The 247,438-nt window shown below is 38.1% G+C and overlaps 8 protein-coding genes across 9 annotated transcripts; 4 read left to right on the top strand and 4 right to left on the bottom strand.

Annotated features, from left to right (window-relative positions):
- Nucleotides 1-13,039: 13,039 nt before the first annotated feature.
- ramp1 (receptor activity modifying protein 1) lies at nucleotides 13,040-80,123 on the bottom strand. 2 transcript variants are annotated; one of them, XM_062432297.1, is made up of 3 exons: nucleotides 79,603-80,123; nucleotides 38,313-38,448; nucleotides 13,040-15,066 (listed from the first exon to the last, which is right to left on the bottom strand). In XM_062432297.1, the coding sequence occupies exons 1-3, from the start codon at nucleotides 79,658-79,660 to the stop codon at nucleotides 14,811-14,813; spliced, it is 450 nt and encodes a 149-aa protein (XP_062288281.1). In that variant the 5' UTR covers nucleotides 79,661-80,123; the 3' UTR covers nucleotides 13,040-14,810. The 2 variants fall into 2 exon arrangements, with proteins under 2 accessions (XP_062288281.1, XP_062288280.1); XM_062432296.1 differs by having other exon boundaries at nucleotides 38,313-38,451; nucleotides 79,603-80,122.
- A 4,516-nt stretch (nucleotides 80,124-84,639) lies between these two features.
- On the top strand, nucleotides 84,640-93,542 carry LOC133992637 (uncharacterized). The gene is made up of 12 exons (XM_062431323.1): nucleotides 84,640-84,840; nucleotides 85,529-85,723; nucleotides 86,449-86,609; nucleotides 86,923-87,038; nucleotides 88,151-88,335; nucleotides 89,555-89,615; nucleotides 90,961-91,048; nucleotides 91,738-91,860; nucleotides 92,405-92,559; nucleotides 92,874-92,908; nucleotides 93,019-93,399; nucleotides 93,498-93,542. The coding sequence occupies exons 1-12, from the start codon at nucleotides 84,640-84,642 to the stop codon at nucleotides 93,540-93,542; spliced, it is 1,746 nt and encodes a 581-aa protein (XP_062287307.1).
- Nucleotides 93,434-99,671, top strand: map3k19 (mitogen-activated protein kinase kinase kinase 19). The gene is made up of 6 exons (XM_062431456.1): nucleotides 93,434-95,361; nucleotides 95,674-95,778; nucleotides 96,382-96,620; nucleotides 96,772-97,024; nucleotides 97,135-97,343; nucleotides 97,528-99,671. Exons 1-6 carry the CDS (start codon nucleotides 93,670-93,672, stop codon nucleotides 97,658-97,660), a joined length of 2,631 nt encoding a protein of 876 aa, XP_062287440.1. The 5' UTR covers nucleotides 93,434-93,669; the 3' UTR covers nucleotides 97,661-99,671.
- Nucleotides 99,672-100,327: 656 nt separating this feature from the next.
- On the bottom strand, nucleotides 100,328-103,434 carry LOC133992739 (cyclin-T2-like; the record flags this gene model as incomplete). The annotated part of the gene is given in 4 exon segments (XM_062431457.1): nucleotides 100,328-100,366; nucleotides 100,368-101,777; nucleotides 102,417-102,487; nucleotides 102,625-103,434. Coding segments are annotated over 4 exon segments (1,725 nt in total), but the record flags the coding sequence as incomplete, so codon positions are not given.
- A 1,362-nt stretch (nucleotides 103,435-104,796) lies between these two features.
- LOC133992740 (cyclin-T2-like) lies at nucleotides 104,797-110,399 on the bottom strand. The gene is made up of 6 exons (XM_062431458.1): nucleotides 110,242-110,399; nucleotides 108,362-108,443; nucleotides 108,114-108,242; nucleotides 107,734-107,794; nucleotides 106,300-106,362; nucleotides 104,797-105,637 (listed from the first exon to the last, which is right to left on the bottom strand). Exons 1-6 carry the CDS (start codon nucleotides 110,397-110,399, stop codon nucleotides 105,558-105,560), a joined length of 573 nt encoding a protein of 190 aa, XP_062287442.1. The 3' UTR covers nucleotides 104,797-105,557.
- A 1,514-nt stretch (nucleotides 110,400-111,913) lies between these two features.
- Nucleotides 111,914-117,260, bottom strand: acmsd (aminocarboxymuconate semialdehyde decarboxylase). Its single transcript, XM_062431749.1, has 10 exons — nucleotides 117,101-117,260; nucleotides 115,756-115,800; nucleotides 114,867-114,963; nucleotides 114,721-114,770; nucleotides 114,158-114,394; nucleotides 113,879-113,972; nucleotides 113,379-113,474; nucleotides 113,109-113,281; nucleotides 112,484-112,582; nucleotides 111,914-112,112 (listed from the first exon to the last, which is right to left on the bottom strand). Exons 1-10 carry the CDS (start codon nucleotides 117,155-117,157, stop codon nucleotides 112,050-112,052), a joined length of 1,011 nt encoding a protein of 336 aa, XP_062287733.1. The 5' UTR covers nucleotides 117,158-117,260; the 3' UTR covers nucleotides 111,914-112,049.
- Nucleotides 117,261-118,785: 1,525 nt separating this feature from the next.
- Nucleotides 118,786-181,514, top strand: LOC133992906 (transmembrane protein 163a-like). The gene is made up of 8 exons (XM_062431702.1): nucleotides 118,786-118,993; nucleotides 125,240-125,359; nucleotides 163,663-163,706; nucleotides 164,863-164,954; nucleotides 168,393-168,489; nucleotides 175,319-175,430; nucleotides 176,913-177,054; nucleotides 177,263-181,514. The coding sequence occupies exons 1-8, from the start codon at nucleotides 118,795-118,797 to the stop codon at nucleotides 177,321-177,323; spliced, it is 867 nt and encodes a 288-aa protein (XP_062287686.1). The 5' UTR covers nucleotides 118,786-118,794; the 3' UTR covers nucleotides 177,324-181,514.
- A 15,085-nt stretch (nucleotides 181,515-196,599) lies between these two features.
- LOC133992636 (polycystin-1-like protein 2) lies at nucleotides 196,600-240,116 on the top strand. Its single transcript, XM_062431321.1, has 38 exons — nucleotides 196,600-196,885; nucleotides 197,457-197,615; nucleotides 197,716-197,901; nucleotides 199,102-199,212; nucleotides 200,407-200,554; nucleotides 203,269-203,498; nucleotides 204,029-204,219; nucleotides 205,515-205,731; nucleotides 213,410-213,994; nucleotides 214,214-214,356; nucleotides 214,462-214,644; nucleotides 215,658-215,795; nucleotides 216,055-216,201; nucleotides 216,658-216,696; nucleotides 217,181-217,312; nucleotides 219,080-219,193; nucleotides 220,005-220,119; nucleotides 220,257-220,473; nucleotides 220,509-220,761; nucleotides 220,933-221,034; nucleotides 223,182-223,360; nucleotides 223,607-223,753; nucleotides 224,525-224,724; nucleotides 225,046-225,287; nucleotides 225,556-225,760; nucleotides 227,239-227,455; nucleotides 228,093-228,312; nucleotides 228,410-228,506; nucleotides 228,584-228,718; nucleotides 229,343-229,528; nucleotides 230,568-230,898; nucleotides 231,114-231,244; nucleotides 231,439-231,566; nucleotides 233,693-233,853; nucleotides 234,108-234,318; nucleotides 234,893-234,994; nucleotides 235,229-235,360; nucleotides 239,958-240,116. Exons 1-38 carry the CDS (start codon nucleotides 196,600-196,602, stop codon nucleotides 240,114-240,116), a joined length of 6,879 nt encoding a protein of 2,292 aa, XP_062287305.1.
- Nucleotides 240,117-247,438: the final 7,322 nt, after the last annotated feature.

Genomic DNA, 247,438 nt, shown 5'->3' with positions numbered 1-247,438 from the left:
TATGTTTTAAATAGTGTGTAATCACCTGGAAACAAGAATCATAACCTTAGAATTATTATAGGTTTTTAGGTTATTTAATAATTTATAATAGGGTGTTTTTTTTAATGTTATTTAGTTTGCACCCTGCTGGACCTGAGTAACACATTTTGTTCCTTCATGTTTTAACATGTATGAATGACAATAAAACTGAACTGAAATGAAGATTGAGCCCTTTATAGCTACAGACTTGTAAGAGGATGATGATGGCAGGTGTATTCAGTTATTGCTAGATGCCACTAAACCTTACATACTGGTCCTTTAAGTAATCGCTTGTTGTCAGAAATTTGACTGAACAGTCAAATCGTTATGTGGAATTAGGTGAGGATCATCATGCTGCATGTTGACAGTATGGATTGTTTTATTGAACACGGAGGCTGACAAACACCACCTGGCACACACACTATAGTCTCTTATCCCTCAGGGAATATGAGGGCAGAGATTTATAAGGATGATGTAAAGTCTAATTTCAATTCACTTCATTTGTATGTCATGTTCTGTATTAAGGCATTGGTTGATTTGGATAGTAGCACTGGAATTTGCATGATTTATTATGGATGAAATACACTGAGAAGTAGCAAAGCTGTAATGTTTGCCATTAATGCTCACAAAATGATACATGTTTTTAATCCTGTTAAATCAATCCTGTTAATCCCTTCAGTGCTAAATTACATCATACAATTATTTGAAGCATGCAGAATGCCTTTTATACAAATAATACAGATAGGGAGACTGAATAGACCAAATATTTGAAAATATCACTTGACACATTATGGACAGAGCCAAGATACTTATGTAGATAATACAATTGAATTAATAAAGTACGTATTTATCAGAAAATGTAGCCTATTCTAGTTTTAAACAGCACATTTATAGAGCTTAAAATTTCATTCTTGACATCGGAAATAAAAGCTGTCAAATTATTTCTTACCCAAGGTCTGTTTACTCAATTTCCCCTGGAGTTTTCAGTCATCTTGTGGCCTTCATCAGCAGATGGAGTTGCTTTATTCATTAATTATCCGCTGATAAAAAAAAAGAAAATGCAGCTAAAGGTTTGTTGTCATTTCTTTTATTTTTTCAGTGGTCAGCTGAGTATTATTGTTACTTCATTGAACTTTGTTGAAATGTACAGTACCAGTCAAAAGTTTGGACACACTTTTCAAACTGTCAAACTTTTGACTGTACTTTAATTTTTAATTCACTTGTTTGTTTGTGTGCCGTTTAGAGCTGTGCCTTAACAGCCAATTCTGCTCTTACCGGCCTAGAAGTGAGCTGCACTTTCCAAGGAGTGGGCAGAGTGTTCATACATCCACACAATGTTGAACAACAACTGACAGCAGCCTGCCTCTCACACATTTGACTCGGGACACACACACACACACACACACACACACACACACACACACACACACACACACACACACACACACAGTGGAGACATCTGTCAGTCACACACACATCCTGTCATTACATCTGGTTCTGGAGGAAATGCAGTCATACTGTACACTTGCCCTGTGGCTACACTGCCTTATGAATGTCCTGTGTGTGTGCTGTGACAGCTGACAGCCACAGCTAGGTAATGAGATGGCTGAATGGTATAATATTTCTGCAGTTTCCTCGATATCCAGGTCACAACACACCTACAGTGCACGTTGAGCCACAACGCAGTATGACTCTGTCACACTTAAATCTTCTTTAAACAGCTTCAGTTAATTTAAAGTACACATTTTCACTTCCATTTGCCTTTGAGAGGAGGTGCAGAAATCTTGTCTCTAAAGGGTTCCAGTTGACAGCGCACCTGCCAAACCCATTAAGATTAATGGTTGTAAATGATGGGTCATTTGTCACACAAATAGGTTGCAGGCTGCACCGCTGTAACCCCAGAGCTGGTTTTGATCGATGAAAGAAAATCATGTCAAAGCCTGAAACTGTACTGTGCCTGTTTGATAAATTCAGCAAATAACCATATTTTAATACAAGTGGGACAGATAACTTTAGTTTAGTTAAACAGCACTGATTCTTTGTTTGTGTTTCGATCCCTGTTGTATAAAATAGTTTGTTTTCCAAGTCAAATAAAGGAGAATTTACTTGATTTGTATGAGGACTTAAATATGTTGTGTTTGTAATTATCAGCCATCACTCATCTCCTATTTATATCTTATGACTCCATCTCCAGACACATTTGCTCACACAATCTAACAAGGCAACCAACGGGAAAGGCAATTAATGATTGTAATTAATATTATATAATATATTTGCGAAGCTTCATACAGGCTGAAATTACACAGGGTTTCACATTTCATTACAGGCCACTGAATGAATGATTTAAACATCAACATTTTAAGAGATATATTCGCAATGGCTGTCTGAAAAGATGGGCTTCCACATTACTTATTTATACAATTTGGCACCAATAATTAATTCATAACAGAGGATGTCCCTTTTAAAAAAATGGTATACACATGACAGAAGGTAGATAGTGAACCAAATCACCAGTTTACAACTCCCAAAGAGGTCTTTACTATTATGAGCACATACAAATATATAGAAGTATTCTGTAACTTCTGCAGCAACTGCATTTGTACTCACTAACCTCTCCAGACTGACTTGTTTAAGATTTGATGATAAACAGAAAATACTGTAAACAATGGAAGTTAGACATCTTGCTCTCCTTCCTCTCCGTCTTTCAACCACTCTGACACAAATGTTTTCTTTAACTCTCGTTTTGATTTTTTCTTTTCCATCACATGAGGACAGACACAATCTTTCAATGATGTACAGTAAAGCCAGTGTAGCAGAAAAGGTGATTTGTGTTTCTCACCATCATCATCTGGTGTGTGTGTTTGTGTGTTTGTATGTGTGTGTGTGTGGGGAGGTTGATCCAGTTCATGCCTCTCTTACTTTCAGCTGACAGGCAGATCAGGTTATTATCTTATTATGATGGCAGCTATATAATAAAATACTGAACTTTCAATGTTCTTTTTTATTCATTGTCCTTTTCCCTTCTCCTGTCCTACTATTGTTTCTTTATAATAAAAATGACAGTACAGGGTCTACAGTACCCTTCGATAAATGACATCTATATCCAGAACAACTGCTGACAAGCTGATCTGGCCGTTAGCTGATTTTGTATGTACAGAGCGGGGAGGGAGAAAGAGAAGTAATGTGTAATGTCAGTCAGCTCCAAAGCCAGACGTCAAAGGTTTGTCTTCATTCTTTATTCACTTTACAGTGTGTGTGTGTACTGTATGTGTTAATGTGTGTGTTTTCTGTCTATCTCTCTGTGTGTTTGTTGTGTTGACCTGGTGGGTGTTTGGTGCCAGCTGCTTATTTCCCCTCCTGCTTCTCTGTCTTCCTCGCTCAGCTGTGTGCAAAATTTCATCTCATCCGCTACGCTGGCTGATTCTGGCTTTTTCAAACTTGTACCTCATCTCTGCACATTTTTACGTAACTATTGGCTCCGACCGGTTTCATTTGCAGCTGTAAACTCTGCAAGCACCCCAGGCAGAAAATGTATGGCGGAAAAATGGGTCCCGTCAAAAATTGAAGGGGTTATGCATCGGCTTCCATCCCTGGATTGACATGTGGAAAAGGTTGACAGGGGTTTAAGAAATTTGCATGGGACTGAGGTCCTGTGGGTTAACTGCAGGGGAAAGTAAGGCTGGTATTCTGTGGAAATGTACAGCACCTGCCTGAATACCAGTAACACAGTGCTATCTCGTGATATTTATACTTTCTCTACTATCTGCTCTTTCTTCTTCAGAGCCACTGTTTTTTTGGAGTGACACAATAGTGAAAAAATAAAGTAAAAAACAACCAACCCAGAAGCTTCACAATTAAAAAGGAGTGTCCACAGGAATGTACACTTCTTTCTTTTTTATGTCTCTCATTCAATAGATACAATAATGACCATTGTGAGACACTATAACTCAGTGTATAATGTATAGGGAGAAGAGAGTGAGAGACACAGTGTGACGTGTAGTTTCAACTGTGAGCAGAGGTATAGATTTAACAATTCTTTGCTCAAAAATAAGTAAGTAACAAGTGAGTAACTTTTCCAACAAAGATTACCTTGCTGTTATAAAATCTTCTTAAGTGGGTGTTGATGAATTTATTTCAAACCTCTCAACTTCCACAGCCTCACAAAAGCTATTCCAGTGTGAATAATATCAAAGACGTTGATGATGTCTTTCACCATGGCTGTATGTGTTTTAACAGGAATGCTTGAACTTTTCTCCATGATGGAGTTTGAACAGAGACAGAGTGATACTAGCTTGTTAGCTTTGTTTTACCAATTAAACCCAAGGCAGAAGAACTTACCTAAACCTCTTTTTCTAATCTTGCGTGACCTTGCTGATGCTGTGATTAATTCTGTCTCATTTCATGTCTCTCTTCTTTGCCATAAGCCAGTATAAAAAGTTTTAGTTTGCCCAATTAACAACACGGTGTGCTCTACAGATACCACCGTAAAAATGAAGGATGGACACATGCAAACTTTTCCATGGAGAGGATATATAGCTTAATCCTTTCACTGTGAAGGGAGAGTCGCAGTTTGTTGTCCTTGTGTGAAACAAACAGATGTATACAGGCTCGCACGTGTCCATGTATGTTTCACTCTATGTGTGTGTGTGTGTGTGTGTGTGTGTGTGTGTGTGTGTGTGTGTTTGTGTGTGTGTGTGTGTGTGTGTGTGTTTGTGTGTGTATGTGTGTGTCCAACAGTAAGTGCCTCTCCATTTCCTTTGTTCCGCTTCAAAAGCTGCCCACACACTCGTTCCAGCCGTGGGAGGCTTTTCATTGTGCAGTGAGATTAGCTTGGCAGGCTGCAAACAGTAATACATTGAGTCATGCCAACTTAAACAGAAGCAGAAACAATGACTACATCACTGTAATTAAATAAAGCTTCATCTCCAGTGTTATTGCTTTGTTGAATTGGAACAACATTAATGTCAGACGAACATGACACTTTTGACATTGTCATTTAACCGGGGTTTTAAAATCAGAGTCGCTGAGACTAGGTGTGAGGCCTTGAAGATTGATATGCATGAACCACACTACACACCACCAAACTAATCTGGTTCGAGTTCAATTCTATGGTGCATTTTCATGCAGATGTAGTACTTTACATGGTGATAGAAGATTAAACGATCAAAAAAGTGAATACATTTTGAACAAGAAGAAAAAAGAACAACGCCCACAAGATGCACATCAGATTATTATTTTTTTCAGCATTCAAACATATAGCACTGCACAGTATTATGCATATCTAGCACGGTATAATGCACACCCACAACACCATAAAAAAGAACATTATGGATGCCAAAGAGCATTGCACACATCCAGCAGCATTATGCATACTTACTTAGCTTATCACTTGGGAAAAAAAAACTGTCAGCTGTCAAGTTATGATATTTTAAAGTCCACCTCTTCTCATGACTGTCTTTTCTTTTTGTTCTTACAGTTGGAGTATTTAGGTTCACTGTGCCGAATAATTACTTTAGAATGAAGTAGGAGATATTTTGTGTTAAACTTCCGAAATAAAAGATTTTTGCATTTCACATTTTCTCAAATTTTTAATGAGGGACAAGGAGAACACAGTGTTTTAAGGATTTTATGGTGGTAAATATACTGTTTTTTCTGGAAAAAAACACACATTATTGTTCCAAGCAGATCATTGTTATATGACTTAATACATGTCTGGCTATCTTTAAAAAAGTGAGGGGGGAAAAAAAACCTGTTAAGAACCACGTTACTAACTTGCAACATCATTTTGAACAGTTTTGCTCACCAGAAACCACATTCACTGTGACACTTTAACAATGCCAACAACGTAATAAAAGTCCTGAACCAATAACGTAATAAGTTATTAGGTTATCGGCTGCTACAGCACGTAAAGTAATTTTTAAACTTTGGATGGAAAGCTTCACATTTTGTCAAGTCTGTCTGAAAGCAGTTTGCTCACCTGCTGCTCTCTCCAACTCCAATGCTGCTAAGATGTTGATGAATATGCAAATAAGTTTAAATTGAAACACGATTTTGACCGTGTACAACATGTAACATGTACAACGTGTATAGCAGCGTGTAAAGTACAATGTCCTTAATGGGTACATTGAGATAGCAGGTGTTACGGTCAATGTTACAGTTACAGTTAGTAATGGATCAGGCTTTATGTGACTTCAAATAATATTTCATTCATTCTTGTTTTCCATGCCTCCTGCGGACTTGTTAGTACATTTGAGTTTCACAAGAAAAGTTGATTTAATTCAGTGGAACATGAGTCAAAAGATACTCGGTAACTTGGAACACTTTTTAAAATTTCGTATTACTTATTGATAGACATCAATACATCTACTAGTAGCTAATATTACAGGGAAATACGTTAGGTGAGTCCATATCATATTAACAGAAAAATCTACTGAAATACAGCACTAGTGACAAGTTTGGACATACTTTTTCTATAAAAGGAAAGTGCATCCAAACTTTTGACTGATACTTTACGTTGATAATAATCATTTTGCAGATAAAATATGATTTTTTTTTTTGTTCCTCTCCTTCCTTCCCGTTTCCTCGCTCCCATCCTCCCTCTCCCTCTGTCTCTCTCCCTCGACAGGATACTGTAAGACCCTGATTGCATAGTGGCGACTGGTCTGATGAAATTGTCTGTGATCAAGAAGATAAATTGGAACACCATAGAATATGTACCCGGTAATTTATTTCTTCGCATGATTTTTCATAACATGATGAGATGGAAATGACAGGCATATGGACTATTATGGAGCAATTATCATCTCAGCAATTTGAAACCACAGTGTTACAAGAACAAGCATGAGGCTCTATTTTTATTTTCATAGAGCCAACAGAAAACCAGTTAATCGACTTTTTTGGGCAGTTCTTGTCAAGACCTCGTCTCCCAGGCTGTTGGCAGATTGAAATGTTGCTTGCGGTTCCGCTTGGAAATCACGAACTAGACAGAAATACACTGGAGCCACTTGGGAAAAGGAGGAATTGAATTCTGACACACATGCAGAGCACTAAAAATACCATAACGTTACAAGCTGACATCTGCGAATGACATTATGCACTATGTTATTAACCTGTGGGGACATGAGGAGGAGGCGAGCAGGAGCAGCCTCTGATGTCACTGCTTCTTCTACCACTACTGCCATTTTTCCCCCTCTCCTACAGTCTCCCCATTTACATCTTCGCAGCGGATGAAGCACAATACAGTGAAAACACGGCTACTGTGGAGGAATTTTCATATGTGTGCAATGAATGAAAAGCTCCTTAGACAAGCAGACAGCGGGGGACAGACAGCTGTCCTCTTTCTTTGTTGAGCCGATCTGGCTTTATGATTGCTAAATTAAACAATCTTAAAGCAATGTTGATACTTGACAGAGACAAGGTCACATTGTGTGCATTGCCTGAATAACTCTTTTCCTTCAGTCTACACCTGCACTTTGAATTGTAACTGCTATCTGCTTGGGCTCATCAAGTTTGTCAATAGATCTGTTGAATAAGACAACCACATCTCCTGGAGTTAATTCATTGATGATGAATTGATGGTAATACATTCTGCAGCTCAGTAAACCATTATTTGTCTAAATTAAGTGGTTTATCATTATTTATTAATAATTAAAAGCTTTGTGATATGATGGAAAGCTCCAGAACATCTACTAAATGGACCCTGAGGTGAGACTGGTTTGTCAACATGTGTTTCTCATGTCCAAAATAAACTGAACCTTTGCTGTAAAAAAAAAAAAAAAGTTTGGACATTTCCATTTCCAGCACTGTGCAAACTCCATCTGCTAATGAAGATCATTTGATACGGTTAAAACCACTAGAACGGCTACTAAATTGACCTCGAGCTAAGATTGTTTTTCCAAATCCCATACTATCTCTGCTAAACCAACATTTCCATTTGAAAGAGGAGCCTCAGAAGCTGTACACATATTACACAGTATTACCCAGACATATGAAGCAAGGTTATTGTTTGATGATGACACACAGAGCAGAAAATGTTTGTCATATATTTTTTTGCGACTCACCTACAGTACATGCCTTTCATGTCATGAAGGTTAAATATCTCTCCAAAGAGAAGCTTGTGTAAACTTAGACCACAAAGCAAGTTCAACATACTCTGTTTCTCTCTCAGTCACCTGGCTTCACTGACTCTAACATTGGCAGATAACAAGTATCCTGAAGCTGGTTATCAACTGGCTCAGTTACATGTAACTTTGGGTTCCTATCCAGCTCTTGGCACACATGAAATAGACAGAGCCAACATCTGAACCACGAGATGAGAGCTCAGTATCTCGTCAATAGATAATCTTTTAGAAATTTGAAATAAAGTAGCCTGATGTAATTCTGTTTGTGCTGCCAGAGCAGAGAGGAGAGGAAAGTGGAGAAGAAAAGAAAAGTTCATGCTTGATGAAGCTTGATTGAAGAACTGTTTTTTTCCTGACAGCTGATGTTCAACTGAATCAACCCCCTACCTCGCATTCCCTCGAACCCCCATAACACTGACAATTATGTAACCTGGAGATTAATACAGTTCTTAATGGACTGTGCAACTGTTTTTAAACTATTATTGTTGTTAACCACTATTATAGTTCATTTTAAGTTCATTCCTTACTTTATTTACTCCTTACTTTATGTTATTTCCTTACGTTATTTATCTTTATCTATGTGTTGGAAGCTGCACCATAATTTTGTTGTCTTGAACTGTAGTACAATAAAAGCTGATCCTGATTCTGAAGTCTATCTGACAGAAATGTTACATTTATAGTTTATCGGGATCTTCTTCTTCTAATAAAAGATAATGGCATGTATGCTCTTTATTATCATCACAGTATTGCCACCTGTTATTCTGAGCTACGGTGATGAAATCACTGGAAGAGCAACTGCAGATGTTTGATGTTTCTATTGCTCTTTATTACTTGGCACTTTATTGATAACTCAGTACCTTTGTCCATGTTAGGATCCCGTACTAATCTTTCCTTCTTTCCATCTGATCTGCTCTGTCACCAGTCAGGCTGCTGGCAGGTTCTGATCATCTACTCCGAAGAAAGTTAGCCCTGCAGCATTTAGGTTGCCATGGTGACCCCATGAGCCAGCTTTGTGATATTGGAAAACCTCGGTTATTCCCAAAGATAGTTGGATAACACACTACTCTCCCTTTCATGCCAGTGAAACATAGTGTACTGTTGAGATGCAACAGAGAAAGAAGTCGGCAGGTCAGAAATCAGTGAGTTATAAAGACAAAACACGATCAATCTCGATGAAAATCATTCCAAACACAACCCTGTGCATGTGTTTCCAGTGTGATTTTGGTATTTGACTGGGTGAGATCATCTGTCTGCAGTTAAACTGCTCTGCATGCATGAATGTATGTGGGTGTCCTGGTTCCTCTCAAGTGCCATCTAATCTTCCAAGCCACGGCAAACATTTTCAGGTCAGTCTCACGCTCTGAGGCAGAAGAGGACACACAGACACAAATGATTTAGATAATACTTTTTCCGTACTTTGCAGGATAAACATACAACAAGTCAGTGACATTGCCATCCACGTCCTTGTGGTATTAGCTGATAGTGTAATTGTGTCACATAGTGCAGCTGTGAACTGTGTAAATATGTATGATAATAATAATAATAAAGTACATGCTGTTAATTTTGTCCCTATCTCACTTCATCCTTCATGCGCCACTTTGCAGCAGAATTACTCTGTGGCTCGCTGGTTTATCATTATTATAATTGTGCAGTCAGTGGCAAATGGTTTCAAGATTTTGTGTTTGTGCATATGATCGCTGGCTAATTAATGCTTAGTGTCACCTATAAGTGACTCATTCTGTTGTCTGGATGTTTTGTGCATACAGAGGAATATAAGCGGTGTCATTAACGCTGTGTCATTTCACTTTTCATCTTATCAGTTACAGCATGTTCACACTGATCTGCTAAGTGAGTCAGTGCTGTTCAATCTGTATGAGGGCTTTCATGCGAGGTATGGAGCTATTGCACATTCAGGATTCAGTTAAACAACAATATTATTCAAGGAGACGTGCGATAAATGCAAACTGGGTTGTATATCACCATGACAGTGATTAGCCATGCAATACAGAAACAAAGAAAACAATGGTATGATGCTGAAAATAAGAAGCAAATGTCAGTGTGGATTAACTAGATTGATGATAAAACTTTTGCCTTTGGTTGACTCACTAGTGATGTCAGATTTATTTTAGGCATTCTTTGGATATAAATGAATACTTCACAGGTGAAAGTAGAAAACTAATTTCACACAGTGGTGATTAATGCAAATAATTATGTATAGACACTATGCAATGGCTGCTAACAATGTGCAGGTATTAACAGCCCTTTCCTGATAAGGATTACCATACATCACTTCATGATTAACCTTTTCAGAAAAGCTTAGAAATATGAATGGGGTAAAGAAGTTGCTGTAAAAAGTTGAAGTATAATGTGACCTGCAATAACTAAGAATGATGCTTTTAATCTCTGTATAAAATGAAGAAATAAAATGATTTATTTAAGCGCAATTTTGTAAACTTGCGACTGATGAGATTTACATTTTTTAAGTATTGAAGTACTTTGCATACTGAATTTTAACCTTTACTATCGGTTTGAGGGTTTCTTTATTCAGTGCAACATTATGCATAATATGAGCTTTCTAATCATGAAGTCTGTATATTTACATGCAAAGCTTCAGTGTCATCACTTGTTAAATTTAAACAACTATTTTGTATTTATTTGATGTAACTGAGCAGCAAAACAAGAAAAATACTTGAGGGGGGATATTTCAGACTTTGAGTCTGAGCTTTCTGACCTCAACCCACTCACTAACCTTGGTTATTTAAAAATAATTAGCAAGTTGGTGCATCATTGCTGCTGTCACAATATGCTGCCCCTACGTGTCACATATGGCTTTCAGCGTATATATCCGCAGGTTACACTTCTTTTCCATAAATCACTCACCAGGGAGAGTCAAATCTTTAATACGGTAAGATCGAGTGGGTGAAAACGTTTTTGGCTGACAGCAAGGACTTAACGGTCTTCAGTGTAATGCTTTAATTGTTTGTAGTTTTGTTTACATCATTAGATACTCTACTTGTTTGTTTGTTTTTAAACTTATTTTAATATATGTTAATTAAACGATGCAGCAGTCAAGAAATGTTATGAAACTGTGCACCAAAAGCAGTGAAGTGGCAGTAATCTATGGCAGTGATTGATTTATATTTTGCTACTTTATTATATTTGAAAAAAAAGATCTGTCTAAAATAACATTTGTATTACATCAAGGACAGATGTATTGTATTTTATTATATATTATCATTATTATAGGTTATTGTATTTTAGCTGACAGACTGAACACTTTACAGGCAGGTAAATGAAAGGATGGCAATTAGGTTTTCAGATGATGGACAGGTTGTTTGTGAAGATGGTAATACGTGTTAAAGAGTATGTTTTGTTTGTATGTTCAGATTGAGCGATTGAGGCGTGTTGCCTGGTGATTTTCATCATTAACTTGTCGAGGTTATTTCCATCTCTGAGATCTCTGCCTCCTCCCCAATGCAATGGAAGTTACACTATCTACTTATGTTGTAAAGTGGAACATTTGAGACTTTCCTGATGTTTTAAAATCATTCAAGGTGATTTTTCAGGCTCCCTGTTAAGGATAATAGCAGTTATCTCAGCAGTTTGCTAGAAATAACAAGACTTCAATATTTTTGTTTCCTAATTGTTGTTAACAGGTGCAAAGACTATTAGATTCACATGTGCATCTTTGTTCAAATAAAACCAACATGGGACAAACAGAGTGGTAATTGCTCTTGTTAGCATATGATTAGCTCTTCAGGAGGCAGAAAGTGTTCTAATTAAATTTCCATGCAGAAGGCTTTGTAGTGTTTCACAGTACTTTCTTAAACAAATCGACTGGTTAATGAGAGTCCTCCTCTCCTCCCCCCTGTAAAAAACAATCTTATGACAGAGCTGCAGGTTTGAGACGGACTGAAGTCGTGACTTGGACGAGACTGCTGAGGCTTGGCCGCGTAATCACTTGTCTTGAGACGTGAAAGCAAAAACCTTCGAGAGTTAACTGGTAATATCGCAGAACAATAAAAAATTCAAAGTACAGCGTCAGACAGGCCTTACATAACCACACACCTTGAATATTTAATTATCAGACCTTCATACTGAAAGGACTTGTAAACTATGTACAAACTGACTGCTGGCACAAATATAACGTCATATTAAAGCTTTCATATTGGACTTCACACTCGCCTCGAATGACTTGAAACATGACCCGCACTTGTCTAAAATAAGTTTAAACTTAGTATTGGACTTGTCTGAAATGACTTGGGATTTGAACTTGTCCAGAATTACTTGATGCATGACTGGGACTTGTTGTGCACGTCTTGAGATTTGACATGCACTTGTCTCAAATATCTTGAGACTTGAGTTTGCCTTAAAAACTCAAACACTGATCTTGAAAAGAAAGTTAGTCCTTTCGCTTAAGAAGCAATAAAAGAACAAGCTGTATGCTCCATTTAGCTGTAGGCTTAACTCACCCATGGTGTGTGATTTACACTGACCTGTCCCCTGAGAGCACCAATAGAAAGGCAGAATTTAATGCAAGATATAACACTGTATGAGCACTTTCATTTACTCTTTTTCTGCTATTTCTGAAAGCATCTTTGTGAAAATGGGACAGTGATTAGGCTTATTTACATTTACTCGTAACTCCAGAGGGAACAAATGTTTGTGCCAAGAGAGCTTTTTGTTGTGTTTACTTTTTACTAAATATAGCTCTTTCCTTTCTCATAGTTTTCACACTTAAGCTAATGACACAGGGGCTTGAACCAAGTGCATTCATTATGACTCAACTTTGTGCATTCAGCGGTGGTGCAGGATTAATCATTCATGCTTAACACATCGTACCTAAAAGCCTTCTGTACCATCTCTCTACCTCATAAGAAACAGAAGTGCCAATCTTGACATGTGTCAAACACATTAATGAGACATTTTATTCAGCTTTTCTTCATAATCATAGATTTCAAAATTCAATCATTAGAAGTCACTCCAACAAAACAATCAACATTGCCTCCTTCTTCTTTCCAAGAGCTTTTGGCACAAAGTACAAAGGAAGATCATGTTGGGGAAGTGTGGGTGTGTGTGTTTTGCTGACAGGCAGGTTACAGCTCAATGGACTTACAGAGGATGAAGGGCATTCAAAAATATCAATGAGGAAACAGTTCACACGGCACACTCTTCCACACTGGAAGATCATAAATCAATATAAACCTAAGGTCCACAATGTACAAGCTGTGCTTTAGGCAATGGCAACGTTTAGCAGAGATGTGCGTTGGCAAACTTAATACATTGCTTTTTTTATGTTCTCTCTGTAGTTAGAATTGTGATTCCTCCACTGTGAATATTTTACTCTTTCAATTCTTTTGAACATTTCCACATAACTGAATCAGTTGGATGCAACCAAAGTGTGTGCCTGGTGGGACAGCATCTCTCTATATCGTAAAAACAAAAACACGGACAACAGGGGTGTTAAAGGGAAAACAAATAGGAAGAGACTTTTTGGTTAATTAACAGTTTTCAGTCCCCAAACATCTGCCTGTGATTCTTGGCTTAAAAGCCTTCATCGTCAAATAGTTTCACCACTGCAGGCATTTCTTCATTTTAGTTTCCTTGGTGATGGAGGATGGAAGCTGCCGAACACATCATCATCATCACAGCCGGTCCTAATTGAGGCCTCAACCCCAGCGCAGTGGCCGTCTCTTTTGTGTTGTGCTGATTTTCACCTGTGCTGCACAGCTGCCAATCTTCAGTCTGTGAAATCATAATCTCCTGCATTTTTCCAGCTGGTTTATTGTGTTACAGTATGTTACAGAAACATTTATTTGTTTCCTCTTCAGGAGAGAGATTTAGCTGCAGCTATGCCAAGAGTCTCATATGAGCAGAGGAAAGGAAAATAAAAATAAAGACAAACACATTCTACTCTCACTGTAGCTTGACAGTGTGACAGCAAGCCATTTGCAAGATAAAGAGTATATATTAAGAATATAACACACATCTGTTCAAATTAGGTATCTTTGCATAACATGGAAACAAATTTATATCTGAGAGAAATTAATTTAGAATATCATGGTTTGCTTTTTGATTGTGTTTCAAAGATATTCAGACAATCCAATGATAGATTAATCTCATATTCATATATTTACAGAGTCAAATCTGAAATCCCTGGGTTCCCTAACAGAGGTCTGAGTAACTGTCCTTGTAGTATCCTTGTCGTAGTGCGAACGGGTCTCCTGGGAAAGTTCAGCACTGTATTTCACTCCTGCTGTATAGTAGGCGACAGTTATTTTCATGGTGTCCAAAAAAAGCTGTCATATCCTTGTATGTGTAGTGGCGTTATAACCACATCCAAGATTCTTGTGATTTTTTTTTTTTTTTTTAACATTTACAATATCTTTCCAGCAGTCACTGTCCTGGTTCAGTGCTTGTTGGACTGTAGTCATGAGAATTGGTGTAGATGTGTTGAAACATCTCTCAATAAGGATCCAGCTTTAAGTTTATCTCCTTTAGCTCCCCTTTTATGTCCATAATATAGTGGATTGTGGACCAAGTGACACATCTTCCCGAAACACCAACACTCAGGAAAAGAGATCCTTTGGTCACTGAATATGGTGCAACCTTAGGAACGCAAAGTACCTCTTGTCTTGAGTGACCCCCCCCCACTTTCTTCCCTTCCCTTCACTAAACAATCCCCTCACTGCGTTTGCTCCTCCACACCACCAGTGCAGTCATGAGGAGGGTGACCAGGATGGGCACCGCAATGAACGGACCCAGGATGCGGTTGGGTGGGTCCCTCAGGAGACGTCCAGACAGCGAGCATTCGTTGAAGTAGTGCTTATGCACCTGGATGAAGAACTCGTCCACCTGTCGGTTGGGCCAGTAGCAATTCAGATTCATAGCAACCAGGAACGTGCAGTTTGTCAGCTCACCGTAGAGTCTGCATGTTGGTGACACAAAGAAAAAGAAAAGAGTCATTAGACCATTCACTGAGCCCTATTTTCCTTAGTTAAAGGACAGATTCACAATATTCAAGTTTGTCTTCAGGTTTTGCTTGCTGTAATCTTTCCTCCTGTTCATACTGACCAAGAGAAAATCCCTTCCATATAAACCCACAATGTAAGTGATGGGGGACAAAATCCACAGTCCTCTTTTCGAGCAAAAATATAATGAAAAGTTTATTTGAAGTTAATATGAAGCTTTTGGCTTTGGTTTCTGGAGTGTAAACTTCTGATCCCCAAATCCAATAAAGAACAGGACAGAGCTGATAACATTACCCTGAATCCAATAACACCAGTTTGTACACGGTGGATGCGCTAGTTGTGAATGAGGCTTTTTTTTAAATGAAACTTGTAACAAAACAAACTCATGTGGTTTGTTAATGATATGCTAACTCTTGGACTTGCAAGTAATGCTAGATTAGGTGGAGGAAAGGCATTATTACAGCTTAGAAGAAGAAGAAACTTTATTTCAGACACATCCGCAGGTCCACAGACAATTACTGTCTACGTAAAAATTCAGTAATTTTTTCATAGACATGACAACTTTAATCTTTGATTTACATGTTTTTTTGTGTTGACAAATTCTACCATCCTCCATTTTATGAAATTCTTTAAACCCAGTGGGATAAAGTTATATCCACAGTTTTCAATGCAAAATAAACATTATGTATAGGACAGTTACATCTCCTCGGTATTAGATGGAAAAAAGACAAATGATCTGAACAAAGGTTGTCAGACACAACATTAAACACATCTCAACATATAAAACCTCAAAAAGATATTTGATTGAATAAAACAAAAGATTGTAAAGGCGGATCAAATGCAAATCGCTTGTCCTTCATCATAGCGACCCTCAGGAAAGAAAGAGTAATTTTGTACGGAGTCTATTGTTTAGATATAAAATGTGTGTGTCAGTGTGTGTTGCTCCCCCTCCATAGTGAGTGGATCAAGGGCTGTAATTGAGGTAAAGACCCATGATTACGACAGAGCACAGAGAGGACACTGCAGCTGCACAGATTAGAAGGTCAGGTACATCATAACACATATACTGTAGTATATAAGGCTCAGGCATAGATTCACATGTACAGACACCACTGATTGAGGTTTCCTAATGGCCTAAAGGCCTGGCAGCCACAGACTCATTTCCAGTACATAAGACATCACCCTTCATTTATATTTATATCTATGTTGACACTGACATGCCTGCTTGGTATTGTGCTGCACAGTTACGATTACTCTGATTAGACAAGGGCATTATAATGTCATTTTATGCTGCATTCACTTGAGATGGAAATACCACTGAAGACACTTGGTTGCATGTAAAAGAAACCATTCAGGTGAAGAATCTTTTCACCAAGGTGGAAGTTTTTATTATTTATGGCTTCATTTATGTGTGATACAGCCGTCGTTATCTAGATCATAAAAGTACAATTGATGAATAGTCATTTATTTTATGTCACTAGCTAGTCTTTCTTTCCAGTAATACACAAATGATGCATTGAAAATTTTGATCAAACTTATGTTCAGTTGATGCTGTGTATTTTTCAGCTATTTTTGCTATCTTCTTGTGTTGAACGCACACTTAATGAGAGTACTGAGACAGAACCATACTCTTAATGTGCAGTAGAACCAAAACAGCGAGTCCAAAGGGGCTTCAGATGTTCAGATTCTCACCTTTTTTTAATTTATTGAAAGTACACATTACATACAAATATAATAAGCTTAGTTAATACCTAAACTTTGTCTTTTCTAGTAAGGAATGTCAGTCGGTCTTTTCTGATCTACGCAGGTCAGATTTGTTTTTGATTGATGTTTGGAGAGCTTGTTTTGATGTGCCAAACACAAGATCTTTCTCTGTGTAAGATCTGTGTATGAAAAGAGCTCAGGGTGGGTTGGCGTGGGACCAGCACTGCAGACCACTGTGTTGCTCCGGGTAGTATCGCCTTTCTCTGCTGTTTCCTTGAAATTTTACAAATTAGTCGTAGCAGAGAAAAAAAGAGTTCTGGTCCTGCTGCTCTTCTAATGAGCATTGAGGATTTCTGGGAATGTTTATGAGTCACCGACTGAAAGAAGTCACAGCGAAGTCGAGGCAGGGGTGTTTTTTACAAAAAAAAAGGAAATGGTTACCAGTTCGCCTCATGTAGCTAGGGTTAGCATTACATTAAACCTGACAGTGTGCAGCTTCGGTAAGGTAAGAGAATGGTGCACCTACCTGTACTGAATCTACTCTCCTATGTCATTTCTTTTTAGATCAAATTTGCTGTTAAATCAGCCAACGTTATTAAAGAGAGTACAGAAGGAATAAGCCTATTAGAAAGTCATTTGTGATAGGAATTTACAAGCAGTTTCAGCTCTATCTTAACAATCCTCTCAAAGGACAATGTGTGATGTAAGTGGTGTTGCTTGTAGTGATGAACCTGCAGCTACCCTCGACTTAAGCACACTTTATAGCTAATTTAGCCATCCAGCTGCAACTTTACAGTTCTGGTTCATTCTCAGAGCATTTTTTGAGGCCACAAGTAGCTGTTTTCAGCAAAAAAAAGGTGCATGTTCAACACCAAATGACAAACAGATGCAGTTGACGACTGAATAGTGAACACAGTGGAGTACTTTGGAGCTAAAGAGCCAGATATGACGGTCAGCAGTTGGTGGAGACCAAACACAAAGCTAAAAGGAGAGTGAATATTGGACTTAGATACACAAAGTTGCCAAAAACTCAATAATAATGTTGCTTTGTAACTACATTATGTGTACATAAGGGTGATTAAAGAGTGATTGATTTCTTCACAGCCTGTTTCTATTACCCCCATGCGGCAAAATAAACAACCCAAATAGCTATTGTAGGTTCAAGCTTGCATGTGTGCTGCCTGTGTCATTCAAGACATTCAGTTCTTGTTCTGTTCTGTCTTTTTAACTATTCAACCTTTATTTCATTGCCCAACATTGGCTCTGAAAGGCCACAGGGCAATTGTGAAGCAGAAGGAACATGCTTGTATGTATTATGCATGTGTTACCCGTAAATGTATTTATAAGTGTTTTGAAATTCCTAAGTTAAAAAAAAAGAGACAGAATTGGCAGGGACATGACAGGGGAAATAAAACAGTAAGGCGGAGTGTGTAAAATGTATCTGATTAAAAAGCAAGACATGCAATTCACTTGTATCGTCTCTCGCCTCTCTTTCATCCATCCATTTAATTCCTTTTCCATCTTTCCTTGCCCTGATTTGGCCTCTTTCTCGTGCCGACATCCCGGGCTCATCTCCATCCTACCACTCAGAGCCATGACCAATAGTATTACCACTGATCGTCTTCTTTAATTATCTAGTAAAGAAGTGTGACTCAAGGATTAAAAATGTCATCATTATAAGCACAGAGACAGAGAGCCGATGGCCTCTTTTACTGCTCCACATTCACAGTGTGACACAAATTTGAATTAAAACAAGATTCAGCCGGACCATTGATGGAAACCCCAAAAATACAATACGTTTCATTTCCTGTTCTCTTAGTGGGAATCAGTAACTGCAGAGTTTTGGCACGGTAACTGCTGCCTGCTGGTGGGTGCAGTGACATTCAAGATGTATAAGAGTACAAAAATGAATACAAAATTATCCAATCTGAAGGTTGTGTCAAAAAAAGAAAGAAAAAAGAACGTGAGGAACCCGTTTTCATTTTAATACACTGCATGTTCACTCTATGCGGCCCGGTGGTGCAGTGGTTGGCACTGTCGCCTCACAGCAAGATGGTTCTGGGTTCGAACCCGTCGGTGTGGGGTTCCCCCTTTTATTCCAGCGTCATCCCACAGACCAAAAAAAGGTTAATTGGTGACTCTAAATTGCCCATAGCTGTGAATGTGAGTGTGAATGGTTGTCTGTCTAGTCTATGCTAGTTCTGTGATGGACTGCCGACCTGTCCTTGACAGCTGGGATTGGCTTGAGCCCCCCTGTGACCCTCTGTAAGATAAGCGGTATAGAAAATAATTGAATGTTCAATGCATAAAAAAAAGTCTCTTGTGGTAGAATACTTCATCAAAAATTGAGACTGAAGCCTTTTGATTACATCAGGCTTAACAAAGGCAAAGTATTACGTTTACTCAGAGAGCCAGACACCATTATCCACGTACACACTGATGCTAAAGCGCCACAGTATCAGCACCATTGCCTGATCCTTCTATTCCTGTTTACATAGCTGGTTCATCTTATTTAGACAAAGAAATGGGACAGCATCCCGCCAGGTTTATTCTTAACAGTAACAGAGTTTTATGCTTCTATTTAACATCACTTTAAAACCCTCTAGCACTTCATGTTCGCTGTTTAAAAGGTTAAAGCAATCTATAAAATCAAAAAGCGAGACGGAGCAGAAAACAAATGAGGAACCTGCAGCAGCACAGGGAGAGAAGTCATATATTATTTTCCAATGTTTAACCTGAAAAGGCAAATAGTAAAATTGAGGCTTGATAAAGTAGACATGCCTGCATCGTAATAAAGGGCAGGCTCAACATAGAGGATTTTATTATATTCATAAAGTATATGTTATATTCCTGTAATACAATATTTAAAACACAGTTCCAAGGCGATGACAAGACGATGGGAGGGAAATCAGCTCATCTCATACTGTATAAGACAATGTTATTTTCATGAACCTAAAATCTTTTGTGACCCCTTAAACACAACCGTTGCGTGGGAGATGAAGAATGCAATATGGACTAAAAAAAGGGGGTTAAAGACTTGGTTATGTATCAATTGTGATCATATATGGAAAAATAGTCTCTTTAAAATGAACACATCATAATAATGTATAAGGAGAGATGGGAAAAGATAGATAGAGATACAGATAAAGTTACGCAGTCAGCATGTTAGATGCAAATTGACAGACAGGCAGCCTAATGGGCTATATTTATTATAAAATTATCCCACATGGATGAAGGACAGGGGGAGCTTAATTTGGCAGGGGTGTGCTGTTTTAAGTAGTTTGATCTGTTGACTGAGGAGCACAGTGTGAATTAATAAAAACCAGATGATGAATAAATAAAAGCAACACAGAGCACAGATGCAAGTGACGGGATTGTTCTTTTATTCCAGGGAATGACGTTCAAAGAGTCACATGGGTGAATTAATGAATGGGGTTACTTATTCAGTTGATACAAAAATATAAAAATATGAATTAAATATGAAAAATATAAATACATATAAATAAAAAATAATTTAATATAAATGCGTTGGTCAAATCACCAAAGGTAAAAGTGGGAGGTCAGTCGGGTTGCCACGGTAACTACAAGAATAAGCAATAATCATTATCTCTTAGGAGGTTGTGTTTTCATTGGAAGGTTTGGACGTATTCATGAGCAGTTTGATTTTGGTTTGGATCTGGATCCTTCACTGATATGAATTGGGTGGACACAATGTTAGAAACACCTCTGAATACAAAGCATTACAATTCAACAGCTTTCAAAATGACCACAAAGTTGAATTTGCACCTCTGATGTATATTTTGGGGAGCTGTTGTATTAGACTGTTGCAACAGTGTGTGGACATGACAAACTGGTAATGGAGAATATATGCTAAATAGTAAATGGGCTCCATTTATATAGCGCCTTTCTAGTCTGCACATTCATAACACTGACACAGCCATTGGGAGCAATTCGGGGTTTAGTATTTTGCGCAACATGTGGACCGGAGGAGCCAGGGGTCAAATCCAAATAGTGGACGACCCGCTCTACCTCCTGAGCCACAGCCTCCCCAATATATACTGTATATAATGCATATATAGGGAGGTGCACACATCACAGACAAAAAAACTCTTATACAGCGCCCCCTCTACAGAAACCTTTCACACACTTTGAGAGAACGTTTTTTAAATGATCCTGATGTCACTGTCTATCCTCTGCTTGCTTTCAATATCTGTCATGTTTTTCTGAAAGTTCCTGAGAACGCCAAGTGTTACTTGGGAAACCCACTTGAAGTTTTGCATTTTTACTGTCATTGCCCTCCTGACCCCGTCTGAGTCATGTTATATTTAGGAGCAGTTTAAATTTAGCTGAGTTAAACTTCTCTTTGAAATTAAAGTGGCAAACATATCTGGGAATAAGAAAAAAGGTTCTTATGTAGTTTATTCATTTATTCCAACATGTTAAAATTACAAAAGCAGTTAGGCCAAGCTCTCAGATGAATGACAGCAATGGGAAAGATTTCCATTTTGATGACTTGCATGTGTTTATGTCATCAAGATGGTTTTATGATTTCAGAATCGGCTGCGTTAATTTTAAAAGTTCTGTGCAACACCACATCTATTATATCAGATATATATTTTTTAGTGATTTATATCTTCTCTTTGTTCAACTTGCTGGCTGACCACACATCTCCCAATGGAAACAAAACCTACAATATATATCCAGAGGTAAAGTTACAGCGGTAAGTATATGCAATGGGGATTTTAGCCCTTGCAATATTCATGCCATGCACTCCTAATTGAGCTATATAGAGACACACTTTATCCCCCATCATTGTCATTGTGACTCCACAGTTTCAGTAAACCTTTCAATCAGTATATTAGAGTTTTCAACATTGCTGCACCCATTGAAACAGGTTGAACTAACACGTGTGACCAATTTATGGGATCTGCTCTATTGGACAGTGCAAATAAAATGTATCTGTTCCTCCACCATGTGATTTATATGCCAGGTTGATTAAAAAACTAATTTCCCTGATTTGAACATCCTGTCAAAACCAAAAAGGATTTCTGTCATCTCCAATTAGTAAAGTCAGTAGCCTCTAAACAGAATTCAGGTCAACACTTCCCACTCATTTTTTAGTTGTTCGTGTTCAGTCTAGTTTATCGTCCTTTTCCCCTGAACTACTCTATCAACACTTCACAGAAGACAGGATTAAGGAACAAAGCTGTCTTTTAGGAGATCAAACAAAAGCAGCTTTCTGGCAGAGACAGGAAATAGTTTTGATCAACAGAATACTGTCATTAAACCTTGGTCTATTATAATAGAGGGGAACATCTGATAAGACAAAGAAAGAAATTCCTTGGTGAAAAATGGGTCACTAAGCACAAAATGAACACTGGAGATTAAAGGCTATTGTCATGATGCATATCTATAAAGAGTTTGTTACAATTTTCAATTTAATATACTTAATGGGTTATCGCTATTCATATGAGCTGTCCCCTACTATCAAACCATGTGTCATCAACCTAACTGGAGCTCATTTAGATATACTATGACCCAGAAAAACACCTTCATAATTTGAATTTACTGTTAAGAAGGTTTTTGCCATGACTGCTGGGAGAGATCAACTCTGAGGCCACAGAGCAGACAGAGTGAGATTTCTCCCTGTGAAAGAAACTCAAAAACAGGCCAAACTGTCACTACTGAGCACATCAGACAAAATGTTCCCCTCTACTTTCTACTTTGTTATTGTATCTCCCGGAGCCCCGTTCCTCTGAGGGAGATTGAGCTTCTGAGTTATTTCTAAAATTCCTTCAGAAGACGGAAAACTGATGAATTATTTTGAAAAGTGTTAAAGATTTTCAGATGGTGCAGCAGATTCTTGTTGTTTCTGGTCACAAAAAACACAAACAGATTTTTTTCCATGTTATATTTGTTCTCACTTTTCTTCCCTCTATCTATCCGTCTGTTTAAAATCACTCACTGGCATTGTGTGTGTGTGTGTGTGTGTGTGTGTGTGTGTTGACGTCTGTTTTTGATGTGCCCACCTGTGTTTGTGTGTGTGTGAATAGCTGTGTATTTAGAGCTGTGTGTGAGTGCTTTGTGTATGTTTACATCAGGTATACTTCATACCTCTGTTTATGTAAGACCAGATGAGTCAAGATATACACATATGTGTGTGTAAATGTTTGTTCTATCTTTAATGAAATATTCCCGCAAGATCTAATGCTCAATTTACTGCAACTCATCTCTTTTTTTCACACCATGAATCCAAGCATTTACAAATCCTGATGTATTAGTGCTGCTGTCCCAAACGCAGACAGAAGTGCAAAAATTTTCAACTGTCAAACAAAAGTGCAGAACCTGTCTATGCATGTGTGCAAATAATGTCCGTGGCTTATTTCCAGCTGTAAACAGCAACAGTCCAGCTGATAAGTCTGGCTAAAATGTGTTAAAGTACATGTTATCTGATATTTTAAAAAGTGATGGAAAGTGCTTTAAGTCTTTAATAAATGCTGTTAGATTTGCGTAGACTCAATACAAATATTGTGTTAGTGAACATTAAAAATCATCATTTATTAAGAAAAAAGACAAATAAACACAAAACAATAGAATAAAAAGATCATTCAAATGTTTAAAAATGTAAAAGTTATCAATTTTCTTGTTTGTAATCCCAAATTGAAAACAGACTGATATTAACTTAACAGTGAGAAGCCAGGAATAAGTGAATTGGATTTAGTGTGTTTTTTAATATTGTTATGGAAAAATCTGTCATTGTGCCATACATAATAATGGTAGTGTAATAAAGTAATTAAATGCTGTGTTAATATTTGTATTATTCATTCACTAACCTCACTGGTCATCACATTTAGATTAGATAGCGATCCAAAAGGTTTTACATGTTTACATTTTAGTTACTGCCTTTTTAAAAAAAAAAAGTTGAAACCTATATTGTTTATATCCAGATTTTCCAGTTAGTTATTTGTATTTTGTTTTAGAGTATTTTTAATGAAAGTAGTCACTATTTGTGTTGCTGCCAATCAGTGTAATCGCAGGAAACTGGCAGCAGAAAAGTGTATTGTGTTACTGCACACTCATGTGAGTGCATGTTTGTCCTCATGTATGTGCAGAAGATATACAGAACCAGTCAAAGATTCGGACACATTTTCCCATTCACATCAATGAGAGAGTGTGTCCAAACTTTTGACTGGTACTGTATAAATCACCCACTCACCAAAAAAGTGGTTAAAAACTCCACAGAGAATAAAATCTCTTCTAGACATAACAAATGATAACAATATTCTGCTTTGAATACTAATATATCAGATAGATGTATTTTTCATTTGTTTAACTGCTGGATGCAGCATGTCTCCTACTTCACTAAAAAGTCTATTTTCAGTGTATGTGAACCGCAGGCTTCAAGTTTTAATGTCACACTGTAAATCCCAAGCTGCAGACTGGACCAAGATTTGCCTCCAAACTAGTTGTGATATCCACAAATCTGGTTATATGCACATGTTTAAGTGAGCAAAGAGAAATTTCAGCATATAACAAAATAACAGAAAACTACTGTATCAAGAAAACTTTCCATTAGCATCTTTTTAAGATATAACACAACAGCAAAATATACATTTAATGATAGTCTCCCCAAAAACATGTAGTGGGAGGAAATTCAGAGGCATTCAGGGAATAACAACTATGTAAAACATTCGCCACTGCTCTGTTGTGAAACCTGTGAATGCTGCTAGATTACATATAGACAGAGATAGAGTACAGACAGCAACTTCAGAGATATTATCTCTATTGTATATAGAGATATGTGTAGTGTTTGTGTCTGTTTATGTGGAGAGGCAGTGTAGGCTATTATTATAAAGATTGGGTAACAACAGAGTCAAAGGGACTCACAGTGACAGAGAAAAATAGAGACCACGGTGCACAATAAGGCAAAGAAAACTCATCCTGACTTCTTTTCCTGCAGCTGAATCTCAGTAGGATCAATAAGTCCTCAAAGTGAAAGTTTGCAGTATTGATGCAAAAAGTTCAGGACAGGAGACATGGATCAATTAAAGCATGAAAACACCCTTTCGTTTTGTTTGGGCTCAGTTCGAAGCTAAATTTGAGGTGTGCAAATACCAATATATAAGTTAATAATATAGGAGGAGAAAGATTATTAAAACTTAGCCTTGTTTTTACTGCAACAAAGGAAAAGAAAATGAGATATTTCTTCTTTAGACAAGAAAAGGAGAAAAATGTGGATATTTAAACATTACTATAGATGTAGAGAATATATATCAGCAATATTGATGAGCTTCAAAAATAGTGACTACTTTTATTAAAGACACTCTCCCTTCAACCAATAAAGTAAACCCACCTTACTGAATATGAAAAAAAAAAACTGAAATTGAGAAAGACATGTATTTCAAATATATTATTCATACGCAGATGAGAACCATGACTCAGACCCAAACATATGATAATTGTATTGGTTTCTGTGTACACTACATTACTGCTACGTCCTCATTAGACTGTCTGAAAGATGCTACTGACAGGTTGCTGTGACTCAATGTCTATATTCAACTATGACATATTAGGCTCATGCACATGAAAACCATTGCAACCAAGTCAAATATTCAAATCATTGCTCTAATGCTACTAAAGCTGCATTGCATAACAGCTGCAGCCGCACGACAATTCAGATAATGTTGAATGTTATCCAGTCATTAAAGCTGTAAAAAATAGAACCCAAACATACGGCAATCCATTTCTAATCAACGTCTAATCAGCCGTTTAATCACAAAGGTCCACAGAAAGGGAACTTCAATTAGCTTTCCACACTACTGAGCTCACTGGAATTTTCTGGCCTGGGTTTGCACGAAACTCGATGTGAGCTCACCCACAAATAGGATTTTTAAATTATTACAGACGGCTGACAGTCATGCATGACTGACTGGCCAAAATACCCTCCAACAATCACACAGATTAAAAGCTCCTGTAAAAAGAAGAAACTGCTATTTTTAAACTATGAAAACCTGCGGTATGGAAAACAGAGACAAGGGCAGAATGAGAGAATTAGACTATAATTAGGATTATTCAAAAACATTATGTCAGTCTTTGGATTTATGGGGAAATCTTTGTTCCAATCCTGAGTTTATGTCATGCTTTCGGGGTGTTGAGAACAAGCTGGTTTTTAAAGGCCTTGTCTAGAGCCAGTGTTTGGTTTGACCGTTCTGGGCTACTGTAGAAACATGGATGAATACCCACTTCTTATGTAGGTATAAATGGCTCATTGTATGGTTACGAAAACAGAAACAATTCTTATCTTATCTAACTTTTATACTCCAATTAAAAACATTCTTATTAATATTATTTTCCTTTTCTGTCTAGTCTGTTCTGCTAGATGCCACTAATTTCTACAGACTGCACCTTTAACGATTACTGCTCCCTATTTCAAGGTGACCATTGCAAAGTCTCCAAAATAATCATCCAAGTCAACGCTTCTAAACATAACACAGTATGTTAAATGGGCACAATATAAACTGTAAAAGTGAGGAATATGAGGACTTAATTAAGTAATTAAGACTTTTATTCAGACACATCTAGGCTACAGGGATTAATAATGTAGGCACACCAAACCAACACTTTCTTAAACTTCTCAGAGATTTTGTGTCTAATTGTTTTATTAAAAAAGCAAATGAAAATTAAGATAAAAGGAAAAAGCTTACATTGTTTTTTGGAGTGTGTATGAACTTTAGATAATGCTGAAATGATTTATGTGTGCGTGTTTGTGTGTGTGTTTTTGAGGCCGTGCTAAGATACTGCCATGCTAAAAACAGCGATATAATAAAAATGTGCCACAATTAGCCAGATAACCCAACAGAGAGAACGGATGGATGAGCAGTTACACCCTGCAGGGCTTTGTGCTACTGAAGTTGGCAGATAGATTGACTGAAGCAAACGCATAGTTAATCGCATCCATACATATTTATAAGCAGCGGATTACCTCAAAGTGTTGATGTTAAAGTTTTCAGGAATGGATGGAGGGCAACTAAACTTCTTTTCTTTACTTTTTTTTAATCAAATGCATATTAGTGTTGTTGTGGAGCTCCAAGTTTCCATATTTATTTTTATCATAACAACATGATTTAAGAAGTCTAGTCTTATTCTTTATTTCATTTTCCATTTTATGTGCATACACTTCAGTTAAATTACAGCAATATTCCAACAATATAGGAAGTTATAGTGGAACATAATTCCCACTCTTTGAGACAATCTTCATACATGACTACAAAACTTCCCTCTGTGGTCATAAGTATATTGTGAGGCCACTGAAGCTCTGACATTTGCATTTCTTACGATTGTTTGTTTACAAAAATGCTGATTTCCGAGTTTCAAGGTTTTATTGTGTGAATGTGAGGGTCCAATGTCAGCTGAGAGTGGCTCCAGATCCCCTGCAACACTCTCCAGAGGATAAGCTGCAGCATACAGATCTGCTCATAAATTATGTTCTGCGAAAAAAAAAAATCATTATCCAACAGAAAGAAATGCCTGCCAGTCTGTGACACAGCACAAAAAGGACCACACACCTTTAACGGCAACCCTTATTATGTTTAATGTCTCTTTTATTGACAATCATAGACACACATGCTTTGCTGAATGAGCTAGTAAATAAACAACTAGTGCCTGAGCCTTTCTTATTCTCACATTTACAACAATATATATTCAGTACACTTTGACATAATTTTGGACTGCAAAGAGGAATGAGGGTTATCAATAGCCCGTTTCACACATGCCCTGCAAGTTATCCAGACATGACCCGGATGAGCTGGATGTGTGACTCACTCCTAATCGTTTGGACTGGACATTAAATGGACTTTATCCTGCCAGCTTCCTGTGTAATGTCCGATTGAGCCCATGTGTGAATACAACGGCTCATCTTCCTGGGAATTCACAATGAGCGAGTGGGCGTGTTGATAACTTTTCTAACATGCTGCTGGCGCCCGATAAACGCTGCAGGCCAGCTGTGCTGCAGTGTTTTGACTTGGCCTGAAAACTCTACTGTGAAGCTGGTGCTAATGGGAAAGAGAACTTGCTGTGATTTCTTCTAAAATGAAAACTTTTTTTGTGAAAATCTTAAAATCACCAAATTACAATTGCAGCATACGTTATGCGTCATGTCCTCCCTCCTGCACGCTCTAACTAGGCACCACCCTTCGCCTTAACCAAACAAAGTATTTCAAGTTGTTGAGTCTGTTGTCTGCTACATGTGTGAAAGCATATATGTAAAAACTAATGTTGTATCTTATAATCACCATGGTCATTGAATCAAAAACACAGATTCTTGCTCCAGTGGTTTGCCAGAAGGCCTTTTTGTTATGATGGCTTGAGAAAAGATCCCAGTAAAGGCTCAAACTCTTAATAATAGGAGTTGTACCCATTGGCTTGATGTAATTAAATCATTACTTCCTTTGTTCAGAGTTGCTGATGGCACTGAGTAATTGAACATGACAGCTTAATAAATGACCAAATCCTTCATCATTGTCTGTTTTTCTCTCCAGCTCATCCTGTTGTTAAATTAAACATTCCTCTAACTGCAGTACAGGCTTACACCTCTTTCTGATTCGACAATGTTCTAAATCTGTTTTTTCCCTAGCCATATTTCAGTTCATACCAGTCGATCTTTGACATGCAATAACCACAGAATATAAGCTTCCTTTGCCACAAACCATCAGCTTTACATACAAACTAAATGTCCACACATCCTCCCAGTGTAGGCGGTGACCTGGGTGGCATGTGTATTATTGAGAAGACTGTGGTACTTTGACCTCACGTAGCAGCTCCAGGGCACTAAGAGCTATGAAAGGTTTTGGTTGAATAAGAAAAAAGGTATGGTGTAGGATGAAATAAACTGAAGGAAATAAAGATTTATGGATAAAATGTTGGTGTGTCAAAGCTGCTTCTACACAGCTGTATCTCACTTACCTGCTCAACCATTATATTAATATAAATTATTTATATAATTGGTACTGTTTCTGTTGAGTAATCTGATATAATTGATCTGTACCGAGGTTGACTGATCATGCAGCATCAGCAGGGGCATGTCCCGATTACTCATTATGTAATCTCATGTAGGTACAATTAGACACAAAAAATGCAAGGTTTGAACAATTAGCAACGAGGAAAATACAAATAACACACTGATGTGTTTTGGGCTATTTTTTTTTAATTTTTAATGTAATGATACACATGTCATTTATTTAAAGCATCTATTTGTTTATGTGATCCAGAGGCAAGTGTCAGATGAGTTTTTAAAATGATGCAGATCCTGAGCTCTTTCATTTCTAAAACCTTGCCAGCAACAAGCTTCAAAAATGCACTAATTGAACCTAGATGGTGACATGTTATCATTCCTGTCTCCAGTTGGATATCCACGTCTTTCCATCTGCCTTCCATCTGCATTAGCAGACTTGTCATATTTTCCATCTGCTGAGTGTCTTGTACATACCTGAGTGCTAGTGGACTAAAATGATTCATTTCAACAACATTTTTCTCTGAATTAATATACAGTACAGCTAAACTCACCATCAGATGCTTTTTTTTTTTTTTTTACAGCAGAGCCAGTATCAGATTAATTGGATTAGTCTCAATTAAACATCACTGTATTAACATACTGATTGTGCACCCGACAACTTCCTGCATCCAGAGACAGTTAAAATGTGTCATTATTTCTCCTAAAATCCTTTCTGCTACATTTCTACATGTTAAAACATCACTGTCTTTTATGGTGTCTTTTCAGAACTGAGATTGCCCAATTTATGTATTTATTGTTTGGCTTTTGCTAATAATATGGCCTTTCCAGTGGTGGATTTAGATACTGTACGGGAAGCAGGTTGACCTCAGGTCTCTCCACTGAAAGCCCGAGGTAGGAGGATTGGAAGAGCAAGAGAGTTACACCTAATTTTGCATGGTAGCCTACAGATGTAAAAACTAAAATTAGTCACACTACCAAATAAACCACAATTTGCAAGTGTGTTGTCCTATATGTGTATTTGTGTTTAATAGGATTTGTGCGATTTACTGTTTTTATTAGCAATATATAGCAATTTGTGATAATTTCATTCTATATTTAATTTATATTTATATACTAGAATTGTTTCTATTCTTTAATCTGTACTTCATTTTTGGTATTTGTGATTGTTATGATTGTATATAATTTTGGTATTTATGGTTATTATTTATAAATAAAAACACACTTCCCTGTTTGTCTTCCTCAAGCTCAGGTCCTCTACCACAGACCTGGGAATTGCAGAGATGTTGCACCTGGAACCACTACCATTACCACCCCCACTGCTCCAATTACCACTGACACCACACATCTTTTTCCTTTTCCTCACTGCTTCATACTTCTTGTGCTTCTTCCTGTTGGATGTTGTTCACATGGGTGACCAAGCTGCATCAAGGACCTTTCCTAAGGGTCCATAGTGGATATATGTTATCACACCCTGACCGGAAATCACACCTCTGCTCTCCTGTGCCAAAGTCAGTAGCATTAACTACTGAGCTGTCCAGTTCTGAATGCTCCTGAAAGAGGATAGAAAGGCCCATTGGCGGTTCTAGCTTGTACCGCACCCCAGGCAAACCCCCTTTTCGCCGCTTCCCTGTATGAATATATATATCTAAATATATACATACCTGGTTCACCCAGGGTGTCGCACAAGCTAGAACCACCACTGGGCCTTTCTACCCTCTTCCAGGAGCAATCGGGCTAAACCACTGAGCTGAATGGGAGCTGGATAGCTCAGTGGTTAATGCTACTGACTTTGGCACAGGAGAGTGGAGGTTTGATTGGTGTGGTAAAATATACCTAGTATTTATATATATGATAAGTTATCTAAAGCTTTTCAGTGGTGGTGATGTGACATCCATACTGCCAGCATCACCTCACTGGACAGAGTTTCTGGAAGCAATTAATCATGCTTGACAGGATATGTTATATTGATTGATTGAGCTGAGCATCCACTAGTAAACCATAAATTAGTATGCAAATGGTGTAGACCGATATTTGAGCTTGTGGTTATGAGTCACGCATTTTGCACGTAAACAATTGTCTGTTTGGGTAAGCAGCTCAATAGTTATGCCACTGCTGGAGTGAAACACCTAAAGCACTGATGCCCTTCTCCATCCTAAAAGACCACAGCAGTGACGCTGCATGTTTTAGTCCATTTAATACTTCATGTGGGGGATTGTCAATTTACATCTTATAAATCACGCTGCATTTTGTGTTTCACATTTTTGAATATGTTTTTTATCTTCCAGGTAGCCACTAGTTTCAATTAATTTCCATACTTTATTATAATCTAGACTCTTGAAACTTGTTTGAGTTGTGAACTCCATCTGAAAATATCACATGTACAGATACAAGTGAGTGGGCAACAGTCATCATTAATGCAACACTGACAGAAATTAATGCAGACTTGATGTTTACTGTGAGGGGTTACACAACTCAAGCAATTCTCAAGAGTGAGCCGGTAGATTATCATACTGCTTTGAAATGAAAGGAAACCTAAAGGCAACACATAAAGAAGAAAAAACACATTCTGAACTCTGCAACATGCATTCAAATATTGTCACCAGTACATATATGTATATATATGTATATATACCTTGTTCGCCCAGGATTTCTTACCAGCTAGAACTGCCACTGGGCCTTTCTACCATCTTTCAGGAGCAATCAGGCTTAGCCACTGAACTGGATAGCTCAGTGGTTAATGCTACTGACTTTGGCACTTTGAGTGGAGGTTTGATTACCAGTCAAGGTGTGGTAAAATACACCTAGTATTTATATATATGATAAGTTATCTAAAGCTTTTCAGTCGTGGTGATGTGACATCCATATTGTGCATCCTTTTCAGTCTCTATATAAACGACTTACCATCTGTGTGCCAAAACTGTGAAATTCTAATGTATTGCGATGATACCGTGATCTTTGTAAAGGGGAAAAATCACACTGAGGCTGCGGCATAAATTACTAGGATAATGGTAGTATCTGACTGGTTAAATAACTGCTGTCTTCAACTTAACACTACTAAATCTGTTGCCAGGTTCTTTGCAAAAACAAACAAATCTTACACAGAACCCAATGTTTTTATTTCAGGGCAGAGAATCCAAATTGTAAACGAATATACTGCCCTACAAAGCAAAAAGGCAGTAACTGCATTTTTTGGTCGAAAATGAGTTATTATCATTTTCATGACATTCAAGACATCCTTTGTTCTGTGACAAAATATCTTATCTCGTCACATAACAAGACTCTGTTTCTGTTCGTCTGTTTCCGATCAACTCAAAACTATTATCACTAGAGGGGCAGCTAGAAGAGATTGTGAAATTCCTGACAAAAAAGTTAGTTCTGACAGACGTTTTTTTCTTACAGAACAGCTCACGAGTGGAATCAAATCTCACAAAATATAAGAGAATCTATATCATACAATTCGTTTAAAAGAAATCTAAAAAAAAGGTTAATAGACAACCAAACATGGGCACTAGGGCCTAAATTATCTGAATGCAGTGTATGAACATTAATTGATTCATTTATGTAGGTTATATTTTTATACATGCGGTTATGATTCTATGTGGGGCTGGGGAGTGGGGGGAGTCAGGGCTTTTGGAGCGCTGGTCACTGGCGGGGTCTCATGTGTGAATTGGGGAGGGTGGGGTGGGTATATATTATGCTTACATGTGTAGCTTGATGATGAATTATTTTATGTGATTAATAGGATGATGATACATTTGATTATGTGCATGGCCCTGCTCCTTCTGGCAGGGGGACTGCCAATGGAAACTAACCTTTTGGCTACAATTGGGTGCATTTACATTTTGTTAATATAAATGTTCATTAATGTACACTGTCCCTCTTGAATACATAAAGATAAACTAAACTATACTAAGTAACTAAATGATAACTTTTCTATGGTAACCCTTAGGCTGTCAAAGCATTGTATCAAGGTTAGGGAGAGATCATGGACTTGGTTAAACATTGAGTCAATGTGTTTACCTAATTAACATATAACTGACACCTAATTTTTTCTGTTGCTTTAACCTAACAGCATGCAGGACTCAGGAAGCCGTCCTCCAGTGTCAACGTCTTGTGCTTTGTGCATCCACCATCTGCCCCAACAACCTGCCTGCAGCATGATTTGCATAAATACACCTCATCCACTGCAAAAAAAATGTTGAACATAATCCAGGCAGCCATAATATTTGTGACCAAAATGTAATTTAAAAACAAATCAGTATTACATAAAATATTAGGAGACAGGGTTGCTCCAGGACACTGAGATGGCTGAAATGCATGTAGCAGGTCATAGTGTTTAATACCCTCAAGCATCTAATAATTCATCCATACGCTTGAGTTTCATCAATAATGTTTGTGTCAGAAAAGTCACAGCATCCAAGGATTTTAGATATTTCAAATGTCTCGCCACTTTCTTGTGAAGGCAGGTAAGATATTTTGCCAATGTTAATGTGTATGTACAGTATAATACCGCGAACATTGAACAAAGAAAAAAGTGTACCTCTACTTCCAATTGGCCTTTTTCATGGAAAAGATGTTATTACAGAAATTAATGATGGCTTAATTCTCATTATCTGCTCAACTTTCAGGGTCCTGATTTTGTTCATGTTGGGTCACTGTCACACTGCCATGACTTACTGGGACACTTTAATAGAATAGAGTCACAGTTAATGTTGATAATAACATCTGTGCTTTTCCTAAATTGACAAGTCAATATGTTTGCTATAAAAATAAAACAAATTAAAGTAGATTTTCCTCACAACTCGAATCACATTTAAAAAAAGGTTTTGTATAAGGTTTCTCTAACTTTAAAGTTAATTGACTGATAATTACAACTGTCACCGTGTTGTGTGCTTTTTGAATAGACTGATTAGAAATACGAAAAAAGAGAGCTGAGATCTACCTGGAGTGATTTTCTGCTGACGAGCTTTGCAGCAGCTCAGTGATTAGCACTGTCACCTGCCGGTTATATTAATTTACCAGTCATGTCATTGGGCTCCTGTCTAGGATATTTATAGGATATTTAATTTTGCATTGCTTCTAAATGCTGCAGTTAAGTCCTGCCAAGCACAGCTCCAATATCACCATTGCCAAGACAACAAACTCTCTCTTCATCAGTAAAACTAAAGAGATCATTGTGAAACCACAGGAGACAGCAGGGGGGTGAACACCTCCCCATTCACACTGAAGATGCAGAGGTCCAAAGGGTCAGCAGCTTCATGTTCCTAGGATCTCTCCTGGTCACTACACACGGACACAATGGTTAAGAAAGCTCAGCAGCAGCTCTATTTCCTGAAGAGAATAAGGAAGTTTGGCATGAACACCAACATGCTCACAAACTCCTACAGGTGCACCATCGAGAGCTTGTTGATGAGCTGCATCACAGTCTGAAACGGGAACTGTGCCGCCCACAGCAGCGACCACTACAGAGAGTGATGGAGGCGGCACAGAACATCACTAGATGTAGACTCCTTCATACTGTCTGGTAGACGATACAGGACTACATACCACCAGACTGGACAACGGACAGTTTTTACCACCTGGCCATCAGGCTTCTCAACTCATACTTCTAAATGCTCCACATCACTTACTTGTTTACCTGCTTGTCTGCACTGTCTGTTTACTGAACTGCTTACATAAAAAATGCACTCAATCAACCATGACTGCAGCTATTGAACCAGGTCTGCTACATACCCTGTGTGCAATACTGTTGTATACTCTCATCACTTTTTTACATAAATCCTCTTTTTCATAATGATATATTTTATTTGTTATATTGTAATGTTAAATGTTATTTATATCTCATCCATTTAAAAAAAAAAACTATCTTAAATTCGATATTTTATGATTAGTGCTCTTATTGCTGAGCTGTTTTTCTAGACAACTAATAGACATTTTCTGGTTCTTGCTGATTCTGAAATGGGAGTGAGACACAGCCTTGTACTGAGTGGTGGGTTATGCAGAGGTGACCTGATTAGGGCATGTCCCTGCCCTTTTGCAAGCTGGGATTTAATATAGACAAAGTCACATATTCTCAGGGGAACAAATAGTGCCATGAGACACAGTGCAATAAAAATAACAGCTTGAGAGGCTGTGGGAGTTCAGATGGATTAAAGGAGACATGTTATACATTTTCCAGGTTTATATTTTGTACTGGAATATCTTTGCATGATTTACAGTGAAAAGAAAAACAATCCCCCCCCCCAAAAAAAAAACAAGAAAAAAAACAAAACAGCTCTGAGTTCGGCTTCTGTCTGAAACAAGCCGTTTTAGCTCTTGTCTCTTTAAGCCCACGCTCCCACTGAGCCCACTCTGTTCTAGTCGATTAGCTGGAAGCTGCCCCTCAGTAGATGTCCGCTAGGTTCAGAGGCTATGTAAACAAACTGTAGAAGTAGGATTTCATAACTTTTTCCTCATTCATTGCTGAAAATGTCAACACCTTAAATGTATCCGTAGATGTTTGAGCCAAAATCCAATTAGAAATATGTGAGTTCAGCGTAAACAACCTTATATGAATCAGTTCTACGGGGAAGTGGAGGTAACTTTACAAATGAAGTTTTCAAAGCAGGTTTTTTTAAGGATTTATTTTGGGCTTTTACTGCCTTTATTTAGTCAGTAGCTGGCAGAGAGGCCGTCAGGAAACAGGGAGAGAGAGAGAGGGGATTGACCTACTGCATAGATTCCTGGCCGGATTCAAACCAGGGACGCTGCAATTATGCAGCATGCTCTCTAACCACTCGACCACCAGGGCGCTCCGAATCCTTAAGCTTTTGACTTTCAGGCACTATTTTTGCGTACATGCACCTCACATTTTGTAACTTTATGAAGAAATACATTTGACATCATAACTGCATATAAATGACAGAAAAATCACAGCAAGCATATTAAGTCTCCTTTAAAGGATGTCACTAAATTAAAAGGACATACATAAACCTGTAATATCTAAGCAATAGCATCTGTGAGATACAATTAAAGCATGCAGCAGAAAGGGGATTTAAGGGAACTGAGGGAAGAAGGACAATGTGTGATTGTAGCTGTGAGGTAGAAAAGAAAAGACAAGGGACATGATTGGTACTTTTTCAGTGAAGATAGCTGACAGAACAAAGGCAGTCATGCAGTCAGTCACTGACACTTGGGCTTGTAAAGTATAACGGAAATGGCTATATTCTGAGATCTGAGAATAATACACTTATGCAGATAGTGTAATGTAATAATAATAATGTATTAATGTAGTGGCAATGGACAGTTAGACAGGGCATATAAGAATAATGCATTTCTTGGAATAATAAGTACATGACAAATGTGACAGGACATTCAAAATAATAATTTAACAATCAACTCATGATATCTATTTAGCAAGAGAAAATGAGAGATTTAAAATGTGCCTGAGATGAGCAGAAGTACAGTTGAGCTGCTAGACAGTCCAATGTTAGGTGTTTTATCATATAATCCCAAGATGATGTGACAGTTGTACATTTCTTGACAGCTGAGAACATGGCTGAGGAAACTGCCACTCTTTTAACAGCTAAAACTAAGAGGTAAGATGTCAGTGTCAAAGTGCACAACTGTCCTGAAGCGCGTGCACACACACACACACACACACACACACACACACACACACACACACACACACACACACACACACACACACACACACACACACACACACACACACACACACACACACCAAATGTCACTGAAATCCCTAGTGGCATCTTGGCAGAGATGAAGCTTTTGCTTGAAGGGGGAGCAACTGTCTCGATACTTGACCTTCTCTACTCAGCTGCACCATTTTTGACATTTCAATCCTTCATTCACTTCTCTTCTTTCTTTCTTCTCTCTGCTTTTTTTTTTTCCTTAGATGTTTGCTCCTTTTTCTGTTTTCTGTGAGTGGGTTTGAGACAAGAATTTAGGGAAACTGCGGCTCAGGGATTAGCCATCTATGAGCCACACTTCTATTGTGTTATTGATATTGTGTACAAGGAACACACTGCAGAAGTTACTTTGACTTTTTTCCCCCCACAACTTAGACCAGTATCTTTTAAATTAAATTCATTCATCACAGACCTTATAGAAAAAATAAATAAATAAATACAGTACAATAAATGTACAGTTGGGTAGAAATGTTTTGCACCAGCTAGCTGCAGTCCCAAGGGAGATAGATGCAAAAAACAATATATCATACATACGTGAATCCCATGTTCAAACAGACCATTTTCATCGACTGGTTCAGGGCCAAAGCTGAGTGAAAGAGTTTCTAAAGTAAGAGTTGGTACTTCTCATGAGAGCAGAGACATTCCTGCTCAAGAGACTAGAACAACCGGGTCAAAGGTCAGACCTGTTTGAGACTCTGCTTAATTGGCTTCTCTCTCAATGGATGCTGATAGTGGTGGGGAGAGCTAAGATCTTTCAGCTCTCAGTTGTCCCTCAGTGAAGCAACATGATACCATAAGCGCACGCACACACACACACACACACACACACACACACACACACACACACACACACACACACACACACACACACACACACACACACACACACACACACACACACAAATGTACAATTTTAAACTTGCAGTCCAGTGGGAGCTGTGGCGGGTTTCAAATGCAACATAAAGATACAAACTACAAAGTCATGGCATTCTAGTCTGCAGAGTGACCACAGTTTTATTGTTTAACATCTTTTAAAACACTACTATGTGATCATCCGTTATGTGTACTTGGATTAGTTACACAAACAGTTTGAGGCAGGCAGCAGGTGCACCCTGATTAAACCAATAAGGGTCATCTTGCCCCAAAGAAACAAGTAATCCTCACATGAAAGTTCCCCTTCATACTTCAGTTGTTTCAGTAAACAACAAATGATGAGACCATAAGAGCATTTATATCATTACTACACATGTCAGATTATAAGGTTATATTTATGAACCTATCACTGTTAAAAACATATTTACTTGAGTATGATACCAAAAATTCAGTATATAACAACCATATGGAAAATTACTACAGAGCCAGTATTTATATAATTATTTAACTGTTCTAAATGATGCCAGTAAGTGATTCTCAAATTATAGGGGCAATTTTGAAAAAGTGCAGCGCCAGACGTCTTTAACAGTAAGTGCAAACATAATATTTATATGTACATAAAAGATCTGCTCATGCCGAAGGCAAACAGCTTTTGTCCTCTGTATAAACTGTCTGCCCGTCCTTCTCACTCCCCTCCATTTTTTACACTCACTTTTTTCTCAGTTCTCTCACCCGGTATCTAATTAGCTGTTGGAAAATGACCAAAACTTGAAAAGTTGTAATGGCTGCAGCCAGGACTAAGAAAAGCTTTTTTAATAACAAAACTTTTTCATGTGAACTTAACATCATTTGATAACTTACACCGGGTGCCTTTGAGGGACCACTCCCTGTGTGAGTGTGTGTGTGTGTTTATCCTACTCACTCAACAGTGTCGTCCCAGCTACACCAATTACTCTGGTCCAGCTCTTCCATGTCAAATCTGAATTTGGCCAGGCAAAACCTCTCAATGGCGTCGTCATATTGGGGTCCACACCCCAGCGCACACACACACTGAGAGACTGCTGAGAGAAGGTGGAGGACAGAGACATATTGGGATGAGGGGCAAGATGGAGAAAAGGGAAGCAAAGAGGGGTGATAGGTTAGACCACTGCAAACTCAGAGCAGGCCCTAAACATTTTTTTTCTGATCATTTAAAAAGGTTATCAGCACTTGCACATGTTTTTAGTTCTGTGTTAGTAAGTGTAGCTGACAGTCAATGATTGGCATGATTATAGAACACAGTGTAGTGAAAGCATAGGAAATAACTCAAGATGTAAAGTTGTGATGCCTGTAAATGCTATTTCCTCTTTTTGGGTCACTGCAAACTCTCTTTCCCATCTGCTGGATGTGGCACTGAAACGCCATCTGTTATCACAGTGTTAGGTATATCATTGCCTTAGAAGACCCACATAAGTGCACACTCACAGGAGAAGCATAATGTACTGAACAAATTCAGAGTGAATTTTATTTGAATATTTCGTATATTTGTCAGTGAGGATGGAGGGAAGTCTTTAGACTGTGAAAAGGACGCCTATCAGCTCTATGACTGTGTGCACCGATAAAGACACAAGGCCAAAAACTCTGAACACAGCTAAGAAAACACAAGATAAAACTAGACTTTGATGATGAAAAAATGCAGCAATAATCATACAGAAGTTTTTACTGCTAGAACCACGCTTTGGTTAAATTAATATGTGGCAGTATCAGACTACATCCAATGGAATTGCATAAAAATGTTAAGTCAGATATTGCTATAAGCCCTTCAAAGGAATAGTTACACATTTTGGGAAATACACTCGGAGAGTTAGATGAGGACAGTGGTTACTTTCTCATGTCTGCTAGTCGACCAACCCCTCTCTAAGGCTCACTAATGAATCTTTTTACAGAGCCAGGCTAGCTCTTTCCCCTTGTAACCAGTCTTTATGCTAAGCTAGGCTAATACATTCCTGGTTCTCTTCACATCCAAACCAAAAAGTGAATAAATGTATTTCCAAAAAACTATTCCTTTAAAATGTTACAGTCAGCAGCAAAGGTTTGAAAATCACAGCAAATGCATATGCAAAGTAAATTTGCATTTGGCTCTTAGAAGATGTTTTTGCACAAGTACAGGTATAATTTTCTCTGGAATTTCAATCCATTGTATATAGATAAAACAGCCACATGGGAATATCACAGACTTTGGCTAATCCAGTGAAGTGAATCAAAAAGAAAATGAAAGAAAAATTAATCACCCAAAAGATAGTCCTATTTAATGCATAGATACTACAGTAACTCGGTACGGAGCCCAGAAGGAGGCCAAGAGGAAAAGAAACTAGTTTTTGCTCTTGAATTAATTCAAGCTCTCGATTTAATGATTTGTGCTCGATTTAATCATTTTTGCCTTAACCCCTATCGTAGAGGACACACATTCAGTCAGCAGAAAGTTTGATGAAAGCAACAAAGACATTTCCCTTGTTATCTTTCATACAGCCATGCGTTATGTCAGTCATTGATTCAAGCTAGTTCCAATAAGTCCTCCTTTCTCACTAGAAGGCCATGTTCTTTCTTTCTTTGTCCATCCATCTATATCCATTAAACGCCCCAGAACCCTGAAGCTGAGTTTTTATGAACTGGGTGGAATCTGCAAGAGCAGACGAGTGTCTATAGTAGAAAGGTCTGTTATCCTGTGGAGTAATATCCTATAGAAAGATATTATAAAAGGATCTCAGAAATAGTGTTGTGCTTAAAGTATATCCGCATATCAGCCTCCTCCTCCTCCACCTTACCGTCTCTGCTCACCTTTACTTTTTTTCATGTTTATCACCCTCATTTCCATAAGTTTCTTCTCTCTTGCTTTTGCCTTGTTTCCCATGTGTCTTATCTCAGCCACTGTGTATACATAATCTATATGCATCCCTCTTATGGCAGCTCCCTTCTTGATCTCTTTCTCTCTCTCTCTCTCTCTCCCCCCCTGAAGGTTTTGTGCAGAGGTGGTCTCAATGCTTCTCTTCTGATTATTTCTGCTCATCCAGAATCATTAATTTGTAGCGTATCATGTAAGATATCTGGCAACTATGTATGTGTATGTGTGTGTGTGTATTTATGATGCAGAAGGGAGGGGGATAAAAACAGATGTATGGGAGAATTCATTCAATGGAAAAAACCCCTATGAAAATTAAAATATAAACAACTTGTTTATATTCCTACAAAGAGTATGACTCATGCTGTGAACTGAAAGTGGATAAAAAGGTTTATCTACATGTCTACATGGTTTAGATCAAAGACCGCGATCAAAGATCAAGATCAAGTGAGCATGTTTGAAAGACGGTTAAAAAGGAAGAGAGAAAGAGATTTTCTTTTAAGATCAGATTTTTGCCATGTCAGCGATCTCTGTCAACAACAATTGTTTTCTGAATTAAACACAATATTTGTCATCACCCTCCAAAGTGACGGTTTTCTGATCTGGCACCAATGTCAGACTGATTTCTGTGTGACCTCTAAAAAAGTTACAGCAATGACTCATATGATCAATCAATCAATCAATCAATCAATCAATCAATCAATCAATCAATCAATCTTTATTTATATAGCGCCAAATCACAACAAAAGTTATCTGTGTTTTGATCCCTATTCTAAAATGATCTAATGTGAAAACTTTTCGTTTTCGTCTAATGTGAAACAAAACGTTTCACATTAGACATGCTTAAATTCAGATTTATTTAAGTTAATTTCAAAATAACTTTGTAATGTTTAAATTTGAACAATAATGTCCAATAAAAATCATTACTACAATGCCCAATCAAAACCTGCCTGTTCTGAACAGGCCGATTGCTTGGCCTCTGCCACTAAACTACTTCAACTCTTAAAAAAATGAATACAGTTGATGAGTGAATCAATATGAATGAGTATCTACACCAAAAACACTATTAACTATTGTCTGTGCCTTCAGTTCGTATTTGAGTGGGTATATTTGCTCCAAAGATTTGTGCTTTGTTTGTAGTTTCGCTTCACAATCGCCACGTTCTCGGAGCATATGAGACAAACTGGTTTTGAGCTGCCAGTGGAAATATATGCTTGGTTTTACACACTTAAATTAAGTCATTGTGTATTGACTTCTGAGTGAAAAGCATGTACCTGAACATGTCCTCTATACTCACTCGCTACTGATCTGCTAAATGTGATGCTAACGCTGCACTTTCTGTCTACACATGAGGTCAGAGTGTCAATTATTGATTAACAGCTCTGTCTTCGCTTTCTACTTTTCTCTCTTTAGAGCACTTTTCTCTGACTCGTGTCACGGCTCGTCTCTGGTCTCTTTCTGACTTGCAGGAGTCAGTCAAAAGAGCCCTGAAGCTCAGCCTTGCCCACGCACAGAGCAGAGTGGCTTGCTAAACACTGGTTTATTCAAAGTTCATTAATATTAAAACACATCGTGTGTCCAAATTGCACCAAAGTTGACATTGCACTCCTTTTGTTCCCCTGCCATACACCTACCAAATGTGGAGTTAATTGCATGAATATTTCAAGAGATACGCAAAGGACATATAGACATGCAGAAACAGATTCCTTCCTTAAATAGATAGATGTTAAGAAAAATGTTAGTGTTGTCAACTTCTCATGAAAACATGTAAAATAGTTCAAAAAAAATAAAAAATAAACTAAATCCCTGGTGGCTGCAGGGACCTCAGGCTCTGCATATTCACATGATAAACACATTCCACGTGAGAGGGCTAATTGAACCGTGCTAATGATGGCTTGGTTGCATGCATGTTGAGTTATCAGAAACCCCAAAGGATATGAGAAATTGTATAATGATGACAGTCCATGCTCTATAATCAAAGCATCAATGCTGCACTAGAACAAAGGAATTGTGGAGGACAGTTGTCTGTAGTAGTAACACAGAAATCACATTATTTTAAACAGAGATTACTGGATGATGAACTGATTGACCTCAACAACAAATTAAACATTTTAGAATACATTGGAAAGGTCACAATTACTGCCTCAGTCCTGTATTGTTTTATTTGCCCGACATCTTCAGCCCCACACTCTTCTCTTGGTTTTCCCATTCTCCACCTGTACACCAGAAGCCCCAGACATTATTGCCACTCATCACCTGTTGCCACTCCCAAATTTTCCTCATCTGCTTCTCATTATCTCATCATTCCCAGTAGCTTTGTCAGTGTCATTTTCTTGTATACTTGCACTCCAGCCACTCTGTTTCCCCGTTCCTGATTTCCTGCCACCTGTGGCTTTGACCTGCCTGCCTGCTTTACCCTCTGGACTTGTTTGCCTATTTTACCTTCCTGTTTTCTTGGATTTCTATTTTTTTTATTCCATCTGTCTGACTTGTTGTCTGCAATTTGGTCCTTCTCCTGTTACCTCACACCCACGCCTATGAGAATGCCACATATTATTTAGAAAATGTTATTCATAGTAAAGCATGCAGGAGAAACTGAAAAAAGAGAATGACATTTTTTTAAACTCAGCATCTTCATACTAAAAAACTGTTGCCACATCCTAGTTTAATTTTTATTTTTGCCAGTTATCTTATCACCATGTTTAAATAAAGGTAGTACTGCCAGTACAGGTTGTGTAAGGGCAGCAGCATCATAGCCAAAGCTTTCCATTAAGTTGTCTTCAAAGAAAAACAAACTGGTTCTGTATGTGTAGCAACAGGCGATATCTGTTGTGTGGAAACTGCACATTTATCTATCAGTAGTCATCCACATTTGTGTTACAAAGAAAAACACCCCTCAATGAAATATCCCAGACAGTATTTGGCTAAATGTTTTTCCCCCCATCAACGTAAATCACATTGTCCAACTGACCCTTTTCATGGAAGACATTTGGCCTGTGAAAGCAGGAAAAGCACAGGTGTAATTAATAACACTAACAATGACTCCTTTCCATTAAATGTCCCAGTAAGCCATATTAGTGAGGGAGCATGAACCATACCAGAGTCTTGGAATTGCCTCAGATAAATGGATGCAGCCATCATTGATTTTATTATTTCCACCTGTGCTTTTCCTGCTATTGATTAGTCAAAATGTCTTCTGTGAAAAAGAGTTTACTGCTTGAACACCTCTCTCTCCTTCTAAAATCAGTTTTCTATAAGAGAATATTTCACAATCACAGTGAGGGTGCACATTAGCAATCTGGAGGAAAGGTCATGATTGACTAAAGACTTTCCTTGTTTCCTCTTGCTACCGAGTATCGATTGGAACCAAAAATAAAACCACACGGTCACATTGCACATTACATCAAGGTACACAGTCCCAGTCCTGAAGTCTGGACCGCTAGTCTGTGGTGACCCCTCTGCCACCTGCTCCCTCAGACTACATACCCACACTACACATCTTGCAAGTAGCATTTGCAACAATATGAGGAACTGATTTTTTTTCCAGACTTCTTTTTACTTTGTTAGTATTGGACTCATTCTCTGTTTTAAGATGAGATGACATCAGATGAGATAAGAACTACAGTGTTTGGAGGGAGTTTGTCTTTGCTATGTCAGGGGGCAGATGCTGTGAGTAGATCTGTAAAGCCCATTGTAACACTGTATGTGATACTGAACTAAATAAACTTGACTTAACCTGACTTGACCCATAATATAAAAGCTGCCTCTGTAAATACAAGTATGCTTTTAGTCAGCTTGTCCGGCTGAATAAGACATACCTGCAAGAGCACATACTTGGGGTCCATTGCATACTTGTAAATAAATGACCTTTGACCTTGCACATGCTGCCTCCTCTCTGTGGGGTGTCTCCCAGAATGCATTGCTCCCTGTGTATAAGTCCACCCAGCAGTTAGCCTCAGGGGGCTCTGAATATTTGTGCTGTGTGAGATGGAGTTGGATGATTTATTTATAGTATGTTTTGCTTTCTCATCATTATCATCATTATCTATGATGCATAAGGAACCAAACTAAGAAACAAATTAAACAATCAGTCTCACAGCAAGAATATAAGCTCCAGAATCCACACAGCATGTCATTAATGAGACAATTTCTGTGTTGGGAGTCTTATATTTGTCTGTGCTGACATAAAAAACACATCAGAACAAAGATAGATGAAAGAGACAGTCACCACGCATTTTACCATACCGCCCTCTTGATTTTCTCATAGCCCTCCAAGCCCAAATTTCTATGTATTCAAAATTTAGACACACATACCTGCACACACACACACACCAGGATCTATCTTGAAATCTAGTTTGACAGCTATTGATCTGTCGTGCTCCTTCATATTGCAAGGTACAACTAGTAATTATATTTGGTGCTTCTCTTTGCAGCAGTGACTGACAGATGAGGATGATCAAGGTTATGCATGACTAAAATCATAATGAGACACTCTTAAAATAATCCGACAAGCACAAAATGAACTCAAATATTTGCACAATAATTGGTGTGAATTGAAAGCCAAAATGCTAAGATGGAACGCCGCTGATAGATTCGGGGACAACGCGTGTATTAAAAGTGAGTTCTGAGAGAGGAATGCTGCAGGGCGTACAGCAGATGAAGAGATTCAACAAGTCAGGTGAAATAAAAGTGTGTTATAGATGAGATGGGAAATGGATGACAGGGCACAGCGCGTTTTGACTCTGAGGAATTGGACTCAACCTTTTTTCACGTTGACTGACTCTCAATCACTGAATGCAAATGGTGTGATGTGAAAGTTATTTTAACAGTTTTGCAGACTGTTTCAAACTTGGCTCAGGTTTAGAATAAAAAAAGGAGTCCACACACAAAATGGTTCAAATGGCAAAATAAGCTTATTAATCTAATAAGAAAAAATAGGGTATTGTGTGGGGATATGGAAGTATTCAATGGTGTAGATCATGCCTGGATGAATCAAGGTATGTATGTAATGCCATATAAAGTGCAAACATAAAATAACTATAGCAATATGAAGACCATATGGAGGTTGATGCTGCCTGGCTTAGGAAATCAGGCTCTTTATACCCTTACAGCCAGTTAGACGACCCAGCTGCTGCCAGAGGGAAACTGAGCAGAGGAGCACAGGAAGTCAGAAGGGTACGCCATCCCAAAGACGTTTGACCCAGGTGTCGTCCACATTTCTGAACCAGAGGTTAGGTGCTGTTCCTTTAAAGTAGCCCAGATCTTTGTACTCTGATTCCTCCATGTAGAGATTAGCCACACAATGGGAGACATTGGTGTACCCTTGGCACGGCAGAGCTTCTGTCTGTAGAAACCCTCATTGTATTTAAAACAGGTGGAGTTCAAGCAGAGGTCTGAAACATCACATATGGTCTGGGATTAGATTGGGTCTGTTATCTACCATGTCCTGTATGACTGAGGATTTTCACAAACCTGATTAAAAATAAGATCTATCTTGTACGATTCTGTTCAGTCAGAAGTTGTTTTTCCCATGAATTTCTAACATGTTGCTCTTTATCATCCAACAGTAATCCTCACAGCACAGATTGGAAAAAAGTAAGAAAGCCTCTGAGAATAAAATAGTAATTTTGGTGTTTTGCCTGTTGATGCTTTAATGACGCAGTGGAGGCCTCTGCAGCAGACAGCCTGGTCCTCTGTGACAAGAAGACAGGAAGTAGGCCGATTGACACAAAAGCGTTGCAAATTAGTGGCATTTTCTTTCCCTCTTGCCCTATCTCAATTTGTTTCTTCCCATCATATCCCCATCCTGTGACTTTTTTCCTTGATAATCTTGTCACTTTCATTCCAAATGCCATTTCAATACTGAGTAATTACTTCCCCTTCCGACTATTACAGAGCTTCTACTGAGAACCTGAGCAGAAAAAGTCAATTTTGACCTGCTGCATTTGTCTTTTTGTGCAATGACGGGACATTTAAGATTAGGTCCAATCTGATGAGGATGAGAAATGAGGACTAAAGTTACTTCTTATTGAAACAGTCTTTTAGCAACTTGAAGGAGGAACTTTTACAACTTTTTTCTCATAATATTAAAACTTAAATCCTATAATCTTGCCCTAATACTCTGCTTAAGATGCAGTCACGCACAGGTGGTTTGATGAAGAGATGTAGAAGCATGTAATTATGATGAAGGGAAGCTTCTCTGTGTAGACACACAGAGGACAGTGAGTGCAGCACAGTCTTTGATCACCATTTATCAAAATAGCTCAGAGCTCTTTGTAAAGTCTGTATGTGTTCACAACATAAGGAGTGTCAGACAAAAACATGATGGTGTGTCTGTCATTACACAGTTAATGCGTGTTAATGATGCAATTTTATAAACCCTCTTAAAAAATATGAATAAAATGTTAACATGATCTGTAGTTACAGCCTCATGTTCGCTCCCACACAGAGAAGTTTGCACATTTTATTTAGTGGAAAAAAGAGTGCTGGTATTGGATCAGTACTCAATATCAGCTGAGATCAGGTTCAGAACCAGTGTTGGGGACAAAGAAAAAGTTGGAGCAGTGAATCCCCAAATTTCAGATTTGCTCATTTTACCTTTTGAATAAATAATTCTGCTGAAACTTTTTAAAAAGTCTGATGACGTGACTGCTGCTGTTTCTCTGTTGGATTTGCCTGGCGTTTACTTTGATGAACACAATGTTATTACAGCTGATAGAAGAGTTTAGTACAACTCATGTGATTAAACCTGATTAAAGCAATCAATTATCTGTCTCTGCTATCAATTAACTTCCTCATTAACAGTGAGCTCTCCTTGTGTACGGTGTGTGACAGACAGTTGTGTTTGTTTCAGAGTACTAACAGACTGTTGAGTCATGGATCTCACACTGCACACAGCAGCCTATGAGTCCTTCCAGTTTGAAAGTGACAAACAGGCTCCAGAGTGAGGCAGATGTTTTCTGCCAAAGGCTAAGACTAAATAGGCAGCCAGATCTGACGCTCAAATGAACCAGAATCCCACTGCCGCTGTTTCTCTCTCTCTCATTGCCATGTGTTTTTTATCACTAATGAGTCATGGAGAAGGAAATCTTCATCTTGCGCCTTTTGATCTAAATTATTTTTGACTGCTGCTACCCTATCACCCAGTCTAATGCCAAAAACACCCACTGCCTTGACTTTTCAACACTTTTTAGTCATGAATCATCTCAGCTCTTGGAGTAGTAGAAAAGAAAGAGAAAAAAAGAGAGAGATGTTTTTCTTCCCAGTTCTCTGACAGCTCAATTTAGATTGTGTAAAGTTACAAAGGTTTTATGCATAATTAAAGCCCACACATTTCATTTCTTCCTGTCAAAACTTAATCTGTTTGATGATCTCGTCCAAAAAAGTTTCAGTTTGGAGTCTTTCAAGAACTTGTATTCAACTTTGCATCTTAAAAACATCACGATTAAATTCATCATGTTCCATATGCACTGATTTTGTGGGTGCTCAGAAGCTCGGGTTCCTGCAGGCAAAAATCCTACTGCGAGGCCACCACAGACAAATACTGTACTAACTTTGTCCAATGAAGATGAATAGAAGAATGAACATCATGTTGAAATAGACTTTTAACTTTAAGCTGAACGTGCTCGTTTATTCCACTTTCTTGGTGTTGTCGATGAGTTTTCTGCATATTGAACACACAACATGGTCTTACACAGCTATAAGGGGCACAATGTAACTCCGTAGGACAATTAAGCATGTGATAATAAATGTTAAATAAAGAAGATGTATAACTTATATTGCTGAAAAAGCCTGTGCTCGATCTTGGGTGCAATATTTAAAGCTATTAATTAATGAATCAATGAATTATCAAAAAAGGGATGTAAAGGTTTTATGTCTGGTTCTTTTTATCTACTGTTAGTGCTCTAATATGAACATTTTTTCACTCTACCATTATGTTATTTATGTTTTTTTCTCTCTCTCATAGTTTCCGCTCTGTTCACTGAGTTCTCAGTTGTCCTTATCAGCTCACAAGTCCAACAGAATAAATCAGCAGAATGTTCCTCTGCACATCTGCGGAAAATGGTTATTCTTCACTTGTGGCATGTTCCCCCAGAATGATTGTACACTAAGTAGCAGAAATGGGCTTTTTTGTTCCTGTTCTTCTTAATAAAATGTCCTGCTGTCTGCCTGTGCTGCAAGCTAACAAAAGTGAGTGACTTTATGGACATGCACGTACAAAAATCAAAAATCAATGTTTTTGAAGAAAGAGAAAGTGCTGCATTGTATCGAGGGACAGGCAGTAAGAAAAAAAGGAACTTGTCACAGCAGCTATAGTCATTTTAGGTTATATGTGGCCAGTTTGTAAAGGAAAATGGTTATGTATACTAATTTGAGGGACTTCTTTTCATGTTACCACATTATTTTGAAGACCATGTATATGAATGGAAATCCTGAAGCCTATTGCTAAAGTTTTTCACCACTAAACCACATCATCCACATCATCAAAAACTTGTTGAAGATTATTTCCCAAGACACCAAAAAAAAAAAGAAAAAAAGACAACAACCAGTAGACTTAAACCTAAAAATAGGTCTTGACAGTAGGAGCTCTACAAGTCTGGCCATTGAGGTCACTGAATGTCACATCCTTTGGACATTCAGGGGTTGTCCCCTGTTTGCTGGGTTATTAGATATTTTTGTCATCCTGTTTTTACATGCAATTATATTACATCTAATTTTACTGTCTTGGTCTATTCTCTTCACATGGAAGACAGATCTCTCCTTATTTTTTTCCCTCAACGTGTTATTTTTTTTAGGGTGTTTAGGGTCATTGTTCAAATAGAGGGGCAACACATACAACACTCACTTGACTTAGGTGAATATTGGTAAAATAACCAATTACTCACTTTGGACACTTTTCATCTTCCTCATCGGAAAATAGAGGCAGTGAGTGGCATTGGTGTGTTTAAACTGTCCCATGTGGCTTAAAACTGCAGTATCAGTGTTTGGTCTGGGTGTAAATATTTAAACAGTACAAAACATGGCAACTGCAGAAGAATGATGTACTGTGAGAAATGATTGATTTTGGTCTCAATGTTCACAACAGGTAAACTGATCCATTTTCCTCAGAACTTGCTGTGGTGCTGATGTGGAACTGTAAAAGTAAAGAAGCAACAATTACTTTGCAGTGCTTTGCCTCGTAACTGTGCTGTGTTGTGGAATGTGCTGTCTGTAATTGTTAAGACATTTACTGCTACTTCCTTGCTTTTGTCCATGTGAAGATAAAATAGAAGTTCTGAGTTTTAGGATGTGTGGATGTATGATCGCTGCCTTGACCCTGTAAGCTTGTGTTTCCTGAGGAATGCTCTTATTGACTACATTAAGGGGTCTGGTGGTCACTCGGTTGCTGACTTGTTTCCAGATAAGATTAAGGCTTAGGGTCTAGGACAGGGCAGGATGTAGGTAAGTACCAGTTGATCCTTTATGGCTTTAGACCTCACTTTCCTGCATCCTGTGTGACATGACTTTTGGGTAATAAATATGTATGTGTATGTAAATAAATGGCTATTTGCCATTGGCTGCAGTCATACAGGATGACATGTTTGACCGAACACAGAGATAATTTCTTTGTTCCTTCAAAAACTATGATAGTTTAGGTTTGTGCTTTGCTTTTTGAGATGAGCTGATGTCACTTTGTGTGTACACTGTCTTCTTATTGTACAATAATATTTGTGTAATCTTAAACCTAGCATAGTTTTGTGTATTATTTCATCTTTGTGTTTAGTGACATTTTTACGCAACAGAACTCGTTTTTACATCCATTGGTCACAGTAATGCGTAAATTCAAATGGCAGGTCAATACTTTTATTGAGAAATACTATATGTATAAAGTTTATATCATATATTAAGTTATTTTTTGTCGTTTTTTTCTCGAGCTGTGCTTATCTGATGAATTAGCAGAGAGGAACGCCAGTAGCGGTGCATCAGCTGCATCATATTACAGCTTTAGCACTGTCACTCACATGAATCCATATTAACACTTTACTCCACCTCAGCTGTCTATAGCCCCAATTAGACTGCTGGAGACCCGGGGGTTGAATTTCACTTAGAATAACATCCCTGAAAGTATTCACATAATTAAATAGAAAGAGAGGGATAGAAGAAAGATTTCCCTCAAAGAAACCACTAAATGAGCAATTTATCCCCGTAATCTCTCAGTTCTTGTCCGACCTTATTTGAACCCCCCTACCACAGACACACACACACGCACATACAAATCCTCTATTTCACCGCAATATGTGATGGCCGTTAACTTAACAAGCCACTCTCTCCCTCCCAGGTACTCTTAGTGTTATTATTAAACCCCCAAGCGTGCTTCACTGCAGTGTGTCTTTGTGTCTTGGCAGAAAAGCAGCACCGTAAATAAGCCAATTAATTTGAATACAGCCTGGAGCTACCTGGTTGAGTCCTTTTTAGACATGGAATACGTAACATTCATCTCTCTGTTAAAGTGATTGCTCTTTGCTATTCAGACATGCTCACAGCTTTATTCAGACATGGCAGGACGTTTACATATGAGACAATATTCCCGGAGAGAGACAGAAAGGTGAGCTAAAATGTTGTGATGGCATGGAAGATGAATTTCTGTTTGTTCTCAAGCTGCGTAACTAATTGACTTATATTTCTGCTTAAGCCATGATCATCGCAAGTGTGAAGGATGCTCGCCACCGCTCCTTTAAGTGAATCCACCGATTTTTGCATCACTTTCATCATTTAATGCTATTAGGGATTGAATTCGACTGATTGATTGAAGTGTGACACCCACAATCATTGAATTAAATTATTTTTTTTCTCTGCTTGATAGGCCAAATTATGCAACATTTGGAGTTAGATGATTGATTAATTGATTAGTCGATCCACATAGAATAAATCAACTATTTTGGCAATCAAATAATCATCATAAAAGTCCATTTTTAAAGCAAAAACACTCAATTTTAGCTGGTTGCAGCACCTTGAATGTGAAGGAATTTAAAAAGCTTGTTTCTGTCATCCATCATAGTAAAATGAATATCTTCAAATAAAACAAGATATAAGAAGACGTCACCATGAGTTTAAGAAATTATAGCAGGCATTTTCAGTCATTTTAATACATTTTATAGACAAAGCGATTAGTCGGGGAAAGATTAAACAATCATGAAAGTAATTGTTAGTTACGAGCCTAGTTGGAATGAATGAAAAATGAAAATATAGAGGGTGCATGCTGGTCTGATTATTATTAAATTGTTTTAGACTAATCTGTTATGAGAAGATCGATCTATCAATGTTGAAGTTGGTCAGTGGTCATGGTCATGTGTGTATTGTGTGGGATTGTTCATACTGCAGCAGAAGGTAACAAAAGTGCTCAGCAGCAGCAGCAGCAGCAGCAGCAGCAGCAGCAGCAGCAGCAGCAGCAGCAGCAGCAGCAGCAGCAGCAGCAGCAGCAGTGTTTTTAGTAAAAACTGGAGGAGAAATCTCTGTCACCTCAACTGACTACATAAAAGATGTGCTCAAACATGCTGAAGAGTAAGACGGTGAAAGAAAAGCTAATAATTCTGGAAAAAAGCACTCATAAACTAACAACAACTTGTTTCACATTCCAGACTTGATTCATGTAATGTTCTGTTTTCATATCCTCCACGCTCTAGTGCTAAAAGTCTTCAGATGGTTCAAACATGCTGCAGCTAGAATATTGACTAAAACAAGAAAATATGATCATATTACACCAATTCTAGCCTTTCCGTCATTGGCTTTCTAACCATGTTTAATCAGTCTTTAAGGTGTGCATGCTGACTTATAAAATCCTACATGCTGCATCAGACCTGCCTGATTTCATTAAAGCTTATATTCCATCTTTAGCTCTCTGCGTTCAAAACCTACAGTTGCCTTTAATTGGAGAACTTCATGACCCTGGCAGATGAGATTTTTGATTATTGCAACTGTTCTGATAACCATTGCATCTCTCCATCCCTCTGTTTGTTTGTTCCACAAACACAAGAGCATCCAAGCGGTGCACCCCTTCTCTTTTCTCTCCATATTTTCTTTTCCTGTCTTCTCTTGTCTCTCAGGCATCTCTTGCTGGACCAGTACCCATCTTGGAACCGCTCTGCTTCCCTGGCTGTGGGTGGCATTTCCTGAGGTTTTGGATCTGGTTCTCCATCCTGCTGGAGTTCAGCCTCATCTCATGTCTCTCTGTCTCTCTCTGAATGATGTCTTTGTCCTTCTCTCTCCTCTGTAAATATGTATTTTCTTGCCTGTTCGCCTGTGTATGTGAATGGTCTGATGTGAGTCTCCCCTGCGTGTATGTGTCAATCCAGGAAATCGTGACCTTGCAATCACAATGGGGGCATGCAATTTTGCAAAATTGCTGCAATTTCTCCATATTAAAGGTGCTACTGGTAAGATTTTGACATCAGTATATCATAATTAATTTAATGTCTATACCTTCCGATGAGAATGACAGACAATTGAGAAAAATATTGTGAAATATTGTGTGCGACCAGGTCAGATTCACAGCACAATGTAAGCCTTTCCAAACAAAACTTGCTTTATCAACAAAAATAACTCATCATTTACAGTTAGCAGGGCTCTTCAACCACTGTCATCATCATAACAACCCCCATGCTGGTTGCGAAATCCTGGAGGGACTGGTAGTCTGTCCTCCTGCCAGGTCTCCATGGTGAAAGAGGTCATATGGTTCAGGTCCTATTCTGCTCCGGTGGCACCTGGAAGCTGCTTAGCGTCATCTTCATCACCTTCTTCATATACATTTATTCATTATAATTGTGTTTTTTGTTCTGTAATTTGTGTTTTATTCTGTACACATATTTTGCACCTCTGTCCATCATAGGAGAAGGATCCCTCCTTTGTTCTTCTTGAGATTTCTCCCAATTTTTTCCTGTTAAAGGTTCTTTTTAGGGAGTTTTTCCTTATTCGGGTGGAGGGTCTAAGGACTAAAAAATGTTGTATTGCTGTACAGACTGTTAAGCTCCCTGAGGCAAATTTGTGATTTATGATTATGAGCTATACAAATAAAGTTGACATGACTTCCTGAATCCTGCGGTCAAAGACGTCAGCAGACTAAAAGGAAAGAAGAGGAACTGGTGACAAACCGATGTGAACTCTATGACAGAGAGATCTTGAACCCACAGCTGTTGCCAGTTACCAATAATTCAGAACAGAGTGGGAACAAATTAAAAGAAACAGCAGCAATACAGCAGTTTTTCCACAGAATACATTTCCATATTTGTTTCTTCCCAAACTTTTGCTTACAAAGGAGGCAGCAGAAGAAAAAAATTTTAACCTACAATAACCTTTAATAATCTTAACCAGGTAGCAAAAGCTAGCACTTTCAAACAAACTGCTACCCACTGATGTTAACTTGTCTTTCAATGTGCCCACGGCTCCCACATCTAAATGTAAATTACGTTTGAGAAATGAAACAGGGCTTTGGCAGAAATGCTTAGTCAGTGTACGACTGTGATCTCCCTGATCAAAGCTGTCATACTCAAGGTGTCTTTAATAATTTAGTATTTTACTTCATTTCAGGATAGCAAGATGAACCATGAGAAACAGGTGATGATGTCTCTAGGACTATTGTGACATTAGTGGGGTACCTTTAGGTTATATTTTAAGGAGCGGATTTAGTTTGTTTAACCCTCACATACTGTTCATATTCTGACTTGTAATTAGTCTCTACATCAATTTACATTCATACATTCAGTCATTATTTAATGTTTGATCAATCTTATGGAGAAAAAGACATTCATAATCACTATTTAATGATCCAGGAGAACATTTGATAGAATATGAAGAATACAACATGTTTTAATGCTGATTTTTTTTTTTTTTTTAAATAATAAACTTTGTACATATATAAAAATGTGCATCAATTTTTTAAAGATACATTTTATTTCCATTTTTGGATACTGTGGGTCACATTAGTAAAAGTCTGGCTAAAATAAATGTGAATATTGTGTTTTTACAGCTCTCAAAAAACAACAACATAAGGGTCAGATTTGACCCTGATCAGTATGTTAGGGTTAAAGGCATGTACAGATAACTGAGATAAATGTTGTTGTTATATAATATAAGCAACTTGACAGAAAAGGAGTTAATACTCACTACAGGTAACCACTGGAGACTCCAGGAATGACTGCACCCAGCCTAATATAGTGCAGTATCAACCCATAAAATGTCATGTTCCACTTCCCTTTATGTAATATTAAACTAACAACATACTTACTTAGTGAGTTTGAGCTAGCTGTTGTTTCCAGTCTTAATGCAAATCTAAGCCAATCAGCCACTGGTTCCTACTCCATGTTTACAGCACACATCTTCTAATTCTAATCATCTAAGCTTTTGAAAGAAACTACATTGAGAGTTACATTTACATTTAACTCTCAGGAGGAAACAAAAGAAAGAGGGATAATGAAAGAAGCCTGTTCTTACAAATCGTTCTAGATATCAAGAGATGACAATGTGATCTGTAATACAGGTATGACAGAAGAGTGCGTGATAATGAAGAGCAATAAAGGTGAGAATGGTTGACTCTGAAAAAGACTGTTAAATGTAAGTATCTGCATCCTAGCCTAAGTTGAATACACATGATACAGATGCATTGTGTTACAGTTGACTGGAAGTTCTGCTTTCTGTGCCTCTTAACCTGAAACACATAATAATTTGTGAATCCTTTTCTAATCATTTAATTAATTATTCCCAGGAGACTTTATTAAAACAACTTTTACACAACAATACTCGGAACTTATAGTCTCAGTATTAACTTTTTTTGTCTTTAGCATCTCTGTGACTATTTTGTACTGAGAAGAGACAAGAGACAAGAGTCTGGCCTGAATTTCTTGGTGGATAGATGAAGATAAACAGTGCAGATGTCTAAATTACTGAATGTTATCTATGTTTATGTGACTTTTAAAGGGTTGAGATAATATGACACAGAGGATAAAACCAGTGGAAATATATTGACCTTGTATCCCCAAAATAATCACAAAAATGTGTTGACTGTCATCATACTTTACTTCTGCTTCTTCTCCCACAGAAGCTGTGTTTAAAGTGTTGGCTGTAGTGGTGGTAAAAGTGGACAATAACTATGAAGAAGTTTCATTCTGTAGGCTGAAAGCTCTGCGTCACTACTCGGAAAAGTGTGAAAAATACAGGAGAAATGTATGTTTTTTCATTCTAATTCAGATATGTGTATTTCTTCCTTGCCCTCCTAGACTTAACACACCATATTAAATATCTCACATTAGACGAGGCAACAAGGCACAATAATCAATAACTGCATGGTTTCCCTTATATCAACATGATCTGTGAAAGTAAATGAGATTTTATCACAGGGATAAGGCTCTGGAGATTGTTAGCTATATGGTTTGAAACCACTTTAATTAATTTGGTAGTTAATGAAGACTGAAACGAAAAAGAAAGAGAGAAGGAAATAGAGAGACTGCTGCAGTACAAAGTAATTGGTATGACTCTGTGGGACGTCCCCTTAGGACCCCCGTCTGTCAGAGACAGATAGACCTTCTCCGAGAACCATAAAAAGCAGCACGGATAGCTGAAACTAGCCCAATTTTGCATGTGATCCTCTTTTTCTCCATTTATGCATCTCTTGTTGACCCTTTACATTTCTCAGTATTTCCCAAACACCAAAGAAGGCCAGATTTGTCACAAGATGTCCAGGCTGCATGCTTTTTCTGCAGAAGAAAGAGTAGCGCAGTGTTTTGTATTAAATAAACACAACATTCAAGAATATTTTCACAGTGATGCTGTGTTTAAAAAACACCAAAGTAAAGAAATCTTAACATTGATTCAAATTTTTTTTGCATGCTACAATCTGCTCTAAATCTAACTTCTTTCCTCAAGTCGTAATATGACTGATTCACTCAGCCTTTTGTCCCGCTATGCTTCTCAAGAAGTTTCAATAAATTTGAGTTGAGAATCAGCACTTGGGAGTCACAACTGTGATAGGGATTGTTTAAAACACCAAAAGAGCTGTATACATGTCACTCAAAGTATAGTCTTCATTTTTACCATAGACACTTTTTTCACAGCACGCATTTTGACATGTCAGAGCAGGAAAGGCACAGCTGTAGCTAATATTGTGGAAAATGTCCATGTTGCTGTTGCAGTTAATATATATGCATGTGTATATTTACATGTATATATACAGCCAATAAAGTGTGGAAGCCTTTATGTTGCCAGAGACATTTTTATGCACTCCTCTTTTCTCTCATCTGCACTACGGTGGCTGGATAGTAAGATGAAAATGATCATGTTCAAAGAGATGGTAGTGAGTACATCAACTGTAAAAGTGGAGAGAAAAAAATAGGATTTTGAAATGTAATGGGTGAATGTCCTTGGTCCATTCATAGGTAAAGTAGATCTAACATTGTAGTCATCCTTATTGTATATATTTTTCTATTATTCAGAAAATACTTATCAGGGCCCACTCAGGCCTACACTGTGTGCTAGTGTGGCTGCAACCCTTTGTGTCCGTTTGTTCCTCGCTCCGGCCTCATAAAGAAACAACAATGTGACTTTAGAGGTTACGTCTCCTAAACTTCAGAACTTTCTTCAATGAAGGACTGTGGACACCTCTACAAAGCAGCTCAACACCCATTTAGACTTGCCTTTGTTTATTTTGACTATATTTCTTTCTTTTATATGGTGCCTGCATTTAAATGTCCATTGTAAAATTATCTTGTACAATAAAAACAAATAATGATTCTAAAGCACTTTGTCAGCAGTGGACAGATGCTATGAAAATAAACTTTACATACACATTTATAGCTAAACCCTCATTAGTTGTTCTTTCACACTGCATTGGTTTAGTGTCCATCCCCACAGTACGGAGCTACAATGTGTCCCCTCTTTGACAGAGAGCTCCAATTTATTACACACTTCAAACAGACACACACCTTTACCAACGCACATGTCCTCTGACACCAACACAAACACACACAAATACACACACACGCCTACACATGCTTATCCACCCACAGACACAAACACACCTTATTCATTGTGACAATTACTGAAGAGGTGGTGCATGTGTGTGTGCATGCCTGCAGCACCTATCTCTGTCAAGTTGAGTCCCATCCATCACCAACTAATCATTATAGCGAGCAGGGCTTTGAGCGCAGATAGAGGTCTGCCCTGGCTGGGTCTCACTGGTAATAGCATACGATTAGTGTACATAAAAAGGCACGTAACAATAGGATGAGCTGCCTGCAAAGCCACTGTAGCAAATTATCTATAAAGACTAGAGGGCAGATAACAGGAAGTTAAAACACAATATGGTAAGTAACTATTTTTTCCACAGTGTAATAATAGTAATCCTCTTAATCTTTATAAATAAATAAAGAATAGAATAAGATATAAAAAATCATCAAAACTGTAGAATAGATTATTAGGCATACGCAGCAAGGAATTCCTAAGTGAAAGATTTTTAAAATGCGCATTAAAAAAAAAAAAACCCACTCACCCCTGGTTTTCAATCGCCATCTTGGGATCTCTAAAAGAGACCCATCGGAGGATTTCAGGCTCATTTGGGATCAAACATTGATTAATATACTCGGGGGATACTCTCATCCAGGCCTCAGAAGTGATAACGAAATATTACTCTACCTTGCAAGATTTGGCCCTTGCTGTTAGATGTGAGAATTTCATTTTATGTTTACATTCAGCCGACCCTCTTTTATAGAGCTATTATGCATTATACATTCATTATGGTGCTGTTATGCATAAGAAATGTGCTGTCAAAGCCATTGTACTAATAACATATTCCTGTAAGAGTAATCAATTTTAATTCATGTGTTTATAAAAGTAAATGAAAAGTAAGCAGCAAGAAGAGTTTTAACAAAGACTAGAGGAATAGATAGAAAAAGTGAACTCTTGAACCCAACTTGATCATTAGAAAGTAAACCTAAAAAGCAAGAATAGTTTTAGCCAATTATGAAATCTAAAAAAGACTAAATAACAAAAAAAAACAGATAAAAACAGAAGGAGATGGAGGAAAAAATATACATAACTTCAACAGTCTTTACTCTGGGGATGATAAACAACGTAACTCCTGAAACATACTTATTCAACAGCTCAAGGAAACAGAAACCAACATTAAGGACACAAATGATCAATAGGCAAATCTGCCTTTAAGAGAAAAGAAAAAGTTCTGACTAAGAAACAAAACAAGCCCCAAGCTGAACATGCATCTTTAAACTGTTCATTATGTTGATGAGAGTAGAAGCATAAAGGTCTCATAACACCAAGAGGTCACTTGAACTCTGCAATCTGGGTCATTACGGCACTTTAGAAAAGGTTGAATGAAAGTGTAGCCTAACAGAGCAGCAAATAAGAGAAGAAACCAGAAAACATTTCAGATCTTTGACAGTCCTTTAAATTGCTTCAAACTATTGTAAGAGACAAACCAATGCTCTGTTAAAATGATGATAAATGAGAAAAACACTTTGGAGTTTTGAGCAAGGAGGCAGAAGATTAAACCTTTGAGAGAGCATGCAACAAGCACACAGGGGTAGATGTAAAAACAAAGAACGAGGTCTAAGAGGGAGTGAGGGCAGGATGATGAGTGCCGATCGATGTTTTGAGCCTCAAGAGGAAATGTGTCACTGGGCTTGATTGAGCATTGAGGCTTCCAATCTGTGCTTCCAATTAGCAAAAACAGCTGGAGGAAAGAGTGTGCGCACAAAATCAGGGATTTACTATCAAAACATACAATTCTGTCCCTTCACGCTGAAACATCTTAACATTCAAACTGGAAAACTGCTTTAAAACATTTAATTAAAAAATTCGTGTGCGGTTCACTATACCTGGATTTATACAGTATGATTGTGTGTCTATGTATGCATGGGAGTGAGCGAAATAAATTGTAAGAGAAAGAGAGAAAAAAAAGGAACAGTAAGAGAAAGAAAGGAATAAATGAAACATTAAGAGACACAGAGAGTTCATGACAGCAAACAGTACATAGGAGAGCTGGCTTGAGGCGGACGAGTACAATTACACAACATGTCAGGATGGCTTTAGCGAGAGCAGAGAGGTTTACTGCATAAACACATGCACACACATACACAGAGGAAATGCAGGCGTGGGCACACATGCATCTGGTTTGATTGGCCCTGATGAGCAGGTGCATGCACACAGGCAGTGAAACACAGGTCCACAGATAGAGTGTCAGAGCAGGTTTGATTGGTGGTGAGCAGAGGGCTGGTGAAGCCACTAAGGTGGAGAGAAAGGCTATAGCCCTGTCACGATGAATTAGAGGGAGAGAGGGAAAGAAGAAATGAGATTCCTGGTCAGCTGTCAACACACATATACATGCAATATATCTCAATATGTACAGTCAAGGTGCTGTCATTGAAATTTGTGGTCAACTCAAACCAAAAATGTTTGAATCACGCATTACAAAAGGTGATGACCCTTTTTTTGGTTACATCATAGCCGGAAAGAGATTTGGATTTTTGTCTCATCTACTTTTTCTTGTTTAAGGGATTTGGGGGGTTAAGTTTAAGGCATGTTTATGTCATGATTTTGCTTTTAAAAACAAATTCTTTACTTTTTCAAAAAAGTTAAATCCTAGTTTGAAATGACCACATACATTGATCCAATTAATCCAAACACAACCTGCATAGCCTGACATTCACAGTGCCTCTACTGCCTCACTTAGGTGACAAACTGAACAGGTGAGTTCAGATTTGTTGGAGTCTGACTTGTTATAAAGTCAGCAAGCAACCTTACTGTTATCCACAGTTATTCCATCCACAGTGCAGAGTCCAAAATGCTCTCACACACTCCGTCTCATACATATTGGTTTCATGATTAATCGTTCAGCTCGGCTCGCTAGTTTCCTACATCCGGAGCATTTTCTTTGTGCGTTTGAATGAACACTCTTTAATTTTTACATGCTTTTCCCAAGGCAGCACTTAAGAGCGAGTGCATGCAAATGCCATTAGGAGTTTCTTAATGCTGGTTTTCTGTAAAGCTGACAAAGTTGCTGAATATGCTTAAAGTAACAACTTATTTAACTCTGATAGCCGTGATATATATTGAAGGTACATATATCACAAAGTGTAAATGTTTTATACTTTACACTTTACTTTTAACATAAACTTAACCTGTATCAAGAAGTGACAGTTCTGATGTTTCATTAATATGCACATCATCAGGAGATCCAGTGATATTGCAGATTCTTCAAGCTTTTGGTTTTACTTCAAAACCAGCAGCAGCAGCAGTTAGAGGCATCAGGGAAACAACGCCCAATTGCTCAGTTGGTATTCATTAAACGCTAACATGCTTTTTGAACCAGTGCTCAAGGAAAGTTCACATCTGCTCATAGCAAATGCTTTTTCAAGCAAGAGGATGTCCCAGTGCTAATATTTAATTAAAGTCATTTCAAATACCTAATCAGTGAATCAGTAAACAAAGAAGCATTTGCAATCAGCAGATATAAACTTTCATTAGCTGTTTCCCTGATACCTCTACCTCCTGCTGATGGATTTAAATTCAGTGAATTTCACATTTAGTATTAAATTCAGTCAGATCATTACACTTAAAACACCACCCCCCCTCCCCCCACCCTATGTTCATGTGAGAGTTCAAGTTTTGAATATAAATGCCATAAATTGTGCTCGACTATGATCACTAAGTTTAATCAGTGTATATTTCTATTCTTTACTGTTATGTTTAAGTGGAAACTTGGACTTCATAACATGATTAACAGAAATCTCTGTGTCACAGAGTGTAGTGAGGTCATGGGCACTTGACAACATCTGGTTTAGTTTACTTATCCATACTGATAACTGTGGACAATGTCGAGTATTCCTGTTGCTGGTGAAGAAATATTTATTCAAAATGAAGGAAAAAAACTACAATAGCCCAGCATGAAAACAGTTACAACATAACTAAACACATTCCTCTCCGTTTTCTTCCTTTGGAGCAATGTAGTATGGTTTTGGATACACTCTACAGCAGCAGTAGTTTGCGGATTATAAAGCTCAACTTGTCTGATGGAAAACTGCCATGTTCAGTTCATGGACTGATTAGAAGGTTTTTCGGTGGGAGTGAGTTTAGGGGGGCTGATCTGCTTGTTTCGCCCCATGTCACAGCACTGCCTGCAGCTGCCAAAACCAAAGCACTCATCCACTCTAATGCTGCAGTGGAGGAGTTATCAAGTGGCCAACAGTATGAGTGAGTGAATTACAGAGCTGCTGTTCCTGCTTTAGCTGTGTGTGCATGCTTTCATTAATTTCATTGTTTTCTTTTATGACTCAACTTTTTGAATTAATTTTTCACATCTATTTATCAGATTATTTAACACATTCAAAACATAGTTTGATCCTGAGTGCAAAAAAAAAAAAACAACAACCCCAAAACAAAATATTTTTTAATCAAAGCTGGCTGCCAGCAGGGTGAAATATTAATACTTTTAGCTTAAAACACAAATTTGTATTTTTCTTTTTACTTTTCTTATCCATTTTGGGGGCTCAACAACAGTCTTTTTGATTTACTGTTTTCAGTTACCTCATTGCTGTGTGCTTTTGGTGCCTATAGAGGCAGTAAAAGCTACAACTATACATTATGCTGAAGTGAGAGGAACACAGGAACCTCTCAACTGAATTTGCAGCTCTCCTGTTCTGCCCTAAAACCAAATGGGGGCATAAATCTTCTACCTTTTGTTGTTTTGTCCAACTATCTAGTTCAACACCGGAGACCAAGTATAGAATAAAGAGTTTCTTTAGCGTCACATTTCTGCCAAGCTGGCCTCAATTTTAGTCTCTGTTTCTCTGTTTCTTTCTCTGTGTTGTTTAAACTTCGAACTAAATTAATCCTCGCCTTTAAATTTCCATTCAAATTTACAACTTCCAACCCCCTCTATCTCCTTTTTATTGACTCTTCATTGAAAACACAATATGGAAAAAACTCTTGTTGACTCTCTTGTTCTCCTTTTTTGGTAATCCCATCAGAGAATGATACCAAGCCAGTTCTGATGTTATACCAGCAGCACTTCCTCGCCAGTGAAAGGGCACACTCGTTGCCACAAACAGCTGAGATCTCTGTCTTTTTTAGTGGACATTATCCGTGACCAGACTTTCAGCCAAAAAAGAACAGAGGGATGAGAGAGACACAGACAACGAGATGTGTTTCAGCGCAGCACTAACAATGTCTAATTTGGTCTCAGTACTAAAATTGGCATCCTCTCAAAGGTGCTATAATACCACTTCACTGAGAGGGAGGACAGACAGGAGGAAAGATATAGAAATTAAAACATTGAGAGCGCGAGAGAGTGGGAGAGTATTATTAAGTAATTATTAGAAAGTGTAATTACATTGAAAATCGTGGTGAAAAGAGAGCGTGAAAGAAGAAAGATAACACGGAGAGGTACAGATTAATCTTGCCTCTCCATGTTTCGCTCTTTTACATCATAAATTAAAGTGGCAATCTCGAAGATCTCTGTTTCATTTTCTCTTGTGGCGCCGTATTACAAGAAGTGATAGTTGCAGGTGTGTTATTTTTAATTAATTAATGTATATAACATTCATTAATTACTCTTATTGGCTTTTTATTAGCAAAGCTTTCATTGCATTTACAGTAATCACAACCCCTCGTTCGTAATAACCATCGTCTTTGATAGTAGTGTATATATAAGGGCTTTCATCAGTGAGCCATGGGCTTAGTTACCACTGTGTTGCCTCATTTGGAAATATATAGGGAGTTAACATATAATTATTTAGATGAAAGTCTTCTGAGCTCTTTGAGATTGCCACTTTAACACGATGCTGCGGCCGCTGTATACTAGCAGAGGTCAACGCTCATTTGCATAATGCATAACAGCTCAAATAAGTGGTTGCATGTAGAACCAACAATAACTCTATCTGCTCCCTCTTGACATGACTCCCTCAGTGTAACTAATTTGGAAACTCGTTCTCACTCAATATGACAGTTTTTCTATTCTTAATCTGCTTTCATCTCTCCACTCTTTCACTGACTTCCACTGAATCTCCTTTTTCCTCCTCACCCCACTGCTCCAACCTGTAAAGATCAAGTTTAAAATTTCCATCAAATGTTCAGATTACATCTATAATCTGTTCATACATGGCTGACAGGCTTCCCATTACATGCTTGTGAAATGGCTGATGAATTTTTAAGATGTTCCAGTTGATTGACACTGACTGGCAAGTATAATCTAACAGAGCAGGCGATAAATATGGATGATCCTATTTGCTCCAGAAGCACTGCAGAGTGCTTTCCTCTGTTGACGAGCAACTCTGAAAGATCATGTAGGCTTGTTCCATGCTTATAATCATCTGATCATTGCTGCCAGACAGGAACAATAGAAATTACACTAAAAGGGTGTCATAACTGGGTAGTGTTCTTATCTGGAGACATGGCTATACAACAGGTTAAGAGCACATAGTCCTTATCTTATTCACTAAAGTCACACCTTTAATTATGTTTTATGATGGTGGTGTCAAAATAGGAGAAGTAGGAAATGTGCTTTTATTACCTGAGGGCAGGGCAATCACAGGACAAACAGTGACAGGAAAACAAAGTTTTCACACACAATTTACAAGCTTCAGTGATATATATTACTTCAGTGAAACAGCAAGGTGTTTGTCCAAAGAGCCTTTACTGAAAGGAACCAAAGGTGAGAGAAGGAAATCTGAGACTCTGATACGGTCTACATATTACATACATGCATTCACAAAGTTTCTTTCATTTATTCAAAAGGTGGTGCTGGAAAATGTTTTTTCTTGGGTTTAGATAGAGTATTAAGGTGTGTTTGGACTGAAACTGAAGTGAATTTGTGCCTTGCATAATTTGCACAATTTTGACCACTGGACTGTTTGTACCTACTAAAATAGTATACTTTTAATACATTTACTAAAGTACAACCAAAGATTTCTAAACATTTCAGATGTGTTCTTAAGTAAACTTAGATTATACTTAAAGTGTGTCAATGACCATCACAGTATTCATCTAATGAAATATCAGAATATTTCTCAGAAAAGCAAATATGTGTAGAAATATACTTTTAACACACTTATCATACTAACAGTATAAAATACTTTCAGTATAGAAAAATATATTTATTTTTGACTTGGGCACGCAAACACACACACACGCACGCACGCACACACACACACACACACACACACACACACACACACACACACACACACACACACACACAAACACACACGCACAGGTTATGAATAAGAGAGTCAAATAAAAAAACCTTCAGTCCAGTTTCCCGAGTTTGTCCATTTACACATATTGATTGATGTTAAGTGTTTGCTCAGATCAGGTTTATGATGGATAGGAGATTAGATTTAGGAATGTGTTAATAGTTTCTTAATACAATCCTCCCGGGCTAAAAGTGTGTTGAAAGCAGTCAAACATTAATCCATGTTTTTCATCTTATTGAAGTGTTTATAAATATAAGAGTCCAAAGGCAAGAGATTAAAAAAGTTGGAACTTGAAGCTCAAGTGCAAATGAAGTCATGAGTCACTGGTGTATATTCAGCTTGCTTTTTAAAACACTTTTTCAAGTCAAGTCTATAGTCTGGACTAAAGTCAAAGTTGTTTAAGTGTACACCTCTAATAAGAGCAGATGGTATGGTACTGAAATTATTTAGAAAAGAAGACCACTCAGGGATTCAGCTCTCTTAAAAATCACACTGCCAGAGATGGTGCCAAAGTTTTGTGAGATAAATAATAAAATTAGATTCCAACAACTGAAAAATTTGGCAACAGTATGCTCCAAGTAAATGGGTTGATAAAAACAGGAGTAAAAATTAAAATGTTTTTACCGAGCCACAAATTCAGACAACCACTTAATTAACCACTGTTAATAGCAGCAACTAATTTATAGCCTAGAGTGACATGTCTGAGGTCACTTTTCCAGATGAATTTAACTTAATCTATGCTCGCGTTGATGTCCTCAACAAAGAGCCAGCTGTAAAGTCTACTTGAAAATGACAACATCTACATCAGCATTTGATAAAAACTTTGCACTCTGGGCTTGAGTACCACACTCTGCAACTGGATACTGGACACAAACAGACCCCAGACTGTTCATATTGGTAGTCACGACTTCTCCACCTCCCTCCAATCTAGTGCTCAACACTGCAGCCCCACTAGGGTTGCACTTCCTATTTACACTCTACACCCATGACTGCAAAAACCCACACGGAGAAAACTTGTTGTGAAGTTTGCGGATGACACCACCATCATCAGCTGGATTTCAAACAAAGATGAGAGTTTAAATCAGTAGGAAAACCACAATCTTGCAGAATGGTGCATAGAGAACAACCTACTGTTCATCATCAAAACCAAGGAGTTGATTTGCTGATTGCAGAAAAAAGTAGGCAAAGACACACACCCATTCTACATCAGTGGAGCTGAGGTGAACAGTTTTAGGTTCCTGGGAATCAGCTTCACTCACATCTCCACCCTAGTAAATAAAGCTCGGAAACTGCTGTACTTAAGAAGGCAGAATCCCATGCCAAGTTCTTGTTAACTTTTACAGAAGAGCAACAGAAAACATCCTGACTGGAAACATAACTAATTGGCATGGGATGTGCACAGTCCCAGACAGGAAGGCTCTGCAGTAGGTGATAAAAGCCTCTCAGAACATTGTTGGTACCCATCTACAAAGCATCAGTGATATCAAGGAGGTGAGGTGTCACCAGAGCCTAAAGGATACTAAAAGACAACACCCACCCAACCTGTTCACCCTGCAGCCATCTGCTAAGAGATACAGAAGTATCACAAGACTACAGAGCAGCTTCTTTATGCAGGTTGTGTGACTCCTAAATTCATCCTGTGCACTCCGATGTAAAAAAAGTTTTATTTTTATGATTTATTATTTATTAATCCAAGTCTATAATTTCTGTTTTATGAGTAGCATAAAGGGACTATAAACTACATTTCTTCATACAACCTTGTGTCATAAAATGATAATGATTAATTAATCTTAAATCTTAAAATTATTTGTATCACAAAACATATTTTAAATGTCTGGATGCCCACATAAATTATTATCTTGGCACAACTCATGTAATAGAGATGAGGGGAATGTAAAAGTCAGAATGGGGATTCCCCAACTTCATATGTCTGATTGTGGTGGAACATGTGTGTCATGCTATGTGTGTGTCTGTGCTTAACAATTCAATTATGAATATATTTATGCACATGTGGTTGCATCATGTAACAGTTTATAGGCAAGGCTGAATGTTAGTTCTCGCAGGGAACTGAATGTGTGTGAAAAGCACAGCAGGAGAAGATGACATTTTATGATCATTTTAAACTTTTATGCTAACAACTCACACAGATTTCCTGTGGGCCTGTATGTTTATAGGTTAATGGGAAGAGCACAGCAGCAACACTGCCAGGACTAGGAGCTTGATTCCAACGGGGATACCACATGTTTAATAATGTATGATTTATACGGTACAATAATGCACTTGAGTAAAAGCAAACATCACTTGGCATATGGTAATACAGTCTCAGTCAGCATACATCTGTCTGAGGCATTATATTGTACATGGTTCCTTTTTCAGGGTTTCAAGAAGCAGCTTTTTTTCTCAGTTAACAAAGACATACACATGCACTGTTTTTGAAGATTATGTTCATAGTATGTGAACATTTGAATGTAGTATTAAATGTTGAATTGGTTGAATGAAATTTGACCATTTTTAGTTTGATATAATGCCTATAACACAGGTCATATGTAGCAACAGTACTTGATAATAAGTGAGTCTGACTGTTTATAAACTACTCATTGACTGTGTATTTGCAACACAGAGGACATCACCCAGATGATGTTTTGTTGTTTTATATAATGTCTACAACTAAAGTGTCAGTGACAACTAAGGCATGAACAACATTTTCAAGGATACGCATATAGGCTGTGTATATAAAGATGGATGTGGTATGGTGTGAATGTTGCGGCTCCCACTCTCTGGAACGCATTACCTCTCACTGTGTGGACTGCAAATAGCCTCTCCACTTTTAAAACACTGCTTAAGACGCACTTGTTCACCTTGGCCTTTGGCGGAGTATAGTCGATTTTATTGGGTCTTTATCTGTTATATTGGGTCTTTTAACTGTTATATTTCTCTGTATTATTGTTTTGTTTTTATTGTTTTTTTACTGATTTTATTGTTTCTGTTTATTTTACTGTAAAGCACTTTGGTAGGCCACTGGCTGTTTTAAATGTTCTACATAAATAAAGATGACATTGACATTGAATGTCACATATTTGGTAGTTGAGCTGTTTAGAAGACCAGTATCGCTGTTTATGGTCTTTTGAATGTGGAGGTAGGACCTTCCAAATAAGAAGTGACGGATGTTGCATTTCATGCTGTGGAAACACACCTCAGACCAAAGAGAACGCTAGCTCATTGGGAACAATGATCTACTTTAGCTAAACTGTGCTTACGCTACAGGTATCATAGTCAAGTAACTAAGAGAAATATTGCAACAGTGCAGCAGGTGAGCAATCTGTCAATCACAGCTGCAAACACATGCAGATGACATCAAAGCCTACTATATGTCTTCTGATATTAATAATGGTGCAAAAGATTCCAAATGACCACCAGCACACTTTTTCAAAGGTCCAAATTCAGTGTTTGAGACCATAAATTGTTGATTTGACTGACAGCTGCTGGTGGCATTGCACTTTAAGGTAGTTCCACGTAGACTGTGATATTTGCTGCTTGGTTACATATAGGCAATTGAAAGATCTTAGTCTTGATTGAATATTGAAGAAGTCAACAGTGACACAATCTGTTGACTTCTTCTATATTTAACCAACATCAAGATATATATATATATATATATATATATATATATATATATATATATATATATATATATATATATATATATATATATATATATATATATATATATATATAGTGTGACAGTGTGCATCCGTCCTCCAGCTGCTTTCCAGCGAAATTCAACCTCTGCTGATCAGGAGGAATGTATAGATTGCTTATACGTAACGAAGCAGCAACTTCCCTTGTTAACAATTGGCATGACATCAACTGAGCATCGGGTGTCTTGCTCAAGGGCTCCACAATGACATCTAAGAGCATGCCTGATTCAGTTGGCGCTTGACATGAATGTGTTCACACATATGGGTAATGTGTGAGACTGTGTGCACTCATTCCTTTGTGGTTTGTGTGTGTGTGTGTGGGACTGTGTCCCATTGTCTGGAAGTGAGTGCCAAGTATGACAGCATAAAACAATGTGTGTCTGTGTGTGTGTGTATGGCAAATAGTTTGGCACCCAATAACAATTTGCTTAAATAATTGTTGGTTCCAAGGGGCCTGGATAATTGTTAATGTCTCTTCCTATGGACAGGGCATGCACACATACATACACATCAGCCTTACACACACACACACACATATATATATATACACACATACACACACACACACACACACACGCTTCACTGAATAGCAGTGCCTCAACGCTGTTCATTAGCTGCTCAGGCGTGACAGTGAAAAACTGGGTTACTGCTCACATATACATACTGCACAAGCATACACACACACATCTATAGGCACAGACATGCAAACACCAGTCATGACCTGTTATAAAACAGATGAATGTGGAGAGAAAAGGAGGCAAAGCAGAGCCATGACAATACGGAAATGCTCCGGGGATTTTCACCTTTTTATTGCTAATTAGGAATGTGAGGGGTGTAAAGAGAAAGCCTGAAAGAGATGCAGAAAGAGCGACTTAATGTAGGAAAAAAAATCATCCTCCAATTGATGAGATTAAATGATGCTAATTTGGCTCCATTTCATATTTCTGAAAGATCAATTTGACAAAGAGAGGTGGAAGTAGAGGATTAATGCTCTAATTAATCTCTTAATTTCCATATGAGGTTAACGATGAACAGGATGTGTAGCCAGAACAGTAAAAGCCTGTGAAGGTGAAGGCGCCTCTATTACCCGAGGTCAAAGTGATATATGAAGCAGGAACATCAGACATATGAGCCGTAAAATCAGGTGATCATTAGTGTGTAGTGGTGGGCTATTCTTCTAGATTTACCAGCGTCTACAATGTGGAGATTAAATTCATCTTGTTATCAAGAGGGATGAGGTGTGTTGTTGAAACTATTGCTCAGATCCATCTTGGTTTAAATGGCACACTGATAAAGAGCATAATTTTTAACCCACTAGATTTAATGGCCTTATTGCGCTACTGATATATCTCACACAGCATGTATGAGATAAACAATGACACCAAAATATATCAATATATTCCTCTTAACACAATCTTAGGAGTTGCATATTAAGAGCATTTTTGTTTCATGACAAATTTGTTTACATGAATCCTTTATTAGCAATTACAGTGTAGTCTATAAGCCATTTAAGCCATTTATTGCCCCCATGCACACATGTAGAAAAGAAAACCCAAGAATTACAGTATAAAATAAACCAAAGTATGACATCAATTAGGTACCTAACAAAACAGTGAATATTAGTGCTCTGAGGGGGGTGGGAGGGTACTTCTGCTGAAATTAGTACATCAGAGCAAACATTACATTTAACAAATACACAATGAAAATATACTAAATATGGTTATTAGGATTCTAAATGGTGCATCGTCTTAATTAAGGTCTGCAAAGGATGAACACTTACACACATCTGTAGACCCAAGACAAACAGGCAAGGTGTCAGTTTAGTGAATATATATAAAGAGGACTGTGCATGGTTTTATTGTGGACTTCTATTTGGCTCATGGTTGAGGCTCTGCTTTTTATGTGTTCTCAGCCCAGAGCAGCTATTGACTTTTTTTTTGTTTCTTTCTTGTTTTTCCAAGCCTGCCTTTACCTCCACATCTGCCCTGCATTCAGTCTCATTAGTCCTGCCCCACTCCCTCTGTCTTCCCCAGCCATCACCTCTCAGTCTACCCTTGTGTCTTGCCATCTGGTCTTGTTGTTTCATTAGTTCAGTTTCTATTAAAAATCCTGGTTGGTTTTCAGTTTAGTTTTGTTGAATCTTTTGTTCAGGTTGCTCTGCTTTGTTCTGCTCTGTTTGTTCCGTTTTATTTTGCCTCTACCTGAGCCGAGCATGAAGACATTATTATTCAGCTTTGCTCTACCTGCAGTCTTGTGCATTTGGGTCCACCTGCTCTGCTCCACCTAACGATGAAGAAAGTAATAAACTCACTTTAGTCACACACTATACACTATATACTATACACTACTAAACTATATGTGTGTATTTAAAACACAAGTATATAGGGCCTTAACATGTGGTTAGTGTTGCTGCTAGCCAGAAAAAAAGGAAATGAACGGGATATATAGAGTAGGCCATGGTTAGGCATGAGTGAGCTCAGGTAAGAATGGATGGATTGCTGAATGGTAACACTTTGCTGCTCTACACACAACTTTCAAATCATTTAATTTGGTCCCATTTGGGATTTTCTGCATATCCTTGCTCAATTTAATTCTAAATCCCTTCAAGTAAATTGGTAAGATATGCATCACAAGCAGTGGAGAGAGTAATACTCAAAGATTGAAGTCAAATTCATTGGAGTTCCAGTCTGTCCAGCTGTAATAAATCTTCTCATTTGAAATCTATGTAGAAAATCCTACATACATTTCCTACTTGGGTTGTTTTTTAAATGTGACTTATGAGACAGGATTTCCACAGACAAATAGGGTGTGAAATCAGATCTGTAGAGTTCATTGTAGCATCACATGGCATAATGGTGCTTAGTCCTGGGAATCTGAAGCTACTGTCACAAGCAGAATGGAGGAATTAAAGGTCATCAGTTCAAATCCATGACCTCAGACGATATGTGTAGAGACTGAATGCCTTGATTCCTCATGCATGCTCTTTCCCTAGAACACTAAATCACACCAGGGACTTATCTCTCCTCCAAGGAGAAGAAATGTGATACAATACAGTAAAGCGCAGCATATACTGTAGATCCCATGTTACCATAGATAAGTGAGAGCTTCAGATTTGATTTATTGTTTACTCTCAGATCAATCTACCACAGAATACAAAATGAGCACATCATAATATAAAATATACATTTTTAGATGAAAACAGCTTAATTTAATTCATGTTAGCTTTAAAATGAATGTGTTATGTGCATTAAAAATGAAACAGTTGAAGGAATTTTATATGTTAGGTCTCTCATGCTTTTAATTTTCACACTTGGATCCTTTGAAGACAATTCCAATAAGAAACCAGTGCGATGTATGGCTTTGTGATTCATGTTTGTGTCTAACTTCACATCTGACTATCTTTGTATGTATTATTAATGCCATTTAGGAAATATTTAGGGTCCAAAATTAGTATCTGTTTTCACAAGAGGCCAGATACTTTGCCACCCAGAATGATATATTAACAGCTCAGAAGTCATGTCCGTATTTGGTGAATTCACACCTCACTATTTACCTCCGAGGGCAATGTTCTTCATCATCAGTGTCATTTTATTTATTTAACTACTTGGAAAACACTTTGAGGAAGAGCCCTCATTTACAATGGTGCTGAGGTCCAGATATAATAAGATCAGACACACTATAATTTACCAAAGAAAGCTAAGATGCGGCATTAAAGGAGGAAAATATTGCTACATCAATTTTTTTTTAAACAAGGTAAAATTAACAATGCTAAAAGGTAAAAAGTGCAGGAAGTGACGAGACAAACAAATAAAACAATAAGAACATTAAAAGCAGTAACAATTACAACCAATAAAATGAGAAATTAAGCGGTATAAATGAAGCCAACTTGAGGATTTTTTCAAGCATGTTCTAAGTATGTGGGGCACAGTAACAAAGAGCAGATCTTCCTAACTCTTAAAATAAGAAAGTTTGCCAGTGTCTCAACAATCAGTGAGCGCCGGACTATAAGCAGTGTGTACATGTCTCCATGCCTCATTCACTCCTCCCTCAGGTCATTACTATAAATATCAATGTGTTAATATTTGACCAGTCTGGTTAGATCAATGTTTGGAGGAATCCCTTTCAGGCTTTTTAGTGGCTCTAAGCATGGCTGCATGTCCCTTGATGTTGTGGGCTTAAATCCTGCACACAATGATTTTGGCGCGTCATCATGTTTTTTCCATGAAGCAAAAATATTACAAAAGAAAATGAAAAAAAAAAAAAAAAACGAAGAAATTTCCAACCTGATTCCCTGGTTGACTGAAACACTGTGATGGGCTCACTGTGTCACTGTTATATAAGGTTATAGGTTATATAGGTGGATTTAAATGAGAAGGAGTTATATTCACAGTTTCTATTGTTACAATAGAAAAATGTGCCACATTCCTTCACACAGGGGTAGATATAATGGAAATACACAATTACAAACATGCAGACCAAAAATGAGCCTGTGATGTTCTTCATAATACATAATATAACAAATGCAAACATGCATATAATATTCCACTTTATCAACGTAATACGGTGTATTTACAGCTTGTTCCGATGCACCCAAGTGGTCAAAAAATCAATAAATAAAACAATTCATAACTGAAAGTAATGTGGCGTTCCAAAATCAATCCAAAATCGTGAGTGGGTTACAATAACTGAGCTAAGTGGATCGTGAACACACGCACACACAATGGATAGTTTGTTCGAGTAGACGGCGTCTGTGCAGAGAGACGGTTGATGTCCTCCAGCATTACCAATGATCAACAACTAATTAGAAGGAGTTGTTCACAGTCTGTTAGTAGGAGTGATGCCAGACAATCTCAACACCCCTTAAATTCCTCTCTACTCTCGACTTTAGACAGACACAAAACAGTTTCTGCTTGCCAATTATATCTGGGCCGTTGGGCTTACTATCCCTCTTAAAAGAGTATGACATAGGATCTTTGTAGCAAGGTCAGAAATAATTCTTCCATTGGTGATCTTATTGATCGTAGTGCAGTAAATTTCTATTGCTGCAACTAACTGCATCACAGAATTTCAAGAGCTGCATACTGAAAATCCTCAGTGCATAAGCATGACCTTAGGTCAATATTTGAATATCCTGTCTTTCGCATGCTTTACTTGCAGAAAACGTCTCACTTCAGCTTGACAGTGTGGTTATTTTGTCACTTGCATAATATCTGTATTTACCTCCGCCTAATAGGAAAGTCTCTGCGGGAGATGAGGAAGAGAGGACTAACCACAAAGAAACTCACTAGAGAGGGAAGGTGTATGAGGGAAGTTATCTAATATTACACATGAAAAATAGTTCAGTCAAAAGGGGGCGAGGCTACTTTTGTTGCCTTTCTTGTCCTTTCATCCCTCGTTCACCATCTATCTAATTAGCCAAAGTCCAGTGGGCGGATATGTCACACAGGATGCACACAAGCACATATGTACACACACACACACACACACACACACACACACACACACACACACACACACACACACACACACACACACACACACACACACACCTATGTAGCAGACACAGATATATATCAGCACTATTAAAACTTTCACTATCCAGCCCCACCTACCTCATTTATCTCTCTGTCTTGTTAGACTGCTACTCGCTCTCATTGTCCCCCCCTCCCTCTCTCTCTCTCTCTCTCTCTCTCCCGCTACTGATTTATGGAGATTCTTAAAAACGCCCCCTTGAGTCCTTCACACCAGAAATGCCCCTCTAGTGCTCCTCTGTCAAAGCAGAGCAGAGACAGCGATAGCCCAGTACTTTCATAAAATCCATGCATCCATGATAGATGAGAGCTTCACTGGGAAGTGGGGCAAATTAGAAATTAATATGTTTCTGGTGGCGACATCAGAGACTTCTGAAATCTATGTAGCAGTTGGGGGTTAACTGCTCTCTCTGTCTCTCTTCCCCTTATCCCCTCCCGCTCACTTGCGCGTTTTCACATTGTTGGCTGGTGCAACAGGATGTCAGCCAACCAGCTACAATATCTAACTGGCAACAATTAGCTTTTGATAAACAGTCAAGAACTCCATACTGATGTAACAAACTCTAAAGATATATGTAGCGTTTCATCATCATGAACTCTGTATTTTGTCTCCCGTCTCCTGTAAGAGACTTGTCAATGCTGAGAGAAACTCTGTAAATACAAAGATTGAATTTAAAGGATAGGTTCCATCTAGATACAATGCTCTCATGCCACACATACGTTGACAACCTTATTGGACCTCAAGCAAAAACATTTATGTATCCTTATCCAAAAACTTGTTTACGTTTTTCAGTGAGTTTTGTTCATATCTTCCAAGTCAGATTCAACAAACCCTCATAACTCCCCAAACTTGTTGCAAATTGCTCGTTTCAGTGTGATGAATGCCACCTGTTCCTGAGTAGGTCCATATTCGTGATATTTGATCATTAACATAATCAACACACCAAACTTTGCAATATAAGGTTACATGTTCCACTCCATTTGTGGGTGAGTTTCATTTACAAAAATGTTAACAAAGAGTAAAAAAAAGAATTTCATACTGAAGAGCTTCGAGTCCTGCTGTCAGAAATCAGCAAGACATAACACATTTAGGGGTATCAGTTGTAGGGGGCTCGAAACATTTAGAAAATATTAATACAGCTGCAAACAACATTTCATCAGGTTTTTTTCCCCTTGTAAAAAAAGACACTGTAATAGTAATAGTAAAAGTCCAAGAAAAATGATCAATGCCACATATTTTCTTGAGCTTGTCTGTATGAATGGTTCTTCCATGAGGCCCACTAATTGCTCTAATCATTTCTCCTGTCTATGAAGTGTTTCCTACTGTAGAAGAAGTAGCTCATAGTGATGAACCCACAAATAATTTTCACCTAACTCTACTGTTTCCCTCAGATCTGCAAAGCTTTAGGCATCTTTCAGCTCAGTGTTTTGGTTTAATGTCCCACAACTTTACTGTTTTGGTTCACTCTTACTGCTCTCATCAGCTTTGTTTTCAGCAAAAAAGCTATAAAAATCCTCCATATGCTACCTGTCCAGTACCAAATGACAGGAATACAACATTAGTGATTAGCTAATGAACATAGTTCAATAGTTAGCAGCCAGATACTTCCCTCAAGAGTTAGTAGAGCCCAAAAACGAGCTGGTTCTCCACCAGTCCTTCGAACAACAATGGGATCGATTGTTTATGTAACTGCACAAAAAACAACATATATGCATGTTCAAGAAATCAGGTGACATTATTATAGAAAGACAAATTCCACATAGGGAAGAGTTTGCAGTGGATAGATGGGTCAACAACGCATCTGACTTTAACACAGCAGATTGTTGTTTGTTTCCTGTTTTCAACCATAAGTCAAATATTGCCTTTTTAAACCATGACTGTTCCCTAACCTTAAGAATGTGGTCGATATTGTAACCCAAACCACAACATTTCCCAAACCTTAAAAAAAGTACTTATTTTAACCCAAACCATGATCTTTTAGAATAAGAAGGCAACAGCCCACACTTGTTATGTGGAGAGCCACTAAACATTGCCCCATGACCCACTTTGAACCTCACACTTTAGATTCAGTACATTGTGCCTACCATTATAATTGCTTAAAGGATTTCTCTCGTTCCAGTGAAACTGTCAGAATTACCAGATGTTTTCCTCTGACTCGCTCTTCCAAGTGTTTCCCTTTTGTCATTTCACCACCGTCTGAGTCGATTGTGTGTGATATTATTTCGAATCAATTCAAATTGAATCATGAGATGTCAGATGAAAGACGATCATGTCAGGGGAAGATGATAAAAGTGTCTCTGTGTCAGTCTCTTCACATCAATGGGAGAGACTGTTTCCCCTTTTTCCATTCTGTATTCTGTCAAAAAACCACCAGAGAAAATTAAAAATTGCTTCTGTCATGGCACAGATGATTCTAAGGACTTCAATAGAAGAGGTTATTTTGATTCGGATAGGTTATGTGCTCTATAAGGTATGCAGTCCGTATTTAAAAGTGGCTGTAACGCTGACTGAGTTAAAGTAGACAGATACAGTAAATGAACTTCCTGAATTATCAGAGGTCTTGGGAAATAAAATCCTTCCTTTTCAAAAAGTGCTTTTTTTAGAGCACAACTTTGAAAACTCCATAGTTTTAAATGGGAATGTGTTGAGGTTAGATGGGTAATGAGGCAACCTGGTGCTGCTGTGATGAGTCATAACTTTCTCTTTCCATAAATATAGAACACCTACATGAAGCCTTTGTAAGTGGAAACAAAGGGCAAAGAGCAGAGGAAGCTTGAACACTTTTGTCGGAGAGCATCACAGTGTGCATGCTTTGTGTTTCTAGTGTATGTGTATTTCAGTTGTACAGATACCACATGTTCTTGATAGTATTCGTTTTATTTCTCATGAACATTGAGTAGTCTAATAGAGGTGTAATTATTAATAAAACAATCAAAATGTAGGTCACAAGTACATTTTGTAGGTCTCTACAGTGTTGAATGCTCAGTTTGGGGTGAGGGGATTAAGTTTGCATTACAGTTCAGTGAGGGGTAAAGCATTTGGTGGTTAGTGTTAGGGGTTAAGGAATTAACCAAAGTCACCTGAATTCCTTTACAAGTCTAAAATGACAAGGACTGTGAGAAATAGAGAACAGAGAGACAGATTAGAGACGGAAAATCAGACTGGGTCTCTTCACTTAGACTTTCTAACTTCAACTCACGTACCGATCAGATGAGTGGGCCTATCATACATTTTGTATTAGTGGGAATGTATTATGAAGGAAATTGAAAAAGTGACACATGGGATGAAATCCTTTTTGAGAAAAATGTTCAGTATTCTGTCGAGTTCTCATTGCAGTAGTTATTAAATGTGTTGCATTTGAAGATCTCGCAGGGCCCTCTCAAATATGCACAACATTAAATGGTTCTTTGGATTAAAGCACCATTATTAAAAACAGTGCCTTTAAATTAATCGTTTTTAAATCAAAATTGTGATTTGTAGTGCAAATGGTAAATGTTTCTCTATTATTTACAACGCACGACTATACCATAATAACTACTCATGTCTGATTAATATGTGCTCATAATCTATGAATGTGTAAATATTATGACTTTCAAAAGTTTAACTGCTGGACACAAGATGTCTCGTACTTCACTGAACAGTCTGTTCTCATTGTATGTATACTGGAGGCTTCAAATTTCCACATCACACTTGTATCGACTGCATACTGGCACTTGATTGGCTATAAACTTGTTGTGATGTACAAATCATGCTGGTTGGCATACCCCTTAAACTCAGATTTAAGGAGAGCACAGAGAAAAGTTCCACCTTCAGCAGATGAATGTGAAAACAGACTTTGCATCTCTCTGTATTCTGCACATATTTCATTCAGCATGTGAAGCTCAAACATCTAAGGAACAAGAAGAAAAACACATTTTTGACTGGAGGGGGACTTTAAAGATTAGTCAATCTCCACCACGAGTTACTCTCGTGGGAAACACATCACCAGCAGTTCTATGCTGACAACTGCAAACAGCAGTTCATTTTCTATTCCTTTTTTAAATGTTGTTTTCTAGATTGAGAGAAGAATGTGTATAATATAACCAATAACTCCAGACTTGATGTTTTAGCATATGAAAGCAAACATATCACACACATTCTCCTAGGCTTGCAGCTAATAATGGTTTTTTTTTGTTTTTTTTACAATCCTTCCAACCGAAAAACTTGCAAAATAGGAAAAGCTGGGTATTGTCAAGCTTAACAATGGTGTGAGAAAACATGTGAGGGGATGACTGCACTAAGTGAGCTGGTGTGTATTGAGAAGAAAGACAGACTGAGCACTGACCCTTGAGGAACCTCTGTGGATAAGCCTTATAGTTTGGACACTTTGCCCCTCCAAGATACTGTAAAAGATCTTCCTGAGAGGTAGGACATCAACCAGTGGAAAGCAGATTCTAAATGTGTCTTATTTTGAACACCCACCATGGTCTTGTCACTGAGGAGACATGATTTGTGCTTTAGGGCGTTCAGTTTTGTTTTTTTCCATTAAGAAAATGTTTTAAGCCAAAATTAGTATTACCACAATTAACCGTAGACTGTAAATGAACTGTGCTACCAAAGTTAGTGGCTAGCATTAGGGGTCACCTCCACCCTGTTGTCCAAATCTGGTCACTTCTGGCTACAAAAAATCCAAGATGGCGATGGTCAAAATGCTGAATTCAAGCCTTCATAATGGGAGTCCACAAACCAACGGGTAACGTAATGGTAGCTATGCCCATAACTTTTTTTTTTTTTTACTCTTCACAGTATATGTTCTAAGGTGGGTGTTAGTGTTTCATCAGTTGAGTACTTAGAAAAAAAATCTTGTTTTTTTTCCACAAAAAACTATAATTACCACATTAAAATCCTAAAAATAACATATAGTTACTCCTTCTTCCTCATTAGAAATTCCAGTCTTTAATATTGTACCCAGATTCATACTTTCAAACTAGTTGCAGTGTCACAATCATGCTCATAGGCCCACCCATAAAAAACTGATTTAAGACAAGCACATAGAAACGTTCCCCCTTCAGCAGATGAATTTGAAAAAAGCCTTTTAGTGTCAAACTCTGCACATCCACCATTCTTCACATTCTTCAGCATTACAAGAAGAAAAACACATTTGTGAGTGGAGGGGACTTTAAAGAGCTTTTTAAAATGTCTATTAATCTGCAGTATATTCTATTTAAAACAGTTATCCACTAAGTAATACAATGTTACACATCCCTGTTTGTCTTGACTGAAACAATTCAAAAGGAATCAAAGGCTTTTTTAGAAATCTTGACATAATTATTTAGATCCACTGAGTCTTCATAAAAGAAACAAGTTTAAAAAGTGTGCCAATCAGCTGAAGTCTCCCTCACACTCTCACCTGATTGTGGCCATTTGCACCCTAAACAAATACTACTTTCCAGCTGCTCTTCTGCTACAGTTTAAACAAAGATTATAATGTTTACACTATACACACAGACCTGCAAGTTACTAAAAAGTAATTTTCATATCCCGATTCCTCACGAACCTACAAGTCAAGTTATGAATCCAATAATGATTAAGTCGGTAAATACAATTAAGCCTACATTAATTACTTCACATTAGTTTTGTTGTTGTTGTTTTTTACACCTGCTAAAATTGACACATCTGAGTTCAAATAAAAGCATGAACAAGCTGTGGATTTCCCACTCTTCCGCTCTGGATGTGAATGAGAGCTGAACACATTTTTTAAAGCTTCCATAAACAAAACAAGTGCACTCTTTGGTGATTTATCTATCATTTCCAGTGGTACATAACATTTTAGCCAAACTACCCTTTATATTTTCATTACACGCGTCAATGCAGCAACTATGTTTTGGGACTCACCTATTATCAGCCACAGGAGCGTGTGTTTCTGCAGAGCTGCGCCGGTCTGCGATCTCATCCTGTCTCTCTCAAAAGGATCCACTGACTGAAGTAAAAACTCAAAGAGTAATAGGTGACATCATAAGTGACAGCTGGTGGAGAAATCCATGTAATGTGACCGTCCGGTAAGTCACAACAGAAGCCTCTGCTGGATCACCTTGCGCAAAACTGCTCGGGGGGTAGAGGGGGAGGGAGCCAAGAGTCGTCCGTGTCCCCGCTTTGCCTCAACTCCCCAGAATCTTCCTGTCACCGATCCTCTGTCATCCAGACATGACACATATTGTCTCGTAAAGTTGTGGCTATCTTCCCTGCCGGCAGCCTGGAGGTTTGGGGAAATCCGGTGCGTGCGTTTTGTGGAGTGTGCAGTATTGGAAACTGTGCTGTACTGTGCGCAACGGGACGCACCAGCCTGGGACCGGTGGAGCTGAGAAGCTGTGTGAGCGCTCTCCGCCTCTCTCTCTCTCGGGAAGACACGACTGTGTAGGAGCGGAGGGGACACTGGGGTAACCCAAACATAGCTATTACAGCGCAGGGAGGGGAAGTGGGGGTAATTTGGATGAGGGAGGAGGCAGTGGACTCCTTATGGTAGGTTTTCCATTGGCTAATCAGATACCTATCGACGGCCAAAACAGTGTATGACAATAAACTTTAAACAAAGTTATTTAGTTGTTTAAATTAAATGTAATGCCAGAAATTGCTATGCAACGATTTATAATACAATAAGGGTCAAAGAACAACGCTAATGATTGTGATATTTAGGAAGAGTTGTGGCCATCGTAGATAAAATCACTGTATAGTAATAAAGTAGTTAGTCTATACTTTGAGAAATATTAGCCCATATATGAAGGAACAAACGGTTCCACAACTCTCCATAAATTAGGCCACTTGTTTAAAAGTAGTGTACCACTTTAGAGGAAACATAATTTCCTTGTAGGCTAATGTTAAGGCTGAAGAGCTCAACATCTTCGAGGTGTGACGGTGGAAAGGGAGCGTGTTTGGTGTGGATCTCGGGACAGGTGCAGTGTGCATATTCTGCTATGATTAGGCTGGAGGGCTCCGAGCTGTGAGACATTGCCATCTAGTGGTCATGAGGAGACTTACAGCGCGAGTTTATATAAAGTTGATTGCATGAACCTTAAAAAGTTTACCAAGCAAGTACAGTCTGTTTGTTTGTTTACCAAATTCCAAATGTTCATGTATATCTTCATATATGATGATGGATCATTCTATTTAGTAGACTAAAGGCACAATAACTTTGTAAAATTGTTTAATATTTGTATGTTCTGACATTTTGTCAGCCTTAAACAAACTTTGCCTGACATATTTAGGGTCTTTGGACACTTTGGGATCTCCAGTCAAAATAGGTTATGTGATATGGAGTTGTTGTTTTTTTTGTCTGCACAGCACGAAGTGTACTGACTGCAGGTCAGAGGGGATCAAAATGTTAAAGATAAAAGTTGGCGGAAACAACAGCAAGTGGCATGAATTTAATATTAACTTTGCTTTTGTGGATCGTTACAGAGATAATCTGGACAGATGGAGACCTACTGTGGTGCTTTGAATAAAATTTGATCATTTATTTAGTATGATCCCCATTAGGTAGCAACTATTCTCCTATGTGGGTGGACAAATCTCCTTTGTCCACCCACATATTAGAGTCTCTAGAGATGAATACACAGACTGAATGATGAATGTCAACACTATATTTAATAATATGCTACAATCCAACAAAAACAAGCATGTTTGATGTTAAGAAAACAATTCTTACTTAATACTGTATTTTATTGTATTAAAATCAATCTAAATGAATTTGGAATTTTTCATCTTTTAGTTCAAAAGCTAATCTAGCTGGAAATATTGACACATGATGTGCTGTGTGAAGTGTTTAAAATGTGTCCCTGTGGCAGCAATTCTCTTTGAACCCAATTTGAAAGGGCACATTCACATTTATGAAAAGGCCTAAAAATGACTCATCTACGTGGGTAGATTAGTTGGGACTATAGCTTCAGCTGAATCTTTGTTGACTTATGTTCTCCTCTGCCAAATACTTTTGTGTGGCCTTGTGATGTTACATCAGAGTATCACAAAAAGTCACAAATAAGGTCAGTCAGGAGGATCACTGGTGAGAGGAACTGAACAGAGTATTACAGATAGTCAACTAAACAGCCAGTGGTAGTTTTAACAACAGAGAATGCTTTAAATGTGAAATACAATCCATAGAAACTAAAGACAACTCGGATTGATCTGTGTGGCTAAAAAAGTCTTGAAAGGTGCAGAAAAACAGAAGGCCTACCACAAATGTATGTCCTCAAAAATGTTTCCTCCTTTGTTAATGATGAGGATGCAAGAGGATCAGGGATCTGAATCTGAATGTTTTACCATGTGTATTACATGAATTAATTCTTACAGTGTAGTACAATTTATCTCGATTTCTTTGGTACATTTCATGAAACATTTTAGAAATCCTCAGCATTTCCCAAAACAGCTCATATGTGCAGCACAATACTGTAGTTAAACTTCAAAAGGCTTTAACTCACCCAAAACCTTTGATTCATATTGCAAAACTGAGTTTAAATTACATAAGCAACCATCCTCTGTATTCTTCTGCTATTACATCATCACAAGCAGCATCCATTACAGCAATCAAAGACATTTGATTTTGTTGTCAATGATCGTATGCTTCACACCTCCACTTTACACCTCCGTCTCCCTGCATCCAGTGTTCATCTGAGCAGGCGTCTCTATGTTCACAAACTGTAATAACTCTGTTACCCTCAAGCTCTATAAATGTATTTTAAAGTAATCTTACTCATGACTTACACCTGTAAGCTACCTGGACAGCACGTGCCATTGGTTGATCTAAGACGAGATAAATTCCCCATTCGTAAGTGAAGTTCGAGTTTTACCTGACAATCAGTTTAGCAGGTTTACAAACACTCAATATCAATGCAATTTATGAAACAATGTGCTTGGCAGATTTTGACACATAGATGGACTATTCTGTATGTGGTTACATCTTTTTGAGAGAAAAACTATTCAATTTGACAAGAAACTAACTATTTTGATCACAAAGACATATACAACCAATAATTGTTAAAAATTGTAGACAATTGTCACAATCATTTGCCTAAAATGTAAAACATTTACAGATGGTAACAAAGAAAGAGAAATGCTCTTTCCTTTGTGCAAAAGTAATGTTACTGTCATTTGAGAATTGAGCCAAAGCAACTGAGAAAACTTAAATTAAAACTACAAAATAATACAAGCAAATCAATTTTTGGAATGTATGTTATTATATATGATAAGAGATGACAAATGTAGGGAAAGGCAGACCCACAATCTCACCCTTATCTCAAACCAAAGGTTTGAAGAGGAGATGAAACAGAAAGATAAGTAAAGCAAGTCCTATAAAGAGAGAGTGGTCCCATAAGAGCATGGCTGGGATGTAGAAAGTATCAAAAAAGGAAATTATGCAAACAAAAAAACATCAAGGAGAAAATACTGGTTAGCTCTGATGTAAAAGAACTCAGCAAAAAAGAAGGAGGTGAAATAAAGAGCTGTGAAGTGCTGGAATAAGGAATAAGATTGTTATAAAGTGTAAAGCAACATTTGAGTGAAGAACATCAACAAGATTATTATCCACCATCAGGTTTGAGTCATTGTTCTCTTGTTTTGACGTTAACATAGATTATAATGACAGAACAGACTTGTGGAGACTATTTGTCAATTCACCATTTGATCATTTCACAGATTTACAAGATACCTGAATTAATGCCTGATTTTCTATACACTTTTATCTCTAAGGATGTCTAGAATGTCTCATTATAGCCTTCTTTTACAGTGAATGATATAAAAGAAGACCTGAATTAAAACCTAATTTTACAGAAGCAAGACATTTTATGTGGCAATAAGGCAGCCACATTTCTCTAAGAGTAACTGCACTCAGGGAAGTAATCTTACTTGTGTTGCCAATTAGTTCTGTCTTATCTTTTGCTTTTCCTCCACCTGTGAAGCAGTGACGTCATGCTAAACTGCATCACAGGTGGGTGGGATCAACTGACTACAAACAAACAAAAAGAAAGTATCTGGAAATCAGCATGAAGTTCCTTTAAAAATCTATTATATTCACAAGTGTAAAGGTTACTACGGGTACGCAAAGTATTTCATGCCAACCCCCATCAAGTTCACTCCACAAACTATTGATACTGCAGTATAATGTTGGCAAAACATTAATGTTTGAGCCCCCCCTCTGTCTTAATGTGTCAAGGCAACAGGCAGCCTGCTGGCATTTAAAAACCTGCCTGTCTGTCTGACCGTCTCCAAGGTAACCAAGTGTAAACGTACAGCAGGAGGCGTGCAGGGGAGAAAAAGAAGAAAGGAGAGGAAACACTAAAGTGGAGAGTCTGTTGAAAAGGATCTAAAGTTTGCTTGTTTGCTTGCTTGTTGAGACTTATGGCTGGATTTGTGAATCAAATGAAATGACACCACCACAGTAAGTAAAGATTAATTCATGTCAACATTGTTTTGCAATTTATTGTTTTTAGTCTTATTCTAAAGCTGCTGACAATCACCAATCAAGCGGGTTAAACTCTTGAATTCAATGTGCACAAAATTCCTTCATGTCCTCTAAAAGGCAGTTTTTAAAACCTCTTCACTGTTGCTCTGTTAGTGTTTTCATACTTAACACCAGAAGAAGTTCAACCCTTAAAAAAATCATGGCTATCTTGCATACACATGTAGCCTACATGAGCTCCTGTGCACACACACACACTAATTTAATGCATAATGATGTACATTACAATGAATCACGAACAGTAATGTGACACGATAATTACTGTCACGCCCTCTGTGTTGTCTCTGCGGGGTCCAGGCGATCATTAGAGACTTGCATCACCTCACTAACATCACACAAACAAACATACAGACTACCTGAGACACTAAGTTGTTAGAACTTCATCTCTTCTCTGACTATAGTTCACACGGATCTGAAAGACAATCATGGAGAGAAATGAGAAGAGACAGAGAAGTTGGAAGAGCATTGGTGAGATGCTGCAAATAGAGCAGGAGGAAGAAAATGAGGTGGTGAGCCTGGGACAAGAGGTGGAGGATGAAGAGGAGCTGGAGATCTCCAACACTGAGGATGAGGAGGAGCAAGGATGGACTCCCCTTATTCATGCCTGTTATAAGGGCGAGACTGAGGTAAGTTATGTACTGTATGTGTGTGTGTGTGTGTGTGTGTATGTGTGTGTGTGTGTGTGTGTGTGTGTGTGCGTGTGTGTGTGTGTGTGTGTGTGTGTGTGTGTGTGTGTGTCTGTGCGTGTCTGTGTGTGTGTGTGTGTGACAGAGAAAGCTTAGGATGGAGGTGTGATGTTTGTGAAATAATTGTTCAGCGTTCTCTTTAACCTATCTGTTATTGTTTACCGGTAAAACCCTGCAGGTGAGCTGAGGTTTGGGTGCGTGGGTGGAGGGGGGCAAAACAATTCTCATATGAGAGGCTGTATTTTTCCTGCCAGTAACAATGACATGTGTTTATGTGCATGGGAGCTCAACGTGAATACTGCTCTTTATGTAACTCCCTCTGCATCCTCTCGGGGAGCCTTTTTTCAAAACAAGCAGATGACTTACTGGTGGGAGTCCTCAGGGGAGATGCCCCCCATGAGTCCCTGTGTAGTTAAATAAATCACAGTAAAACTTCCACATCCTCAAAGTATCCTAGAAACTCTGAACTACTTCTGCTAAAGAGTAATAGTAAAAATGAACACAGTTATTTTATTGGTGTTTAATTTATATTTTACCTCATGTAGTGTAATTTAACTCACTTCTACATTTAAATCTCTAAATCTACGTATGACAAGTCTGGTCATTTTCTCTTTTGTTTCATTGACAGGTGGTACAGCAGTTGCTGAGGAGCGGGTCTGATGTGACCCTGTGTAACAGCAGCCAGCAGACAGCGCTCCATTTAAGCCCTACAGAGCTCCTGGAAAAAGTGTTGGGGTGGATTTCGAGGCCTCATCTGCATCCCCAAGCACAGCTGCTGCAGGCTGCCTGGCAGGGAGACCTGCACTCCTTACAGCACCTGCTGGTAAGACTTCCACACAGACTGACAACAAAGATGTTATATTAATAAAACACAATTATTCAGTTTAAATGTGTGGAAACCATTCAGATCGGTTCATCATTTTTTATCTAAAACCTCCAAATGACAGCAGTAGTAGGATGTTTTCATTGTGTTTGGCCCAAATACAGATTTTTCATTTGGACCCTTGACTGAAAAAATGCACAAACCTTTAAAATAGTTTTTAAAAAACCTGAATTTATTAATGTAATAATAATATTACCAGCTCACAGGCTTTATGAAGTGGTTGTTTGGCAAAAACAACAACATTAAACTTATTCCTGATTAATGGCTGGAGTCATATTACTTCTGTCTATACAAAATGTTTAAAATAAAACTGCATTAAACATGAATTAATTTTCTCAGATAGAAAAGCCACATTTCTAAATTAAACATAGTCATGCATTAAATTGGGTGTTAACTTATTTCTTCTCAAAACATTATTAGTTAGTATGTAATTAATTTAATCTAGAAAATAAACAGATTATTATTACTTTAGGAAAGTTAAAGTTAATTTGCATATTGTGTAAAACAGAGTACAAGAGGAAATCTGTGTCTGTTGCACCTGTGTCTGTCTCTTTCTAAATGATTGACAGAGTGTGTCATGTATATGTTTGTAATGTGTGTGTGTGTTTGTGTGTGTGTGTGTTTGTGTGTGTGTGTGTTTGTGTCTGTCTGCCCTCATGTATCAGGTTCAGACAGACGAGGTGGATGTGAATGTACCTAATAGCGACGGCGTGACATCTGTGATGCTTGCTGTCAGAGACATTGACCTGTTCGAGGGCATGGCGACCCTGTTGCCATGGGAATACAGACCAGTGGAAGTGATCAAGGAACTGCTGAGAGTTTTAGCGTAAGAAAAACACACATTCATTATGGGATACATACAGACGAGGAAATGCATGTACATGTACATGTACACAAGCTTTTCTTTCTCTACAACAGTTGCCAGTTTTCTCTTAGTTGTAGGAACTTGAATTAAAATACTAAAGAGAAAAAAAGTCTACTTAGTGCCCAAACAAAGCTTGAAGTGCATGCTTTGACAGAAAGTAATACATTTTTGCCGAGATTAACAAACCAAAAGTAAATGTATATGACACAGGAACACATTTTATGTTTAAAGTAAAAAAACATTTGTTCCGTTTGTCTTTCAACTTCTTGATCAGTGATCTGCGGGTTCGAGACGACAGCGGTTGTTCTGCTCTTCACTACGCTGCTAACATCAACAGCCCTCTGAAGGAGGAGATCATTCACATGATGCTTGAGGTCCTAAATCACACAGGTACACACACACACAGCATATGTAAATTAACATTATTCAGAGGACTTAAGGCTTTTTTAGTTGACAATTGAAAGTTCCTGGAAAATTCATTCAGATCTTAATTCTGTGCATGTGATCTGCTTTGGGAAAAGGGAAAAGGATTATCCAGTTATTTGCCCATTCTTATGTTTTTCTCACAATAATAAGAAATAATCTGATTATGATGATTATGCAGTCAACAATAAGTTTCTGTAAAATAAAAAGCACACAAGCTGCCACTACAACACTTTTTTTACCACAAGCTTTTGTGCTCAGTTGAATGCTTTTCTATACAGATTCACACACAACTGCATGGTCTTAATATAAAACATAGAAACTGAGAGAAACATAAAAGTGATGGGTTGCCTTGAACACATCCTTCACCTAATCTGTTTTATGTTAATTATCTTTGGTGTTGTTGCCTGCATATTGGACTGAATTAGAAAATGGAAGTGGTGTCACATCTGTTCACTTCCTCATGTTGTCTGTTTCACTTTGGTTACTGATTCCTTGATCGGTCACTTATTAAACCGGGTGCTGAATGAGAATTATCCATGTAAAAAATAAATGCACAAGTACCCACCTCTAAACATCCTGTTCATGACTATGTGTATGCACACACACTTTTTTTTCTCTCTTTCACAAGCATACACACAAACACAGCATTCTGAGTTCATTCATAATCCTGTTTTTCACAGTAAAACCTTTGCAGTTGGACTGAAAGCCTGCACTTATGTGGGAGTTATGTATAAGAAAGGCTTGTTTGTGTATATGTGAGCCACCACAGTCCTGAGTGCCTTCATGGGTGAGTTGCAGTTTGTATCAAGCATAGAAACACAGGAACAAGGTGACACGTAGAAGACGGAGAAATAGAGATGAAAAAATAGAGAAAGGTACAATAGACTTTTTTCTTTTTTTTTTTACTGCTTTTGACTTACTCCCCACCTTGTGTAAACAGCTCAAGGTGCAGCAATGTGCACCCTGCACACCCAAACAAATTTGAAGTTTTTAAATGCCTGACCTGCTCTGTTCTTGGCTGTCGTGAAAGAGTGTTTGATTTTTTTTAACTTAAAATCAGTTTTGTGTTTGTGCAGATGCCACCTTGGTGTCACCCCTGGCACTGGACAAATACTCTTTTTGCCAAGAGCTGGACTCAGAGCTTGGAGATTTGGACTTAGAGTTGGACCTTGAGAGTCTTTATACTGATCAGTCGACAGCAGTCTCCCCGACTCAGACACCAATCCATCACCACCGGGTTTTGCTGTACAGCCACAGTGGGGTAAGTGACATTTCATGGTAAACAGCAAATCATTCTTGAGGAAAATGCTTGAAAATGTCACTTCTATATCAAGATGTCAAGGCTCCTGTCTGTGTGGTTCAGCTTTGGGAGAGAGGATGCTTGTCCACAGTAATATACTGAACTGAACTGTCCAGATTTGGATCTGCATTTTAGTGCCTTAAAATAAGCCTTCAAATCTCTTCAATGATTTGAATGTTTCAAACTATTTAGTTAATTCCACACATCTACAGATTACACTGCATTGACTCAACGAAGGAGGACGAAGGGCTTTTAATTTGTGCTGTACTCAAGTGTGTGTGTGAGCGCACACTCTTGATTAACTGGTCTGTGTGGTTCACTGATAGGCACAAAGTGGCTGAGGCTCTCAAGTAGCCACAATTAACAGACACACATAAAAAAAACTGGCAGTGAGTGGTCACTAAGAAGACAAATATGTGGAAGCAGTAACTGGTTGTTTAGATGTGTGTGCTTGTGTGTGTGTGTGTGTGAGAGAGAGAGGGGGGGGGCATGGAGGAGGGGCGCTCTGTGTAGTTGACACTGCCATACTATCATATTGGGTGTCCCTAAAGAAGGAGCAGACAAGCAGGCAGCTGGTTTGCTGGAGATGAACAGCAGGTGGTTTACGGGGAAAAGCTGTAGAGCTGTAGTATATACTGTATGTGTACATTTACAGTGCTAAAACTAGAAACAATAATCCTGATACCAAGGGTTTATATGAAATACATCAAAATCATTAATTGTTATATATATTATTTTGTTAGTTATATATTAGATTTGTATTTATAAAAACTGAGCTATATCTAAGGCTTTGCTTCTGTACCTGTACAAAAGATGCCATTAGTTGATTTAACATATTCATAAAACTGAACAATTGTTAAATTAAATGCATGTCCTGTTTTTTGGTTTCTTTTTTAAAGATCTCCCCTTGATGCTGCATTCTGGAGAAGCTTTAATAAAACATTTATTGAAACATCATAAACATTTTTTATATTAATTTTATATTAATTAACTCATAGTCTAAATATATATACATATATCATTTTTATTTCTTCAAATATTCCTTTAAACAACTTACACAACATCCACACAAAAAAGCAAAGTCCAAAGACAGAAATTTCTGTATGTTGTCTACTAGCCACAGCTTTTGGAGACATGTTTTTCAGGGGTTATAAGCTTTGTTTACTGTTGTCCCTTGCAGGAAGCGCTAGAGTCTCCAGGGAGTCTTGCTCAATCTGACCATCATAAAGACCTTAACCAAGGTATGTTTTCTCATTTTTTATTTTATTATATTTTTTGGTCTCATGCCAAACATTTAGCCAATCACATGTGGGATTACAAGACACCACTACTTTACAAAACATGCATCTATCATCTAACATATATATAAAATATATACAGAAGCATGTGGACAAAGAAAAAAAAACACAAATGAAACTAAACAAAAATCCCAAATGAATTAAGGACTCTTTCTTGGACTATTGGGGTTTAGTGGAATAAGCCGTGGACTGTCGATGTTTGAAATTGGAGCAATGTTTTTCTTTGTGCCTTTGCTCCAAGAGGACAAAAGGGATAAAGGACACACAACATTAATCAGCAATAAAATACCCCCTGGTGTTTCATTTATTCTTAAGGTGATATATGTGTCTGGGACGCCAGCTAACTACTTTAAACAGATTAGAGTTTTTAGGCAGTGACAAAGAAAAACTGGTCAGCATCCCAAATAGGCTAACAGATAAAATCACCTTCTAAAGGGAGGGGAGTGAGGGAGGCGTTACTGGGTGGTAGGAATGATGTTGGGAGGGAGGGGTCTCACTCACTCACAATACGACCTCTCAGCTGAGAGAAACCTGCCTGCTCGTTTTTACCTCAGTCTCAACAGCATGGTTTAGACACTCAGAGAGAAACAGACAGAATGTGAGAGATAAGTCAAAAAAAGCAAAAATATTTGTTTCGTTGAGGGATGGAGATACAGAAAATACAGAAAGCAAAGACAGAATAGAGGTGTAATCATTAGTACTTAAAGTAATTTAAAGTGGTGTTGATATGGGAGCAGAGTGGACACACAGGCTCAAAAAAGGTAATGGCCATTGTTTTCTCTATGATGTCATTATATTTTATATAACAACACATGTGTTATCTATGGGTAGTATTGTAGTATTGCTGTTCTCATTAATAAGAGTTTTAATGACCAAAACATGAAATGCATATTTGTTCTCATCAATAGTTAAGAGCTCAGTCTGATGTTAGAATTTGGGTTTGAAATCTAGAAATACACTCTGCATACAGTTTACTGTCAGGTGTTTCATAAAGATGATAAATCTCCAAGTAACATTGTTCTTTAGTACTGATGGACTCAAGGACCATAAAACCACTCCAGAAACCACTTTAATCAGTTTTCCTGTAGTGCTATGTACTTTATATTTATTTATTAGTTGATTTTTAGTTTAATTGATAGATTTTTACCTTTTTAAACAGATATTTTGAATGTGGACAGTGATGTTTTATTTAGTCACAAATATGGGTCGTCTAATAGGGAACACTGGAAAAAGGGATTGTTGGGTGTAACTGTGTGTGTGGGTGTGTGTGTGTTTGTGTTTTGAGCAGATAAGGGGATCCCCCTGTATTTCCAAAACGCCATGGAAACACTGACAGACCTCAGGCAAGCTTACCGGGATGCAGGGACGGGAAGCAGGTGGGTGAAGTCTCACTTTTGAATGTGTATCAGTGTAGCTTTTAAAAAAAAATCAATTAGAAGATGGTGGAGCTTCAAGTATTATTTAGCTTTGCTGACACGTGAAAACATCTACATCTGTTCATACGTAACTACAAACACCAACATATGTGCGTACAGTTAACACCCCCCCTCCCCAACACACAGTCACTTGTATACACAGTACACACTGACCAGGCTAGTCAACAACTTCCTCTTGCTTTTACACCAACAGTAGAAGAGTGTCCTCTCCGGTTACACTCACAGATCTGTATGCAGACACCTGCCACTGTGTCCAGAGGACAACCTGTTCTACCTGAACAGGCTACAAACAGAGAGACAGGGGGAGAGAGGGGTTTGGTGAATCAACCCATTGTCTGATATGTGGAACTCTCACCACTGAATCAAATCCAAGGAGAATAAAGGTCTTTGAGCAGGTCTCTAATTTCATAGCATTACTGTCTAGAAATAGGGATAAATGAAGGGAAAATGAGGCTTGCGGCTTTATGTTCACTGCAGCACAAAGCAATACAACTCATCAAAACCAATTTCTTGTTACTGTATTATTGTTAATAAGACAACAAGCTTCCTTAAGTATTTGTACTCTCTTCCTCTATAAAACAGGATTAGCCATATAAGTATTCTGTGTTTTCCCCTCTTCTCATTATCAGAGGAGGCTTGTCTCTGCCGAGCCTGGGCCACACCACCAGACGCTGGGGCCATGTGGATCCTCCTTCCTCATCTGGCTTGCTGACAATGCGGAGCCCCTGCCTGCCTGTACCTCCTACACACAGGTATATACTGTAGCTAGACTCAGCTTTTAGCTTTTATGAGTACTGCCTTTAAAAAGCTTCCTGTGTTTTAGCAAAGAGAACTTTATTTAGGAAAGCCAAATAAATAGCAGACATTTACACAAGGATGGAGTGAAAAACACTGCTGTGTGGTTGGTGAAAATTAAACATCGAATGAAATTGACTAAAAGAAGAATGTGGTTTTTCTCTTAGTATTTACCTTTGCAGCACTCTTTTTTGATTCTCTCTCTGAACCACATTCTGTGGACCTGATCCAGGATTTCAAGCTTAATGCCACGTCCCCACCACTTTGAATTACTGTGGCTATAGACTATGACACAAGTCATTATTCTTCCAAAGCAAATATAAAAGTATTAATATTTGATCAACAATATAAAAGCAGCTACATTATATGCATTAGGTGCTGTAGGGCAGTGAAAATCTTATTTATCCCTTTATCCCTATATTTATCCCTTAAACAAAACACAACACAGCTATGGCACTTACACACAATCATTAAGCTCTTATTCTAATTTGTCCCAAACAGGCAGAGAAAAAGAAGTGTGTTTGCTGCATCTTCATCCTCCTCAAGACTGCTGTCTGTGGCTGAGCCCACCAAGCTCAGCCAATCAGCTCCCAGCATCATGGAACCGCTACAGTGTCCGACCACTATGATCCAGGCCGGGACACATATCCAGAGCCGTATGTACTTCATGAATACAGCTAAAAATGCACAAACCTTAATATAAGATCAGCCTTGTTATTATATCTTAGTCTCATTTAGAGTTTTTATTTGACCCAAAGATCAGAAGAGGAGTAAAGTTTTATTTCAGTCTTATGTTAGATATTTTAAAAAGGCATGATAGATTATAACATGAAATAGTAATAAATAAAATGAATGTGGTATGAATACTGAATACTGACCTAATATATTTTATATCAGGCAAGCCAAAATAATTAAGTTTGCTGATGATACTTGTTTGTAATTTTAAATGTATATTCTTGTCTGTCTGCAGGGCACGGTTCTCATGAAACTATTAATCAGCAAAAGGTGGGTTTAGACCAAAAGACATCCTTTTATTAAGTTCAGCTATTTTTTTTCATATATCACATTCTTTGTACTAAATAACAAATTGCTGTCAATATCACTATTTTCTGCAGCTCTCACAGGGTCTTTTGCCGGCTCTGCACCCCAATGCTCTTCCCCGCACACCCAAACTGTTGGCACCCTTGGATGGCAGGCCTACAGGCAGCGCTGCTCTGCCGGTGCTAAAGCACCACATTCCCCTGAAGCCTATCAGCCAGAGCCCTCTTTGCTCCAGGACCTGGCTGAGGAGAGAGAGGCTCTCCTGGGGCAGCCCACGTATTGGCCCTCTCACCACTAAGGGTGGCAGCGAGGAGAGCGGGTCCAGTAGCAGCAGCCAGAGTTCCATCGATCTGGAGGACGAGGATGTGGAAGATGCGAGGGATCTACACGAAAGACCGTCAGAAGACAGCCATCTGAAATTAATTGAGGACAAGTTTTTGAAGAATTCAAAAGATGTGAGCTGCACTGATGCGGACACTGAGTGTGAGAGTGGAAAGAAGGGATATCATTTTAAAGTTCAATCGAAGATCGGTCATATACCACCGATCCGCAGATCAGCACACATCCAGAACGGAGAGCCTATCAGTCACACAAATGATTCGCCCAGCACAGAAGAAGCTATAAATTCACATTGTGATGAGAAAGCCAACAATATTAATTGCACAAAAGAGCCTGTTGACTGTCAATCATTTATAAAATGTAACTATGCAAAACAAGACCATACTATGAATCATACTAAAGACACTGTGAACAATGAAATACCTATCACATCAAAGTCTACGGAGGAAATTGGCCATGAAATTACATTTACTATAAATAATGACCAGGATGATGCTAGTGGATGCACTGCAGGGAATTACAGAAATGAAGTGCAGCATGTAAAACAGGCAGAGAAAACAATGAAGGACATCATTGCCAATAAAACTACAGCAGCACATGATCTCCAGGTAGATAGCCCAATCCTTCATCTTGCTGAGGGTGTAAAGTTAAATACGAGCGATCCTTTGGGGAAATCACTGTTCTGTACTCCAACTGCAAAGCTCGCAATGTTAGACATTGGTCCTAGGAAGGATGAGATGATGGTGAAGGTCTTAAAGCCAGTCTGGAACAAGGGGAGAAGAACCAGCATTAAGTGTGAACCAAGAGCTAATACTCAAACCAACCAGTCCTTCAACATATTAGCACACAAAGACCGAAGCATCCCAAGTAGGAATAGGTCCAAAAACAATCCAAAGTACTCTTCACTTTCCACACAAGTCAAAGATAAAACCAGGAAAAGCTCTGAGCTAATTATTAGCAGAGAGGCCACAGTCACTTCAGCAAAATCAAAGCTTAAATCTGTTAAAGCTGCTCATAGTAACTCTGAAACCCCATCGCCACGAAAGAACGTTATTGATCATCCACAGAGCAAAAAAGCAAATCCGGACAAGATGAATAACAACAGAGCACAACAGCATCCAACAGAAAAGGCGCTAAAGAGCACCCGGCAGTTTAAGAGACCCTGTGTAGCGATGACGCCCAGGTCTAAATCTGCTGTGGACTTCATCACATACAAAGACATGTTTCAGCAGATCCAGAGTAGGGATGAAGGACCAGCTATCTATGAGATGTTTGCTGGTCCAATCTATGATAATCTTCGAGTTTCCAGCTCCTGTGAGAAAACAAAGGACAGACAAGTACAGTCTGCTCCGTCTAGAAAGACACAACAGAACAGCCATATAGTCAAACACCGACCTGTGAAACAAGCGCAGAGTAAGCTGAGAAGAAGCCCAGGGGAGAGAATGGTGGCTTCAGCTAAAAGCAAAGTAAAACCTGTGTCCTCCAGGGTGAAACCTCACCTCACACCTTTATCAAAGAAAGGCCTACACAAAAGGGAGAATGTTCCTAAACTTGAGGCTGAGTTAACTCTCAGTAAAGATGGTGAGATTTGTCATAACAGTGCTGAAGACAATCTGATAACACATGACAATCATGTGTTATCTACCATACAGGAGGCTCTTTCTAGGTATGGGTCAGAAACATTCAAATCTGATGACAAAACATTGACCACGCCTACAACTTCCTATCACGTGGACAATAATAGACGTATGAACATGAAAGAAACAAAAGTGAATTCAGCAGACCAACCGGTTCCTGAGCCTGTGTTTCGTCAAAGCTCCCAACAGCCAAACACTGACATTTGGACCTCTTCTAACAGCAGTCTCTACACCATTATATCACCAGTTTATCAGAAGTTTCTGGATGAGGTGGGGGACGGACCGCTTACAGATGACCTGCTGCAATGTCTGGCTGAGGAGCTGATCTCATTAGATGAGAAAGATGGATTCACAGATCCATGTCCTGAAAACCTGGAACTGAGCAAAGAGGAGTCTGAAAGAGAAGACGATCCTGTATTGGGGAGAAATGCATATCCTGAGGTAAACTTGATATCAAAGTGTTAATTTAAAAAACGTTGTCATCATTACAACTACCTAATGAATGATAACAAAATAAGACGTGATAACACATTTTTAACTCTGCATACTGATGTCTCTGCTCTATAAATCATGTTTTTTTAATATGATTACAAAAATACATAATTCATACAAAAAAATGCATGCCATGTCAACTAAGACATATCCTGAGAAACCAAAAGAATCATAATTTAACTACATCGTAACATGATTCTGAATTTTTATGTACATGTACAACATATTTACAACTCTTTATTTTGTGTTTTTTATTTGCAGGTTACTTCTGTAGACAGCGCAGCTCTGCTTGGCTTTGGGTTGGTTGTAAATGACACCATCTCATGGACAAAGGGTGAAATACTTGGCAGGGGAGCCTATGGGACGGTAAGTATTCTAATTTAGACAAAAAAAATGAATATACTGACAGCAAATATTCTAATAACACATTTAAACTGAAGAAATTATTTCTCTATGCATCTCTTTGCAAGGCTTTATATTGTCCTCGATTTATATGTATTTAACAATTAATTTTTGGGTAATATACAGAACGGGTGGAAATATACTACACATTCTAAGAAAAAAGTGTAAAATAGTTTTTGTCAATTTGCAAACATTTTCAAAAAAATTAGACTGGTAACATTAGCATATAAGGAAGTTTCTACTTATAAATCCAAATATTTACATTCATATTTAAAGTCTGCAAATAACTCTGAAAATGTCCAGGTAATCTGTAGTACATCCCTGGAGAATCCATCACTTGCACCTCCTTCTTTTATCACAAACTTTGCCAATTTTAGGCAATTAGCGAGCGCTGTTCTGTAGGCCAGTTGACTATCAGTCCTACTGTTTAAACCTTTCTTGAGACTTTGGAGAACACTTAGTAACATGCCATTTTCTTATGTATCCCTACAACTATATATTCTAGAGTCAAAGCAGGTAAAGCAACAAGCATAGACTAACCCTGGCAAACTGTTGCCTTCTTACCAGGTGTACTGTGGCCTGACTGGCCAGGGCCAGCTGATAGCTGTGAAGCAGGTGAGCTTAGACGCCTCTGACCCGGAGTCTGCAAAGAGGGAGTACGGTCGTCTGCAGGGGGAAGTGGAGCTCCTTAAAACCCTTAGACACACCAACATTGTGGGCTTCCTGGGGACCTCGCTCTATCAGCATGTGGTTTCCATCTTCATGGAGTACATCCCCGGAGGATCCATTGCTAGCATCCTCCACAGGTTAGCCTGATTCAAGACAAATTGACCATTTATCCAGATTAATCTGTTGAAGAACTGAGCTGTACCAATGCCTCATTTGTGACAAAATATCATAGCAGGAACAAACAATATAACATATTTAACACAAATTTGCCTCTTTTATGGCCCTCAGATTTGGTCCTCTGCCCGAGCGTGTTCTAGCCCTGTACACCCATCAGATCCTGGAAGGAGTGGCCTACCTCCACCTGAATAGGGTGATTCATCGTGACCTGAAAGGAAACAATGTCATGCTGATGCCCACTGGTGTCATCAAGCTCATAGACTTTGGTTGTGCACGCCGCCTCAGCTGCCTAAACCACACTGCAAGCAACAGTGGAGATCTGCTCAAGTCTGTCCACGGCACACCTTACTGGATGGCACCAGAGGTACATATGGAGTTCATTTTAGGGGGTCTTCTTATCTCTTTTAATTACCTAATTTCTATGTTTGACTGAACTTCTCTATTCTGACTGTTATCGTTGTTTCCACTTCTCAGGTTGTAAATGAGACCGGATATGGCAGAAAATCAGATATATGGAGTGTGGGTTGCACAGTGTTTGAGATGGCCACTGGGAAACCACCACTGGCATACATGGACAAGATGGCTGCCTTGTTCTACATTGGGGCTAAAAGAGGGTTGATGCCCTCCCTACCGGACACATTCTCAGATAGTGCCAAGGACTTTGTAAAAGTCTGCTTGACAAGGTGAGTACTTATTATCCTGATCAATTCAAACTAAAATGTGTCTTCTCTAGTTTAATGTATGGTTAATACATTCTACAAACTCACTTTTCCTTTAAATATTTATCTGCTGATGAAAATTAAAAAAATCTAATGTGAATGTGGGGGTAGGTTTCCTAATTTTTCATCTATTTTCTCCCAACTCCAGTGACCAGAGACTACGGCCATCTGTGGGGCAGCTGCTGAAGCACACATTCATCCCCCATCATGAGACTGCAGTGAACTCCTGGGAAACACAGAAAAAGATCTGTTGCAATCACCCAGATGGACTGTGCGGTTAACGGAAGTTACGCCATGAGGGACTCAGCTCAAAGTGACATTTAACGTCTTAATCTAGACCGGTGACTGAAAAGTGACCCTTTGTGACTGACTTTCTGTAACCCTTACTCCCTAGTGATGCAGTAGTGCCTGTTGAGGGAGCACGCAGCACTGAGCTCATGTCCAAGACACTTCTGAACCCAACATGAAGTAAATCAAGTGTGTAAAAAGCTAATATGAGAAGCACTTTAATATATTTCACTTTGTGCATTAATACAACCTACAAAATATGGAGATATATGCCAGATTTTATACTAACTTTTGGTATTTTTTGTAGCTATTTGTGCCAATCTTATATTTTATCACTCCTGGTCTTTGTCCTGTGTAATATACGAGTTGATAGAATCTGCTGATAATGTAGAACACATTTCTATCAATTAAAAGTAATTGTTTATGTCCATAATCTACATATTTCAGTGCTGAGAATGTGAACTACTTCCTTTTGGTCTCTGACATGTTGCAGAGGGATCAGTGTCTTAAATCATATGCGAAGAAGAAATACAGCTGATGAATTATTTTCAAATTACTAGAAGTTACTACAGAGTAACATCTCTTCATATTCAAATTGGCACATCAGTTTCTTTACTGTTAGTATATATCAAGAAGGATAGACGCATAATAAAATGACAGCAACAATCAGAGTTTATACTGTCAGGGTAGTGACAACTTTGAGGTTTATTTTTAATAAGAGGAAAACAAAAAAGGATGTAAAGAGTGGCTTATGCTTTCGTCCACACAACTGCTGTTATTCCGACAGCCCAACTGTGAAATCAGGGTACAAACAAACCAGCCTCGTTAAGCATTTTGCACACTAAAAATAAATGAGTAACCCAATTAAAGAACAGAGTGGACTGGGTCATGTCAAGATTTTAGAACATTACAGTTTTAATGTCGATGCAAAAATGTGTTAAGTCAACGTAACTTCAACCAACTGGACGAGGAAGTGAGTGAAAACAAAAAAATCTATGGGGGATGTCAACACTGTGGATACCTCCAATATATATCCAGCAGGTCGTCTTGCATATGGCCTATTAGTCACTGTTCTGAGAAGTCTTTCTGCGACTAGAACTGAGGGAACAAGTGTTTCATTATTCTGAATAGTACCCTGTTAATGGTTGATTGAATAATTACATGTATCCCCTTTACCACCTGATGTCTAAAAGGGCTAGTGTCATGTTGTGAATCTACGTCCAATGCACTTCAAAGTAAAAAGGGTTATGTAAACTTTAATATCACACTACTATAACTGTCTTTGTCAGGTTTTTTGTCTTCTTTTCTTGAGGCACAACCTTTGGCATTCTGCTTAAAGGTCTACTAAGAGGTCCAAAAAAAACAAAAACAATTTTTGGTGGAAATCATATCGTTTTGATAAAGTGTAGAGTAGGTTTTGGATGTGCCCGTGTTGCTGAGGGCATCGACTGACGTTTCCTGTGATGGAAAAGTTCAGCGCAGCACCCTCTGTAGGAAGGCTGTAAGAAGCACACACCAACTGGAATGCTGCAATCATTCACCCATGATGATGCCCAACAAGTTGATCAACAAAATAAGTACTTTATAGGTTTTATAGTTATTTTGTCATACTTACAAGCAGCTCCAAACCTGAGTAGTCATGGTATAGCTTTTTTTTTTCTTTAAACATACAAAAACGTATGTACATTTATCTTCACTTTCTGTAAACAGCAAGTGTGTTCTCCTTTTAAATCCCTTTGATGATTGAAACATGCAAATCTTACGCACAGTATTTTAAGTATAAAAAGAAATCAAGACAAGAAAGTAATTGAGGAGATGAAAATTTACACCTTAAAAAAAAAAAAAAAAATGCATCCATCAACAGTGCTTAAATGGAATGCCAGCAAACATAACTTTTACTCATCTCCATCTGGCCACTGGCTTCCTCCATACAATCGCAGAAATGTGATTCGATTTTTGGAAAAAAAAAAAAAAAGAAAAAAATAGAGGAAGAAACTGAAGAAAGACATGGAATATACACTATATTCCAATGCCTTTTTATAGTACTTGTAATACTTATGTTTTCTCATATGGACATCTGAAATGCAGGGAAGGATTTCCCCTACGATGTGAATACACACTCATACCCTCCCTACCAAGCACACGCGCGCGCGCACACACGCGCGCACACACACACACACACACACACACACACACACACACACACACACACACACACACATTCTTAGACCCATTTGAGGAGAGAGGAGAACCAAGCAGCAATTTGACACCAACAAAAAGATGGGACTGAGCATCACAGCCCACAGGTCTTACAGTCAGGAAGCATAATTTTTTCACCTTTCTTGTCTCTCAGAAGCTGAGAAGTCCAACAATACATTTAATCTTTTGCAGTTTTTCTGCCTTTCAGTAAAGGGTTTATCATCACATAAAGGAGTTATTTTCCTAGGGCACTTAACAGGGAGGTGAGCATAGTCTTTAGTTTCAACTGTGGGTAGTTTGTTGCCATTTCCATGTGATGGCCATGGCTGCAGAGTGGCGGACTCAGTGTCTCTGCTCTCCCACTTCATGTGGCGATTCACTAGGAGGAAGGTACTGCTGAGAGGTCCGCAGCCCACCTGGGTGTGACAGGAGGGGGAGGAGGAGAAACAAGAATAAGGAGGAGGAAGAAGGGGAGGAGGGAGGTTAGCCACAGAGCTGCAAGCCAGATGAGACACACTGCAGTACAGGAGAGGAGGAGGAGGAAAAAAGGGGGGAAGAAAAAGATGAGGTACCTGCAGCACCAGTGCCACCCTTGGAGATTTTGCTCAGTTTGGAGCTAGAAGTGGAGGATGAGGAGGGAGGGTGGTGGTTGTGGCTGCCCTCGGCGTACGCCCTCTTGCGCGATGAGGATGAAGACAAAGAGGTGGATCCGGGATGAGCGAGCATCGTCACGTCCATGCCGACCAGTCCCGTAGGAGCCCGAAGCAGGCCTCCCCCGCCACCTGGTCCCTCTGGTCCTCCTCGTCCATTACCGCTGTGCGTGTGGGTGTGAGGGTGACTGTGCTTGTGATGGCGGTGAAGATTGTGATCTGCTCCACGATGTTTCTCTTTGCTCACCAGCGGGCTGGAATGTTTATTCTTGTTGTTTGCTGCCATGCCTTCATCTGATGAGCTGTGGCGCTCAGATGATGAAACTTTTATCTTCATCTTAAGCTCATCTTTGCCTGGTGGTCCACTTTTATCTAGCTGGGAGCTTCCGCCGGACCCAGGAACAGCCAGGCGGACCTTAAGTGAGCCTTTGTCCCGTTTGTCACTGTGGTGGCGTCTATCTTGCCCTGAAGATGAGGAAGGAGCTTTACTCTTCATTGGGGAGTTAGTGCTGCCACCGTGGACATGCAGGGATACTTGGTAGGGCTGTGAATGTTTTCTGTGGTCTACTTGGCTCATAGAGGATGGTGCATAGGTAGAAGAGGAGGAAGACGATAGATCCACCCTCACGTCGCTCTCCATTAGTCCATGCTGCTCCTGCCTGCGTTTCTGCCCAGACACAGCCAGCTCTGCAGCATGTTTCTCTCTGTATTTGTCCAGAGACAGTTTCTGAGCTGAGGGAGGTTGTGGCAGAGGAGGCTGTGAAGCTGGTGGAGGAGGGTAGGCAGGCTGAGGTGGTGGCTGATGCTTGCCTACTCCGCTCCCACCAGCTCCTTTTTGTTCCTGTTTGACAGGGTTGAACTCTACTATTTTCTCAGTCCTGTACACTGGCGGATGCTGAAGCAAAGATGAAGTGGAGGTCTGCAAGGACATTGTCTGCTCTTGGTGAGGGATGCTGAGGGGTTCCGGTTTTAAACAGGTGGAGGAGTACCCTGCTTGACTCTGGTTGCTCTGGGGCCACTCGCTGTGGCTGGCTGGATTGTATGTGCCAGCCATGAGGTCCAGAGACAGAGGTGCCCCTCCAGAATGGCCAGGCATTGGTACATTGAAGGTGGCAGCTGCTTTGGAAAAACTTGGGTTTGAGGATGGGACTCCGAGGAGCGAGGCGTCACTAAGGGAATGGTCATGGAGCATGGAAGGCCCAGCAAAGTTATCCGCCAACTGGTTGCCGTCAGACTTGGGCTTTTTGGCAGCTTGTGTTGCCTAGAGGGTAGAAAGAGGATATTTGTGAAGCTGTGAAGAGTCTGGCCTTTAGTTAGCAGTAAGCTAATTTGGTGTTGATGGGTACATATATGTAATATTAACACGAGAACAAATTCGACATCTGGTTCTTTTTCTCATACTTGGCTATAAGTTTAGACCTTTTGACTATATTCATGCAGGTGGGCTTTTTGCTTGTTTAAATAAGGATCTCAAAGGTTTACATGTAGCTGCTTTGGTAAGGCCATTTATTTTGATCATAGTTATCTATAAAATTCTCTTTTTTCTCATTTTAAAAGCTATGAATGGCATTTGTATTATTGTTATCTTATCTCATTATTATTATTATTATTTATATGGTGGCCAGTCTCCCAGGAGTGGGTGCTGTTTTTATAATGCATTGTATATGATGGTTAAAAAATCCAATAAAAACATCTGAACAACAACAATAATAATAATAATAAAATTATCTACAACATTTCATAATGCAGGGTAAATGTAGTATTTCTCTTTGAAAAAAAAGCCTGCTTTTCACCTTTTTTGGTTATGATTTTGATGCAAACGCAATTAACAATTAACTGTTTTTTATGGTTTACGACAAGCTAATCTGCGCTTGAAGAATGGAGCTGAAATGTATCTTACCCTCCAGTTGCGTATTCTTTTTAACCGGCTGGGAGTCTTCTCCAGAATCTGAAGAAACTCGTGGGTCAACTCTATAAAACATGAATGCGTTCATCAAACACCATCAAACTGCATTGATAAACTGACGCAATGCAACTGCATACAGAACCACAACAGCATCGCTTCAAGGTAAAGTTATTCACTGTAACAAAGCCAAATTCAAACTCACCATCAAGCAGCTCGAGGGTGACAGAGCTGTCCACGTACTCCCACCAGTGCTTGCCATCAGTAGAAACTGGGATCTCCCAGTTGGACCACTTGCATGCCAGGTGGATGCACACGCAGGCAATCACTGTGGGCTTGTACTGGAGGCAGAAGGTAGTGAGGTGTAGACTGTGTAGTGTGAGATGCATGTGTGTAGGTGGATATATCATATATATGTATGTATGGGTATATGTGTGAGTGGATTCAGGCCAGGCGTGGTCAGGATTGGTCCCACATGTGGAGAAAAGACAAAGAAAAACAGAAGAGGGAGCAGACAGCTTTAATTCGCTGTTGGCAAAGTTTGCAACAGTAGAATTGTTTTAAAAAATGTGTCGATACAGTAAACTCTGACCATGTATCACGTCTTTCATTTTAAACACAATTCTCTTTTCAAACAAATACAGGCAATATCTCTAAAAATGCATGATTTTGCTATTGTAAGGACAGAATTCCCAGTGCGCTTGGAAGAAAATGCTCAGGTGTATCATGAGACAAATGATTCATGTTTCAGGGAACTTGGCTAGTTTAAAAGATGGGACATAGACAAAACTGAGGGGACGTATGGTGTGCCCATTGTGAAACACACTGAACCCTGAGGCCACTCGTGACATTTCCATCTTTGTACAGTTTCCTCATGAGGAGCTGTTCATACAACCATCTCTCTCTGTCTCAGTGTGTCTTTCTGCATTAAAAAAGGAAAGAAAAACCCAATGGGTGCTCCGGATCCATGACATGGCACAAGCGCTGCCATAATCTGACCTCTGCCCCATGGGTAAATCAGCATTTAATGAATCTGACATGTACCAGTGCAGTTCTGCACCAGTGGAATTGCAAGTATAGATCATGGATAGACAATACAACAGGTTCATATCACATCACAAACAACAGATAAGACATAAATGCTACCATCCAAGTATCCATAGCTGATATATTAAAACAAACTACACCTAAAACATTTCAAAATTGCCACTAAAGGATTGGGTCAGTTGTAAACACAAATAGTTAACTTTGGGTCAACATTAGGTAAACCTAATCACACTGTCTGTGCTACAGTATTCTTAATGCAAAGTTCACTTATTTTGCTTTTGACAGTATGCCAGGGGTTTACCTGAGTTTCTGGAGGGCTAAGGTGGTCACAATGTTGGACTAACAATAATATTTATTTAAAAAAAACATGCTGTGTGATATTAGGAAATACTAATGAAAAAAAAAACGTTTTTAGTAATAGGATTTGAACTGCTATTTTCTCATCCTCCCATAATCAGGCTGTAGTGGCCACAGCCAGGTGTAGGGACGGGTATAGTTAAAATGTTATTTTTTATCTATATTAACTAGGGATATAATATACATTAAAAACTAAGTTAAGAAGTTATGCTATATACATACCTGGAGACGGGGGACTGCTTTTCTACATGTTTATGCTTGTTGAACAAGTGGTTTGATAAAGTACTTATTGGGTTCTTACTTTTTATCGTAGTTACAGTAACATGCATAAGTTTATGAAAACTTGAGTAAAACGTTTATCTTTCACTTCACCAGGTTCCTCCACCGCGGCCTCTATAATTGTAGGGAAAACGCTGTGTGCCATCGACTCTAGAGAAGTGAACCTTGCATTTAGAACAGATGTCTGCTCCCAAGATCAATAATTATTATTTTACAGAATTATATTAACAATCTGGTTAATAATGGCTCACTCTGAAGTGGTTTTCTGTTAGCTGGAGTTTGGTGCCACTAAATCCCAAACATGTGAATCAAAGTTTCTCAAGAAAAGCCATGTCCATTTTATGTCTGGATTTAAGTGTGCTATAATGTTACGGTCACTATGTTTCAACATGCAGCTTTAAAAAAAGGGAGAGAGAAAAAAAAACACCTAGTGAAAAATAGGCAGCACTGCATTTTAAAACATATTTGGTATTTGGCTGGATGGTAACCTTGTACTGTGAGACAAGAACAATGTCTGGAGTCTGCTCAGTCAGATAGCAGAAGCCTTAAAGTTATCACTTAAAGCAAATACGTTAAAGGATTTAGCTAATGACTACATTTCAAATATTTTAGAACATGGGTGACGCGTGTCACCGTGATTTAATAAAAATAAATCATTTTCAAAATCAAACATCCAGACATTGTCAACTAATATGAACAGGTTGAGGACAAAGTTAAATACAGTAATACAAATCTCTAATACTTTATACACACCCTTTAAGGACCCAGTTTTCAGACTTAAAGACATGTCAAGAAAGATATTAAGTCTTCCTCAGAAATAATCATCACCAAATTAATTTTGATCTGAAAACAAGAGACTGAATAGCTTATTCATACGCTTAGTATTTTCTAACACTGCAGGTCCTTAATGGGTCACAATTAAGTTTTTATGTAATATCTTTTACGTTAATGAAAAATGTTGAACAGCAGCTAGAAAAATATGCATTTAAAAGTCAAGCATAATATTAAAAAGTGACAAAAATTTGAGGAGATAATGCATTTTGAACAAATGGATATGAAAAAGAGAATTTCAAAAATGAATTTGCGGTACTTACCGGAAAGACCTCTACGAGAAATGTTTACATCTGTGAAATCTTTAGCTGCTATTCAGGCTACCAAAGTGTCTTTCTTTTAGAATTATGCACTTTTTCGCAACCGAACAAACATGTGGGTTTCAAGCGCACCACTACACTTCACATCTTGCATTCAACCCATCTGTGCCAACACGTGGTCCCTTGTACAATACACCGCACTGCGACTGGGGCCGGTAACGCTACGAGCCACCCTGTCCCGCTCCCTTTGAACGAGGGAGGGGAGCCGAGGGGAGGAGGCAAGCGTCCCAACAACCACCAGCGCAAGTAGGGCCCGTTGGACACTGAAAGGGTACCCTGCATTACAGGAAGCTATGGTGTGCAGTCAAAGTGCAACAAAGGAGGGGCAGGATAACAACCTGTTGGTAGCCATGAAATAGGAAGTCTGTGCCAGATCCTTGCTTGCTGTAAGAGAGAGAGAGAAAGAGACACAAAGAGAGAAAGATATAGAAGGAAAAACAAGGATTACCATTGTTGCAAAACAAAAGCATTTTCATCATTAGGACAAGATCTGCATGTTTAGTTTATTTCCAAAGCACTTATTGAGCCACGGCCAAGACTGAAGACAGCACGCAAACTGTTGCTGTATACTTAATGTAAACTGGAAGATTTTCTACTGGTATTAATAATATAATTCTGTATTATGATTAAATAACTTGGAGTGTCACTCTATCACGATCATACTGTATTATCATTTTACAAAAATTAAGAGTAACAAATTAATAATTTTATGCAAATTAAAAATGGAAAGATGAGTAATTCAAGGTTTCATTTAACGCATATCGAAAACGTGACATACAAAATGAGATGGCAAAACCTGGGTAACGACCTTTAACAATGTGCATGTTTCAGCCTTGGACTTGGCTCAATGAGCATCAGTACGTGTGCTACTGTGTATCATACAATGAACTCAAAGGATCATCAAAAGGATATAAAAAAAAATGATGTGTGTGTGTGTTCAAATAAACATTAAATCATGAGGATTTTTTTCACCCCCCTCCCCACCCACATCTGAGGTGGGACAGACAAGAGCAGAGGGCACAAAAAGCAAAGAAGGAAGCCTCTACCTCGCACTAGCTGGGAACATTTCACCACATCAGTGTGTGGGTGATCAATAGTAATTTCAAAGCCTGGAACAAAATACATGACAGGTGAGTTCAACACAGACACAGTTGGGAGGTGACATGTCATTTTATGATTAAACAAACAAAACTGTCGCTCAAACGCAAGACTATTCATTCAGGTTCTAGTACGTGTTTACACTCCAGTTTATAAGGAACACCTAGATTAAACTAATGCAGTATAAATACTCAAACTAATCTCCATCAAGCATGTGCTGGTGTACTGTATTATTGCTAGGGTCACTCATAAGATCATAGGCTGCTCGCTGCCCTCTTTGGAGAATTTATTCAGTCACTTATTCCTCAGTAGAGTGCCCAACATGCAGAAAGACTCACCCTGGACATCATCTATGTGACCTGCTGTCCTTCAGATCCAACAAATCACAGACAGACAGACTTAGCTTCTAATCCACAGCTATACGAGAAGTAAACTCTGCCTAACACTGATACTGGCTGCACAGATGTCTTAATGCCAACTGCACCTCTCTATGTATATATTCCTAATTGCACTACTTGTATATAGGGCCACTGCAATTCAGTAAATATGCAATATCTTATTGTATTGTTTTATGCATTATAGCAAATATATATATTTTATATATACAGTGGGGTCCAAAAGTGGGAAAGTGGTCACAGACCTTTTGTATTCAACTGTATACTTAGCTAGGTTTTTCCATTTTAATTGCTGTTTGTTATGTGTAAATACAGTAAGGACTGCTAGTCACTTCATTGAATCTGTGCAATGACTAATAAAAAGGTATTCTACTCCAAAAGACACACCTCTCAGTATAAACCAATACACTTCAAAAGCAACACAAACTACAGCCTCCAACGTGACCATAAAACACACTCAATTTATCTACAACAGATTACATAAAAGACAGAATACTATAGCCCTCGTGGAAATACGATATATAACTGAGCTCGGTTGTATTATACTGCAACAGGTTTATCTAGGTGTACCCAATAAACTGGCACGTGAATGTTAAATAGAGATAGTGGATTTCAATCTTTGTGAGTCAGTTTGTTCTAAATTAAGTGCATTTCTCAGTGTAGCGTGTAATCAATAAATTTGGAGAAATTGATTTGGCCATAAAGTAAAATGAATGGGATCATAATTTGCAAGAAATTATGTCTAATATCAACATCAAGAGAATGACATGTCACCTTAACATGACTTATTGATAATATTTCACATTATACCCATACAGCAGCTGATAAAAACATTCCACTCAACAGGCTGTGATGAATAAATTCAACAGTGATCAATAGCACTACTCCCTTACTTAAAATGATAAAAGCCAATGATAATGATTATGATAAACAAAGCGCTCGCTCTCTCTCTCTCGCAATACATCCACTCCCGTCACCACTACTTACCCAGGGTCTGCAGCACTATGGATTCAAGTATCACCAGCTCTTGAGCTTGCTGGAGGTATGCCTGAAGTTTGATAGACAGTCATTACATAACAATTGTAATGAGTCTATTAATCTTACCTAACAACTGATTTCAAAATGGCCAAAACTCCAAAACAGAGAGGCTCATTTCACGATTAATGTAAAAGGTGTTGGTAGGTGTAGGTCTGTGTCACACACCAACAGCAGGCCAGAGCCGGAAAAATAAGCCCATTGTACAGGGCATGGCACAGCCAGTTTATACATAGGGAAACCATGACCAATGAGCGAACTGGAAAGACAGATGTGGAAAGGGGGGAAAAAAAACTGACAATCATACAATGTGTGCAGCCACTCAAACTTACATTACTTTTTGTGTCTAGAGGCGATTCTTGGGGATTCAGGCAGGCATGTGCAACTTTGATCACATGTTCGAGTTTCCGAGGTTGCTCTTCCACTTTTGCGGCCAAGAATAAGGTGGTCGGAGATATTGTCTGTGTAAAAGCATTGATACATTTTAATACAGACACAAGATAAGCAGTGTGATATATGTCACAGTCTCATCAGCATGTTATATGGATGAATTATGGTATTATAGTAAAATAATACTTACATTCCTGTGGAATTTGGTGAAAGAGTGGTGCATATAAAATCTATGCATGTAAACAATAGCTGTATTTATTGTTAGTTGGGAGCTGGAGGTTGTGTGTCAAGGAACATTTTCAAATCTGCTTAAGTGAACAATTTGGCTGTATTATATTATGTCAAACCATGCTTCATTATGCAGCATTTTTTCCCTATTAAAAAAGGGCGAGGACAGCCAGAGTAAAGAAGCTTTTTCAGTTAGATAAGATAAGATAAAATACTCCTTTTAGTCCCACGAGGAGGACATTTACATTACTGCAGCAGCAACGTGGATAGTAAAAAGGAATAAAGAATAATAACTAAAAGTACAAAAGCAATAAAAAATAGTAGTGAGTTTGATATTATTATTGCACACATTCAGAGTTACAATTATACATATAGCACAGCTGAACTGAAGGAGCAATATATCTGAAATACTACTATTCATGCACATTTTTAAAAAAAAGTACAATTTGAAAGACACGATTTATGAAGACAGGTGACTTATGTAAGCTACGTCGAAATAGCCCTCCCAAAAAAATGTTAAATGACAGCAGTCAACATCACTGCATGTGGGCTAATGGAGCATATGGTTGTTCAATAAATTACACTTCAGTGTGACAAGTGGGGTGAGGCATTTTTTTTATTAGTTGACAAGTGGCTTGAACAGCTGCAAATTTGGCTTTAACCATTAAACAGGCAGGAGTGGAAAATTAGATGTGAAAAATAATTTTATGTTATTACTTGTCTCATTTGCACCTAAGTAAATCATCTCCACATATATTTTTTCAATATTTTAGATTTCATGAGTTGTACCACCCAGGATACGTTGCCCCTATTAGGCATAAAAAATGGTCATAATGGTAAACAACATAATGTTTTATTAGATGAAGAAAAGTGATATATTCTTGTTTTCACTTCTCATCAATATCACACATACTAGTTTCTATACAGGGTTCCCACACACTGTTACCATTGAATTTTCAAAACTTTTCCATAACTATTCCTTTAAACAGGTGTTTGACACTTTGTTCTCACCAAATGATGGGTACATTTTATAATTACATCCCAGAGCAAGCGTTTGACATGATAAAAGTGGGAGGTCCAAGTTCATGCAGCCTGTCTTACATCCATTATCTTTTATATGAGATCAGGCCATCCCTAATTCAAAATTTTTCCAGGCCTGGAAAACAGTTCTTCTTATATCATAACGTTTCCAAGAATTTCATGACTGTGGGAACCCTATCTATACTGAAATGATCATTTCTATCCAAGTATAGAACTACCACATGCTTCAACTCATTCTAAAAAGGACAAGACACATTTAAACAATTAAACAACCACCTTGACCACTTCAAGCCATTGACTGATTCAAGCACTTGAACATCTGGGCAAAAGGTACACTAGCCACGGCCTATCCCCAAAATATTGATGCTCAACGCTATGTTCTTAAGACCAAAATGTTTGGCGCGCAATGTCCCACCTGACCAATAAAAAAGCAACTGAAAACCAACTTCAAAACCCTTCAATCATGCTCCTAGCAGGGTGTTACAGAGTGTGTATCTCCTGGTGCACGCTGCCTGTTTAAGGGTTAAGGCCTTTTTTTCTAGTAGCTGGTTAGCATGCTACATTAGCGGCGTGGCTAAACATAACATCTAATCGCGTTGAGATAGCAGATTATGATTATAACAGTGAGATCATGTTGGAATTAAATACGACATTTTACCTATATGAATTTAAAAAGTCATGAATCTCTTACTCTAAGCCTCAGCGTGCAGCTTTAAAACGAGCTAATCAGGGCCCGTCAGTAACACCAGGTTAGCGCCATGTCTCACTTTTTACTCTCCTTGTTTACAAAAAAAGGGATACACGTTGAGTCTCTGACCCATGTCTTGGACCAGATTCGCCGCTTGTTGTCGGTAGGACAGCTCCCGGTCCGGTTCCACTCCGAATCGGCGGGACGGTGTGTTTTCTAGTTGCTCCCGGGTGAAGAACCACTTGGACGAGGATCCCCGGCACGCCGCCATCTTTGCTCTCCAACGTTCTCTGGGCAGAGAGCAAAGCGGAAGTGACGTCTCGGTGTCGCACAGGAAACCAGCAGTACTTCATGCTGCAGCTGAGCAGCATCCATGATGCCAGGCCTTCACACAGCATGGTCTCTCTTTTACTAACATTTTCTCCTCATAATTACGTACATATATATATATATATATATATATATATATATATATATATACCTTGTCGTTCACCTTCATACCTGGTAAGTATGGAATCAGATTTGTGATAGAATGATTAAGCAAAACGTTTTAAACATCAAACAAAAATAATAATCTGAGAGAGAATAAAGGTAATCTCAAAAATAAAACATAACTTGCAAACAAATTATCTTTGTAATCATGTAAACTATTGGTCTTTGCGATTGCGCTCTCAGCTCCTGATGTTTTGCTTGCAAAGATAACTAATCAAAAAGGACATTTTATGAAAACAGCAAAATACCAATAGTTTACATGATTATACAGATAATTTGTTTGCAAGTTGTAAATTCTATTTTTGAGATTACTTTTTTTTTGCTTGGATGATTTTAATTCTCTATCAGATTATTATTTTTGTTTGATGTTTAAAAAGTTTTGCTTGATCATTCTGACACAAATCTGATTCCATAGGTGAGAGGTTTTATTTTCTTTAGTTTCCATATTCTGTAGTTTATATTTAATCCCATGTACATTTAGTTTAACTGAAAACTTTTTAAGACATGGGGATAATTCAGTGTTATGTTATATCCTGATGTCAATGGATTGTCTGCAAATCCTGTTTATGCATCTTTACTTGATTTGGTCCATAAACTTGTATTGCATATTACCTGGATATTGTGTTCACTCATTTATAGCATAGTTGTATTCGTCTGTTTGTCTGTATTGTTGCAACTATGTTTATATTGCTCTTACAGCAAGGTCAGTCTTGGACAAAAAGTATTTTAAGGAAGATAATGTTTTATCTCAAAGAGCTGAGTTAAGGATTAACTCATTCTTTAAAGTGGGGAACACAACTCTATTATTCCAGCTTTTATTGAGCAGTTCTCTTTTTGCTGTTAAGAAGTGAGGGATCACATTAACAGGAATGTGTTGGATTATGTTGCGGGTGGTATGTAAGGCTGCTGTAGCAGTCCTGCATACTTTTGTGTGCTTTAACAGTGGGATTGACTGTGAATGTGCCCCGATAAATGTTAGAAGTTCTCTCTTACTGTTTATGAGGTCTGTGACAAGCTTAAAGATTTTGGTGTGGATCACAATAATTTTGTTGTTCCATAAAATGTGTAGGAATAATAACAACAATGCATCTCTGAAGGTGAATGGCAGCATATTGGGCACTCTACCATGTTATAACCTGTGTTGAACCCAGTGGTTTATTACACAGATATATAAAGACATGGAGCCATACATTAACCGTTATAAAACTAAATCTAATAGTGAAAAAAACTATAAAATCAGATGACATTGTAACTACTTTTATTCTGTTCAAATTAATAAGGCAATTCACAAAATTGGTAGTTAAATATTTAATTACATAATTACATCAAACAACAATACAATTAATTAAATCAACTATACAAACTAATGCAAAATAAAATCATCCCAAATTTGAATTTGGGTGAAGCAGTCGAATCTCAGATTTCCAAGTCACTCGAATTGCTCTCGTTTCAGGCCCAAAAATTCCAGTGCATTTCCAGCAAGCAGTTTATCCTGCAACACAAAAGAGTACAAATAATGAAATGAATGCATTACAGACATAGTGAACTTAGTTTAAAGGATGAGGCTGACAATTTTCTCATATGCAGAGCCAAAACCAACTATGAAAGCATCCTACCTATTGTGCGTCTATCCAAACTCTGATACACATTATTCTGCTGTGCCCAAGACCTCCATTGAAAAAAACTTTGCACTACTTTTAACAATCTTTTGATGACTAATTGTAAAATGTCCATTTCACTGCTGTAAATATAAGATTGCTTCTTTTCTACCTAGCTATTTACTGTAGACAATATAGGGACAATTCAAACAACAATACTGAGGTATCTGCATTGCCTAAATAAAGGCAAGGAAAATATTTTTACCTTGAGTTTGTCATCAAATTCATCCATCGATTCAATCAGGGATCCAGGCTGCAGCTCACCCAGTGGGAATGGGTAGTCTGTTCCCAGCATCACTTTGTCCTGAAAGGAGAATATATCATTAAATATTTAATGAATATGTGCTAACATACATGTGACACGCCTGACAGTATTAAACAATTGTTTCTGCTTTTAAACAGTGTCATAGTTGGTCAGAGGTCCACAGTTTTTGGTTCTCAGGTACTGAAGTTTATTTTGCCTATCAACCCAGTTGGGCCAACAACAGTTGGTTAGCCTGCCCTAAGCAGATACAATGTAGATGTAAGCCCAGGTCATGCCTCCAAGTATCTGTTCTTGGCATGGGTAGGAGAAGGATTTAATGGCAGCTTAAGCGTAAGTAAAATCAGTGTTAGAGAATGGGATTGGTAGATTTATGAAGGCACAGCCTGATACCCACTGCCTAATCATAGGTCAAAATATAATTGAATATGAGTTCTGGGCTTGCGAATGCTCACCCAACTTATATATATTAACCATTCATCCCCAGATCTGTTCAAACTCCGTACATATTGTCCAGGAGCCTTTTTCTGACCACCCATAGGAAATGGCAGATGAATGAACAGCTCACTTTTCCAATAACATCAATAAGCAGCTTCATGGCGATGGGATCATGAACTAGGGAGTCTGTGTAGAAAGAACCGAGGTATTTCCGTGGATTGATCTCGTTGTCAACAGCACACAGGTCAGGACGAACATTGTGGCCATGTTCAATTCTACCAATGGTGAATGGGAAGGAGCCACCTGTAAAAAGGATTAACAAAACAATTTTGCGCTCATATTACTCTGCTTTGACTTTGATATACTACATTAGAAATGTATAAGCACGTCTGGTCTTTACCTCCATGAGCAAAGCAGATTTTCAGTTTAGGGAATCTCTCCATGACACCTCCAAATATCATTGAGCAAATAGCCATGGTTGTCTCTGACGGCATGCCTTTCAGATGGAAAAGACAATACAACACAGTGTTTCTTTTCATACTATACTTCAATTAAATGTCTTGTTATTAAGATGATATAAGTGGGTTAATATATTAAATGGCAGAAGGTTAATGAAAACACAACATTAAGCAATTGAGCACAAAATGATCAATCACAATGCAACTTGCAATATGACGTTTAAGCTAAAATACTGGTGTCATCAATCATTTTAGGAAATAGTGGGTAAAGTTTTGCTCTGTGCTTTTTTCTGTGGGTTCAGTTTGTTATGCGTTGTTTAAAAATGGATCCATTTCAGACAAAACTACTGAATTTTCATGAGTAAGATGTGTTTTTATTTTACTATTGACCAGGACCAGGGGGAATATTCAATATCTCCTCCATCTACTCCATCTCCCTCACCCACCAGCCAGGGTAGCCAATACTTAGCCATTCTCCCATCCGTCTGCATGTCCCAGGGGTGAACAAATATGGAGCAGCCCAGCTCCTCAGCTGCCTGCAGGGAAGACACACTGCAAGGTCAGTATTTCTCAATGAATGACCTATGAATACATAGGGATGTCACTTTAATATGGAATTAGTCTAACCAGTGACATGTAAATGCTGGTATATTTTCTAATAAGGCACACAATGTTCCAAGAGGAATATAATTAGTATGTGCTGCAGTATGCAATGTCTTACAGCATAGAAAGGATGGAGTTCAGCAGCGTTGAGGTCCCAGTTGTTTATATGTGAGCCAATCTGAACCCCAGGGAAGCCCAGTTCCTTTACGCAGCGCCTCATCTCCAGCACAGCCAAGTCAGGGGCTTGCATGGGCAGCGTTCCCAGGCCCACAAACCTCTTGGGGTGGTTACTCACTGTCTGGGCCAAATCGTCATTTAAAAGGCCACAGAGATCCAATGTGTCATGAGGTTTGGCCTGAAATCACACAACAGGATTAAAACGTAGAAGGTGTGATGTATTTTAGTCATATTCTTTGTCTTAGTGTTGATGCTTTGAGTTGTGACTAAAGTGGAACAAAGGCGGATGCAGTAAGTAGCTTTGCAGGCTATGATATAAGCCACTGGTGTATCACAGAAAAGGCATTTCATTTGCTTCTTTTATTTAACAGGATTGTGTAGGTGCAGCTTACAGTTATTTTGTGCACAGTGAAAAAAACATTTCCGGTCTTAAGCACACAACAATGCAACACAATAGCACTATTGTTTTTTGATTAAATTTTCTCTGACATGAGGTGCACTTACCCAGTAACTGAACATCACGGGAACAGTAGAAAGTGCTTGGACTGTGACACCTGAATTTCATAATCAGAAACAGTATTTCTAAGTATTTAAAAGACAAAACTTTTTGTAGTCTAACATTGTTTTTGTCTTTCATTTCATGTGGATACCATGCAGATCCATGTCTCGTATACGTGCGTTTGCATCCCAGCAGTTTTCTTCAATCACTCGAAATAAATTCCCATCCTTCATCATCTTTGCTTCACCCTGAAACACAACATCCACACCAATAACAAACATCTACAATTAAAATGTTCCTTGTCTCTTTACTATAGAGTTAGGAGTTTGTTTCTCTGCCATGCAAACTTGTTCTTGTTCATTTTATCCATTGTATGTTACATTTCTCAACTTCCTGAGCTCTTTGACTTTCATAACACTTTCTCAACCACATGATGGCAGCAGACTGCTGATTACTGTTTCATGGAAATCCTGAAAGATGCAAATTGTCATTAACACCTGGCAATATAATTTGATGACAGGCACAATCCTTTTGAATAGTTTCTCAGGGTATATTAAAATGCAGACCTGAAAAATCTGAGCAGTTTTTCCCCAGTTAACAGCTGTAATTAAGTCTTTCATCTTGGGTAAATCTACACTTGCATTGCAATGTGGATTGTAGTCCTGTTAGATTTTGTCTTAACATTAGCTTCAGCACTTTAACAGCTGTTCATCATCAGTCTATGCATAATTTCTATACATCTGTGTGACACATTCTACTATATATCTGTGTGTACAGTTTGCTGATGCGCAAAGCTCAACCAGCATCTGATGCTAAAAGTTTATTGGCTACACAGTTGCCAGGCTGCTCCGTGTTCTGCTGTGTTGCAGCTGTGTTTGAAGCGGATCTGACCACTGATGCAGTGGCACCGTGCTGTGTTCTGCAGTAGCTCATGTACTATAGCAAAGACTAACCTGACAGTGTTCAAAGTACACATTATTCAACTGCATAAGTGCTCCTATACCCTGTGTGTACACACATGCGGAAAAAATGTGACTCACCTTGCAGTGATGGTGAAGCTGGACAAACCCACCATATCCATATCTCTGAAACACATGTAAAATGAAAGGATTTTGATATTTTAAAATATCACATAATGGAAGAAACCTACACTGTTTATAGCATATTTATGGTGTATTAGAAGTAAAATATCTGTATAAACCTACTTATGTGCTGGTATTCCCCATGCTCCCTGTTGTGGAAAAGCCTCTATTGATTATGTTATCCCATCTGCAGTAGTAGATGATAGTCTAAAGGACTATCCACTCTGATGCCTTGGATAACTCAAAGTCAATGCCATCTGGGGCTGTTTACTCTTTTGCATACAGATGAAGTTTCAAATGATCTATGTGAGCAATATAACCAGTAAGGCCCCAGATCATATCCTGGCAGATCAGCAGTGCAGTGCACTTTGTTGATACCAAAAGCTCCTGCCAATCAAATGCAAGTGTTTTACTTTCTTCTATAAAAAATGTGAATTTATGTTTTGGAGTCAACTTCACTTAATGTGCAAGTTCATTTTGTGGCAAATGTGTAATTTTCAGGTCAAAAGAATAGAAAAACATATCTAATGGAACATAAGTTATTATTTTGTGGGGTGTGTTCGACTCCTACCAATGAGCGAGTACAGCTAATGTCAACAAAACACAGGGGTTAAAATGTGAGGGTGGTGACATGTGTATTGATTTCTATCTATTTACCACCTGGTCAGAATACCTTGCCCTAAAGTTGTTTTTGTTTGATAATGGTGTTGCAATTGTGCTGATACACAGTAGTATTTCAGTGTGACACTAAATTTTGATTTTTGAGCTGAGCAAGAATATGTAAAACTATTACTTCTCAACTCAAAATACAGTTATATGAAGGTATTGTACGATATACATTTCCTTTCTTATCAAATGAGGAAGAGTAAGGGCACTACATGCTGGTCATCTCCTGTTCAGCACAAAAAAATGGGCAATCATTAGCTAAGGCCAGGCCTCCAATGTGACAAAGACATAAGAGCAGGAACAGATAGGACAGGGAAAAGCAAGGCCACTGCCACCTATTGATTAAAGTTTAACCACCCATAGACAGCACAGATTTATGGAGTAAGCTGTTACCGTAAGATCCTTGCAGACATTCCAATGGGAAAACGTCTGTATAGTTTATTTTACTGGCATTCAGTAGCATTAAATCCAAGAAAAAAGGCTGCATGCCACAGAACTGACACAGATCAAGATGTGTTTTTTAAACCCAGTGAAAAAAATGAGTTCCAGAGTATAGATTGAGTGGATTTACTTGCGGTTCCAGGCTACTACAAAATCATCTCAGACTCTTAATAAGCTTGTGTCTCTCATTGCCTACCTGCTTCAAATCGGGCCATTCCTTTGGTAAAATGTGATTATGAATATCAACCTTCATCCTTGTTATTACCCTCAGGGAATGCGAAGGTCTGCTGCCCGAGATTTCTTGCGAGTAACTGTGGGGAAATCCAGCAACCAACTCAATCTCCCCCCTCAGTTAGAAACTAATGACTGACAGGTGAATGACTGGTGTTGGGACACCTTCGTCATTTATTACCTAAACAACAACCAAGCTAGTAGCATACACACACACACACACACACACACACACACACACACACACACACACACACACACACACACACACACACACACACACACACACACACACACACACACACACACACACACACTACATGCCCAAAACCTAACTTTTAGCCTAAACTGAACATAAACCCAATTCTAACCTTAACCTTGAAACCAAGTCTTAAGCCTCAAATTGCCAAAACATTGAAATGTCCTCACAACGCTGGTTTTGAACTAAAATTTGGTTCTCTCAAAGATAGAAAAACACACACATGCGCGCACCAACACGCACACACCTACATAAACACACCCACACACCACACACACACACACACACACACACACACACACACACACACACACACACACACACACACACACACACACACACACACACACACACACACACACACACACACACACAAACACTATAAACAATATATTTTAGCAAGTTAAGTTTATGCAGACCCAGAGCTTTGTGCTTACAGTTTTACATTAGAGGCATGATGATACAGTTACAATATGATTAGGCCTGGCTTTTACTTGCCTTTAATTTGCATATAGGCTGCAGCACAGTTGAAAATAAATGACCCACAGCCTATAAAAAAATATAAGTGCCAAGCTGATTGATAGTTTACATAATTGCTTCTTCTACTTTTTTCATTAGTTTATGCCCTCACCTGCTCACAAGCCTGTGTTTCGGCGCCGCCTAGTGGTTAAGTGATGTAGCCTATTAAGGTGATGCACTCATTATTTGTTAGTAGCGACAGCAGCCCAGCAGCAGGCAGGCTGTTTCACAAGGTTTAACTAACTTTGATAAGAGTTATACATTATCATGTCTAATGAGAAAAAAATGCAATATAACTATGTAACTATGTAATTTTTGATATGTTGATCTTTTTGAGCTTTGTTTTGTTCACAGATCAAATATTGATTCTATGGGGAAATTATAAGAGGTTATTATAAAGGAACTATGGTGTTTGAGTGAATTTGGAGCTTTTTCACAGTATGGGAATTAGGTGTTCACTTCTGAGAGGAGGGGAGAAGGAGGAAGGGGAGGAGGAAAAAAAACTTGCTGGCACCGCCTGCCAGATTCACAGCAGATCTCAGCCATCTATCGCATCGCTGCATCTAACCCTAAACTGTTTGTAAGTGGCTCCCACACACAGGGTGCTTACGTCCAGGCTGCAGAGCTGATCCTTGCAGTGTAGAGTTCACACACAGGGAGTTGTTTCGCTGCTGATGCTGGGGAGATAAACCTTTTTATCTCTCATCTTCTCTTATCGCCATCTCTTCACCCTCCCTGCGCAATTGAGTCGACACCGGTGGCATATTGGACGCGCTGGATGGCTGCTGCACTTTGCGAACCGGTGTGAATCTTTTTTTTTCTTCATCATCAGCTCCTCTTGCTTCTGAGCCTCAAAACAAAAACAAACAACTGCAGCAACAATGACAGACCCAACGACCCAGGAGTCCTACCCTGTCCCAGACCCGACTATTGTGGATCCCTGCCCGGCCTCTGTGCGGAACGGCCAGTGCGCCCCGGATGGCTTCACCAACCATCACCAGCAAGCCAAAACCCCCAGCCAGTCTGAGACGTTCACCACGGGCCAGGAGATGAAAATCACAGACAGTGTAGAGGGAGAAGGTAACTTCATCCATCTCTTCTGTTTGTTTTTTTGTTTTATTTTATTCTTTTTAAATGTATACCTTTAGATATTCATGTGCATGTGTGTGCATATGTGACCCTGGAGAGATGGGAGGGGTATTTTTACCCATGTAAGGTATTTTTAGCCTGCTATCATTTGAATAATTTATGACAGTCCTACATCAGCAGGATTCAGACTAAAGAAAAAGTTATCAGTCTCATATTAAACATAAAATATAGCTGAAATCCCCTGAAACTCATGTCCTCACTCATTCATTGTCCTTACCTCCCAGTCAGTGGCAGATATAGTTGTGATTTAAGATAGGCTTGCCTCAAGGGAAAAAGCTGCATATGGGAATTCAACTGTTACCTTAAACATACTCTCAGAGGCACACACACTCAGTCTGCGTTAAAGCTATATGCTGGTAATAGGCACATGAATGCTTAATAAACCCTTAAGAGTGTTCAAGCTTACTGTAGCATATGTGTGTTTTTGTGTGTGTTACTCTACACATGTAATCCCATTCATCATGTTAAGTGCATAAAACCAGTGAAACTAAAATTCCACAGTGGATAATAAGAGGGCCTCAGTTATTCAATCAGTCTTAAGCCGGTTGCTTAGTTTATATAGCCATTCACTGGGTTTATTTAATCTAATGTATGTTTATTGGATGTTATTTTGAGAGATTACTGACATGTTAATTACATGGTATATTTTCAGTAGCCTGCTAATGATATATGAGTTATTATGTATTGAGTAATTGGAATGGTTATTGTAATTAGTGCTGTCACAGCTATATTAATATTGATATATACTGGAAAAGAATCCACTATCTAAAAGAAGAAAAGAGTCATGAAAAGGCAGAATGAATAATGAGTTGTATCTGCTTTATTAAATGTGTAAAAATGCCCTTATTGCATTAATGGTGTTAATGGGAAGATTCAAACTTTAACGAGGAACCATTGAACCGTGAACCATTGAAGAGATGTTGTTGATTAGTATTTTAGAAATTTTAAAAAGACAGATTCATTTTCAAGTGGTCAAAACCAAAGCACAAGAGGTTAAGAAATCCAGACTTTCTATGTGGGTCCATCTCCAAAAACAGTGGATCCTTCATTTCCCATAATGCCATTCAACAGCATCTTTCATTAGACCTTCTGTCCCTGGCAAACTTCACATGTAGGGATTTCATGTTAAAACGTTGCCAAACCAAGATGACCCTAACAACACCACTGTGATATTAGCAAGGGTTATTTTCACAGACTTAGTATTATTAGCAGTAATACTACTATAAGTAGTATTAGCCATGACTAGTGAAGTGATTTTTGTGTGTAAAACTGTGTGCCCCTTTAACTGTCTGTAACTGGTCGCGTCATTTTGCTTCTGTTGTCAGGTATTTAAATACCTTGTCTATGAACGAGGGCCACTGACACAGTTATTAAAAGCTATGTGAGCTTTCATCAAAGAGGAAACTGTATTTAAAAAATCATCACAGTTTAAAAAAAGCAATCAAGATAGAAGTGCAGCAAAGCAAGCTGCCACCAAACTTTCACACATCAGACATCTCTCTGTCACCTTCCCCCGCTTTCCTCATTTCTCTCTTATTTACATAAATGTCCCTGTCATTGCTCTTAGAAAACCAGCAGCCTTGGCAGTCTTATGAGTATGATTATCCATGCCATTTATCTATTTATCTACTCTATCTCTGGCTTCCCAGCAGTATTATCATATACAGTCACGTGTTTTCTGGCATTTTTAATCCTTAGTAGGTCTGCTCAACCGTTTGGTAGAGGTCACTTTGTGTCATGATATCTGGTCTAAAACAAAATCTATTGAACCCAAACTTTTTGGGAAATCTTTACCACTTGTATGAGGTATGTAATGCACAAACCATCCACATACCATCAGATTGTGTTATGGTTGCTATAGATACAGGTTGTTCTAGTGTATAAACGAAGCATAACACAAATCACTGTTGACATAAGAGATCCTGCTGGAGACATTTTTGAAGTTGAGTTTCATTTTTTCATCTTGTACACAAACAGAATGAGTCTCTAACATGTTTTAAAAAAGTTTTGAACAAATGAGGTCTGAATAAGTTCTGTAGAGGTCTGTAAAACATAAAAAATAGGGTCAATGAGAAAACAAATCCATGTTTTTATGTTGTCATGACCTCAAAGAGGTAGGAAAAACAAAAACAACATTTTTTTCAATAGCACTTTTTTGGTGTGACCTACAAAGGGTTAATAAATATTTGCAAAGAAAAGTGTCACAGAGATAGAAAGACACACTTGCATACACCCATACACCTTCCCACACAAACTGTGCGTGTGTCACAGAGCCATATGAGGAGTTGGTGAGCACATGCCTTCTGTCTGATCCCCCCAGCCACGGATCATGTGAGCATAGTGATTTAACCATGCTGTCTCACTTCCTCCTCTGCGGCACACACAGACACAGACACATGTTGGATTGCTAGTTTAATCCATTTGGATGTACTATAATTACTTATATATAAAATATATATATATATATTTTATCCAATTATAAAATGTGTATTAATGGAAACTATAGTAAGTTTTATACACTTTTTTTGCATATCCTCCTTTCAGTTCTGTCCTGTAATACTTTGAACTGAGATTTTGTACTTTATTGTACACATGAAAAGATAATATCGGACAGTGCAATCAATATTTTTACTGCTGCAGTACCTTCATTTTGCAATTAAAGCTAAACTAAAGCTTCCTTTACTTAGTGATATTACTATTTCTGAGTTGAAAACAATGTTAATATCCAGAGAGAATCACTTTTACAAGTTATAGTATGTGTGTTTTGGAGTCGGGGCAAATGTCAAATAAAATATATCATCCACGTAACATGGTTTGTTACTGCTCTTTGTAATCATGGGCATTTCTTCAGATGCTTGTATTTCCTTGGAGCCAATGAATCCAACAAACTATAAACTTGTAGTCGATGAGTACCTTCCATCCTTTATAAGTAAATTATCCAAATATAAACATTGAATGACCAGAATAAAGAATGAATTTTATGATTGGAAGTGTGTAATCGCATGTCAAATGTACAGCCATATGACTCTTCCTCACCGTAGATACAAAACAATGTTAATACAAAACAAGGCACATCCGCCTGCACACACCATGTTGTACAGTGTGACACCTAATTTGACAATAATACATCAAACTGATCTTGCTCTTGACCCTAACTGAGGTTTTCCAGATATTTGTTTTGCACACTTAAAAAAAGCCATATGATTATCTTTGATATGCTTTCTTTAGAGGTGTCAATTACAGCCAGATTAAGATTTCAGATCAGCTAGATGGTGAAAGTTGGGGGGTGAATGGGGCTGTGCTGTTAACAAACTTAACATGTTTAAATTAAACTAATATGAGAATGACACTGAATATAAAAAATATGGATTCCAGACTACTATATAGACACACTATTATGGTAAAGACATTAAGTTAAAGTCGACATTGTAGTTTTGTAAGTAAAGCTAGAAGAAGGCCCCAGATGCATGGCTCTTTTTTGTTCTTTTTACCTTTTGGGATACATATCAGTTAAAGTAATACATTGATTGCGGTTCAAACAAGAGTCTGGCTCTCCATCAAAAACAAGTGGCAGTGTTCACTGGTGGGAAACTGTTGAAGGATTGTATCCTTGTAGCAGCACCATCTCCCTCTGGACGCTATGTCCACACCATCTCCTTCTGTCCCCACCCACACCAGACTAACAGTGGGAGTTAGCAGCAACAAGGACATGAACTGGCTGCTCCAGACTGTGAGTAAAAGGAGGAAGATGCAAAAAAAGGATATAATGTCACAAAAATCAAGATACTGTGAAAAGGGAAAAATGGGGAATATTGAGAGGGAATGCCACCAGCTTTACACATGATGGTCAATTCTGCAGTCGGGAGTAAAACTCAGCATGGTTGCATCATTTCTTGAGTGTCTCAGGGGAAGCTCTGTCAAGTCTGAAACATTTTAGACTTTTCCAACCAGCTCAACTTGAGCTTCGAGGCTTCAAATTCTTCAAAGAAAGCCTGTATTACAAACTGGGTGCATGGATTTTGAAGGATGTGGGCGTTAACAAGGCCAGAAGGACTCTACAACAAAGATGCTATTAGTTGTATTATGGGAAACATAGGATCTAGGGAAACATAGGAATCCCATTCTGGGGATTAAAGTCAAGATATCTCAGACTCTGTTGCATCTATTTCTACTATTCATTTAAACCGTGTCTTTATTGAGTTTTAACAAATGTATTGAAGCGCAATACTGAAACACTGTCATTAGCTATTTACCCAAAATTGTTTGATTTGGCACCACTGATAATTGATTCAGTCATCAGTTATGTTCTGTTTACAGTAGTACAAAAGCCTTTTTTACTCCTTAAAACAATCATGCGACTTTATCGCCTCACTATCAGCAGCTGTTTCTGGAGTGATTCCCCCTCAGTGACGCACACTCTCGCTCTCTCACACACACACTCCCACGCACACACGCACCCACATATACACAGTTTTAGGCCTGTAAGTTATGTCATATTGTTTGTTAGTGTTTCAGTATCAGGTGGTTCATCACTAAGTAATGAATAAAGGAAGCATTCTCGGTCCAATTTGTTCATTAAATATGCTCCCACTTGGACACATTGTCAATTACACACCATGTCAATCACTGTTTTTAGGGCTGATGATGCACAATTGTGCATGTCTGTTTTTTGCACTGTATGCACACTAAGGTATGGATGGGTAAACAACTTTTTATTATTAAATAAGGAAAAAACTGAGATTCCAAATCAGCAAGAGAAAAAACTGCAATGCTTGGTGGTCATAGCAAACAGATTTAAACACACAAAGGATCTATGAAAATACATATTCTTTACCATTTCTGATCATTTGATTTCAAAGAGACAACTCCAACATACAAATATTCAGGTAACCAGAATGTATCCAGAACATTTGCGTCTGTAGCTTATAAGGTTGAATGAGCATTGTTTCTCCCACATCATTAGATATCATTGCGTGCTTGTTTTTGCAGCCAAGCTAGCAGCCTGAAAAGGAAACACCTTCTGTGTCCCAGTTGCTTGCAGGCGACTATGATAGTCCCTGGGACACATTTCTATGTAGAATGAAACTGATAGCATTAAAAGCCCTTTTGGATGTAAAAGTTCAGACTTATAAATATTGCATGAATCTGCAGAGCCAGCCTCATGTTTGATGACAATGGAACAGCCTCAGGCTCTTCAGACTCTGGGCTGTTTTGTCTGTGTCTTTGGACAAACACTGCAGGCGCAGCAACAGAGCTGTGAGCCGTTATGCAAGTGGATGTTTAGACTGAATGGTGTTCTGCTATAATTCTGTCTGTTCATTGTGTTAGACATTAGAGGTGAGCTGTGACTTAAAAAGCTATGAAGGTTAGTTAACAAAGGTGGCTTATCTGGTTCTCACCAGCAATTGCAACAAGATATTTCTCAATTATTTATTTTGTGAATAAACTTGATTCACTTGGTTTGGTTTCATTGGTTTGTTTCCTTGTTTTCTATTTGTATAAGTTTAAGGGACTATTTTGTACTCTTTATGTATTCTGCAGCTGACTGCAGCTTGAGTTTTTTTCACATCTCCAAAGGCCAGTAAAGAGATTTGAACCTGAGAAACTGTCCCCGTGCTACAGCATACTTCATCCATAACCTGTAATCTGCAGTGTAACAGGGATTACACAATGTTTTGTGTCCATCAGTGTAAATCCCCAGTGGTTCGGTGCTCTTCTGAAAGGTGAAAAAGATTATCTAATTCGAGGGATACATAGGGAGAAGAAGAAACAGTTCCATTAATATTCCAGTGTAGTTATAATTACTTCTTGACTTGATCTGTCTACTGGGCTTTTAAAAGTGATTCTGACAACATCTCAGTGAACAATCATATCAAGGAGCATTTTTCTGTAGTAGAGCCTTACTGCTTACCTTTTCAAACTAAAAGCAGACTTTTTCTTATGAAGTTAAATAGACTTTACTACTAATTCACACATGAGCCGAGTACTGATTAGTCAAGATTGGAGAGTTTTATTTCTAGCCAACTGTTTTTAAAGGTTTACATGAACACTCACATTGTTTTTAGGAAAAACCTCTGGCTGCCTTTTATTTTTATTCTGTTGCATAAAATGAATATTTCAAATCAGATGAAAAGAAAGAAGGAATTGTCTTTGTAATGTTAATGTGATCCATTACAGGTCTCCTTGAGAGCAGCATGCGCCTGAAGCCTCACGAGGCTCAGAACTACAGGAAGAAGGCACTCTGGGTCTCCTGGGTCTCCATCGTGGTCACTCTCATACTGGCTGTGGCAGCTTTCAGTAAGTATTTAAAATGCTAAGTCATAAGCATACAACAAGTACAAGTATATAACCAGCACTATGCAGTAGTGACAGTCTGTTACTGACTGTGGCAGTATTTCTCACTTCCCTGTTGACTAAGCGGAAATGTTGTCATCGAAACATCTGTTGTAGTAGTGGTGCAAACATGTTGAAAGTGGTTTTTACCAACCTCTGTCTTATAAGATATAGCAGGATTGAGTTATGTTTATTATTTGTATAGTCGAGGCAAATTTCACAGCTTCTATTTTTGATTTAAACAAAACTAACCCTAATTAGCCCTAAAAACAAAAATATAAATTACATCTTATATTATCTGCAGGATAAACAACAGCTATTTCTGGGATATTCTGAGCTTTAGCAAAGGCAGCCAGTGAGCACATAAATAAGAAATGTATATCTAATTAATACAGCGGCACATGAAAAACCACTGATGAGAAAACACTCAGCTAATTGATTCCATGGTTAACTGTGCATTAAGGACAGATTTTCAATGGATTCTTTCAGTGTTTCCAATGAGCCTCACATTGCATGTGTAGAAATTAGATCTATTTTTTCAGCTATGAAAGGAAGGAAAATCGAATGTCAGCCACTCACATGTAATGTGTCACTAATTTGAAACCAGTATATTAATAACATCACACATTTTTTAAGCTGCATGTGCCTTTTACTCTCGTTGACAGGACGAATGTCAGCGGTCCACCAAAGTAAATCAGTTAATCACAGCATTTAAGTTTAAAAACTGATAAGCTGAAGCGTTTAGAAAATCAACAAAGCTTTTGTTCTTTGTACTGCCATACATGTTATTCACAAACAATTGGTTTGTTGCCTTGATGTTATACAAAGGAACACTGCTGGTTTATCAGCTCTTATGTCAGTAGTATTTGTTGGAGCAATTTAACACAAATTAAGTGTAGGAGGGGCATGGAAGACACATTTCTTTCCTCGAAATGTTTAAAGAATGGTGTGAAATTGTATTGTCACAATGTCTCAATGTCCTGTCTTATGCTTTTAGTCTTTTATTTACAGTCATTTGAGCCAATTTGCCGAACTCTGCAATGTGACTGATGATCTAATGTCCAGGATTATGAACTAATGGTCCCGCTCTTACGTGGGTGATTGATCCATATCTGAATTTTTCATACTGCCATCATAAGCATCCTAATTTCAAGGCTTCTTGTCATTTATGTTGGAATAAGATTGATTCCCTGAAGGTAGATGTGGTGTATATGATGATCTTGTTGGTGAGTACTCATTTGAAGACAGCACAGTGTAGTTGCAAGTAAGAGGCAGAATTTTTTCACACAATTCATTGGCCACTCTTCCCTAAACACATGGTTTTAACAATGGTTGGATAGGTGTATATTTTTATACTAACACAAGGACACGGGCTGAGAATTCATCAATCAAAGAGATGGGTGCAGAGCAGCAGATTCTTACTCTTCAGTCAGCTTCACCCTCAGAGTTTTAACACATAACTATAGTGTCTTTTGCTGGAAGTGTCTGAAATGTACAATCTGATTTCCAATGTAAGTCTTTCACTGCTTTGATTTTCCCTTTACTGTGTGATACATATGCATGTGTTGTACTTAGTGACTGAATCCTACACACTTGTATCTGGAACAAATTGTTTTCATGTGGAGTCTGCTTGGTGATTGACATTTTTATAGGTTTTTCAAATTACATAGACTGTACCTCACTGACGACCCCCCACCCCCCCGATGTTGTGTAAAGAGGAAGCAACAGTTGCAACACACACGTTGTTGTCTTATGATATAGAGGATGTCTATCACGTACTGCACTGCTGAGTGCAACAGAGGATGTTGCTTTGTCATCCTGGCTAAGCATCAAATTCAAGTCACAATGTGCCCTACATTAATTTATTCAAACTTTTGGTAATGAGCACAAACTTTAGCATTCCAGCTGCATGAATTCGCACTTAGACTACCAAAGAAATAGACCTAAATGGGACAACTTTCATATTTTAAACCATCACACAATTAGGGGACATAGACTTTTAATTTGGCAAAAAAAGTCCAGATGCAATCCTCAGTAGTGTGTTCAGCTGGATGCACAGGATTAAGCATTCAAGGACAAAATGTGTGCTTTAATTGAAATACTTTCAATACAGATTTTTTTATGAAGTACTTAAAATAACCCCAAACACTTTTAACATGGAACTATCCTTGTGCAGCTCAAACTCTTATATGAACAGTCACGTGTTTGTGTGTGTTTGTGTGTGTGTGTGAGAGAGAGATAAACATATACAGCAGAGGAAATGATAGCAGAGTGACTATGAATGATAGCAAAATTAGGTAGAGTTTTTTCTGTTCATTTGGCTTAGATGCTGTAAAAAAAAAAAAACCCCTTAGGCACTGTGCCTGATTCTTAAAATGGTAGCGAAAACCATGATCACCTTAACTACCTTGGCTATTCAGATTGTTTGTCCTATCTATGCTGATTAATTGGCCAAAATGATGAATCAGCGGACCTTCTAGCCACATGAATATGAACCTCTGATTGATACTTAAGGAAAGAGACAGAGAAAAAGGCAAGAATGAGTCAATGGAGGGAAGAGTTCAGGGAAGTGTAGACAGGCTGTTCTGCCATCCATAACTGCAGCCTTGAGATGACGGGACGGGGCTCCAGGGTTAGGAAATTAATAAATGAAGTCAGCACTTCACTCCTGCTGCCACACAGCATGGAGAGGTGAAAAGAAGGAAAGAAAAAGGGAGAGGGGCTGTGTTTGTGAGGAGGAGACAACTTTGTGAAAGACAGCAGAGGGAGCATAGAGAGGGAAGAAAGTGAGAGACAGATGGATATGGAGGTGTGGCGTGAAGCTCTGAAGGGTGCGATGGTACCAGGGGACGAGGCGGATGAGTCCTGGCAGGCAGCATCGGGGATTTAGTGGTTGTGATGGCTCAACTTTAAAGAATGCCAGCGTGCTGTTTCCTTCTGCCTGTGCCCTAGTTTCTCCCTCGGCATCTTCTATCTTTTATCTTTTACATCCCGTCAGCTTGTTTCTTCCTCCTCTATACGTTGTTTACCTCTTATTTATATGCTTTCTCACCATACCGCTCCCTCTTTGCCCCCCTCAGTTTTTTCTCTGTTATTTTGTATTTACAGAAGTAGTTCCACTATGTTCTATGAGGCCAAAACTCCAAATCAAGGTGTTTGATTCAATCAAACTGTCCAGTGGGTAGGGGAGAGTTTTCCCCTGGTGGACATCTTATAATAAAGAAGGGTAAAAGTCAAAGTACTCTTTATCTACTTAAATATCTTTCATTCTATTTCTGCCAACCTTTGTAGCTTTTTGCTCTTTGTCCTTTCTCCTCTCCCCATCTTTTTTTTCTCTCTCTCTAAAGAAATCTGAAAAGATCTTCTGCCTTTTTGTGACCTTTAGTAGTATTTTAACATTTAGACGAGATGTAGTGTTCAAGACTGGTCCTTTTCTCGATTATGAATGGCTGCTCTGTGTTAGCTCACAACCTTTCTTGAGAAGGTGTCTTTTGTGCTCACTTGGCTTGCTATTCACTGGAAAATAAAAACAGCTGGACATGTCCTGGAACAATGCTTCAGATGCTTTGGGCTCGCTGTCCATAAACTGGCCTTCTGTAACATCAGAGGACTCACTCAAAGTCCCTTAAAGATGCTCAGTCACAGTTCTACGCCAACCTAATTAATACAAATTCTGGCGACCCTAGCCATCATTTTCCACAATAAACCGTCTCCTGAAGCAACAATCATCATCGATTTTTTCAGAGGACAACAACATCTGTTCTCTGATGTCCAGCTCTTCCTCTCTGCCTCCTCTTGTCAACAGCCCTTTTGTCTGGGAGCTTGCCATCTCAGCTCCATTTTACTGGCCGCAGGCGGAGACACATTGAGGAAATCCTTTGGAAGATGAAACCCTGTACTTGTGCCGTGGATACAAATACATACATCCCCAATTTGTGCCCCCTAGTCACCCAAATTGTCACTCTCTTCCTTTTGCTGTCTTTTAATACGATTTTAAAAAAGGTGGAGACCTTGTTCTCAAGAAACCCACCCTGGACTCAGAAGTTCTTGCCTACCACTGACCTATATCCAACTTCCCTTTTCTGTCCAAGTTGTTGATTCTGCAAGCACACTACCACCCTCCCAAGTTTGTTTATTTACATTGTTTTATGCAAATAAGGATCTTAGACACTAGATGTAAGTACCAATACAATATTTCATGCAGTTTAATGTACCTCATTTAGTATATTGTATTGTTTATAGGAGCTAAATGTTTTTGTTTTTTTTAAGTATATGTTTATTGGCTTCTTTCACCTTCTTTCTGTTTAACCTGACCTGATTTAAGAGAATCATTTGCAAGGTAGAGGTAAAGAATGTCAAAAAATGAAGCAGATTTGCATTATTTTACCAAGACACTTTTGATTGTATTACCACACTTATCATGGCCACTTAACAAAGAAGTAGAGTATTTCAGTACATGTGTGAACAAACCTTTAACAAACAATCTTTAAACTGAGCTGACTGTAACGAAACACGGTTGTCACTGAAAGAATCAGTAGATTGTAGCAGTGGAGCTCCACTCGCTGGCGTCTGAGAGCTCAGACGTGACATACTGTATGTTTACCTGGTTTTAACATCGTATTAAAAGACAGCAAAAGCAGGACAAACGATCGTGATCCATCACAAAGATGGGGTCTGATGATTGACCTTGTGAACAGTGCAGTCTAGCTGTGATGAACAATCTTAATGATTGCACCTTTCCCTGAGTGTTTTCCCTGCCTTTTGTATCTTATTGGAAATTCTAATCCAAGTTGTGCAAGTATATTGAATAGATATTGTTTCATTACCAGGTAATGTAAAATTGGATTTCCACATTGTGTTTTTGTGTTTCATTTGTGTTGTGCTTGCTAAGCAACTACCAGTAAAGCTGTGCCATATTCAGACTGAGGGCAAAGGGCTGAACAACAACAAGGATGATTTTCAGATGGCCCTCCAGGCCTTTTAGGAGCAGACTATAGGAACTGAGCTCTGGACTAATAGGCTGCCACACGATCAATCAGTTGCACTGCCAACAACCATTTAATCATTTGAGCAAGGAGACGGAAAGATTGTGGTAGGAGGGAATAAAAGCGGGAGGGAGAGAGAGGGGTGGTAGCAATCCGGAGCGAGAAAAGGGGACAAAAAGACATGAGGTGACAGGGGAAAATGGGAGGGACAGTTTAGGAAAAGATGGAACAAGGAGTACAGCAAGAGCAGGACGGAAGCTAAGGGAACATAAAAGAGGAAGATGGTAATAAAGACAAATGTGTGAAATAAAAGAAAATAGAGAAAGTTGTAGTGAGACAGCAGGAGACTGAAATGGAGATGAAATATGGCCAGAGGTGTACACCCAATGACACAGTAGAACAATAGAAAATAAAGAGAGAAAAAAAAGAAAGCTGTCACTTATGTGACTGCGTTGTCTGGTCCAAAATATCAGCAGTGCTCATTCGGCCAAGACAGGAACACAGAACTTCCTCCTTAACTCTCTAGTTCTTTCCTTCTCTGTCTCTGCAGTAGAGCTGTAATTACTCTGATTTAACCCAGATACATAAAGTAAAAGCCCAACATAGTTATAAATAAACCATCATTTTATGAATATCTATCAGTGCTATTACTTTGTAGCTCTAGATGGGAGGAGCTGAGCCAGAGAATGTATGAAAAGTTCAGCTCTGTGATACAACTTCAACACAAAAACCTGCAGTTTTAACATGTGGTACGAAGGGCACAATCAGCCCTTGTTTGACTTGTAGACTTACCAGAGGGCTGTCACAGGTTAATCTGTGCCTTCTCCGTTCACACAAGACCCAGATCAGTGACTGTAGCTGCATACATCCGCTGCACCACAGAAAAACCCACCACACATATTTGAGTTAAACAGAACTTAAAAGTGGTAAAAGTGGTTGCTGGAGTGTTTACAGTGGATATATAATCTATATCTGTATCCATATCTTCTTACATTGTGTGTTCATAGCAAGTACCTTGTTGGGGAAGTTTCAACAGTGTTGGACTATAAGATATATTCTCCTGTTTGGTCTAAACAAAGGTTTTTAGCAGTTATGAAATCAGCATGTTACTGTAGCACTTTGATTAAATATCCTATCAACAGTTTTTTCTTTGGGATTCTTCTTTCATATGTGATGCATGTGGATTAATATTGTTTCAGAGACAGCAAAGTAACTAGTGATTTTTTTCAGTGCAATTTGACCTGAAATGGATTATCTTAGCGTAAAATGATTTCAGAGACAGACAGATATCTCAAAACCTGTGTAAAACCAAAACTATCTGCCGTTAAATATCACCAGAAGAAAGTAAGGAAATTGTTTTTTTGTGAATGGTTTGAGTCAACTCTAAAGTTAAATGTAAAGGTAATGTAGATCACCAGTAGGAAACTTTACTTTAACAGTGGGAAAATGCTTTCAATTGGATTTTACCACTAAGGATAAGGCTGGCCATATTCTTATCGACAACAAATCCCATAAAAAGACTGAAAAACTACAACAATAGTGAATGGATCCTATTAACTAATATCCCCTGTGTAGCTAAACTCTTATACGTTTCTTATTGCATTTGTGCCATTATAGACCTCCAGTGATTTCCAAATGAGCCACACTGTTGTACTGGATGACATATTCCTACATTATGATTTACGCTGGAACTGTAAATTAAATTCTGTAAGCCCCACATATAGCCCCCTGCTGCCATAAACACTCACTATAGAGCCCCTAATGTGTGTTATACTGCAACTGTAAATGGTACTACTCTTCACTCCAGTTTATGTTCACTAAAAAATATAGTGGTCAGCTGTTTTAGAAAATTACTGACCTTTATTTGAAAATGAAATGATATATTTGGGTTTTTCCCCCCAAAAGATTTATGCATTTAGTAGGAACAATTGGGCTTGGGACTTGAGGTCCAAAGTTAGGAAAGAAAATACTGAGATACTAACTAATGAATTTTTCATTTTGGATTTGTTGACAATAACAAAATATAGAATAACATAAACCTCATCCTTAAAAGTAAGGTTTGATTTTAAGTACTTTCAGAGTGACTTGAACTAGATAGCTTGCTGGTTAGAATAAATATGGACTACACCAGGCAAGAATTGGCATGCTTGTATCTAAGACACAGGATATCCATTGTTATTGCAGCTTGCATGATAATAATTTTTATGCCATGCTGTGATGAAAGTGCTGTAATATTATCGGGATTCATTCGCGGTCATTAGAGATGCATTTGCTGACTCCTGCTGCTTCCACTATCTCATTTACTAGATCCGAAAGAATAACATAGCCAAGGCAAAAACAAATGATGAATCACAGAAGGAAGAGTGTACACAATAGAGATGTTTGCGTTCAGCTGTACAGTGGTATCTGCAGGCCATTCATCATATCTGGGCAGTCGCTGCAGAAACACAGTCGTGCCAATATCCTCCTCTCTCCCACCCTCCCTCTCCTGCCCTAATTCTACCTCTCAGTGGCTCACTCCCCCAGTCCCTTGGTCCCACCCACTTTCTCTCCTTTCTTCCTCTCCGCCCAAGCCTCCTCCCTCTTCAACTTCCAATCTCCATCTTCTATTTCCTTTCCACTCTCTCCACCTTACTCATGCACCCATCTCCAACCTTGCACCCACCCACTGTCTGTCTCAGGGTGGAAAACACAATCATTTATTCATTTGCTTCCCCTTCACTGTGCAGTCTATTTTTGCTGGTAAATGTCAAGTTGCAAACAAGGAAGACGTGCTTTGCTACATGGTGTAAAATAATTTACTTATTATTCTTTTTTCTTTTGTTTGCTTTGCATGTTTACCCATTACCATACATCCAGCATGGTTTCATTTTGTGTGTGGGCTTTCTCTGTGGGTGTCATTATTATGTCTCAGATAATTGATTATGACTTACTCTGCCCCAGTCCAAATGGTCATTATGTGTGTTTTTAGCTGCCACCAGCAGCATTTACAGCATGTACAGCATTTCACTGTCTTGGTCATTCCTAATAATGTCAGAAGTATTACTGCACATGTGTCATTGTGGGACAAATCTATAAGAACAAAACAAGGCTGTATTTGAGGTCAGCTTGGCTGCTAAAGCACTGGTTTGCCTCATCTGTGATCCCAGCTTTGAATCATGTGTGTTTTTTCATGCATGGCTTACAAGCAGACCTGTCACTGTACAGTTGGAACACATGTAGGCTGACATAACATACATGGAATTCATGCCAAAGTTTGACACTAACACACATTTTTAAACATGTTTTTGGTTTGTGTGTGTTTTTAAATATACTACGTGTATGTGTGTTGACAGAACAGTATGCAGAGTACCGACTCTGCCCTTCAAACACCCTCTCCAAAATTATGCGCTTGTTAACACAGGCCCGGTCCTCATTCAATCTGTCTGCCTGATTGCTGAAGTACAGGAACTAGCAAGAATATACCAGTTCTATACCTCTGTCAGCCAGTTTCTTCATTATTTCTTCTCGTGACTTTTCATGACACTGTTTGTCCAGTCAGCTGCCCACTTCTTAACCACGATCATAGGTTTTAGATAGATTAGCTGAGTCACTCTCCAGTGCCCCATGTTGACTGGTCCAGTAATGGAGAGTTTTTCTCCTATCTCTTTGTCTGCTCATGGACACATAACGATTGATGGAGCTGTTCCATATTATATAATTTACCTAATGTGAGGCAGTACCAAATTTGTGCAAGTCATTCAAAACTTTCTTTGGACAAAACATCACATCCATCATGTGTCACATGTTTTGGCTGTTGGTGTATGAGCATAAGAGACAGACCTGTCCTTCCAAGAAACATGACTCATTAGGTCATAATGTCAGTTGCCCAAGAATGATATATGGTTATGTTTAAGTGACAAATGCCATCTATTGGCAAGTAGTTATTATGACCAGGAGTCGTCGCACAGTTCAAATGACAAATACAAAAGTTGAAAACACAGATCGCCTAACTTTCAGAAAGTAGTCATTTCAAACCATACCACACGTAACCAAAGTGATAATTTTAACCCAAACCATGATCTCTTCCTAAACCTAACCAAGTGGGGTTATTTGTGCCTAAACCTAACCCGACCATAACCATAGTGTTGTCATATCATCAAACATAATTATATCTATGTGGTATGTGGTTTTAAATGTTGCCATTTGAACTGCTTCACTTTCACCGAGGAAGGCCCTAAAAAGTGAATTTTATTCATAGAGAACCATTTCCAGGATCATTGTGATTTCTGTCAATTGCTGCTTTTGAGACAGATGTCAAATGTCATGAGCTTCCCCTTAACTTATCTGCCAGCTTCCTAAAGCAAAACCCATTATTACGTTAAAAGACGCCTTTTTCAAACTGGATTGCTATCATCAGGTGGTCTAGGAATTTGCACTCTATCCTCACTGTCCAATCACAAATAATAGACGGACACATTTCGTATTCAGCAGATTTATATTGGATGATAATCACACATTATTCTTTCAATTGCAATGTAATAGTTTCTTCCACGTACCTGCTTAGTGTAAAGTGATTACTCCTGTCTCAAATGGTTTGATTCTTCGAGGACCTGCACTTTAACAACAGTAGACAATGTACAATACTGAATGGTCTTAGACTGTTTACTGGCATGTTAACTTTTAATGTGTAAGCATCTCATTCTTTTCTGTATCCAAGTATTGTTTAGTGAAGAAGTGAACAGGATAATGCTGTCTTTTACAACCCATGATTTGACAACGTGTGCTGAAACTGTATTTGTTAAATGGCATCTATTAGCAATTATATAATGAATGACAATTGGGCTGTGTAAGATATATTGGCTTCAGCATGGAGCATCACTATATAGTATCCTATTGTTGACAGAATGGGGACAATAACATTACTGTGGTGTTTGTTGCTCTGCATAGCTGTGATTTTACTTTCTAAAATACTTGATAAATCCACTGCTGTGTGTCGCTTTGCACCCACTATGTTTAGCTGCTGCTCAAGAGTAGATACTCCCTGGCTGAACAGAGACTTGTTTTATTCATTTATTGTTGATTAATGGGAAAAGTTCTTGGGAAAACTTTACCACATACTGCTGTGGATGTTAATCCAATAAGGCACTTGAGTTAGTACAACTTGTTACAACTACAAATTGTAGGATGGCTGTAATAAAAAACATAATCATACAGTGCAGAGATACCACACTATAACTGCATGGTTTTCTGTAGAAGTACCACACTGTCACAATAAACAGATCCCCTGCTATTCATACTCTCTGAAGCTCTGCTGAGCGCAGCAGTGAGGTTGTTTTCCGCGTTCTCGGTTTCTCACACCAGATGCTTCAGTCACATCTCCCCTCCTCCTCTTCAGCGCCAAGTGGATTACGACAAATCACACACACATAGGCATACACACATTTGTCATGCTCACATGGCGGCGAATGACAGGTTGAAGATAGGAACACATTTATTTAAACAGTACAAATAGACGTATCACAAACATGGGGATAGATTGTAAAAGGTACAAAGTCTAGTTAAAAAAAAGGTCTAATGTTTCTCCGCTTACAAAGATTTAATTTTTTTAAAATATAAAGTACAGTCTAATCTTAATCATTAGTGACTAAATTTTCCTCTAGGTGTTTGCTGTGGTGTGTGTGCATGAGTCTGTTTGTACAACACTGTGTTTGTGTATGTTTGAGTGTGTTTGTACTCAGGCCTTCATTCTGCAGACATAGTTATGAAACCTTTATAAAGCCGAGGATAATGTCAGAGTCGTAAATCTCTCTCTTAATGTTTCCCCCTTTTACTAGAACAGTAATTCATCTTCTTCTTTATGAGGCTTGTTCATTTCTTCACATCCATTAGTGGATCAAGATGAGGAGGGGATCAGTAAGTAAGCATATGGATCAAGATGAGGAGGGGATCAGTAAGTAAGCATATATGCTTTTAGGTAACCTGAACACCATATAAATGCATGTTGCAGAGCTAAATATAGTTCAAAACTACAGCAGTTGATAAAGATGATCTTTTGGAGTTTTTCAATACTTATGCTGATATGATACTTGGGTTTGGTAAGAGATACTAAAACGACAAATTCTTTCATACTTTGAGTAAAAACATTTAATTTACAGTAAAAACTATATATATATTTTTTTAAAATCTTTAAATTTGAACAGAAGTAGCTTAAATCTAAAATTGTCAAGACTGCCGTCATCAAGCTTCTATTAAAAAGAGTAAACCAGGTCACTCTGTAATTTGTAATGAGTGACCTGTATCAAATCTACCCTTCATTAGAATCATCATTGAAAAACTTACAATTTAGTAATTTCCTAACCATAAAAGGATTGTTTGATGACTTCCAATCTGGGTTTTGCCCCCACTACAGCAGATAGACCACAAATATTAAAGTTTTAAACAACATTCAAATGATCAGTCCTTGTGCTGTTGGATCTTAGTGTAGTGTTCAACACTGTTGACCATACAATACTGCTTGACAGACTGGAAAACTGGGTTGGATTCTCTGGCACAGTCCTAAATTGGTTCAGATGTTATCTTTAACAAAGAGACTACTTTGTCTACATTGGAAACTGCACAACACCATGACTTGGGGAGTCTTCCAAAGTTCAATCCTTGAGTCTTGAGTCCTTGAATATTTCACCATAATTATGCAAATAAGACTCAAATGTATATACATCTCTCACCAAGTGACTTTGGTCCCCTAGATTCACTGACACAATGCATTGAACATATCAATGATTGGATGTGCCAAAAATTCCTATAAGACAAAACAGAGATAACTGTCTGACAACTTCAACTCATTCATAATGCAGCTGCCAGAGTTCTGACTGAAACATAAAATGTTCAACATATCACACTCCCGGTGAGTCACAGAATTGATTTCAAATATTACTCCTAGTTTTTAAGTCACTAAATGGATTCGGGGCCAAATACATGTCTGATTTGTTTTGACACTACGAATCCCCGAGAAGTCTTCGGTCTTCTGGCACCGGTCTACTAACTGTTCCCAGAGTTTAAACAAAACATGGTGAGGCAGCATTTAGATATTACGCTGCACATTGTTGGAACAAAATGAAAATCCTAGAAATGTGCCAAACTTAACTACTTACTTTTAAACTTAACTACCTTTTCTGTTTATTTTATTGCTGTATTTTTATGTATTTAAATGGTCTCATATGCATGGATCATGATTTCATACTGATTACACAGCTTGCTAATGAGAATGGATACATGAAGGTGAGTTTTTTCTGTCAGCATAAGTATATTTGAGTTAAAGTGGTCATGGCAAATTAAATGCCTCTTGACTTGTAAATAAAAATAGTATCCTTGAGGATCACTTACATCAATCACAATCACTTCTTAAATAGATTAAATGACGGCTACAGTAGACAAATTATGAGTTTCTCTTTATGAAAGCAGAAATGACTCCGTTTGCACTGATGCTCATTCTGTGGATATGTCTGTAAATTGAATTACATAGTGTCTGTTTAAGGGCAAAGCTTCTGAACATGTGTGTGTTTGTGTGTATGTGTGTGTTAGCATACACCTGCTCTCTACTGAAAACCCCTTGATGTTCATTGGATACCAAGTGATTATGCATGGTCTGTTACACAGCTTCAATCGTGAGATCTTGTGATTGAACTAAATTAATTAAGAATGCTGAAACAGACACACATAGGGATACATATGGAGATGCGCAACATACCGCTTGCATTAATTTACACAGAGGACTTGACCTTTCTGATTGAAGATCTGTTTGAAACCAGAATTTTGTTAGAGGGTATTTGGACCCTGTGGAAATATGGTGTATGGCAGCTTTCATACTCATGCGTAGGACTTGTTTACTGATGCGGACAAATAAAATAAAATAATTAAAACTATAAAAAAATGAAACTGGAAGGTGCATGGATTTGTAATAACAAGCTAAATTAGTTTTGTAGTTTGAACATGTTTTTGTAACACTAACACTAATTGGATTCTTTTCACTTAAACATTAGAGCGTTTTGTAACGAGGCTAAACCTTTTTTTTTTTGGTTTACATTGGGATTCCAGCTTTGACACTGTTGTCAAGGTACTTATTTACAGCTCAGTGTCACTGCTCAGCCTTGCAGTCATGCTGAATGGATTTCTGTTTAGGTTTCAGTACATTAACTCTCTGATCTTACCTGTGTAGTTTGTGATGGGTAATTAGTATTTACAACTGTGCTGCCTCCTGGTTTTGATGTAGTTAATGGGCTACAGTCATTCCAGCCATTCAAGTATCCCACACTAAAGCATCAGCAGAGGTTTTTATTTGAGTATGTGATGTTGATCCAAACAGAACAAAATTATTTTTAAAGAAGACATATTGTCCTTTTTGTGGTTTTCTGTCATTTCTACATAGTTAGATATCCATGATAAACACAGTCAGAGCTCCAAAATGTGTAATAATGCTCCCTGAAAGTCAAAAGGCAGGGCTGCAGCTTGTTTTGAATGCTTGCAATGTTACTTCCACTTCCCCATTGAGCTGACATCAGATCGATCGGGCATGATCACAATTGGCCTTTCATCCTGTTGTCTTTGTTGCTAAGGTTGGTCCATGGGTTGTTTGTATTGTCTACTCACATATTTTCATTCAGATTCTACCTAAAACATGTATGGGTGTATTTGAGAAGTTAACATTTTGAGTAAAGAATGAGAAATTCACTGTAGCTTGGTTAGCGTTCGGGAGTTAACCAACCAGAATAGAGTGGACTGATCGGGAGGGGGACCTTAAAGAAAAATTAGTTAAAATGGTGTGTTTTAGTTTTAGAGGTTGAACTGAGGTGTTGCATATTGAAATGTAAATCATGCGAAGATATTCCAGTAGAACACTAGAATAAATATATAGACCTGGAAATGGGCATGATATGTACCCCTTAAAGCTCATCTCTTGCCCCCTGATGTCATACATGTTTGCCTATGCACAATCATTTCTTGTATCAGCACTACTTTAAAAACATTGCTGCATGAAGAAAGCTGAAAAACAAAATGCAACTCAACTTTTTAGTCACTTCCCTATTTTTAGGAACAATTCCTTGTAAGTATGGATTTGCAGACAGTTTTTAAATATTTTTTTTAAATTTAGTACACACACATACTTCACCTTGCTGTTGATGTGTCAGGGATCTCTTGTTAGGCATTTTATCAGAAGCTAGGGAATGTTTTATCTGTGTTTTTGCTTGGCTGTCAAAAACTCTCCATCTGCATCTCTAAGCAGCCTCACACCATCTTTTATCAGTTAGCACCACTTGACTATTTATACTCCTCACTGATGAGCCAAACAAATGAGGTGGTGCAGTGTGATCTGATGTGAACGTCAGTAGAGAATGTGAGCGACTGTGAACGTGTGTATGTGTGTGTGTTAGGGATGTTTCTGGTAGTCACACAGTGTTGTTTAATGTTCTACCTTTTCCTGTGTCAAGGTGTAGTATTACACAGATAGTCTCAGGTCTGCGCAGCTCAAATTTTCACTGCCACTGAAACATAATTCGTAAACAAAGCATTTTATTTCGAGCATTTTCGTTGGAATTTTGACTTGTCTCGTATTGTCTTGAGGGACTATGATAATAAACTGATAGTATTTGCTTCCATTAGTGTTAATGTGGTAGTCAAAGTGCAAATGCAGCTCAACCAGTATGAAATATTTTGACTGGGAGATTCATTTTATTAGCATGGTGGCTGATTGTTCTAGGCTCTCACCTCCTGCGTCTTCAGCTCGTATCAGGTCACTGTTGCATGCTATCTATACATGAAAGGAGCAGTCGTGTGAATGTCATTAAATATTTATAGCAGCTCAATTAATTGCAGTGTACCACACTAGTCGGCAGTGTTGTATTCAAGACCACGTGAGGTAGTTAACAGCTGGGGGAAATCTATTCTAAGTCTGTAACCTAGTTGGTTCACTATTGTTTTTTATTTATTTATTTAACATCGTTTTCTCTTCTAATGGCTCAAAAACAACAAAACAAATATCTTAAAATAAAATCTTGAAATGTTCATGGACATATGACACAGAATATAAGAGCACTTCAGTGGTTTGATGTACTTGGGGGACTAAAGAGAGAGTAAATAAAGAATGGTCAAACCTGAAGTAACCGAGGTACCCTTCTTGATATGGGTCTAGCTCCAAAATCTTCCATAATCTCTGTTTTGTTTGTGCTTCCTCAGCTTGTTAATTCCCATATCTTTCATACCCTATACACCCCAAATGTGTAATGCAAACTTTCTGTTAACAAGATTGAGAGTCTCCAGCCAAGTTAGCAGATTTCTATGGCTGTACTTAATGCAGCAATGCTTTCAGCTAAATGCTAATATAAACATGCTAACATGCTGATGTGTAGCAGATTATTTTTAAGATGGTAATCATGCAGAGTGCCCTCGTAGCCGAATGGTTCCTGCGCGTGATGCATAGCTGCAACGTTTCTGGCCCGATTCCAGTTGCATCGATCCGTGTTGTTTCCTGTCTGTCACTTTGCTGACAACTGTACAAGAAAGGCAGAAAATGATATTCGACACATTTAAATTTTGACCTAATTATGTTGGTTGATCTCCAAAGTGTTTACAATTCATCCTGAAGTGAACATAAATATCTGTACCACAATTTTAGGGCAGTCCATTTTGTAGATGTGGAGATATTACACTGGATAAGTTTTAGCTGGTGGTGGTGCTAGAGGTAAAATGAGTAGATCACCAGAATCATTAGGATTCATCCATTGGGGACACTGCATATTTGATCAAATTTGATAATAATCCATTCAATAGTTGTTCAAACATTTCCCAAAAAATCAAAAATGCTAATTGCATAATGGCACACTTGGAAATCTATTCATCGGTTGTTGAGATATTTTGGTCTTGACCAAACTGGTGAACTGACTGGCTAACAGACCAACAAACCAACATTACCAGCCCTAGATTTAAACCACTAGTGTGACTATAGCGTTGAAGTAACTAACTCTAACAACACTAAGGAAATCCCTAAGATTATTTTCTTTCTGCGACTTTACAAAAGTTCCCCTGAGCTGCAGAAAACATTGTATGACTGCTTTCACAGTCTGAGTAGTGGCCACCCTCATGACAAGTAAACTCATACACATGAATAAGTGAAATCTCCATTTATTGCGTACCAGAAGACAGAAGATAACCAACATGACAAATGATATTTCAAGATATTAACCAGAATAGGACATCCTGTTCTCCGCAGCACTCACTTCACTCCAGTAGACTCCAGCTCTCTCTTCAAAAATCAGAAAATTGCATTTAAGTTGTTGATCTCTTGTGTCCCTTTAATTTATGAGTGGTTCGAGGATCAAGCACTCTTATTGAAAGACTAGCTTTGAGAGGAACACAAAAGAGCGGGCAGTGAAACTCTCACAGCAACCAACGACTAGTTCCACTGTGATCGATGGTAAATTGATGCTTGCAATGGATCCATTACCAAGAGGCCCGGGCTTCCTCATACTGCAATTTGTTACCTGGGAACAAATGAGAAGCTGGTGAGGGTGGCCTCAGGGAAAAGAGACTGGGAAAGCCTAATTTTCCCCTTAATGCATGAATGTTTTATTGAGCCATATACTGTTGGGCTGATGGAAAACCTAAATGGAATGGAAGAAGCGGATAATTTGGTAAAAGAAAGAAAGAAAGAATGAAAGAAATCTAAGGGTTTATGAGAGCAGCATGTCACTCCATCTTTCTGTGTATACTTAAAAACAGGGATACACGTGTTTAGGTTTTTAGTAACTGAGAGTGAGGAAAGGCAGACGTGTGCACAGCGAGGGAGGGAAAGCAGAGGGAGACTGAGAGACAGGCCAGGTGGTAGAGTCAAGTAGGCAATGAGAGGACAACAGTCTGAGAGGGGAAGAAGGGTCGGAGTGATTGAGTTCTCAATGGCAAAGTACAAGAGTGAGAAAACAGGGAAACAAGCACATTTTGCTGCCTGTGCAGCAGCTAAAGAGTTGGAGCTTTTGTTCAGTTTTACAGTTATATTACCATATATTGCCATTGTTAAATCTTCCACGACATTCAACTCAATTCAAAGGACATATATAAAAAGATGCAGGGGTGGTGCTGATCTAACACACAGTTTTGGATTATAATATGACTTTATAGTCCTATTGTACAGTATTTCATTTAGGAGGAAAAAGCAGCTGCAGCATGACCTTCAGTTAGGAATAACAGCGACTGATGCTACCTTTATTCATATCAGAAATAGCATTAAAGCACATACCCTGAAGCATTAATCCACAGTTTACAGATGATTCAACACTACCTCAAACTTTTCCTTTTGAAAATTCTGAGTTTACCTGTTTTTTATCTTCTACTGAATCATAGTATCCTCTCCTGGGCACTGAGCAGAGACATTTCCACTACCCACTCATTCTTGGTTAATGTAAAAACAAACAAACCCTCCATGGCACTCATCCAAGCCAAAGCATTGTTTCATGTGGATATATATCAGGCAGACAGATAAAACAAAGGAAGCCAGGCAGAAGGCGTGACATTAATGACAGCATGGACATGTCAGTCAGATAAAGGTGATAAATTCAGTTCAGTATCTGAGATAAACACTCTCTGTGTACAACCACAGCTTCGGTTCCAGGTGAAATTGCATTGGCTTCTCCTTGGATTATGCCTTAGCTGCAATTTGAACCTGAGAGGTTACAAGTGTTTTCCTCGATTTGTCTAAATCCCCCTAGCAGCACGTCACTTTCATGGCCAAGTCTGCACAACACGCACACACAGACACACACTTGAGAGAGGGGAGTAATTGACACTCAATTTTTGGCCACAGATCTGTCAGATAGCAGAGGGTACTAAGATTATTACCTTGAATGCCTGTGTTTGTGTGTACCAAAAATCATGATCCTAGCTGATAAACCATACATCATTTTATAGCAGTGAATAGGAAGGTTTTACTGAAAAAGTCCTGCAGGAAAGATGTCATGCTTCAGTATGATGCTGTGCAGATCATGTACCGTAGGTGTGTGTGAAGTCAGAGATCTAATGTGAATGGGTGACACATGCTGGCGAGGCAGGAGCTCTCTCTTCACCATCTCAACCACAGCAGGAAATAACATCTCACATCACTACTTAGATCCGAGATTGTGGTTTAAGGACACAAAGGTAAATATAGCTATAAACTGACTAATATATCTGGACAATATAAAAAATATATAACTGGATATAACTTCTGGTGGCTTTCAGCTCAATAAAAGCATAGAAACAAAACAGTAAAATGATCACAGATGAAATTCAAGCCCTCAGTTGTCCCCATCTGGTGCCCAGCTCCTCTGTCTGCACCACTGTAGCCCTGTAAGCACATACTGTATATACAGCAGCACTCACTCACTCAGTAAGTGCAAACACACCTACAATTCCAGGTTTCAAGATTTGCCACTTCCTTCCTCTTCCTTGTCTCAGATGTGCCAATCAGTTTCAAGCATGTTGGATTTTCTATTTTTCTTTGCTTTTCTAGTGAGATTGGTACTGACTCTTGTTGCACCCAAAAGGGTTGCATTCAAACAACATGCTAAAATAATTTCAATAGTTAATATCTATAGCCAGCAGTTGGAAAACATTCCCTCCTACTACTGTCCAACGTGTGTTTTCCTCTTGTGTTTGTAGTGGGAGAAGGAGAGAAATCATCTTCTATTTTCATGAATACTAATCCCTTGTTGCTGTTTGTGTATCTTGCATTCATGACTTCACTTCTTTACCTTCCTTTCAAGTGTCTCATTTACATCTTTCATGAATAATTACATCATATGGTTGTTACAGTTATAAAACTCTAGCTTGTTGCTGCCCCACAGATGTAATCGCCTTTATGTGCTCATGTTGGTCGCCGATCTACATTGATGCAATACTTAATTTTTTAGATCAAAGTAATGCCAAAAAGTGTGGTAATTTAGTGCCAAAATAAGATACAGGAAAATATTTAGAGTGGATGCAAGCCGTAAAAAGTATGAGAGTTATGAGTTAATGGCCCAGCTTTTATAGCTTGGAGGGCTCAGGTTGATCAGATCAACTATGCCAAGTCAGCTTGTACTGCCACTAAATACACAGGGAGGGATGTTACAAAAGTTTACTTCAGATTTATATGGACAGGCAGTTTATTCCATCAAGCATAGTTTCAAATTCAAGTTTGCTGTGGAAAGTATTGAGGAGGATCATTGGTGCCTCTAGATGTAATATAGTGCTGCAACTATTGATTCTTTTCATTATTGATTAATCTGCATTCCACTTTCTCAATTAGTCAATCAGTTTTTTTGTCTATAAAATGTCAGAAAATAGCGAAAAATGCTTGTTCTTAGAGCCCAATGTGGTGTCTTCAACTGTCTTTTTTGTCTGATCAACAGTCCAAAACCCAAAGATTCAGTTTATTGTCATGTATGACAGAAACGCTTAAAATTATCACCTTTGAGAAACTGGAACCAGCAAATGTTTGGCATTTTTTATTAAATTACTAAAACAGTTATTCGATTATCAAAATATTTAATTTTCTGTTAATGTAATTGCTTAATTGGTTAATCATTGCAGAACTAATATAATACTAAACACAGATTTATGCTTTTGGATCTATTAAGTTACTAGTCACCACTTAGCAGTAGTGTTTTGGCCACTACACCTGAAACTACACAAAACTATCGAGCACATTTAAAACTATATAGCTGTCAATCACTTTTTTCTTTATATGCAAATATATGGACTCCTTTGATCACATCTAATGCTGATGTAACCAAAATATGTGCGCAAGTTTTGTTTCAAAGGTGCCTCAATTATTTTTTACACTCTGTGACATGACCAACTCACAGCCAAACAAACCACTTTCATCTGCTGTCTGTCTTTCACCGTTCACTCTCCCAGCAAGTAGAGATGAAGACTAATAGAAAACGACAGCAGAGAATCAAAAAATAGATAGAGATAGTTGCTGGTCATGACTCACACCTCATACATTTTTAAGCAAGATGAAACTGTATTGGGTTGTCTGAATAAGTGAAACTGGTCTGCAGCTGCTATGCATGAATGTGGGTGAGCTTGCAGGCAGAGCATTAGAAATCACTGTTGTACACATTTTTCAAAGAAAGCGCTTCTCCAGACAAGATAATTGGTGGGATATTTCAAAACAGACGTCTAAAAAAAGAGATGCTCACTCAGACCTGTGATGCCAGATGAATCAGAAGAGAAGTTTTGCCTCCTCACCATAATCCCTAAAATCCATTATTTTGTTGTATTTGCTAAATGTGAAACCCCTTCCCCTGCTCTATAATATATACTACTTGTTTAAGCTATATCCGCTTTACTGACTTTCCTCAGCTACCACACACTACTGAATCCAACACATCGCATCATGTTTTCGGGAAGCCTATCAGTGCCTTCTGCGCTCTTGTTACCACGGTGAATGATGATGAAACTAGAGGCCTGTTGTCATGGCAGGACTGCTTGTCACAGTGTGCATCCAGAACCTCTAAATCCCCCTCTTTTTGTAGGATGTACACTATAACCACAAACACTTCCATTTTGGTTTTGTCCTTACATCATCCACTGCGAATGATGCAATAAAAGACACTACTGTATGTTTGTAGATCAGGGGCCGTATTCACAGACAGTCAGAGAATATTCCCCGAATTTAACCTAAACATTTCTAGATTAGGAGTGATTTAGGAAAAGTCTCTGAGAAAGGGAGGGAGAGTAAACCTTTAGCCTAGTGAGGAGGTGTGGTTGACTCTCTGTTGCTAGGTATGACTCATTCTTTAAAACGTGACTGGTTGATCAAATCCATCAATACATAAAAATGTGCTCTTAATTAGGGCTGAACAAAGTCACTTTCATATGTTTTTTCAATACCAGTGTATAATCGAAAATCATATCACAACTGCAATATCAGTCAAAATAATCAAAATTAGAAATATTTATTTTAATTTTTCAGCCCTACTGATGATAGTGGGCATAGAACAGACAGTGAAATTGATAGGCTTAATCACCGATTTAGTCTCTAGCCTATATGAAATGTAGGCTAGAGACTACATTTCAGCAGCCTATTCACATGCTGATAGTTTATTATTGTTTATTTGCCATACTCATTGTAGTACTCATTGTATTTGGTATAAATGGGGAAGAAATGGCTCAGCTTTCATCAGTTTTAGCATCAGTTTTAGTTTTGGCATGTATATCCAAATTTTTCCAGTTGCCAAATATATTAATGATACGATCACTTTCATTTCTGGCGTTATTGCATTGGGTGGGAGATGTGAGCGCACCTCTAATGAGATGGACCACAAATATTATCCCTCTGCAATCTATTCTAATCTAATCTGTAGAGTTTCATTAACTTACTGTCATTCAGCGTTTGGAGAATATTTTTCCCACCTCTTTGTCCTTCTGCCATTTTCTCCACTGCTTAAGAAACTCTTGAGTTCTCTTAAAGGCTAAGATGCTTTGTGAATAACTATCTTCATCCAGGATCTAGTAGTCTTAGCTATAGGGGGAAAACGTCATAAGAATTTTCTTAGACCTTAGTCACAAGGACCAATCTTTTTACTGGGAAGCTTTGTAATACGGCTACAGGACCAATTTGGTATTCTGAAGACACAATGTATACCTGTAACAGACATAAATGTTTCACTTGTAGATAGTTACGTTTCTGTAGGGTGTTTCTGTGTGATATTATGTTTGCAGACTGAACTCACAAATTCAAATGTTATGAGTTGATGGTAAGTGATTCATAAAGTCCCATGGATGGTTAAAATTATGATTGGAAGTAATGCTTTGATAATCTTTGCAGCTTAACATCCTTGACGAAACACTTCCAAACACTGATTAAATAAAACAGAAAAAGTTTCATTTCAAAATTGCTCACATTCATTAAAAACCTGCGAGTCATCCACTGAGGTAGCTTCCTCCTCCCTTCAGCAACTCACATGGTGTCTAACTGAGGAAAGCTTTTGTTGTTTTCAAGGCTAGAAAAGCAGAAAAGGTAGATGCTGTGATATATGAATCACTGTGACTGATTAGCAGCTGGTGTTTTTGGCTTCAGGTTTATTTATATTATGCGTTATCATAGCGAGAGAGCAGCATGGTGACTGAGAAAGATTCTATTTTAACACTAAGGATTGAAAGATGCAGTAGAAACTATTAACTCTTTTAACAAAAGTACGAATGAATTTTCACAGGACTGGCATGTTTTGGTCTTTTTTTTAATGTCAGTATCTCAGAATTCACATGATTGTTGCATTGAAGCAAAATGCAGTAGGTCATTTATTCAAAAAAATACTGTTATACAGATAAATGTGATGCAGTGTGAAGAATTAAATTGGCCATAACCTGTTTTATGGGAGTTTTTGTTATTTTTTGTCGCTAAGGATGTTGACTTGTACCCGTTGTACATGTGCGATATTTCGGATTGGATTTCCACCGTGTGCATATACTGTATATTTGAGATGTTCCCATTTTTTATTAAGGATGAGGAAAATGTGAAATCCTACTACTGATTGTTTATGTAGCCTTAAGAGTGCGCTTATTGGGAGGGGGACCTTAAAGAGCCAGTGGCTAAAAAGGCTGCACTGAGAGACTGCATAAAGCAAAAGTAAAAAATAAATAAGGACATTTTTTTAGACTCTAAATCATGTAAATATATATGAATAGAGCACCAGAATATAACTATAGTCCTGGAAATGTGCATGACCCATCCCTGATACCCTTCACTGTGGGGCAGATGTGGTCGACTTCACTGTGAGTCTGGGTTATGATGAGAGTGCAACCATTGGCATGTTTCGGAGTGCTTTTTAGTGAATTCTTGTGTTTTCTTTGACTGAATTAAAACAGTTTTTGCTTCTGTGTTGCTCTGAGTTTAACCAACTGTAGTCAGAAAAGAATCAGATGCCAAATGTTCATTTTGACCACTGTGGTTTTGATGCCTGTGATACAAAACTTCACAGCAAATAGTGTTTGACAGCTGAAGTTATCCTTATTGGCAACCTCTTTTCAGAGGCCTGTGTGTATGTGTGTGTGTATACTATTGTGTGGCCACTTGCGTAAGTATCACAGGGATCTCAGTCTGTCTGTGTCTCAATCTGATTATGCAGAACAGGCTCCACAGAGTTCGGGGAAAATGTGTTGTGGCCAGAGCTGCAAAGAAGACTTGCATAGAGATTGGTAATGACCGAAGCTTTCATAAACAAAAACAAAACACTGTCTGCCTCACGACCTTGTCTTTGTATACTTAACATGCATGCAAAGTCATACACAAAGCTGTACAAAAAAAATCACATGCAGGTATCAAAAACACACCCAAAAATCACTCACTATTGTCAATCTCTCATACTGTGTGTCATGTTCCTTTCTTTTTTGGCCTCAATTTCTCTACGTGCTGAAAATGAATCCCCAATTGAGTTATGTCTGAACCAGCACCTACACAAGGTCAGAGAGACACCTACAGTCTCAGAAGTGCTAGTCTTAATATCTATCTCTATCACATTTCATGGTACACAGAGGTATGGATATTTCTCTTTTGTGTAACTAAGTAGACAGAAAATTAATGAATGTAATTTTTCATGCGGAAATACTGATTGACTTTAATAAACTGTATGGTTGCAGGCATTCAGAGTATCAGAGAATCAGACTATTAAGCTAGATATGAAACTGGCACACTGTAAAAAATGTTACTTTACTAAAACTTTTTTTAAAAATGAGGCAACATTTTTCAACCACTTTTTAGAAGTTGACTAAACTTCTGTATATTTTAAGTTGGGTGAACTCAGCAATATATATTTGAGTATAATTAAAAAACTGAATACACGTTACACAACCAGTAAATGTGAAAAGGTCAGCATATTAACTACCAGTACATACATTTTAGTATACCTGTGGTCATTATTGAATTGTATTCTGTGATAAATTATTTTAATGTTCAAATGTTTTAAGATTAAAACAGTTATTTAACTCCAGAACTTCTGGTGTCTTTTGATCTATCTAATCTTACAACATATGAATATTAAAACGATTTACACACCAGAACTTCTGACCTCAGTTTACAAAATGCAGAAGTAAACTTCTGACCTCATTTTACAAAATGCAAAGAGGAGCTGCTGACCTTGTATGCAATGTTACCTCAACTTCCTTTTAGTGATGTTTGCACATGCCCACAAACAACCGTCCCATCCGTAGCCTTTGTTGCTAAGGTTGTTCTATGTGTTATCCACTTGCATATTTCTTATCAGATGTACAGATTCATTTGAGAAGTTTCTATTTCAAGTGAACAAGACAAATAAGAGAAATCCATGACAATGATGTGTTTATGTAGCTTCCCAAGGTGACAGAGGTTGGCTGAGCCACAGCTCAACCAGTCAGAACACAGGGGGCTCGATGAGGGGGGCTTTAAAGAGACAGGCTGAACTGAGGGGCTGCATAAACAGCCAGTATCAGATAAATAAGGAGTATTTTGAACTGAACTTTGAATCTTGCAAAGATAAACCAGTAGTACCCCAGAATATGAATACTGACCTGGAAATGTGTATGATATTTCCCTTTAAATATAGCCTGCTGGACTTTGCGTAGAACCTGTTTCATAATACTTGAGTGACAAAAGGCAAAAAGCACGATCCTCTTTTGTTAAGAATGTGTTAAAAACCAAATACTATGCGATGCCTGGCAGTTTTGACATTTCCTCAAAACATTGAGTAAACCCATTTCATCTTTACACAGAAACATTTGAACAACTCACTGTATTTATTTTATTACTGCAACATATAAAAAGAATGCAATAAGGCGAATAAAGTGGCTGCTAAAATACTTAAGCTCAAGTGTGTATACACAGAGAAAGAGAAACAGAGGTAGTTCCGTGGCTCAGGTGTCTGGTACGACTCACTGCAGGGCTGGAAATGACAACAGTCAGACATCAGACTCAGGTGAATCCATTCTGCCATAAGCAGATATCAGGAATCCGTGTGTGTGTGTGTGTGTGTGTGTGTATGTGTGTGTGTGTGTGTGTGTGTGTGTGTGTGTGTGTGTGTGTGTGTGTGTGTGTGTGTGTGTGTCTGTTGTTCATTTGGTCTCCTAACACCAGTGTGAAACGCATGTAGTGTAGATTGTGTATCTGACTTTGTGCCTCAGTAGCCAATAAGATGAGCATCTACACCGCAGTCCAACTGTTTAAACACGGGTCAAATTCAAACACAGCTGCTTTCTAGTCTGGGATGCTGAAGTGACATGATTTCTGTTAATTATCTCTCACTGTCTTTGTGCCGCTGGAAGTCTTGAAACATATCAAAGCAAATAAATTAGTTAGGTAAACAGTAAACAGTGTGGAGGTTATTTTATGCTGCCAGCTGGAGCTTTGATGGACCCGGAGGAAGTACTCATAACACTATACTTTGTTTGGTTTGTTTGCTTGTTATAATTAAGTTGGAATGTATAAGGGCTGTTACCTTCAGGCATTTAAATAAATCACACACAGAGTTAATGTAGCTACAGTGTTTGGGAGAAAAAAGGTTTTTAAAGGTTTATTTGTTTTTTGACGAGCAATTTAGGGAAAAAATGGTAGAAAGCATGAAAAGGATTTTTAAAATGAGTTTATTTGTTAAACAATAATGTATAATACTGCAGCTAAAGTTGAGCATAGTATGAAAGCGAGTACAGGTGCACTGTGTCAACATCCGACATGTTTCAGCCACATCTCTTTTCTTTTTCTTTTTAAAAAAAAATCTATTCATTTGTCTAAACTAGCCATTTCACTTGCATTTAATGTGCATTTTTTTCTGTCTGTTACATAGTTAAAGTTATATTGAGATGTGAGCACTGTCAAAATACAACATCAGTGCTATGAATCAACAGATTCAGTGTAGTGTTGATCTACTGACATCCAGTTCAGACAAGCTGTTTGGGAGCTGGTTTGAATCCACCATATGTTGTACCAGTACATTCTTCCCTTCCCTCTTCTCTCAGTGATTCAAGTAGACAAGCTGCAAGGCTAGCTGACAAAACAATCTCAAATCAAGGTCCACCTTTTCTGGAGCTTTTTACAGCATCACAAGGCTCTCATCAGCAGAGTTTGCGTAGTTTCCAAGTAACTGTAGTCTTCTGAACTCTCCATGGTTCTGAGTACATCCAGGCCTTATTATCTATGTTCATAAAAAGATGAACTTGATAGGTCAGTTTAACTAGCAATTTAAACTCCATCTTCCACCATCTCAGTCATTTTGGAACTCCAACCATATCACATGGTCTTCATTTATGCAAGGCTAGGCTTTAATCACAGCTTGTGCATTGAACACTGTATGTAAACAATATTAATTTAGTTTTCTAGGTTGAATTCTAGTTATATTTCTCTTTGCGTTCTGTATCTGAAAATTCCCCCATTTCTCACTTTTTGTTTTGCAGTCAGCTATTGTTCTGTGCTCAGCTGGCCCAGCATTAAGTGAAAGATGTCCAAACTGGATACCAAACAGAATCACAATCTATGAGTGTTTTTCCTCAAAGAAAATCCAACTGGTAAAACATGCATTTTCACCAGTTGGCGGCTCAGTGTTGGCAGAGACATGAGCTCAAGGGAATGACTTCAGTTCTACAATTATATCTTTGAAAATGCTGAGCCAGAACAGTGACATTGAGTTGGAATGGGAAGAGAAACCATTTTGAAAGTATTTGAAGTATTTTGTAGTTGTATTTTGCAGTTTATGTTAATATGCAGCTTTGCTCATTTGAGGCAGCATTTATTTTTGCCTTGGAGAAAAGAACGACGAATTAAGAACTTCATTCATCATTTTTGCACAAAATCTTTTCAATGAACTGTTATACAATTTAGAAAGAGCTTCTTTGCTGTGTATGCTGGTGAATTGAGATGTCTTTGAATAGGATCCACTTCATTATCTTTTTCAACTTGGCCTTCAACTACAATTGAACTTGAAGTTCAATATTCTAATTTTATGACTCAAATACAAACATAAATAAAGCAACTATTTGGCCTAGAATACTTTGCGATTAAAGCTGTTATGTGCATTTGCGCTCCACAGGGATTCATAGATGTTGTTTATGTTATATTATAATGAGGCCAGCAAGGCACAGACAGCCATGTGACATATTTATATTTTTGGCATCATTTACATAGTAGATTATCCTTTTTGAGAAAGCTGCATTTAAACAAGACACGTATAAATGAAAGCAAATATTGCAATCACAACTTTTGATATATGATGCCACAGGCTGTTTAATCTCACTGTCCCTGTATTGAATTACAGTAAGCAACTGAGTCCTTGTGTGTAAACTGCCGTAGAAGCTAGAGAACACAACCTACAGTCCTTTTTAGTTAGATTATTCTCACCAATAATTCAGTCATAAAATCCCTCCATCAGATTCTGAAAGAAACTAATACCTGCCCTCAGCTGGTGTGCTGCAACGCCTGCCGCTGTGATGCAGGTGAACACAACAGCAGCGGGAACCTTGAAGAGTATTTTATCTGCTAATGAATTTCTTCATAATATTGTCGCATTGGTCGCCACAAGATGTGTTTAGCGAGCAGCGTCGCATTAAATCTCCCTGCTGTGAGGAAATTAACAGAAAATGAATAGTCAGTAGAAATGACTTTTATACCAACATAACCCATTTATGACTCTGCTGGGTTTTGCTGAACTGTAATTCCTCCCTAATTGTGAAGCATTATGTTGAAAGTGGTAATTAATAATAAATCTTGTGTATGTGTGTGTCTAATTATCATTTAGATTAGTGTCTTAGTTCACTTTTACCTGATTTAACAGGAAAAAGCAGCACTGAGAGCAGAATGACAACTACTGATGTAGGTTCTGTGTTTTTGGAAAATCCTTGAACTCCACTCAAGGTTTCCTATACCGTTAAAACGTTTCCAGAAGGAAGGTCTTTAAAACCTGCAGGTGTGTAGGAAGCATTAGTCAAATCAGCCGTGTGTTTTTTTCCCCTAATCTCTGCACGAACCCCGGTGAGTCCCCAGAGCCAAGCCTCTCACAGATGGCACCTCCCTCGCTGTGCCCATCGACTGCAATTCTGCCCTGCTACAAAATCAATACTGCTGGGCCACAGTGAGGGGAGAGAGGTGAGGGAGTGCAGGAGTGAGAGAAGCCAGAAGGGAGGTGCCAATTCGATGGAGGTTAAAATGGTGGAGAAGATATAGGGAGTGATGTAGGACTAGTAGGAGAGAAGGGGATTGAGGCGCGGGAAGATAGATTAAGTAGCAAAATGAAGGGGATTGAAACAGATAGGGAGTGGTAGGAGAGAGCAAAAAGTGCAAGGGAGAGCAGGAGGGAGGATGATTAACGGTACAGCAAAAAAGGGGTGAAGGAGGCAGACGGATGGGAGGATGAAGACAACTGCAGCAAGGAGGACAGAGAGAAAAACGGGTACAGGAGGGACAAAAAAGGCCACCCACAGGGAACAGAGAGAGAAAAGGAGGACAGAACAAAAGGGGGGAGGCTGGAAAGAGGGAGGAAGGAGGGAGAGAGAGAGAGTGAGAGAGAGAGAGAGAGAGGAAGCGTCCCATTAAGGTTTTCCGCAGGGTGAACTCAGCCAGAGTGCAAGGCGCGGTGCAGAGCTGAGCCGAGCTGAGCAGTAGGTCCTGAATTATTAAACACAATGTTTTGCAGCTAAGCAAATGGCTGCAGCCATGGTGGATGTGTCTGCTGAGGGGGCAAAGATCTATCTATCTATCTATCTATCTATCTATCTATCTATCTATCTATCTATCTATCTATCTATCTATCTATCTATCTATCTATCTATCTATCTATCTATCTATCTATCTATCTATCTATCTAGCTATCTATCTATCTATCTATCTATCTATCTATCTATCTATCTATCTATCTATCTATCTATCTATCTATCTATCTATCTATCTATCTAGCTATCTCTACATGTGCTCAGATGTATGTGTCCCATATTTAAGTTGTAGTATAGTATATTTTTGCTTAATGGTCTTATATTTTTATATTGTGCGTACAAGTGCTTGTTTGTGTGTGTGTGTGTGTGTGTGTGTGTGTGTGTGTGTGTGTGTGTGTGTGTGTGTGTGTGTGTGTGGTTGTCAGAGGGAGTGTATGTGCGCCACTTTTAGAGCCACTAATTAATGAGGAAGCAACATCCTGAAAGCCTTTGTGTTAACTCCTTGCCCCAGTGGAGAGCAACCAGCAATTTAAGACACACAGACATGCAGAAACACACACACACACCACACACACGCACACACACACACACACACACACACGTGCATTTGGTAATGGGTTTGTACACACAGGCGTACTGCCTATCCACACTTGTCCTACACTTCAACTCGGTCTACTTTACTCACCAGAGGAAATAGCAGTTTAGTTAGGGAGCTAATAGCTATGCGTCAACTAACACAAACACATGGATGAATCATATTAATGATGATTGTATCAGCGACACAAAAGTTTGTAGTCTTCAAGGACTCTGACTCACGCTGCTCCATCACAGAAAATATCTCTCAGCGGTTACAATGAACAGAGATCAAATGAGGGTTACAACAGCTCGGTGGAGTGTGTGTGTGTGTGTGTGTGTGTGTGTGTGTGTGTGTGTGTGTGTGTGTGTGTGTGTGTGTGTGTGTGTGTGTGTGTGTGTGGAAATTGTTGGAGCTGCTTTGTCCCGTGGTGTTAATGAGGAAGGGAGAATGGCAGCTTTTTAAATGTTACTTTAGCTGCAATTATCACAGTGGACAGATCCTTTATAGGTGATTTTCACAGACGTAGATACAGAAAGAGCTGTAAGATTACATTTACATTTTGATGAGATGGATGAATTATTGGTTTGTGGACGTCTGGCTAGAATACGTCTCAAATCAGCCCCCACAGTCCATGTCGAATGTTTCTTGGATGGATTCGCATGCTGCGTTTTTTGATATCCGGTAGCTATCTGATCTGCCAAAGATGCAAATGTAAATCGGGTCATATTCTTATACACATTCATGAAATATCTGCAGGTATTTTTTCAAATTATTATTTTTGTTTTAATGTTCAACACGAGTGAATTCATCTATGAAAACGTCACACACTGGCAGTCAAAGATAGCAGTGAATGATAACTTCCTCACAGCCCAGATTTTACACCAGAGAAATCTTGGCAATGTGATGTTTGATCAACTCTGCTGCACAATTTCAGCACTGACAGGTGTATTTTAATTTTTAAAAAGTCTTGTTTAATCAATTTAACTTAATTATGCATAATTGCTCCCCACTGTCTGATCTCATCATCCATTCCCCCTCCTACACTCTCCAAAAACTCTCCTTTTCCTTCATCCCTTCTCTGTTCAGCTCTTCTTCCAGCCTCTACTTCCTTACCTGCTTCTGTTTACCATCTCATAGCTGCATTGTGTAAATAGCAGATCTACCACCGTCACCATGTAGCACAGAAATAAAATGAAGTGCTTGTGAACTGTACTACTATACTTCAGACACTGAATCTTTTCCCTGATCTTAGGACCGCTAAGTGGTTTTCCTCAACTTCAATAAATATGTCAATTGGGAGTTGTTGTTTTTTTTCTCCTTCTTTAGAGCAATAAGTTGGCTCAATTAGATTGAAAAGATCAGAGAGTCACTGAGTCACAGCATGGCTCCTACAATCTTCCTCAGTACCCCCTGCTTGCTTTATGTCTCTCTCTCTCTCTTTATTAATCTTTCACTCTTACCATTTATCTCACTCACACTCTCTTTCTCGCTCTGTGGCTCTATCTGTCTGTCCATCTACTGCCAAGTCTGCCTCTTTCTCTGTCTCTCTTCCTCATTTCTTTTCTCCCAGATTATTCCTTAGCTCCTTGTAATGTAATTGAATTTCACATCCCTGAGCTGGGCTCTTTCCCTTGAGGAACAGAGAGGTGGACGTAATTACATTTCTGTTTGGCTGCAAATTATTCTTCTAATTCGATATGGCCTTTTTTTTCATATACTCAACAGCAGGGGTGGTTTGATGAGTGACTGAACTGAAAGCGGCCGGTGAAGAATTTATCTGGATTTACTGTACCTGTTGGCAGACAATGGTTGATTAGACAATAACACAGGCATGTGTCCAGTTTATCAGTAAGGAGTTTGGCATCTATTCATAGTGAGAATTATTGCATTTTCAGTAACATTCTTGTCATTTTAATGCTAGTTTTAGGCTAGTTGTAGTCATTTAAAATGATAGCACAGTATCATAATCGGATTAACCTTATACAGGGCCCTGGAGCTGAGCCCCATTGACCCCCAAAACACATGACAGCACTCTAGAGCAAAAATGCCAAAAAATAATCACTGGCACCAGTTTCTTAGATGTGAATATTTTAATGGTTTTCAATGAATCAACTCAACATCTTTAGGTTTTTGATGGTCTGAAAAACAAGAGGAATAATAATTTGCATTTCATACACTGAACAATCATATTGATAATGAATTTTGTAGCCTTACCGTACTCCTGTTTGAACTCCAGCTTTGACCAGTGCAGACAGGCAAATAGCACAGTGCTGATGAATTAACATGACTGCAGCGGTTAAGATACTTTACCATCCGTCTTGTCTGTGGCTACTGTACATGGTTTACTTTTTTATTATAGTTAGCACAACATTCCTCCTTTTCTCTGAACCTAACCTTGAAGAAGGGCTATAAAGACGTCATCCTTGACTCGTATGCTTAACAACTCAAAAGATGCCTTTCTCGCCCTGTAAATTGAAACTCTATTTGGTAGGTGAGTGCAGATATCCTTAACATAAGTAAAAAAGTGATGTTTAATTATTAAATGTAACAATACTCATTATGGGCCCCATACGAGGAGATTTCACATTAGTTTATTATTATTATTGATGCATTTACATGTTAGTAACATTTTAATGTTCGTTAGCTAGTCAGACTGGAGCTTCTTTTAGCTTTTGTTACGTGCTGCTATGTTTAATCTATAAGAATCAAACATTTTTAATAACTTGATCATATGCTGTTTCCTCTGAAATGTTGTGTTTAGTGTGAAAACACTTCAGTAAAGTACAACTAAGTCAAAATTGTACCAAAGTACAGTTCTTGATTAAACGTAATTGGTTGTTTCCCACCACTGGGTGACTTTGTGCCATTATCTGTCTCTCTGCTGATTTTGATGAGCCAGAAATTGTGGTAAACAAATTACAAAAAATGACAAAAGGCCCTCCAACAGTTCAAAATCTGGTGCGGGAATTGATGTTGCTTCATCTTCTGCTGATAATCAGTGCCAAGTGAACACTGAGGAGAGAGAGAGAGAGAGAGAGAGAGAGAGAGAGAGAGAGAGAGAGAGAGAGAGAGAGAGACTTTGGGTGTTAAGTGTTGGCACTGGCCTCACTCTTACATAACTCACTGATAATTACGATTTACCGCTGCCAAGTCGTAACCGTTGCTACAGCTATGCAGATGTTGGCAGGACATCTGAATGGACTATTGGGAACATGAAATATAATAGAATTCAATAGAAGAGGATAGATAGACACTATGGGCTCATGTTTTACAGCTGTACACTGACGTACTAAGCCGATAAGCAATAGGATTAGCATTGCTGTTTTCTCATTATAGATAAAAGAAACAAAACAAAAGCAAACCTCCCGGATATTTGGATATACCAGATATTAGTCCACATTACCCCATTATTTGAAGACAGCACGCACTAGATTTGCATGTTTACCCCCTCCTTGTCATTTGTGCTTGTCCACTTCTCACTCCTCTTCATCTTTTTACACTTCAGCCTCCCTCCTCTATTCCTCCAGCCCCTCCTTGGTTATTAAATCCACCTCTTTCCTCCTCTTTTTCTGGTCAGCTTCTCTCTTTTTTTTTTACTACCCATTTTCCCCCCTTTTCTTCCTCTCTCTCCCACTCTGTTTGTACCAACTCCCGCCTCTCTTTTTCTCCCCCGTTTCCCCGGTCTTGTTAGCACTGGTCACGCATGCTTGCCTCCCTGATTAACTAACAACCGAAAGGATGTTACACCGAATAGTGTCTGCTCTCCCCGAGAGAGCCATCGATTTGCTGGCAGACGGTAACCACACAGACGGCTGGCACAACAGAATGAGCTTGAGAGCAGAAACTGGAAAAATGATCAACCTACGTATAGTCGCTAAAATATTAGCTTTCCAGGAAATGAAAAGGAGAATTCATTGTTTTTAGCCTGATGACCATATACATAATATCTGTAGTGCTGTTCTTGAATGACAAACAGGGGCTAAATTGAAGTAGCTACAAGCTTAAAGTGATGAAGCTGAGTCTTAAATGCTTCCCTAATGAGTTTCTAGATGGATGACACAGAAGGAGAGAGAGGACATCTGTTCTTTCTGGAACCGAATACATTTTAAACAGCATAAAACCCCCCCCCCCAAAAAACCCGAAACGTATGTGTGTGTGTGTGTGTGTGTGAGTATGCATGCATGCTCTAAGTGCTTCCAATGAAAGTGTTGATTAACATTTTGGCTGACTCACTGCACTGCTTTTGAAGACACAGAGGGTCACATAAACGATTTATTGTTAGAAATTCCGAGAAAACAGTCAGACGCACATGGCTGAAGTTTCCGGAGGGAATTTATGCTCCTTTTTTTGGGCGTCATCTAGTAAATCATTAGTCCTACAAGCAGCTTGAAGAGTTTTTTTGTAATTTTAAAAAGCGCATTTGAAAGTTTTGTGTCATTATTCTTCTTATTTCAGAACATGCAACGATGCTATTTGATTTTCTGGCACAAATCACCAAAACTAATCACCCACCAACTTTCTAGTAATGTTGAGTCTGTGATAGCGATAATGATCGCCGTCATGAGAAAATGTTGCACACCGCCTTGAAGCTGACTGATCACAGTACTCCATCGTCACAAGTTTTGAATACAGACATTTAGGCTATGACAAGATTTGAAATAAATGTCTACGTGAACTAAACATTAGCAGACATGACTTGGAGATTTATGTGTTCTTGAAGTGCGCTCGTACATTAAACAGGATGAAAACCACAAAAATAGGTTAAACCCATGACAATTTATGGGTGAGTGCTTCTCAGCAAGTGAGTTTCAGCTCTGAACTCTCATATCAGAGGTTTTCTTGGAATGTAGACAGTCACACATGGAGGATTTTAGACCTAAGAGCCAATTATCCTCGAGGTCAAATCACCCCCCATCAGTGGATTTGCCCTCTAATGAAAGAGAATTCAGTAGTTTACTTATTCCTTTCATTTAAAAGGGGGACATTTTAAATAAAGCATTAACAACAGCCCATCAGAGCAGGATTATGGTTGTCCAGGGCAGATCTCTAAAGCAGAGACTTACAAAACAGCCATACTACTTTAAAAAATCAAATAAGTAAATCACAAATCCAGTCCTCCAGCAAGACATTTTGACTTTCAGAGTTCACATCTAAAGGTAATAGTACTTTTCACAGAGCTACTGTAGATAACAAAATAGATATAAGGTTTGTTTAAATATCAATTAATATAATATTTGTTATATGTGATACTACTCCCACACAAAGAGATATATTAAAACTGTGGTTGCACTGTGCTGTTTGAACAATGCATGGTGTAGAAATATAGTCTAATTCACCCACCAGATATGAAATTTGAATGTGTGAATTTTAACACTGTTTTAATTACACAACATTAGCCAGAACAGATTTGTTCCTTATTCACACAAATAAGTGGCAGTCTTAACAGAAATGGGGTGTTGATGTTGTTGTTGTTGTTGTTTTAACTCAACCATAAATTCATGTCACTATATATGTTTGAATAAGTAATTAGATGTGTCTAGAAGTATTAAAATAAGATATATGTTAATTACTTACTAATAGGAAAAAATGACATCTACTATTAGATACAACCTTTAATAGTGTTATAAAGCAATGTAATCCTAAATTCATTTAAATTAATAAACAAACCATATCCACCTGTGTTTATACAATTCAGTTTTAACCCCCCCACCATTAAAAAATGTGGTTAAACCCAATTGGTGACCCTCGCTGTGCACCAACAAGTCTGGTCATGAAATACGAAATGTGTGAGAGTTGGATGTGAGGCACATTATATAAAGCACAGGCAGCAGATTAAACCGATGTGATTAGCTCAAATCAGAGTAACACAAATCCAGATTATCTCTCATTTATGCTATTAGCTGGTGTAGAAATAAGATTTTCCTTGATACTTTACTCTTTGCTAATGTAGTTAGACACTATCGTTGGTGGTATTAGGACTTTTCATTTACTATGTGAACCCAGCAACAGACATATAGTAGGATTTGGCTGTCAATTTTATGTGTTTGTCTTACTGTCAACAAATCTCATGTGCAGAACCAAACCAAAAATGAACTCATCCTACTTACAAGTATGTGGGATGTATTGTATTTCTCTGTACCGTAGACTATTAAAAACACGTCACTGAGCCACACTGCTGCGCTGGGTGACATGTTCTGTCATCCACGAAGATGATGGTTACTTTAGTTAGTTTAGACATGGCTAATCTTACACAAACAGTTCACCTCAAAACGGATTTCCCTGTGTGCTTGTGTTCTTGGGTAGTTTGTTCTCTTGTGGTAAAAGCACAGTCTCAACATAAATAAAGCATAACTTTACTGCTTGTTACCTATAATTAAATCATTTTTTGTTTGCTGAAGCCCAGACATGCATGCAAGAAAGCAAAACCACAAATAACTGTAGATACTTTATAGTCTAACAGTGTATTCATAGTACTGAAACCTAATTAGTATAATGCTCATTACAATGTGATCTCAGCTCTCTGGCTCAGTTTATTGATCAGCTGCCCTGTACATGAAGAACAGAGCAATGTTATACTGCATTGCCTCTTATTAAGTGTGGGCCTATCTTCCCTGCAGCAAGCTGTTCACACCTTAATTTCACAAAACAATATATTTTAAAGTAGTGTGACAAAAGTACAGTAAATCATTGCCCGTCTGATTTATTTGTATTTGGTTCCTGAATCAGTGCAATCAAAAGCACTCTTGAGTTTGGTTTAGTTTCTGGACTCTCCAGATGGGTCGGAGGCCTGGTGGAGCTCCAGAGACTCAGCTCACCCTCTGTTTGTTAGAGAGGGTGAGGGAGTGTGTACAAGAGGGGAAAGGGCAACTCTGGGTAATGGTGTCCAGGACAGAGCGACACACAGAGACAACATATGTGTATGTATGACTGTGTGTGGGCTGTCATGTGTTACACACCCACCCTGACTATGGCCAGCTGTCTTATATCAGGGGTCTGAATCAGTCTTTTCTCCTTTCCTCCTCCTCCTCATTGCACTTCCCTTTTCATTTTTACTTCAGTTACAGCCGAAAATAATCTTTATTACATCAGTGATGCTGTAAGCATCAAAAGAACTGAAATGCTGTGTAACCCGGCGAAATGCAACGTCACACCGTACCTGCCACTGCTGCAGTGGGGTAAAAAAACAAAGCAACCCACCACTCAAAATTTGACAAGTGACACAGGGATACAGAGGATGGGGAAATAAATAAAGAGACACTTGCCAAAGGAAATCAGAATCTGAGAGAAAAAGGATTTTCAGAAGTAGGCGACAAAGAATGAAGGGGGAGAAAGAGAGAGAGAGAGGGAGAGGAAGAAGATGAAAGCTCTGTTTTAGTTCAAACCAACTCCCAGCATGCACTCGAACCTCCTGTTACCATGGTGATTTAACTGCCGATATGGTGTCCCCTGAGACGCTGTCCTGAAACAGACAGAGAGAGAGAGAGAGAGGATGGGCAGGTGGGGCGAAACAGCACAGGTGTGCAAGACAAGGACTGCACTACAATAGCTGCTGTGCCTTTCACTATCACACATCCAGTCTTGTTTTCACATTTAATTATGTCTAACTTTCAACGTTAATGCCACTGTTATGTTAATAAATGTTGTGGGTTAATTGTGGGAGTAATTAGTCTACCATGAATAATCTACCAACAAAAATGATATTACTCTTTACTTGTTTTGTGTATTTACTTTTTTCCTCTTGATATTTTTAACTTTATTTTGTGTATATTCCTTGTTTATCAATGTATTTACTTATTTATTGGCCATTTGGAGGCTGTGAAACAAACTGCTAACACAACATCAACATTATTACCACATATTGTTAACACAACCAGGAGATACTCAAACGTTACTGTATATTAATTTGTACATATGTAGTTATGTTTAATATGTAGGTAGTTATACTATATATGTGTGTATGTAGTTACTATAATGTATTTATAGTTAATGTCCACCTGATGAAAATAACTTCCCTCTTCTTTTAGCTCAGTCTTGCCTCCACCAACTCCTGAGGGAAAATATGTAGCCTTTACATGACTATTTCTAACCTTCTACACACTAACTTTGCCTACAGACTGGTAGTGAATAGTGAGTGCCATCATTGCTAAACGCTACGGTGGCCCCTAAGGACAAAGCACATACAAGAGTGACATTTTACAGAGCTAGTCGCTGTGTGCTCCGGCCCACTAGGGGGAGTTTTGTATGCTTTTTGGTTATTTGTAGCTCTGGATTTGGAGCACATTTTTCTTTCATTTTTCACTTTTGTGTGTGTGTGTGTGTGTGTGTGTGTGTGTGTGTGTGTGTTTTGTCCTCTGGGGGCCACCATACAAAACAGCTGCGTGCTGCAGTTTGAAAAAAGACTGAGCTGTGAGACTGAACAGGCTGTAAAACCAGAACAGTGAGCTGAAAAACACTTAAACATCCTGTAGAGCTGAAGGGAAACTGCAAAGTCTGACGATATTTTACCTGTTGGGTTTTTCACAGCGAGCGACCTCTTTCACATCACCTCATTTCAGCCATTTCTAATAATGTTAATTGTGCAGCTTAGTGCAGCTTTAATGTTGTTGTATTAATAAAATAATGATAAAAGTTGAAATATCAAATTTAAACTCTAGATGGTTTGTTTTTTGTTTTTCTGGACCGTCTGTTGTACATCATGTATCTTATGTATAGATAACTATGCAAATGGTTAATGTGATATGAATGTGAATAGTATACTTTGTATTTTGTCGTCAGCCAAATGATTGAAATCACTAATGTCACACAAGGCTGAAAACAAATTGATCAGCACTAACTGCTGTCCCTCTCTCTCTCTCTGTGTATTTGTCTGTCTGTCTGTCTGTCTCTCTTTTTCTTTCTCTCTCTCTCTCTCTCTCTCTCTCTCTCTCTCTCTCTCTCTCTCTCTCTCTCTCTCTCTCTCTCTCTCTCTCTCTCTCTCTCTCTCTCTCTCTCTCTCTCTCTCTCTCTCTCTCTCTCTCTCTCTCTCTCTCTATCTATCTCCACAGCTGTATCGTTCATGAGACACAGTGCGTCAGCCTTCGGATTTGCTGTGAGTTCCACCTCTCTCCTCCATTTGCATTGATCAATTAGTCATAACTTTGGTCTCTGTGATTTATTAATGAATCCCAGTACCAAAGTGTTATTGGTCCCTTTGTCACCAAGGTAACAAGGCAGAGAAAAGGGACTGGGCAAAGAGCTCAGGTTCTGTCAAACTGCCTGTTGTGTCTGCTAAACACATGCAGTGGTTTTCACCTAAATAAAGCTTATTACTACATATTCAACAGAGGAAGGGATTTGGAGTGTGATTAATAAAAAAAAAACCTAGCCCTGTGAAGGAAGATGTGATTAGCATAAATGTATTAAAACATTATAAACCATAATCTGCAGTGTTAGCTATCTCTTTATTAAAGAGAGGGTTTTAATTAGCCAGTTTTAATAAAGTACCTGATGAAATGTGATTATATCACAGCTACTGATCATCAGTAACTTTAGATACTATGATCATAAAAGTTGACTTTTCTTTCTAGCTTTTACAGGTCAATGACGTGGTTTAAAAATTAAATGATAATAATCAAATTTTATGATGCAGCCTCAGAGTTGATAAGACTTTCTTTAGTCTTCTTTGAGAAAGGTCAACAAAAAAACATCAAGAACAAAATCCCACATCATGTTACAATAATCTTTATGACCTCTTGGTTATGCAATTCATTTTAAAGCAGTCACTGTGTGTTTTGTACTTCAGTACTTCAGGATCTTTAAAAGCACTCAGGCATCATAATAGATAAATAACTGAATAAGTGTAATAACTAGTGAACTTCTTATGTTTTATTATTATTATTTCCACCACACAGGATTGTAATTTGAGATAATTTTTATCACACTGATAAAATTATGTGTGTTTTTAATTCCAACACTTGATACATGACGACATTTGAAGATTTTGAGTGTGGTGCACGTAGATGTCATCAGCATTTCAGCAGGACTGAAGTGATGTAACACAACATATCGTATGTTTTAGTGTATCTAATCTAACACAAGATGTGTTGCTGCTACACAAACACAAAGATGTTAATTATGAATCGTGCTACAACCAATAGTGTGTTATTACAATGCTGCAGCTATTGCAATTACTGCTGTTAAAACTTCCAACTCAACACACTTTTTCCTCTCTTTCTTTCTGTCCTTGGTTCGAGTTTCTGCTGTAGTTTGATGCCACGCTGGACGTCATGTCATCAGTCATTGTCCTTTGGCGCTACAGCAATGCAGCCGCTGTGCACTCTGCTCACAGAGAGTATATGTGAGTACAAAGCAACATGCTGAGTTCAATTAATGTTTGATTAATGGTGACTGTGATGGAATTTTGACTTCCTTTCTACACCTGCGTCAAAGCGAGCAGAGGGTCTGCAGTCCACTCTGTATATTCATCTGTTCACTGAGCTGTCTTTCTATTATTCTGTTTATCTTTTCTCTCGTTAGTTTTGTTTATGAATCCATCCGTGTCTTAATTTATATTTCCAAAGGTGCAAACTCAACAACTAAATCTGCTCTGATGCTGTTAAAAGTGTTTTTTTTAAATCACGTATTGATTTTGAATATTTATTATGGTTGCTATGCCACAACAAATGGTGGTTGAAGTTGTAATGAAATGAAGATGAATATATATATAGAAGGGAGGATGAATGGATGCGGAGAAAATGAGGCTCAGGTTCAGGGATCTATCTCTCAGATGTCATTACTCCAGCCTACCTCCTGCTCCTCCGTCCCTCTCTGCAGCAACACACTCTCATCCTCAGCTCTCTGCATTGCTCTCTGTCATCCAACCCCTACTCACTTCTTTCAGGTCATGTACTTTCATCCAACTCCCCAGACCTGCCATCCTCAAGCTGTCCACTGGTTGTCCTTGGACTCTCCCTCCTTTCCCCATCAACAAACGTGTTCTCACTTCTCATCAGTCCTTCAGTTACCAGGCATACGCTTTGCACTCCTCACTTAATAAACAGGCCCAGATCTTTTGCTCCCTTGTCAGATCATTGTAGTTGTCATGCTGCTCTTGTCACTTCGAGCTTGTGTTACCTGGACCTGTATCGTATCTACACCTGCTTGCCTGCCTGACTGGACTTGTCCCTGTCTCATCTGTCCAACTCTTTGGACTTTATATAACTGCTATTTGGACTGTTTGGACTTGCCACCCATGCCTGTGAGCTTTCCAACCTTCTCTTTTGACAATAAGCTCAGTGAACCGTCCCTGCCTTCCTCAATTTTCTGCACTTTGGGCCCACCTGCCTGCACTCCACCGTGACAGAGGCAGTATCTAAAGAAAGGAGGAGAGGAGGGATAGGAGACATAAACCAACATAACAATGTGTCTTAGTAAGGAGCCACCATGAGCCTCCAGAATAGTGAATACTCATTTTTAAGGATTCCCAAAATCTCTGGGACTCTCCTGAAGTAATGAGCATTGCCCTTTCTCTTTTGATGGTGGTGGAGAGGGCTGGATACATGTCAATCAAAAAACTCTGATATGTGTTCAGCTCGGTTGAGATCACATACGCATACGATTCACATCAGTTTCAGTCAGTGAGCCCTTGTATGGACGCATCTACTGTACTTAATTTATTCAGGTGTTTCCTGTTTATTTCTCATGTGTGTATTCCCACTAATGAAGGAGGAGAGATTGAATTGAATCAAAGGAAGAAGAGATGTGTTAAAACTTGGGTAAGGAGACAAAAAAGGAAGATATTTAGATGATGGAGGGAGATGAAGGGTCGAGACAAATGAGAATAGGTTAACCAGGTATACTGTAAAATGGTGGGCAGGTGATTAGGTGTGTGATTGAGGTGTGGCTCTTTTTATGAGAATAATACCATTTATTAATCTAATTTATAAGCACTCAAAAGGATCATTTCAACATGTAACTCAAACCTTTAATTTCTATGTGGATATAATGGAGTTGATCTTGTACTTTAAGTGTTTAAGCACTTGGATCATTTCCCTTTTCTTATTACTTTTATAAAAACACATATATATTTCAAGCAAAGTCCTTAATAGCCCAAAATCCAGTTTGTAAAAAAAAAAAAAAAAGAATAGAAAAATCTGTCTAGTCCTTTTTGAAACTCCTGCCGAGAGAGCAATCAAGAGCATATTTGATGGATGAATCACGCAGCTAATAGGATATCAGCATCTTACTGTTTTCTCAGTCATGTTGGGCATACTTAGCCAAACAGATTAAATCATTCTGTTCAGTCTATTTCTTCATGGAAGGGAAGGGAACAATATGTTCCTCGTTGAACAAAGTCACTCACTGCATGTCCCACGTGCAACACCACTAAACACAAATCTGTCAATCCGTCAGCTCTCCGGCCGGCTGGAGCTCACGTTAGTTCATCAAGTAGCTGTCAGGTTACAAGGAGCCTTGTTGGTGTTACGGCAGCACATCTGCTTAGCACAGACTTGTCCCAGGTGATAAAAGACCAAGCTGTCACTCCACACACAAAAACACACCGGGGTATCATTAACACACATACACACACGCACACACACACAGTTGGGATTGCAGAGGTAAGCTGAGTTGAGAGAAAACTACCATTGTATGTGCATCAAGGCGATATTTTTATTTATTGGGTATTTTTTGTTATTTTATGCTGTTTTTGGTGTCTGCTGCATGTTGAAACTCAATACAATATTGACTCCAACATTAAATAAATGCGTGTCCTTAAAAAAAGTAAAAAAAAGTGTGAAGCATTTTTCAAAAAAATGCGGCAGTATTATTGCGACTAATCTCTGTAAGAATCAGTAAAGATGAAACACCCATCCACTGTACCTGTTAAGATCCTGTGTCTCTGTTCTGTAATGAGATAGATGGGAGACAGATATTGTAGTGCGTGCCTAACAGATGTGTCAGACGAGGACAGACTATGGTCAAGCAATGGAGAGGCATTGATTAAGCATCGTATTCCACTTCTTGCAAGAGCAGGGGGATGTTAAGTTTATTCCAACCCTGTGTGCGAATGTGCATACACTATACAAGCAGCATGCAGCCCCCAGAAACATTAATCTCATTGTATCCCTTATTTTTCATAATCAAAATGCCACCCTGAAGCAAAAGTCGACAAATCGTTTATTCTGCCAGCACACAGTTCCCCATTAAGTCTGTAAACAACATTCTGACTCCTACCAAACGCTGGGATTATGCTGTTTGAGAGAATGGGTTTATAAATCAGTTGTATGTATTATCAGTGAGATCAGGTAAGAAAAGGTGCATAGTTTCAGTGTTTAATTTAACTGAAGGGAATTGCTGCTTTAGTAGGCTCACCACTACACTTCCATATCATTACTAATATCATGCCATGTAATTTCTAAAGTTCTAGTGAGGAAATGTCTGTCATTCGAGCCCGGAAATAAGTTTTAATGACAACATTTTAATTTTTGTTCACTGCTTGTTCAATATTTCATGGAGGTTAATGATTTCCATCTCCATTTCTAACTGTTTCTGTCAAGTCTCTTAGAGCTTTTATTTGGTTCTTTGGGTCACGAAAATGACAAATCATCCTAATTTAAATGCAAGAGAAAGAAACTGGGCAGTGTCACTGCCCAGTTTCTTTCATTTTTCTGGAGTTTCTTTCATTTTTTGGAGGTTATTGCTTTAGTTCAACTAACTTCTTCATGGCAGGTTTAACACTTAAAGATCACACTGACTCCCAGCATTGTGCTCTCTCTCTCTGTCTGTCTGTCTGCAGAGCATGTGTAATCCTTGGGGTTCTGTTCGTTCTCTCCTCCCTGTGCATTCTTGGAAAGGCCATTCATAATCTGGCTACCAGGATGCCCCCACAAGTGGTAAGATGACACACACACTCTCACACACACACACACACCTGCCCACGCACCATATTGGACAATACTTCCGGAAATGATTCATGTCCAGTGCCAACAGGAAATGCTAATGCAAGAATTGTGACATTTAAAGGTGATGGTAACATGATCCAGACTTCCTGTCTCACACCAAGAATTAATTTGGGATTATTTTTATTTTTAAGTCCTAAACACAATCTTTCCCTAACCTAAACACAGTACTCTCTGTTGCCTTACCTTAACCACCATGCACATTAAATTACAGGAATAAGACATTTCTTTTCAATATCATCCATGGTTATACTCCGTTGTTCACTTATACGCTGCCTCCTATAAAATAGACAGTCAGATGTTTATTAAACAGTTAAACTGGTCATCACTAGCAGGTGTATTGTCACATGAATGTCATTTTAAATCTAAAAATTCTGATATATGGAATTGTAGGGTTGCTGGCAAAAAATAGAGCTCATGTCTTGGACACAACCTTTTTTGTTTTGTTGTATACACTAAACTGGGATTGATTTTAGACAGAGCCTGAGGTTTTGCAATATTGTCCAGTAACATCATTCTTTCCAGGATAAGCCTGTGCCCATATGTTTTATAATATCATTATTGGTCAATAAAACTCGAAAAAGGCCGGCAAGTGTTCATAACAGGTAGGCAGAAAAGACTGGCAGGAAAAATGGCTGCGATTCAAAAAACTGATCTGGCAGAAAATGAATGGGAATGGACCAGTTTAGATGTAGCAGGCTGAATGGGGAAGCGGAAACAGGTGTACAGAGGTCAGGTGACAGGGAATGACGTGGGAGGTGAAACTGCAGGACAGGTGGATTTGGTAGAACCTGGAATGACAGGAGAGTCAGGTTACATTCACATTACAGGCTTAAGTGGTCCAAATTCAGTTGACTGATGACTCAGATCTGCTTTTCAGTGTCAGCACTTCACAGCCTGGTAAAAAAGAACCACGTCTCCTTCTTGTTCTCATCATCTGTATTGTCTGATGACTGTTGATTGATTTGATTGTTGCACAAATAACATTATTATTATTAGTCTTGTACATACACAGCTATCATTTCAGTTCGATCTGAGCTACTATGTTACTTACAAACATGAATGTAAACCATCAACACAAAAACATTGGACCTGACTAAAAAACAGAATTGAGCATTAAGACCTCTAATGTAGACTTAGTTCATGGCAAATCAGACAGTAAAAAGAAAAAGGAAAGTGGATTAAGATTGATGTAGTGACCAGAAACATACAAAGGGAATATTGAGATGTGTGTTTACAATAGGAAAGCCTTGGAGCATTGTATGCAAGGGAAAGTTTGGAGTTTGGGAGCTTAGAGCCTGCTTACGACAGTAGTTATTTATTCAGTAAGTGCTGTTTAATTCAAGAATAAGACTTTTTCTTTTACAACCATCACCAATGTCATCATAGTGCAGCTGTTAAAACTTTGCCTTTGGCCATGTAATTTTCCACAGTATTATATGAAAAAACAGTCACAACTAATTAACCACTGTAGTGTATTTTCCCCCAATCATATAAACAATGTGTTTATGACAAAGGAGGTTACCCCTCATACACATAGAAACATATTCACATGAACGCACACTACACAAACACACATTTTTACAAACTGGCATAATGGATGAACATTTTCAAGACCCAGGAGTGTTCAATTTGGACCAATACACACACACACATACAGTATGCGTACACACAGGAGGAGCACACCATGCATATGAGCTAGGTATCTTTTTATAGCCCTGTGTCGTAGTTCTTCTGACGTCAGTATTTGTCTCCCTCCATCTGACTTTTGTTCCTTTTTCCCTCCAACAGACACGCACAGACACGTGCACACTTTCAACATCAATCCACCCCCCTAACCCCAACCCCCTCTCCCCACACCTCTCTCTAGAGGTGTTAAGACTATGAATAAGCTCCTAAAATAGTCTCATGTTTCAGTTGCTGAGGCACGGCCCAACTCTTCTATCATCACACTGTTTGGGGAGTGCCCATGTCATCCTTTCCAGTTCTGTGCTTTTAACCGTCTTACTTGGTGTGTAACCAAATAAGAGGCCATCATCTGTCCATTTCATTAACTAGTGAAGCCAAGACACAGAGGAGAGCCAGACTTTTTTAACTCCAAAAACACATTCCCCTTAAGGTTTTCTGAAATGTAGCTGCTGAGCTTGAAGATATACTCCTTCATTTTGTTAGGGCCCGATAGCACTCCAAAATCCCAAAGTTTCTTCATATTTCACCTCTGATGCTTTTAAACTCAACATAGTTCACACCTGAATTTTAAAACAGCAGTAACCTGTGAGGAAATTGTACTATTTGGCCCTATAAGAAAACCAAGTAGCCAAGTTTTAAAATTTACTGACATGAGATATAAGCAAAACGGGTACACGATCATGGCAACATTACCCCACTTAGTGCCACTGCTGGTCAAACACTCCAACTCCAAAAAAACGGTCTTTGTATAGTTAAATGTAATGCAAGTATACTGTACGTTAATGTTAAGCTTCTGCGGAGCTGTAACTAACCTGTGCTGTATACTATTTCCAATTGTGAAAATGATGCTATGCTGAAGGCCATTTTGTTATTACAACTTCTATTTTAACAGCTGAAGGTTGCTTTCTCAACCATAGTGTACACCTGCATGTAGAAGGGTTTTAACAAGTGTTTTCACAGAAAGCTGTGTATTAGTAGCAAAGTAGCAAAACAGTAGTTGGTATAATATGGATACAATACAAGTTGAGATCAAACCAAGTGTGTCTTCTTGAGAATTTAAATGTGTGTTTGATGTTGTAAAAATTGAGTCATGGAAGCTTTTTTGACCACAAATTAAAAAAAAACAAAAAAACAGACATAAAACAAGAGACGAAACTCTGTAGACTGTGTTTGATGTCCCAGTGCCATTATGTTAATAAGAAACTGTGGGTGTTAGCTCACAGAGGAGCTTCCTGACACCAGCATGAGCCTATTACCAGTGGATGTCTCCTTGACGCTCTCTCTCTCTCTCTCTCTCTCTCTCTCTCTCTCTCTCTCTCTCTCTCTCTCTCTCTCTCTCTCTCTCTCTCTCTCTCTCTCTCTCCTCATCTCTCTCTCTCTCTCTCTCTCTCTCTCTCTTTCTTCCTGTTTTTATTTCTACATCCTTCTGTGCACTTTCTCTTTCAGTCTAGATTTATGTCCTGCAAACAATCTCTGCCTTACCCAACCCAATTAAATTTTTAAAATGCATGTTTGTATGCATGGTAACATAATACAAACCTACAGAAATCTCTTTGGCCTCCATAATGAACAAGATTGTGCAATGCTATGGTATTATTCTTGGCATGTTACCTACATCTAATGGATTTTCAGTTTAAGAGTGATCTCAGCCATCTGACTATGTCATTGTATGGAAAATACACAGTCACATACGCGGTCGCAGGCTTCGTGGTTTGGCGTAATTTGTAGAAAAAGTTTTAGATGATAGGTTCATCTCATTCTCTGCTTCATTTATCTGGTCTCTCTACTTTCCTCTTCAACCACCTCACTCATTATCTTTTGCCATTCTCTGTCTGTCCCCTCCCTCCAATTTATCACCATTCACCAACGCCTTTCACCATTTCCCTCGCCCCTCTTTCATCATCATATCCAACTCTTTCTCTGTTTCTTCTCATTGCAAGCTCACCTCGTCTGTCTCCCTCCATTACCACATCTATTGTCACTACTCGTTCACTGGTCGTTTTCAGATTCTTATTTCGCTCATTCATAGGCTCTTTCTTTCTCAGCACCCACCTTTAGGCTTTTTGGTAGAAACAGGCTTTCTCACTGAAGTCTTCATCAAATAGCAGTCAGAGGTGATTTATCATACCAGCAGTGATCTTTTTATGTGTGACAGAATGAGTCAGATACAAATTAGGACAAGAACATGAAAAAGGGAACATTTAAGAGGGATTGAAGAACCTGCGGTGTGAATATGATGTTTCTAGTTGAAGGTGTTATTGACTAGGGTGGAAGATAACAGCAGTGGTACATTATGAATAGAGCACAATGTCACTACCTTGTAGTATTAAACTGTAAAATCCCAATGAGTGGACAAAGGGTGTGAAAAATCAGGAATTTTGATTCGCGTCACGTCCAGGCTTGCTGCTCTCATGGCAAGATGTCTGTGTCTAGTGCCTGATTAAACACAGAGGGCTGAGATCGGCTCCCCCAGCTGCTGTGCTGGAGAGAGAGAGGGCATCAAACACAACATACACACTCACACTGATGCAATAAATATACAGTAGCCTACATATAGTACATGCATGCACATGCAGTCACACATTGTTCTGTAATCTCGCTTTCATGCAGTCTGTTCTCAGATCTTGATCTCAATGACATTTCATCAATAATAAAAAAAGCCTAAAAATTTAAACATGGGATCACCAGTGAGGAAGACAAAGGGTTCACTCGATTGCCTCCTTCAGCCTAATGAAAACATACAGTACATGTACAGCAACAGATAAAAACAAAAAAGTATTACATAGAAAGACAAGTACAGCAAATACAAAGATTCTGGACAACAGCATTGGTCAGCAAACATGAGCTGCATGTAAAACTAGATTTAAAATGATCAACTACAGTGTTATATTCAACTTTTTAGGTCCCAACCGTGTAATACACACTAATTCAACACAAGCTCTTTCTTATTCTACAGCCATCAAATCTCAGTAAATGGGATTAGAAAAGGGGATTAATAGGGGATTGATAAATTACTAGTTGACAAGCAATTAAAAGCTCAAACACAGAGGAAGCTGATGTTGGTAGACCAAGGCCGTGTCTGAAACAAACAGAAAGCAGCACGGTTTGAGGCTGAAGCCAATGTCAAAGTACCTTAAAGAGCAATGTCTGTAGTTGCTGGCTCCAAATGACTCCCATTCAAAAAGTTTCAAGAAATGCTAAGACAACAATTTTTCATGTAGTCATTAGGGCCTCAATCACTTTATTCAGGCCTTCTTATAAGTGGGCTGGTGGTCCTTTGTAAATGATTGTTCCATTAATAAGATTTGAAGACTTATAGCAGGCTTTGATGTTATTAGCACAATTTAGCTTAAGTAGCTAATGTTAAGTGTGTAGCCCTCCATGTTTCCAGCGAGCTAGTGTCAGCTTCAGTCCGAAATAGTGGAGCGCGTGATTGGTAAGGTTCTGGCTCCAAATGGAAAAGATATAACGGATTATTAGCAGCAACTCTGAGCTCAAAACTGGTTCCTGTACAAACCAATTTGTGGTGTCACACCTAACTACATCCATTTTTTTTACAGTCTAGTCTGAAATTACTTCCTATTTACTAGATAGTTCACTATATTCACCTTCCGTATATTTGCCATTTTATTTGAGTGATTAAATTTTGAGTGTGAATTTTTAGTATACACAAAAATTGGCATATACACTACTACAGTGCAAATGTGAATTACCATCATGTGACTTTACACTTGCCAGTGATGCAAAATGATGATTCTTGCAGAGTTAACTATTGGCTGCCATGTAGAGAATTGTAACTGAATGAACAAGGGAGTGATTTAATAATTACAGATGGTTTTTTTCACACCAGACCTGTCATAGTAGGAAAAAGTGTTACTAATAACATTAACAATGGTTCTGTTCTATTGAAGTATCCCAGATAGCCTTGACATAGTAACAATGAGCCAGCATGCACAATACTAGGACCCTGAAACTGCAGCAGCTATGAATGATTCACAAACAACAGTTTTTCTACTGTGAAATATCCAAATATCATATTCAAATCATAATTAGCCTGCTCACCCACTTTTGCAGGTTGAAGGTCTTCCACCCAAAACAGGTGCAAAAAATGACACAAAATAAGAGAAAGCATAGTAGCAAGATAGAAAGTCATGTTAACAAGTTAATAATTCAATCCAATAGATAACAGCAATATGACATGAAGTTAAAACGATCAATAACATCAAATATGGTAGCAGAGAAATAAACACTCATCTAAGTTCCTTTTATAAAGAGGGACAGTAGAAGTTCAGATAAAGACCAAACAAACAGCACAAACATTTAGAAACCAAATGTGTTAGAGCTGCTGTAGCTTACTTTTGTGTGTATTTGGTGGGTTTTTTTTGGCAAAAGGGTTTGACTACAACACCAAACCAGGATAATATTACATCTGTGTGTGCAAGTAGAGGTCCACAGTAACCAACACTGGTGTACACTAGTTGGTTGGTTGGTTGGTTGGTCACAAAGTTTAATTTTATTCAAATGTGTTGCAAAAAGTGTGTCAAAGGGCTGAAAAGGTGAAGTCTAATTAAAAGAGTTGGGTTTTTTTCCTTCATATATGTGTTGCCTCTTGTCCCAGTTTCTGTCTTTCCTCCTCTCTCCTCCTCGCCATTGTGTCATTCCCCCCCGTTGGGCCAATTAAATCTGATAGCTAGATACTCTGGGGTCAAGTGTTAGTTTTTGCTGAGTCTGTTTGAGACTCTAGTTGAAAACAGGCCCTGACTTCACTTAGAGGCGTTGTCTGTATGACCTTGGGTTGATGCATTCAAGTCAAGTCTGTATTTATTATTAATGGTTAAGCTGAAAAAAAAGAAGTTTTGTGGGTCACTCTGTCTGGCTGATAATGTTGGTGCTGTCTGCTTTACAGCTACTGTGTACATTTTTTCTCATGTTTGTTTTCTCTCCTTTTAATTAATCCAACACATTTTTACCAGAGATTATCATACAAATAATCTGCTCCTTCTCTCCTTGCCTCTGTTTTTTTCTCCCCCCCCCCCCCCCCCCCCCCCCCTCCTCTCTCTCTCTCTCTCTTTAGGATGACTTCCTCTACAGTGTGTCCATAGTGAGCGGGTTCACATGTGCTTTGTTGGCTATAGCCAAGTTCATGCTGGGAAGAGTGCTGACAAGCCGGGCACTTATCACTGATGGTAGGACACACACACACACATACATGCACACACACTCACAAACAATATTAAATATAAATAAAGGAAAAACATACTAAGAGCTCATTACAAAGCCGACACAGTGCTACAGAATGGCATTGGAAAAAAAGTACTTGACTCATCCACTGTTTCTCATAACTCATTATTAGTATTTCTGTTTCCTTAGCCATTCTGTGTCTCTGTCCTGCTAACGACACAAAGACGCCTCCCTCTCTCATGGGCTCAGTTTTTAATGACAAGTACTTAGTTTTGGGGGAGAATAGTATGGTATTAAAAGTTATTTTTGCCCAATGTAGTGTTGAGTGAAAATGTATAGAGATAATGAGATGATGCCCAACAGGAAAAAGAACAAACTAAAATATAGTTGAAACTATGTGCATTAATTTTCATACAGTAATATCATATATGAATATAATCATATTACAATTCGAATTTAAATTTGTATTAAAATTACTTTCAAATAATGTTGAATTGATTGAAAAGTGGTAGAAGATGTATTATGATTCTTTCAGTATAATTATACAGTAAATAACCCAATATAAAATGCTTTCAAGTACAAGTATAGATGTATGTATGTGCTCAAAATCATCAAAAAAGTATCTAAAGCACGCATTGTAGAAGTGTTAAAGTATTTTATGTTATTGGAATATTGCTCCTAATGCATTAATATGTTTTCAAAATCTTACTCAGCAAAAATAAACAAACAGTACTTATAAATAAATGTCAGATAAATGTAGTACACCCATCTTTGAAATGTAGTAAAGTAGAAATATTAAGTAAAATTAAAAAAATACCTGAGTCAGGGTTAAGGTTTGAACACAGCAGCCTTAAACACAGAGAGAAAACAAAGAGATATAAACAAATAATGCAAATAATTCAAACCAAAAATCACAAAAAGGTGTGTGAGAGAGAGAGAGAAAGGGAGAGAGAAAGAGAGAATTGCAGATAGGTTATGACCCTCTGGCTGCTCATAGATATATGCACGTGAACAAAAGTACAGAAAACACACACTCACACACCCACACTGCTCTCCCTAAGTCTCACAGCACACAGGACATCAATCCAATAAACCTGAGGTTGCTGTTCTTAGAGCCTGGATTTATTTCCCACAAGACTATACACTTACTGCAGGCAAGACAATAACCTACTACGCTAGCTTTCACACAAGGAGAAATGTAATTATGAAAAAAGTCAGCCACTATACAGAGCAGGGTGATTCAAACACAACAGCTATAATCTATAATTACTCACGATACAGCTGTTTATAACTGACTTTTAAATTATGAGCCATCTGACTCTTCTATGATAAAGATCTGTTTAAGTATCTGCTATAACAACAATTACAGCAAAGAAGATATTTATATCATGGTTTTTTCTATCGGTTTTGCAAATGGACAGCCCCTTAAGATATACAGTAAATCAGCACACAAAACATTTAACACATATTTTCTGTTTTTTTTTTAGGGTTTAACTCTCTGGTTGGTGCCATCATGGGATTTTCCATTCTGATCAGCGCTGAAGTCTTCAAGCACCACGCTAGTGTCTGGTTTCTGGATGGCACCATTGGAGTTCTCATTGGACTCATCATTTTGGCATATGGGGTCAAGTAAGAGATAAACCAATTTGTTTGACCCATTGACTGACTTCTGTTGAATCCATGTGAGGCCTCAGTTGTATCCTTTGTGTGCCGTGACAACTTGACAGCTCTGTACTTGCTAAGACGATAAGACAAGCTTCAGACTCCTCCCTGCTGTTTGCATGTACTGAAGCTGCAAGGTTCGCTCTCTAATAAGACCTTGTTTCTGTCTCCGTAGACTTTTGAAGGACATGGTGCCCCGTGTGAGGCAGACGAGGAACTACGAACGTTTTGAGTGAGAGACCCGAGTGTGTTGACCAGACGAGCAGGTTCACACACACACAGACACACACACACACATACACCTGGCTGCCTCCTGCCCTCCGCCCTCTTCTCTCTGTCATTTCACTCGCATATACATTCATGTCGTCACACAGGAATATATACACATACGCTGTATATACTGTACATAGCACATTCGTACATTCAGACATAAACAAACACACATGCATGCACACACACACATACATACATGTCTGAGAGACTCTGAGGGAAAAAGACATAATTGAAGACCTCCCTGTGGCACTTCAGCTATTTCTTTTCTTTTTCCAGTCTCCTTTATCTCCATTTTTTGTTCATAAAAAACGCCAATTGAGTATTACACAGCGAATAAGGAAAAAGAGAGATGCAACGTGGATGAGATGCTCAAGAACTGAGGCCGCTGTCTTCTAACAAGAGTCATGGATTTGTTCAACCCGGACATCGATGTCTGCTTTCTCACCATCACAATTTGTCCTCTCCAGGAAACTACTGTATGTTGATCAGCAAGGTTCATACACTCATGTAGGGGAGTGAATATACTGGGGATCAAAATGAAAATTCACCAAAATTATGTAGATTTTACTGAAATGAAAGATACATTATTTTTTCCAAGGTTATTCACTTGGGGAAATATATACGAGAAGTTTTTTTGTTTTTTTTCCTAGTGTCTCTCTATCCTGTCTTAATTAAGAATATGCATTTTTATTTTTAACTTCTCCTCAAATGTTATCTATTATTAAGAGCAGATGTCCCTGCCCTGAAAGGGAGAAAGAGACTCAGACAGAGAGCATATAAGCAGCGCTGAGTCAGCAAACACTGCTTTCTCTGTGCGTACAGGAAGGTGAAAAACATCAGTGAGCAGTCAGGTCAGCCTTAATATAGAAACTCTACAACTAAAAGTAAACACAAGTAAAGAGGACAAGAGACACTAAGGACAAATATTTGCCATTTAATGGCGATAAAGTGAACTGCACAAACCTAAAAATAGTCTGGTTTCTATTGCATTTCATAGCTTACTGTATGTGATGTGTTCAAGCACAGACTAGCAAACTTTCCCTCTATCATTGGTGTTAGCCGACAGTTGACAGTTTAGTGCAGTTTTGATGTTAACACAATGATGGGTAATTACAATCTATCAAATAAATTATTCCAGGGTATTTATCCTGTTTTGTCTTAACTGCTGTATCTGACTTTATGTTTCATTGCCATATCTTGTTCATGTTTCTGACTTGTTTACAAACACACACACCTTAGTCAGTTTTTTAACCTTTTTATTTTTATTTTTTTTACTTGAAACATAATAAAGTTGACATGGTGTGCTAGGCAATAACTAACAAGTGAAGAATAGTAATCCAATCCAAGGTTTATAAAGGTGACATGGTTGAAAAACACATCAATGTTTATGTGGTGTTTTTTCTGTAACACCTTTTCAGGCTTAGATAATTAATCGATGTAAAAGCACTAAACACCAGAAATGTTGCTATATTCCTGTTATTTATCATTTGCTGAACAGAATGTTGAACTGTTGTGGTATTTATTATTTTCATTTGAGTGTTTCCTTCTTTTTTTTCTCTCTTGTTTTGACTGCAAAGTTCATTTGGAAAGTTGGAAAAGATTAAGTCTCAAACCGTAGATGAAACTAAGCACAATGACAAAGATAAAGCAGCCTGGGAGAATATCATTTACATTGCATATCATTACAAATTTTGCAGAGACAGTGTTTTCTTCTGTGTCTGCTTACCAGCTTATTTTTTTTCTGCATGTTCATCATCATTATTGTCATTCATTATGATGTGCAATGAGCAGAATGTAAATACAAACCATACCATCTGCTAATATGTTACACTGTTTGGCTGCATCGGTAACAAAAGTCACAAATAGTCATAGTACTTTATGGCCAACATTAGTAGGCTTTTTTGGAGTAGACAGCTTAAAGTACCGGATGATCAGTGTTGCATAGTAAAAATGTTTACTCTATAGTGCTTATATACTGTAAATGTTGTTTTACATATTACTGTAGATTATTGGTGAAATGAGATGACAAGTCTTACTGTAAGTTTTTGCACTGTAAGTGAAAATTCTCTGATTGGATGTAGGTGTGATCTAATAGAGCTGTCCAAGGCTCAGCTATGTTTTACAATTTCACTTTTATCACTCATCAGCAGATGTCAAATAAAGAGCTGATTACCAAGCCAGTCATAATTTATATAATTGAAACTGGAGTTAAACGCGAGCACAGCAGTTGTTGTTCCCTCAACAGTTTACCTGATGGCACAAATCAGTATTATTTACTGACCTTTAGAAACTGCAGGTGTCATAAACTCAAACATGAGACCATCCAGAATATTTTAGAAAAACATAGAACATTAAAAAAATAAAATAAAGAGTAAATACTGAATATTGCGATACTCTATATATCATTTAGATTTAATGAGATTTGGAGGAATAACTTGATTGATATTTCTGTCTAACAGAAGCACCTCAAAATAATAAATTACATTTATGAAACTAAATTCCACGGATTGATTTTTATACAAATTCATTCTCATAAATTAAATAAGAAATAAATGGATGTAAATAATTTATAGGTGCTGTGTTCACAAACAGCTATTAGATGAGCTCACTACCTATGATAAAAAATGATCAGTATCTTAAGTGAAGTAAACTGATGATTGTACAGAAGTGTTTGTGGCCTGGTCTCTTCAGCTATCCAGAGTGCTTGTGAGCCACCTTCTGGTTGGAAACCACATAACAGGAGTTTTAATCAGTATTCAGTGCACTGGATCCTCGGGAGAGAGTCTAAATTTATCCCAGGCTTGAAAACCGCTACAAAGCCTTGGACAGTTATTCTAAAGGGGGCCCACATCCACTCTACACTGTAATTATCAACTCCTGAGTAACACATACTGGAAAAGGTGCAAAGTTATTATATTATCTTTAGTTCTATCGTGTGAAGAATAAGTAGTAGCTATAAATTGAAGGTGTGAATGAACTCACACCTCTTCAACTCACCAACAGCACACAGATTTGTAATGTTTCCCTCTCTGACGCATAGAAGACAATCTTTACAATGACTTTTACAAGCAAAGCACAGAGTTTCCGTGCTCAAACCAATACATAAGGCACAGAACACACTTGAAGAATCATCAATCAGTCTCTGTAACTGTAACTGTATGCTTTACTAGCTCTATTGCTTTTATGGTTAACTATTGTGTTTGGATAAGCCGGAGACAATTTTGATCTTGGTAACAAAGTCCTTTCTACCTCTCTTCTTTGCACTTTGTTTTGTTTTCGCGCCATTTCTCTTGTACACATTCATGCTAGAGAAATTGTGGCCCTGGCCATCTTTACACTCCCTAATAATGGGTGATCTATAGGAGCTGTTACACAAACTGTAAATCACCCGCTAAGTGCAACAGCTGATTACCAAAAGAATATGTAAAATGTAACTATATACCCATGATCACCAGAGTTGTGGTTGCATTTCATTCATCGAAAATGTGATTCCTCAGCTGTCCCATGAAATGTTCCAATCCTCACACTCCATTTCATTATAATAGAGGTTTGTGAAACAAAGACCTCTGAACTTGTATTTCTTGTTCATACAAATCTCTTATCATTTGAGAAATATGAAGTGGTATAAAATCTCAATCCATTTCATTGTCATTAAAATAGAGACCTATCCCAATCAGTTCAGCAGCTTGATGAACTGTGTCAAATTATTGAAGCCATTAATCCACTTTTCTTACACATATATATATCGTTTAATTGTACTTACTGGTGAATGGATTTATCATCATCAGCCCTAAAATGGCACCAAATCATTCATTTTACTTAATTTCACTAAATTGTGACAGCAATACTAACCACTTCTCTATTGCTTTAGGCTTTGCATGGGCTTGTAAAAACCCTTCAGTGGTTACAGATGCATTGAAACTACACACACACACACACACACACACACACACACACACACACACACACACACACACACACAAACACGGAAAGATGTAATTGAATTTCCAACAAATCTGACTATGTAACAGCATTATTAATTGTCTGTTTGTACAGTAATAACATCAGTGGTATTACAGATGATGTAAACACCATTTATTTATGTAAAAGAACAATGAAGTATCTCTTTGTCAAAGAGCAAAGTTTTATTGATTAATAAAGTTTTATCCTGCTTATTCATCAGCAATCTTTGAGACATGATTCGGTTTTTTTTGTAAAACAGCACAACATCCATTATGGAAGGCTTTGTCCAACCATGTTAGTAATACATAAAATGGGAACATATATCTACAGAGTGAAAAACTTGACGGTGAGTTACCATGTGAACAAACATAAACCCCATCCCACTAACTCCAAGTCACAGGGTCAATATAAAAATATCACATATCACAAGGATGAAAAAGTACAGGTAAACATTTAAATTATAAATATGTGGCATCTCTTATATGACAACTGCTTTGCATGTTTTAAATGTCTTCAGGCAAAATAAGTTATTCATGTTAATCACAGAGATTTTCATTATTGTGTGCATGGAAACTCAGAATCATTAGCAGAAATAAACATCAGCCAGCGACAATGTGGAAAACAGATTGGTAAACAATAAGTGTATGCTGAGCAGCTGAGCAGTTTCCAAAACATTTCAACAGATGAATAAATGCTGTCGTTACATAAGCAAAACAGTAATCCTAGTGAATTAGTCACACTTGTCTCAGTCATTGTAAATTACACTTTTCACGGATAAAATACTTTGTTTTCTTCACTATTATATGAACATTAAGCAGTTGGACATTGGCTGCGTGAACAGTTTAGTGTAATGTGGCATTAAATTGAGTGAAATTCAGGTTGTGCAGGGGTAAAGCCCTCAAGCAGCAAGGCATGATACTGACCCTGTGCAACTGTTTAACATCTGTTTTATATCCAACATTCACATCATGAATCTGTGCAGAGCTGCACTTACAAAATGTTGTGTAGGCCACAGTCACATATCAGATTATAACACACAATCATGCATTTGCTAAGCGTTACTTTGGAAAGATTAGTAAAAAATTGATGCATGTTAGACATTTTCTACTTTGATATGTTCTTCTCTGATTCAATTGCACACCTTTGCATCATTATTTCCTGCATTTAGCTGCTGCTGACGAGATAATGTTAATTATATCTCAAAGAGACAAGTAGAAAAGGGAGCTCATTACCTTTACCTTTTTTCAGGTTCACAGGACACCGTGAAATACCCAGGACATCATTAACAGCCTGGCAGTGGCGGAACTGTAATGTCTGGATCAGACTAATGCTCACTCCCGTTGAGTCAGCAAATTAAGTGGCTGGGAGTAGTGGATGAGTGCCCAAAGGCTATGCATACAGCAAGTCCAGCTGAACTGTGTAATGTATTTATTTAAAGTCAGATCCGCCCCAATCAGGCAAAAAAGACAAAACACAAACAATAAAAACACAGTGCACACAGTGACAAAATATTAGGGGACTAAACTATGACTTTTAAATAAATGCTGTAACTGAGAAATAAATGGAAACGTAGCTTGAAATGAATATTCATTGGTAAATTGTACAGATCGGAAACATTACTTTCGTGACTTGTAGAAACATGCAAACTTCACCTGTAAGATGTCAAGAATCGAACCTGCATGGAGACTTCTTGCTGTGAACTGAGCAGGTTGGAAATGGCCATGAGGTGCTGCTGTACTTTGATCTAAAATTGACTTTTACATCAGATCCTTATCGTAGTCTCTACAGGGGTAGATGTGAATCAGAGACACAGCTGAGTAGCAGAGGATCAGACAATGTTTACAGTTGTTGTAGCCTGGGAGCACTAAGTGATCATGAGAAAGCTCTGATGTTCGACTATCTACGCTGTAGCTGAAAACAGCTACAGCTGAAAAGGAGAAGAAATCATCAGAAGCTGTGTAACATGTAATAAAATCAGCATGTAATTCAAATGTTGATGCACGATTTCATCTCAGCATGTTAAGGAGGTGTGAAACCAGAGATGAGTGGATCTGAATGAATTCTATTGCAGAAGAGCTCTCACTCAAAATTAAGTCTGTAATGCTGTGCTAACAAAATAAGCAAAGCCTTTGGAGGACAATTTTCCTCAACTCAGGGAAAAATGGACCCATCTGGTGTCTCTTCCTTTGTTACTCTTCTGTCCTTATTTTTTCTAACTTGACAACTAACTGTCACCAGCTATGTTCCCATGTACCCATGTTCATGGGTCATACAGGCAAAAGGTCATTCCAGGAATGAGAGGCTGCACTGAGGCAAAAAGCCAAAGCAGGAAGGTAAAAGGTTTCCTGTGTAGGCTGTGAGAGCTTAGATATATAGTATCCCACAGTAGCTTTGATCTTGAACACAGAATATTTGTGTTTTCCACCACCTCTAACATGCTTGTTTACAGGATGTGGCTGCCTCTGACTTTAAAACCTAGAGCGTGCTCACTGGAGGCCAGCTCCTATTGCTGCTGCAGAAGTCTAGGAGCTTAAGGTGAGAACATGAGAAGAAGGAAATACATTTCTACTCGTGCTTTTCTAATTTCAAAACTAATCCTCCCTATCCTTTTTCAAACCCCTTCAACCTACGTTTCTGTGATCTGTTTTTCAAAAAGCATTAACCCTCTGGAGCATCCCATCATAGGTAAACTCATAGGGAAAGTAGGGCTCAATCTGAGATATAACAAGTACTTCTAGTGGAGTGGAGTGCAATGAAAATATAATCTAGGGAGGGAGCTGGGTCCAAATTTGTTTGCTACTCTGGTGTCATCAAGCTGCATCTCCACTGATGCATACGTGACACCACACATGTCCTCACACTCTGACTGAGGATAGCACTCCTGTCTTGTACATGTCATCCATATGCATGGCTCTCATATGGCCTCAGTCTAAGGATGCTAGGATGTCAGCCACAAAGATTATATATCTGCCATTTATTTATATCTTCCTAACTATATATATTTGTTGTCTAACATTGACAGTGGCTTGTTTGAACTGCTAACTCATCCTTTGATTGAAAAAAAAAGTCTGTATGTTGTGGTTGGTTTAATGCAGGAAGACTATTAATGTTTGATGAGTGTCAGATTATTTTAAGTGCGTCAGTTTTAAAAAATGCTGTCTGACCTCTCTGGTGTTGGGCTGAGTTCAGGCTACACAGTGAAGGGTCTAAGCTGGAGTACAGGAAAGCACAGCTATAAGCTTCTGGAAAAGACAACCACACAAAAACCTGCAACAAACCACAAATACAAAACTGTTCAAAATATCCTGATGCTGAATAATCACATGGTGTGTGCAAGTCAATATGATTAACTCATGCACTTCTTTACTGTGACCACATGGTGCCAGCAAACACCAGCACATGAGTGATGCATACTTACACTTCAGTACTAAGACCAGTGGTCACCGACCCGCATGTTTTAGGTATCTCTCCACTCTAACACACCTGATTCTGATTATTAACTCGGAGAGAATTGGGCTCAATAACACAATCTTATTTAGTGTTATTGTCTGTCTGCTTCTTTTCTGCTGACCTTCTCTCTTAACAACCTCTACACTGAATCAGATCTTCATTTCACTCTACACAATATTTTATCTTTCTAACTTTTATATTGCTATCCTGAACTAAAATGTAATGTCTGTGAGAGTGTTTTTTTGTTTTTATTTGAAGCTTGAAATAAATAATTTGTGTAAAACTACATAATATGATCAGTTGGGAGAAACTTTATCTTTTTTGATATCTAACTCACCATTTTGTCCCATCACTTATACGTGTCATTTGCGATATATAATACACCATTAACAGATGTATAATTTAGGAAAATTATACATCTCGACACTCTCTTGGTATCTTCAAACTGAAAATAAATGGGCAAATGAAGGCACCATGATTATGTTAATCACTAATCACTTCTAATTTAAAATAGCCTAAACCTTAATCAAATGCCCACTTCAATTTTTGAATGACAGTAAATCATTTAAATTATACCTGTAAAAAAAACTTAAACTAGCTTTTGGGTCATCATAATTAATTACTAAAGCTGTATGATCCAACATTTGAATATTTAAATGACCTTTGAGAAACTAAATTACACACACATGCTTATACACTCACTCTCACATGAATTACAGATACTAAAAATAATGTCAGGATCAGATCCTGATGCTCATCTGTATTTGATATACGATGTCTGTAGTGCTGTCTGAATATGCCTGTAATGTCTCTGTAGATCAGGTTGGTCTCGGCTTTTGAGTAACAAGGTGGAATGTGAAATGAGTAGGCATTATGTCGATAAGTTCACAACAATGCTATATCTTTCAGCGTGTATCACTTGTTTGAAGCTTGCAATTGGTCTATTCCTGTATGACACCAGTCACCCTGATAGCTCACCTTGCAACAAAAGGTTTTATTGTGTGGATACTCACTCCTTCAGGTATGGAGGCAGAAAGGTGAAAATGGTGATGAAGAATGAAAACTCCACTCCAAGGGACTCGTTCTCCAAGGGGGGCTTCTGCTGAAGGCAGTACCTGCACTGTTAAGACCAGATTTATCTATAATCACACCAGGATGCATTTAGATGAGGGGGTGAGACGCAGAATCAAATGGGAACTTAGAAAGTTCTCTCTCCTTTGTTTAATTCTGAATTCAACCAGTATTAATTATATTAATACTGATACAATACCACACGGTTAATTTATTGCTGACAATAATGATACCACTACTAAAACTAAAACAAAAAGATAATATTAGACCCAATCTCAACTTTGAGCATTCCACAAGTTAAATGTCAAGAGGCTCAAATAATAACAATACAAAGTACAGCTGGTTGCCCACTAATTGGAAGATGGGCAATTCGATCCACAGCTCCTCCAGTTTGCATGTCGATGTGTCCTTGAGCATTATACTGAACCCGAAATTGCTCCTGAGGCTTCGCTGTGTGTGTGTTTGTGTTTGTGTGTGTGTGCGTGTGTGTGTGAGAGATCCTGATGAGCAGGTTGGCACCTTGCACAGCAGCCTCTGATGTCAGTAAATTAATGTGTGTGTGAATGTTGACATGTATTGTAAAGTGCTTTGAATGTTTGGAGGACTAGAAAATTGCAATATTAATGAAGTCCATCTACCATAAAGGAGACAGGGGAGAAGGTCTCAGAGACAATATTATTTGTTTATATTTCAGCTGTAGGATTATTTAAAAAATGCTCAGCATAGGAGCAAATATGTTTTGGCCAGTGTATCCTATCAAAATCTCTCTCAGCAGCCAAGGAGGAAATGGCTGCATGTGATGACTCATTCCCTCTTTCAAAAGGTAATTGTTTATGAGTTCTGATAAAATGATTTCCAATATCTGACGCAATATTTTGGTTACTTATGTCTGACAAAGAATTAGGTCGATATGTCGAAATTCTGTTTTCACTTTGCTCTTTCCAAGTTTCTCAACTGAGCTGAACAGGATCACAAATCTTTGCCAGCATCACCTTTGCTGTTTGTCAATTATGCCACTTTCCCCATCTAGATCAAGACTCAGGACAGGAATTTGCTCATTAAAATCTGCTGCTTCTTCTGACCATCAATGCAATTTATTTTAATAAAGGCATTTAAGTGACATCATCACTATCAGCTTATATAGGTAACGTATGTAGAAAATGAGCTCAAGGGACATTGAACAAAGTAAGAACTAGACAAATTCAGATGTGCAGTTTCACGGAGGGTTCAACCACAAAAAATGAAACCGTTTTGAAACCGCAGGACATCATAACTCTATCTTAATATAGCACAGTGAGGAAGATGGGGCAATCACAGTAACACACTTCACACTTTATCATGTTTTGCATTTCCAATATTGAGTAATTTACACCTGGCAGTGTTACTGAGAAAGTGATATATGTGTTTGGAAACACTCAGATACCTCACTGAGATAGATGAGGATGGAACACAGAAGCAAATTCACTACTGTAGCAAGGTCAGTCTTCATCTCCTTCTTCTAAACCACTGAGGGACACAACAACAACAACAAAACCAAAACAACATTACAGAAATACCAAGAAGAACAGCTAACATGCTCACACTGGGAATGTTAGCATGCTGATCTAAGCAGCTATAATGTTTACCAGTGTTTACATGCGTTGCTAATTAGAACACAACACTAAGTACAGCTGAGGCTGATGGGAATGTCCCAAGTTCACAACTATAATAATAATATTAGGTTTTATTTATAGCGCCTTTCACAGACCCAATGATGCTTTACGTACAGGAACAAAACAAAGCAAAACAAACAAAACAAAAAAACCAAGCATAGGAGGAAGAGTAATGTTTTTAAGCTGAAAGTGGTGTTAGATGAAAAATTAGAGGAGTATCAAAGTTATAAGGCCATCAATTCATCCTGAAAAGGACATTCATGTTTTTACCAAATTGCTCATCCAATAATTGATGAGATATTTTACTTAAAACTACATATGACATCTTTATAATGGTAGTAGAGGAAAAATCAGGGAATTACTAAAGTCAGTAGATCCCCTTTCACACATAGCTGCCAGTTAATTACTGGAAAACCTTGAGGTGGGAAACTTGTGGTACAGATTCTCTTGAATATCTTCAACTTCATGTTTTCACCTTCAACTCCTTGAGGAAGTAGTTGTATGTACGTACTTGAAAAAGATTCAGCCAACTTGTAGTGAATAGGCTGTCCTTTCAATCAATCTCTAAAACGTCCCGAAGACACATTGATTGAATAAAGGCAGTTATTATGGTTTTTTTTCCACATTTCAGGAGTAGTTCATGCTTTCTTTCTCTGTAAAGCTTTCAGCATTGAGGGTGTGATAGCTCTGCTCCAAGAGATCCGTTTTTACTGCTGGTCAATCTCTGAAACTAGGACCTAGTCTAACAAGCTGGTTTAGTAACTGCTGTGGTTTCACACCACTTTATAAAGAAAAAAAAATCAATTCCCACGCACATTTATTATCTCTGCATCGATTTATTAAAAATGAGCTCCAGTCACAAGGACTTTCTCAAGACATATCAATCACAAAGGGGCAAATGTGCTGAAATACAGCCCATAACTGCATGATAGCCCACAGGTGGGTTGGAGGTGTGCCCATGATCACATACAACAGCTTATTCATGTAAGACTCCTTCAACTTTCAGAACATACAATATCTATAGTTGAAAGCAAAGATGCAAATGCACAATGGGTGGGTGTTATTTATTTATTGTATATTTGTATATGGAAGAATCTAAAGTTATAGGACCCCATTAGGCTTTTGTATATTGTAGACTTGGGCTATGTCTTATATACCACTAACCGGAAAATGTGTTGATATTTTTAGTAATATCAAAGGGTTTTCAATCGGTATGATTATAGATATTGTATGTTTTGACGTTAGTTGAAGGAATCTTGAATTAATAAGCTGTTGTATGTGATCATGGACACACCTCCTACACAGCTGTGGGCTATTATGCAGTTATTGGATATATTTATGTGCTGTGTCCTTTTTTTATTGATATGTCTTGAGAAACGTTCCTGTGAACAAAATGTTAAATCTTTTTAATAAGTCAATGCGGAGGTAATACGTGTGTGTAGGAATTGATTTATCTTTCTGTGGAATTGATTCCTTGCACCACAAAAGAGACAAAGCAAGTGGTGTGTGTGTGTGTGTGTGTGTGTGTGTGTGTGTGTGTGTGTGTGTGTGTGTGTTGCCTTCTATTCACACCACTCTCTACCATCAGTGACTTATATCTGAGGCTGCACATCAAGACAAATGTTATACATTGAATGTTCTGCTAGGTTTTTTTTTTGTCTTTTTTATCACATAGGACACGGTACCTTTTTTCTGTTATGGAAACCTGCATGTGCTGTGTTCTTTAACTACCCACAATGCAGCTTCTTAATCACCTCACCCCTCATTATGTCCTTTCTCTTCCCCTGCCTCCATTTTAATCTGGACTGTAATTCTTCTTTGTGGTTTCCTTTCAAAGGAAGTGACACAGGCTCTGAGAGATGGTTAATTTTGAGAAATTATTTCGCTGCACTGAACATAATTTCAAAATCCTTCCATCTGAATAGAGCCGTTGACGCAATCAGCAGTAGTATACAAGTACTACTCATATTCATAGTACTTACTTAGCAAATATCAATTGTGAATTCCTTTTTAAATGAGCAAACATGATTTTAGTAGTAGTCTACTTAAGTCCATTTAGGATACAACAATTATATGATATTATATTTTATCATAGTTGCCCGAGGATTGCACCATGGTAATGTGATTATCTTCAAGTTTTAGTGCTCTTCATTATTTATAGGAGAGAAAAGGGGAGGTAAAAATAGAGAAGTTAAGGACAGAGAAGACAGACAGAAGTGAGAATTAAAGGTAAGAGGGATTATATTGATATCTCTTCAATAAACAAGACTTTGGATTTAAAAAAAAAAAAAGACTATTCAGCTCTTGTTGAGAAAATAGTTTCCACATAAAAAAAACCAACAAAATACTCTGACCGCCACCTCATTTAGCCAAATCACAGCTTATATCAACTCAGCCTCCATTTCATATCCTCCCTTATGAATAGCTCCAATTTGAATGCTGTCTTCTTTAAATGTCTCTTTTTTAAGGATTAATCATACTCTATTCAAATGAGCTCCACTAGTGAATAATGTATCTAAAATGAAGTTACTAGGACTGCCCTGGGTGAAAAACATGTATGCAACATTAGCTCCACAATAAGACACAGACAATGTATGATTATGTTCTTGTGTAGTCAGTGTCTATATTTCCGGCTCCTATTCAATCTTGACCCCGCTGTTTTTCCACTCCTCACTCCTCTCATTATGTCTGTGTTCTCTTCTTACTTTACTTTCTCGCTTCTTTGTGACCTGTCAAGCCTGTGTCCTCTTGGTCAGTGTTGCCTTACATAATCAAGAAGCTGAAAGCAAAAGGCATTTTTTGTCCATTCTCAATGTACGGAAGCTGTAATTTCCTTCATGCACTTTACTCAGGATCCACTAGAGGCCAGTGTTTAATGTTTGTGGCTGACAAATGGAAGAAAGCATCTCTTTTTAAGCGTGGCATGTGGTCAGTTTAAATGGAAATAATATTTTACCTATATACTTACTTACTATATACTCACTATTGGATCTTTTCTATTTCTTTCTTATGGAAAAAAAATAATGTCCAACAAAGATGAGTTGACTCATGATGTGAAGATCACACTGATGTGTCGGGACATTTATAGCAAAAAGCCTTCGGTGAAGTTCTTGTGTTTTTTAATATGAGCGTTTCTGTTTACATTCTGTGGTTTTTGTTGCTTGGCATATGAGGTAAAACTAAGAATATGAAATATGAGTATCATGGCATGGCATTTCAGCTTTTTAGCCAGCTATATGGAACATACTTGTTTTTATGCAGTGCAGAGGGCAGGGTTGTGTGTCATATCTGGCAGAGTAAAGGGAAAGCTGACTGGAATTACCTTCCTGTCTGGCTTCTTACTGTATGTCTACTCTCACAGTGTTGCATTTGCATTTCCCACTGGCCAACCCCAGGTCCATCTGAATGAACTAAATGGACTAATTGTTTTCTAGTCTGTACTGTCTGTGTCAAGGAGTGTAATAAAAGAAATCTAGTTTACCTATCATCAGCTGTGGAGCCACCAGTTAACCAGAGACAGTCAGGGACAGGAATGCTGTTAGAATTGCTGACATTTTATATACTTTGCAATTATTTAGAAGTTTATATGGATTACCAATATTAAAACATGGCAAATGTTTGATTACTTTGGCTTTCAGCATTCATGAAACAAGTGTTTAGCTTGTTATTCATCCATCCATCCATCCCCATTGTATTCCCAGGGATAATTTAATTTCTGAAATTAAATGTCAACACTAAACTGAGCACACCACAGTTTTCTGACAGCAATTAAAGGAGCGCTGCTCACTTGGCTAACTTGGCTGAATTGCATAAGTAACCGAGATCACAATTATTAAAATTTTTATTTGTTGAATTCATTCTGTATACTTTTAATTTAAAAATATAGAATTAACTACTAATAGTGTAAAAACAAGGGTTCACCCTAGTGTGAGCAATCCAAGTTATATCAGTTTACTCTGGCACGCTTTACTGAATTTTAATCACCACCATGAGCTAAAAAAACATATCAAATACCAACATGATGAGCAATTACAGCATTTGCAGAATCAGGAAGAAGGAAATCTTACAAATTGGACAAACTGAACCTAGAAGAAGGTTCACTGAGTTACACTACGTGGACACATTTGCTTATTAAAAACAGAACTCCGGTCAGTCCAATTTTGTATAGACATCCATGATGAGCAAATTTGCAGAATCAGATGGAATAAATCTTTGCAAATAAGATAAGGTTTAGTAAATTGTGGGTAAATTTGTAACACACAGAACTCCCTGAAATCTGGAGCATGTGCAGATGAAAAAAAACTATGCTCTATTTTTTCTGCTTAACAAAGTCAAACTCAGGTATATCAATGAACTCATTCCTTCAACACACTGAAAATGCTGAAGCCATACTGCCCAGGTATCTTATCTTACAGGGTTGGGCCTTAGTATTCTCTGTAAAGAGCCAATTGCTGAGAAAGACCAGCCTGTTTTCATTCTCTGGTAACAAAAGCCATCCTCTATTGTTGTCCTAAAGAGGGTAAAAAGCCTTTCACAATGTGTTGTGGCTGCAGATGCACTTTGCTGCTGTACCCTATTGCCTAGGCTGATGTACATGCATTATTTTAACTCGCAGTCACATCACACTTGATCACTACAAACAGTGCTGCTGGTACAGGGCTTCAGTCACGCATCAAAAATGAAAAGCCATTAAGCATAGTGAAACGCATATTATTGTAATAACAAAGATAGACACATACTCAACCAATTTTACCTTTTTACCAGAGTGCACACAGTTAGAAATTCAGACAGAGATGGACAGAGAAAGAGGCTGATGGGGGATAAGAAACTGGCTAATAAATAAGCAAAAACAACACAGTCACAGAACACAGAAACAACCATCAGACCCCACAGATTGAACAAATAAACACAGTTTATAACCATTTTTACAAGCAATGGTTCTATTTGGGGACTTTTTGGGTGTCAGAACAGTGATTCAACTTACTGTAGGGAGCTCCCGTAGAATTCAGCATTATTAGTTATTAATTTGGTCTTGTCTCAATGACTATCGTCCAATCGCTCTCACCCCTATTGTGATGAAGTGTTTTGAGAGGCTGGTTATGGCGAGCATTGAAAAGTCTGTCAATATAACAACTGACTCCCACAAGTACGCCTACAGGCCAAACCGCTCTGCAGCCGACGCCATCGCTGCTGTCACACACACATCACTCACACACCTGGAGAAAAAGAACTCCTATGTGAGGCTGCTGTTCTTAGATTTCACCTCTGCCTTCAACACCATCATACCGCAGACACTGGTGAATAAACTGTCAACACTTGGACTAGCCCCATCACTCTGTAACTGGGTTTTGGACTTCCTGCCAAATAGACCCCAGTCTGTAAGGATTAATAACACCATATCCTCCACCATCATCCTCAACACTGGCTCCCCCCAGGGCTGCGTCCTAAGCCCACTGCTCCACACCCTGCTCACTCATGAATGCAGAGCCCACTGTGACAGTAACCTCATAGTGAAGTTTGCAGATGATACAGCTGTGGTGGGGCTTATCACCAACGGAGATGAGTCAGCATACAGGCAGGAGGTGGATGGACTGGGACTGTGGTGCAGGGAGAACAACCTGACTCTCAATAACAACAAAACAAAGGAGATGATAGTTGATTTCCGGAAGACCAGCACTGCCCCTCCTCCTCCTCCTCTTCACATCAACGGCACAGCTGTGGAGGTGGTCCCCAGCATTAAGTACCTTGGTGAACACCTCTCCAACACCCTCACCTGGCGTGAAAACACTATGAGCCTTGTCAAAAAGGCTCATCACCGCCTGTATTTTCTGAGGAAGCTGAAGGGGGCGGGGCTGAACCCAAACATCCTCAGCTCCTTTTACAGGTGTGTGGTGGAGAGTGTGCTGACCTCCTGCATCACAGTCTGGTACTGCAGCTGCACCGAAGCAGAGAAGAAGGCACTGCAGAGGGTGGTAAAGTCTGCACAAAAGACCACCGGATGCAACTTTCCACCCCTCTCGAACATCTACATCAGCCGATGCACTGACAGAGCTACCTCCATCGTGCGAGACCCCACCCACCCTGCACATGGACTGTTTTGCCCCCTCCCCTCAGGCAGGAGGCTGCGCAGCATCCGGTCGAGAACCACCAGAATGTAAAACAGCTTCTTCCCGGATGCTGTCAGGCTGCTAAATACCTCAACAATGCCATGCCCTTGATTGCTGCATGGTTTAACTGTCCATTCCCTTATGGCCCTTTATGTACACTTTATGACGTTGCACTTGATGCACTTGTTTAGTTTTTAGTGATTCTTTTATATTTATTATTTATATTGTTTTTTAGTTAACATATCTATTATATATTTAAATTTAGCACCTGGACCCTGAGCACTAGGTTTCGTTTTTTTCCCATGTTCCTTGTTGAAAGAATGACAATAAAATGAGTCTGAGTCTGAGTCTGAGTATTACTCTTTTTCAGAATTATTTAATTTTAGTGTGTATAAAACACTTTGCAACTCTTGAAAGTTAATATGTAACTATGTTACACTACATAAGTTAACTATGTCACTCTTATTACTCTTCTTGTTATTATTGTACTTCTGCAGTTAATGGTACGATTAAACTGGTGCACTGTGGCTTTTAGTGCACTTAATGATGAAATTGCATGATGTCATGGAATTGCGTATAAAAAGCACACTGTAATTTTGTTGATATGTTTTAATCTGTTGTGTGATCTGTTTTGTTTTTTCTGTATTCCTGCTGCACACTAAGTGCCCTTTTGGGACATAAAATAAAATGAATCTGAATCTGAATCTGAATCTGAATCTGAATCTGAATCTGAATCTGAATCTGAATCTGATATAATGACATTTTGCGTCATTAAATGCTGCATGCATTTTAAGATTTTTGCATTTAATGCCAATGTCATTTAACGCTATTGGTTAGGTTTAGGCACAAAACCACCTGGTTAGGGTTTGGGTTACAGTAAAAAAAAAAAAAAAAAAAAGTCTGGTTAAATGGCAGTAAAATGCCTGATGTGACAGGAAAAAATGTCCCAACACAATGGTAAAAATGTCTGGTTTAACGACAGTGGATTGCCCAACATGACAGTACCTGGCACCTGAATTTATAACCTAGATGGTGTGAAATGACATACAGAAATTGCTTTGTCATAAAACGCGAAATGACTTAAGAAATTGGCATGTCATTTATATGCCATTTGGTGGGACCAGGCCAGGACAAACAATTGAAGGTGTTTAAAAGACATATTCCACTTTTTTCTTGTCAGACGCAGCGTGCCAGGAAAACCCTTGTGTATGCATTGCAGAGAGCAGATGCGTTTATGCACTTGGCAGCAGTTACTATGTACAGTACGCAGGGTACAATTTGTTATAGAGTTTTGTGGTGTGTTTAATGTCTAAAAGCTACAGTGCAGTACACAGTTTATTTAGTAAAGTACAATGTTATTATGCAGAAGTAGTTGAACATACCCTGATTAAATCTCATTAGATACTTTTATGTGGGAAAATTATATAGTAAAATGCTAGATATCAGAGTTGGGGAGAGAGGCTGATGTTTTGTCATCGTGGGACTACCTACAGCAACAAAAAGACTAAAAAACAACAAATCAGAGAACATGAATACACATTTTGCTTCAAATCTTTATTGGTATTTCATATGTTATACATGATTAACATTCATAAATTAATCAACTCATTAATATGGTAAGGATTCTCATTAAGGGTATTCTGTGTCAGAACTATTTATTTTCTCTTACAATGAAGGAAGAAAGGTTCATTGGGGAGTGCTTAGAGATAACAGAAACAAATCTGTACACACAACACCTTTTAAGTTAATATGGTGAACAAACACACATCCAGTAGACAGAGAGCAACATTAGCATTCATTTGGAGTCCATTTTCAAGTCTGTGCCTAAAATAGCAGTCCGGTGCCCATATGAACACTACAAGAGGTTTTCCTAGCTGTAATCATTCCTTCTGTTCATACTGGCTTTTCAAAATATCCCCCTTCAAATGCGTTTTCTGTAGATGTAAGGTAATTTATGTGCATTTGAAATGTAGGTTGTACCTGTGGTTAAGGCATAAAGGATCACTTACTCATCCATGCTTTTTCTCACAGAAGAGTGGCCTTAGTTTCTCAGAAGTAGGATCCTTTTTTTTGTTATTGATTGATAGAAGGTCCAGAATAAAATGTACTTTTGGATGCATTATAAGAACTGGAAACCAGACTCTAAAATGTCCCCTATTCACTTGAATGAAAGCCAAATGCATAAGCTAGCTAGCTTATGGGATTGTGTCTATGTTGTATGACTGCACTGCACACTGGCACCTGTCCATGAATTCACATTTAGGCCATAGACTTTATATTGAGATGACCTCACACACATAAGAAATGCTTTCCTTGGCACTGGAAAAGTTTTACAAATATAAAAAAAACATTATACAAACAGTAATAAAATATCTTTTGTGCAGTTCTAGGTGTCCTGCCAACATGCTTTTTCTCTTTCAGTGGTGGACTAAATTGAAAATGCTTTTTGGACCACAGGGTATTTTTTTGTTGACGCAAGTGGCCACTAGCACCAATTGGAAGCAAGGCTGAGGAGTTATCTATTAAACACACCCATTGACTTAACATTCAAACCAGTTGCTCACATTTTTTTACCAAAAAAAAAAAAGATTAACATTCAGTCTATTTACAAAATATAGACTTTTGAACTTTTTTCATGAAATGTTATAAATTATTGGTAAACCCTAACCTTAAGCTATCTGGCCCCACCCACCTGGTTTTGCTTTTGTTGTAGCTCCATTTGTGCACACAATAGAAAGCATTGGTTTTTGAGGCAGACAGGCTGCTAGGTAAACAATGGTCCATGGCGTCCAGAAAAAGGTGTGTGAGTGAGGCTCCTGTCAGACCCATTTAAAAGCAGCCTGTCACTGGGATGTGTGCATGAGAACATTAGATCAAAGGGTGAAGTGGTATTACTTTTTCCACTACACTCAAAATAGAGTGATGTGAGTCTAACTATGATTTTTGAAGTTAAAAGAGAGAGGATGTGCCAAACCATTCTGCACCTGCTGATCTCGATGGCACTCAGCTGTCTGTCTTGGGCTGAAGATAAGACAGAGGTTACTGTCTCCTGTCCAGGATACCAGACGGCCTTTAAAAGCTCCTGCTATGAGTTTGTGGATCTCGAGCACTCTTTTTTTAGTGCTCAGGCTTGGTGCGAGCAAAAAGGTGGACACCTTGCATTTATTCCAGATGAAGACACTCAGTATTTCTTTCAGAGACACTTGGACCCAGAGAAGGACATATGGCTTGGGGTAGCACCTTCTGCCTCGCCAAAACTGCCATTTTCTCCAACTGACAAAGGTAAGAAGGCAGAAATGTTCAAGCATATACCTGATCGTTTCTATCCACAACTGAAGCAATAAATATATTATAGATATACTTCTTTTTCTCCAAGTGACTTACTTCTTATACTAGTGAGTACTTTTGGCTCCATACTGAATGCTGCATTGGCTTAAAATAAAGTACAGTGACATGTTTACTGGATAATGCAAGATGTCATCCAGTGTAACTGTGTGGATTATGGATGTTTTTATTGTGTTGGGATAACAATAGAGGTCACTGCAAGGATAACATAAGCAACATCAACCCTTTTCTACACAGGCAAGCCTAGTTAGAATGATACATTATAGGTTTGGGTCTTCATTGATAATTTACTGCCCCAAGTAACTTCAATTAAAAACGTGTTAACATTGTATAATAATAATTGTTACTTGTACCCAAATAAAAAGAATCACCATACAGGTAATGTTGGGAAAAGAAAACAAAAAAAACAACATTTTTATAACCACAAAGGTCAATGTACTTACTGTCACATTGGCTTAAATGTTATACTGAATATTTTATGCTCAGCAGTGGTTTGCTCCATCCTCAGGTCCTCTCTCTTGGTTGGATGGTTCACATATCATCTACTCAAATTGGATTAGCAGCCCACAGCCAGGAGCAGCTTGTGGACACATACTGAAAAATTCAGGCCTCAGATGGAAAGCCACAAGAAACTGCAACCAAAATCTACACTTCATCTGTCAGTTTGGTATGTTTTTCTGATTCAAACTCTGAAAAAAAACCCATCATACTGAATCACTGTTTGGTTAATCATCATTTTGTATTGCTTTTGTAATCTTGTGCTGTAGAGTCTGGGAGATCCATTGTGTGTGAAGGTCGTAACACTACTTTGCAGTGTGGTTCTGGTCAAGTGTTAATGATAGATGGTGGCTTCTATGGTCGCAAGAACATTTACTACTGTCAATCCAAACCCTCTGCAATAACAACATCCACACATCAGTGTGGCTGGGTGGATGTTGCGGATTCATTAAAAGGTAAAACACGGTCAAAAAATGTTCTGTGTGCAATAAAAACATCAATTATTTCCTTAGTGTTTAGCTGTTATTCTCTATGAAATTTGATGTATGTATGAATATCATGCTATTACCTAATCCAGCAAGAGTTAACTGATCTGAACTGTACAACAAGCACTCTTAGCTTCACAATGGGCTCTGAATGAATTGCCATACCTAACAGGGAAACAAAAAGAATAGGAAAATAAACCCTCATGTCTCATGAAAAGGTTCTGTATGAATTGTAATGAAATTCAATCCACTTTTGAAGGAAGTGACTACTAGATATCACAAAGCATATATTGTGTCACTACAGGCGATTATTTGGAAAGAATGATGATGACATAATGATGGCTTAAGTGTTCAATATAGTCAATATTGACTCATACATTTAAGTGGTGGCAAAAGCATATTATATCATTTATACTTCCTTACTCAATTATCATGATCAGTGTCATGGGGCAATGCAGTCTTTGGGTAAGATGAGCACAACCTGACAGGTCAACAGTCTATCAAAAGCTAACACACACAAAGGCAGACAAAGGAATAATTTAGAATTTTAAATTTATCTGAACTGCATGTCCCTGAGCAGTGAAAGGAAACCCATTCAGTTGACATCCAGAGTGGGCTGCTGCCTAAGACTAATGTTGAATTTAAGAATCTCACATTGTGAAATCCTAATGCCACCCATTTAAATCACATAATGTAGTAACACATCTTAACATTCATAACAGAGGAATCAGATGAATAACTTTCATAAGTATTTTGTATAATGGTGAAGATGACAGGTGATTATGGCTCAGGTGGCCAGGAAGGTTGCTGAGTAGTTGTGAAGTTGCTTATGTACCCGGTTCCTCCTGTTTACATCAAAGCATTCTTGATTAAGATGGTACATACATAAACACTCAAGGGGCCTATGTGAGTGTGTGACTGTGAAGTGTTTTGCTCCATGCATGTTAGAAGCATTACACAAGTGTCCTCCTTTTATGATGAATATTGATGAATTCATGTGTGATTATTTGTAGGATTGTTCATTGAGAAACATGTTGTTTAAGACTTCCTCTCTGTAGCTTCTGAATATAAATGTGTAATTTGGCCTAATTTTTTTTTTTTTTTTAAATCATATTATTTATAAAACTGTCAATGTCTATATAATTGAATTATCTTCTCTGTGTTACTCAGCTCACTGCCACAGCCGTCAGGTATGCCACATTGAAAAATTTGTGGATTCTTTTGGTGAACCCTGTCCTCAGCTGGGGAGCTACCTGTCTGTGGACTACCACTGCAGAGATGGTCCGTCACAGTAATCATTTATAAAGTTCTATTGTGAATGTTTCAAACAGTACTCACACATTTTTTTTCTAACATACATCGCTTCAATCGAGGACAAGCAGCACTGAGAGCGCTGAGATAAAGAACCGCTGATTGTACTAAATGCCAGCACCAAAAATCACCCGTGGCTTTATAGAGATGCACAAAAAAAATGCCAACCTCTCTTTCAAAACACAAAGTTCTTTTTTTGTGTATTATCCCCATTATGATCTCAATAGCTAATTTAAATTATTCAAATTTGTGTCTTATGTATTTGAAAAAGGATATTGAAGCTTCCAGTTTGCAGCCTGTGTATTTGATTAACACAAATTGCTCAGTAGTTGCCTTCTTGTCTTCCTCCTATTTTTATGCTGACAATGGTTCAAATGAATATGAATATGCTAAAGGAGTGGCCTGTAAAGACGGACTCACAGGCCACTCTGCTGTTTCTCTGTGGTTTGACTTACAGCCAGCAACTTACTCGTTTTTCTTCACCATATCCCCTTTAAGACAATGCCATTTCTAGACACATTTTCCAGGGAAAAAGCTTTAAAAAACACACTATAGGATACTTGACCAGCACTGAATGGGTAAAAGTAAGTGACAAAGGGGGGTGGGGGGGACAGCAGCTGTGGCTCAGGAGGTAGAGCAGGTCAATCCACTTATTGATAAAACCCCAAAATGCTCCCAATGGCTTTGCCAGCAGTATGTGACTGGTTAGTTCCTACTGATGAGCAGGTCTGCACCCTGCATCACAGCTCCTGCCATCAGCATTTAAATGTGTGTGTCAATGGGTAAATGTGTCATGTAGTATAAAAGCACTTTAAGTAGTTGGAAGCCTAGAAAGGTGCTATATAAGTGCAGTCCATTTACCATTTATTACAAGCAGGTGAACATGGGGGAGCTAATAAAAAAGGGCCAGACATTTTACTCCGGTGTTAGTGGAGAAAATGAATATTGGACATTGATGGACAGAAACGCAACTCTAAATGAATGCTCATGTCGCTCTGTGTATTCTTGCTTGGTTTCTTGTGTTGCTTTGTTGCTGGCATGTGAAAACATTCCTGTGCCTTTCTGCTGTCTACTGCGATGATGAAGATCAATGTTTGTCTATGTGTTAGAGACCTGGTTGCTTACAGGCACTTTGCTACATCTCTGATCATTTCCTCCCTTCAGGGCTCACACTGTCAGTGAGCACAGTGGCTGCTGTTTTCAGTGATGTCACCATCGGTGTGAAGTGGCTTTTACATTTGCCCAGAGGAAACATTAGCTGTACACTGAGTGCTGGGGACAGCCATGTTATTTATCTACAAGGTTCAGATGGGTGAGTAAAGCGTTACCTCATACCTCAATACAGAAACAGACACAGGCAGCTGCAGGCGCTCTTGTAGTGCATACAGGTCCGGATCTTTGTAGATATGGGCGGATAATTAAATTTACACCAACACTGATACATTTATGCAACACTGATGCGGAAATCATGACTTGGTTTTCATAGACAAACAGACTGTCCATGACTGAATTAAAAAATTTAAAGAAGCACTCAACTGATTATACACATTAATCAATCAGTCAAACAAGTGTCATTTGTAAACCATTCAAAGTCCCAGTGTAATTCAAAGTGCCTAACAGATGACTGACAAGCCGATAATAAGGCAGTACAAATAACAGGATGACAGATCAGTTGAGTCATCACAAGGACTAATACTCAGCCTATAAACAGAAATGAAATATCTTAAAATATAACAGTGACATTGCAGATTATGTAAAAAAAATAATACTTAAAACTAAACTTAAACTAACATTTTCAAGTAAGTCACTTTAGGAATATTATAGGAATATTAAGGACCTAAAATGTGAAATGTGAAAACTGAATTAGTGATCAAATTTCCCAACTGCATACTGCCTTTATTTTTTAAGCAGTTCTACTGAATAATAACTTTTCTCCTGTTGCCTTGATTAAATGATGAGGCATAATCATAAGCACAGGCAGTACATCATGCTTGGAGAGGCAACTAAATTAAGTGGTCAACCTTCTTTTTTTGGTGTTGTTTTTCTGAAGAGACTCTTTTGGCCTGAACTGGCACAGTGTTGTTGGTTTTTTTAATGATTGGTTGGTGCAGTGGCACAAAAAATAAGTAATTAAAACCTGTTTGGTGAAGCCATTTACATGGTTGCATTAATACAAGCTTTTTCAGTTTTAATTATACTGTATCTCATGTTGGTAATTGTCACATCATTTTGCAATAACAGTATTTACACTGTCATGAATAAAGCATAAAGCATTTAAAAAAAAAAAAAAAAGTCTGAAAGCAGGTCCTGACGCACAGCAATAGTGAGCTCCTGTAAGCTGACATCTACCGCATCATATCCTCAATATTCAGTATAATAGACCAATCTGACACAGTTTGGACACACTTTCAAAACTTTTGACTTGTACTGTATGTTTAGGTATTTGTAGAAGCCTGGTGTCTTCTGCATATGATTTAATGAAAGTAAACACTGTGAACAGCTGTGCATTAATGGCCCTGAGCTCTACCACAGCACTTTTAAAATCAGAAGCTGCAGATTTCTCAACATATCTGTCCTGTCCTCCTCTTCACATGCTGCAGGGATTTCCTGAACAGGAGGATAATGTTTTCACACAACATAAATAGCTGTGGACAACAGATAAGCCTATTGTAGAGATCACCCAAACTAAGTTAGAGATAAACGCAGCTTGATTTCTAGACGTTTTAACATTTGACTCATTAAACAATGAGTGATTTAAGGGCATTTAAATGGGTGGTCAAAAAAGTTGATTTATATTTTAAGCATTATTCCATTACTTCTGCAAGTGTTGACACAACTCTGAGACGTCTGTTCAAATGCTATGCTATTTTCAACCAAAATACCAACATCTCGCCTTGTGCTGCTTCATTTGAATCAACCTCTGATCTGTTTGTTGCTGTGCTGTCACTGTTCACTCTCTGCTGGGCAATAAAATACACTGCTTTTGTTATATGAACATTTAGACACGTAGACACACTTGACATGGTTACAGATTAGTTCACCTTTGATTAAAAATAAATTCATTTGGCTGTGAGAGCTATATCCACCTCTTACTAAAAGCCCATTCATTAAAAATATATACCTATGTTAGCTATTGCAAACAAATAATTATCATAAAGTCAAACAATTTCTAGAAAAATTCAGTATTATATTTTTACCAACATTTTAGAGAGGCTTATCCTCCCTAGCCTCTTAATAGCACAGCATATGGGCATAATCAATAACCTATTTCAAGTTTAGCATTGTTGTTATATTGTGCACATGGAATTAGAACTGGTTAAATAGACCACTTGAAGAAATGAGATACTGAGGACACATTTTGTTATATTGTTAGATGATGAAGTGTTTGTTCTCAGATGTCAGTATTTATTTTGTTTGCTGTATTTGTCCGGAAGCCGATGATAAACTTTGATAAAGGAATAGTTTGACATTTTTGTGAAATATACTTTCTGCTGACAGATTAGAAGATTGATACAGAGCCAACAGCTGTTTAGCTTACAGGGGGAAACTGTTTCTAGGCCAGGCGCATTCACTTTCTTGTCTTGTTGACACACACACACACACACACAGACCTCATAAAACCCTAATGTGTTGTTTTTGCACTTCTTAGTTTTGTGTTTTCTAGTCTAACTCTCGGCAAGAAAGAAAACAGGTGTTTTCATAAAATTGTTTAACTATTCCTTTAAACTGTATTGAGGTTTATGATATTCATGAACAAAAAAAAACACACAGTTTAATATATGTAATTAGTCCAACCTTTTCAGTCTATTCTGCCTCTTTTTACATAACACCACAGCTCGAATGACAGGTCTATAGTCATTTATTTGAATCTAGATCCAGTTTTCATGGTAAGAAAACTTCTGATTATACTTTTAAGGATGGATTAGTGTGTCAGAGACATATGTAACCACATTTGATTGTTGTTCTTCTACAGAAACCAAGAGGAACATAGTTACTGTAATTGCTTTTATATGTTCTTTTATGTAGGTTGGAGAGCAGCGTGGTGCACAAATATACTCATCCGAGTGCTTTCGTTGTGGCAGCTGAATGCACCAGCAATGACCTACACATTACAGCTCAGAAAAAAATAACAATTCAAGAGCCTATCACAGAGTTTGGTGTCATCAGGTGCAATGCTGGAGACATGTCTTTCATGGAAACAGACTGCAAAGCCCTTTATGGAGAGCCATTAAAAATTCAAATTGAAGTAAAAGCAGGTAGGTGCTTGTCAGTATGATTGTTCTGTGATGATCCTGAAGACTCAAAGACGAGACAAATCAAGGAGTTCTCTTCAGTGCATGTTTAATATGAGCTCGGGTAATGCATGAGTCAAATGACAATGAACAAACAAAAAAGGAGCAGCTTATATAGTATTTCTGACTTGCCAGCTGTTATCCATTATTTAAGGGGTAACCTTAACAATATATGATCTGGGGCCTGGCCAAGTATTTTTGTCCAAATCTGTGAGCGCTCTCTATCAAGCTTAGAGACCCTGAAACTCAGGCCTCTCTCTCATTAAGTGATTGGCCATACTGTATGCTATATATGGAGGATAATTATAAAAAGCATACTAACAATAAGATTATCATAAAGTGCCAATATCATCTTGTCCACTTTGCTATGACTGCTGGAAAGAATCAGGTTTTTGTCTTAGTATATCATGCATTTTCTTTTCTTGGATTTATATATGTGAATTTTAAGTGCCATTTTGTGATAGTGTATTTAATTTTTTCTTTTATTTCTGCAGGGACAAATGTGACATACAGAATCCAGAGGGATGATGTGTTGCTGTCCAGTGTATCTGTAGCGAAAGGAATTTCCCCCCGAAATATCACAGTGACTCAAGGCATAGTAAAGCAGCTTGGGACTGGCTGCCACCAGCTGATCCTTTATGCATCCAACATGGTCACATACCCTGAAGTATCCACAGAACTGCAGGTAAATTAAATTAGTAAATGTGACCAGAAATATAATTCATCATCCATCTGGGGTTTTGTTATGACTGTTCTAGTGACACATGACATATAAGGTTTGAAGTTAACATTTTGATCATCTGATTGAGGAGTTAAGGCTTTTCTAAATAGAGATTAAATTTGACCTTTAATTATAACTTCCCCTCAGTCAATTAGAGGCGTGTACAGTATGCCAACAGCAGAGCACAGTGGATGTATCACCCTTGTGAATTTATCCGAATCAACAACCTGTCAACCCTCAAGTTAAAAAGTGTGAACTTTAACTGTGGTGTTTCCATTAGGTCAGTCAGTACTATATTTTTAAACACTGAAGAAAAAAGTATCATCCCTCTAAGTTTAATTTATAGCCTGTATGTAACGATGGTGGTAGCAAGGTGTGACGTCACTTGTTGGTTTGAAGCCCAGACTTGCAGCTTATGGTCGGTGGCTTTAACGTTTAGAGTCTTGACCTTCCAAATTAGGAGTGCGGGGTGGGAAGATTGATTGTTGCACACTTGCGCTACTGTTAGCTAAATTTTGCTAACAGTACAGGTATCAGAGTCAAGTAACATTACAACAATAGATAACTATGCAAACCATGTGCAACTCTCACTAGTTTTAGCTTAACCATTTTATTGGGATCCATTTTAATATCCTTTTCATCACCTGTGTTTTGTTATGGTACACTTTTGTTTAGTCTTTTGAGTAATTTGGTTTGTTCTGTGTTTTCATTCTGTGATCCCTCCACACCTGACCTGCATCAGCTTCATTAGCCCTGCCTTGCCCTCTGTCTTTTCCCCCAACTTTAACACCATCTTGTGTCAGTCTCGTCAGCCCTGCCCTGTCTCCGCTGTCCTTTCAGCCTGTCACTCCCAGCTTGTAATTATGTCTTGTCACCTGTTCTCCATTCCCTCGTTCTGTCAGTATTTAAGCTTTGGTTTTCTGTTTAGTCTCTGACAAGACTGACAAAAGATCCAACAGTCCTGTCAGTTTTTTCAGCTCTGCGCTTTTAATTTTGTTCTAAATCATTTTTGGTAATAAAGACATTTTTCCTACAGCCTCTACATTTGGGTCCATCTTCCTCCTTTTACATGTAAAGAATGTGATTCCTTGTTTTAAAGTGGAAACACATGAATTTAAACGTAACTGCAGACCTGTAAACTCAAAAACCCAAATTACCAAACGAAGCAGTGTATTATCTGTTGTGATACGTTTAATTGACCAGTGTTTCTCTGTATTCTATGTGTTTATCTATTTTCTTCAACACTTCATACACTACAGGTGTGTGTGCTGGAGGATGTAGCTGGACTGCAGGCCTCTCTTTTGGCAGATAGGGGCGACTGTCTAGACTCTTCAGATATTACCGTTGGTGTTTCCCTTGAACGAGGTGCACCTGTGCTGCTCTTCTTCTTACTGACTAGTGACAGCAGCTCATTCTCGGAGACCAGGGAAATGAATACAAGGAATGACATGTTTCATATTGAACGTCCAATTCAAGGTATGGAAAAGAGAGACTATTAGATATGGGCCACACTTAAGTCCAGTCAAAACACTTAGAAGAACCAATTTCTCTCCAAAAAGTGACCATAGCCCTTAATACCATGCTAAACAACAGATCATTTAGATCAATAGATGACAATCTAGTTGAGTTCTATGAGAGGTTTTGTCCCCTTATAATCACCCTGTCCTCTAAATTAAGGGTTAGGGTTAGGGTTTATATCATTCCACCTACTACCTACATATCATTAGTCCCCAAACCAGATAAAGACCACACTCCACAATACAATATTATTAAGCAACACTAACATAAAAATGATAAATTAAGCGTTATGACTGGGATTTGTCATTTCATCTCTAATGCACACAGTCTAAACTGGTATTATATAAGGGAGATGTAGGAATAAATCTACCTTTATTGTAAATTTGCACTTGTGAGATGAGGCACCACCTTCATTAATTAGGAGGAAGATAATTAAATCAAAATATTCAGTCTCAATTATTCAGTCTCAGAAGTTGTATCCAAGAGCAAGCTCTTTAGATACAATGACCTAAAGTTCCCTGCTTTAAAGGAACATTCACAGACAAACATGTGGATAAAAGAAACATCTATGTATAGCTAAATGTTAACAACAAATTAATAAATGGCGTCGTGACATAAAACTGTAGAATTAAACAGATGAATGTAATGAATAGTTTGAATGGATTAGTTGTGTTTTAGTCAATGGTGAAAGATGGTATTGTGTATTAACTAATTACACTTCTATAGTGTTTTTAATGTAAGGATTCAGGACCACCAACATCAACTCTTGATCACAGAGGCAGATGACTGACAGAATTCATTTTTACCCACTTTGTCGCAGCATTGTCCTCAGCTGAACCCGAGCAGTGACTCAGCATTGTGATGCTCCGCAGCTACCCACAAGGGATTCATTTGTTTGTTGGGCATGCTGAGTGAAGAAAGAGATGGACAGCAGGTCCCTCAGTGGTATCACACTAGAGCTGCTGGGACAGAGTTGTAGGCGTATGTGGATAGATGGTAACAAATGTTAGTTGTGAGTCCTTAGATGAGTCTAGATCTGTCATCTTGAGTTTGACGAATAGAGATAACAATTAACTAACAAACTAATAGACTAAACTTTCCACACCAAAATTACTTAAAAAGCAATTTCAATGGCCGGGCAAAATTACTTTAAAGCTGCTAAGTATGAAAGAATGTTATAGATAAAGTTTGCTCTCATGGGAGTTGAAATACTACACGTTCCTGGGCGAAAAGACAAAAACAAATGCAGGCTAAGACTTAAACATGAGAGACCTTGAGGTAACCGACAGAAAAATAAAATGATGGAAGAATTCTGAGACGAGCTGTGCGTCTTCAGAGTCCAATCAGAGAATAAAGGTGCCTTGAGATGAATGAATATGTCTGTCTTGTCTGTCAACAGGTAGTGGCGTGTTTTGGGGACAGGCACGTTCTTTCATGCTCAAAGTACTGACATGCCTAGAATTCTTCGTCTAAGAGATTAGATTTTTCTTTGACTATCTAGGATTATTTTGGTTATTACTTGTAACATTAATGCATCTTTGTGTGTCACATAGAAAGGGAGGAGGAGACAGGGAGAAAAAGAAAACATTGGCACAATTGTTTTAACCCCATTACGGTCTTGATGAGATGCGTATTCACATCTGAAACCTCTTTCCCTGAAAGTCTTTATCAGTGAAAGTTTTTGTTTGTTTGTGTTTGTATTCCTCCTGAGGTTCTTGATGCAAATTAATCAAGGGAAAGAATGTTCCCCAGTCAGGTGTCATAAATTCATTTCATGATACAGCAGGGGTCCCAGAGGTTGAGAGAGCCTCAGTGTGATAGTTACGGAAAGTGTCAACTGACACCTTCCTATGGATGGGGTGAAAAAGGTCAGTTTATCCTGAGAGAGAATTTAGAAAAACTAAATTTCCAGTGACATTTCACAGAAAAGGTAAGCAGACCTCCCAGAAACTACAAGATCACTTTCATACCTGATTCAATAAAATAAAAACAGTAACTTCCCCAACAAGCCACCATTTATCATTGCATCCTTTGATGCTGAAAAGGTATAGGTTAGGGCAGACTGGTTATTCCTCCTCATCTCTCTGATCCAAATTGGTAAACACATTACACAACTCACGTACAGCATCTGTAATTACCAACAGCATTGCATTCCAGCTGCAAAGAGGTTCTCTCCATTACAATTTTCACTCTTTATTGGGCCTTCGCCAACATCAATCAGAAACTGTGTGTTTCAGGTATCCAGAGTAAATTTAATAGGGTTTTTACAGTAGCCTGGGTTGGTCTGCTTTATCCATGCTGGGTGAAATCAGCTTGTGATGAAATCAGCTTGTGATGAAATTCTTTTTGACGCTCACAGCAGGTGGTAACCATGATGATCCATGGTAAGCCGCACTGCTGTGGTCCTGTTTGCTCGTTGTTTTCAGCTCTCAGTACTTTTAAAGACAGATTGTTAAGATCATTCTGCAGTGTACATTGTATCAGTTCAGCTATGACACAGTGCAGTCTGCTAGCAGGAGGCTAACGGATAACAGCGCATACATGGCGAGAGCCTCGTACCACATCCAGTTTGGTGGGGAAATCCACAGCTGTGATAATGTCCTGCTGCACATCACACAGTTATCACATTGTTGAAGTGTTTAGTCTCAATATGTTATTTTTCTTCCATCTGTAATGTTAATAATATGAAATTACATTTTAAGTTGGTGTTGTGTCGTAGCATCAGAAGTTGACATTAAATAATTATAGGTATTTTCTCATGTTTCAGGTTATTTAGTCAGATGAGCTGATGATTATTTTGTTTTCATGAGTGAATGTTTTACTACAGGGTCTTTACATGTGAGACTCCGAGCATGGAACGTCTTCTCCTCTTTGGAAGTGGATGTGGATATGTTGGCCGCCTGCAACAAAAATGACTATTTGTTGATGAGAGCGGTAAAATTTCTTCCATTTACTTTAATTACGAGTAACCTTAGAAATGCAGGGTGTCGTGCTATATTTAAATATATTATATACAGTAGCAGTATATGTTATTTATAAATCATAATATAATGATTTATAAATATAAATATATAATCATTTTGTTTATTTTAATTTTCAGAGAGAAAAACATGTTAGAGTTGTCAGAGCTCCACTCCAACTCATTGCAACACCTTCAGATTCAATAACTTCCAAAAATACACCTATCACACTTTCAATACCTGAAGAATCCTATCCAACTACTGAGAATGCAAAATTTCGGTGGGAGTGCAGTAAGTATCTACTCAATTCTTTATTATATTTTTTTCATGTGTTGATTTTCTGAACTGTGACATGGCCAAAACATGCAGTAGTTTGTTAAGCTCTCTCCCCCTCAGTTACAATTGCTAAGCATGTCAAGCTTTCCATTTTCTCAAGATATAAGATAACGGTTGCAGATTTGCCACTTGAAATTCTCAGTGATTTCTGGAATTTAGGTCTTTGATTTCAGACAGAGATAAACAAAATCACCCTCTCATTTCTAGTCAGCAACCGTCAATTTTGTCAGTTCAAATAACATTTGTCCCCAGCAGACTTTTATCTGAAGCTATAGCTAGCCAGCTAAATACGCTCATGCTAGTTCCATGAGTTGTTTGAAAATGCTCTCTCCAGTTGACTTCTTTTATTTGTCCAGCTGACCTTTTTGAAAATAAGAACTTTGTACTTGAAAAATGCCATTGTGCAAAAACAACAAGGCTAAAGCTGCATGTCCGTGGCAAATAACACCCTCACCAGTTGATGAACCATGAAGAACACAAGGAAATACAATACAGATTTGTTTTTGAGTTTCAATGTAGAGCTAGCTAGTATAAAAAAATATCTACAGTATCATCAGTATTGTACAGTAATTATTTTACCTTAGTAACCATTTATCTCTCATTCATTAATTGCTTATTGCTCATTATTGACTTAAAATGTAAAAAAGACCCAAAGGAGCAGTGTTTAGACACAGCAATCTATCAGGAATGAAAATACAGGTCACTAAATCACAAATGAATCCAACTGATAACTGTATGGCAGTTAATCAGATAACAGCATAGACAACAAGCAGCATAAAACCTGCATCAATATGTCCATTAAACTAAAACATGCATTACAGTTAGGACAATAGAATGTAAATATCTTACTCATAATGATTGCACATCAGCACTGACATTATGTCGCTACAATCCAATCCTTTGGTCATATCGCAGGGAAATTGTAGATTTATTATTTCAATCTGTAACTGGCTGACCAGGGCCTGTAGGACACAATTCATTTTGGAAAATGCAATATGTCTTTGGATATTAACTGTACATCCAGTGATTATGCAAAATGACAGGATGTTAGGCCCTGAATTAGCATCCACATTTTCCACTTACTGGTGACGGGGATACAGTGCACAGGTTGTGGGATATGATATGTTTTAGAAAGATTTTTTTGCATTACTTACATTTCCAAGGTTTTTCTCAATTCATTCTTTAAAAATGACCTGGGTTCTCAATTATAAAACGATTTATAAAGCTGCATGTACACCTGCAGGCAATGTTATATTTATAAATAAATGTGCGCTTGGATCAGCCTCATATACCACCCATAAATGGCTGATGCAAAAGCCTTTAAGAATATTGATGTACTGTTCCTTTTGCTGGACAAATCAGTCTCTCTCTCTTGAGATGCCCATCAGTGTCAAGAGTAAACGTAGAAGTCCACCTCACTCAACACTGTTTTTTGAACTCGTTTAAGTTATGTGTGTAACCCACAACACCCATATACAACTTCAGTAAACTTTTGTGTGGATGCAGGTGTTTCTCTAGTTTACTCCATCCATATATGAGTTCAGGTGGTGAAAATGTGCCAGTGAGGTGACTGGAGAAGGCACCATGTGTTGGCAGCCAACATGGCGTTCACTGCAGCGATTTTACATACAAAAGCTATAAGAAAAATATTTTCAATCATACTTAGTGATATATGTACAGTGTTAAAAGACATAATTGAAAGCACGCTGTTCTACAGTTCTTTAAGTGATTTGATGTCATCTTGGATTTCTACAACCAATGTTGATGATTTCCTCAGTTAGCTAATGTAGTTGAGGTGAAAAGGAATCGGTATACTCCTGCTGAATATCAGAGAAAGGCAAGCCAGACTTTCCTTTCATCCTGCCACCTGCACATCCTGACATATCTTTCATTTCCACAACTGACCCTCTCCTCTGTGCTCTGGGTGAGACAACGCTGACTTAATGTTGAGTTAACTTTGGTTTGAGATTTCAGTTGGGTTTTAAAATTAAAATGTGCTTATGGAATAGTTATGGCTCACTAGCACAAACACCAATTATACTGCTGGTCTGAATGTTTATGATAAACTGATTAAATTAAAATGTGATATGAGATGAAATAACATGTTTGAGAGAGATCATTATCACCATCTCTGTTGCTAATTTCCACTGTCTCAAAGCGTTTGTATGCACAGGTTAGAATTAGAGTACAAAAAAGGTGAGAATATTCTCCCATCAAGTTTGTTTTTATAGATCACAACTTTTGCGTGGAAAGTTTTGTGAGTATGTAATGAGTTATAAATGAGACCACTTGTCAGTTATCAATTAGCTGGCAATGGGTATTTCATAAATATACCCTAATATCTTTGATTATTCACAGCCCGAAGAAACTCTAGCAGGACAAAGTGCATTGTTAGAAATATAATTTTGATTTTCATTAATAAAGGAAAACAAAATAAATGGTTGTATTTGAACACATGTCAAAACTTTTAGAGACTGCCAAGTTGATGTGTATATCTTTCCCTCTCAGACCATCCAATTCATTTTGAGATATGTGTTTTAAAAATTCATTTATTACGCTCATGTTTCATTGTTATGAAAAAGGCCTTCTAGTTGTCAAATACAAAATAAAGTTTTTAGGTTAAAATGACTTCCTTTGTTCATTCACAGAAAATCCATGTAAATGCCAAGGAAGTTGGGACACAATGAGTCACACCATTGAAGGAAGCTGTCTTCCAGATCCATTTCAATTTAATAAATATCATTTTATTGTGTCTGCTAAAACCAATAATAATGTGTGGCGCACTAAATCCATATGTATCACCTACACTCCCAAGAAAAACATCCCAGAAGGGCTAAGGTACGTGATGTTTTTGAAATTGATCTACTCTGATATCTGAGAGAATTGAACTGACATTTTCATTTGTCTTCTCACCATATTATATGGCTATAAGTATAATTTATGGATTTTAGTGGTTCTTTTTACATGTGAAGATATTCTTTCATAAATAACCAAATCAAGCAGAGTAACTAAATGATCAATCGGGCATGGAGTACAGTATAACTCAATATCCTTTTGGTTGTATTAATGTGAATACAATGATCTGTTTTTCTTGTGCCGTAGCTTCAAGTGTATTCAAGGCTGTAATCCACTAAACTTTATCAAAGATGCAAAAATCAAAATGAAGTGTAAAGGAAATTGTCCGGAAGTTGTGTGGAATATTATGGACATACAAAATGAGGGACATTGGCCAGTAAGTGATTACTCAACGTAACATGACCTTCTTCATTGATTCTAAATTGTTTGGACTACAAGATTCGATACTGTAAATTGAATAATGTATCACTGACTGAATGTTAATTCATTTGCAGGCTGAGACAAGGAGCTGCTACACAAACGCAGAGCAAAGGCCACTTACAGAGACAAAGAATGGTGGGACTGAATACACCATAAATCGTTCCATTCTTTTATGGGCTAAGCAGGCCCATCAGAATGTCGTTGTGGTGATAACTACTGGTGTGTATACATATGTCAGTAAAACAAAATCAAAGCTACACTATTATTTTTTAGATCCTGGCAAATTATTAATGTGCAAATGTTGCAAACTTACAGCAGTAATGAGGGGACCAGAGTACGACCAGAGTAGTTTTGTTAGTACTTTAGTCACTGAATGAAGCTGAATTCATGCAAGGAAATTAACTCACCATTGCAGAATTAACAGTACTATTTCAGTACAATACATGACATTCAGCCGCACTAGATGTCAGCAAACAGCTATTTATTATGTAAGGATATAGGGAAGTATTTGGCGACCTGAGTAGTCAATGAAGTCACACTCCCTGAACTTCTCTGTTCTTTGTTTTGGAAGTCGGTCCAGTCACATGCATGTTAGTGTAAGTGAATCCTTCTGCATCATTCACATCAGTTTTCATGATGGTGGCCGCATCACAACTTTCTCAAATTACAGCTAAACAGTACACTGAAATATATGTATGAAAGCATTTGAGGCGAGATATAGGCAATGCACTAACATAATCTTGATCCTCATTTGATCAGCACTGCCTAGTTTGACAATTTGATCTGAGTTTCTCAGGGAATGCTTTGATTTTTTTATTGAGTAAATGACACACACTTTTGTTTTGGTCTGAAATGTTGGTGCTATAGTGTGACATCTAGTGGCTGAATGTTGTGTATTGCAACTGTATTGTACTACTACTCTGTATGAATTGTCTTATGGTTGTTGGTCTTTTCATTGTTTGTACACAGTAAACCATTAACATCAATATATAAAATAGTACCTTTATTTCTTTTAAATAATAATCCTTACATGTTACACATTGTCTTTTTCTTTTATACTAAAGAGGATGATGTACCTATTTACGCAACATTCACCATAGAGACATCATCACCTTCAGATCCTGTTACCCAAAAAACAGTTACCACTGTGACAACAGCAAAACCTGAAGACAGCCACGAAAAAACTGATGCCACTGTTGAACCTGCTAATACACCACCTGGCACTACTAGTGCCACAACTGTCACTGAAGGCAGCCACGAAAAAACTGATGCCACTGTTGAACCTGCTAATACACCACCTGGCACTACTAGTGCAACCACTGTCACTGAAGGCAGCCACGAAAAAACTGATGCCACTGTTGAACCTGCTAATACACCACCTGGCACTACTAGTGCAACCACTGTCACTGAAGGCAGCCACGAAAAAACTGATGCCACTGTTGAACCTGCTAATACACCACCTCGCACTACTAGTGCAACCACTGTCACTGAAGGCAGCCACGAAAAAACTGATGCCACTGTTGAACCTGCCAATACACCACCTGGCACTACTAGTGCCACCACTGTCACTGCTGACCCTGGTGGTACAACTTCACAAGCGATCAACAACAATTCTGATGAGCTCTCATGTAGCATATCACCAAAGAGTGGTACAATACTTGAGGCTTTCAGTATAACTTGCAATACTAAAATTCCCTGTACAAGGTGTCAGTATTGTTTTAAGACTGGGGGTAAGTATATCAAGTTGGCAACACCTTTGGAACAAGACGACTGATCTAAGTCTCTCATTTTTCATAGTATTCAGTTTATAACTTTAAATGTACTCTCCAATAGATCTTTTAATCTGCATGACTTTCTTGTTTGAACAGGTAAGCTGGTGCGTTGCAGTAGGAACAATGAGGCAAAGTCTGTATTCCTTCCTCTTGGAGACAGCAGTTCCAACTTCAACCTGGGTATTACAGCAACCGCAAAACATAAAAGCTTTGTAGCAAGAACCACTATTACTACACAGGTCTGTCAAAACTGTGATGATTGAGAAATGGATGATACTTACAGAACACAACCTATAGAAATGTTGACTTACGATACTGTAAGACGATGGCTTTTTCCTCCTCAGGTGCTGAATTCCGCTGCGACCTCCAACACTGTAGACCATCTCCAGGCTTCAGTCACGAATGCTGTGGCTCAACTTAAGAAACAAGGCCTACTGTCAGGAGTAACTCTGGGACAGCTCTTCAGTTCTGTTTCTAATAAACTGAATGGCCAAACTGATGTATCCCAAAAAGATGACAGGCAAAAGGTAAATGCACTCCTGGATAATACTGTAGATATAGATTGCTAGAATATATATCTGAGCACATTAAAAAGTAACGGTTCAGTGGCTCAGTGTCGATTTAAGAAAGTTTGCCATTCTTGGATCTATCCCTAACCTTAAAGAGTAACAACACCCAGGCACGTCTAGTGCTTTTTCCATACCATGTGCACCAGTTATGTAACATTTGCCCAAACAAGATGTAGTGTGGAGTAATCCAGCCCAAACATACACAGTGGGGTCCAAAAGGCTGAGACCACTTGGACCCCACTGTTCATATCTAACATAACATATTGAGGGAGAAAATGCCACAACACCACAAAAGACAACATCCAGAATTATGTTTATCAAATTTAGAAAAATTGTGCATCATAAGCTTAAGGTCTATCTTGTTATTGTACTGAATTGGATTAGTGTAAGTAGCTTCTATACTTCAAAATGCAATAATCACATTACAGGCACTAATCTCAGAAATGATCTTTTACTTTGACATTTTTGGGGGTCAGCTGATTTGCTTTTTTACCAGGAGTTGAACAGTATCTGTAATTTCAGTGGACACACACTGGTCTTGGTTCTATTGGGTTGCCACAGGCTGGAGGTGGAGTAATTCCAAATTGTTCCTCTTTACATCTTAAGCTGAATTGCTAGCTACTTGTGAGCCTATATCAAGGAATCACTTACTGGAGGTGGTGTGAACACTGCAGCTTTACTGTGACAATGGGACTGCTCAAGTTCTGTGCGCAGTTACTGGCGCTTATTTACAGTGCCTTACACAATGTTTTAAAATATGAAATAAAGAAAAACAGCATAAAGCATTACAATATAAAATAATATAAGATTAAAAGAATATAATCCTTAAAAGAAATGCAAAATGTTAAGAACAGGATATGTAAAGATGTAGGGGTGACATAGTTAATGAGGAGTACTTAAGCTTCTAGTAGTTGTACTAAACTAAATAACAATAAATAAATCCTAATTGTAAAAGCTTTTGTCTCTTGAAGCTTCGTGAGCAGATGCTGGACGTAATGGTTGGTGCGGTTAAAGAAGTTCCCAGCGAAACTCCAGGAGAAGTTCTGGTCACAGCAAGAGGACTTGCTTCTGTCATCCAGAAAGGCGCTGAACTCAGTGTCTCTGCTCAGGTACTGTACAGTGAATTTAAGAGGTCGGAATAAATCTGTGATATCATTGTGAAATCATTAGTTGCTGCTTTCGCTTTGGTTCGCTGCTTTATAAAAATGAATAGCCACCGGGAGAACAGGGCTGCCTTTGCTCAGATTCATAATTTGTGTGTATTTGAAGCAGGATGTTAGAAATAAGTGGATGTTATAATAACATACTGTGAACTCCCTAACAGTATTTCATTGTGTGAGTGATGTGAGTGTTAATTCTCGACTCCAGGAAGAGGCTTCATTATTGATTGAAAATCTCAGCTCGTCTCTCCTCCACATGGGTCTGGAAGAAAGTGAAGAAAACAAGAAAGAAATGTACAATGCAGGCAGCACTGTTGTAGAAGGAGTGAGCAATATCCTGGACTATTCTTCCAATGTGAGTTGTTTAACTCTAATGTGCATGCTAATCAGATATATTTTCTCTATATTCATTGAGTGATTAATATTGTATGTACTAATCAGTGGCTATAACCTTTCAAGAGCACATATAGTCTACTAATCACATACTGTTTCTCAGTGTGCCTGTTTTTCTTCCCATTTATGTCTAATGTGTCTATTTCTGAGCGCCTTGCTGTTTTTTAATTTCTTCAACTCAGCACACAATGAATGCTTACATGATTTTCAGAATATGTCTGTTACTAACCACTTGGGCTACAATGTTGAATATGAATGAATAATGAGTTTAGTGACCAGGAACAAGGCCAGTTATTCATCATGCCCATCTTCCCTGGAATTTTCATCTCCTCTGAATGGCGGTCTGAATTTTCAGATGAAAGAAAAAAGAAAAAGCAACCTTTTCCTTTTCATAAATGTCCTCTGTTATCATTTGCAGAAAAAGATCTCTGATGCCCTTCTCGTTGCTCTGAAGAATGTACAGACTGCACTGTTAAGATTTCAAAAGACAAATGAGCCACCAACTATTATCCAGCAAGGTCATATTAGTATGTTTGTTAAAAGGTAGGAATTCCCCAAACTACAAGTTGTGATATAGATATACAGTACTTACTTTTTTGACTTGATGAAGAAAGGTTGTCCTTTAAATCTTTAGTCTCTTTACATCTTTTCTCCCAGAGCAACACCGGCAACATTGCACATTGAGCCCATAAATATTCCCAACTGTTCCTGCTCCAAATTTTCTCTCCCAATCCTACCTTCTAACACATTTCCTTCAAAGGATCCAGTGGATATACGAGTAAGTTATTGAGAGCGTGTGCTTTTTTTTTAAAGTTCAGGTTCCAGTGTTGTACAGAAGATGGTGTGCATGTTAGAGCTCAAGTTTTTTGTCACTGTTGCACGAAGTGTCTGATTTGTTAATGCAGTTTAAATTTACTCTCGCTCTTTAAAAACATTCACAGATGATGAGTTCGGATAAAAATCCATTTTCCTGGAATGAGAGAGGGAACATCAGCGGCTTAGTAGGTCATTTATCCCTCACGACAAAAGATGGCTCCAATATACCTGTGGAGAACTTAAAAAATGATATAGAGGTCAGTGCGGTAACAATATCTGAGAGTTGTGCAATCCTGGATTCTCTCTGTAAGGTTAAAATGTTTTGAAATGCATCAGTTTAACCAGGGAGGGCTAATTTATATGCTTAAAATAACAGACATCTATTTCAACATGAAGAACTGAGGCACCTTGGAGGAACAACTGAAAACTGAAAATGAAATGAGAACTAGGTCTGACACACGTACCGTGGACACACTTCTTCATTTGCAGTACATTGAATTAAGCACTTCACCTGTTAAAGTAAAAATAAATAAATAAATAAGACACTTCTGGTTAAAGACTTTCTCTCCTCAAAACATGTGTTCTCCTTTTTGTTCTTATTGTTTGACCTTCACTGCAGAATGATATAATATGCAAAGTTTGACATTTTGTGGAAAAAAGGCATTCAAATATTCAAAGCAGATTATTTGTAAATTACTTTAATATGTGCGCCGGGATCTTTAACAATTTTTTTTTTGCATTTGGTTGCATTTATGCTGAAGTAACAAATGCAGCGTTGGAGTTGGTAGATTTTCAACCTGACTTCTCTAATTGAAGTGAAGCCACATTGTTAATTATGCACAATAAAGTCACACTGAGAGCGGCTGTGATGCATATCGAAGTGGTTATACTTAGGTTTGCTGGCACCGAAGCCGCAAAGCACAACTCTTGTAATCCTGCATATTTATTATTCCGTTTTCTTATCTTTATTCTTCCAGTTTGGCATGCTACTCCTTGTTGTACCTGCACCAATAGAACATGTGGACACTTTTGCCTTTTCTATGGAGCTGTGTAACTTAGCTTAATGCTACAGTCATCAAACTTGGTACACTTGGTCTCTGTGTAGATGCGTTATTTTTCATCCCTACTCTGCATCTGATTGGCTCTGTGGTTGTGATTTAATTTTTTATTATAGTTTTCTTTTTAATTTGTCCTTGTTACCATGACAACAATTATGTACCGTACAATGTGCTCTTTTAAGGCAAAAGAAGCACCAGATTCTTTATTTCACAAGAAATACTTGTGGCTGGCTGCAATGACAAACAGAATAACAAGACTAAAAATAAGAGCTGAATTATAATATTGGTTCACAAGGACAAGGAAACTGGGTCTCTCTACTCCATTAAAAATAAACTCAGTGCTCTCCCCTCCCAACTACTCCCCCCAAATTAAACAACAAATACATTGTTAGTCTATGCACTTTGGAGCAAAACATACAAGTGTTTTCAGACGTTCTCATCGTAAGTTATCAACAAGACAACGTCATTTGTCTGTGCCTTCCAAAACCAGAACAAATCATTGTTATAAAATATATAAATATGTTTTATCATGTTATTTGACAATGGTCAAAATCAAGGTTTAGGCATTAAAATGACCTAATTTAGGTTTCGAGAGAGATTGTGGTTTGGGTTAAATTAAGCACTCTGTTAAAATGAGGGAAACATGGTTTGTTACAATAATAACTACTAGGTTATGGGGCAATCATGGTCGTGGTTGAAAAGAAAAACTATGTTTAATTGCGAAAATCTATATTAAAGTCACCTCTTTTCTTTGTTTGCTCCCATTATAATTACTAAAGCCATTAGAGAGCTTTGACACTTGAATGTAAACAGATGTTGATTTCCGGCACTTCCTGAAAAGACAGATTCTGTAATGTTTCTTCTTGAGAGAACAGTTTCTTTAAATCCTTAGAACTGTTTTGCAGTTGTAAGCTAAATGTGAACGTGTATTTTGATCTGTTTTCTCACATATTGCTTTGCCCACAGATTTTGTTGCCGAGGCCTGTTGGAGAGCAGGTCAACACTTCTGTAATGGACTTGAGGAACTACAGCACAACAAACATTGATATTCCTTCGGCTGACACTACATTGGTGTTAAAGGTCTAGTAACGTGTTTTATCTCCACTGTATGTCAAATACAAAACATAGATGTATAATGAATTCTTCCAAAAATGATTTCATAGCAATTACCTGGACACTTTGACACTGTTCAGTCCAATATCTTTCAACAAACAAAGGAATTATGCATTATTTCATTTGTATATAGTATGATGATGTTTAAAGATTGGGCTTATATGTTTTTGTGTCTCATATCTATGGTCATGTAACCATGTGTAGGATTAAATGGCCTTTGCTCTATATTATTTGTTAATCCTGTCTACACCGGTTATGAAGAGATCCCTTTCTAATGCAGTTCCAGTGGAAATTAATTTGGCACAAAAATTCTTTCAAATATGTTGTCATGTATGAAAAGGCACAAAATGAACACTATAAGCAGAATACTTGATTACTATAAGCAAATCATTGTAACATCAGTTGTAAAGGAATTATTCTGTCCCAAGCGTTTTGATCCAGAAAATGTTGATCACTGTAACTGTGATCACTATAAGATCAACTCTATAGATCTCCCCTCAGTGTTTCAGTGTACATACTGTATGCGTGTGAGTTTATTAAAGCTGGTTAGTAAAAGATACTGTGCTACTATGAAAACCATTACCACTATTGCAAATATTGCAAATTACACTACTGCTATGATTATATTTTTGTATTTTTGTATCTCGTTATTATACGTGTAAAAAAGAGCAAAATCTGGAAACACATAAAATGAAATTATAATATATTCTACAGATTTAAAAATTATGTCAGTCTATTTCTTCTGCACTCATACCTTTTTCTGCAACCACTTTTAAAGATGGTGCCGTCAGAGGATCCTTTACCTTTCAAACTCTTTCTTGGTCATATAAACTACCCCACTGAGACAAATTATGTAGCGATGACAGAGATGCCTCATCGGGGAACTACACAAGGTAATGAATCACTTTGCCCAGTGGTGGAGAAAGGGTGTTTTTAACTCTAATGCTTCTTTAAATTAGATTTTTGATGCATTACCTATGTGTGTGTGTGTGTGTGTGTGTGTGTGTGTGTGTGTGTGTGTCTAATACAGAGGAGAGATACACTTGGCTACTAGACCCTAAGAAGTTAAAGGGAAACATTGGAGTGCATTACCTTGTAGTGAGGCCCATAGTGGGCCCGGGAGTAAAATTCATCAATGCCAATTTATCAATTACCTCCATTGTTACTGCATGTAAATTTTGGAATGAATCACTGTTGGACTGGAGTGATAACGGGTGCAGGGTAAGTAGAAGTAATTCTGTCTTTATGTCATGCATAATATGTTGCCTAAACTTTAATGAAGGGAAGTGTTGTTGTTCTCCAAGGTTGGCGTTGGGACCACACATTTAGTCACCCAGTGCCTCTGCAACCACTTAACCTTCTTTGGAAGCTCTTTCTTTGTCACTCCTAACCTTGTCGACCCATCACGCACTGTTGAGCTGTTTGGGACCTTTACTGAAAATCCTGTGGTTGTGTGCTTCATGGGGGCGATCTTTGTAGCCTATCTTTTGGTGGTCGTGTGGGCACGACGAAAGGACATTCAAGACGTTGCCAAGGTATTGTGTATCTCGAGCACTACTCATAAATCAAGTAACATTACCTAACTTATTGTGAGTTTCCCAGCAAACCATCTTAAAAGATCTTCCGTCCTTGCAATATCTGTTTTGTTTGAAAGTGCCTCCATTGAAATTTTATGTAATATTTGGTATGTGTTGGCTCTTGGGCAGGTGAAGGTAAGCGTGCTGGAGGACAACAACCCCATGGATGAGTACCGCTACCTGTTGAGTGTTAGCACTGGTCATCGGAGAGGAGCCTCCACTTCCTCTCAGGTAAATCTGCCAGTTAACTCATACGAAGATGCACAGTGAGAGATCTTTCACTGGAAGAGAGACAGCTACTCATCAGTTTGCTCTCAGTTCTACTTCATAGAGTACATAATTGTTATAGTATAGAATTGAGTATTTATACTATATAGTTTAGAGAAAATTATAGATCCAAGATGTAACCGATAGAAGCGTGGGACTGAGAGAAAAAAGCACAATGACATACAAATCCATCTGCTATTTCAGCACCACGGACAGCACCATGAATTTATTATTACACAGCATAGTTAGGCTACATATATGCCAGAGCTATGGTCAGAGCCATAGATTCTAATTTGCACAAACCTCAGTCAGATAAAGGAGTGATAAGCTACTTTGGGATGGAGAGGCGGGGTGACCTGTTAACATGGGGAAAGCATTTTGGTCAATTTACTAACAAGGGGGATAAAATCCCTCCTGATCCCCCTCATATTGCATGCTAGATACGACTGTCATAATCAAACCAATTTCATGGTGTCCAGACAGCTGTACCAAAGAGAGCACATGTAAGTGTTAAATAACAAAACACACATTATTTAAAGTCTAGTGCTTGCTGACGTGCAAAAGAGAGCTGTGTGCAGCATACACTATCACTCTATTGTACTGGTAAGCACTTTTATGCACAGCTGAGTGGACTTTTAAGTGTAAACAAAATAGGCAGAGGCATCAGCTTTTATGCTACTGGGGGTTTTAAGCTGGGAAATAAAAATAAATATGAATTAGATCAGACATCAAAGATCTCATAAACCAATTACATTGTGCCTGAATTGCATAACCAGGCAGGTCGGACACCCGGAAATGAATAGTGTAAAGTTAATGAGTGTATATTAATATTAATGTGAAAAAAATCCCTGTGTCATTATGCATGTTTTGCATCAGTGTATCTTAGTCCAACTGACAGACAGGCATAATATCATCATATATGAGATTCTTCCAATGTGTACAAATACATCTATCAAATATGAATATATATTTTAATATCTAGCCAGTCAGGCCTGCTCTATATGTTGGGCTTTCCTGTTTGTTAATCCAGACAAGCACTGGAAAATATAAAACATAAGTTAATCTTCATTTAAAGTTAATGTTCACTGACATGAGCGGACAGCTGTGTGTGCCACTTCCAAGCTCTCATTTTATGCACAGCTGTTTTTTTTTTGTGATTCTCTCAGTATCAGTCTGGCTAACTGTGACACAACTAATGACAAAGTGTGTGCATACAGATCCGTTTGGGGACTGAAGGGAACACTCGTGCAGATCATATTTATTACAAACAGCAAGCATGTTTCATTTCACTGAATAGGCTAGTAAAAAAAGATGTTCTCCTGACTATTGATAATGTGCAGTTGGTAATCACTAATTAGATCCATGTGTTTCTCAAAATGAGCAACTCCTAATTAACTACTGGTTTCATTTTAATAAATCCCTTATACAGAAACAGTATGGCTGAGCTCTGCATATGGCAAAACACACCTTTGTGACTCGTGATGTAAATGACACCATCTGTTTTCATGTAGCTATTTGATCTCCTCTAAAACTGCCAAGGGAAGGCTGAAATGAAACATAAAGATGCAATAACAAAAAGTTATTCATCGCTCTCCCCAAAAGCCAAACAAAACAAAACTGAAATGATAGTACCCTCTCCCTGCTTCTTTAAGTGTCAAGACTCTTGTTTACTCAGGTTTGTTCATTTTGATTAACCACGTGAATCTTTTGAGGAATGTCTTACCAGCATCTCATTCAATGTTTTAACTCCAAGTGAAGTGTTACTTTGCTGAGTGTTCGTATTTCTGTTTTACAGAATAACTTGAGTCTCATGGATTAAATGTTGTATGATATGTGCGGTTTCACCCACTTGCATTTATTATATTTACTTAGGTAAACATGAGACAATGAGATACTCATTTGTATTCGGTCCATTGTAGCATTTTGTATTTAACTGCGCTCAATAGCCAAAGGTGGGTGTCACAACATTTATTACTTGTTCATTAGTCAAATGATTACTGTCAGTATTATCTATTAACCCACCGTTTACACGGATTACATGTAGGTTACATTGCTTTTATTTTAAGATCTGACTTTTCAGTTTTAACTTGTGGAGTTCTTAACTGTTTTAGGTGACAATAACGCTGTTTGGTGCAGAAGGAAACAGTGAGCCACACCACCTGACAGATCCAAAGAAATGTGTGTTTGAGAGAGGTGCAGTAGATATATTCCTACTAACTACACCCTTCTCCCTGGGAGACCTGCAGGGCATCCGGCTGTGGCACAACAACTCAGGGAGGCATCCTGCCTGGTAGGCAAATACAGAAATGTCAGAGCAACTCTGAAATAAATCAATATATCTGATCTTACAGATGATTACTGGCTCTTCTTTTCAATCAGCCAGTTAGATCATTTATTATAATGTAGTTGTCATTTTAGTTCTCCTGCAGAGTAGAAAAGTATTTTGCTCTCTTTTTGGTCTGTTTAGTGTAATAGTCACGAATAAATAAAGCTCTTTTGTAATTTAAAAGTTGAGGATTCTTTACATGTTTTTCAGGTATGTAGGCAATGTCATGGTGCAGGATTTACAGTCTGAGCAGAAATGGCATTTTCTGTGCAACTCCTGGCTGGCCATAGATATTGGGGACTGCTCCCTTGATAAAGTTTTTCCTGTTTCGACAGAGATGGATTTGAAAAGATTCAGGTAAGGCAAAAGCATTGAGGTTTTGGGCAACAAAATTATACACACAAACATGTGGTTGAAGTCTAAAGGTTGAATTTGGAAGTCAAGAAAAGGATTTTTCATTTGAATTTGAATACCAAGAGCTCAGATCAAATGTGAATGAAAATTCAATGGTGGGCTCGCATTTCAATTTGAATAATGGCAAGTTTAATGTAGGCTGAGTTTTTGAAAAGTCCTGAATCTATAAATATGCAAACATTCACTTCTAAAGTTTAACTGCTCGGCAGAAGATCTATCCTGCTCGACTGAAATGTCATTTCTCAGTGTTTGTGCTTTTGTAGATTTCAAGTTTTCAATTTAGTGAGTGCGGTAGTTTCCATATATTTGATGTCAATTATTATGCTCATAGGTAAACATCTAGAATTCAGACATAAGGAGAGCACAGAAAAACCTTTCCTATTTAGCAGATGAAAGGAAACTTCTAGTAGCAAATTCCGCACAGTGAAGACCAAACATCCATGTGAAGTAACAAGAAAAACTGATTTTTGTGTGAAGGGGGACATTTATTTGAATGGGATGAAACTGAATTGAAATAAAATGTGAAAAAAATCTGTCACTAATCTAATTCTGGTTTAGGCTCTATAAATATTAAGCATACACACTGAAGTGGTAACTTACTGAGGATTTGTGGCTCTTTCTTTTTGCAAAAAATAAAATAAAAGGTTAAAGTTTGGAGAAGAGGGTTTATAATTCTTTTTATATTACAATGTACATGTTGCTTTTATTTTCCAGTAATTTGTTCTTCTTGAAGACAACAAAGGATTTCAGTGACGGACACCTCTGGTACTCTGTAATAAATCGACCAGCGAGCAGCTCCTTCACTCGTGTCCAGAGAGTGTCCTGCTGTTTCTCCCTTCTGCTCTGTACAATGTTGACCAGCATCATGTTCTATGGCATCCCGACAGACCCTTCAGAGCAGACCATGGACCTGGGTACAGCACATTTTCATTACAGTACAATTTACTCCATGAAAAAAGACCTGTGATTGGGCTCCATCACAACACTGCCATATACACAGCTGAGGCAGCTCTTGTGTGTGTGGAAATGCTGTGATGCTGCTCATGATAAACTGATGAAAGTCGGATAGACCGAAGCGTTGCAACTTAATAAAACAAACAGTAGAGAGCGAGACAGTGTGCAGGAGCTTTTGTCATTTTTGATTGTACTTCCCTCCTACACACCTGCTACTACTCAGGTGTGCAGAGATTTCTTTCTTTAATTTTTGTTTTCTCTTCCTCTCTCTCTGGTCTCAGGTCACTTTGAGTTTACCTGGCAACAGTTCATGATCGGAGTTCAGAGTTCTCTCATGATGTTTCCAGTAAATATTCTCATTGTTAGCATCTTCAGATACACTCGTCCTCGGGAGACATCTTGTTGCAAGCGCAAACGAGAAGAACCAGATGCACCTGAGCAAGAGAATACCTCACAGTCTCATCCCTCACAGACTGCCACCAGCAACATGAACACCAGTGTCACCTTAGATAGTGTCATCAAGGTTGGTGATTCATGTTTTTCATCTGCTACTGTTACACTGCTACAGGCTGCTAAATAAGCAGCATCCAAGTGATAAAATAAACATTGTGTGGACTATGACTCTCTTTTTACATATGCATGATAGTGATGGACATATATGTTGTATTTCATTTACTGCATATTAGATGTGGATTCATATATTTAAAAAACAAACAGTACCAGTCAAAAGTTTGGACACACTTTCCCATACTTTTGATTGGCACTGTTAATTTAAAAATCTTCCCTCTCAGGATATCACAGGAATAGCCAATTCACTCTCCAAGACTGTGAAAAGCAACATCCCATGCACAGACTCTGAATTTGGACCTGGACAACAAGCTGATATCAATGCTGTCCTTTCTGTGGTGGAGGACTTCATCAGGCAGAACAAGATCAGTGAGAACACCCACTCCAAAACACAGAACCTGCACAGCTTTGTTCAGCCTCAGCTACCAGGTATGGTCTTCTGTGGATAATGGATATGGTGACATTTTATGCAATTCTGTCCTCATTAAGTCCAGCACTGTTATAATAAGGGGTGAGATGAGTGTGATGAAGAGCTGAAGCTGTCTCCCTGTCTCCGTTTCACTCGACTAAGCATGATAGTTCTCTCATATTTCCTTCATTCGTCCTTTTAAAAAGCCAACACCTGATACTGAGGGTTTCTGTCCATGTTCTGAGACACTGGTTACATTTAGTTAACTTTAATTAATCTATAGAGGGTTCTTTGTTATTCAAAAATATGTTTCATAGCACACCTGACTGTTTATTATATTGTTAAAATTTGAGAACATGTCATTTGTTATTGTCATCAACAGCCACAGTAGCACTGTCAAAGCCTCATAGGAGCTGTAGTTTTTAGATGCTGAAATGATTAGAAGCTGCACAGATTTTTGCTTCACTGTACAGTTTATGTATCAATTTAGCTTAAAATGTGGACGTTTCAGCTTTTCACAAAGACAGAAAGAAAATAAAAAATAAAACTGAGCATAAGCTGGTGAAACAGGGAAATGGCTTCAGCTCCCAAAGCATCACATTTTAGGGCAAATTCACAAATAATGGATTTTAGCTGCTGACGGCACCATGAATAGCGAACCACTTGCAACGCCTGTCTGCCCTGTCTCAGGGTCTGATTCACAAAATATATTGTGCTAATGATATTTCAGTGCAAACATGGCCATAAAGTTATGCAGCTGAGTGCAATTTGCTCTTGTTTTGCATATGGCTGCAATTATCCATGTGGCAAAGTATAAATGTTGCGTTCACGCCAAGGACACAGTAGGCAGGACAATTTCAAAGATAAAGAGATCATTACATTTTCAAACCGCAAACTACATGTCCTGACAAAGGAGGTGCAGACGCATTCCTCAAAACTTCAGGCAAGGAATTAAAAACGTGACAGAGATAAACCATATTCATGATTTAATATTTCAGTATGTTAGTGCTGTTGTTTTTTCCAAACACACACCTTCAGACTGCAAAAGAAGGTGGTATTATTTGAAGAGGGTGACAAAAGAAAAAATATCACAAGCTCAAATAGGTGGTGCCATTAAATTGGAAATTCTGGGCGTGACACTCCTTCATTTACCACCAATTATCCGAAGACGCTAATAATTTCACTCTAAATGGGTTTTGCATTGAAACTCATTTGAATAGCAAGGGGTCAATTTTCAACAAATTATACATATTATCCAATTTAAATACAAATCGATAAAGAATATGGGAAGGCTATTTGCTTGGCAGCACGGTTAGGGATGCATTTAACCCTTAGCGGGTACGTTGTGAATTACACGGCTTCTGATGTCCTATTTGTGCAGGTTCACACAAATAATTAGTTGTGCACAATCCTCTTGTTAATTTGCCCCTCAGTCTGTTACAACGACTTGTACATGCAGCGTGTGTTTACATTTTTAAGACATTCTGTATATTTGCAGAAAACAGTGATACTGAGCATCCTAAGACAACAGTGGATGGAATACAGAAGATGAGCAACAAAACCCAGTATCTGTACCAGCAGCTGTGTCACATTGACAAGGAGCTGAGTCTGCTGGGACCCTCCAGATTCCCTACCTCACACAGCTACAATCAGGCTCTGCACCAAGTCCAGGGCATGAAGAGCATCCTGGAAGACCAGCAACCCACCCAGAAACAGTACAAATTAATACATTTAAAGGGTTATACATGTGTTAGCCTGTTATCTATACATTGTGTGTTTTCTCACTTTACAGAGTATGCCAGAGGTAATTAATCGTCATGTTTTTTGTTTTTATCTTCTTTTTTTTTTAAATCTTTGTCTTTACCTTTTCTTTCTTACTCTATTAGTTATTGGTCATCACAGGATAATGTTTATGGTTGTGCTTTCAAGGACACTCCGACTTCCAAGATGAGAAAGTTGCTGCTAGGCATACGCTTTGCATTCACAAATTGAGAATAAAATAGTCCCTGCTCACAATTGTGGTACCAATAATATAAATTTGACAAGGATCTTCAAATTTCTTCTCTGCAAATTGGTGCTAAACTGCTGATTGAGCTGTGGTTTTGGAAAACAGCCGGAAGTAATGTTAAGAAAACAAACTGTAATCAGCTAAAACCTTTAAGCCTGTTTTTAACTTGAGTTTAGCACAAAAGCCGTCAGCAGAAGGAAACAACTAGTCTTATTTTGTCAAAAAGTTTAAAGTGTTTTTGAAAGCTCAAGTGAAAATGTAGTATATTTCTTCATAAGGGAGCTGTATTTTAGCAAGTGGTACTTTTTCACTCTTTTCACTTGCAGGTTGAGCATTGCAGACAGCGACGGTGATGGTAATCAGAAGAAAAAGATTTGCTGTCATGGAGGGTTACCCTGGTGGTTTATTTTTGTCGGCTGGCTGCTAGTGATCGCAACCAGTTTCGTAGCAGGATATTTCACAATGCTTTATGGGCTGAAGTTTGGAAAGCAACGCTCTATAAGCTGGTTGATATCGATGATTATTTCCTTTTTTCAGAGTATCCTTGTTATTCAGCCATTGAAGGTGAGAAAAAGTACTGGCTAATTTAACTTTTTACCCAGATAATTCTTCTTAATAAGAGTAATTCTATTTTCACATATGTTAATGCCTCTTAACACAGGTTGTATGTCTCGCAGTCTTCTTTGCTCTTGTAATCAAGAAAGTTGAAGAGGATGATTTGGAAAATGTGCCAATAAAAGGAAATGACAGAAATCCAGGTAAAAATGAGATGTTTTTTGTCTCAAATTTGAAGTTGTTCAGTTGTTCAGGTTTTCTCACAACTCTGCACCCACAGATGATTGTAAGGGGACACAAACTGTCAGACGGGACAGCAGCCTTTATGAGCCACCTCCTCCTGCAGACATTGAGAAGATGAGGATGAACAAAATAAAGGAGCAGAAAGCCTTTGCCCTCCTCAGAGAGATTTTGAGTAAGTAGAAATACTGTTTTTTTCCCCCCAAATCTTTACTGGAGGTATTTCCGACATGAGATTGACATGCCAACCTATCACAATTCAAGGACATTTGTTGAACAGTGAAGATTATATTTCAGAAACCAGGTTCTCTGATAGTCTGTCTGTTACTATGGAAACTCACCGGAAACAACAGTATACGTTAAGTTTCAACCTTAACCATGGCGCTTAATTTACAGCAACAAGCCAAACAACATAATTCATTATCAAAATATATCATCAGGCAAATTCTTCATACAAAAAAGTCCACATTGGACTAGAATACAGAAGACTGAGATACAATAACTATGTGGTATACTGTATTTTTACATAACTAAATATCTATTTCAGTTTTGATTTTGTTTATATTTAAATATTTTCACTTTCATAATGTGTGTTTATGATGATGTAATTCTGTAGCTGTTAAGATTATAGCTATCTCTTAAAAGTCTTATGGTTTAACCTTGAATCAAATGTCAGGTCCAGTTAAGTCAGTTTAGCAGGAAATCGCTGGATTTGTGACTTTTATCCTCAGCCCTGTTTTTGCATTTTAAATTTGGAGAGCTGTAATGTGTAATTTTGTTTCATTGATGTGTGTTGCAGCCTACATGGGGTTCTTGTGGATGTTATTGCTGGTGGCGTACGGCCAGAGAGACCCAAATGCTTTTTTCTTGAACAAACACATTCGAAAAAGCTTCAGCGAAGACATCACAGACAGCATGAGTCTTGGGGACGTGTTCACTTGGGCCAACACATCTCTACTCAATAACCTCTTTGGAGTTTATCCAGGTAAAATGTTTCCCTGGGTCATCAGTTTCTGTTGTTTTTAAGTGACCAAAACATTTAGTGTCAGAACTGTAGATAAAGCTGTTGGGTTACACAAAAGTTACACAAAAGGGAAAAGTCATTTATCCATCAAGCATCGTCAAGGTAAATGCAACCCATTTTTATCTTGTTCTTGTTTCAGCCTTCTCCATTGTGAATCCTCATACTACACAGACTTTTACTTTTTCTGTATATTCATTCACCATAGCAAGAAAATTGACATGCTTTAAATAGTACCTGTTCACTGGCTCTCTATCTTTCAGATAGGACAGGCAGCTCTTGAACTCTTAATGTGTCAGAGAGAATAGAAGAAGAGTTTTGGAGTTATCTTAAGCTTTTGTCTTTATAGATGTGGAACATAGTTGTCAGCTGTACTTGGGGTTTAATTAACATAGTGAATATGCACATTTGGTCAGTGACATGCTTCCAAGACACTGATTTTCTTTGGCTTTGCTGTCATTGTGATACAAAGCCAGAAGCTAATTATGCAGGAAATATAATGAGACGCTTCATTTCCTTTTTCTCTCTGCTCTGCTCAGTGAAGCAAAGTGAAGCAGAACACAGAAGTGGATTTGCGCCACCACAAGAAACTTGCATATTATTTTTACTTTTTTGTGTCCTCATGTGCCAAAATTCTGACAGTGTTTTAAGACCTTGGGTGATCGCCTGAAAAATGGACTCCTCTCTCACATAGGGTGGAATTAAACAAGTCTGACTGGCAAGCAGAATACTTAAATATTCACATTTCTTATTAAAGAGCACCACGGCTGTACTTAATTTTAATGATTTAAATCATTTTAGCACAAAATGTGGCAGCCATCCATATTATTAAATTAAAGGCTAAGCTGGCAAAATCGTGATAGTTGTGAATGTGAATGTGTGTGAAACCCCCCAATGATTCTGGGCTGACATCCAAGTAACAGACCAAAGTGTTTAAATATGTAACACCTACAATTACTTTCAACCAGCAGTGACTGAGAATAAAAACAAATCTCTATTTCAGGATTTATTACAGATGGAAACTCCAAACTAGTTGGCAATGCCCGTCTTCGTCAAGTGAGAGTACGGAAGAACTCTTGTGAGACTGCAGGCTCCATGCTACAGTTTGTACCAGATTGTTTTGCTTCATATTCTTGGGAGGTGGAGGACACGGGCTCCTATGACCCAGGCTGGAATCACTCTCTGAGAGATAATATCTCTATGAGCACATTTGGCCCCTGGGAGTACCAGACAGAGGCTCATCTCAGAGCTTACCCTGTCTGGGGCCATACAGTGCTCTACAGAGGAGGAGGCTTTGTTGCAGAGCTCGGCCCAAATTCACAAAATGCCAGCAGGTGTGTATCATTAGCAAACAGGAATGCATGAAAACCACTTTTTGCTACCAAACTGCAATTTTACATTAGGCTCTGTGTGCTACGAAGGTTAAATAATCATAACATAAAGATGTTAAAGAAATGTGCTATTTGAAAGGATGCTATGTGATCACAAGACTAACACTTTAAAGTAGAGAGACCTACAGTAAAGAAGTACCTGTGCATTTCTTCCGCAGCACCCTTGAGCATCTATTCACTAACAAATGGCTGGATACACACACAAGAGCGATCTTTGTCGAGTTCACCGTTTACAATGCTAACGTGAACCTCTTCTGCATTGTCACACTCTTGTTCGAGACCACAGAAGGTTGGACGTTCTCTCTGATCTCTCTTTCATCTTAAACCATACTGTCAGATTGCCTTTTTTTAAATTGTACTTGCAGCCTGTGAGTGCAGTATAGTGTATTCACTTTTTACACACTTTTTCTTCAATAGCCAGTATGAATAAAATCATGCTGGCCTGCACGTGTTTGAATAAAACCATTTCTATTGATTTTATAGGAGCATTTCAGTTTCACAGTGAGCTGCACACTGTTCGTCTTTACCAGTCAACTGGTGGTCTTCACATCTTCGTTATGGCTGCTGAGATCATATATTTACTGTTCATCCTCTATTACATGTTCCTGCAGGTAAGCATTAACATGACTACTTGTAGGTGTTTTTTGCTTCCCTGACCAATTTTTTCCCAGAACACACCCCTGCTGTGTGCAAAAGTGCGACTGGCAAGAATCAATCTAACAAGAGTATTATTAATATTAGAAAGACTGACTTGAGGTTTAATATCTGATGAAACTGCTGTGCTCAGAATATGCATGTGGCTGATGCATCAAACCTCCAATAAGTAATTTACACCTCACTCAGAGAAGCTGTCAAACCCTGTTAATTTCCACAGTTCATGTTTCCTGTGATTTTCCACCACTAATTTATTACCCAGGACGTTATATAACTTTTATTGTACTTTATGTCTCTTCAGTATGGTGTTACATGACAAAAAATATTTCTGAAGACATTAACAGTATAATGTGTTAATGATGATGTTCATGTTGCTGTGAGGATGTTCATCTTTTCTGCGATTTTCTTCCACAGCAGCTCTTAGTCAGGTCATAATCACTTCCTTTTTTTCCTTCTACAGATCAGTGTTTTGTTACAGCACTGAGTCATACTTCAATTATGATGTTTTCCCCCACTTTCTCCAAAACATTTGGGTTTATGTTCATGTGTGTTCACCATTAACTGTCATTACTGAGACTCTGAGGTCCCATTGTACATGCTACAATGATACAGAAATATAAATGTGCACAGAAATAAGACTATGTTCTTTTTAATACTGTTCTTGAAAAAATGCATTACAGATACACTTTTCAACTTTGGTTGAACCCTTTGAAGTTTTCCCAGAACTGTGGATATCAAACAATACTGAGATAAAGGCATAACTCAGAAATAAGATATATAAAATCACTTTACAGTAAAAGTTAAGCATTTGCAACCATCCATTTGACTAAGAGTAAACTGAATTATAAAATAAAGTAAAAGCACAAATCAAGTCAAATTGGTTTTCATATATTAGGATTTCCACAAATCTTCAATCAATCTTCAATATATTTTAACCAAATCCATAGCCCATAAACTTACTTGAGAAATATCAAGTCAGCTTTAAAGGATTAAAGGGTACTGTGTTTGTCATTTTAGAGCTATTTAGTTTATATTTCACAAATAGAGTTTCATACTGTAAATACAAAATATGATGAGACCAGCAGAGCTAAGACAAGAACCTCTGATGTAATGTTTAATTAAATATAATGAAATTCTGCAAATGAACTTATGAAAACCTTTAGTTTATAAGAACATTATTTATATGCATTTAATATGACACTGGCAGATAATGAGGATCTCAAGAGACTGAGGTGGTTATATCTTTAGGTATTTAATGAGTCTGAGCTGCATTTTTTTGTATGGAAGGTACTATACAAATAAAGTTAATATTAATCCCGAAGGGTTATGTATTGGCAAATAATAATAAACAAACTCTTAACAGAAAGAGATCAAAGAAACTCTGGCAGGGAGTTCAGTGGTGTGTCTTTATGCCAAAGTAACAGGTGCTCAATGAAGGGTCTATATGCAGTATTGTAGCATAAGCATTGCCACAGACTGAGGAACTGATTGAGCAGGACTGGTGATCTAGGGAGGCTGTCAGGAACACAGGAGTTAATACTTAGAAACATTGGAAGACTTGTCTATAGTCGTTACAGTTAATTTGCTTATTAGAGTGACAATAGGCAACAGATGCACATCATTGCGTTTTTTTCTTGAACGTGATTTGTAATATTTCTCCAAAGTGTTCTCTGTGCCCAAAGGATGAATCTTAATGACTTTGTCAATCCTGTCATATTTCCTCAAGTGCCACCAGTAGGTCAAAATGTTCACTTGCTCAGTGAAATATCTCAACTTCCTCTGAATTAATTAGTCTTAATTGGTCCCCTGAGTTAATCCCAGCACCACCACAGGGTTGGCATTTGTCATTTTGAGTGAAATCCCTCAAAGACACACTGAAATTACAGACCATGCATTATGGTTAGCCTGTCAAGAAGACCACAGTAACATGTTGTAGAGCAAAATGTGCATCAATATCAGTTCCCAGATTTTTTAGTTATGATTGGATTTTTTTTCAGTATATGGATATATATACACATTATTGCATTCACACAAATAGGCTCCTATTGTTTTAACGATTATTTCTCTTTTCTCTTCCTGGCAGGGCAAATTAATGAAGCAGCAGCGATGTGCATACTTTAAAAGCAAGTGGAATCTTCTTGAGCTAACCATCATCCTACTGAGCTGGAGCGCCGTGGCGATCTTCATCAAGAGGACTGTGCTTTCGAATCGTGATATGGACTACTACCACAATAACAAAGACCAGTGAGACTAACTTAAACTATATTCCACTTTATGCTTAATCTTTGGTTAGAAGGGGCAGTGTCAAGCCAGCACAGATATGCAGTATGGGATTTATATTATTATTGGGTTGCTTTGAAATGGTTGTTTATTTGATACGTCTTCTAAAATCATTACAGTATTTTGTGCTGCTACTTATACTATTTTTCTGTAACCCCCCCACACCACACACACACACACACACATACTTTTAAAAAATGTATTTATTGTGTATGTAGATTTGCCAGTTTTTATGAGACAGCCACCACCGACTCATTGCTTCAGCATCTGATTGCCTTCCTGGTTCTACTTGCCACAATCAAACTATGGCACCTGCTAAGATTGAACCCCAAGATGAATATGATCACAGCCGCACTGCAGCGAGCCTGGAGTGACATATCGGGTTTTGTTGTGATTATTGTGATCATGCTTATCGCATATGCCATTGTGGTGAGTATCTTCCCCCTATACTAAGTTCCTCACCTTTCCAAAGTTCTTGTCCTTTCTAAAAAAGGACAAGAATATTAAGTTTCTTCTTTTTCCACTCATTGGGACTTAAATAATATGATTTAGTAATTATTTTTGAATTGTATCCCCTAGGACACTCCTTAGTCCAATTTTAAATAGAGTGAGGTCTATAATAAAACTATTAAATTAAAAACTATCAAATTTAGGGAAAGTATAATAATTAAGTCCCCAACCCCCACTACTATTAGGACAAAGTATCATCAGGGATACAGACATTGAGAGTCTGTGTATTGGGGTATATTGTGAAATTAGCACAGAGGCATTGCTGGTGGAGTGCGGTGCTGTGGGTGGTTAATTTAATTAATATATCAATTAATTGTTATATTCTTATTAAATCTATTTCTGTACATATTCTCCATATTCTCCTCCTTAGAATGGCAATCTGTATGGGTTATGAAATACTAATGACCCTGATCTCAGTCCATTATCTTCAAATTATCAATGAGAAATGATTTCATTGGTTCCTCTCCTGATATAATCATCTTACTCTTTCTAGTGCAACGTGCTTTATGGCTGGAAGATGTCCTCTTATAGAACTTTATTAGATGCTCTTTTGAGAATCATCAGCCTCCAGATAGGAATCTTTAACTATGATGAGGTATGTGAGAACAAAAACTACTCACAGATTGAATATTTTGAAATAAATAGTATTATATTAAAATACTTAATATAATACTTAAATATGTGATGGTCTGGAGTATATAAGTACATACTGCAGTATCTTCAACAAGTAGCCATGTGCATGGATCATAATAATTGCTTTTTCTCTCTCCTTTTATGTGGATAGTTTGATTTCATGTTGATGATATCTAACTGATTTATTGTTTACCAGGTTTTGGTCTACAACACTCTGCTTGGAGCATTACTTATTGGTTCCTGTATTGTGTTCATGTCCTTTGTGGTGCTCAATTTCTTCATCTCAGGGATCCTTGAGGCATTCAGTCAAGAGCAAATACATCACAAGGTAATATTTATCACTTAAGACTAATGTGTTTAAAGTTTAAACCAAAAGGTATTAACTATACTGTATACATTATGTGTTGTTTAAATCATAGACACTAAATAATCCAATTCATTTGATATAACATGAATTCAATGGTCACATCTTCATCACAGACTGAAAATGACACTGATATGCACTCTCGGTTTGCATTATTGACAGGGTATTAATAGTAGTAGTAGTAATGTGTGTATTGTGACCATGGACACAAACAATAAATACATGTTACCATTTGATGTACTGTACCAGAGTTAGCTTATAGCAAATGTTAATCTGCAGTTTGTTCAGTAGGTCAATATTATATTAAAAACATATTACAGCACATCTCATCTCATCATAAACAACTCTATGGGCCTGATTTACCAAAGGTTTGCGTGTGTAAAAACGTGTGTAAACTTGATATCATTCACAAAAAATGTGCAAGCTGATCAACTAACGCAGCGCACTGAGGCTTGTGTCTATAATATGCACTGTCCATTTAGTACGTTTGTCATAATGAATATGCAATATGGGGCGTTTTTATCCCAGTGTGCAAAATACAGGGAGGAGAAAATGCAAATGTGTTATTTAGCACACGCATCGCGATTTACCAAATCCAAAGGTCATTTTTGTGATGGTGACTGCGTCTATAAATAATACGTCTGGAGGGCAGGTATTATCCGGCTGTGCACTGTGCACAAGTGGCTGTTATTGTGGTGAGGAGGAGACAGAGGCACAATGACAGAATACACAGAGAACGGGTTAAATCCACCTGTGTTAATATTTTTGGAGTGGGATATTTTTGGTTTTACTAACAGCATTGACTTTGTCACAAATACTCTCTCATATGGGGGGTTTTCTGGTAACATTTTTTTGCTATATCTCAATATGTTTGTTAACCTCTTCCACTAAAACCTCTAATTCCATGTGATCAAATTTCATTTTGTTCTTGCAGGCTTTCTGCTCGTCCAAACTCTCCATTAAGACCACAAAACCCTCATTTAAATACTGCTGTCTCCAACCTTCTGTACCTGTTTTCATTTGTGCAGTTATTTTTAGTTGATAACCCGCAAATCGCACGCTAACCAAACATGCATTCTATTGGACTGCACACGCAATTTAGTACTCTTTATTTGAGATCTTAGGAAATCAGGCCCTATGTGTGTACAGTCATATGGGGAGCTGTTTTCAGGAGAAAACCCACCGCAACCAGCTTGTAAACATAATGGAGCATTTAGAAGATGATGAGCCACATTGTCTTAATGTTTGCTTCTGGTGTGCAATATACAAGGCTTCAATTATATGTTTCCTTAGAAGATCTTTGTTCTTTACTTGCTTCTTCAGCACCCAGAAAAGCTTCAGTTTCACATAACGATTGATCTGACCCCTTGATTTAATGTGTATTTTAACATGTGTTATGTTAGCTTAATCATGGCATTGTGAACAAAAAAAAGCAGCTGAGAGTTGACACTGCAAGCCTCTCCTTGGCAGAATATGTTTATCCAATATTAGTTTCTCACCTCTTATTGTATTCCATGGCAGCTGTTGTTTAGTTTGGAGTTGGCCCACCATCAGATCATCTTTTCACTAGCTGATGAAATGGTAATTGTGCGAGGTTGCTTTTGTAAATACAAACTCTAGCCATCCAGACTGCATCATAGCTAGCGTGGTAGTCATGCCAAGTCAATCCATAGCTGTTCTCATGAGAAAGTCTAGAAAATGGTGCTAATGAAATCCTCTCAGTTGTCACATGTAAGTGGAAACCTTGCCAACTAATTAGTTTGGCTTCTCGTGTCATTCCTTTTATTGCAACACATTGCAGCTGTTATAAAAGCTCCATATGTAGCCCCATACTGTTTAATCCTATTCAACCTATTCCTAAGGAAGAGGTTATGAGCAAGTTAACCGTGAAGCAACATCCATCAGTCAAATCAGAGAGATGCTTCACAGTATGGAGAAACAAAATCAAATAAATGCATCAGAGCTATGAGTGAGAGCTTTCCTTTATTTGTGTTTGCCTGTGAGCTAGCACCTCATTAGAAACGATGTGCTTTTCTCTCAGTAGTTTTATTTCACAATGACTTTTATTTAATATTTCATTTTATTTCATTTTTCATGGTAATTGAGTTGTCACATGTCACAGTCTCCTCACTGCTCAGCATTTATTGCCTCTCAGCAGACTTGGCAACTGCTACCAAAATAGAATCTGCTAGATATTGTTAGCTGGAGGAGCAATGCCAAAGAAAGTTTGAATCAATCAAATAGCTGCTGCTGCAAATAAAGACAGTGCAGAGTCACTAAGCTTGTCTTTTTATTTAGCTTACTGTAACTATACATTTCATAATGATAAATACCTTGCCAGCTAAGTGGTTGAGTTTGCATTATTACACATCATCAGAGTGAAGCAACAGTGTTAATAGCAGAAGCTAACTTGGTTCATTCAGTTTTAACTTGGCTGCATTGTGACACATGTGAATAACAAAAAGATAGAAGCTACGTCCAAAATCTACATATTTACTATATTAGTGCACTATAGTTACCTTCCACCATTTTATTTGAGATTTGTTGGATTTATATTATAGATTATATAAATCCATTACATAGTGCCCTCAAAATTCCACAAATAAATTAGTAGTTTCATAATTATTTCTGCTAACCATCCCATAATTCATTGCACTGTATTTATAGATGTAAAAATTAGTGTTATGTGATTATACATCTGACAGTGATCACACAAAAGGATGACGATTAGTAACTGGCTGAAATCTTGATTTGCTGCTCCCTGTCACAAAAAGAGACATGAAAAAAAAAGTGTAACTGGGAAAAACAACATTATGGGAAAATAAATATTGAAAAGTGGCATTTTGAAATAAAGAGATAATAGAGATTTAAAAAATTAACTCAACAAATGTTGATTTTTTTCATATTTCATAATATTAATATTATACAATTTACATTGAAAACTTCTTACTCATTTTTGATGATGGGCTAATATATCACTTTGTTGTATCGTTACATCGATCAGGCGCGATGTGAGTCCAACCATTTTGACCTTTCACAGTACAAGCACAGGCTTTATTCTCTACCTGGGAGTGTTTGCAGGGCTTTTAATAATCAAATATGAATTCAAAGGTAAATGTGAAGACACAGCACAGGGGGCAAGAATACAATTCATCCTGGTTATTTTTTTGCCATAGGTATAAAATAACACTGAGACTAACTACTTTAGTTTTACAAACGTTGTAATGTAATTAGTCTCATATACCACATTCAACAACACATCAGCAGTATACCAAACACTGTATTAAAGCCAGTAGCCCAGGAGCTTGGGTGACAACAGAGTGGTGACCCCTTCATGGATTAAATTAACTTTGTCCTCAATTCTAAAAAAATAACTTTTAATATATTTTACATTTAAACCATAGATTGTATATGACTTAAACAATGTGACCTACATCATACCTGTCTATTAATGGCTGTATAAAGCAGAGATTGTATTATCCACAAATAAAGAGGTGCCAGTCTGGAACAGGATTTTTTTATAGCCTCTTTTCAAACAAGACTAGTTCAAAACCTAGAATAGCAGTACAGTCATTGTGCAATTGGAACAGCAGCGTACTTGCTGACGGCAGCATCTTAGCTTCAACTCAACTATCAAACCGCGCTGTGACCAAATAATCTCAACTCAAAGCTCCACTAACTTCTTTTCTCAAAACACGCCCCAAAAAAACAACAACTGATTGACAGAGAGATGCAGTAAATTATGTTCAATCAATCTATAATGTAGCAATGATAAAAATCCAAACTGTTCAACTGATATTGAAATGTGGTGATATCTTGACATATAGAGCCCCAGAGGCTGCCCTGTTCTGTCCAGTAAAAACATGAAGCTTCACTACATTCAGTTGTTAGGTTTTATCTGTGAAACCAACATTTATCTTCCAAAAGGAATTATTTCACATATTAAAATACTACAGAGGCATTAGCGCCAGCGGCAAATCACCAAAGAGCTGCATGGATCAGTTCATAGGATTACGTTCTCACCATGATGACGACGGTCGTTGACCAGCAGATCATCTCAGGAGTCGGGATTCTAGTGGCTAAGACAAGCAGCTGGTCTCACCCAGCCAACAGCTCCCCCTCACATTTCTTAAAGTACATTTCCAAATCAGTGTATACAGCCAAAATTACAACAGCTTATAATCTCCATTATCACTGCCGGTTGGTGCGAAATGCATTCTGGGATACTTGGCTGCTGGTGGCCTTCAACTGAACAATGGTGTGACCTCATCATGCAGTCAGGGAGTCAGTGACTCACAATTATGGGGCTGGTCCCTGAGGTCCAGCCAAAAATATGCCTTTAAAAAGGTCATTGTACACCTGCACAATATCACTGTAATAGACGAATCACAATCATTTATTGTTATTCTCTATGGGGTTTAGGTGTTCCTCATGCAGTAACATACAAGAACTGAATTGCACTTAAATTGAGATCATGGGTCAAAATCACTCATTAAATGAATCTCTTTAATAATAATTCCTGTCACACTAACAATGATTTTCCCTCCTCTCTCTCCCTCAGCCATCAGAGGAGGAGGAGATTGTCGACCTAATGTTGAAGAAAATCTGCAGTCTTTTTGGGATCAGATATCAAGTTACAAAAGACACCCTGGGGCCTGACATGAACAGCAGTAGTGGTTTGACTTTTAATAACAGCAGAAATGTTCCTAGGAGTACCTAGAAGTAAACAATATTCAGATATCTGACAACTTGGAAAATCCCTAGGAATATACTGCAGTCTTTTGCATATTTGTTTCATATTGAGTGTCTGGTATACACTTATAGCCACATGATAATTTCTACCTGTTCTTCATTCTTTCTTTTAAGGTCAGGGCATGCTGTACTGTTTTTGAATATGGTGTGATAGATAATTATCACATACAGAATTAGACTGCCAATTGCAGCTGCGAATAGTGATACTTTCTCAGAGGATATTTTATTCACTGCAGTTATTTTTCTCCTATTGCCCATTCCACTCAGCTGCACCGAGAGAAGGTGGCACATTACAGTGTATATATATATACAGGATATATGTCTTAAATATACACCACATTTTTTGACAAAGGTGTGGCTCCTAATTAATGAACAGGTGAGGCACAATTGACACATACAACTATAAATACATATAAATAAACAAGGACTAAAACAGTCTGTATTGGACAGCTAAACTGAAGGGCTGCATAAAGGACCAGTAGAAGATAAATAAGGAAGATTTAAAACTGTAAATGATGCAACAACATTCCAGTAGAGCCCCCACATTAAAAATATAGATCTGAAAATGTGCATATGTCTCCTTTAAAGAACAGATTAACTAATAAGTATAAAAAACCAGAAGGAAAGGACATACGTCATCTCATGCAATGTATATTTTAAATCTCAATGTATATTCCACAATAAAACAATGTCAATATAAAGTTATCGCACCAAAACATATTTTCTAAATTAAAAAAAAAACAACAACATATCTATAGGTTTATTCCAATGCATACTATAATATCATGTCATTTTGTTTTGTATATGTTGAATATATTTTTTTTTTCTTTGAGAATTGTATTGTTTAATGTTCTTGGCCAATTAAAGAGCTCTATGCGATAATGGCTGACACCCTATTACAATGTCTTTTTCTTAGGTACAGTGGTGATGATAATGGTTTAGAATCAAAGCTTATTTCATCTATGTTTTTCACTCTCTTTAAATTGCTTTCATAAGAGTGTCAGATAATTATATCAAATAAAAGGTGTGACTGCTATTGCTCACAGTATGTTGATAATATTCCCAGTGCATCTTTTATTTATATTTTTGATAACACTGTTGTTCAGACAATATCTGTACAGCAGAGATAACCTTGTCATGTGGGAAACTTGTAATGTACATGTGAGTGAAATCATGTTTACTGAGCAAAACTATTGATACAGACCATAATGTTTAATGTATGAGGTGAAAGTTTAGACTATTATCTCTTAAAATGATGCTGTCAGCACCTGGCTATATGCACCAGTTGATGGTCGGATGAATGTTCAGGAATACCCATGGTAGATTTTATTCACAGTATTTCGTAAAATCATATTGTCGTGACAAAAATAAGACCCTTTTCTGTTTTTCTCCAGTTGGGAAATGCTGGATGGAAAATGATCCACTACTTACTGTCAGCTGGGTATGTGTGTGTCAAGACAAAAGGATACAGCCTGCAGTAAACAACCAGGGTCAAGAGCTTTAATTCCAAAAGAGGACAGGGCTTCTAGTAAATAACCAGGGCCAAGAGCTTTCATTTCACATTAGATTTGTGAAGAACATCTACTGGGAACTGCTAAAACCATTGCAATCAGAGGCTTCACGAGTAACAACTGCGTGTTCCTAATGTGAACTTTGTGTAATCTACTGCATCCACTTAACATGGTATCCTAACCTGAACAGTGTATTGAAAAAAATAGACTCCTTCTCCAAAATGTCATGTTGACACCACTACATTACATCCATATGAAATTGTTACATGTCATTCCAAAATCATTCTCATCACTCTCCTGTGGGCTTCTGTCAAGTTCTCAAACGCCAAACTCTCAAAGTCCTTTCTTAATGGACCTGGCTTTGTGCATGGGGCCAATTTTCATGTTGAAACAGGAAGAAGCCTTTGCAAAACTGTATACTTGCAAATATACCCACAAGAGGAGAGAAAGACATACTTTTACTGTAAAAGTTAAGACTTAAAGGCCATGCCAAAATCACAAATCCAACCCCAAACCATTATTCTTTTGTCAAAAAACTTTAGTGTTTGTGTCATTCTCCTGGCATCCACCAAAGCCAACATTTGACTAACAAATCATTTGAATTAAATGACAAACTATGTGGTTGGTCGATTCTTATAGCAGTTTCAGAGATTTGTCATTTAGAAGTAAACATAGTTTATGTTGTCATCTTCGCCTCTCGCTTAAAAGTAAAATGCTGTCATTTTTCACGGGAGGACAGTCTCAATTTTCACACTGTCAGAGCAGGAAGCACAGCTCATCACCCCAGACAAAATATTTTTACTGTTGCTGAAATATTATGCACTTTATGCTTCATCACTCTACAGTCCTTTTTGAGTACTTTTGTGGTCTAGCACTCTGAGGCTAATCTGCTGTTGCTCCTAGACATCTTCACTTCACAATAACAGCACTTACAGTTGACCAGGCTAAATCTGGCAGGGCAGCAATTTGACAAATCTCAGGCAGTGACGGCCTAAAGATTAGAGCAAGCAAGATTCGTTACTGGGTCACAAGTGGGATAAATATGGGTGGAGAAGTGAAGAAGCAGTGCTTGCTCCTCCCTTATTACCACCACAGGGGTGACCTTTACTCCAACTGCTCCAGTGGGGTTGCTCAGTTGCAGATCAGACTGTAATTGTACTCGTCAAATTCCAGGCATGAATGTATAACTGTGAATGTGATCAGAGTGTTTTTAAAAAAATGTAGAGACTTCCCTGAATGAATCAAAGTTTAAAAAATGAAGGGTTAGGGTTACGGTTGGAAACATCCAATCACAATGTCACATTGAAAGTTCCTAAGACTTAATTCTTATATTATTTGTTAGCCAATGGAGATGGCATGGATGTACAGTAATGCTGATTGTTGTCTTTTCATTAATGGGTGTGATTGGATCAGCCAAAGCCATGAATTGAAATAAACTTTTGGAAACTTTTGGAATTATAAATACCCAGATTCTCTCTTTCTCTCTCACTGCCTTTTTCATATGTTTTAGGAAAGCTAGGACTGAGGCTATCAAAGGCTGCAAGTTAATGGAGTCTGCAGTCTGTGCAATTAAAAATATCAGTGAGTATAAGAATTAACAGAGATAAAAGGTCACATTTGTCATTCACCCTGACTGGAGGTGACAGTCATTTTTATTTGATATGGGGGCTCAGCAAAGAAAGGAACCCTGTAACAGCCCTATTAAGTGAACTGATATCACCAAAGTAAATTCTACAAACAGCAGGAGGGAGTCATTATTTTTATAATAATATACACAACAGACACCTTCTATCCAACATTATCTCCCTGAATGAGGACAGGCAGGCAATGTCCTGTCTCACACCATTTCCATTTGGTGGGGATTTAGGTATCTCCCTCCTCTAACTCTAGACAATGTCAATGAACACTCATTCAATGCAATGAGACGTGACAGCATGAGCACTACTGCTCTGCAGGAAATCAAAAATATGTATTCAAAAGGTCTACTGCAGAAGTGGACTGTTTTTGGTGTTTTCAGCGTGGCCATGTAGATCACTGTCATCTTCACAAGCAATCTTACAATTTGCTTTGCCAGTTTGTTCTCTGGATTATTTTTTTGTCTGTTTGTGCTGTGCAGAAATCACAGGGAGAATGAACTGAATCGCTGTCTAGACTACCGCAACAGTTGGTTACAGTTAGGGAAAGACTGTGGTTCTGTGCATTGACATTTTCAGTATTTAAACCAGACTTTCCTTCGTTGTAGTCCATTTATTGCAACAATATGCATTTTAGTTTGACTGTGTGGCTCTGCTCGCGTGATACTGTGTACAAAATCCGAGCAAGCTTAATACAGACAGACGCTGAGCTCACAAATCCCCCTGCCAAACGCCTGAGAAGCACAACATTTGATGAAGGTGAACACATTAATTGAAACGTCCAAAATTCATAGACAACTGAATACAGGAGCAAGGAGTTATATTTCTCAAAGCATGTATGATGTAGCAGTGAGGATTTAGAGTTTATTATTGATATATGGAGAATGAATGAGTGCCAGATAGATAGTTCTTGGACATGCATGATTGGAGGGTGTATTAAATATGTGACTATGAAATGTGTTCCTTGCCTGCCTGAACCACTTTGATGCTATATTAATTTGAACTGTCTGCGCATACCTACAGTATATAAAATCTTGTTAAGTCATGCTTTGGCAGGAGCAGATATTATGGGGAAAATAAATGAAATGACTTAAACATAACAATTCCAAGAAAATACAAGAATTTGTATTTTACTGTGTTCTGTGACATCCATTCCCAAAAGAATAGAAAATACAACAGAAATCTCATCTTTGAACAGACAGGTTGTCCTAGACACATTTATGCTCAATTTAACATGAACAGATCATTTTCTCATACTTCTGAAATGTAGTTGCTGAGAAGTAATGGTGTCTAACTCCAATCCTCTTTTAAGCTCTTAAAATGTTCTATTTTTCTTTCCTTGTGCAACTGTTTTGTTTTGTCAGCAGGATCTCAGCTTTTTAGAAACCAGTAAGACCCAAAAACTAACCTTCTGACTTACAAATTCCACACATAGCTGTTCAGTTACAGATTCCTCATCTCAAACATTCCTATGTTTATTAAAGGACATGCACTATATAATTTAAAACATTTAAAAATGGACTGATTGATGCAGATGATAGTTAAGTGATAAAAATGAAGAAAAACGGAATTTAAAAGGAATAAAGTTGACAATGATCATAATAATACTAATAATACATTTTATATATATAGAGTGCTTTTAACATTACTCAAAGACACTTTACAGAATCAAAGACAATTAAAACAATAAAACCATACAAAATACATGAAAACACAATCAACAAAAGCAAAGCAGAGAAAAAGAAACAAACTAGAAAAACAAAACAAATAAAAGAAAACATCAAAACCATCCAACATTAAAAGCGGATTTGAAAAGGTGAGTCTTGAGACATGATTTGAATATGATTAGGTCAGTGCAGTCACGGAGGGATCTGGGGAGTAGGAGCAGCAACAGAGATGGCTCTGTCCCAATCATCAACTCATTTGGATCAGGCTTGTGTGTCACAGGTTGTGAAGCAGGTGGGCTCAAATGCATGACAAGAAGCAGGACTGTAATATTTTATTACGGAGACTGCAAATAAAAGCTATCTGAGCTGACATAACTGAATACCAGGCATGGCAGAACAGACCAGATGACTCAACAAAGTCAAAACTGGACTAACTGAACTGAACTATAGTTCAGTTTGTATAAGTCCGACAACAAGGAACAGGTGGTAACACACAAGGGCAGGCTGGGAGCTGATAGGCTTGGGAAGACACTAGAAGCAGGGCAGGGCTAACGAGGAAGATGAAAAGCAGGTGTGAGGAGCAGCACGTGAACATAGGAGGAGTGAAGACACACAAGGGGAACACAGAGCAAACCAAAACCTAAAAAAACACCTTTAAACAGCCAAGCATAAATCAATCTGTCCCAGAAGACAAGACTTAAATACACAATCCCTAAAGCTAACGAAGAGTGCAAGAAAGACCTTCAAAGATATGTCAAATAACTTAAATGAACAAAACCCAATGACACAAAGTGTAACACACTGAAAACAAACATTGCCATAACAGTGTGTGTGCCAGCTGCTCATAGTATAAAAGTCTTTATAGCAGCAGCTTAGTACAGAATAACTGTAGGAGCATATTGTATTAGCTGTCCTTCATACAGTGACAAAGTGTTGCAGTTGGCATGGGAACAGTGTATGGGTAAGTAGTGTTGTTTGATATTTTGAGAGATTACCACACTTTGGGTCCAAGTGTGAGGAGTGATGAAGATTTAAAAAAAGGAGATGAAACAGAGTAGAGGTACTATCCTTTCACAAAAAGAATAAGCACCTCAAATGACATTGTCATTCACCTCCATTGTACTAGGACACCTGGTATCTTGAAATCAGAAACTAGACCAATTACATTGTGGTTATTTGTCAGATAATTAATAATTACCAGTGAACAAATGTTGCTTAAGTCAAGTGTAGACATCTTATCTTGACAACTTCAAGACTCAATCAATCTCAGACTAAGTGTTTTGATTACAAGATTATCAAACATTGAGAAATCCATGACTGGATCAGATTATTAGGGTATACTATAGCAGCATTTTTTGGTTGTAGATGTTATATATATCCTGCCACATGTGTGTATACATCAAATAAAAAATAGAGATTTTACAAAGGGTTTACGAAAGACACATGGAAGAATGTGGTGGAGAAAAGAATCCAACTTTATCTACAATAAAGACATCTCACTGATAACAGACATAGAATGAGTGTCCCACAAAAAGCATAGATAATGAATAAAATAAATAAATAAATATACATGCTTCTACACATGTTTTACAGGCATAGCTGCAACCCAAAGTATATTTTTCGTTTCTAGTCTATTTTTTGCCATATTTGTTTGTGTGCGTACAAGATACACTGAAGAGACACAGCGATACTTAAATAGATTAAAGCTTCTGCTCTGCTAATGTGTTTTTCGTTCACCATGCAGCCTGTGGAGGGGTGTGTTCATAAATGTGCATTTATGTATGACTTTGTATTCTTTATATGTCAAAATCAATAAATATGGTTAAAACATAGAAGGCACTGACCTGTGGTTTGTGTTCTACCTCAATTTCAAGACAATATTCATGTAAGTGTAAAACAAAAAAAAGACAAAACATATCACAACAGGCTGCAACTGCACTCTTAATATTTTGTAAGTGCATTCATCTCAGTACTCTAGTGAGTCATCATTCATATCAACACCACCTCCACCTTCTCTGCTCAGACCTGCTCAGCATCCCACTCCTGTCTCTCGCTCTCTCCACTGATTATTTTGCTCCAGCTTTTGATACATCTCATAATGTCACTATCCTGATCATTCCTCTTGAACCTGTTTTAATGACACATGCTGGACTAATATAAAATAATTAGTGGCTGTGCGTGTTTTTCTGCTGCTTTCCTCCCTACCTGACTCATACATGTGAAAATCAAACACTATTGTCGTAGTGTCAGGGACAGCTTGAGACTGTCTCCAAAAAATACGACACAATAGGTAATAATGTCAGACACCCGAAAATGACATTTACGTCTGAGTGACAGATGCCATCTAGTAATTATGACTTGGAGTGATGGAGGATTGATGGAAACATTAACCCAACAGGGGAATTTGCCACAGGAGACCATTGTTTGTTTCTTGTTTCCATTCACAAGAATCACATTTCCAACTGCAAGTCCAGACAG

The sequence above is a fragment of the Scomber scombrus genome, chromosome 13 (genome assembly GCF_963691925.1).
Source record: "Scomber scombrus chromosome 13, fScoSco1.1, whole genome shotgun sequence".
NCBI classification, from domain to species: Eukaryota; Metazoa; Chordata; class Actinopteri; order Scombriformes; family Scombridae; genus Scomber; species Scomber scombrus.
This window is presented reverse-complemented; position numbering and strand designations above follow the sequence as displayed.

Excerpts from the sequence above, each read along its gene's own strand:
- LOC133992637 (XM_062431323.1), top strand. The coding sequence starts at position 84,640 with ATGGAGAGAAATGAGAAGAGACAGAGAAGTTGGAAGAGCATTGGTGAG. Across the intron at positions 86,610-86,922 it reads GAACTGCTGAGAGTTTTAGC|TGATCTGCGGGTTCGAGACG; the intron begins GTAAGAAAAACA and ends CTTCTTGATCAG. Across the intron at positions 92,909-93,018 it reads AAACTATTAATCAGCAAAAG|CTCTCACAGGGTCTTTTGCC; the intron begins GTGGGTTTAGAC and ends TATTTTCTGCAG.
- ramp1 (XM_062432296.1), bottom strand. The coding sequence starts at position 79,660 with ATGAGATCGCAGACCGGCGCAGCTCTGCAGAAACACACGCTCCTGTGG. Across the intron at positions 38,452-79,602 it reads GCTCCTGTGGCTGATAATAG|CAGTCTCTCAGTGTGTGTGT; the intron begins GTGAGTCCCAAA and ends ACCTTCTCTCAG. Across the intron at positions 15,067-38,312 it reads AGCTGGGACGACACTGTTGA|ACTCTACGGTGAGCTGACAA; the intron begins GTGAGTAGGATA and ends ACCAACATGCAG.
- LOC133992906 (XM_062431702.1), top strand. The coding sequence starts at position 118,795 with ATGACAGACCCAACGACCCAGGAGTCCTACCCTGTCCCAGACCCGACT. Across the intron at positions 168,490-175,318 it reads CCAGGATGCCCCCACAAGTG|GATGACTTCCTCTACAGTGT; the intron begins GTAAGATGACAC and ends CTCTCTCTTTAG. Across the intron at positions 177,055-177,262 it reads ATTTTGGCATATGGGGTCAA|ACTTTTGAAGGACATGGTGC; the intron begins GTAAGAGATAAA and ends CTGTCTCCGTAG.
- LOC133992740 (XM_062431458.1), bottom strand. The coding sequence starts at position 110,399 with ATGGCGGCGTGCCGGGGATCCTCGTCCAAGTGGTTCTTCACCCGGGAG. Across the intron at positions 108,444-110,241 it reads ATGGGTCAGAGACTCAACGT|CTCCCAACTAACAATAAATA; the intron begins GTATCCCTTTTT and ends CACAACCTCCAG. Across the intron at positions 107,795-108,113 it reads CTCTAGACACAAAAAGTAAT|GCATACCTCCAGCAAGCTCA; the intron begins GTAAGTTTGAGT and ends ATCAAACTTCAG.
- acmsd (XM_062431749.1), bottom strand. The coding sequence starts at position 117,157 with ATGAAGGTTGATATTCATAATCACATTTTACCAAAGGAATGGCCCGAT. Across the intron at positions 114,395-114,720 it reads CCGTGATGTTCAGTTACTGG|GCCAAACCTCATGACACATT; the intron begins GTAAGTGCACCT and ends GTGTGATTTCAG. Across the intron at positions 112,113-112,483 it reads AATTTGATGACAAACTCAAG|GATAAACTGCTTGCTGGAAA; the intron begins GTAAAAATATTT and ends TTTGTGTTGCAG.
- LOC133992636 (XM_062431321.1), top strand. The coding sequence starts at position 196,600 with ATGGCACTCAGCTGTCTGTCTTGGGCTGAAGATAAGACAGAGGTTACT. Across the intron at positions 228,313-228,409 it reads TTGTTATTCAGCCATTGAAG|GTTGTATGTCTCGCAGTCTT; the intron begins GTGAGAAAAAGT and ends CTCTTAACACAG. Across the intron at positions 228,507-228,583 it reads AGGAAATGACAGAAATCCAG|ATGATTGTAAGGGGACACAA; the intron begins GTAAAAATGAGA and ends CTGCACCCACAG.
- map3k19 (XM_062431456.1), top strand. The coding sequence starts at position 93,670 with ATGAATCATACTAAAGACACTGTGAACAATGAAATACCTATCACATCA. Across the intron at positions 95,362-95,673 it reads GGAGAAATGCATATCCTGAG|GTTACTTCTGTAGACAGCGC; the intron begins GTAAACTTGATA and ends TTTTATTTGCAG. Across the intron at positions 96,621-96,771 it reads ATTGCTAGCATCCTCCACAG|ATTTGGTCCTCTGCCCGAGC; the intron begins GTTAGCCTGATT and ends TATGGCCCTCAG.